Consider the following 287,460-nt stretch of genomic DNA (forward strand, 5'->3'; position numbering starts at 1 on the left):
GAAAGGAAGCGTGCAGGCAGGGATGGGCACACTCGGCTTTGGATGATACTGCTGCAGTTCCTTCCAGAGTGTCACTAGCTGTTTCTTGCCACCAACACTACAGAGGATGCCCCTGTCCAGCAGACTCTGCAGGGTGGTGACCTGAATTCACTAAAGGCAGCTGGTGCAGACATGTGCTCCCTGCTGCTCCCACATCCTAACCCGCTGTCCTGACCCCCAGATTGAAGGCAGCTGCTATCTTGAAACCCTTTCTCAGGCCCAAATAAAAGGTCTTCCTCCTTGCAGATGGGTGTGGCTCTGTTTAACAGTCTGACTGCGTCTTCCCATCCTCTTCCAGGCCACACTCCAGAGTTTGAAGCATCTAAGCTGTTCCCAATCTGAGCCAGCTCCTGCATATGGTCAATCTCAGTAGCTCTGTCACCCCCATCACCAACGCAGTATTTTAATTATTTGAGAATTTCACGCTTGCTTCCCATCCCCATTCCCTTCAGGTCTACCCTTGTGCTCTCCCCACACCCAAATTACACCAAGTCCAATTTGTGTTGCCCATATACTTACTGGAGCATGGTCAAACTCCCAGTGGCCAGCCCCCTAAAGAGAACTGAGTCCTTCCCATATAGCAGCAGCCTCAGGTACCTGAAGGGCTCATAGCTTCTCCGGGGACCCTGGTGGACCCAGTCTCAGTAGCTTTATCCTTCATAGCCACTTGATAGGTACTACTTGACATTAGCTCCCTGGCCAGCTTCCTTCATCCCGCACATGGAGTAAGCAGAAATTCCATAGCCCCCTGAATCTGCCCTTGACCAGCATCTTGTCTCACCCAGTAGAGGGCTCCTTTCACCATAGTAACCATACACTATGTCCTTATTCTCTATTGCCCTGTATGCATTTGATTCTGCCTGGAAACTCCTAAGGGACCTGGCAAGATCAGCCCCTGTCCTCTGTCATTCTCTGCCTTGTTTATTTGCTCCTTGCCTGATACAGCAGATATTGTCCATTTGTGTGTTTGTTTACTTTGGCCCTCACTAGAGCTGAACCTCTACCAGGGCAGGGTGTTCTGTATTCTTCACCCACCCCTGGCTCTCTATTCAGCAGTAAAGGGGAAGGTGAAAATGAAATGGAGTTAAGATTAACATAAAGGGTACTCCCACACACACACACACACACTCCCAATCTTTCCAGTAGGCGCTCAGCCGTAGAGGTAGGTTTTTTTTGAAGAACATTGGTTACTCCTTTCTGTGCAGATAGTTTTCTTTAAAAAAAAAAAAAAAATGCAGACTAAAACCAGGTGAACTTAGGAGGTGGGACATGCTGTGAAGAGAATATTTCAGCACCTGGCTTACCAGCTACTGCCTACTGAGAGCCTGAGGTTGTGCCAGGCCACAAAGAAGGCCAGCCATTATTTTAGCACTGACTTTGTACTTTACCTCCAATGGAAAATGGGCAGAACTACATTTGAACCTTTCACTGCTGTACTGCAAAGCCAGACTTCCAGGTTTTTCTGCTGTGAAAAAGGCCCAAGGACAGAGGTGACAGGGATGACAAGCGAGTGTGGAGGAGTCCAGAGGAGAGCACCTATGAATTGGGTGATGAAGGATGCCTGGGGATTGGTTCTTTGAAAGAGGGAAACCACTGGGCTTGGTGCTGCATGCCTTTATTCCCAATACTCAGAAGCAGGGTGATCTAATGAATTCCAGGACGACCGGGGCTATGTAAAGAGACCCTAGAGAGACAGGGTAGGGGTGGGAAGTAGACAGAGACAGACAGATGCAGAAAATTGGGGTCAGGGAAGAAACTTTCCCATAAGAGCCAGATTTAGCAGATGTGTTCTGGACAGACAGATCTGGCTTTGAGCTTAGGTTCCATTTTCTGCTAGATATGATCTTAAAACAGTCACTTAAGTTTTTGTAGTTTCGTGTATCTCATCCATTAGAGACATGATAGTAGTCATGTACCCCTACCCCACATCCTATACTGTAGGGACTAAAGATATCTGGGAAATGTTTGACTCTAGGAGGAACTTAATAATGAATATAGTTGCCATCTATATATCTTTCCTTACCAGAGCCAGGTCATGTGAGCACTTGGGCAGGCATGACCTCCTTAATGGAGTACTTAGAAGGCAAGTGCTTTGATTATCCAGGGGGAAACTCTGCCTTTTGACTACCAGGCACCTTATAAAATAAGTAACTGCAGATGCATAGAATCGGTGAAACCTTTCCAAGGGCATATCTAATAATAACAGAACTAAGGCTCATACCAAGGATCATCTGCATTCATCCTCATGCCCTCTCTATCCTGAGCAGACCCTTCCTGACTCAAGGAGAGTTCCAGCTGAATAGACTACAATGAGAAACTGGGTCCCTGAGACAAGGGGGTCAAGTATCCCTACAACCCAAGGTAAGATGCTGTCCACACACAGGGCTTGCACAGAGATTGAAAGAGTTATGTGATATTTCCCATCCTACAACAAGGTCAACTTATTGAAGAATTTTCTTTAAAGTTGCTGAAAGGCTTTAAGTCTTCAAGGGAGGGAAACAAGCTTTCCTTTCCCCTTGGCCAGGAAGTGGGGTCTCCAGGAGACAGCTTGAGAACTTGGAGGTGGTATCAGTGCTCAGCCTCTGCCTCACACAGACCTAGTATGAGAGAGATTCTGCAGGCACAGAGAGAACTCGGTGCCTAGGAAGGGTCTGGACCCCAGGAGTCTACAGAGCCTGCTAAGGGCTATAGGATGGTCCGTAGACCCTGGCCTCACTCTAGGGAACTGACTACTCTAAGGACTGAGAAGCCTGTGTGCGACTAACCTTGGATTGAGGAACAGGGAAAAGGCTAGTAGACAGACAGGAGTTTGTTTGGCTTTCTCCAAAGGCTTATAGACACGTGTTCCCAAGACCCCAAAGAGCCCTCTTTCTTCGGAGAGGGGTTCAAAGCACCTGGCCTACTTCTGGAAGCCAGCAGGTCCTTCCTGTCTTCTCCCTCTCCTGTGACCAGGGCCCTGACAGAGTGAACCTATGCCTCTAAATGAATACATTCTCTTTTTTCCATTGTTGGATATTTTTGTTCTTTTTTTTAGATTTTTGGGGGATTTTTAAAATTTATTTATTCACTTTACATCCCAATATCAACCCCCCCTCCTCTCCTCACACAGATCTTCCTCTCATTCCATTTCCCCTTCTCCTCTGAAAAGGGGAGCCCCCTCCCTCCCCCATGTATCAACCCAACTCCCAGCACATAAAATCATTGCAGGACTAGGCGTGTTCTCTCCCACTGAGACCAGATGCAGCCACCCAGTTGGGGGAAGAGGATCCACAAGCAGGCAACAGATTCAGGGACAGCCCCCACTGTCATGCTGCACATCTGCTACATAGTGTGTGGGATAGAGGAGCTGGGTCCAGCCCATGCTCCCTATTTGATTGGTGGCTTAGTCTCTTGGAGCCCCAAGGGTCCAGATTAGTTGATCCTGTTAGTTTTCCTGTGGAGTCCATGGACTCTTTGGGTCCCTCAATCCTTTCCCCCAACTCTTCCATAAGACTCCCTGAGCTCCATCTAATGTTTAGCTGTGGGTCCTTGCATTTGTTTCCATTGGCTGCTGGGTTGAGACTCTCAGAGGAGAGTTATACTAGGTTCCTGTCTGCAAGCATAAAAGAGTATCATTAATAGTGTCAGGGATTGGTGCTTGGCCATGGCATAGGTCTGCATTTGGGCCAGTCATTGGTTGCCCATTCCTTCCGTCTCTGTTCTTTCCTTGTTCCTACACATCTTGTAGGCAGGACACATTTTGGATCAAAGGTTTTATGGGTGGGTTGCTGTCCTTATCCCTCATTGAGAGTCCTGCCTGGCTACAGGAAGTAGCCAATTTAGTATCCATACCCCATCCAGCCCCCACTGCTAGGCATCTGAGCTAGAGTAGCTCCCATAGATACCCTGGGCCCTTCCCCATCCAGGTCTCTGGCATTTCCTAGAGATGCCCCACTACCCTCAAATCCCTGCCAATTTTCATTCTCCCTGCTCTCCCTACACCTGATCTCCACCCACCTTACCCACTTCCCTCCCAATCCCTTCTCCCACCCAGTTTCCTCCTTCCAACAACCTCCAATATCTGTTTTGTTTCCCCTTCTGAGAAAGATTCAACTTCCTCCCTTGGGCTCTTCTTACTTGGCTTCTTTTGGTCTGTGGATTATGGAGTGGTTATCCTGCAATTTATGGCTAATATCCACTTATTGGTGAGAGCATACCATGCATGGCCTTTTGGGTGAGGGTTACCTCACTCAGGATGATATTTCCTAGTTCCATCCATTTGCCTACAAAAGCCATAATGACCTTGTTTAATAGTTCAGTAGTATTCCATTGTGTAAATGAACCACATTTTCTATAGTCATTCTTCAGTTGAGAAACATCTAGGTTGTTTCCAGTTTCTGACTTTTACAAATAAAACTGCTATGAACATAGTTGGGCAAGTGTCCTTGTGGGATGGTGGAGCATCTTTTGGGTATATGCCCAGGTATGGTTCAGCTAGAACTATTCCCAATTTTCTGAGAAACTGCCAGATGAATTGATTTCCATATTGGTTGTACAAGTTTGCACTCCCACTAGCAATGGAGGAGTGTTCCCCTTGCTCTACATTCTTGTCAGCATTTGCTGAACTTTGAGTTTTTGATTTCAGCCATTCTAATGGGTGTAAGATGGGTCTCACAGTTGTTTTGATTGCATTTCCTTGATGACTAAGGACTCTGAACATTTCTTTAAATGTTAAGCCATTGGAGATCCCTCTCTTGAGAATTCTTTGTTTAACTCTGTACCCCATTTTTTTATTTGGGTTATTGGTGTCTAACTTCTTGAGTTCTTTATATATTTTGGATATTAGTCCTCTGTCAGACGTAGTGCTGGTGAAGATCTTTTCCCAGTCTGTAGGCTGTCATTTTGTCCTATTTATTGACAATGTCCTTTAACTTACAGAAGCTTTACAATTTCATGAGGTCCAATTTATTCATTGTTGATCTTAGAGTTGAACGTTGGTGTTCTGTTCAGAAAGTTGTCTCCTGTACTAATGAGGTCAAGGCTATTCCCCATTTTTTGTTCTATTAGATTTAGTATGTCCAGTTTTATGTTGAGGTCTTTGATCCACTTGGACTTGAGTTTTGTGCAGGATGATAAATGCTAATCTATTTGCATTCTCCTACATGCAGACATCCAATTAGACCAGCCCCATATGTTGAAGATGTTTTCCATTCTCCATTATATGGTTTTTGCCTTCTTTGTCAAAAGTCAAGTGTGTGTGGGTATGTGAGTTTATTTCTAGGTCTTTAATTCTATTTTATTGATCAACCTGTCTGTTTCTGTACCTATACTATGCAGTTTTTATTACTGATGCTTGTGGTACAGCTTGAAGTCAGGGATGGTGATTCCTCCAGAAGTTCTTTTACTGTACAGGGTTGTTTTAGCTATCCTGGGTTTGTTTTTCCATATAAAGTTGAGAATTATTCTTTCAAGGTCTGTAAAGAATTGTGTTGGAATTTTGATGGGAATTGCATTGAATCTATAGATTGCTTGTGGTAAGATGGCTGTTTTTACTATGTTAATCCTACCAATCCATGAGCTTAGGAGATTTTTTCCATCTTCTGAGATCTTCAATTTCTTTATTCAGAGACTCGGAAGTTCTTATCATACAGGTCTTTCATTTGCTTGGATAGAATACCAAGATATTTTATATTATTTGTGGCAGTTGTGAAGATGTCTCCCTAAATTCTTTCTCAGCCAGTTTATTATGTGTATAAAGGAGGGCTACTGATTTATTTAATTTTGTATCCAGCCACTTTGGTGGAGGTATTTATCAACTGTAGGAGTTCTCTGGTAGAATTTTTGGGGTCACTTATGTATACTATCATATCATCTGTGGATAGTGATACTTCAACTTCTTCCTTTTCAATTTGTATCCCCTTGATCTCCTTTAGTTGTCTTATTGCTTAAGCTAAAACTTCAAGTGCTACATTGAAGAGATAGGGAAAGAGTAAGCAGCCTTATCTTATCCCTGATTTTAGTGTAATTGCTTTAAGTTTCTCTCCATTTAATTTGATGTTGGCTATTAGCTTGCTGTATATTGCCTGTATTGTGTTTAAGTATGTACATTTTATTCTTGATCTCTCTAAGACTTTTAACATGAAGGGGTGTTGGATTTTGTCAGACTTTTTTAGCATCTCATGAGATAATCATGTTTTTTTTTTTTTTTTTTGTTTTTTTTTTTTTGGTTCTTTTCTTCGGAGCTGGGGACCGAACCCAGGGCCTTGTGCTTCCTAGGTAAGCGCTCTACCACTGAGCTAAATCCCCAGCCCCAATCATGTTTTTTTTCTTTCAGTTTGTTTATATGATGTATCATGTTGATGGAGTTTTGTACATTGAACTACCCCGGAAGGCTTAGATTTTTCAAAACCTACTTTAATAAGGGTTCTTAAATGCTTTAACTTCCTTCTAGCTCACCACTCACCAGGGGTAGTGGAAAGAAGTTTGTAGACCTGTTGAGAAATAGTTCTTTGGAGCAAATCCAATCTGCATTGCCCAGATATCAGCAGTTCAGTTCACAGGAATCAGTGGTGGCAGCTTTATCCACTCAAACACCATTCAAGAATCAGCAACAGCAGGTTACTCGAGAAGAAACCGTGAGACTCTGCTGTTTGCTGTTTAGAAGTAGTTCCTTGGAGCAATTCCAATCTCCATTCGTTAGGATACCAGCAGTCCAGTTCAGTAGTATCAGGATAGCAAACATGAATCAGCAGCAGTGGCATGATTCAGCAGAAACGTCCTGGCCTCCACCAGATAGGCATGAGTCAACTGGAGCAACCAGGACCAGCAGGGATGCCAAGAGAAGTTCTCTGCCACACTGCTCTCAGTGAAGTGAAGATCAACAAAGTCGCAGACAGGAAACCAAGGAAGCTCTGCGAAGTTCCCTATGCGAGTGCATTTTCACTGTCCATCGAGCCCTATTTATACGTCCTCCCACATCACGAGTCCTCCCACAGGTCTCGCCTCAGCAAAACACCACGTGAGTCTGTCTTAGCAAAACTCACATGTGTCAGCATCTGGTGACATATTCAGAAACTTCCTCTTCACTCTGCCAATCATCCTGAGTCTGCCAAAGCGGCAAGAAGCCCCAGAACACCACCAGAAGATTTTTGGTACGTTTCTCTCTATGCGTTCAGGACAAATGATGGCCAGTAAAGAGTGGGAAGGCGAACCAGTGCCATCCAGTGTCATTGTCTGTTGGGTTATATTTATATTCCTTTCACATGTCCGCTCTAGCAAGCCATCCTTTCACCTGTGGCGGCTTCAGGACGCCTCCTTTTACGTGAATGCTTTAGCAAACCAGCCTTTCACCTGTGTGCCCCAGTAAACGCATTCGATATAACTACTTTCCAAAGAAACCTGAAGTTTCCACTTCACTCCCCTGCATCCTTGGGAAAGTGTTTGATCACGGTGGATGATGTTTATGATGTGTTCTTGGATTTGGTGTGTGAGTACTTTACTGAGTATTTTTGCATCAATGTTCATAAGGGAAACTGGTCTGAAGTGCTCTTTGTTGAGTCTTGGGGTGGTTTAGGTGTCAGGGTGACTGTGGCCTCATAGAATGAGTTTGGCAATGATCCTTCTGTTTCTATTTTGTGGAATATTTAGAGAAGTATTCGTATTAGCTCTCTTTGGGATCTGGTAGAATTCTGTACTAAAATCATTAGGCCCTGGGCTTTTATTGGGGGGTGCAGGTGGGGGGAGCTGGGAGACTTAACGACTGCTCCTGTTTCCGTAGGGATCATAGGACTGTTTAGTTTGTTCTATTTCCTTAGGGATCATAGGACTGTTTAGTTTGTGTGCTGGTCTTGATTTAGTTTGCTAAGTGGAGTCTGTCAAGAAAATTGTCCATTTCATTTAGATTTTCCAATTTTGTGGAATACAGGCTTTTGAAGACCTGATGATTCTTTGGATTTCCTTGGTGTCTGAGGTTATGTCCCCCTTTTCATTTCTGATTTTGTTGATTTGGATACTGTCTTTCTGCCTTTTAGTTAGTTTGGCTAAGGGTTTGTCTATTTTCTTGATTTTTCTCAAAGAATCAGCTCTTGGTTTCAGTGATTTATTTTCAATTGTTTGTTCTCTTTGTTTCTAATTTATTGATTCCAGCCCTAAATTTGATTTTTTTTCCCTGCCATCTACTCCTCTTGGCTGTATTTGCTTCTTTTTGTTCTAGAGCTTTCAGGCGTGCTGTTAAAGTTGCCAGTATGAGATCGCTCCTGTTTCTTTATGAAGGTGCTTAATGCTATGAACTTTCCTCTCCTTACTGTTTTCATTCTATCCTGTGTTTGGATATGTTGGGCCTTCATTTTCATTGAATTCTAGAAAGTCTTTTGTTTCTTTATTTCTTCTTTGACCTAGTGGTCATTGAATAGACAGTTGTTCAGTTTCCACGAGTATGTAGGCTTTCTGTTCTTTCTGTTGTTCAAGTCCAGCTTTAATCCCTGGCAATCTGATGAGATGCAAGGATTATTTCAGTCTTCTGTATCCTCAGGAAGAGAATCCGTGGCAGAGAGAGCCGTGGGCCATACACTGAACGTCATGGGACCTGACCCTGCTAGCTGTGCCGCAGGCAGACCCAACTGGCAAGGGATTGCTGGAGCAGTCCAAGCTGGTTGTACTTGTGGTCCCCACAGGCCCACACAGAGAAGCAGGATGCCTCTGGGGTCCGAAAAGGCTCCTCGGCATGGACCGGCAAGCCCAGAGCCAGACAGTGGAGGTCAGGGGACTGAATGCATACATCTCACCTCTGCTGGCTGTGCCCTAGGCAGACCAGACTGAGAAAGGGATTGGTGGGGCATGGAACCCTGCCGGTTGTTCTTGGGGTCCCCAAAGCTCCCAGTGGATGACAGGGTGAGCCAAGAGCCAGATAATGGAGGTCAAGAGACCACATGCAACTTTTTTTTTCTCCATCTTTATTAACTTGGGTATTTCTTAGTTACATTTCAATTGTTATTCCCTTTCCCGGTTTCTGGGCCAACATCCCCCTAACCCCTTCCCCTCCCGTAACTTTTTTTTAACAGTAATATATTGATATGCTCTTAAAAACATGATTTCTCCTTTCTGCTTGGTGTCCTGAGATAATCCTTTCCTCTTCACCACAGGCTCTTAGTTACCCTGTCAGACTCCCTAAACACAGACCAATACTCACCGTCCACTCCAAGATGCAAATGCATTGTGATAAAAATGCATTGTGCAATCAGGAAACCCTGGTGTCACCTAAAGCCTTAACCTACTTATTCTACCCATAGTTTTCCTTTTCCTAGTCTCAAAATTGATAAATTCATGCCAGAATAAGCAAGCTCTCAAGTATAAAATTCTAATCATTGTACAATTAATGAGCAGTGTTCTGTCTTTATATACGTTGATGATGTCTTTGTCATCCCTGGAATCATAGGGTCAGTGAATCTGCAGTGGTTCTAGTAGACAGATGACAGCCCACCTGCCTGTTTTCATCTTTTCCCAGTAAACATTAGATTTGGGGGAGCCTTCCTCATGAAGGGCTTGTTGGTGCCCCTGGTGTTTTCGCTATTGCCAACAGTGCTGCAGTGGGGTAGCTGGTACTTGCTAGTGCAGATGTTAAATTCCCGCATGTGGAGATAAGGCCAGAGGCAGCGGATGGAGACCGTGTCCCACAGATGGACCAGTAAGGTGTGCTGTGGTAGGGGGTTCAGTAAGTGAAAGTGCATTCCTCTGGTAGTCTCGCATGTGCTAATAAATATAAAAAATAAAGCATTTATTGTGCTCTTTCCTACATTTCATGATAAGCTTATTCCTTCCCCTGCAGGATCTCATTCCATCCTCAGACCATCAGTCCTGTGATTCAGAACCACATTTTTTCTTTAAGAATCCAACCAAATATTTCTGGAACAAATACAGAATAAGTGAAGTAAGGAAGTTTCAACCTGAAGATACAGTCAACAATTTCAGATACCAGAGGGATGCTATATGCACGGGGAAATGAGACTTGACTAGCATTTCCCCAAAAGGTGATTTTGAACTAAGGGATAAACAGAAGGGCCCATAGGCTACAGGATCATAGCACCAAGCATATCTCTCTACAGGATCATAGCACTAAGTGTATCTCTTGTTCATGTAACAAGGAAGAGTTCCCTGATGCCCCCTTCAGAAAGGTTGATATAAACAGCATTTGGCAAGAGTGTCTTACGTGAGTTACGTTCATGGCAAGCTCTCCACAGCTGGAGTCGGATGTACTCAGGCTGTTGGGGAAACAGCTGAAGTTAACATGCTGATGCACTAAAGAAATGGTCCGTTTGTTCCTCAGCTGTCCTTCTGGAGGCTATACTAGTGAATCTCAGGAAGTGAGGAGAAGAATATATTCCCCCAATAGGGTGAGTCACAATCCCAGCAATTAGGGTTGGCTCCAAGACAATCAATCCTAAAGCACAAATGTTGCATTTCTATGTCCTTTAATGATTGACTGGAGTGCCTCAGACCAGTGGTAAGCACTGATGGTCATGTTACCCCCAAGAAATCTCTGCCAGATTCTTTTTCCTACTGAAAAAATCCTCCCGACTCCAAAATTTGCAGCTTTTACAACAGATGGTATCCTTTTTTTTTTCTCTTTTTTTCTCAAAAAAAAAAATCTCTTAGATTATTAATATCATTATAAAGCAACTAGCAAGTTAGCCATGTACAGGGGAATATAGCAGTTCCTTCAGAAGCTTAGAGCTAACTCATGCTGATAAGAGTGACTTTTGTCATTATTGTTTGTTGTTATTTGGGCTTTCCCCCCTCTGATTTATCATTGTATAGGTGCGCATGTGCAGGCATGACCATGCATATCCAGAGGCACATATGTGCATCAGAGGACAACTTGCTAGAGTTGTTTCTCTCCTGCCATGTGTATCTTAAGGATCAAAAGCTAGCCATCAGGCATTACATAGGAAATACCTTGACCTGCTGAACTATCTCAACAGCGCCATTGTCATTTTTAAGACAGGATCTTGCTGGGCTGGAGAGATGGCTCAGTGGTTAATAGCACCGACTGCTCTTCCAGAAGTCCTGAGTTCAATTCCCAGCAACCACATGGTGGCTCACAACCATCTGTAATGAGATCAGATGCCCTCTTCTGGTGTGCATGAAGACAGCTATAGTGTACTCATATAAATAAAATAACTAAATCTTTAAAAAAAAAAAAACCAGGATCTTTCTATGTTACCAGGCGGGTCTTGAACTCATGGACTTAAGCAGTTCCTTCACTTCATTCAGCCTCCCAGGTAGCTGGTAAGTGATGCCAATGCATCTTGCTGATCTAGCAGCTTTAAAAGTCTAAAGGCATTCCCATCATCCCAACAGGCCTAGCTGCCACAACAGGTCTAACAGACCCTGTACTCACAGGTACCAATTTGTAAATATTTCCATTTAAAAATGTTTATGTATAGGGGGCTGGGGATTTAGCTCAGTGGTAGAGTGCTTGCCTAGGAAGCGCAAGGCCCTGGGTTCGGTCCCCAGCTCCGAAAAAAAAGAACCAAAAACAAAAAAATGTTTATGTATATGGATGTTCTGTCTGCCTGGATGTCTCTGTACCACATGATGCCTGATACCCACAGAGGCCAGAAGAGGGCATTGGATACCCAAAAAATGGAGTTACAGATGATTGTGAGTGCTGAAAATGAAACCTGAGCCCTCTGGGAAACCACCCAGTGCTCTTAACCACCTCTTTAGCACCCTGCAGGTACCGTTCATCTCATTGTCCAGAGGAGGAACACAGTCTAAGCAATTAGACAAAGCCAGCATATGCAGGTCCATGGTTTTACAATAAATTTGGCCATCACGATTTAATATCAAAGCTTATTCATTAGCCACTCAGAACATTTGTCTTCCCAAATATTTATGCTACAGTTATGAAGAACACCATGTTTCCATCTGAGTGTCCCCTGGAGGTTGGCATATATTTTTATGACTGACTATAGCATCTGTGTAAATTATAATTCTTCCTAGCTTGAGAAAGATAACCACACTCTTCTTTCTCTGGTGAGGCCAGGCTTTGGTGAATTGGTCAAATACATATTTGCCTGTTACTATCTCAGGTGTCCTAGTACACCTAACCAGGGACTAGCAAGATGGCTCAGTAGTTAAGGTCACAGGTTGCTCTTGCAGAGGATCTAGGTTTAATTCCCAGCACTCAGCTCCAGTGGCTCCAGTGCCCTCTTTTGATTTCCATAGTTACCAGGCAAGTGTGTGGTACACGTGTAGAAGGAGCTCTCATACACATAAAGGAAAATCTAAAATCTAAAAAGTACTCCAACAGAGGCAGCTTACGGGAAAACAGTTTTATTTTAGCTCACATTTCCAGGTTACAGTCCGTCTTTGTGTGGAAGACACAGCAGCATGAGCCAGAGACAACCATTCACACCACATCCACAGTCAAGCAGCAGAGAAGAGCAAACGAGTGTGCACGCTCTCTCAGCTCACTCACAGTTCAGGATCGCCTGCCGAGGGAGTGCTGTCACCGGTGGGTCACATAGTGGGTGGGCCCTCTCACCGGTACTCACAGACTTGCAACCAGGCCCACTGCTCTAGACCACCACTCACACGGCTGTCCTTGCAGGTAATTCTTGATTGTGTCAAGGTTGACAACTAAGAATAACTATCATCAGCTATAAGAGCAAATAGTATTACTTTTTAAATGTTGCCTCCGGGATTTTCTATCTTGTTTGTTTCCTTCAATTTTATCTTCTTTTGTAAATGAATGTATGTTGTATGTGGAGACACTTGTGTACCAAGTGTCTGGCTTAGTCGCTTCCTACCGTCTGTACTGATGTGGGATCTCTCGCTTCAACACAGATCACGGGTTTGGCTAATTTCTAGGTGGGATGCTTCCTCTGGGAGTCTCCTGTATCTGCCTCCCAGGTGCTAGTGTTACAGCCAGGCTGCTGTGCCCACTAACATGGATGCAGAAAATCCAAGCCACCGTGCTCATCTATCCATCCAGACAACATGGGTGTGAACACACATGCATACATGTATAAATGCCATGACATGCATGTGAAGGTCAAAGTACAATTTGAAGTCTGTTCTCTCTTCACCCTTTGGCTTCCAGAGTTTGAACTTAAGTTAGGCTTGGTGGTAGACATCTTTACCCACTGAGCCAGCTTTTAGGGTTCTAAAACATATTTATCTTTAAAGAGACTCATGATCAACACTCATATGATTTTAAGAAATCTAGCTGCTAAAAATCTACATTAAAATAGATTTTTCTCATCACACCATGTATAAAATATAATCTATAAACCAGCTAAAAGATTGAGAGGAAATTAGTCTCCATTCCCAGCTGAGAAACATCCGCCCCTGTGCTCTGCTCAGAGTTAGCTCCGAGTTCACTCTTAAGAAGCTTTGGGAATGGACGCGGGGCAATAATCTCGGTACTGCCCGTAGCTTCAGGATTCTAGGCAAGTCACAGCCCTGTGGCCTTCTGCAGAGTGGAGATACCACCCTCAGTCAACAGTGGGGACAAAAGTGAGGTATTACATATACAGCCATGTGGTCAAAACTGTATTATACTTAGAAGTTGGAGAACACAGAAAAATGACTGTGTATGACCCCAAAGGCATGAGCAACAGAAGGAATATACAAACCAAACAATTTTAAAACGTTTGAGTGAGGGGTTGGGGATTTAGCTCAGTGGTAGAGTGCTTGCCTAGGAAGTGCAAGGCCCTGGGTTTGGTCCCCAGCTCCGAAAAAAAGAAAAAAAAAAAGTTTGAGTGAAGGGCATTATTTATAAGAAAATTAAGGGTTACAGTGGCTAAGAGCACTGGCTGCTCTTCCCAAGGACCTGGGTTCAATTCCCAGCATACACATAGCACCTCACAACCGTGACTGTAGCTGCAGGAGAGCTGATGCCCTCTCTGGCTCCCCGAGACACTAGTTTTACAGGTGGTACACAGACATTCATGAAGGCAAATCACTCATACACAGAATGACCTTTGAAAATTGAAGTTATAGAATATGAGAAAAAATTTGCAAATCAAGTCTGATACAAGGGCACAGTAGCTAAAAAATGGAAAGAACTCTTTTTTTTTTTTTTTTTTTTTTTGGTTCTTTTTTTTCGGAGCTGGGGACCGAACCTGGGGCCTTGCGCTTCCTAGGTAAGCGCTCTACCACTGAGCTAAATCCCCAGCCCTTGGAAAGAACTCTTACAATTCAGCAAAAATAGATTTCTAACAGACAAAAGAAGTAATAATTCCTAGCCCTTTGTATGAGACTAATACAGTGATATGCAAACCAGACAATAGGTAAGTGCCCAGAAACAGACCAGTATCTCTCATAAACAGATTCCAAATTCTCCACTAAGTATCTGGGAAGAATATCTCACAGCTTACCAACAGGATTAGAACCGTGACAAGAAACTCTCACAGAAAGGATGGCTGAGCACAAGTCCGTCAGTGTAGACACCATGCTAACGTGACATCAGGGAGAGGGCATGATCACCTCAGTGGACACAAAAATCCAGTGCCGAAGCATGGCTCTTTTAAATCCATAACTTAAAAGGAGCAGTTTTTTAATGTTTAAACTCTCTGAGGGAATGAACCTCGGGTCTTCAGGCTTGGGTGGCAAGAGGTTGACTGACTCCCCCGCCTCATTTCATATGATTTTGAGACTATTTCCTAACTCCAGGTAACCGCAAAAACATTTTGCTAAATGAGAGACTAATTTTAAAGAGTTACACACATAATATATGTTTTTATCAATATAAAATGACCAGAATGGGTAAATCCACAGGAGCTGAAGTCCAATAATATTGCCAGGATCTGGTAGGAGAGTGGAATAGGAAGGAGAGCCCAATGCCTGCTGGGACTGCATAGAGGTGGTGTTTATATAGCCCTGTACTGTGCTAAATGCTGGTTTTAAATGGCTCACTTTATACCACAGGAAATGTATATCCTTACTGCATGGAGTACATTTTGTCATAGAGCCTCAACAGCCACACGTCACCTGAGACTGAGTGGGAGTGAGAGCCTACTTTTTTAATTTATTTTCAGGCTATTTTCTTAACCTCTGCGTGCTGAGATTATATTATCTCATCATGTTCCGGATGTACTGGTTGGTAGAAGATAGCCCCTAAAGGTTTGTGGTATGTGCCACAGTGATAAAAACCTGAGTGATTTTGGATTCTGTCCTAAACATTTGAATATTATGTTACAGAACTTCAGTCTTTATTAAATTCCATGAAGAAGTTTTGGTATTTCCTTTCAGGTAGGAAAACAAAACCTGGTCAACTTAGACCACAAGGCCATCCCTTCCTCCTGTGATCAGGGTTCCATTGGCAGTTAGGTTGGCAGCCTTTTTTCTGTGCTATTTGGATCTGCCACACACATACGTCCCATTGTGGGAGGTATGGAAGTGGTCTGTCTTGCAAGACATGGCTGAGTGCTCACAGTGCTGTCCTGACAGATCTCCATGTATATGGCTCAGCAGTGAGCCAAGGAGTTCACAGACTCTTCAGGAGGTTGCTTCACCATCTCCTTCTCCCTGTTAGCAACCTCCCTGGCACCTTCCAGTTTCCAAGGCTCCCCTCCCAGCCTGCCAGCAGAAGAAAGCCCCAGTACCCACCTCAACACATGGGTCACAGCCCAGATGACTTACTGGGAAATCACCCTTCCTTCAGGGTTTTGACTGCAGTCTCTTAGTGGCCAGCAGCCTCTGCTGCCCTTCTCACCAGGGCCTGGCCATAGGAGAACAAGTACAAAGGAAGGATCAAAGGAACGAACGAAAGAAGGAGAATTCCCCTTCCAGTTCTTGTGCCAGAACTAGGATTCCCTGGCATTTCTGCCTAGGTTCCCACCACTAACAAATACACAGGTGTGAGGGAACTCAGCTGCGTTGTAGTTCATCCCAGGGAGAGGTGTGCTGTGTTTAGTTGTGGTTATATCAGAAGGACAGGAAAGGTGAACCATGGTCCTTTCAATCCTCTTCTTGTCCTCAGTTCAGTCACGTATAGACCCACTTGCCACCCATTTTTACAGCTGCCACTTACCTTAACCTGATTACAAAGGACATTGAGTGTCTTTGCATACTCTTGGAAGCTATTGCACGTTTTTCCTGCGACCCTCCATTCCTCGTCCTCTGGTTTTTCTATGGAAGAGTATTTCAGAACCAAACCGATGTGTGTTGAAATATGAAGCTATGAATCACAAATGTTTTTCTAATTCATTTTCTTTTGTCTTGTAACTCACTTCTACTTTTTTTCCTTTTTTATCCTGACAGTTTATTTTTGTGACTGGATGAACTAAGACTGCTTTCAGGGATAGAGGGCCAAGGCGACTTTGAAAGACAGGAGTCATTGGTGCCAGCCATCAAGGTGTACACACACCCTAGATCAAGCAAAACAAGAGCTGCTGTAGCTCCTCAGTGTAAAGGTCAGGCACACCGGAGCGTGCAGTGACGCCTCCTCTGATTCTTGCTATGGCTTCTTGGCCTGCTTTGTCAGGCAGAGCCCTTGTCTGCCACTCTATCTCTGCATCCCTTCCTCAGATGATGGGGAGCTCATTACCTGTCATTCTGTTACTAGGTCTGCCCATCAGAAAGTCTTTTCTGAGCCCTAAATTGACCTGCCTCCCCTCACCCTCTGAGAATCTTTACAGTGGTCTAGACACACTTCAACGGCGAGGTCTTTAAGGGTACAAGGCATGGTTGCTCAAGTCTGTGGAGAGTAGGCTGCTGCCTTAGCTGGGCCTAGCAGTAGGTGACCTTTCATCCCAGGGTATCCAGTATCCAATGGACAGGCCCAAGTGGCCCCTGTTTTGTCACTCAAGCAACCTTTCTTCCTGGGATGCAAAGGACAGGTGAGTTCCCTGTGTGCTTGTGAGTTGTGGGAACCTGGGTGAGTTGCCTCTTGGAGCCTTGTTTATTTGATCTGCAAAATGTATTTGCTCATTCATCAATTACACGACGGTTCCTCCAAACATTGGACTTGTAAGAATAGCTATGCCATGATCTTTTGGTTTAAAAGCTGTCTGAGGGATAGTGGTAGAGTGCTTGCCTTGCATTTGTGAGGCCCCAGGTTCAATCCCTACCATCGAAAAACTGAAACTGAGAAGCTCTTTCTCCCTGGAGAGAAAATACTAATTGGACAGAAGCAGCAGCAGGAAAACTATCTATGCCAGCCCAATGCCCGCTGCAGCCAAAGCCCTGAAAGCCCATGTCCCTACCGCCATGAAGGACCCTTCTAGGAGGAAGAGTCAGGGGGGTTGGGGATTTAGCTCAGTGGTAGAGCGCTTGCCTAGCAAGCACAAGGCCCTGGGTTCGGTCCCCAGCTCCAGAAAAAAAAAAAAAAGAGTCAGTTAGTCCTATACATAGAGATGCACATGGATAGACAGACACACAACACAGAGGGAGAGAGACTAGCACACAGACATGAGCACTGTACACTACACAGGGGCTTCTGTGCTAACCCTCTAACAATCCCTCTCCAGTCTGTCACAGACTTTTGGGTCACAGGTTTTGAGATTCCTCTTCTTTCTCACTGCAATAGAAATTCCAGGTTTTATAGTAAACACTACACTTCCCACCTCCCATGCGGCTAGAAATCTCTGTGTGACAAAGTTCTAGCCAGTAGGATATAAGCATAAGTGTACCCCGTTTCTTCCCTTCTCTTGTTTTCTAACTGGACTGCAGACATAGTGGGGCTTTCATGTACACCAAAAAGAGTCACACCCTGGGGACAGAATGCACTGACCACAGCTTTTCCAAGCAGAGCAGCCACAGCATTGAGAGAGCCACTTTGGATCACTCCATTATAAGTTGACCTATCTATAGCCTCAGTAAATGCAACTTTTACCTGGAGCTGTGAGAACAAACTGTAGCCCGATGGAGGCTTCACTACCTGGAGATGTCACTACCTGGTGACGAAGACACAAAGGAGAGCAGAACGGTACAGGGACCTCGTTCTGTTGGGAGCACCTCTGAGCAAAGAGTTGTAGGAAGAAAGTACAGGACAAACCAGGACAGATGGACAGATGTTCCACTCTCCCAAGTGGTTACAAGTACCAAGCATGGTCCTGTAGGCTTACACTCTTTAAACCTACTTTAATAAGGACTTTCAAATGCTTCAGCAGCCACTCCCATGCCCCCACCTTCTAGGCTCCCACCATCCAAAGGCAGAGGAGAAAAGATGGTAGATAGGACAAGGGGATAGAAGAAAATTCTTGGGATGATTCATATCTCTCTTTGTCAGGATACCAAACACAAATCAGCAGAGGTGGCAAGATCCAGCAGAAACCACCAGGCCTCTGCCTTATCAGCATGAGTCAGCAGGAATGACCAGGACCAGCCTGGGTGCCAGAAGTTCTCTGCTGTGCCTTTCTCAGCAAAGGGAAGATCAACAAGAAGGAAGGCATGAGACCAGTGAAGCGCTGCTGAGCTAGCTATGCAAACACACCGTCACTGTCTGTTGAGTCCTATTTATACTCTCTCCAAACATCACCTGTCCTTCCACGGATCTTGCCTTAGCAAAACACCATGTAAGTCTGTCTTAGCAAAACACAACGTGAGTCTGCATCACATGACATATCCAGAAACTTCCACTTCATGGTGCTGAGTCCATGGTAGGTGTTCAGTGATTGGTTATCACAACTAAAAATGATTGGTTGTTCATTTTTCTTTGCAAAAGTATGAGTGGGTGAATAATCAGTAGCTTGCAGTAGCCACATCAGCTGCCATCGGTGGGTGCAGGCTACATGCTGGGCCCTGATTTGATATCAGCCTGATAAAGGTCCTCAAAGCAAATTGTCACTTACAGAAGAAGCAGGTCAAACTCAGGGCCAAACAGCCTGATTGTGGCAGAGATGGAATTTGGATCTAAAGGATTCTGTATCGTTTGCACAATCATGCTCAATCTGTCCACCTCTTCCCTGGTGACAGCCAAGCCCTTCCTAAGAGGCATTTATGGGGCAGCAGTTAACACACACTGGAGTCAGCCAGCCTGCATCCTAGCCCCACTGCTCTGCCTGTTCTAAATAAACTGTCTTTCCCAGGTATAAAACAGAATGGGGGTGGAGCAGCAGCATCTAAAATTCTGTAGATGCTATGAAGTCCTGAGGGGTTATTTTAAGTGCGAACACAGCGCCAGGCCCCCAACTGTGGCTCAGAGACAACAATCTAGGCCATAAGACACAAACACCTGGGAACAGAGCCCAGGAGAGGCACCCACATCACAGGGCAGAAATGTGAGCTGGAGGTCAGCCCTGGAAGAACTAGAGCAGCAGTGGGAAAGCAATGGCTACCAGCCAGGGTAGACACAAGAGCTTCAGAAATCAGAGAGAGAGTTCAGCTCCTCCCCCTCCTCCCATGAAACCTGTCGGGATCAGAATCCAAGCCAGATTGTCTCCTTCCCTCTGTTCCAGACTGGTTAGGTCCAGTGAGTTGCTCCTAGAGTGGCCCCAACCACCTCTCACCAAGTTTCATCCTTTCACCCAACATGTGTCACTGTTGGCTGGCAGCCAGGCCAACTGCTCTGGTACCACAGTGTACCCAAGACCTAGGAGGTGTGGGGTGCAAGGACAGATGTGGCCCACCTGTGTAAGGTGCACGTGTTCACACAAGTGCTCACTTACAGCCTGGCACTCACGTTGGTGTACCAGTGGACTAGGTCTGAGGTGGGAAAAGAAGTTGGAGCATCATTCCATGGGGGTTGGTTTCCCCAGCCCGGAAGTCTGGCTGATATGTGTGTGGAGCACTGTTCCCAGTCTCATGATTTCTTCTTGGGTAACTTAGAGGGCTACATGGTCTGAGGTCCCAGGGAACCTGAGGGCAACTACTCACAAAGCTTTGAACTGACCCCTAACCGTGGGTTCCAGTGTTTGCACAGGATGAGTGGATGATAGTCCTAAATTAAGAACAGCAGCAAATTCAGAAACTCCACTGCTTGAACCTTCAACCAGGCAAGCTCCCATATGGCTGGGGACTTGGAGCACCCAGGAATGATCGTTAGGCTGCCAGAAGTGCAGTCCCTGGGAGAGACACAGGAAGGCTCAGTCTGGGGCTGCCAGGGATGAGCATTGCTGATGGAGTCCTCAGGATTTGTGGCTTCTGGCCCTCACTGAGTCCTTGGCTGTGACCACAGGAGCAGTGGCTCTTAATCTGTGGGTCATGATCCTCTTGGGGTCACATATCAGATCTCCCACATATCAAATATTTACATCATGATTTGTAATAGCAAAATTACAGCTATGAAGTAACAACAGAATACTTTTATGGTGAGGTGTTCACCACACATGAGGAACTGTATTGAAGAGTTCAGCATTAGAAAGGATGAGAATCATTGCTCTAGAGTGTAGACAGCTGGGAATGGATGGGCTACAGGAAGGGGTAGGCAGGCTGCCAAGCCGGGTCAGCAGCTTCCAAGTGAGGCCTCTTGGCCTTGTACCCCCTTTCCTGGCTGCAGTTACCAGAGGCACCAGCCTTTCAAAGGAGGTCCAAAAACTCTGTGGACAGGTCCCAATTCTGGCTCTAACATTGAAGCACTGTGTAACCCTGAACAAGTGACCTTCCCTCTCTGAAGTTCAGCTTTGTCATCTGCCAAATAGGGTTGATGTGTGGGTTTTCCTGGAGTGGTGTGAGGAAATGTCTAGTAACCCCAGACAGGGAACTGACAACAGACCAAGGAAACAATGCCCCCAGAGTCTAGTGAACTAATGAGCTCGTTGGGGTTACGGGAGCACGGGTGACTCAAAGGCAGCTGAGCCACTGGACAGCCTGCCAAGATTGGGTGACAACACATGAAAACCATATTCCTGGAGCTACTGCATTACTTAGAGGAACCTGGGCTGCTGGGAAGGTCTCTTCTCAGGGAAGTTGGGCAGCCCTAAGCCTCCCTTACACCCCCTGCCCAGGATGGTCCCTCTGCCTTTGGGCAAAGTTGGAGTGGGCCCTTCACCAGGCTTTAGCACTGCCTGTGTCCATGCATGGCTTACTCAGAGCTAGTCCCTCTCCGTTTTTCTGGGAATTCCACTAAAAATGCTCATAGAACAATTCCCACCAGCGGACAGAGCTTAGCGTCTCTTGGAAATAAAGGATGACTTTTAGCCCTGTGGTACAGAAGAGGAAATGGGCTCAGAGACAGGAAGTAAGGTCTTCTGTCTCACAGCAGATCAGAGATAAGGAGGAGTTAGTTGCTACATCCAGACTCTTTGTGTAAGCCAACAGCAGAGAGGCCTCGAGCCACAGCCCTCCCCAGTGAAAGCTCAGTGGGCTGCACCCTGGGGCTTCTGCTGAAAAGCAGGGTCAAGAGGCAAAGCTGGAGCACCACCCAGACAGCCTGTGTTCTACACACTGGTCATGATGTGAAGCAGGTGCCAAGGCCTTTCCCCAAATCTACCTGCCTTGTCTCAGAGTCCTACAGACTGGGATGAAGGTCAGATACAGGGTCATTGATCTAGAATAGAGGAACAGGCCTCCACGCCCCTAGATCATTGTGCTGGGAGTAGTGGCATAAGCCTCTAGTCCAGGCACTCAGGAAGCATATGTAGGCAGATCTCTGAGTTTGGAGCCAGTCTTGTCTACATAGTGAGTTCTAGGCTAGCAAAGTCTACACGGTGAGACTCTTTCTCAAAAATTAAAACATCAAAATCATCATAAGAAAACAACTGCCATTCGTTGCCAGCACTGGATTGGGAATTTTAATGAGCAATCCCTTACTCCTTCCTTGGGTTTGTTTCTAGACTTCCTTGCAACTGGCCAAGCCTCAAGCTCAGTCCCAAAGTCAAGGCCAGGGACACAGCAGAATCAGGATTTTTCTCCTACCCCTGTTTCTGCCCTAAACACTGAGAATGTGGGGCTCCTCCACACCTGGTGAGGGCCTGCAAAGAGACCCCTCCCTTCCTCTAGCTCGCCCTTACGCCATAATCTGTTCTTCACCTCAGCTGAACCACAATCTTGGGTCTGCTTCTTGTGGTTCCTCGGGTCATCGTTGCCTTCCTTAACATGCATGTCCTCTGGTGCCCAAACCCTGCCTGGCCCAGCCAAGCTGAGCGGTCCTCCCTGCTGGCCCGCCTCACCCATTCCCACCCTCAGCCAGTATGGATAGACCAGCTACAGTAACCTATACCCAGATGGGCACTTCTGAGGACAGCCCTTCATGCCACCAGGGCCTCATGAGGACAGTGTCACTATCCTCTAGAGAGATTGAGATCACCTGCCATCCTCCCATCCCATGGTGGATACTCAGCCCTAAGTGCTCACTGAGCCTCTGTGTGTAATGTCCCTGACATAACAGTGTCAACCACACACAGGACAGCCATTCCAGAAAAGGGGTCTGGTAACTGCTTTAAGTTACAGTGTTTTGTACTGAGTGCTGTGAAAGGGGATGGACTCAGAAGGAATTGAGTGCTGAGCTACTGACACAGCCTTACTTTGCTTCCCTCCCTCTCCTCCCCCTCCCTCCCTCCTCCCCCTCCTCCTCTGTCCTCCCTTTCGACAGTGTTCCACTATATAACCCAGGCTGCCTACCTGCTGGAATAGGCCAGCACTGAGCTAGACCAGCTGTATCTTGTTGCCACCAGTTCTTAGATGTTTTGTCATAGGAACCCTTTGCACTTAAATACATATAATATATGCATATATATTATATATACACATATACATTATATATACACATTAAATATATGTATGTATATACATATATGTATACACACACACACATATATATAGATACAAACACACACACACACACATATATGTAGCCCAGCCATGCTGGTCTCAAACTTATAACAGTCTTCCTGTTTAAGCTTCCTGAGAGCTGAGATTCCAGGAGATCACCACCATACCTGACTTTCTTCATGCTCTTAAAGGCTTCAGACCTGAAAGGATTTTTTTTTCATTATAATTTTGAATACGAATGTTTGTCTTGTCTGCATGCATATCTGTGTACCATGTGTATGTCTGATACCTATGGAGACCAGAAGAGGGCATTGTATCCACTACAACTAGAATTACAGATGGTTGTTGGCTCCCATGTGGATACCAGTAACCAAACCCAGGCCCCTCTGGAAGAGCAGCCAGTGTTCTTAACCACTGAGCCATCCTTCACAGTGCACTACTCTTGTGTCTAGAGTCATATTCCACTCTTTCTTAGCATGAGGAATAGTGCTGCAAATCCTCTGGGTGGACTAGCTCAACAAAGCACAGGAGGCTTTCCCCAAAGCTGCTTCAGCTGGCTGCAATGCCCTAGGCCATGCTTCTGGAAAATGGCATTCATAAAACAAAAATGAAGCAAGACAAGGGGTGTCCTGACGTTATTATGAAATGTAATGTGTCCTTGTACATGCCCTGGAAACTGTCTGAGGACATGTGGGAACCTGTGGACCCTGATCTGAGGACGTTTGTGAGGCAGAGACCTGTAAGGGGGGGGGGGGGGGGAGAGAACAAAGCATCCTGGGTAGGGAGACAGCTCAGCTGGTAAAATGCTTACAGAGCATGCCTGAGTCCAGTTCCCCATATACATGTTTAAAAAAAAAAAGCTAGGCATTGCACAGTGGTTTTAAATTGCAGTATAAGGAAGGTGGAGACAGATGGATCCCTGGGGTTCACTGGCCAGGCAGTCTAGCCTAATTGTCAATCCCTAAGTCCCAGTGAGAAAGTCTGTCTCTATAAACAAGTTATATGGCCTTAAGGAATGACACTGAAGGCTGACCTCGGATATGAGCCTCGTGCACACACAGAGAGGGGGCGGGGAGGGAGGCAGATTCGTTCTAGGAACAGCAGCTATAAGCACAGCTGAGTCATCTTCCCCATTCACACCGAGGAAATGGTGCCCAGAGCGGAAATCGGTTTCCCAGTGGTACACACCCCTCAGATGCTGGCCATGGTGACTGTCCCCAGAATCTAGACAGGCAGATCCAGGGCATAGAGCTGGGTTATGACTACAGGCCTCCTGCTCACTCAGTCACGGCCTCTCCCTTCCTAATAGCCCCTTTTTGCTCATCCCTCTCTCTCTGGCCCAGGCCTGGGATGCTGCATGGCCCATGTGCAGATGTAGCAAGTGGACTTCCTGGTGGGTGCTGGCCTCATGTCCAGCAAAAATCTGGGCAATCTGAGAGACAGCCGGTTCCCAGGACAGCATCTCACCTTCATGAGCATCCAGCCCTTCTTGGATGTTGGCAAGGGAGAAGGACTGCAAAGCTGAGAATGGATCTCGGAGACCTGGGCTCAGTGCCCATCCCTCGTTCATTTGCATGCTCTGATACTGGCCCATTTGTAAACTGGGCTCTGAGTGGAATTCAAGGAGCCGACACACTTAACCCCAGCACCTTGCCTTAACACTCGGTAACAGCTTTCTATACCTGTCAGCTCCCACATGTCACCCAGGCCTGGTGGCTTCGGCAATTACAGTTCAGCTCCGAGAGGCCTTGGGCGTGCCCCACAGGTGAGGAGTCAGGTGGGGAGGGCAGACTTCAAGGACATGTCATATGAGTCAGCCCAGGGTGTTCATGGCCCAGTACCCCTGGGCCAGGACTTCATCCTTTGATCAGAAACAGGAGGGTATGGCACATCTAACTGAGGCGCCCATGACTCCTACTGGTTAGTTGATCAGCAGTCTCTCAGCCCGAAGATAGGAAACAGCTACTCTTCTATGCAGGCTAACAGATTGATCTCCAGGTTCACTAAAGTGACCAGAATTCGAAAAACACTGGCCATTTTTACCTTCACCTTCCCCGCCAGATGCCAGGAGGTAGAACTGGAGTTAGGGAGAAGTCCCTAGAGCGTTATCAATAATCTAACACAATGCCTAGGACCCCAAGAGTACAGGTGGAAGTGACCAACACACAACCCAGGTTTCTCAGCCAGTCTGGGTTTGAGTCATCCCCACACCCACCCTGTAGGCTGTTGTCCTTAGACAAGCTGCCCTTCTCTGAGCCTTTGTGCCCTTGTTTCTAAAGGAAGGTAATGACTCTCTCTACCTATGAGCTCTCTGCGAGAATTTAACAAAACAGAGAGTTGCCTGTACTGGAGTACCCAAGGGAGCAGGAGGCGGGTAGGCTCTGATGCTCAGACAAAGAGCTTGCCCAAGGCAGCTGGAAGATTGAGCACAAAGGAAAGGCAGTTTTTAGAATGCAGCTAGCTCTCTTCTGGGCTCACTGAGCAAACTGCGTGCAGCCCGAGGACCTGTATATTGATGCCCAGCCCCTATGTAAAATGTGGGCACAGGGCATGGGTCTGTACCCCAGCACTCTAGGCTGGGAGCCAAGAACAGAGACAAGCAGAGCATGGGGCTCAGTGGAGAGCCAGTCTAGCCAAAACATTGATCTCCAGCTCTAGTGAGAGACAGTGTCTCAGAAAAATAAACAAAAGAAAAGTGGGGAGTCATAGAGGAAGACACTGGGATTGACTTTTGGCCTCCACCTGTAATCACAAAGATGAGCTTACACACACACACACACACACACACACACACACACACACACACACGTTTCTCTTATAAGACTTAGGATATTAAAACAAATGAGAGAAATGGACTCTAGGGTATCCACTAGTCAGTCAACAAGGGTTGGTGAGTTCCTGTCCTGTACCAGACCCAAGAGCCACCCATGTTTAATCTGCAGGGAGACAACCATGGGGGCAATAAGGTAATGGGAGCGAGGAAGAGAGTCTCATGTCATGCAGACATGACCTCCCCGAGATCTCAAGTGGAGACCTGGGAACAGATTCAGGTAGTTGTAGAATACAGGGGAAATGCTCTAGGAAGAGCAGGTAGCTGGAGAGAATCAAAGGCTTCTGGGAGCTGAGTGAGGCATGCACAGAGAAGAGTCCTGCATCTGTCTGTGTCTTAGTTAGGGTTTCACTGCTGTGAACAGACACCATGACCTAGGCAATTCTTATAAGGACAACATTTCATTGGGGCTGGCTTACAGGTCCAGAAGTTCAGTCCATTACCATCAAGGCAGGGACAGGGTGGCATCCAGGCAGGCATGGTGCAGGATTAGCTGAGAGTTCTACATCTTCATCTGAAGGCTGCTAGCAGAGTACTGACTTCCAGGCAGCTAGGATGAGGGTCTTAAAGCCTGCACCCAAAGTGACACGCCTACTCCAACGGGGCCACACCTACTCCAACGGGGCCACACCTTCTAATAGTGCCACTCCCTGGGCCGAGCATATGCAAACCATCACAGTCTGTAATAGAGGTTCACAGTCAAATTGAGATGTCTGTCACCCAAGGTGCTTAAGCAACATGATCCATATCTGCAGGGGAATTCATGAAGAACAGCAGTTTGGCGTGTGAAGATGAAGACTCAGATGAAGTAAGGGGATTCTAGGAGTCCAGTCCATCTGTGCGGTGGACTGTTAAGGTGCCTTAGGGCTAGTGACTCAGAATCTCCAGGATACAAAAGCAGGTTTATTTTGTCTGCCAATCACAAATGACCAGTTTTGTAAAAGGAAAGGTTTATTCATGAGGTGTGAGACCATGGGAGACCTGAGCTCCCACCTGCCTCCCCGAGAGGTGGGATTTGAAGTTGCTCAGATTTTCCTTGGTTTCCTTCACATTAACTCACTAAAGAAGTGAAATGTGGGCTGTGGATACTCCCCAAAGTCCCACAGCCTGAAGGGGGGTGCATTAAGATGAGAACCTGTGCTCTCCAGTGCTTGCAGAGCAGGGGGTAGAAATTTCATGTAGACACTTTCGTTCATACAAAGCAAAATGTTTCTAAAGCCACATTTGCTTTTCTCTAGGGACGTGGTACTCTGCAGAGGCTAAAGCAGTGGTTCCCAACCTTCCCAATGCTGCAACCCTTTAGTGCATTTTCTCATGTCCTGGTGCCCCCAAGCCTAAGATCATTTCATTGCTACTTCGTAACTGTAATTTTGCTACTGTTATGAATCGTAATGTAATTATCTGCTATGCAACCACTGTGAAAGGGTCATTCAACCCCAAAGAGGCCATAACCCTCAGGTTGAGAACCACTACACTGGAGTATAATTGTAGTTTCCGGAGGGAGCTGAGGGACAGGGTATGGGGGGGGGGTTTATTTCACACTACCCATTTTCCTGTTGAAACTTTTTTTTTTAAAGAAGGGTGTTTTTGCTATGCTGCCAAAGCTGGTTTTCGACTCCTGAACTCAAATGGTCCTCCTGCCTCAGCTTCCTGAGCAGCTAGAACCACAGGGAAATGCCATGTCATGAACTTTTAATGCGTGTGAAAGATCACCCACACTGTAGGAGCCTGGACAGGCAGAGCACTGTGAAGACCATTGGATGCCAGGATTTCCCAAGAGGAACAAGCATGTTCAAGTTTAGGTTTTTTGTTTGGGTTGGGTTTTTTGTTGCTGCTGCTGCTGTTGTTGTTGTTGCTGCTGCTGCTGCTGCTGCTGTTGTTGTTGTTGTTGTTGTTGACATTGGTGACCTGGAGTAATCTGATGAGGGAATTTGCTGGTCAGGTATGAAACACGGGACAGTCTTTACTCCCTATTTCCTAATTTCCTACCATTTCAAACAATGAGTTAGGCCTCTGGCAGCCTCTAAGCGACCAAGACGCCTGTGCAGCTTGTTTACATTGTTGCTCTAAGGCTCATCTCTAGTTTACTGACTTACACACACACACACACACACACACACACACACACACACACGCATGCACACACACACGGGGTGGGGGGCGTGGATCATAAGATCCATCTGCCATGGGATCCTTACAGGATGTGCAGTTTTGTGTGCTTTGTAAACACTTTAAACTGGGACTCTTTCCAGGTATCAGAGTCCTCATTTCTACCCAGGGCTCTAAGAAGCATATTTTGTTTTTAGAATGTCCCAGGCTCTGGGTGACCATTGCTTTGCTTAATCTATAGGATGCTTGAAATGTTTATGTTAATGTACAAGGCAATGGGCCCTATTGTGCCATCTCCACGTGTGTCTTCTGCACAACAAGGGGAATTTTACTTAATAGATAACCTACAAAATGAGGGAACTATTAGTAAATTAATCCTTTATCAAGGGATTAACATCTGAAATATGAAAGGAACCCAAACAAGCCAGCAGAAAAAGCATAACAACAAATCATACGATTTGAAAATGGCAAATGGTCTGAGTAGATATCTCTCAAAAGAAGACACTCAAATGGACAACAGGTATATAGAAATACTGCTAATGTCACAGTCCCAAGGGAAGAGCATCACAACTAAAGTGATCAACTCAGTAACATGGGTACTGCAAACTGGGTGATGGTGGTGCATATTTTTAATTCCAACATTCAGCAGGTAGAGGTAGGCAGATCTCTGAGTTCAAGGCCAGCCTGGTCTACAGGAGAGCCAGGGCTACACTGAGAAGCTCTGTCTCTAAAAACAATAGGGGCAGGTGGGTGGGCGGGGCTGGGGGGGTGCTCTGGCTCAGATCTAAGTACCACTAAGGCAAATATGCGGAAGCTGGGTGCCAGCCTTTAGCCTGCTGGGAGCTTACGAGGCCTAGAAGGTGGGCCTAGGGGTCAAAAGAACGTCCACTGGAAACCAGTCCTGGACTGGTATTGGGACCCCAGCTTCTTCCTTTCTCCTTGCTTTCTGGCATCCACGAAGTAAAGAGACCCTGTCTTCATGGGCTTCCACCATGCTGCCCTGCTCTGCCACAGGCCCAAAGCATCAAGGCCGAGTGACCAGGAATACACATCAGAAACAATGAACAAAATACACATCTCTTCCTCTTACAGGAAGTTGAGTTGGGCAGCGGAAAGTTGATTAGCACAGCTGTTATACAGAGACGAAAAGTAATATTGGTGAAGTTGCAAGAAAGAGGAACCCTCAAGTAGCGTTGGAGGATAGGTAAATTAATACAGCCTTTGTGAAAAAGAGCATGGAGTTCTTTAAAGAAAGCCAAAACTAGAATACCAAGTGAGCCAGCAATTCCACCACCAGCATTCATTCAAAGGAATCAGCAAGTCAAGAAGCGTGTGCACCCCAGGTGTACAGTAACATTGATCACAACTACCGAAGCAATGTCTGTTGGCAGGTAAGTAGATGAATAAAGAAAACATGGGGGGGTGGGGGGGTTGGGGATTTAGCTCAGTGCGCAAGGCTCTAGGTTCGGTCCCAGCTCCAAAAATAAGAAAAAAAAAAAAAGAAAAAAGAAAACACGGGTGTGTGTGTGTGTGTGTGTGTGTGTGTGTGTGTGTCTGTGTGTCTGTGTGTCTGTGTGTCTGTGTGTCTCCCCACAGTAGAAGAAAGGGCAATAAGTGAAATATTGAGCAGAATACCAAGTCCCCACCCTCCCTAATTTTTCTTCCTTCTTCCCCTCCACAGACAAGGCATCACTCTGTAGCCATTGTGGCCTTGAATTTGAGGCAATCCTCCTGCCTCTGGTTACCAACTTCGAAAATCGCACGTGTAAGCCCCCTCTTTTAAATTGGGGGTACAATGACTTTCTTCAGATCCCCAGAGAGAAGACATCTGCTTTCCTTAGCTGGAGTTGTTCACATGGCAACCTCTAGCAGCAAAAGAGCCCACACACAGGAGGAGGAGGAGAAGAAGTAGGAGGGGAGTTTGGAAGCCCAGCAGTGCTTTGCACAGTCTGGTGGAGGGTGGGAAGGAGACTGGAGAGATGGCTCAGCAGGTGAGAGTGAGTACCGCTTTTGCAGAGGTCCTAAATTTGATTTCCAGCGCCCACACTGAGTGGCTCACAACTGCCTGTAACTCCAGCGTCAGGGTGTCTGATGCATCTGGCCTCCACAGGCACCGGCGCTCTCCTGCAAACACACCTACACATATGCATCTACACAATTTAAAAAGCTAACCTTTGAAAAAGGGAGTTCGCTTCTGAAGTGAACAAGAGGGAAGGGCTGGGGTAGGAGCAGTGTCTCAAAGGCCTAACTAGCAAATCAAGTACTCCTGCTCTCTGCCTCAGACTCTGGATCAATGCCAACAGTGAGGTTTCCTTGTAAATAATGAGTCGGAACAAGTCGGTAAACAGTAGTAGCCAACTGTCACTTTGTGCTGCCGCTTCTGACTCAGGAAACAAGGCTTAAGGTAGAAGATTCTTCACACAATCTTTTTTTTTCCTTCATCTTTATTAACTTGGGTATTTCTTATTTACATTTCAATTGTTATTCCCTTTCCCGGTTTCCGGGCCAACATCCCCCAATCCCTCCCCCTCCCCTTCTCTATGGGTGTTCACTCAATCTTGACGTTCCCTACAATAGTCAAGTTGAGGAGGCTCTCAAACACACATAGCAAAACAGAGGCCATTGCGTGACCACCCAATTTTGGTCCCCTCTCCTTCTGGGCATACCTTCCAGCCGCCCTTGCAGTTAAACATGGCTGAGGGATAATGGAAGAGCTGGTATCATTCCAGGCCTGGCCAGGAAAAACTCTCAAGTTCCCTTTCTTTTTGTCCTTAAACACAGATCACAACAGAATGTTCATGGCAGCCACCTGCTAAAGACTACAAGCTCAAAGGCAGCCTAGAAACAGTCACCCTATACTGTAGTACCCACTGCAATGGACAGGTGCCTTGGCTCCAATGTTCTAAGACAGAGAAATAAACCTGTGTTCAAGTATTCACATAATGGGTATATTAAGTATATTCAGCCCATTGAACCATTAATCTAGACAGTTATGAAGTCTTAAAATACAGATGATGTCCTTTCTTCCACCTCCCTGCCAAATTTTCTAGACATGACAGACCTTAATTCCTAACCACTGAGAGGGAATAGCCCTGGAAAACAGGGAAGGAGCTCTAAGAATTGGAAGTCTGAGCTTTTTGTTCATTCTCCACTAAGAAGCTGGAGAGAAAATAACCCTGGACCATAGAAGGGTCCACTACAATGGAGAGAGCCTACCCCAGGCTTGGGAATGTTCAGAGAGTCCATCATATGCTGAAATAACATTCTACCCCATGTCCACTAGATGCTAGGGACCAGGAACTCACAGTGGCTATTTCCATGAAGGGACTCTGAGTTTCGTGTCTCTCACAGACTCCCCTGTGTTCACTGAGAAGGCAGATAAAAGACAAATGGCTTCTTGTGTTGGAATCATGAGCAGGCAAATTGTGTTTTCACAGAAATGTGTTTTCTGAGAAATTGTTAAGAATAACATGGCCTTGGGTTGGGAGGTGGAGCTATTAGTAGATTGCTTGCCTCATATGCATGAGGCTCTGGATTCTATCCCGGCACCATGGAAGACCAGACATTCCTGTAATCCTAGCGCTTAGGAGATGGAGGCAGGAGGGTTACAATTTCAAGGTCATTCTTGGCTACATAGTGGGTAGCCTCATCTACAAGAGACCTGCCAAAGAACAAAACAAGAGTGACAGGCCCTTCTAGAATTGACTCCTTTCACAATAAGTTAGGAATCTGGGCACTGGATTAGGATTGTGTGATTTGCATAAGTATAACCTCTAAATGCTGCATTTATTTGTAATTTGGGGGGAAGGGCAGATTGTACATTTAGCCAAGCATTCTACCACTCAGATACTTCTCTAGCCCTTGTTGCATTTCTTGCTGTCTAAGCTGCCTCTCTTCTTGCTGGAGCTTGAAGACCTCCCTGACCTTCCAGGGCAGTTGTTTCTTGGTCATGGTGCTTTGTAACTCCCTTGGAACCATGAGTCCCTGTTTGTGACCACAGTCATCACAATTTCCAGTCTAGTCTCTGAAACTCATGGGTATTAAGGCTTTTTCTGCAGCCCTAAAAGCCCTTGAGAAGTATAAATCAGAGCTACACAGAACTAAACCTTTCTGATATTTAAAGAGCCAAGGGGAGCAGCAGAACAGAACATTTTCTGTTAGCACAAGCCCAGGAAACTCCAGCACGTGACGCTCAAAGCTATGGATATAACATGTGAGAGTCAGGAGCACGAGGAAACTCGGTGGTTGGTTTTTCTCTATTCAATACAGCTAGCGTTACCTGGGAAGAAGAAACTACAATTGAGAAAACGTGGGAGGGTTCAGCTCAACATGTGCAGTGCCATCCCCAGGTAGGTGCTACTGGGTTGTATAACAAAGCAAGTCATGGAGAGCGAGCCAGTGAGCAGTGGTTCCTCCATGGCCTCTGCTTCCAGGTTTTTGCCTTGAGTCCCTGTTTCGACTTTTCCTTCAGCAGTAGCCCAACTGTCACTCTGTGTCACTGCTCTGACTCGTGGACTGTAAGCTGAAATAAACTCTTTCTTCTCCAAGTTGCTTTTGGCCATGGTATTTCTCACAGCAGTAGAAAGCAAACTAGGACAGGGAGGTAAGTCTTTTCTGTTTTTCCAAATAGAGCTAGATCACACAGGGCTTAGTGAGACCCTGAGTTCTACCTGGGGACAGCAGACAAGGGAAAACAAGGCAGACATTTTTAGGAGTTATCTGAGAATGTCAGTTATAGAAGTCTGATGCCTTCCCTTAGGAAAGCAGGAATTACATTTCCTGTGGAACTCATAGGACTTACTAGTGTGCATCATTTCACTTAGGCTCTGTCCTCTCCTCTGACTCAACCTCAGATCACTGAAATTTCAGGTGTCCTCATTTCAGGAGTGGGCAATTCCTCTACACTAGTGGGTTTTCCAAATGTGGTTTCCAGGCCAACAAGATTGTCATGGCTTGATGAATTCGAGTGTGAAATGTTCCTATTTTATGTGCTTTATTCCACAGCTGGTTGCAATATTTTAGGAAGATATAGCTTACAGCTAACTGATAGTTCACCACGAGTGGGCCTTTGAACATTACATGCAGCCCCTGGTTCCTCATTCACTCCTGTTTCCTGGTCCATTGTAAGGTGAACAGCCTCTGGAGTTGGGGATTTAGCTCAGTGGTAGAGGGCTTGCCTAGCAAGCGCAAGGCCCTAGGTTCGATCCTCAGCTCCGGAAAAAACAAAAAACAAACAAAACAAAAAAAAGGTGAACAGCCTCTGTCTGCTACATGCTCACTTTGTGCCATGGAGATAGAAATTCTCTGGTGTTACAAGCCCAAATAAAGCTCCCTCCCCCCTTTTTCTGAGACAGGGTTTCTTCTGTGCAGCCCTGCCTGTCCTAAACTTGCTCTGTAGACCAGGATGGCCTGGAACTTAGAGATCAGCCTGCTTCTGCCTTTGGAGTCCTAGGATTAGAGGCATGCACCACCATCTGGCTCTGACCACAATATTTCGATACCCAAAGCCAACTAACTTGAGTATTACTTTTGAATTTTTAGAAATACAGACTCTCTGGTCATACCTCACACTACAGTGAGATTCTGGGGGTGAAGCCCAACAGTTAGGGTTCTAAGAAGAGTGACTCTGGGGCATGTTTCGGCAGGGGAGTTCCCTGTAGTCATTACGTACACCTTCAGGCAGCTGAGAAACAAACAAGGGTGGCCTCTTCAAGGTCAATATCTAGGAGCTGGGATATTACATAAGCCAAGAATCTATTAGCTGTAAGCAGCAGAAGGTCCAATTCAAACTAGCAAGAGGAAAGCTTTCCCATAATGAAGGGTCACCTAGGTTCAGACATTGCTAAATATATATCCATTGTGTGAGTACATATGTACATTCAAAATTGTGTGCACACATATGCGTGGAGCCTGTGTTAATCCCAAAGATGGGAGGAGAAAGACAACCACCATTAATTAAAACAGGAGTGTTTTTTTTTTTAAACATGCACAAGGGCTGCCTCTCCCTATGGCAGGGTTCGAGATTAGATGTGATGTGAGGAAGACAAGGCTTTCATAGCTCAGGGGTACGGAATTTCCAAGTGGTGGATTTGATGGGCAAAATAGGTGGCATTATAGGAGCAGGGCAAACAAGTCAGTCCTAATGATCTCTTGAAACACAGACACGGTTGCAAGGTGGGAACAGCAGGCAGTCATTGTCATAACTAGGTAGTCATTAGGTGGTCATATAATCTTTTGCAACAAGGGTAGGATTGCAAGATGGCTATAAACCACTCTTTGAAACAGGGACAGGATTGCCATTCCTGGAACAGGTGGTAACCAACTACTATCTGTAGGTAAGGGTGCAGGTAGGGCATAAGCCCAATCCTTGAGAAGCAGAGGCCTAACCATAGACAGGAGTGGGCCTCCTTTGTCTTTATGATAAGATGGCTTTTACACCAAAGATTGAGGCAGGCTGGATCTTCACTCCCCGCTTGTCTCCTGTATCCCTGTGGAATCTTTGGTGGGGTCCTGGCATTCTTTATCTGGGCGAAAACAAAATATGGAATGTATCAAATGATGAAATCATAAATTATATCTGTTTGGTTAGCATAGATAGGCCACATAATCTCAGTGTGTCAGTGACTTCTACAAGTATCAGATTTGCCTCCTTTGCCAGGGAGTTAGTTCCCTTAGGCCTAAAATTCCAACCCTTTGTTGAGAACAAGAAAAGATGTATTCTCCTCTATACCTACTTCCTGCAAAAATTAGGATGCCACTGTCAGAGCCCAGGAAGGCTGGAATATTACCCAAAGGCCGGGAGGGCATTAGGGTAGTTGGGTATTCACTAGAAGCATCTTGGTTAGCTGACCCAGCTGAAGAGACAGGAATTATCACACTGACTAGACTGGTTTACATCAGCTTTCAACAAGTCCAGGGCTTTCTGGTTCTGTTTGTTTATGGGACTGTCCTGGTGCAAATCACCTTTGGAGAAGTTTGTAGTTCCTAGATTGGAATTTGACAGAACCAGAAACCAGATGTCACAAAAAAAAAAAAAAAAAATCAAAAGCTTCTATGATTTATCAGAGGAAGACTCCATAAAATGTTTTAAAGGTGTTTGCTGGTTGGTTTGTTTGGATTTTTTTTTTTTTTTTTGATACTGCAATTTGCTCAGGCAGTCCAATAAACTGAAGGTGTGTGCCTCTCCAAGGTGTGCACCCACTAAGGTACAGTTCCTCAGGTCCCAGAGGGCCAGAGGTAAGGATCGAGCTTCTGAGTGTCTGAGCTTGGCTTTTAAGTCTAAGATGGAGGAGACTGGGTCAGCTGGACACAGGGTCTCCGGGAACGTAGTCCCTGCCTACCTCTTTTGATACTGGGTTTCTCACTGGCCTGGAGCTCACTGAACAGGCTAGACTGATTAAGCTCCTATCCTCAGCACCGGGGTTACAGGTCTGCACCAGCACCGCTGGCAGTTTTACTTTATGTGAATGAGTGTTCTACCTAGGTATGCATCTACACACGGAGTGTAGGATTCCCTGGAACTGGAGGTAACGGACAGTTGTGAGCGGCCATGTGGGTGTGGGAATTGAACTCAGGAAGAGCAACCAGTACTTTCAACATCTGAGCCATCTTTCCAGCCCGTTAAGTTATTATTCTTTAAAGCACTGAAGGTATTCGAGCAGAACTCACAGAGCCCCCTTGGAAGCTGGTGTGAGGAGGGAATTCAAGTATTCGAGTGGATGGGTACATATACTTTTTTTCTTTTTGGTGTTTTGAGACAGGGTTTCTCTTTCCTGGCTGCTCTGGAACTTGCTCTGTAGACCAGTCCTGCCTCTGCCTCCCGAGTGCTGGGATTAAAGTCCTGCGCCACCACTCCTTTCCATTAATATATACGTACTCGGGGGAAGGTGGCTTTCATGCAAGACAGTGTTAATATTGATTGACTCTTCCAATAAGAAGCTCGGAACCTAAGGCCACTTGCAGACGTCCCCTTGGTTCTACAGGTGCAAGGCCTACTCACAACTATCCTCTTTACAGGACAATTAGATGTGCGTAAGAGTAAAGCATCTCTAAGTGAGCTCGTCAGTAGCTGATTTGTCCCGTTATTAATGCGGCGTCTCCGAAGCGGAGAAACGCAGAGGAAAGCTGGGAGTAGCCAACAGGACGCGCCTTCCGCCGCAGCTGCATCCGGGGGGGGTCTGTGGCCTCCGGACTTCCGGTCCCTCCGCCCAGCTGCCCCGCTCCAGGGATCTGAGCGCCTCGCGCAAGTAGGGCGGGGCGTGCTGTGAGGTACGGTGCGCGTGCGCAGGAGACAGGAGAGGGACGAAGCCGAACCTCTGAACCGCCGCCAGGTCCGCTTCGGCTCCACGCCGCCCGTCGCGCCTCCACCCGCGTCCTTCTCCTCCGCCAACGCCGCCGCCGCCGCCGCCGCCGCCATGGGAGTGCAGGTGGAGACCATCTCTTCTGGAGACGGTGAGTAGACAACCGCTGCCCCGCTCCCCCGCCGCCGCTCGCAGCCACTCACCTGCAGTCTGTCTCTCCTCAGGGCGCACCTTCCCGAAGCGCGGCCAGACCTGCGTGGTACACTACACGGGTGAGTCGGACCGGCCGGGTGGGGCCGGGCGGGAGGGGCTGTGGCTGGGAGTCGGGGCGTGGTGGCCGCGTGGCCCGCGGCCGAGGCCTGGGCGGTGGCCATGCCCCGAGGGACAGGCTGGGCCCGCCGCGCGGGACCGGACTTCGGGTTGGCGCAGTCTCATACACCCTGAACGGTGAGCGGCCTCGGATGCCGCAGGGAGCCTACTGTCCAAGCGTAGAAATTGTGGCTGAGCGAACTCATCGCCTGGCGGAGGTCACGCGCTTCGGGCCAGGGACCCCTTCAGGAAGATTTAAACCGTTTCCGATCCCCGATGGCATGATGCCTTTCCCCGTGCTTTGGGATTCTCTCTCCCTTTAGTAGTTAAGGGAAGAAAATTCCTAGTCTGCCCAGCCACCCTTTGGGACCCTTGAATTCACCTTTCTGGGGCGGGTGGGAAAGGACCCACTTGCTAAGTCATTATTGTGGCTTCACGTGCCCTTTCGGAAATAGATAATGCAATGTCTATTTCTCTTTGACCCACTTGCAAATCTCAGCCTCCATGGCAGTGATTACCAGACCAAAGGATGTATTTACCATGTCATTCCCCTTTCCCTTTTCTGAGAGTAGAGACTTTCTCAACCCCATTTTTAAAGATAAAGAAAACTGAGGGGTCGTGAATGCAGTGCACAGTAACTAAATCAAAAGAAAATTTAAAGACACGCACTCCAGGCCAGAATTCGAGCATCAGGACCATCAACACTGCTGGCCCTGGGACCATCTTTTACTCCATGCCCTTACAAGGTCTTCCTGGGTTGGGGAGGGGGAGGGGTAGCAGACTGTGACTTCATAGGCTGAGTGCTGTAGCCACAGCTGATATGAATCGGCTTCCCTCCCCCTCCTTCCCTTTCCCACCCTTTCCTTTGTCCCCCTCCCCATCCTTCCTCTGTTTCTTCTGCTTCTCCCGGCTCCCCTCCACTGCCACCACCCCCACCTTTTTTTCTGGCTGATCTGGCTGAGCTGTTCTGGCTCCAGTTGCCTTCTCTCCCTAATCAGGGGAGGCTCCCGCTCTTGAGGGACAAGGCAGCTCACATCCTCCTCCCTGTGCCCCCTTATTTCTGTGACTTCTTGAGTAGAGAAGTGGGCAGGAGTTAAGGACTAGGACCTTTAAAAAGCTGCCAGTGGAAGGAATATTGAAATACATCTTTGGCGAGAACAGATCAAATCAAAGTAGCTGTTGTGATAGGACCACAGTCAGCATCTTGTCTGGGAGGGTTAGTAGAAGAACAATCATCAGTTCAGTCATCTTTGATAGCAAGTTGGAAAAGAATACTGTTACTTTAAAAAAAAATAAACATGTGTTTAAGGCAGTTTTAATAGAATTTCTCATGTTGTGACACCTCCCCCCCCATAAAATTATTTTCGTTGCTGGTTCATAACTAATTTTGCTACTGTTACGAATCATAGTGTAAATATCTATATTTTCAGTGGTCTTATGCAACCCATGTGAAAAGGTCGTTGGACCCCTCCATGGAGTTGCAACCCACAGGTTGAGAATGTGAGCGACTGGACACATTCTCAGGAGGAAGTCATTCCCTGACTTCTCCCAGTCCTCTTGGTGACATCTGTCTGTGTCCAAGACTGCCCCTCATCCTTGCCTAACCTATGTGTCACTGCTGTTGAAAACCAGGTACTGGCATGTAGGCAGAAACAACTTGCTGTGCTCCTTGGTGAGCTGTCCCTATAAGAGTATCTAGAGCCCCCCCCCCCCCCCCAGAAAAAAAACAAAAACCCAGATGACTATGGGTCCCAGAACTCCTAATGCCTCTTCAAGTCTGTTCTCCATGTGGGCGGCACCCACCCACACGTTCCCAGAACGACAGCAGGACCCTGGCACACATTAGAACAAAAGCTTTCTTTTTTATTTCATTTTGATAAACTCCACAAAGACGCCTGAGAAGCCAGCTGTGCCTCACAATCACAGAATAAGCTGTTCTGAGGGCGGGTGGCTTTGTTCCCAAGAGTCTTTGCCACCAGCCTCCCAGGAAGAACCTGTTTGAGACCTGTGGGGGCGTGAGAGAAGGGGGTAGATGTGCTGTGAGATCACTTCCGCAGCATTAAGGCTTTTAAGTCACTGAGAATAGATTATCTCAAAGAGATTTCGAAGAGAAGAGAACGTTGTCTTTAAAATTGGAGGAAGAGGGTCTTCAAAGACAGGAAGCCAGCAGAGTCCCACAGAGGGAGGAGAGAGCCCCTATCTCTTATCTCTGGTTTTCTCTCTGCTCACCTCAGTCATTTCTCTGTTCAAGATCTATGCTTCAGGCTGGTGGGTGGTAGAAGCCTTCGTGCCCATGCTCAGTTTTTCTGTTTCCTTTTGAATGTCTGGCTCAGGTTGTTTGCCTGAGTGACTGAGAGGAAGGATATGAATGACTGAGGCTTGGGTTGGGTTAATAACTCTTGGTCATGTGAGTTTTAGCCAAGTGTCCATTTCTGCTATTTAGACTGGGTCCAGAGAAACAGCAAAGGAAGTAAGGTGACCAGCCCCTCAGCCCCGAGCCCTGCATGCCAGGGATGAACCCAGGACCTTACAGGTACTAGCCAAATGTTTCAACTCTGAGCTCTGTCTCCAAGCCACAACCTCAAGGATGTTTTAGATGCCAATAATGACTTTGTGCCACTGATAAGCCTTTCTCTGGTGTTCTCTGTGACCTCTGCCAGGACCCAGCATGAGTACAGGCTTGAAGAAGACTTGAGTGCCACTGAGAATATCTAGTGATTTCTAAGGGGTATTACAAGCCTTGACTGAGACTTGAGGGAGGAGGCGGAACAGTAAGCCATACACTAAGTCCTTGAAGGCTGAGTGGATTTCCACAGCCCCTCCCTCCCTGCCTCGTGGTTGCTGTGAGGCTTATCCTAGTGCATGTCCTTTTCACGAGGCCCCAGGAGTCCATTGCCACTGTGAGAACAGTCTCAAGTGGACTGAAGGATTTCTTTAATCTTCCTAAAATGTAGCTGGACATCTTGCTCTTGGGATCAAATTTAAGTCTTCCATCGCCTCTTGGTGTCTGATGAAGAAGCCAAGAGTCCCTTGGCATCATCTCCAGTCTGCCCAGGGCTGTCAAAGCTCCCAGGCCAAGTCTGGCCTATTACTTTTACTTTTTCTTTAGTTTTCTTGCTTCTTCTCTGCGTTATTTTCGTCACTCCTCTACCAGCTGTTCCGCAGTTGGTGACCTGATGTCTGAGGGAAGCTCATATTTAAGAAATGCCTCAGGTGATACTTTTCTAGTGTGTAGTGTTTGTCACAAAACAGGCTGGAGCTGTATGGGTAGTAGTGACAATGTTTTGTTATTATTGTTTTGTTTTTCCCTTTGTGCAGCAACAAACCAGCCACAAGTGGCTCGTAAACTAGAGTAGGGTTTAGCTCAAGAGGGGGACCGGGATGACAGTGTGACATGTCAGACAGTGAAAGACACAGTGGAGAGAGTGAAGCAGGGAGGGATGGGGAAGGAGGAGTTTGCTTTTAATGGAGACAGGTGGGAAGTCCTGATGAGTGACACCCCCTCCAGCATCACACACAGCAAGTTTGGTAGTGGACTTCATGGCCATCTGGAGAAGAGTTCCTGTGCAAGGCCCAGGAACTGGAATGGATTGTGTGAAGGAGTGGTAGGCAGAGGATTAGTTAAGGGAACTTGGTATGTTGCCATAGAGCACTCTTCTTCTGAGTCTGGAGTCATGCCTTGAGCTGACATGGATTCTATCCTCCCTTGGAGGGATATATAGTGCCCAGCTGTATCCCAAGGGTTAGGGTGTTCTAGCCCAGGCCATCAGCAAGTGATGAATGCTGTCAGGCAGGAATTCAGGAGAAGCAGCACCTCGTGAGCAGAGAGGCATGGGGCTGCTACGGTACTGTTTGAGTTGTACTTAGATCCTTACGCTCCATGTACCAGGCGGTGGAGCTCCTGTCCATTGTGATGTCTAGAGTAGGAACAAGGTTAAGTTGTGGTCTTGGCACCAAAACTGCTCAGAGTAGTCAGACTTGGATGCTTAAGATTGAAGCATTTGGAAGCCAGGTGTGGTGCCTCAGGTCTTTAATTCTAGCACTCAGGAGGCAGAGCAGCTGTATCATGAACTTGAGGGCAGCCTGGTCTACCTAACATGTTCAAGTTTTCACATGGTGAAACCCTTTTTCAAACAAAAAAGATTGAAGTGGTTGGCCCCAGCCAGGACAGCCTCCTGTTTGACAGGTTGGGAAATAGGAATGCAGAAGAGATGGAGTGCCCATCTACTAGCCTTACCTCAGGGTATGTGCATGAGGAAGCTCCCTGTGTGAGAGTAGTGCAGCTGGCCCGAGCTACCTTGGCTGTGTGAACAGGTTAGGGTTTGCTTCTGTTGCCAAATTTCCTTAGCTTGCTAAGATGTTGGCACTGTGAAATGGATCCTGCTGTGGAAGGGTTGCCCTCCATGGCATTGTGAGTTCCCAAATCAATTACAGACTTGTTGTTGTCTTCCTTTCACAGGTAAGGGCAGGAGAAACTCTTTTGTCTTACCCCCAAAGAATGCTTCTCACATGTGGGTGCCACTTCCTGGAGAGCTTTTTAAAGAGAGAAAAGTGAAAATAGCAATAATGTGTGCCTAAGTGCTACTGCCTCGACACAGGTGGCCATTTTGCTGTATGCACTGTTGCTATCTAGTCTGAACACATCTGAGGTTTAATAACCTATAACCATAGGGCCATCTTTTTGTTTGTTTCCCAAGACAGGTCTCACTGTGTAGCTTTGGCTGTCCTGGAACCATGTGGACCAGGTTGGCCTCGAACTTGCAGAGGTCTGCTTGCCTCTGCCTCCCAAGAACTGGAGTTAAAGGCATGTGCCTCTAAGCCCAGCTTAGCTGGACCATATTAACTTGAAGTATCCTGGAATCTTAGGGCATGAGGGTATTATTTTCCTGCTTGTCACATCCAAGACAATGGAAAGTGATCCTATCCCAAACCAAACTCAGTGAAATCATCAGTTTCCAAAGCAGGTTTTACAGCTTTGCTTCTTTAGAGGTTCACTCACTGTAGTGGGACGCTCTGTGTGCCTCTAAATGTGCACTCTGTCCCAAGAGCTCCAACCACTCAAGTTGTTTTCCTGAACTGGAGTTTGTTCCCGGGGTGGGGGCTGGGGGGCGGGGGGCAGGGTGAGGTGGGGTGTGTGGCCTCCTTTGTAAGTACTATACACTACCTCCACTCCTACATGCCTGGTACTGTGGCAGGAGGTTTCTGTTTTCTTCAGTCTAGAAAGAGAAAGTACTTAAGCTTCTCTTTGGACTTTGTTGCACTCCTAGTTCACCCCTCCTTCTATTCAGTGATAGTGTCAGGAGGTAGGAGAGAGCCATGCATTGGAATCGCTGTGGCAGCTGGCACCTGTAATCCAGAACTGCCTGGAAGCAGTGGTCCTTGGTTTTGAGTGTCTGTGCCTCAGGCAGGCAAGAGGAAAGAATTATCCAAGTGTGTATATGCCTAGAATTAGGAGTTATCTTTGATTTCTCTATATGAACTCATGTCTGTGTACACGGTACTGTATGGGCACCAGGAATTTAAGAATGAAGGCGAACACAATCCCTACCCTTGTAGATTTTTTAGCTATAGTGGAAAAGGTATAATTAATGTAATTGTGCAAAAATGTATTCATTAACGCTAAGGAGAGAGACAAGAACAGGTCAAGATTTTAGATGGCAGAGGGCCCATGAGAAAGTGAGAGTAATACAGTCGAAGGAGTTAGGGGATCAATGCACAGGGCTGTGTGAGTAAGAGTGTGGGCAGCCCAGCAGTAAGTACAAAAGTGGAAGTATGTCTGATGTGAATGCAGACTATAGAGAGGTGGAGGAGGTGGGCAGCAAGATCAGAGAGATGGCAGCTCCTTTGAGCCACTTTAAGGAGTTGAAAGCCTTCTGAAAGAGATGGCAAGCCATGGGAGGGCTTTAAAAAGCAAGGGTCTCCTTGTATTGTTTCAAAGGCTCTGTCTGGCTACTCTTGTTAGGTTTATGCTGGAGGGAAAGCAAGAACAGAAGCAGAGAAGCCAGGGAAGGGGATGAACCATTCGCGAGGAGTATATCCTAGAGCAACACATATTATCTCTGGCTAGCCACTGTTTATTTTATAATTAACATGGGAACTGAATGACACACCCACAGGGGAAGAATTAACTCTACCAGTGTTCTTCATATTGTTGCACAGCTCCTCCCATTGTGGGTTTTGACTTTGAAAACTTTTGGTCATAGAATCTAAAGGGATTTGGCCAAAGACAAAGGTTTTCTCATGGTTGGGCATGTGCTTGCGTTTAGTGAACCAGGCAAGTGATGGGATGGAGTTGGTTCCTACTTTGGATAGGCTCTTGACCTCTGGCCCTACCATTCACCCAGGGTATCCTTCTAAGTGCAGAAGGTTTCACTGGGTTTAATTATGTAGTCAAGGGAGCCTAAAACAGCTCAGACAGTTGCTGAAGAGCCGATGCTTTTTCTTTGAGTATGGTGTTTTCCAAACACCAATTATGTTTTTTTATAATAAAGTCTATTGTGAGAAGTCTAAATGCCAAGCCTTTCCAGTTCATTACTAGCAGCAGCATTCTTTTTCTTTCCTGTACTGACTCATTGTCAGCCCCACTGATTTTCTGGTTATACCCATTCTTATGTGTATGCTGTTGAATCACATCAGTGTAACCATCATGACTAGCTTTGGAAACATACAGCTGACTGCTCCCCATCCCCTTTGGTGAACGGAGCATGGGAATGCTGTCTTTCTAACACAGAAGTTATGCAGAAGGGGTTTTGGGAAGCTTCTGTGTCTAATGAAGAGGGAAGAGGGACAGGTATGTCATGAGGCCTCTGGCAGTGCTCACCTGGGGTGTCTCGTGGTTTCGGCTGCAGGCTGCAGGCTGACATGCCTTTGGGTGGCTCCCCTTCCATTCAGCAGCTGCACTGGTTGCACTTAGGAAACTAATCTGGATTTCGGCCTTAGCAAGTCCTTCTCCCTCTCCCATGGGCAAGTAACAGGAACTTAGCTTTGGTTTTGTCCTGTTTAGTTGCTTGATCATCTTATTTGATTTAAATATGGGGGTTTAAAGTTTTCTCTTTATACCATCCTGTATTTTAGTCAGTAAAATAATGCCTCTGAAAACCTCGTGTAAAGATTGATGAGTGCTGTGAATGAGATTTCACTACTGAAGCTTGAGTCTCGACTCAAGTAGAGGGCACTGAGACTCTGCTTTCCGAAAGGCAAAATGCCAGACTAATCTAACATGATAATCAGTGGTCCTCATGGATTTGAGTCTTGGTCTTGGCCCTCACTTTTTCTGTGGCCTGAGCCAAGCACCGGGAGCACGGTCTATGGTAGGTACAGGTGCTCCGGTGCTTTCCAGGCGCTGCCTGTGTTTTTTCCCTTTGCCAATTACTCATGAACAAGAGCACACTCCAGAACTGGGCGTGGCTGATGGGTGCTTGCCTGGCATGCTGTTGTGGAGATAGACTTGAGTCTTCTCCCCAAACTCCTCTAAAATCCTTCTCTCCTGCAAGGATTTGAGCCTGATTCCCCCAGGTGAGAAGCTGCATGGAATAGAAATGGCGTGGGCTGTGTGCAGAGGGAGCCTTTACTCCTCTTGTTGTCTTGTGAGGGTGTCCAAACCCCCACTTCCTCCCATTTTTCTCTCTAATTGGATACTTAGAGGTCTGGAAAGTAGAGCCAGCCCTTCCAGGAGCGTCCCTCGGCTGCTGCTTGCCATGTAGGGAAGAAGGTCTAAATATGGAAGCCTCCTGCTTATCCTGTCCTGTTGGTCCATAAGTCAGGCAGGGGGAGCCAAGGGTTGAGCCAGATGCCACTGGGACGTAGGACAGAGTCCAGGTCTGTGATTTTGAGCTTCAGTCGCCCCTTAGTACCATGATTTAAGGCTGGAAACGCAGAATCTACAGCTCTTCAGACAGCTCTCACTCATGAGGTGGAGTTTGTGTCTAATCAGAAATAAAAGTGGCTACTGTTACCAGCAAGTGTAAGTGTGGCCTTGAGAGGAGAAAGCTTGCTGTCTGTGAACAGTAGCCTCGGTTGCCCTCTCCCAGCTGAATCTGCTTTTCCTCTAGGATACTCTGGGGGCAACTTGGCAGTGGTTTCCCCACTCAAGAGCTCCAGGTGCTTAGGAGTCCAAAGGGATGGAGCACCGCTGAGACCTGACCCGGTCCCGTGTCTTTGTCCTTCCATTCCCTGTGTGAAGCAGGGACTGCGCATATGCAGGGGGCTGGTGAAGATCACTGCCTGCTGCTTTTCTTCTGTCCTTGCAGGCAGGGGACCTCAGAATGATCTCTCCCAGCCTTCAGTATAGACAGGCACCTCCATGGTCTTTTTTTGTTAGTTTTGTTAAGGTTCAGTTGTCATAAAGTAAATGTCACATATTTAAAGTGTTCAGTTTTAGCTACATGCAATGGTTATGGATATGTACTAAATAGTGAAACACTGTCTGAAAGACCACAACAGTGTACAGTTTCTTAGGCCCAGCTAAATAAATTCCCTGCGAAGCTCCCATCTGTATCCTACTCTAGCTGCTACTGTGCTTTCTTTGAGCTTAGTTTACTGGATGTTTGTTTGTTTGTCTTGGGTTTTGGTTTTGTGTGTGTGTGTTGTTGGGGGGGGGGTTGTTTTGTTTTGTTTTTTTGAGCAGGGCCTATAGCCCAGGAACTTGCTGTATAGACCAGGCTCACCTGGAACTCAAGAGATCCTTCTGTCTCTGCCCCCTGGAGTGCTGGGATTAAAAGATGAATGCCTGTATGCCTTGGCTAGTTTGTAGTTTAGACATTATTCATAAATGTTAACTATGTAGTATTTGGTTTCTTTTACTCCCTGTGTTTCAGATTCTTCTGACTTCTCTATGGATAATTTGTTCCTTTTTGTTGCTGAGCAGTTTCTGTGTATGGGTCATGTGTTCATTTACCATTTGGTAGGTGGTTGGGTTGTTCTTAGGAGTGAATGTTAAAAATTGCTCTAAACATTGTGTATGAGTCTTATAGTCGAATAGATGTAGATTAAGATGATACTGAAATATAGGATGGCTGGGCCATATGGGGCACGAGTGCTTACACTCGAGTCCTTCCAGAGTAATTGGCTATTTTGCACTCCACAGTGTGATGTTCTCCCTATACTTGATGTAGCCAGTCTTTTAGTTATTTATTTTAATCAGTAATATCCTTGATGGTTTTAATCTGCATTTGTAATGATTGAAAATGTTAACATCTTTCCTATGCTCACTTGCCCCCTGTGTGTGTGTTTCAGGGAAGTACAGGTTCAAAGCCTTGTCTTTTTTTTTTTTTTGTAAGATTTATTTATTTATTATATATAAGTACACTGTAGCTGTCTTCAGACACACCAGAAGAGGGCATCGGATCTCTTTACAGATGGTTGTGAGCCACCATGTGGTTGCTGGGAATTGAACTCATGACCTCTGGAAGAGCAGTCGGGTGCTCTTAACCGCTGAGCCATCTCTCCAGCCCAAGCCTTGTCTTTCTTAATCAGCTCTTTCTTACTCAGTTTTGGTAATCTGTTGTGTAGCCCAGACTGACTGTGTTGTATAGCTCAGGCTGGCCTTTGAACTTGACAGTCACCCTTCCTCATTCTTTTTTTTTGGGGGGGGGGGTTCTTTTTTTCGGAGCTGGGGACCAAACCCAGGGCCTTGCGCTTCCTAGGCAAGCGCTCTACCACTGAGCTAAATCCCCAACCCCTTCCCTTCCTCATTCTTGCCTTTATTGGTTTTGTTGTTGGTTGGTTGTTAAGTGGATTTCAGTGTCTAGTTTTTTTCTTTTTGATGGCTTGTGTTTTTTGATCCTATACTTAAGAAAATTTTGCCTAGTCTAAGATTATGTGTTCTTCCAGAGAATTATGCAGGCTTAGCGTTTACATTTAGGACCATGGTCCATTTTGAAGTAACATTTGAGGGCTGGAAAGATGATGGCTCAGGACTTGTAGACTCCCCATATAAAAGCTGGGCTTGATAGCACCTAACCCCAGTGCTCCCTCAGTGAGATGGAAGATCAGGACAGAGTCCTTGGAAGCTTGCTGGCCAGCTAGCATGGAGGATGAGATAGTGAACAAGAGACTGTCTCAAACAAGGTGGGAGGTGAGGAGTAATATCTAAGGTTGTCCTTTGACCTCCGTTTATGTATTACAGCACATATACACTCACACATGAACACACACATAACTTGAAGTGTAGTATTTGATATATGTGACTATGAATCCCAGCTTCCTAACTTCTGTATACGTAGCAGGGGGTGAATAAGTGGTGGTCCATTAAGTTGACTCTTGCTGCCTAGAGTGCCATCCCTGTTCCCACCTCAGGAAAACTCCCAGTGATGTGAGCTGGAGCCATTGGAAGATAGCCTTGCTTAGTTCCCAGCTTTCAGAGACTACTATGTCTCATGTCGTAAATTATATCGTTGAGGTTGTTTCTTAGTTATAGTGGAGAGATGGGTAGTTTGGTCGGTTGGCTATTCAGAGACAGTTTTGTCTATTTTCTCTATCTTGGTGGATAACAGAAATCCTATCGAGCTGATTTCCATCCACTTTTCTTGTGTTCTGCCATCAGAGCTGAGTAGCATAATTATCAGAAAGCTGCATTCACACTCATGCCTGTCTTTCAACATTTGTTTTCTTCTGCATCTCTTCCTTCTAGAACCTTTTTACCCATCGTGACACACACTCAACTACCCTATAGATGTTTATTTACTTTAAGAGCTCTGGCTGCTCTTCTAGAGGTCCCGAGTTTAATTCCCAGCAACCACACGGCAGCTCACAACCATCTGTAATGGGAATGATGCCTTCCTCTGGTGTACATCCATACATGTAGTCAGAGCACCCTTATACATTAAGTACATAATTAAATACAATGATACAAAAAGAATTCAATTATGGGGGGAAAATCCTTCAACCCCAAAGAATACCTCCTACTGTCACTCCTTCCTGGGAAAATAAAATAGATTGACAAGAAATGACTGTGGTCTGAAGCTCTGGAGCAAGACTCAAGTCCTCTTTATTTAGACAAGAGCTCATGTGAAATAGTGTAAGAAAATAAGGCGGTGATCCCGTTTCCTGAGCCACACAACAGATTCAGCCTTTTCACTTCCATGTCTCATATGAATTTAAGATACAGAAGCAGGCATCCCTCACTGAAGAACTAACTACAGGTAGAAGCTCCCTCTGAGCTTCCTGCCCGCTGTTTTTAGTCAGCTGAGGTAACAGGCAAAGCAGCACCAGTGCATGTCATGTGCAGGAGGCAGCTTTCTCCTGCCTTTGGGGATGAAGAACTGTGCAGAGTATATTGTACATTTTCATTGTAATTAAAATTGTGGCCCTGCTCAGGTCAGAACCATGCTCAGATGTGATAAGAATTAATAGAATTCTTTTGGAGATTGCTTTATTTCTTAAACTGTGTGTTATAACCCATTGATGTATAATGAGATTTATTTAGTGCAATCCTAATTAGGTTACTTTGAAAATGAGAAGTAGTTACTCATAAGGACGTTCTTATGTGTTTTGATTGTTTGAGTTACAGTGTAGGTGTGCATCAGGGAAGCACTTTTGGCCTTCTTGTTCCATTCACTGGGGCTGAGTAGATCAACTGAAGCTTTGTTTCACATAGTTTATACTCGGCCATAAGTATCCACAAACCCTACTGAGAAGGCAAAGCATGCTTGCCTACTGTCCTTTGGAGTTTTTTCCTGAAGTGGACACAAGTGAAAGGCTAACACAGATTTGTGAAGGAATATTTTACTGAAGCAGACACAATTGAAAGGATGTCTGTTAAAGCAAGCATGTGAAAGGGCACGTGATGAAGGATTTTTTGCTAACCACACACATATATTACCCACCTTACATTGTGTAGTTGAGCTCCATTTTTGGGACTCTGTAGAGATGCATCAAAAAACTTCTGGTGGGGTGTTTCAGCTTTTTGCTGCTTTTGCAGACTGGGGCTGATTTGCACAGTGATATCAGCTGAGACAGATTCATGCTGAGGCAAGACCCACAGAGGACACGAGTGCTTAGAGGAATTATAAAAGGACTCTACAGACAGTGACAGAGGCTGAGCTTGGCTTATTTATAGAGCTAACTGTACACTTGTTCTCATGTCTTCACTGATTTTTACTTCACTAAGAGAGACATAGCCGGTGTCTTTTCTGACATTCTTATTGACCCTGATCCCTCCTGCTGTCTTATGCGAGGCTAAGGCCTGGCTTTCTCTATGTGACAGTGCCACCCCTACTGATTCATGTTCACCTTTCCCAAGTCTCTCAAGTTAGACTACTGATACTCCATAAAGTGTTCCCGGTAGATTGAGCTGTCCCTATCGACCTGTGAACTGAAAATGAGATCTCCAGACCACACAGATGAGAGTTACTCCAAAGAATCAAAGTTAGACTGGCCTGTATGTTTGGTCTGAACCCATGTATAAGTGGCACAGAGAGAGGCTTAGGGCTAGAGCCCTTAGGGCTGGGCTAGAGCACTCCTAGAAACCTGATGCTGCACTGGGAGAAGTGGGGCTCTGGGCCTGAATTATTTTATAGCCTTGGCTCAGATGCCCCTCTGGTCCAGTTTTTCACAGAATAATGTGTTTAATCATTCATTTTGGAGACAGGGTCTCTGTGTAGCCCTGGTTGTGCTTGAACTCTGTAGACTAGGGCTGGTCTGTCTGCCTCGTAAGTGCTGGGCTAATGGTATGTGCCACCACACCTGGCTCAGGAGTTTTTAAAAGAAATTATGTGTATAAGTGTTTTGAATATATGTGTATGTACCATGTGTATGTTTGGGTGTCCATGGAGATCAGAAAGAGGGCTTCAGCTTTCTAGAAATGGAGTTACAAACTGTTGTAAGTCACTGTGTGGGTGCTGGGAGCAGAAACCAGGTCCTCTGGAAGAACAGCCAGTGAGTGTTCTTCTCTCTGAACATCATTCCAGCTTCTTTTATCTGGATTTTTTTTCCCAGCAGGTTCTTGCAGACAGTTCAGCTTAAAGGCCAGGAATTGCTCTTTTGTCCTGGGTCCTAACTCAGGGTCTGCTCAGAAGAGCTCAGACCAGGAAGAGTCTATTTCTAGTTATCAGTTATCCTTCATTGTTCACAGGCCCCCTGTTCATTGGCTATGCCCTTAAGAGAGCTGCAAAACCTTACAGTAGGTTTCCTTAGGTCTGTTAAAGCAGGTCCAAAAGCAGAATGGAAAGGCTTGCACATATCCAGGGAAAGCATTCTGAGAATCTTGGTGTCTTTCTTTCCCTACCTTTGGAATCAGTTGGGGGAGCTCCTGTGGCAGGAGTTGTACTGGCAGTGGGCATGTGTATAGTAGGTATTGTGGCCTAGAGACTGGTTACAGATAGAGAGGCCATTCAAATTTATTGCTTGTTGGTTCTTCTGTTGGGAAGTGACTATATTCTGGTAAAAGCAAATTAAATGTATATCCCAGTTCAGCAGTTCTAGGGTTCCATACTCTGTTTCTTCATAGATTTGGAACAAGGTAGCTCCTGTTTTCCTCTTGTGCTTCACCTCCAGTCTTCAGGCTGTGTGATGTGCGTTTTGCCCAGGATATTGGTCTTGAGCCTTGCTCAGGACAGCAGCCTCCACCATTTCCTTTTTGGTTAAAAGTCTAGAAGTTCAGCACCTGTAATAGTGCCCTCAATTCATCTCGTTTCCACAGTCTGCTGACCAGGGTTGACATTGTCTTTTAGGTTAGGATATTTTTTTCAGGGTTTTCCACTTTTATTAACACATACACATGCACAAGAGAGTTCTTTTTTTTTTTTTTTTAAATGGATCTTCAAACCCTATTGTGTTGCATATCAGTTCTGGGCCCACCACTAGCCCCCTCCAGCCTGGGGTTACATTTGAGAGCTTTCAGGAGCTCAGGGTCAGTTACCTCAGTTGGCTGCCACTGGTTTCCAGAGAAATCCATGCCAGGGATGTTTTTGAAAAGGGAGCTGCAGATGTCTGCCACAGATGTCTAACTCCCCTTTTCTCATGGTGCTCACCCTTTGCGATCTCCATTGCTGGAGTTCACCTTTCATTGTGGTGTGCTTGATCCTTGGGAAGCAGTCTAGTAAAAGGAGCATGGTATGAGGGGCTTTGTCTCATTTTGTCTCTTGAGCATATTATGACCTGTGAACTGGGATGTGCTGTGAAACATGGGCTTCAGCAGTAGGCTGGGTGCTAGCGTCTTCCACTGTCTCTAGATAACCACGTTATTTGCCACTTTCTCAGGAAGACTGACAACTCAAAAGCTAGCCCATGCTCAGGTTCCTGTTTGTTTTTGTTGGTTTTTTTTTTTTAAAGGTTTTATTTATTTTATGTGTATGAGTGTACTATCACTGCCTTTGGACACACCGGAAGAGCGCATTGGATCTCATTACAGATGATTGCAAGTCACCATGTGGTTGCTGGGAGTTGAACTCAGGACCTCAGGAAGAACAGTCAGTGCTTTTAACCTCTAAGCCATCTCTCCAGCCCCAGGTTCCTGTTTTTTAAAATAAGACAGCACCAGAGTGCTTAGTAAAGCTGTTCTCCTGTTGTCTCTTTCCCCATGATGCTGAGAGCATTTCTCTCTCTCTAGTTGAGGACTCAGTCACCACCATAGAGAATAGCAGTGTATATAGTCACAGCCAGCCATGGAGAAGGGTAGAGAACATGCCGTGTGCTTGTCACATAAGTACTACTGCAGAATTGGGATTACTGCCCTTGTACAGGAGGACCTTATACAAGGAGACCACGTTACCACCTGAGAGGTCCATGGTGTGGAATAGTCATGGCAAGGAGCCTACTCTCAGAGCAAGGTAGCAGCTGTACCTCAGAGTGAGGTAACAGGCTGCATGGCATCGGCCATCTGCAGAGCTGCCCAGTAAGGCCATAGGAAATCCTCCAGAGACGGCTCAGTTCCCAGATGAAATGCCTGACCAGGCACACTGGCCCTGCTGTGCTGATGGGGCCTGTACCACTGGTTTCTGAATGGCTTCACACCATTTCTCTTGGCTGCTCATGCTACAACTGTACTTTCTTACAGGGATGCTTGAAGATGGGAAGAAATTTGACTCCTCTCGGGACAGAAACAAGCCTTTTAAGTTTACACTAGGCAAGCAGGAGGTGATCCGAGGCTGGGAAGAAGGGGTAGCCCAGGTATGTTCTTTCGTTTCCTAGGATCTGCCTAACACCCCACACGTGACACTCAGGGTTCATTCTTTATTTTAACAAATGTATTACTTTTATCTGTATGTTTACCTACCTATATTGGGTGAGTGTCTCATGCCCTCAGAGGTCAGAAGAGGACATTGGATTCCCTGGAACTAGAAGTAGAGATAGTTGTAAGCTGCCATGTGGGTGTTGGGAACTGAACTTGGGTTCTCTACAAGAGCAGCCGTGGAGAGAGAGCCATCTCTCCAGCTTCATGGGATTTCTTGCATTGTTTAGCACACAAATACACTTTCCTTGCCTTTTCCTGCACAAAACTGCCTGGGGATTACTTTGTTTCCTCAACTTTGACATTCTGTGGCTGAACATGGTCATATCCATATAGCTGAATGCTCTCTGAGAGGTACAGGTGCTATAATTCAGTTAACCAGAACCTTCGTGTAAGCCATTTGAATCTTTCACAGTATTTTGGTAACATAAAAAACACCGTGCGCCTGTCTTGCAGTCTTTGTTTCACATGTATGCAAGTATTACTGAAGGGTAAGTTCTAGAAAATAGACTCAGTTCCAGCCTGTATCGGGCTGTACTCTGAGGCGTCCTCAGGCTGTGCAGGTGCCTTCAATCTCAGGTCATCATGTACGATGGGGTCAGGGCTGGGCTGAAACACAGATGGACAGACACAGGGGATAGGTGAGGCACATGCCCCTTCTCCTTTTGGTTTTTTGGTTTTTCATGACAGGGTTTTTCTGTGTAGCCTTGGTTGTCCTAGAAAGGAACTCACTCTATAGGCCAGGCTACCCTGGAACTCAAGAGATAAGAGGTACACATAAAGACATGCGCCACTCCCACCCGCCTCAGTCTCCATTTCTTGATGCTGGTTTGGTTCTGTTTCCAGGTACAGGATCCTGTCATAGGTGCAGTTTTGAAAGGTTCTCTTGTCATTTAACAGTGTTTTAGCTATGTCTCCATGTTGTATCTTAAAAGCCCACTGGGGTGTCTCATTCTGATTACTAATCCATAGTGTGGATATGTGTATGAAGTCATTGTCCTTTGTGATGGCATAGATAGGTTGTTAGAATATTCTAGAAAGTAGAATTGTTGTGCAATGGAAATAGGTGTTTTGAATTTTCTTAGATCAAGCCAAGGACTTGAGTCAGCTATGGTATTTATAATCTCAGTACTTCAGAGGCTGAAGCAGGGGTACCTTCCAAGAGTTGAGGTCTGCTTTGGCTGCACAGTAAATTCCATGTTATTGAGAGCTACACTGCTATCCTTCTAAAGATATTTTCCCTTAGTTAGTATAATTGTATAAATACTATATATGAAATATATGGTATCTTGTTCCCCAGAAAAATCAGTGGGTTGTGGGTTGGGTTGTTTTGGTTTTTTGTTTGTTTGTTTTTGTTTTGTTTTTTGAGGCTTGAAATACATTTATTGGTTCATGTAACCCTTTAATTCCCAATGAGAAGGACATGCCCTGGGTCTCCACACTTAGGCCTTGGGTGTTCATGGTGTATTAGTCTGCGATTCCTCTGAAACATTCTTTTTTTTTTTTTTTTTTTTTTTAAGTGTCTCACCATAAGACTGTAAGTGTAAGCTGGGTGTGGTGCTCTTTAAAACCTATAATCCTGACCTAACGTGAGGCAAGAATATTATTAAGAGTTTGAGGCTAGACTATGCTACACTGAGCTATAGAGGTCCTGTGCTAAATCTAAATATAGGAAGCATAGAATTGAGGACTCTCCTCAGATTGTAATTTGTGTTTTTTTGTTTTTTTTTATTTAAGCTTTTTATTAAAGTGCTGTTGAGAATGCCACATCGATGGGTTACACTAACCACACATGAAAAGGTTGCATCTGATAAACACTGCTCCCCCTTGTCCTAATTGTACAAATAATACAGTATGAGAACCGTTTGTGTGACACCAATAAGTACTGAAACTTCAAAAAGTCAGGAGGGGTTTTTCATTGCCATTGGGTCCCATCTAAAGTGGCTGCTCCCAACTCCGGAGGTTTTCAGTGTGGGTGCTGCCTGCTGGATGGGCAGCTGCAGTCACTAGATGTCTTGGTCAACACTGTCCTGGCCAAGGACACCTAGTAAGCAGCTCAGCACAGAGATTGGGAATTCATCCAGGTAATTTTAATCCTTGCATGTGTGTTTGTTCTTTCACAGATGAGTGTGGGCCAGAGAGCCAAACTGATAATCTCCCCAGACTATGCCTATGGAGCCACCGGGCACCCAGGCATCATCCCACCACATGCTACTCTTGTTTTTGATGTGGAGCTTCTAAAACTGGAATGACAGAAGTGGCCTCCTCCCTTAGCTCTGCACATGGGTAAGAGTACTTAATGCTGAAGGACTCTAATTACCTTCCTTGCTCCCTTGATAGGTCCAGTGTGTCATGTCCCCACCCCCAACCCCCGTGTTAGTGTCAGTGTCAGTGTAAGAGTTGACCATTCCAAGAACAGGATAGCATGTGTATTAAAGGAGCTTGTGGGAATGGCAGCTGTTAAAACTTTTTATATGTAGCTTATTGAGTTGAAGTCTGTGGAACCACAGGCCAAATAACAACTCTTTCTGGATTGGTTCTGACCTGTGCTTCTAAAAGCTAATAAGAAAAGTACCTTTAGAAGAGCAGCACGTCAGCTTGAGCTGCCTTAGGAAGAACCTTCGCCTAAGGTCAGACAGTTCTAGGAAGAAACTGTAGGAGCCTGAGTTGTTCTTTCTAGTGAAGGAAACTGGGCCTGGTCACATCCATATGGTGGCAAAGAAGAACTGAAGCCTGTTTCCTCTTCTTTCATTCTTAGAACATTAAGCTCAGTATCCTAGTGGCATGGCCTTATTCTTGTGGCTATTAGACTCTCTTCACACATGAATGTCACCCTTAAAACTGACCCAGACTTTCCTGATTGTTCTACCCCTGGAATCCAGAGGCCACAACCAGGGGCTGGGTGAGGATGCTTTTGTTAGAAACCTGAAGCCAATTTGGATTCTAGTGATCACTGTGATAACAGCATGGGGGTGGTAGGGGCAGCCTCCTCCTGTCCTTAGCATGCTAAACTTAATGTTAGGTTAACACAAGACATATGAACCACATGTGGCAAATTGAGCATAAGAAAGTTGCTTGCCTGAAAACCTGGGCAATCCATCTGCTTTCTCCAGCTGTAAGAATTGGCCTGGTCCCAAAAGACCTCAGCTGCTCAGGACAGGACTTGGCATGACAGATAATATTGTGACTGTCCACACAGAGAACAGAGTTGCTGGAACTTACAGATTTTCTGTCCCCAACAGATCTGCCATGGAGGAATCTGGTACCTCCAGATGGGTGCACATGAATCCATGGGAGCTTTTCCTGATGTCCCACCACTCTTTGTATAGACACCTACTAACTGAATGTGTTCCGTCACTCAGCTTTGCTTCGGACACCTCCATGTCCTCTTCCCCCTTCTGTATGTGTGTTGACCTAAACTGTATGCCATAAACCTCAAGTTACTTTGTTTTGGGGTGAAGACTCAGTTTCTGTCTTTGAGATCTAAGTTTCCAATGAAGTATATTATCAAGTGTTAACAGCACAAGCAATGGATTAACTCTAGAATAGGAATTGGTGTTGGGGGTGGGATTTGCAAGAATTTTTATTTTATTTTATTTTTATTTTTTGGATGAAAATTTTATCTATTATATATTAAGACATTCTGCTACTGTGCTGCAAAGCCATAGCAGATTCGAGATGCTGTTGGGGGCTGGATTTTTCTCCAGTGAGGGAAGTCCTGTTAAACCGAAAGCCCTACCCAAACTGAAGTGGGAAGGGAGGGAGAGCCTTTGCTTCTGACAGGCCTTCCACCTAAAACTGACTGCCTTTTAAAGCAGGTCCCTTCACTGCTGTGTTGAACACTACAATATCTGTCCCTGGGTCGGCAGGGACCTCTGAAGCCTTCTTTGTGACCTGGCTTAATTTGTTTTTCATCCTATGGTTTTTCTAATGGATTTTCTGGACTTTTGTAATCTTGTAACTATCACGCTCCACTTACTAAATTCTAGAACTTCGGTGGAAAGTTTAAACTGAAGGTGCTGTTTGTAGACTCACCACCCAGTGGATGCCCAGCCACCACAACAAATCCTTGAGTGTTCTCTAAGAAAATGATGCTGGTCATCACAGCTTCAGCATCTCCCAGGTTTTGATGCTTGGCTCTCTGCTGATCCCAGCTTCCTGGCTTTTCCTCCTTCAGTTCCTTTTCACCCTCTGCTGTCCCGTGTAGTGATTTGGTGAGAGAAAGCTTTTGTCCCCTGCCTCTGCACTACATATGCGGTTCAAGTTTTATTATTGCAATAAAAGTGCTTTATGCTGGCTTTTCTCAGCTCTGTGTCATGAGGTTGCTTGCACATGCCTTGTGCCCCTTTTAGCACATGGTTGGTAGGTGTGTAGTGCTTGTACTTGACAGTGCATCAGTGAGCAGCCTTTTCCCCTCGGCCGTGGTGGGCACGGAGACTGTAGGTGTGACTCAGGAACTGCCTGGAGCTGGGCTGGGGCAGTCATGGTCCTTCTCATATCCCTTAACTGCTCTGCTGCTCTAGACAGGTAGGGAGAAGATCCAATCTGCCTTTAACAGGGAGTCAGCTGCAGTCATGTTCCCATCAGATGTATGAAGGATTGTGAAAGGAGGATGCAGGGATTTAAGTCTTTGCCCCTTATTAGATAGGTATGCAGAGACTGTCTTGTTCTTTTCTTATCCCTACCCCCAGTAATGTTTCTTTTACTGAACGTTAGTTAATGCTGATCACCAGGATCCTCCAAATATCTTGACAAACACCTTGTAAAATTACTCTGGAGCTAGGCACGGTGGTGCACACCTTTAATCCCAACACTCAGGACAGGTAGGTGGGTCTCTCAGGAGGTCCAGGTCAGCCTGTTCTACATATTGAGATTATTGCCTGTTTTGTTTTGTTTTTTAAAATGTTCTCCTTAGTAATTTAAAATACAGAGGTTGTCAAACATTGGAATAATGGTTGATTTTTATTTTTTAACATTGGTGTGGAGGTCAAAGCACACTTTGAAAAAGTTGGTTTTCCTGTTATGTGGGTTCTTGAATGTAGCACCTTCACCAGTTACCCTGCTAGCCTGAATAATGTTTTTTTTAAATACATAAATTATTAAATTATCTTAATTTGGATTTCTGGAGTAATAACCTAGAGTTATACCTTAATTTTCCTCAAAGTTATTTTAACAGATTTATCAAAGTAAGAGTTTTGGTGAGTACCTATTTAAGAACTATTGAAATGTCTGGTTGACACTGCAGTTCCCCTAATGCATATAAGCAAGGAGTGTTTGTTTACATTTTGTCCCTCATGAAGATCACTTCATTCCAGAAAAGTCTCATACTGTTTGCCACACAGATCCTACCATACCCCCAGAGACATTTTTTAAAAAACATTTGTTTTTGTGTGTGAACGTATGCTGCATGTGTGCAGATCGATCTCCTGGAGGCCAAAGAAGGTCTTGGATCGCATAGAACAACAGCCTGGATGCTCTCCCAGAAGATTATAGGTTGATTCCCAGCACCAACATGGTGTCTCATAACTGTCTGTAACTCCGGTTCCAGCCATTCTAGTACCCACTCAGGCTTCCAAGGGAGCCAGGCACCAAGCGGTGGACATACATATGTGCAGATACAAAAACACCCATAAAGTTTTTTTTTTTTTGAATGCACTAAAGTTAAATGCAAAGGCAGCACTCCTGCTTTCTGCACATAATGTGTGATGAGGTCACCCAGGTTGCTTAACTTTCAGGTGTGTGCACCCCAGGTAGCGGGGCTCTGTACCCATTGGAGGCTAGGTTTGCCACAGCAGTGAGCTACATGGCCCACAGCCAAATGACTGTCAGTTTTTGGAAAGGGAAAAATCATGCTGTTGGGGGCATATATCTGCAGATGATATATTGTCAGATATGCTTACTGGTGGGCACTCTGTTTTAACATTTATTTCTAACTCTCCTCAAAAGCAGCATGTGCCTAAGATTTTGGGATGTAAATCCAGTTAATTGCAGAGTGTCTTGTAATTATTATGCCAGTGCATGCTGGGTTGCAGAAGTGATTACAGCCTGACACAGGACAGTGCTGATGTAGGCTCTCAACTTGCAGTGAAGGGAAGGACAGCTGAGTAAATGGCACCACGAAAGCAGCAGAGAGCAGGGAGTGGCCAAAGAAGTGGAGGTTCTCCTGTGGCAATGGAACCAAAGTGAGGGCCCTGGGGCTGGTGTGCTGGGTTAGCTTGGCAGCAGTGAGACCAGCAGGGACTAACCAAAGGGGTATCTGTCACGTCACTGAGTTCCCTAGTGTCTTGTGGGTTTCAGTGTATTCCCACCTCCACTCTACATAGTTTAGATTTCTTTTAAAAGTGAGTTAGAATAGAATTTTCAAAACTTAGCAAAAGTATTGTATCCTAAATATTAATTACATTTCTAAAGAGTTCCGATAGTTTTAAATTGCTCTAAGACTTTCACATTATATTACTGTGGTAACGGCCCAGATAATAATGTGCCCCAGGCTTTTTGGTCTTGTGGTCTCAAGTTTCTAAAACTTTCAAAGGCTGTGAAAGCTGCAAAGCACATAGTAGGACTTCGGTACACTCCATCTAGGCAAACCATGTAACCATTCCAGGTTGAAAGGAATAGATGCCTTGGAGGAATGTCTGGTCAATCTCTGCAGAGTGCTTTGTGCAGGTGTAAGTGCCCACTGGAACTCCAGCCACGATGCCACAGTGTCTAAGTAGTCTACAATCTCAGTGGCAGTTTGTCTGAACTATTATTCTGGGTAGATAATTGTTTGCCCAGAGAACGGAGGTCTGTATTTCCCAGTATTGCTGAGGAAAGGATGCCTTTGTGATTGCTACTTACTTGTGTTTGGCTGGCCTTTCTTATTCTCTGTATCTTGCAGGACCAGCTGTATAACAGGTAAATTTTCATATGGCCTTGCCACAGGTGGTGCGGGGTTTGTTTGTTTGTTTTGTGTTGTTTTTTGTAATTGCCCTGGGGTTCTTGGTCCCTGTGATGGATTACTAGAACATATGTAAACAAACAAACAAGGCATTGTTGTGCTTACCTGTAATCCAGAACTAGGAAGGCAGGTCCTCAAAAAGAGCATCTGAGAACCAAGGCAGTAAGGTGCAAAAAAATACTTGAGCACAACTTCCTGACTCTATAAATAACTGTTCAGAGTACTAGCAGTGACCTCAGTAGCATATGAAGAGGGAGAGGGAGGATATGAGCAGCTGTGTAAAGTATTTGGACTCCAGGGAAGTTGACACTGGACATTGGGTAACATAGTGGCTCACCCATCTGCAACTCCAGTCCCAGGTGCCTCCACAGACACCAGGCACCTACGTGTACATACACGGACAAGATACCCGTACATACTTTTAAAACAATGTAATATTTCTTAAAACTGTGTGAAAGTATAAGGGCCACATGAGGAGTGGGGGTGGGGCTACCCCAGATCCTAATGGCCATGTGTTTGGACAGTCTTCCCTCCCTGGACTTTGTGATCCCTCTGGACTTTTTAGCATCAGAAAGAAATTATACTGAAGTTTCAGTTCTCAGGCATTGATGTGGAAACTCAGAAAGCAGTGATGTCACCTGCCTGATGCCACATCTCAGTCCTGCTGGTCTCAGGAGCTATCTCCCAGAAAGTGGACGACTGGGTCGTGACTAATGCTTACACACTGTCTTAATATTTGTGGAGTGAGGTTGTATCAGATGACTGATATCCCAAGAACATGCCAGCCAGCGGGTGGAGTGCGAGTTATGAAACCAGCATTTCACCAGATCGTATCCCTCACGACTTTATCATCTGAAATGATATCACGTGGAAATAGAGCTCACCAAACATGCAGAAGTCTGATTCCTACAGCTAGGCAACAACCTTAGAAGTACAAAGTGCCAGACTGTTCTCTTTGTATAGTTTGTGATTATAGGAAAAATTGCTAAATGAAGATTAGAGGTGAAGAACTTTGGTCACTTCACTAAGGGGACAGTGTAATGCAAATCTTACAAACAAAAGTTAAGAACTTTTTAAAAGAGAATGTCTGTTTGTTTTCAAACTTAAAAACACTAAGTGTACTTTGTATTTTTCTTTAAAAATCAAGTTGGTGTCATAGAATCTAGGAGAGCCAACAAAAACTACTCTGAATGCAAGCCAGAGCCCAGTGGCCCTGTGCAACAGCGTGAGTGGTTCTGCACGGAAGCACTCCACCCCGCTGTACTCCACCCTCTTCAGGAACCCTGGCCCTGAACGCCATGTTGGAGGGGCTCAGCTCTCAGCAGAGGCATCGAGGTGAACGAGATCTACAGCCTCAGGTCCTCTCCAGGTGGAAGCTCTTAAATCTCTCTGTAATTGGGGGGGGGGGGGGGGTCACAGATCTGCCTAATGTACCAGCTGTAGAAATGGAGAGTTGGTGGCTGGACCTGGTCCCTCCTTTTTCCTAGAATCAGAGGAAAAGGAAAGGAAGCCTCCCCACGGGGAAATGGGAACTGGATACACACACACACATACACTTGCACATACACACACATACATGTACACACACCCATAAAATAGCAAGTAAAAGCATAGGCTCTGGAACCAAACTGCCTGGATTCTAATCTGGCTTTCATTTCTGACCTTGGGCAAGAAATCTAAACTTTGGTCCTCAATTTCTTCATCTGTAAAATTTGACTTGACACTAAGGGTTAAATTGGGGATTCTGAGATAATTCCCCAAATCCAGGGGTTTAGGTCCTAGCATGTACAGTTGAGTGCTCAAAGATGGTGATGGTTCATTTTACTGTTCTCCCACAGAGACCTTGTTCTGATGCCAGTCTGTACAGCCTCACCCCAAGCCCCTCAGGAACCCTGGCTACTGCTCCTGAGGGGACCCGTCCCATCCCTCCAACCTTAATTGTGGCCTATGCCAGCCCAAAATAGGAACACTCAGTCCCTGCCACCTTAGGATTGTAAGCACTGAATTGTGGGTAATTTCCACCAGTCTCATTGCTAGAACAGGAATCAGTGAAACAAGCTTGACAGGCTGGGGCTTAAATGAGATAGATGGTGGGATACAAGGCTCAACCCCAGTTAGAGCACACTCGATTTCTCCCAGAAGAGGAGCTAGACAATACATTATCCCCAGTGTCCTCCCTTGTAGAATTGCAAGTGTCCAAGGCTCTTAAGAGGGTGCGTCTCATTCACCGTGGCTCCATCTTCATGTTTAGTCACACTCTAAGAGCGTTGTGTCACTGGGGTTAGTGCATGAGTTCTGAGGGGATACAACTGTAGGCAGAGCAGTTTGAAAAGTAGGGCCAGCTGCTTCACCCGAGTGAGGAGTACGTTGGCTTCCTCCTTGGGGAGGTCGCAGCAGGTTTGTGTAGATGCCTGTTCTCCCTCTCCCAAGGTCTGATACCAACTTTGTCTGTGTTCTGGGTTCCAGACGCGATGGAATAGCATCTCTGAAACCCTTTTTATATTGTCGGGGTCGCCTAGGGTAGAATGTGACGTTTGGAGTGTTTACTTCCGAGATGGAGACCTCGTCCCTGTGCCCAGCTGCTGACAGCCTTTGAGATACAGTTACTCTACCGCCTTGGAACCTGATGTCAGGAGACTTGCCAGCCCTTGGCAGGCGTGTGCATGTGTGAGAAGTGAGCTTTGTGTTTGTGACCTCGCTGTGGCCTTGCCTACCTGGCCTAGAAAAACTTCAAAAAGCAGGAGAGGGTGGAGAGAAGAAAAAACAAAAAGATGGTGCAGAGAAAGCACAAGGAGCACACATGATCTCCATTTACCGTAGGAACACAGGGCTGTGGAGGTCGTGACTCTTTCATGCTGTGTCCTCAGGACATTGTCTAGGGAGGGCAGGCACAGTTCCAGCGAGGATCAGTTGGCTCAGGCCCTGTGCACACCTGGGCAAGGATGCCTGAGGCTCCGTCCATGCCTCTCTTTGTCTCCCTCTGCAGCCCTGGCTAGCGTGGAACTTTTCTTGCTAAAGGAACCCCAATGTTATCTGGCAGTAGCCAAAAGATGCCACTTCCCAGCCTGTTTTCAAAGCTAAAGCTGCTTAGGACTAGTGGAGTCCTCTAGGTAGAAGGCTGTGGCCCAGCTGCAGGAGGCCAGGGCTGCGAACCACTGCATTCTGCTGTGGCCGTGCTTGACAGTGTGGCCCTTACCAAGTAGGGTGCTTCCCTCAGAGTCATCTGGCAACTGCTTCGAGGAACGTGGAGGCCAGCCTGTAAGTGGCCAGTAAAATGCTCAGCTCGTAGGAATGCCATGGCAGCACCTGGCCCACCATAACCGTCCACAGGGACAGGTGTAGTTGTGGCTCATTAGCCGGGGTTATGAGGCACCTTCAAGATTCCTGAAGTTGGTCAGAAGACAGTGTCTCCTTCCTGTGGAGCAGCCTTTCTTGCTTCTGGCAGTAGAGAATGACACGGTGGTTTTGTGTCTGATTTATTTTCATCTTAAGGTAAAATTTATAATTTGTGTCAGCAAAAAGCATGAAATCTCTAGCTACAGTAACCGGCCACTATTGAATAAACAGCAAACAACATTGCTGTGAAGGTCAAACTTTATAAGCCCCTATCTTCCTCCTGCTGTAGTCAGACAAGTTCCTAGAAAAGCTCTCAAATACTAATAACCTCAAGAAAGAGAAGGCTCGGAGGCCACCATCGGACACACTGCCTCCGCTTGATTACCAAATATCTGAGTTAAAGGTACTGTCTCTTAACAAACTGCAGGGGGCTGGGCTGGCCAGTGAGTGTCAGGAAGCCGGTCACGTGGTGACACGGTCAGGAGGTTAATCTCTTATGTACTAAGTCACATACTTCACTCAAGTGAAAGGTTACTACGTCATGAGCCGCTAGCTGACCAATCCATACAACTAGACCCTTACATGTAATGCCTTCCTGTACTCTTCTAATTCCAGTTGATCTTTCGTTTTCATTTGAAATTCCAATTTTAAGCTAAAAATGTCAGTCTTCAGCTGTCTGTAGATTTTCATGATAAACTCCCCCTCCACGTCTTGAGTTTAAAAGTTAAGGTTTAGAAGCATGTTCAATTAACTTAATTTCTGAAGGGTCTCAAGTTCGCTAAAAGGCTTTTCCAAATAAAAGTGACTTTCAGGCTGGCCATGGGGACACACACCTTTAATCCCAGCACTTGGCTCTCTGAGTTCCATGCTGGCCTAGTCTACATAGTTCCAGGTCATCCAGAGCTGCATAGTGACACCCTGTCTCAGACAAAGAGGGGAAGGGAGGGGAATGGAAAGTGCCTCTCGCATCAATTGTCGATAACTCCTCAGGTAAGGCAGAGCCTTTGGAGCTGCCCCATGATCCGTATTAGAATGCTAACTGGTTTAGATGAGTACAGGTAACCACTGCTGCAGAGAATATAGGTGTGCAGCGGCCACGTCCTATCTAGAGGACAGCATTTCACGGTACCTCTCCTATCCTCCGTGTTTGCTATTTTGAGTCAGAGCAGAGTCTTTTTTCCCTGGCTGGCCTGGAATATATATAGCCCAGGGTCTCCAAACCAAGAAAATCCTACTTTAGTTTCCAAATATATGTACTACCGTGATCCACTTTCGGAATGTTTCCAAATTAGCTTCATATTACACAACTCTGCAGTTTGTGAATAACCTGGTAAGTAGAGAGATGGGCAACCTGATTGAAGGAAACTGTCCGTCTTGCTGTTTGCTACGTCAGAATGATGACAGTTGTCTCCAACGCCAGTGCCTCTGCCTATAGGCACTCAGACGTTTCCCTCCAATATCTCTGCCTGCAGGGAACACATAAAACTCAAGTGGTTTTTTTCAGCCCGTGTCAAAGAAATTTTCTTGTCTGGGTGTCAACCTCACCTTCATTTCTGCTGTATTCTTTTTTGTAGCCCTGGCTGTTCTGGAATTCACTCTAGATCAGTCTGGCCTCAGACTCCGAGAACCACCTGCCTCTGCCTCTCGGGTGCTCCTGGGATTCAAGGTGTGAGCCACCACCTTCCCTGACTGCTGTCCTCGAGACATTTTCCTCCTATACTCTCAGTTGTACATCTCAAAGCCTCTTCTGTTACTGCTCATCTGCTACACCGAGTCTCCCAGGTTGCCATGGTGGCCACAGCTCTCAACACTGACCTGTTCCTCCACTGTCACACAGCCATCCAGCTCTAGACCCATCTTAGTCACAGGGTTGGGACTGTGACAGTGGCCTCCCATTTCCATGTCAGTTTCCCAGGCACTTCACACCACTAATGCATGTAGTGTTGAGGACCAACCTGTGCAACAGGTAGCCATGGGAAACCCAGCTCAGATTTAGAAATCGGTGTGATGTCATAGACCTGGCATTTAGCTCAGATAACCCAACCAAACCTTTTAAGTAACTTAAGTATGTAAGTTTTTAACTGAGGTGGTTTTTTTTCTAGGAGGGATGTGTATTTTTTTTTTAAGTACTTCTTAGGCAGGAAGCTAGGTCCCAGGGTTAAGAAGTTCCCACACTCTTGATCCCAGCACTCAGAAGGCAAAGGCAAGTGGATCTCTGAGTTTAAGGAAAGCCTGGTCTACAGAGGGAGTTCAAGGACAGCCAAAGCTACACAGAGAAACTGTCTTGAAAAACAAACAAGGTCACAGATCTGCACTCTGCCATGGAAGCTTGGGGATGTTACCTTGTAGATAACTTCAGGCAACAGTTGCAGGCTGCAGCCTCTGTGTGAACAGAGGATTCTGGACAAGCTGTGGGGCCCAGAGGGAAGGTCTTGGTGGCTGCTTGCTCAGGCACTGATCTGCCACATTGCTGACAGAGTTTGTAAATGAATGTTTGGTCACCAGCATTTTTTTTTTTTTTGGTTCTTTTTTTTCGGAGCTGGGGACCGAACCCAGGGCCTTGCGCTTCCTAGGTAAGCGCTCTACCACTGAGCTAAATCCCCAGCCCCGGTCACCAGCATTTTAAACCATTAGTTATCCATGCGAGTCTATAGAGAAACAGAAATAGACCCAATCACAGCACTGGTTCCAGTATCAATTGTGAGAACATCCTTTGTAGGTCTAATATGTAGGCCTTGCCTTCAGTTAACCAAGGTTTGAATTTTCAGCCTTTGGGACACGTGAGTAATATGATTCTCAGGGTCAGAGGCAAAAGGCCACACGAACAGGGAGGGGTGTCACCATTCCTGAGATGTCTTCCTTGTGTGGCACCCTGGGCTCTGGGCTCCTCACCAGGCAGGCAGTGTCTCAGGATCTGCTGAGTACAACCCTGCCAGACTCATCATGGGAACTGTACTGTGAGCCTGCCTAGCCAGCATCCCTGAGACCTACCCCACCTTGAGTGGGCACACTGTGCCATTCCTTAGGGGATTTTCTAGCCTGTAACTCCTGGGTCTCTTACTAGACACCATCATCCAATTATATCCATCGGGAATTCTCTTCTTTTTTAAACTTGACTTTCATATGATTAGTGGGTTAAATGTACATTCAAAAGCTTCAAGATAAAAAAGACACAATAGAGCTGGACTTGGTGGCACCACACGTTAACTGTGAGAGGCAAAGGCAGGCAGATCTGTATGTCTTCAAAGTGAGACTGGTCTAAGACAGCCAAGGCTAAGTACAGAGAGCCTGTCTTTAAGAAAAAAAAATGACAAGGGAAATAAAGGAAGAAATCCCGTCCTATCTCAACACAGTTCTTTAGTTCTTCCAGGAGGTTACTGGAAGAAGTAGATTTAAGAAATAAAAACAAAAAACAAAAAACAAACAAACATTTACTGCTTTCTTAGAAAAAAATCATAAGCAAGGCTTATGATTCAAGAGATGGTTCAAAGGGTAATATGCTTGCTATGTATTATGATGACCTTTACACACACACACACACACACACACACACACACACACACGAAAGTTGTGAACAGCAGCACATTTGCACTACAGGTGCAGAGACAGATCCCTGGAGTTTGCTGAACAGTCAGTCCAGCTGGAATGGTGAACACTAGGTTCAATGAGAGACTCTGTTTAAAACTAAGGTGGAGAGGAATAGAGGAAGACTGTCAATCTCTGACATCTACATGCTCACACAGGCAAATGGGAAGACTGTCAATCTCTGACATCTACATGCTCACACAGGCAAATGCACCACACGCACACACACTCCTACAGATTCCATTATTAGAATCTACACAGAAGTACAAACTGAAAAGCTCACCAGGGTCTGGAGGGGTCAGGTAGCATTTGCTTAGGAGTGTAAGGCTTGGTTCCTAGTATCTCGGAAGGAATGACAGAGCAGGCAAGGGGGCAGGGCTCCCTAGGCTTCCTGCAGTGCGCACTTTACTGAAAACAAAACCAGAGGTATGACCTCAATAGTGATTATTCATTGTCTTGTGGTTATATTTCCCCTTGGCACCTTCCTGAAGTGATTTAATAAACGTGTCATCTTCAGTAGATTGGTGACTCCTTTAACCAATGTCAGGCATCTGGGATTTCTAGATTGGTTTTACTAAAAAGAAACACTGTGATGGATCCAGATATTGCATTGAAATACATTTCTAAGAAATATACTAGGTTACAAAATATGGCCACCTTTTAAGACCCAGGACATCTATCTCCATGCTCTCCAGTTAACCGACTTTGCCTACTGGCAGGGTAAGGCCTCCACAGCCTGTGCTGACTTCCTCAGTGGGCCAAGTAGCTCTAGTTTGCACACATCTCTACAACAGCTCGGATCAGCTATACACTTTAGCCCCGCCTCTGAATCTAGACTCATGCGAAGACCTTACGTGGATGATTGCTCTGTTTATTGAGCCACACAGGCTAACCTGGGCCCATCCCAGTCCACGGTGAGTAAGCTGAACAAGGGACAGGCACCACCCTTCCCAGAGCAGGAACTCAACTGGGACACAGGCCACCAGCACACCCCAGGAGGCTGCAGTAGCTGGAGAAGGGCACAGAGTGGGGAGCCAGCAGGTAAGGACAGTCTGTATTGGCTGGGATAAAGGAACTGAACAAGACCTGCTCACAACCAATCTCTTTTCCTCCTTTGTCCTGTCTTCTAGGACTTCTAGGTAGCCTTTTAATTTGCTTCACTCTTGGAATGACATGAGAACAAAGCTTTTCCTTTTCTGATCCCAGGCAGGGTTTGAAGGATGTATGATTTTCTGTACTGTTCTATCTCCTACCCTTGCCTTTAATCTATCCTACATTCATTGGCCAGAAGGCCCTGAAGGCTATGGCTCTCTGATGCTCAGACTTCCCTAGTTTCTCTCACTCAAGAAGGGCCAAAATTCTCACCAAGACCTATGAGCCCTCCAGGATCTGAGCCTCTCCTGTCTTCTCTGGTTTCCTCCTTCAAAGTCCTCTGAACACTGAGGGCATGCTCACCCCAGAGTCTGTGCAGTGGACCTATCTCCCTGGAATGTTCTTGCCCACCCAGTTCTTTAAGCTTTTACTGAAATGTCTCTCTCCTCCACAGCAAGGCTCCCCTAATCCTACTGCCCCCTCAACTCTCCATCCCACTTCATCTCTTTCCACCACTGACACAGCCCACAAAACCTTGGGGCTTTTTAATCCAGCTCTTCACTACAAAGTCCCTACATCAAAGAGTGATTAATTTTGTTCACTTCTTACCATGGCCATCCAAAACAGTACCTGGACTTAGGAGGTGGTCAGAAGTGGGTGAGCAGACAGCTATGGAGTTGCCTATTTATGCTAGGCACTGTGCTAAATGGTCTCCATGTATAACTCATTTAAATGGCCGTCTCATGCCTGGATAACTCTGTGCTGAAAGGAAATGTTATTTTACTGTCATTACAAAATAAATGTCATAGAACCTAGCCCATTCTCACAGTCAGAGGCAGACGGTAGGTTGAGCTGCTCTAAAGCCCTGGCTTCTGCTCTGTCTCCCCTGGACCTTCATTGGGAGAACAGAATCTCCTGAGTCCTGTTCCCTCTGGTACAGTACAGCCCTGGAAGGAGGAGGTACTTGCTTGTGGCTTAGCAACAGCCTCCTCCTCGCCTATTCACCAGATCCCTGGGCTAATTTGGCCTTACAGAAGCTATTACCCCATCACATCAACCCACGCTTCTGTTTTCTGAAGGATAGATGAGTTGTCCACAGGAACAAGTGGGAGTCCCAGAGCTCCAGCAGTTTGGAACAAAGTGTTCTCATTCTTTAAGTTCATAGATGGGGGCTAATGGGCCCCTTTCCAGCCCTGTTGATTCCCCAGGGCCTGACTGCTAACAATAATGAGAAATGTAGAACGCTCTGGGATGGAAATCGAAAGATATTTTGGGAAGGGAAGTTGCTGGGAGCAAGGACTGGATGGGTTCCCTTAAGAGAAGTCAACTACTTGCAGGAACTGAGCAAACTCTTTCGTTGTCACTCTATTTGTACTCCATTAGGGCTGAAGTTTCCCTTCCTACACTTAGTTTTTCGTTAAGAGACTTTCTACAGGTGGTAATTGGAAGAATGTGTATCTAGGTGTCAGGTGACATATCTGGGGAGATGTGTACAAACATCTATTCACCTCAGACAACCAATGACAGACCAACCAAGACAGTGGTTCTCAACCTTCCTAATGCTGTGACTTTTACTACAGTTCCTCGTGTTGTAGTGATGACCCCCCAACCATAATTTTTTTTGTTGCTACTTCATAACTTTAAATTTGCTACTGTTGTGAATCATAATGTAAATATATGCTTTCTGATGGTCTTAGGTGACCCCTATGAAAGGGTCATTCAACCCAAAAGGGGTTGAAACCCACTTGAGAACTGCTGAACCAAAATAAAATAGTCCATGTCAGCTGTGTGACTCAAGCAGTTCACCTAGCATCGGTGATGACTGCGAAAAGCTCTCCAGAAGAACCTTCTCTGCCCTCACAATTGTTCACTGCTTACATAACCCTGGGGAGGGCTCTGTGAACCAGCTTTCTGAGCTCCTCAGAGTCTTCTATGCTCCCTTAGGTTCCTGAGTCTCAAGCCTCCCACTCCCTTCTAGGAGAGAATGTTGTTTCAATTCCGAGGAAATAGCTACTACCTACCTACACACTAGGTTTTCAGGCTTCTCTTCCTTATGTCGTTTTTTTTTTTTTTTTTTTTTTTTCTCCTGTTACTTTATGGAGACACAGGGCGATTCACACCAGCTAGTGAGGATGACAGGGAAAGCAATGGTGGAATTGCAATCTAGGAAATGCAAAAGGCCTGGCTCACAGTAGGTACTTCCTAAATCTGTGTGGAATGAATAATGACTAGTCATTACAAAGATCCTTGGGGGTTGTGTGGGTGTAGGATTTAGGGGCAGGCTTAGAACTGAACAATTCACCACATGAACTGCGGGTGGCATTTAAGGCAGAGGGAACAGCAGTGCCAAGGCGTGAAGGCATAGATTAGCAAGCTGAGTTTTAGAATCGGCAAGCTATTTGAAATGAAGGGAATGCAGTGAGTAAGTGGGGGTAAGGACAGAGGCACGTCCACCAGGGGTCAGTCATGAAATGTTTAAAGTCATGTTGAAGTCTGAGATTAATTCTGATGTAAGAGCTAGATATGATTTCACCAACAGGTAAAGGCAGGGTCTGAGGGTAAATCCCAGATTTCTGGCTCAGTTCATACGTGTATTTGATGGGGCTGCAGTCAAGATTTGGGAAAACTTCAAGGTAGTCTCCTGAAGGTAAAAGATATCCAAAAAGCTGGTGGGATTTATGCCTGTACCTCCCTATCCAGGGATATAACACTACTCTCACTGGCTTAAGCATTCCATCCTTCATGGCCACAGGCGGGTCTTCTCCCTCCTGGAGGTTTCCTTGATTTTTCAGCTTTTCACCTGCATCCCATGGAATCCATTGCCTGAGTCCCTCATAAAGGGCAATTGGGTCTAATTTTCCCTAGGAAGTGATCCCTCAGCCAAGTCCACTTCCTAGGCAGCAGACGCCCCATGGTTCCAGCACTGGTGGTCGGTGCACCCGCATTTTCAACCAGGGCACGTCAAGTACCATGCCAGAATTCTGAGAGCATGACACCAGAAGCAACACCTAAGGACTTGGAGGCGCTTCTAAATCAAAGGGAGAGGATATCTCCTTTTTGGAACGAGCAGAGCAGTGGGGCGGAGTGTCGACTTTGCTCTCTTCTTCCACCCATTGCCGCCTCAGTGCCTAGTAAGCCAAAGGGTCTGACGAGCCGAGACCCACAAGGGGCCCTCGGAAGAACCACAGACCCGAAGTTTCTTTAGGCTTGCATGAGGAGGGAAAACCTGAAGCTGGGCGCAGGGACAGTCTAGAACTCCGGGGGAAGGCTGAGAAGGTGACTCCGCAGCCGTGGGGAATCCTGGGAACACAAGCCCCACCCCGACATCCCGCGCGCGCCCCGCACGCGCAAATAGACTTGTTGCACATGCGTTGTACGCACCACACGCCACTGAGCAGGATTTCTGCGCAGGCGTTAAAGACCACGAGCGGAGACGCAGCTTCCGGCTAAGTTCTGAGCCTTAGGATGGGGAGTGTAGGCGGCTTGGGGGTCGTGGAACCGTATGACACGGGAATGTATCGGGGATGGGTGCTGGACAATTGGTCTCTCCCGGTTACTCAGTGCATGAAGAGTGCAGCGTCTGGGCCCACGTGCTCTCGTTTTTTAAAGGAAAGAAACGGGTTGGGATTCATCTTGAGTTACTGCCCAGGCAAGGATGCCTTGCAGTGAAGACAGGGAAGTTTGCAGTAAAAGAATATGCACCATTTCTTATAAAGACAATGATGAAAGTGTTCCAGGAAGTGGGTCTCTGAGCCGGTTTTCTCTCAAAGGGCAGTTGCGAAACGCATCTGCTCCTTTGCTGTGCTGTTAGAAAAAAAGAATACAGGTGGCCTCTTAGGTTCATATCTGTACAGTGCATACTGGTGGCAAAGCATAATTTGGTAGATGGTAGCTGCTGAGGGTTACTTCAAGGCTAAAAGTCTCCAGGAGGTTGAACATTGTAGGGCAGGCCAGGTGAAGGGGTCTTTTCCTGTATCTGATCTAAAAGGAGGTTAGAATCGTATACTTCCTGCCCATAGGAAATTCTTGTCTTAGGATCCTCATTTCTGCCCCGAAAGGCTAGCCTCAGACAAGGAACTGCAGCTGTTCCAGCAACCAGACAGACAGGCAACAGAATCAGCAAAAGGCTGGTTGGGTACGTGAGTTGTGAGAAAGCAAGTGCAAGCCCATCAAGGAAGGAGTCCTGACCATGCTACCTATATTTTTCAGTACAAATTAGAAGTGGACCTTTTATTTTCAGATTTTTTTTCATGCGTTCATGTCAGATGAGAGGGGCTGAAGTACATGAGTGGGCGGGTTGATTGGTTAGTTTAGGAAAGGAGCTCACACACACACACACACACACACACACACACACACAGAGAGAGAGAGAGAGAGAGAGAGAGAGAGAGAGAGAGAGAGAGAGAGAGAGAGAGATACCTTTCAAGAATAAACTAGGGGAAAGAGCCTCGAGACCACAGGAGCCATGATCATAACTTGACAGGGGAAAGCATTAGGAAGAGATGATGTCTTCTATCAGAGACAACATGAATGGGGTCTTTAAGGACAGGAGAGGTTTCCCTTTAAAACATAGAGAGGAACTTCATTAAAAGAGAGAGTTCCATCATAGACAGAACAGGGAAGAGGGGGTCGTGTCAGAAAAAAATATTTGAACTTTATATCCTTTCAGAGAGTTGCAGGAAGTGCCACAGCACATGATTTAATAGAGGATAGACTATGTAACAGAGAACACAGAGGAGTCAGGTTCTGGCTAGGAGCATAAATCAGGCTGAAGGGTCTGCTCCCATAGAGTGATCATCTTAAAGGGGCAGGTCTATGATCTGACAATTTCTATTTAAGGAACTACCCAAGATTAAGACATAAGGTGCATTTAGTCCTCTGGTGTTTGATTCTACTCCTAAGGAGGGCATGGTCTTGAAATACCAGAATTTTGCTTTACTAGGTGAGAAGTGGAAGGGCCAAATATATTACCTCCGACATATTATTGCATTCTCCTCTATGCATAGCATTTGAGGAGTTCTGCAGCCAATGAGAAGGCCCCCTTGGGACTCCCAGTCTAACAAAACAGCTAGACAAGTAGAATTAACTAGAAGACCCGTGGATCCGTGGGAGTAAGGACATGGGGGAGCACTACAGGGCGCACAAATCAGATCAGGAGTCCTATGAGAAAGTCCTCTTACTTTAGACTTGAGAATTATCAGGCATGAACTAGACAAGGAGCAGAGGTTGTGACTCCGACAGTGTGCTAGACAGGGAGAGCAGTACTCCAAGGCTGAGAGACTGGAGTGAGATTCATTCCATTACCTTAAAGCATCTCCCTGCTGAAAGTAGGGGTTGAGGCAGGACATGGAAAGATGTGGAGCTGGGGAGCAAGGTCAAAACTGCAAACAAAAGAAAAAGCAGGTTTGTTTGGGGGTGGTTGTGCACGTCTTTAATCCCAGCACTTGGGAGGCAGAGGCAGGCAGATCTCTGAGTTCAAGACCAGCCTGGTCTATAGAGTGGGTTCCAGGACAGCCAGGGCTACAAGGAAAAACTCTGTCCCAAAAAACCATGGATGGATGGATGGAGATGGATGGATGGAGAGAGAGAGAGGAAGAGAGAGAGAGAGAGAGAGAGAGAGAGAGAGAGAGAGAGAGAGAGAGAAAATTTGCAAACAGAAATCTGTTGGAACACAACAGCCAAGGCTACAAGGAGAAACTGTCTTGAAAAACTAACCAATCGATTGGGGATTTAGCTCAGTGGTAGAGCACTTGCCTAGCAAGCGCAAGGAAGGCCCTGGGTTCGGTCCCCAGCTCCAAAAAAAAAGAAAAAAAAAAAAAAAGAAAAACTAACCAGTCAATAAATAAACAAAACTTGCAAATTTATTGGAACTCAATTCCGATGAAAGTGGCCTTGGTGAAAGAGGCAATGAAAGAGGTGGAACCATGCACACTGGAGTCTCCAGCTGTTCTGAACCTTCAATTGCCAAAGCTTCTTCCTGTTTTTCAGGAATCTGTTAAATGTAGCACTTTCAACTTTGTATTTAAGCAGCAAATCGGTGTGTATTCCGCAAGGTCAAATACAACTTCTTTACATCTGGTCCTGGGGTCACCAATTCCATTCCAGGGAAGGTTCAGGGAGACCTTGTGGGCCATTTCAGGAAATACGGGCGAGGTTCCACAGGAGCTACTGGTGTGTGTGCTGGTTAGGTTTATGTCAACTCGACAGAAGCTAGAGTCATCTGAAAGGAGGGACCCTCAACTGAGAAAATACCTCTTTAAGATCTGGCTGTAGCCAAGCCTGTAGAGCATTTCCTTAAATTAGTGGTTGTGTGGAGGTCCTTCCCATTGTGCCTGGGACCAATCCTGGTCTGGTGGTTCTGAGTGCTGTAAGAAAGCAGGCTGAGTAAGCCACGAGGAGCAAGCCAGTAAGCAGTGCTCTATGGCTTCTGCATCGGCTCCTGCCTCCAGGTTCCTGTTTGGTTTGAGTTCCTGCCTTAACTTCCTTCAACAGACTGTGATTCAGAATATGTAAGTCATATAAATCCTCTCCTCCCCAAATTGCTTTTGGTCATGGTGTTTCAGGACAGCAACAATAAACCTAACTAAGACAGAAATGGTACCAGGACTGTAGAATGTTGCTTGTGATCTACTTTACCATGCCGTTATGGGAGGGATTGTAGAAGGACTTTGGAACTTTGGCCTGGAAAAGCCATTGAGTGTTCAGAGGTTGGTGAGCTGCAGTGAGGTTGGAAGATTAGAACATAATGCTAAAAGCAGTGAAGATGATGGAGGGTTGACTTGTGAGGTTTCAGAGAGAAGCAAAGACTACCCTAGCTGTTTGATAGATTGAATTAGGAATCGGTGGTTCTGGTAAGCTGGAGCTGAAGACTGCTGTGATTAATTACTGAAGTAAAAACATTATTTTACCACATTTTCTGTATCCATACCTCTGCTGAAGGGCATCTGGGTTCTCTCCAACTTCTGGCTATTATAAATAAGGCTGCTATGAACATAGTGGAGCACGTGTCTTTGTTATATGTTGGAGCATCTTTTGGGTATATGCCCAGGAGTGTTATAGCTGGGTCCTCAGGCAGTTGAATGTCCAATTTTCTGAAGAACCTCCAGACTGATTTCCACAGTGGTTGTACCAGCTTGCAATGCCACCAACGATGGAAGAGTGTTCCTCTTTCTCCACATCCTCGCCAGCATCTGTTGTCACCTGAGTTTTTTATCTTAGCCATTCTCACTGGTGTGAGGTGAAATCTCAGGGTTTGGATTTGCATTTCCCTGATGACTAAGGATGCTGAACATTTCTTTAGGTATTTCTCAGCCATTCGATATTCCTCAGCTGTGAATTCTTTGTTTAGCTCTGTACCCCATTTTTAATAGGGTTATTTGGCTCTCTGCAGTCTAACATCTTGATTTCTTTGTATATTTTGGATATTAGTCCTCTATTGGATGTAGGTTCTTTTCCTAATCTGTTGGTTGCCGTTTGTCCTATTGACAGTATCCTTTGCCTTACAGAAGCTTTGCAGTTTTATGAGGTCCCATTCATCGATTCTTGATCTTAGAGCATAAGCCACTGGTATTCTGTTCAGGAAATTTTCAACAGTGCCCATATGTTCAAGGCTCTTCCCAACTTTTTCTTCTATTAGTTTGAGTGTATCTGGTTTTATGTGGAGGTTCTTGATTCACTTGGACTGAAACTTTGTACAGGGCAAAAAGAATAGATCAATTTGGGTTGGGGATTTAGCTCAGCGGTAGTGCGCTTGCCTAGCGAGCGCAAGGCCCTGGGTTCGGTCCCCAGCTCCAAAAAAAAAAAGAAAAAAAAAAAAGAATGGGTCAATTTGCATTCTTTTACATGTTGACCTCCAGTTGAGCCAGCACCATTTGTGAAAAATGCTATCTTTTTCCCACTGGATGGTTTTAGCTCCTTTGTCAAAGATCAAGTGACCATAGGTGTGTGGGTTCACTTCTGGGTCTTCAATTCTATTCCACTGATCTACCTGCCTGTCTCTATATCTACACAATGGAGTACTACTCAGCTATCAAAAACAACGACTTCATGAAATTCATAGGCAAATGGATGGAACTAGAAAATATCATCCTGAGTGAGGTAACCCAATCAAAAGAGCACACATGGTATGCACTCACTGCTAAGTGTATATTAGCTCAAAAGCTCGAATTACCCAAGATACATTCCACAGACCACATGAAGCTCAAGAAGAAGGATGACCAAAGTGTGGATGCTTCAGTCCTTCTTAAAAGGGGGAACAAAATATTCACAGGAGGGGATATGGAGACAAAGTTTGGAGCACAGACTGAAGGAATGGTCATTCAGAGCCTGGGGATCCAGCCCATATATATACAGCCACCAAAACTAGACAATATTCATGAAATCAAGAAGTGCACGCTGACAGGAGCCTGATACAGCTGTCTCCTGAGAGGCTCTGCCAGAGCCTGACAAATACAGAGGCAAATGCTTGCAGCAAACCATTGACCTGAGAATGGGACCCCTGTTGGAGGAGTCAGAGAAAGGATTGAAGGAGGTGAAGGAGCTGAAGGGGTTTGCAACTCCATAAGAACAACAATACCAACCAACCAGAGCTCCCAGGGACTAAACCGCTACCCAAAGACTACACATGGACAGACCCATGACTCCAGCTGTATATGTAGCAGAGGACAGCCTTGTTGGGCACCAATGGGAAGAGAAGCCCTTGGTCCTGGCAAAGCTGGAGCCCCCAGTGTAGGGGAATGTCAGGGTGGGGAGGCAGGAAGGGGGTGTGGTCAGGGAGGGGGAACACCCTTATAGAAGAAGGGGAGGGAATAGGGGACTTATGGATGGGAAACCGGGAAAGAGAATGACATTTGAAGTGTAAATGAAAAATATAAAAAACAACAACAACAACAACAACAACAATACCAGCCAACTAGAGCTCCCAACCGATGCTAATCATCTATAGCTGAGAGACGGTGATTAAATAGAGAGCAGCATCAGTGAGGAGAAGTCTGGGAATTGTTTCCCGAGAGTCAGCACACTGAAGCTGTGTTCTAGAGGCCGTTAGCGCTGTACCATGTGCTACAGTAGTGTCCCCCAGGTGGTACTGGATTGGAAGGTGTGCAGAGGTCATGGAGAGCCGCTGCGGCCTAGCGAGGTGTGGCAGGCCTGAGTCCCCTGATGAGTGTCTGAGAGAAGCTGTTGGTGAACGTGCAGTCCAGTCATAGAGAAGACCCCAGCATTTTGGAGATGCCACTGTCATGGGATGGTTGCCAAAAATAGCAGCAGCATTGGATCGGAGCTGGCCTGAACCTTGGAAACAAACTGTGTGTGCTCCAGAGGGTGGAGCTGGCTAAGTGACCCAAGTCCCTTGGAGGAGCCCTTAGATTGTGAGTGAATCCCAGAAGCTGGACACTGAGTTATTTAGTGAGCTGAGGTTTGGTTTTCCTTTGATTTGATTGTGACTGTGCCTTAGTTCTTCTCTCATGGAATAAGAGTATTAACTTATTTTGATTTTACAGCAGCTCACAGTCAAGAGATTTTGAACTTTTAATGAGACTTTGGATTTTAGAGAGATTTGGACTATTTTTTAAAAAGGCTGAAGATTTTAAGGGTTTGAATTTCTAAAGACTGGGAGACTTTTAAAAGTTGGACCGTTTTACATTTTGATGCTAATATTACTGTATGCTCTTAGATGAGCAAGAAAGGAAAGGCTATGGCTTACAGCAGTAAATATTAAAAGAATCTCTACCATCCCGCACTAGTGCCAGCTCCGGTGGGCCACATGGCATCTGCAGGGTATTTTCATCTCAATCAGAAAAGTGTCTCAACCACTACGCTCCCAATCTTCATTCCACGCTGCCACCGGCCACTCTCTGAGCCCAGCAGTAGCTGCCCTCTTGCAACTCTTGCTGCAGACTCTGCTCACATTCCCAACATCCGCCCCCTGTGGTTGTAGTCACAACTCCCAGTAACACATTAAAATCAAAACTCCATATGCTTCTAATTTAGCAACCAGATTCATATCTTAAGTTCTCATTCCACAAAACGTCCACCCAATAAATTCACAACCAATTGATAATGATGTAAACTGCCCACCTAGATAAGACAATTTGTCCTATAAAATTCTATCCCTTATGACGGATTCATTTTTTTTTCAGGTATGTATGACACATTCTTTATTTAGAGTATCCACCAATATTGTCTCCTATATTTCCCCCCTTTCTTCCCATGGTCCTTAAGTTAGAGAATTTCTTGGATATGAAATTATTATTTTTGATAAGATCATTTAGAAACAATGATTGGATTTAAAAATTGATTAAACATTCTGCAAGATTAAGCCCTGCATCACTGCCAACATGCTTTGGTTTCCTAGCACGAAAATACTAATGTTTGTTTAATATCCTATGAGAAATAATATTTGTCAAAATCTTATCATTGGTAAAAGTATTTGCACAGGATCCACTACAAAACCTATGAGAAGTATGATAAACAGATTAAACTCACCTGATTATCAGGTGGTAGCACACAAATTCAAATACATTTTTAACTGAAGTAATTCTTTCTATAGAGTTAAGAAAATACACCCAAATATTACCCTTATCTTAAGTGATGTGAATCTATCATCTGAGAATATTTGTCTGATGATGACACTTTATGTTTCATTTAGTAGGACAAAACAGAACAACTGCCACATATAAGTGGTAGTGGATGATTTAAGAAGGTCTAAGGTCATTGTATTTTAATGTTCCCTTCTACCTCCCATTTAATCATATTAGAAGAATTATTCCAAGATCCTATGTTAGTTTTATATTTCACCGTATTAGTTACAAATAGTTTCCACTCATTGTACTTATTTTTTTTAATTTAGAGAATACTTTATTAGTTTTTGTAATCAAACCCACGTATATAAGACCTTACATATTTAATACAGTGTGTTACCCCTGTACAAATGGAAAAAACTTAAGTTCAACATTTCTAGACCAATATGGCTGTTAATTTCTGTACAGTGCCAACTCAACACAGTAAACGGGGATACTTTTTTCGAAAGTTGACAGCACAGGTAAAGTTTCAAAAAATTCAAATTATATATCTGTATATATATATATATTTATATTTATATAAAAAGACCAATAATAGCAGTGTGTTATGCATCAACAGCAGCAACAGCTTTTCCAGGTTCTGCAGTCATCTGAACAAAACTGTAGAGACATCCAGCACACTCCATTAAAAAAAAAAAAAGTAAAAAAACAAAACCCGAGAAAACAGCACAGTTCTGTATTCTTGTGGTACCTGGCACCATTTTTTTTTAAATTAGCTTCTCAATCATCATCTGGAAAGAAAACATTCTGAGCAACATCATTAAAAACAGTTCTGATAAAGCACGGTCACTACTACGTATCATAAAGCAGGTACAAGCTATTTTACATCCACAGAGGTATGATACAGTACTGTCCTACATCTATAATACTAGAGGATACAATTTAAAAGGCATTATTTGAGACTTGATTCTACTTTTCCAGCAGAGGGCCCAAAGGATGGTGTGACACAGCTTTGTAAAGAAACATACTCTAGACAGGATTTCCTTTCACTAGTGGCACACTTCTAAGGATTCATTCTCTCCATGAATGTCAGCTAAAACCGTTATTAAAAAAATGAAATATCCCTAGAACAAAACCGTATAACCACCGGATTCACATGAAGATGACCTAGTGGAGACAAGCTGGACCTCACCTTACCAACAAGCTATCAAATCTGTTATGTTTAAACAGTGAGACCTCCAAGGAAGGAGATGCCAAGTAGTGCTTCAAAGCTTCGGACCACAATCAAACACAGCATCCTTTTCAACAGAAGCAGAAGCTCATCTGAATATGCTCATGGATGCTGACATCAACATTTAATCATCTCCTCACTCATCCAGGAAGAGGGGGAGATCAGTTACTACTGTACTTTATTGTGTTCAACCAAATCACCATGTTACAAAAATAGCAAGCTGCCATCATAAAAAATAAGGCTCCTCTATCCAGCACCATATAGCATCATTTTACTTTCAAGCCTAGAAATTGCACACTTGTATATAAACCAATCGAAGATGAGGATTGAGAGTTCATCTTGGTGGATTTTTCCTTTGATGAATATGAAGTGTCCTTCCTTATCTTTTTTGATGACTTTTAATTGAAAATTGATTTTATTTGATATTAGAATGGCTACTCCAGCTTGCTTCTTCTGACCATTTGCTTGGAAAGTTGTTTTCCAGCCTTTCACTCTGAGGTAGTGTCTGTCTTTGTCTCTGAGGTGTGTTTCCTGTAGGCAGCAGAATGCAGGGTCCTCATTGCGTATCCAGTTTGTTAATCTATGTCTTTTTATTGGGGAGTTGAGGCCATTGATGTTGAGAGATATTAAGGAATAGTGATTATTGCTTCCTGTTATATTTATATTTGGATGTGAGGTTACGTTTGTGTGCTTTCATTCTCTTTGTTTTGTTGCCAAGACGATTAGTTTCTTGCTTCTTCTAGAGTATAGCTTGCCTCCTTATGTTGGGCTTTACCCTTTATTATCCTTTGTAGTGCTGGATTTGTAGAAAGATATTGTGTAAATTTGGTTTTGTCATGGATTATCTTGGTTTCTCCATCTATGTTAATTGAGAGTTTTGCAGGATACAGTAACCTGGGCTGGCATTTGTGTTCTCTTAGGGTCTGTATGACATCTGTCCAGGATCTTCTGGCCTTCATAGTTTCTGGCGAAAAGTCTGGTGTGATTCTGATAGGTCTGCCTTTATATGTTACTTGACCTTTTTCCCTTACTGCTTTTAATATTCTTTCTTTATTTTGTGCGTTTGGTGTTTTGACAATTATGAGACGGGAGGTGTTTCTTTTCTGGTCCAATCTATTTGGAGTTCTGTAGGCTTCTTGTATGCCTATGGGTATCTCTTTTTTTTAGGTTAGGGAAGTTTTCTTCTATGATTTTGTTGAAGATATTTACTGGTCCTTTGAGCTGGGAGTCTTCACTCTCTTCTATACCTATTATCCTTAGGTTTGATCTTCTCATTGAGTCCTGGATTTCCTGTATGTTTTGGACCAGTAGCTTTTTCCGCTTTACATTATCTTTGACAGTTGAGTCAATGATTTCTATGGAATCTTCTGCTCCCGAGATTCTCTCTTCCATCTCTTGTATTCTGTTGGTGAAGCTTGTATCTACAGCTCCTTGTCTTTTCTTTTGATTTTCTATGTCCAGGGTTGTTTCCATGTGTTCTTTCTTGATTGCTTCTATTTCCATTTTTAATTCCTTCAACTGTTTGATTGTGTTTTCCTGGAATTCTTTCAGGGATTTTTGCGATTCCTCTCTGTAGGCTTCTACTTGTTCTCTAAGGGAGTTCTTTATGTCTTTCTTGAAGTCCTCCAGCATCATGATCAAATATGATTTTGAAACTAGATCTTGCTTTTCTGGTGTGTTTGGATATTCCGTGTTTGCTTTGGTGGGAGAATTGGGTTCCGATGATACCATGTAGTCTTGGTTTCTGTTGCTTGGGTTCCTGCGCTTGCCTCTTGCCATCAGATTATCTCTAGTGTTACTTTGTTCTGCTATTTCTGACCGTGGCTAGACTGTCCTATAAGCCTGTGTGTCAGGAGAGCTGTAGACCTGTTTTCCTGTTTTCTTTCAGCCAGTTATGGGGACAGAGTGTTCTGCTTTCGGGCGTGTAGTTTTTCCTCTCTACAGGTAGGTCTTCAGCTGTTCCTGTGGGCCTGTGTCTTGAGTTCACCAGGCAGGTTTCTTGCAGGGGAAAAGTTGGTCCTACCTGTGGTTCCAAGGCTCAAGTTTGCTCATGGGGTACTGCCTAAGTCCTCTCCGCGGCGGCAGCAACTGGGAAGATCTGCGCCGCTCTTTCCGGGAGCCTCCGTGCACCAGGGTTCCAGATGACGTTTGGTGTTTTCCTCTGGCGTCTGGATGTGCACAGAGTGCAGTCTCTTCTGGTTTCCCAGGCGTGTCTGCCTCTCTGAAGGTTTAGCTCTCCCTCCCACGGGATTTGGGTGCAGAGAACTGTTTATCCGGTCTGTTTCCTTCAGGTTCCGGCGGTGTCTCAGGCGCAGGGATCCTGCCGCTCCTGGGCCCTCCCCTACGGGAACCCAGAGGCCTTATACAGTTGCCTCTTGGGCCAGGGATGTGGGCAGGGGTGGGCAGTGTTGGTGGTCTCCTCCGCTCTGCAGCCTCAGGAGTGCCCACCTGATCAGGCGGTGAGGTCTCTCTCCCACGGGGTTTGGGAGCAGAGAGCTGCTGCGGGCCGGGATCCGCGGGTGTGCTTATGACGGATTCATAACTACCTGTGGCCCTTAAAGGGTCGTCCTTCTCCTTCATCTTGGTTCTTCTCCCCCTTTTCCCCTCTCTTCTGCCTTACAAAAACTCTGTCCCCGCCTTACTTTTTCAATGCCCAATCACAGGCCTTGCCTTATCTTATGCCTGCCCTCAGCTGCATATAGACATCAACTTCAATGGCTCAACGGTGTTGTTGTTTGTATGTCAGGTTGGCAAGGAGTCAATTGTGCTGGTTAGTTCTTATGTCAATTTGAGGTCATCTGAAAGGAGGGAACCTTCCATTTTTTGGGGAAAAAAAAAATGCTGTCATGAGATCCAGCTCCAGGCAAGCCTGTAGAGCATTTTCTTAGTCATTCATATGGGCGGGCCCATCTCATTGTGGACGTTAACCACTCTGGACTGGTGTCCTGGGCTCTCCAAGGATGCAGACTGAGGCAAGCCACAAAGAGCAAGCCAGTAAGTAGCACGCCTCCATGACCTCTGCATCAGCTCCTCTCTCCAAGAGACAGAGGCCTTTAAGCAAAACCACAACATCCTACCTTCATGCTTAAAAGGCCTGGTGGGTACTGTCTGAAGAGCAGAGAAAGAGGTCATGGCCTGTTTAGGAGTGCTGTGTCAGTAATGATGGGCAGACAGGTCTGTGTGGCACGGATATGGGTGGGAGGGGACTTGGTGATACACAAGAGGGATGGTGGGGATGGGAGTTAAGGAGAACTTGGGTTTGGCAGCAGGTACAGAGGGAGAAATGACTCATGAGAATGCCGTAGGTGCCTGTAGGTCATGCAGGGTCACTGGGCTGGGTTCACATCGTCATGGCACAGCCTAATCCATTCCCTATGCCACCTCCTAGCATTCCTATTACATGTGGGCAAGAAGGACATACCTTAACCATTAGTAGAGGTAGTGAGCAGGGAAGGCACAGGATAACTGAAGAGTTCGAAGTGGGTGTATAGCTCAGAGTCCATTCTGGGGTCAGGGCCCAGGGTAACAGGGCAGTGACCTCTACTCTGTGACGTAGGCCCAGCAAGAGGGAGGTGACAGGCAGGGTGGAGTTGCCTCCTAGCAAAGGGCAATAGGTATGACTGGGTGAGGTAAAGGGAAGAACCTAGAAGGGCATACTTCCCCCGGGCATTTGACCTGGGGAGGAAATGGCATGTTTTTAAGAGGCGATAGTTGGGCCACACTGATGAGTGCCTTGCTTAGGTCTGCAGAATCTCATGCAGGATGATGAAGTGTGGGTGTGTGCAGTGCCCCTTCACCCTCAGTACGTCCTCCCCGTGGAACAGTGTTGTATTACGTGGCCAGTTTATGTGTTCATAGGAGGGAGGACTGTGGTGCTGGCGTAGAACCCAGGGCCTCCAGAGCGCTATGCAACAGCTCTGCCACTCGGCTCTTAACATTCGGAGTAAGAAAGGATTTTTGATGCCACAGGAACCTGCAGATGAGAGACTTTGAATTTTTAAAGATATTTTGGATTTTAAGGAGACCTTGGCTTTTTTAAAAAAGATTTATTTATTTTATATATGTGAGTACACTGTCACTGTCTTCAGACACACAAGAAGAGGCATCAGATCCCATTACAGGTGGTTGTGAGCTGTGATAAAGTTTTGGTTGGGAATTGAACTCAGGACCTCTGGAAGAGCAGTCAGTGCTCTTAACCACTGAGCCATCTCTCCAGTCCAAAGACCTTGGGTTTTTAAAGAGACTGAAGACTTAAAATGTTTGAATTTGTAAGGGTAGATTGTAGTATTAATATGAGATCTTGAGGACACCAAGAGAAGAAAAGTTATGGGGTTGGGGATTTAGCTCAGTGGTAGAGCATTTGCCTAGCAAGTGCAAGGCCCTGGGTTCAGTCCCCAGCTCCAGAAAAAAAAGAAAAAGAAAAAAAGAAAAAACAAAAGAAAGGTTATACTTCCTAAGTGATGTGCTTATCAAGTTAACAAAGGGTCAATTGCACCAACTACTTTTTGTGTCAACTTGACACAAGCTAGAGTCAGAGGACAGGACCTCCGTTGAGAAAATGCCTGTTACAGGCAGGCCTGTAGGACACATTCTCAGTGGGTGGTGTTACCCTAGGATGGTCATTCTGGTTCTACAAGAAAGCAGGCTGAGGAAGCCATGAAGAGCAAGTCAAAAAGTGGCCTCTGCATCAGCTCCTGCCTCCAGGTTCATTCCACAACTGCTTTCGGTGATGGCAGTTACAGGGAAGTGTGAGAGAAACCACGCTTTTCTCCCCAGGTTGCCTTGGTCATGGTGTTTCACCACAGTAATAGTAATCCTCTGCCAGGAGGAAGACTCTGGAGCTGAAATAGACAGGAGGGAAAGAAGAGGTTTTCTAGAGTCTCCCACCTTTCTGTTTAAGTGCTAAGTTCCAACTTGCCTGTGGTTGTGGGTGATGCTGTCTGCCAATCTGGATGGGGACACCTTACTAGTTCATCTGACTTTTTACACGTGGCAGGAAAAATGAGGCCCTTGACCCTGTCTTTTCTTCTAGGTACATCCTGGATGGTCCATTAGATTTGGTTTCTAAGGTCCAGGATTAGTCAAATATGGAATCTTATGGGTGGCGATTATGAGCTGGAGAAACAAACTGGTTGGTGTAAATTCTCATCTTTAAGATGGGATAGTAACTCCTGGTGATGGTCTCAGTGTGTTGTGGGACCCAGGTGGCAGCAGTCCTGCCTTTTTTTCAGGAGGACAGGAGCTGCATTCTAACAATTGATCACCTTCTGCATTCTGCAGTGTGCTTCAGGAGGCAATATGTCTGTCCTGTACCCATCTCTGGAGGATCTGAAGGTGGGCCAAGTCATCCAGGTAAGGAACCAGGCTCCATTTGACGGTGATCTTGGGGATCAACACTAATAACTAAGGCTTATCTTGGAGGAGTCTGGGTACTGGGAGCCCTTGGGAATTCCAGGGAAGCCCAGGGGCCCAGTGCTGATGGATAAAGTCCAGGAGTCAAGGCCCAGGGAGTGGGAGCAGACATGGGAAGGCAAAGCAGCCGCAGTGAGGTGGGTTCTGGCACTTCTCTCATCCTCTGAAGGAACAGCTCAGGCTCCAGCTTCCTCAGGAAAGCCAGGCCTGGGTTCAGAACACTCAGTTCTAGCAGCCTCTTCCTCCTCCACCCCACCCCCTCTATGTTCCCAGAAGCCTTTGGAAATTTCAGCCTTTCTCCCTGGTTGGGAGTTGACCTTCATGCTTTGGCTGCCAGGGATAGAAAATAGTTGGTCACAGGCACCAGAGGATGTTCTGCCAGAAAGATGCATGTCCAAAGAGACCACACTAAGGAGAGATTCATTTATTTTTATAAATGCATGTTTTCTCTGCATGCATGTATATGCATGTCCAGTGCTCCAGAAGCCAGAAGAGGGCTTAAGATCCTCTGAAACGCCAGCTGTAGATGGTTGTCAGTTGCGATGTGGGTGCTGGGAACTGAACTTAGATCCACTGCAAGAGCAGCAAGTGCTCTTGACCACTGAGCCATCTCCCTGGCCCCTGAGAGGCCACATTACAAAAAATACAGTTTTGGTTTTTAATTAACACTTTGTGGCTATACATAATCATGGGGGTACATGTGACATTTCAACCTGTGTGCACACTGTACTGGTCAGATCAGGGCGGCTGACACATCCGTCATTTCAGATTTATATCAGTTCTTTGGGTTGGAACACTCAAACTCCTCTCAACTAGCTGTTTTGAAACATTAGTGGTTGCTGACTGTAAGCTACAGTTACCCTACGTGCTATAGCACATCCGTTTAGCTCTGAGAGCACGCTCCAAGTGAAGGAGCACATGCAGTCTTTTGGTGTATATATGTAGAGGCTACATTTACAGTCTGGAGCCTTGAGGGTTCCAGGATACACCGCCACCACAAGTCTAGAATCATACTCAATGCTCAGAGTCCCTGCCACAGAGAGTCCCAGGCTCCAAGAGTTCCTGGGATCCAAGCCACAGGTGAGCAAGACTTCATGTTCTTTTTTTCAGGCCCAGGCCAGAGCCTCACCCATGATGCCCACTGTGATGCCCACTCTGCCAGCTTCGATGGCCTCTGCACCCCCACTCTCAGGTGAGTGAACCTGACCCCAGTGTTCATACAATGACAGCCTCAACACTATCACACACCCCTGCAATGCTGGACCTGTCACTCAGGCGTAGAAGGGAACTTTTGAGCTCCTGGTCCCAGGGCTGGGCAGGCCCACTTCTGGGTGTGTGAACTATGCTGACTCTGAGGCTATGGCCCAGTATTCTGACCACTTCTCAATGCCTGCTTCTCACCTGTCTCTTTAGTGGGGGCTCACATACAATTAACCTTCACCCTTTGAGAAAACCCTGGGGAAACTGACCTACTGAGGCAGAAATGGTCTGATCTGGTGCCGGCATGGATGGTCAGGCCATTTTGGGGAGACCAGATGTTTGAGATAGCCCATAAAGAAACTCAAAGCAATCGTGAGTCAGTTCTGTGAGAGAAGCTTAAATTAGGGCCTCTTGTTCCTCTTGTCAGAACTCTGCTGTCTCCTTGAGCTGCCCCTGTCATGGCCCTAGTGGTCTTTGCACCTGCTGTGGCTTTGTGTTAATTTTCCAATGGGTGTCAAAGCAGCTGAGGTGAGCACCTCAGCAGCATAGGGGGGTCTCAGTGTCTGAGGCTGCTCCTAGACAAAGGTGCTTCAAGTCTTCAGCAGAGCTGGCTCATGCCATTGGCAAGCATCCCTGGGACACATGACATAATCAGGCGATCAGGGTAATCTTTCCTAGTTTCACAGAAAAAGAGTGGCCCTGGGCCAGCCAAGGTGGCTCTGCATAAGCCCAAGTGATACCTTGTCTCTTCCTTCCCATCAGAGCTGTATCCAAACCTAGCAGAACTGGAAAGTTATATGGGACTGTCCCTCTCTAGCCAAGAAGTTCAGAAGAATCTGTCTCAGATTCCAGATGGTGACAATGTAGGTATTTGTCTTCTGCCTTATGTGGCCACTAAATTTCCTACCTTCTGGTCTTGCTATTTTAAAAGGTGTGTGTGTGTGTGTGTGTGTGTGTGTGTGTGTGTGTGTGTGTGTGTGTGTGTATGTCAACCCAGACATTCTTTCTACCATTAATTAGGACCCAGATGTACTTGTTCTAAATTATGATTGCTACTTTTTTTTTTTTTAAAGACTGTGTCTCACTATGTAGCCTTGGCTAACCTGGAACTGGCTATGGAGACCCAAACGGCTTCAAAGTCATAGAAATCTGCCTGCTTCTGCCTTCCAAGTGCTGAAATTAAACACCCCCACCTTGGTGGCCTTTGAAAAAGATTTGTTTTATTTTTATGTATATGATTGCCTGTATGTATGTGTACTACATGTGTGATTGGTACCCAAGGAAGCCAGACGAGGATGTCAGATCGCTTGATCTAGAGTTACAGAAGGTTGTGAGCCACCATGTGGGTGCTGGGTCCTTTGCAAGAGCACCAGATGGTCTTCACTGCTAAGCAGCCTCTCTCCAGCCCTACACTTGGCAATTTTTATCACTGTAATTACTTTCCATGTTTAAAGTGTTTTTGTTTTTAAGTAGAGGGTCCTAGGAGGTTGCAAAGACAAACTGTCTATTTCATCAAGTGTAGCTTTCACATCCGCAGTACAGTAGCAAGACTAACAACTTACACTAGTAGAGTGTGTGTCTATAGCTCTGTCAGCTTACCCCTGTTCAAATGAAGACAGTCACTCACCCATCTAAAGACAGGACCGTCCCTCCTCAGAAAGCGCTCCTCCTATCCTATCCACCTTCGTGGTCACACCTACATCCTCCCTAGCCCCTGGCAACTTCTCTCTCTCTCTCTCTCTCTCTCTCTCTCTCTCTCCCTCTCTTTAAAGATTTTATTTATTATATATAAGTACACTGTTGCTGTCTTCATACACATCAGAAGAGGGCATCAGATCTCATTACAGATGGTTGTGAGCCACCATGTGGTTGCTGGGATTTGAACTCAGGACCTCTGGAAGAGCAGTCAGTGCTCTCAACCGCTGAGCCATCTCTCCAGCCCAATTTCTCTTTTTTCATTCCTTCCTCTTCCTCTTCCCCCTCCCTTCCCCCCTTTGGCAGTACTCAGAAACTCACGGATGTTGGGCAACTGTTCTACCACTGTGCCACACTCCTAGCCTTGTTCTCCCAACTTTGTTTTTCTGTCTGAATAATTTTATCATTTCTGAATGTTATCTAAGCATACATCAGAAACGATGACTCTTAGGGGATGTCGTATGCTTGTGTTATGTCATGTATCTGTGGTATATGTGCATGTGGGTGTAGGCTAGGATGTTGTATACATGTTGTTGTATGTATGTGTTATGTTGTGCGTTATGTTGTGGGTCTGTGGTGGGTCTGTGTTATATGCGCATGTGGGTATAGACTAGGATGTTGTATACGTGTTGTTGTATGTATGTGTTATGTTGTGGGTTATGTTGTGGGTCTGTGGTGGGTCTGTGTTATATGTGCATGTGGGTGTAGATTAGGATGTTGTATATGTGTTGTTGTATACATGTGTTATGTTGTAGGTCTGTGTTATATGTCCATGTGGGTGTAGACTAGGGTCGATGTCTTGTTCTGTCTCTTCTCATCTTTATTTTTTGAGACAGGGTCTCTCGTTGGGCCTGAAGCTCATTGATTCATCCAGGCTGAGTACTGAATGGCAGGGATCTGCCTGTCTGTCTCCCCAGTTCCCCAGCTTTTTATGTGGGTTCTAAGACTCTGAATTCAGGTCCCCATGCACACATAATTGGCACTCCTTTTTTTTTCTTACTCCTTTTTACAGTTTCTTAGTCTTATATACGAAGGCATTTATGACATAGCAGGCTGGAATACAGTCATCACACAATGTGGTAAATGAGTGTTCACAGGCAGCTGCTCTCAGGCTATCTTCTGGAGGGGCTGTCTGTGCATTCCCCTCCCCTGCCAGTGGTGCCAAATATACCCAGTGCCTTGACATCCTCCCCAGCACTTGGCATCATCACGAGTTATGACAGGTCTTCACCTGCATTCTCCTAATGGTTAGTGATATGGAATATCTGATTATGTCCCCACTGCATGAGACAAGGTCTGGCCAGGCTGTTCTTGAACTTCTGACCCTCCTGCTTCCAGCTCTCAAGTGCTGGGGCTCTGGGTGTGAACCACACCTGGTTTGTGTGGTGTTGGGGATTAAACCTTGTACACTCTCCAGGCCGAGCCAAATCACCAGCCCCATTTCATGCATTTTAATTGGACTTTTAAAGGTTGGCTTTAGGGGTTATGTTTTATAATCTGGGGTCCTTGTCAGATACATGAGTTGTAAATACCACACCGAGTCTTAGGTTTAGCTCGTTATCTCCTTGACAGAGGCGGGGAAAACCTTTTAATTTTAATGAGGTCAAGGTTTTTTTTCCCCATACTTCTTTTGAGTTTGCTTTATAAAGAAAATTTCCCTAAGCCCTGAGTCCTAAAGATTTTCTCTTTTACATTGTGCTGAAATTACTACGGTTTTGTTTACATTTAACTTTATAATTGAATTTGAGTAGATTTTTGGGGAAAGTGTGCAGTTTATGTCATGGTTCCTATTTTTGCCCCTGCCTGTCCGTTGCTGTAGTAGATCTTGTTGAGATAGTCCCCTACCCCCAACTGACCTCGACCTCTGCCACAGAGCACCCATGCTCCCCTCAGTAAGGATCTCTCTGGATTTCCCAGATAGCTGTTGACTGAGGTATCTAGAATCCGAAGCCTTGGATACTGTGACAAGAGACATCCTGGTGTGTTTGTGTGGTTTCTCACATTTTGTCTTTTGTCTGAGTAAATGTCATTACTCACATCCCTTTGTCTTTCTACCTAAAGCTAGGGGACCTTACCTGTATCCAAAACAGCCCGCAGAGCCTTCATAGAAACGTCCTTTGTGTCCGAGGCTTTGCTAGCTCTTCCTGTGTGCATAACCAGGAAACAATGTTTACTTAGGTCTGAAACGTTTCTGCATCCTAGATTTTTGTCACCTTCGGTATATAGTCTCTACATATGTCTCGTTAGATTCACACATATCTCATTTTTTTTTTCTGCCTTTTGGGGGGAGGTTGGTCAGGGTGTAGATAAATAGTTGAGTCCGTGGCTCAGGCTGACTTTTGACTCCTGAGTTTGAGTGAACCTCTTGCCTCAGCCTCATTGGTAGTTAAGACTACAGGTGTGGGGGTTGGGGATTTAGCTCAGTGGTAGAGCGCTTGCCTAGCAAGCGCAAGGCCCTGGGTTCGGTCCCCAGCTCTGGAAAAAAAAAAAGAAAAAAAAAAAAAGAAAAAAAAAAAAAGAAAAGAAGACTACAGGTGTGAGGTCCCCATCCCAGCACAGTTGATTTTCGTATGCTGACAATGAATTCTAGACCTTGAGGAATGTTTGTATTTCACTTATAGTTAGGAGTTTTAGATTTCTGCAGACATTCTAGTGGACGATCATGGCGTCAACAGGAGCGATTGTATCTTTCCATCCTGTGTGATCTTTTCTGTTTTCTTGCCTCATTGCACTGGCCAGATTGTCCAGTCCAGTGTCTGGTGAGACTGGGCAGCTTTTGGATATCCATAGGAGGGGACTTTTGTTCATTTTAAGTTTTGAATCAGATTATTTTGTCCAAGACAAAGTCAAAACTAGCCCTGTCATCCACCTTTGACAGCTCACTATTTACTGTGAAAATGGCTTTTTTTTAAAAAGTGAAATCTAAGTGCGTCTTTTCTTGATATTAATTTCCCTTGGAAAATACAGTGACCCCTCCCTGAACCCAGCTTCCTCTCTCCCTCCTCTCATGTTTAGGGGTGTGGATTTTGATGCTCTCTACAAGTTTCATCGAGCTCCATTTTCTCTCAGCCTCTGCCAAGTGTGTAAGAGGGGAACTCAGGGAGTTTCAGTCCACTTTACTCATCCCTACCTAGAACTCAGTGACCCTCAAGGCATGGGCCCTAGTGCTTGGATGACCCCCACTCCCACTACTGTGCCTGCAGATGGTGGTCACTAGCCCTGGACCTGGCCAGGTGACAGCGCCAGTATCTGGGAACGACCTAGGTGTCCTGCGTGCAGAGATCAAGCCTGGTGTGCGAGAGATCCACCTGTGCAAGGATGAGCGGGGCAAGACTGGACTGCGTCTGCAGGCTGTTGACAAGGTAAGCAATGTCTGGAGTGGAGTCCCTGCAGGAGACTGTGCTCCTCTGGTGCTAGATAGCCCTGTCACAGCCCCAGGAATACAAGTTCCCCTTTGGGACAGCCACCCAGCAGCCTGAGATGGCATTAGTATGTAGGGGCCTCCTCTTCCAGGACTCAGAGAGCCTCTGTTCACAGCAAAGAAGATTCTGAAAAGGCGTCTTAATATCTGAGGCCTCGAGATTGTGCCTTGTTGCTGCAGGGATCAGTCCCATACAAGACTCCTGCCACTCAAGAGTCCCCTATCCTCACCCCCTTTTCCTGTGCCCTAATTCCTGTGGGTCTGGCTTCCTGATGACTGTAGAGAAAAGCAGCCAGACATCTTTAGGGAGAATTGATCATGGTGCTGAAATTGTGATTCAGCTTACTCTGTGTGGTCTGCTGTGTTTCCTCTTCCAGGAAAATAGGGGTAACCTGTGTATCCCTTACAGATCTTGGGTTCCACTACACTATAAGCTCACAGGATATGGGGAAAGAAGATCATAGAGGAGGGTGGCTGACTCTGGGTCCTGCCTTCCAGGGGCTCTTTGTGCAGCTGGTCCAGGCCAACACCCCAGCATCCCTTGTGGGATTGCGCTTTGGGGACCAGATCCTGCAGATCGATGGCTGTGACTGTGCTGGGTGGAGCACACACAAAGCTCAGAAAGCATTGAAGAAGGCATCAGCAGAGAAGATCGTCATGGTTGTACGGGACAGGTCAGTGTCCAGTCCCCAGCATCCTCCCTGCCTGGCCCAGCCACACCCGAACACCCAGCTTACTGTCACTCTTTACCAGGCCGTTCCAGCGGACTGTCACCATGCACAAAGACAGCTCAGGTCAAGTTGGCTTCTTCATCAAAAAGGGGAAGATTGTCTCTGTGGTCAAGGGAAGCTCTGCAGCCCGCAATGGACTTCTAACGAACCACTACGTGTGTGAGGTGAACGGACAGAACGTCATTGGGCTAAAGGTAGGCGGTGGTGTACCTCTGTCAGGTGTTCATTTCTGTCAGGAAATGTTGGCACCGTTGAGATGATGAGGGTGGGACAGCTCCTGTCTGCATAATCTGTGAAACCTGCCGGAGCCTCAACTTCCCCATCCTAAGCTTGATGCAGGCTTCAGTATGACTTCATGTGTGCAGCTCTGAGCAATGTTAATCAGAATGAGTAGATGCCTAGTAAGAATTTGTTCTAGGTTGGGGATTTAGCTCAGTGGTAGAGCGCTTGCCTAGGAAGCGCAAGGCCCTGGGTTCAATCCCCAGCTCCGAAAAAAAAGAACCAAAAAAAAAAAAAAAAAGAATTTGTTCTGGCTGCTGGCCACAAAGACATCACCACTACCACCTCCTCCTCTTCTTCCTCTTCCTCCTCCTCCTCTTCTTCCTCTTCCTCTTCTTCTTCCTCCTCTTCCTCCTCCTCCTCCTCTTCCTCTTCATCCTCTTCTTCCTCCTTCTCCTCCTCTTCATCCTCCTCCTCCTCTTCCCCCTCTTCCTCCTTCTCCTTCCTCTTCCTCCTCTTCCTCCTCCTCTTCATCCTCCTCTTCCTCTTCCTCCTCTTCTTCCTCTTCTTTCTCCTCTTCCTTCTTTTCCTCTTCCTCCTCTTCCTCCTCCTCCTCCTTGTGGCACTTCTCTGTGGATGCTGATCACAGTCAGTAATGGTGTCTCCTCTAAAATACTGACTTAGAAATCCATTTCCGACCTCGGCTTACTCTTCGGGGAGGGCAGATGAATTATATCTTTACGAAGCGAGAAGGTGCGCATGGCTTTAGGCACATGCTATAGATCTGGAAAGATGGGTGACTTCTGGGAACGGGCAGAGGTGAGGTGTGTGGTCTGAGCCATGGACAGATGAAAGCGACCCAGTCCTGACCTCGTGCTGCTCTACAGCGGCTGTGCTTCTCCACCTCGTGACCCCATAGTGGCCACAAGCCACTCCTATCGTGTGTCTGCTTCCTTGGGGGCAGTCTCCCCTCACCTTCTGTGGAGGCTTATTCTGGTGGCCTGTGCTGCTGTGCTCAGGAAACTCTTCTGCATCTGAGATTCCTCCCCCCCCCCCCCCGTGCCTCCTCTCTCATTTCTCTGCGATCAGCATACCAAGCAAAAGGCCACCACAGTCTGGGCTTGAAAATCCGAGTGTCGTAATGCCACTCGTGAGCAGTTTTGAAAAGCTACCAATTCAGTCACAATGCTATGCGTAGCCATGCTTGGTTGTGGGTCTTACAGCTGCACAGATGGCCCGAAGCATCAAGGGGAATTTACAGGTTACTCTGCCTACCTGTGGTACCATGAGACCCTTAGGCACCAGGCCTGTGCTCGTGAGCAGTGTCTGGTACTTACACTTTTTGAGATCAGTCATCTGATCTCAAAGTCTGTGACCATCAGTAGTCCTCTGAAGCATCTCTTCCTCAAATACAGAACCAGATTCCTTATAAATGCACAATGATGGTCACCAGGGCCTGAGCAGGGACCAGGGGCTTCATCACCACAGTGTAGTCATTCAACCGCTGGACATTATTTGCATGGAGGTCGTCTGTTATTCTCTTCATGATCTAAGCAGCTTCTCGGGCTTGCCTTACTAGTCAGTGAGGTGGGGAGAGGACTTCAGGCTGGTGAGCCCACAGGAGCCTGTGCATACAGGTGAATCTAGTGTCTCCCACTGGAGCCCAAGTGTGACTGGGCCCAGCAAAGTTGGGAGGGGCCTAAGAATCACGTTTGTGAGACAGTGCCATCAGGTCTATATGACTGGCTGGCCTCCGAGGAATGGGAGGCCAGTGTCACGCTTCTATGACCCTGGCAATTTTCAGATGAGAGGAATGGTACCCCACCTGAGATGTCCAGGGTCCTCGGCAGCAGCTGCTGCAGGCAAGTGTGAGGTGTGCATGGTGTCCTCCAGCCATAGCCATACTAACCTACCAGTTGGGCTGCAGTGCTATCCCTGTATCCCTGGTACCCAGGATGACCAAGCACTTTCCTCCTCTAGGACAAAAAGATTATCGAGATTCTGACCACAGCTGGAAATGTTATCACACTGACCATCATCCCCACTGTGATTTACGAGCATATGATCAAAAAGTAAGGCTCTAATACCCCACCTCCGCACTCTCCCCGCCCCCGTCCCCGTCCCCGCCCCCGCCCCGTCCCCGCCCCCGCCCCGCTCCTGCCCCTGTCCCCATCCCGTGCCCTGGCAGCCTTGGTGCTGACCCAGAGCACAGGTCTGGGCTACTCTATCTTTGACCCTTCATAAGCTCCGTGGTAGCTTCTCATGACGTGAGGTCCTTAGAAGTGGGGAATCAATGCAGCTCTGGGGTGAACAGGCTAGGGTAAGGATAAAGGAAGAACAGCTATGGTTTCAGTCACTGTCACTATTGCCCTGTCTAGGTTGTCTCCATTGCTGCTTCACCACACCATGGACCACTCCATTCCAGACACCTGAAGTTCCAGGAGGGCAGTATGGGCTTCCCACCATCCTGCAGGGAAGACAGCAGTCCTCAGACGACAGGCTGCAGCTGGCTTGCTGCCTGGGTCTGGGTATTGCAGGGGTGTGTCCCAGGTGGATATATATTGGATGGGTCTAAAATGGCCGGTCCTAGGCCTCCTGGGATCCAGACTCCTAGCTATGCTGAGGTACAGGCGGATTTAGGCATCTGAGTCTCTTTGCCCTAGGTGCTGGGCACTTAGGCAGAACAGCAGAATGTCACTGGGTGCTGCTGTGTCCCTTTGCCTCATGTAGGAAGTCAGCCCCTTGATCTGACAGACGGGTGCCTTGTGTGTTGTCTTCATTGATCTTTGTCACGGGTTATGTATAGACTAATGGTAACCCTTTCCTGTCTGTAGGCTGGTTGTAACCCTTTACTGTCTTTTAAATAAAGAGTGGATTTAAAACACGGGCCCTGTCATGAAAGCTCCTGAAGATTCCAGGATCTCTGGTCCCATGACATGCCAGGGCAGCTCTTGTTTCCGGACAGCAGCCAGGCCAAGGTCGTACCTGTGCGCCTGAGAGCAGTGGTCTATGTGCTCCGGCATGCTTGTCATAGGGATGTTGGCACTGAGGGGCATTGGGACCCCTGCTGAGTGGTCATGGGTGTTTTGTGTAGCTACAGAATGGGCCAGAAAAGCCACTTTGAGACTATTTTAAAGAGCTGGAGTATTCTCCTCATGCCAAGCAGGCTGGGGACCTGGGATCAGAGAGTGCGGATTCTAGAACCTGTGCCTGATCACAGATGGGCGGTCCTACACGGCAGAGTCTGGTGGGGCTGGGCCAGCCAGTAGCTGATTCTGTCTGTGTTGGGTGCTGTGAGTTTCTCACCCACCCAGCACACTTCAGAGAAATGACACGGTACAAAGACACCAGGCTGAGGGGCTGTGTGTGTGTTCATGCTTTAATTCAGAGCTGTCTGCGACAGGCACAACTCTGTCTGAACAAAGAGACAAAGGAGACTGAGAGTTATGACCCCTTCCCACAGCCCCCCTCCTGTGTCCCCTGGAATCTGTCAAGATAGCCTAATGTGAGTGCACGGTGGCCAGTTTACATGTCGCCTAGATCGGAAGGGGGCTATGAGTTCCTAGGGTGGAGACCCCTCAGTGGCCTTTGGCCCTAGAGCCTGGGATATGTTGTCCTGTGCCTGTACAGGTGAAGAGGAGTCTCGGTGAAAAGCTATGTATGCTACCTGCCTGGACACATTGACCGTGAACTCTGCTCAGCGTTGCCTCTTTTCAGAAGTCCTCACGGAGCCCTGTCAGAGGGCTCCAGAACAAAGGAGCCACTACTTCAAGCCGCTGGGCTCCAAGGCCTCAGGAGCTATAGAAGGCAGTTCCTGGGGACACTTCCTCAAGACCTTGTCTGCTCTGACTGGAGGCAGGGGAAAGGAGCACCCTTAACATTTTTGCTCCAGGAGCCAAGGGCAAGAGGGAAAACTGCAGCCAACTGGGAAGGGGGGAGCTTTGGGGATGAGCATCTAAGGGGAGCCTGGCCCAGTTCCACCTTGCTCTCAGCCCCCTTCTCCATATCTGGAAACAGCAGGCTGCTCAAGTGTCTACCTCCAAGCCTACCTCTTGGGACTGCATGGGCACTGCAACCCCTTTGTAAGGATATGGGACTCGGGGCTTATATAAACTTAAGAAGAGGGCCATTACCCCAGCCTGCAGGGTTCCAGGGTCATCCCATGGCTGGGTAATGAGCTGCTCACTCCACTTGCTCTGGCAAGGAGCAGAGCCCTTCTGAGAGGCAGAACTCACGAAAGAGGATCTCTACTGTAGGTGAGTTCACAGGCGATCACATAGGCAGGGCTAGGGTCACGGCAGGAGCAGGGTGGTGGCCAGTTCACCTGATGCCTCTACAAACCTGGACCCTTCTCAGTGGCTTCTCCAGCAGCAGGAACAGAGTAGACCACAGTTGTAGCCCTGCCCAAGTCCACCAAACACGAGACACGACAAGAAGGCCCAGACAGCAAGACATGGAACAGAGGGGCTGCAAAGTTGGACTAAATGCCAAATGGTGAAAAATATATGGATTTTATGTTGTCAAATATAGTTCATACATTTATTTTTCTCAGCAGAGCTTCAACTGTTGCTAGGGAGACATATGGAGCTCCATGAGTACACGGCGCAGGAGACTGGGTCCGTGGCCAGTCCTGGCTTGGCTTTGGATCAGTTTTATCCCCTGTCTCTCCATGGTACCACCCCAGTGTCCTATGGGGCAGCCCCAGCGAGGCCTCAGGCATTTGGGTTTGGTTCAGCTGGGGTAGGAACGTTCCACCAAGGATGGCAGGTCTGCAGCCCCAACCAAGGTGGGGATGGGGGCTTGGAGGCACAAAGCGCACGGCAGAGGGCTCTTGCCCTGACGGCTAGGCTGGCTGCTGCCCACTCCCAGTGCATGCAGGTGCCCCTTTGGAGGGCACAGAGTGGTGGGGCAGAACTCATGAGTCAAGTAGTGGCCACTGGAGCAACAGTGAGGACAAGCGACCTTAGCAGAGAACCAGGGAGGCTCCCATGCCAGAGAGGGTGAGATGCAGGGCTCTACCAGCTCCCTGGAGGTGGGCCAGTCAGGTAGGTATGACCTCTCTGGGAAGAAGAGGGAAGTGAGGATCGCAGCATTTTCTCAGGCTGACTAGGCCTGGACCAGGAGCAGCACAGACAGGCTCACACTACCTGGCCATTCCCCTGCTTGGGAAGCACACTTGGGGGACCCTGCTTTGGCATGGAGAGGCAGATGTTGTGGCTTCAGAAACTCATCTGGAGGTGCCCCCTGATAGCCATCTTCCATCATCCTCCTCTGGAGTCAGCTGGGTGAAAGAAGTCCTCATCCCAGAAAGCAAGCAGCCCGGGGTTTCTGGGATGGGCAGGGAGCTGAGTGCAAACATAGATAGGGCTTGGGGCCAAAGGGGCCTGTGGTAAGTGACCTCTGACTTTCCCAACTCACTGAGGTACCTCTAGGCTACAGATGAGGTGGACTCATCTCAGAAGGTGAAGGGCCTTAGCCTTGCCTTCTCTGTGCTGGCAGATTTGCCCAAGGGGAGCTGGGGCTTGGGTAAGGGCTCCCTCCCAATCCCACGATAAGCATGTTAGGAGTAGTGATGGGTATTGGACATCTCACAAAGATCTAACACACCCAGAAGCCAAGAGGACAGACAGACAGACACAGAACCTACCCTCCTGCCTGAGCTGGTCATTCCAGCTGGACCTTACTTCTGCATCCTAGGCAAGGGAGGAGAGCTGGAGCCTTGGTGGGACCAGGGAAGCCAGACCCTGCGTGGAGTGGTTCTCTGTATTTTGAGTCCTGGCTGCCTCCATTTGAGGAGGTAATACTGGTCCAGGAGCCCAAGGAGAGGGGCAAGGGGTGGCCTGGAAGAGAAGGCATGGAGTGGGCCAGGTGCTGACAAGAATGGTTCAAAAGAGGGGAGGATCCTCGGATCAATAAGCCAGAGACTTTCTGAGCAGGGCCTGCCTTGTCTAGAGTCTGGGTGGGCCGAGGGGACAGAGGGAGGGGCGCTCTTACCAGTTTCTCCCTCTTCAATTAGCCATCTTAACCCCTTTCTCTTGACGTTTTTGCGATGCCTTTCTGAATCCCTGACACTACTGACATCTTGAGTGGGGGGCGCTATTCTGGGCCTGAAAGGAAGTTAAGAGGAAGCCAATAGGGGTGGGGGTGGGATGGAGGGCAGCAAGTGGCATCCTACAATCAATGGTCAGGCTGCCCAAAGTGGAGGGCTGGCAGCCTCAGAGCTGGGAGCCACCGGATGAGCCAGCGCTCGGCTGGCTCAGTGAACAGCTGATCCTGCGGATGGAGTGCAAGGCCACTGTGCAGCAGCCCCGCAGCAGGGAGCTGATGTTGTAAATGGGCTGGCCCTGACGCCTCTGGGAGCGGCAGAGCCAGGCCACCGTTGGCACAGCTGGCACCACCACAGCCAGCAGATCCACGATGTAGTGGCGGCTCCAGTAACTCTTGGGTTCCTTTTCGGTGGTGGTGGTGGTGGTGGCGGCGGCGGTGGCGGCGGCTGCCTCCTCCTCCTCTTCCACGGGACACACCACACTCACTGGCAGTCCTGGGTTAGAGTTGACTGCAGGCCGGTGTATAGCTGGCCCGCGGGTGATGGGCTCTGGGGCCTCCGGCTCGTCACCTACTGTTACCACCACTGCTGAGTCGGGGTCTCTGGGCCCTGAAGGGTGGAGATCCAGCTCTGAGTGCCTGTCCTTGAGGACCGAGCTGCACCCCTGAGCCTGGCCCACTTTCTCCAGGATGGTGTTCAGGTCAGGCTGGTACTGCACGAAGTCTGTCTGGATGGCCCGCTCCTGCATGCAGCTGGCCTGCACAGCAGCCTCCATGCCGCACAGCAGCTTCTCGTACGTGTTGCTGGCAGGGAAGCGGGGGCCCAGGTTGAAGGAGCTGTGCAGCGAGGCTTCCTCAAAGCCACAGTCCACTCCAGATGACAGCAGGCTACTGGCCTCCAGGGCTTCCGTCCGACTCAGGGTGTCATCGGCAGCCACAAAGCCGCTATCAGCTCTGTCCTCAGCAGGGGTGTTGGAGGGATCCCCTGCCTGGCGGTCCCCACAGACGGCTGGGTCACTCAGCTTGGTGTAGGTGGAGCTGCGGGTGAGGGAGCGCGCAGGGGACCCGCCTGCCGACTCCCCAGTTCCTTCCTCCTTGGCTACTCCATTCTGAGCCACCTCCATGCTATGCAGCAGCGTCTCCAGCTTCTTGTTCTGGATGTTGATGTCCACAAAGTACTTCTGCAGCCCCTTGTCCTTGTCGATCAGGTTGTTCTTGACAGTGTCGATGACCTGCTTGAGCTGCCTGATCTCCTTGCGGGCCTCTTTCAGAGCCAGCTGGGCCTCGACGCGGTGGCACTCCTCCTCGATCCAGTCCTCCTGCATGCGGGACAGCTGCGTCTTAAGGTCATCGATCTCTGTGTCCCTGTAAGCAAAGACAACATGACTGCTCACAGCCTGTCCTCCTGACCTGTCACTGTTACTGTGGAGGGGCAAGGAGATGTCACCAAGCACAGATGGCCCCTGATGGGATGGCTCAAAGCTAGAGACAAAAGTAGGAGGATTTGACGCCTCTTATTTCTTCCCATAGGGAGGAGTAAGGGTGGGTGGAACCAGGGGCCGAAACAGGAGAGGTTCCTTCAAGGGGGAGAAAAAAATGGCAGTAGGAGTCACATCCCATCTCACCCACGGAGCCAAGCTCTCCAGAGGAGACGACACGGTTCCTTAATTGAGGAGATTATTGCTATAAAAACGTAATAAACTCTTAATGCAAAATGGCAAACATTAGGGAGGGATACAGTTTCCTACTGAAAGCAGCTTGGGTTTTAAGTGGAGAGACATTTGTCCTCCCAACCCCCAGGGAAAGGATGGTGACATGTGACAAATGACAGCTTTTGCTGCTGGTCGGGGAGCTGATCATTTCAGCCTCTTTCGGAAAGACGAGTAGTGGTGAATGAGTCACAGGAGAGGGAGGAGAACTGGGTGGCTCTCCTGTACGCATGCTACTACGTTCTCTATTTCCTGTCAAGGGGAGAAGCTGAGGGATGGATTTGGGAAGTGCACAGTTACCAAGAGAGGGGCTGCGCCAGCAAGCAGAGCATGCCAAGACTTTCACCCAGATATGCTAAGGTCCTTCAGGTCTCCCAATTACAGACGGACCCAGAGGTGCTAAAGAGGGAGTGGTTAGTGAACCATGCCACGGTGACAAGAGGGCAAATCAGGGTGAGACTCAGTGGGCACTGGCTTCAAGCGGTGGGCAAGGATTTATGAGTCTAGCAGAGTAACTGTACCACATAAGGCACCATAGATTTTCCACTCCGGAACAGGCTCTAGGCATGGAGCACCTTCCTCTACTCGAGGCTGGCCATCCAACAAGGGATAGGAGCAGCGGACGGCTAGGGGGCAGTGAACTGGAACTACCTGAGCAGGCAGATCAACAGGCATGGGTTCCTTGCTCTCCCTCCTCTTCTCCCCTTCTCACTCATGCCTGCCCTGGGAGGTGAATCTGTGAGGAGGAGCTGGGTCTGCTCAGCTTGACTGCACCTTGTGCCTCTCTCCTTGGAGCCAGCTAGACCTTGGGGTCAATGACTTCCCACTCCTAAACTGGCCTGGTACTACAGGTCCAACATCTGAACCACATCTTAAAGGAAGGGGTTGGCAAGTACAAGATGGTCGACGTGCCACTACTGGCTGGCCCAGAGAGGAAGCTGGGAGATGGGCTGCTAGTTCCTCATGGACGTCAGTGCAAAAGGCCAATCGACTATGAGTGTCATTAGGAAGAGAGCAGGAACTTGAAGAAGGAACCTTAGTTCAAAGGTGGCCGAGCCCACAACTTGAAACCCACTGAACTCTGAAAACCACATCAAACCAGACTGGACTGGCTGCTTGGCAGAGGCTGGTCACACATGGTGTACTCTTAATACGTCCAGAGATCGATGGAGACGGGAAGATGAATGGGTGCCAGGAGCTGGTGATCAGAAAGGAGCAGCGGGAGCTGATGGGTGACTGGAGAGGATGGGGAATGGTTGCTAAGGGGAACGGGGTGATACGAAGAGGTCACCAGATTGTGTCAACTGTGCTAACACTGCACACCATCCAGTGGTTACTTTCGATGGGCCAATTCTGTGGCACAGAGAATACTTTGGGTGAAGTGTGGTATAAAAAGCCTCAGAAGAAGCAAAGACACAGTGGGAGGCCTGGCCCGAGCTCTACTCCCTTGTGATGCTTGGTCCAGCTCAGGGAACACTGGAGAAAGAGATAAGAGGTGGGGCAGCCCACCCTAACAGGACTCTTTGCTGCTTATGCCAGGGCCTCCTATGCATTCCATGCTGTCTTCCAACTTAAACTCAGTCTACTGAGTTCTGGCACAGCACGCATGGGCCATGCTGCTCAACCACTGAAGCGTCGCTCTAAAGATGAAACCACCAGGAGGGGCAGCACTAAGTGCCTACAGGAACCTGAGAATGAGCACAACTGGACCCGAGTCCCTAGGAGACCTCCAGGATGAGCAGGGCCTCACCCTTAGCATCTCCTGATCATCTAGAGGAAGGAAGTGGGCATGAAGGAAGGCTTCTGGGCCTAGGCTGACAGGCTGAGACACCTTTGTCTCACGCTGAAACCCATGTCTCTGTATAGAGAGAAGGGGGGGGGCGCTAAAAGGCTGTTTCTCACCCCTGGGGATAAAAAGTCAGATACACTCTGGTTCAGCAACTTGGGAAGATAGGATCCAGGGGAGAAGTTGCCACTTAAAGGAGCTGCAGGGCTATGGTAAGGGGTGTGACAGTCTAGCCCTTTTAGGGACCCCTTCCCACTGATCCCAAGCACCTGCCTAGAGCAGTCAAGGGAGTTTGGGGGCTAAAGCCTCTAAAGATGTGTCCAAATGAGTTTTTGCTGAGAGGAGGGTTCAGATAGATGGAGTAAGGGCGATACCCCAGGGCCCTGGCTCTGCTCAGGCTGGAGCTGGTGGGTGTCCCCAGGGCTTTCCCTTGCCTGCCACTCACCGATCCTGGAGCCGGTCCTGTGTGTCCTTGAGCCGGGCCTTCAGGTGCCGGATACAAACCTCCTTCTGCTGCAGTGGAGTCAGGTACTGCTCTGGGGTGGGAGGCTTGATGCCATGGTTGTCACTGCAGAGTGTGTACTTCATGGAGCGCCTGCAAGGGTGCGTCCATCAGAGGGGGGTGGGGGAGGAAGACGGCAGGCTGGGTGTAGGGCAGGGTCAGGGAGCAGGGGCCTCCAGCCTAACTCCATTCAGCTCAGCCTGTGCCACCAGCCCTCCTGCATGGGCCGTGAAGGTGCAAAAGACAGCCTTCTGCCAGGAGAGTTTAGTGAAGCTCCTCTGAGTGTAGGATAGGGACTCAAAGGCTCCTCTGCTTAGGGAAAAGGGACCTCTTCTGAGGCTTGTGTGTGCTAAGTGCTTTATGACACCATGTGTGGGCTCTCCCTGCAGCAGAAGGCTCAGGGAAGCCTTTGTCCTGTGAACACACATTCACTTCAGAGAGGCTGGCTCAAACATGCAGTCTCATGCGTCCTGAGCCCGGGCTGCAGAACGAACAGGGGGCAAGGGCAGGTTCCAAGAAGGCCTGGAGGATGAGGACTCACTTACAGAGGAGGTAACTTCTTCCTAGGAGGAGACACTCTTCTCCCTGCAGCTGACGGCCTATCTAGCATAGGGACAGGAATGGGGAGGGCAGACAGGCGTGAAGTCAAGGCCATTGTCTGCAGACACCCTGATGCACTCTCTTTACCTTCCTTTGGGAGCATACAGGTTTGCATTACAGACTGGGAGGTCTGGCCGATCCTTCTTCTTAAGAAATTCAGGGTGTCTCAGGTGTTGTACACCTGCATGTCCTCCTATGTGTACATACACCAACTTCGCATTGCCCTTACAGGCAATTGCCTGGTCCAGGATACCCACCATGTTATACACCTATGCTCTGGGGCATGTGAGAGACACATGTGGACAACTAGCAGCAGGGTCTTGAATGACAGCTGACTGGGTACCTTCTGCAACTGATACAGTGTGTCATACCACACCATTCTGGAGGAGTCTCTACTCAGAGGGCCGCTAGAGCCAGGATGGAGGGCTGGCCAAGGCTTTACTAGGAAGGAGAGCTCCCTGATTCCATAACAGACTGTGGTCCAGACGGTTCCACCCACAGCTTCCTGGCTGCAGGATCTGCCCTAGTTGGTTCTTGGTTTCAAACCCCAGGAGTGTTCCCTTACACTGGAGACTGGGTCTGCAGCCGTAACACCCTGATGCTTCAGAGGCTAGGAGCACTTAGGCTCAGCATAGACACTCCATAGGGCCAGAAAAGATAGGTCCCACGGAGACCCACTGTGGAAGTGGTCACGTTAAAGGCAGGTTTACAGTTTCACGCAAGACGCTATGTCGTATTTACTGTAGACTGCAAAGTGTTATAGGGAAGGAGGCAAAAGAGAGAGAAACCAGGTCATTCGGCCTCTCTTCCACTTGGCATGGGGCAAAGGGACCATAATTTAGCACATGCCACATCTGTAGCACATCTGCAGAGGCCTAGGCTCTCCCAACTTGGGTTAAGACCTCTTCAGAAGAGAAGAAGCCGTATAGCATCCTCCATTTAGACTGTGGCTGTCGTCCTGCCCTGCAAGGGATTTGACAGCTGGACACAGACCTGTGAGAGAGACCTGAGAGAGAGTCCTCAGCCTGGCATGAGGCAGGAGATGAAGAAGACAACATTAAACTGGTAAGGACGAGGGTTACAGTCAAGTGGGGGCTTTGAATGTTCTCAGCTGCTTTCATGGACGTTTTCCCAAGATAACATTCAATACATGTTTATAGTTTCTAGAGTCTCTCACTCTCTCCCTCTCCCTCTCCCTCTCCCTCTCCCCACTTTCTCTGTGGTGTGTTCATCCAAAATTAGAAGCATGTGATCGTACGTATCAGAGACAGCCTGACTGCAGTGAGGCCCTTAGGTGATGTGTCCTGTCCCCTCGAGGCTGCAGCCCTCCATTTTGGGCTACAGGACTTCTCCATGGGTGCTCGACCTGGGGTTTGAGCCCCTGGGGTGTGCCAGGGGCTTCAGATGGGAGATGTGTTATAAAACTGTTCGTAATAGACAAGTCTGGAAGCTTCCACTTTCAGGCTTTTCCAGATGCAGATCGGAAGCCCGAGGCTGGGCACATGTCTTACACATGACTATTTCCCTACCATCCACACCTTGGTGGAAACACCTGAGGTCTGTGGCTTTAGTGGCTGTGGCTATCACTGAACACAGATGACGTCTCTCTACTGAGAAGGAGCAGTCTGACTGTGGGACTGCAGTCAGAACACACCTGTCCTCTTGTGTTCATAACCCTCAGGCCTCACTGTGGTCCAGGATACACGGGCAGTCTGCAAACCCATTCGCTGATATTTCTGGATTATTAGGTCCATTTGATGGCAAAGAAAAAGTTAAGCCTTGGAGACAGGAGGCCAAATCCAAAGCCTGCAGGTCCCCCAAACCTTTCACTTCCTACTTGTATTCCAGCACCCAGCAAATAGGCCACCCCATCAGCACCTGGTTCTAATGTCCTGGTCTTCAAGGACCCACAACATTCCTTTACCTGCCCTCCAGGTGACTCTGTATTTCATGTGTGTGTCCACTATGTCCAGACCATAACTTAGCACATGCCACATCTGTAGCACATCTGCATTCGCAGAGCCTGAGACAATGCCCATATACACCTTGTCTTCTCCTCTTTGGCATGGTACCACTGGGGGGGAAAACACTGATCTTCTCTGAGTTAACGGGACTGGTTGCTGGTAAGTCAAGTGGCCTAGTTCTAACGAATGAAGTCATACAAAATTTCACAGGCAAGTGTCCCTTCTCCAAGCAATGAACGCAAAGGGGGCTATCTTCTTTGCTGACCTGAAGGCTGGTGGTACAGGAGCCATCTGGGGATCATTAGGACAAAAGACGTTCACATGGAGGGTGGAGCAGGAGGAAGAAAGACCCGTGATGTTTTGGGAGGTGCCTGTCTCTGACTCCCGCCTCGACCTCTCACTGCATTCGCTCGTGCCTATCTTACAGACAGGAGCCAAAGCTCAGGTGGGTGAAGTAAGCCGGTCTAGGCCAGTGTCAGTAAGAATGCTACAAGTGGGATGGTCAGAGCACGGTGCTGTTTCCCCATCTCCTGGGTACCATGTTCCCAGGCAGCCCAGCCAGGCTGGAAGGAGAAGCTGGTTACCTCGGTGTGGGGCTGCTGTCACTGCCCTTGCAGGAGCCAGAGTTGCTGCTGCTGCTGAGGGAAGCGGTGCCGTAGGCGTCCCGCACACTCACAGGTGGAGACGTGCGCCTGGAGGCGGGGAGAAGAGGCAGCTGCTCATTCTGGCTGGCAGGCAGCTGTGGGCACTGGGCGAACACTGCCAGGCCGCTGCGGCCCAAAGTGCCCCCGCTTCAGGGTCATCACAGGGAAGAAAGGCAGCAGGGAGGGGAACACACACACACACACACACAGACAAGGGTGACAGAACAGACAGTGGAAATCAAGATGGAAACCAGAAGGTGGCTGACCCTCCTAGGTCCCCAGGGTCAAGTACGGAGGCTAGACAAGGCTGTGGGCAAATGGTGGGCCCCAGGTTCTCTCAGCTCGGGGAAGGGTATCCATGCATGAACTGAAACAGAGGGCAGACGGGAGGCGACTGGAGGAGGGGGGCCCACAGGGTGGGAGCCAAAGGAGAAACGACTGCCCATGGGGATCAGTAATGGCAGAACTGACGCTGAGGGAACCTTCAGATAACTGTTATATCCACCGTGTCATCTGGGTCTTTAAATAGTTCCTGGAGGTGGCATGGATCGGCCCAGCCTATTTTAAGGATGGGGAAACTGAGGTCGCAATTGGCTTAAAGGCACACTACAAGTCTGCTGCACACACTCCAAGACAAAGCCCAAGGTCTTCTGAGTCTGAAGCCCAGGCTGTGGACAAGGGAGACACTCACCTGCGAGATCCGGCAGAGGCCCGTCTACTTCCCTGCAGGGACATGGCCATGAGGCTGCGGGTCCTGGTCAGCGGCGGGATGGGCGGTGTTCCCGGGGCTGAGGAAAGAGGGCGGGTTGTGGGGGGCGTAGGGAGGGCAGGGCCGGGCCATGTCATCCTCTCACTGGGGCCACTGCCTGGCATGACTTCTCCTCTTGCCCTTCAGGCACGACACCCCAGAATCAAGCGAGGACCTACAGGCTAGGCTGCAGGCAGCCACCTCTGCCAGTGAATTCAGTGGGGCTTGGCACAGGCTGCTAACCCCAGTTTAAAGTCTCAGTCCTCAGGGCCTCAGGGGTAGCTAGAAGTCATCAGTCCAACCCCAGATCTTCCAAGTCACAGTGAAGGTACCCAGAGGGGAAGACCCTGTCACAGTCAGACAAGGGCCTCCTGTCCACCAGTGCAGCAAAAGGATCTTCTACTCTACCAGCAAAGCCTGCTTCTCCCCAAGTTCCTGCCCCTCAGATCCTGCCTCCCACATCCAGTCCTCCCTCTCTGGCAGGGGCTGCAGGTCGAAGGGCTCCTGGTGCAGGAGTCGGAGCCCCCGATTAGGCCGCGCTGGGCTCGCGGACCGTCGCCTTCCCAGTTGGCACGTGGTTCGGGGCTTCCTGGCTACAAAGGAGACAAGACAGACGGACATACCAGCACACGTGTAGAAAGATAAATGGGTACAGACAAAATAGGTCATTCCGAGATGTGTCACACACATGTCCCTGTACATGCTCAGGCCCACGAGGCAGGACAAGCAGCCAGGCCCTCTGATTGCCATGCTGCATGCAAGCAAGCCAGCTTCTGTCATGGAAACATGCCTGCACATAGTTTAGCACATCCCAAGAACTTGAGCACAGGTCTGATGTACAGGAGGCCAAGGTCAAGAGAGTAAGAAGCCCTCCCTAGGTGCTGAGTATTCCAGGGTGGGTGGATCTAGCGAAACATTCACATGCCCAGGAGATTTGAGAGGAGGGATGGGTGGACTCAGGTCTTTTGACTCCACTGCTGGGGTCCTTAGGATGTTCTACTGAGAAGAGACAAGTAGTGACAAGGGACAGCTCTGCAGGGATGTCTTTTAGGGATAAGGGGGAGGGAGAGACCCCATGCAGAGGGTTAGCTGTCTGGGATCAGGGCTACACCAGCGTCAGCTTAGAGCTCTCTCAGACAAGAGAGTGAAACCTAGGCTTTCTGTAGCCGGAGGCTAGTTTTGAGCCAGACCGAGAGGTGGCAGCCCCTGATTGCACACTCGGGAGAGGGACTGTAGACAATCGCCTGGGGAAGCTTAGCTGAGAATGCCATGCCCTGGACCTCTGCCCGTGCTGGCGGGGAAGCAGCTGCCAAGCCAAGCCCCAGTGTGCACCAGCCCGTGCTACATGTGTTACGTACATCACGCCATTGATTTCTCCCAACAGCCCTATGAGGAAGTGCCGAGATTAGTCCCCTCTCAGAGATAAGGAATCAGGGCCACTACGAGCAAAAGGACTTGCCCAAGTCACACCCCAGTTGCGTGGCAGGACCAGTATTTGAACCAGACCAGCATCAGATACTGAGATCTCAAACCCCAGAGTTCCTGACCCAGGGACTACCTCCTTCCCACGTCAGGGGCCCCCCAGGAGCCTGCTTCTCCTGGACAGTAGTGGGACCATCTCCTGAGTGGACAAAGACACTACTCAGATGGCTAGTTTCCTGGCTGTGATACAGAACACGGTCTGTTCCCCTAGAGGGCCCGGACACAGCCAGCATTGTCTGCCCAAAGGTGTCAGGTGCTGGGCTGCAGGAGCCACTGACACCATGCCCGTCACCTGAGCTGCCCACCTAGCTTGGTACCATCCCATCCTCCAGGCTCAGTCACCCAAGCAGAGCCTCTGGGAACAGCAGCGGGGCCAGACCCATAGTGGAGGGCATGGGCAAGCACAAAGTGGGGAATCAGTGGACTGTATGCCTGTGTACAAAGGCACACAGGGGTCCCTGTCTCCGGGGCACAGAAGGACATGGTAGGAGCAGCTGGAGTAGGATAGGTGGGGGGATGGTATTTGCTAATGAGTGGACAAAGCTGGGAGGACTGCCTGCCATAGAGTGAGTCCTCTGTGGTCAGGTGACCCGTGAGCAGCTTTCTTTCCTTTGAGCCCTTGCTAGTCTCTTTACTGGCTCTGTTCCCACCAACACCCTTCTCCCTGCCTTAGCCTGTCGGAGGAGGAAGCACCTTTCAGCAGGCCTCACCTCCCAGTATGGCTTCTCTACCATGCCCGGATGAATGTGGCTGAAGAGTCAGCAGAGTCCAGGCTTTGGGAGGCAGGTGAGAGAGACTAGATGAAAACCGCATGTGGCCCTCGTACAATGTGAGCTTTGTCCCTGCTGCCTCTGCTACAACCTTGCTTGGCAACCTGCTTCTCCCTCCTCTTGAGTTCTGTTTTCCTTCCTCCCTGGCTGGGGGTGGGAATGGGGTGGCATTTGTACCTGGACACAGCTAACAGTCTCCTGGGAGATCAGAACTAGCCATTAATTCAGGGCAGAGTGGAAGTGGTATTTCCCCTGCTGGGATGGGACCTCACAGGCAGGGTCCCTCTTGGGAAGGCAGAAGCCACCCAGGCCCACAGGGTACCTCTTCTTCAGGATCCTGCCCAGAGGCCCCAGTGTGTGTCCTGCGTCCTCTCAACTCCTCCCTCTCATCATAGCCCCAGAGAGGAGGCATGTTGCCATGGCATTCTCTGTCATGTGGCCTGTTCGGCCTGGAGTCCCACAGGCCTGTCCCCAGGCAGCTGGAGGCAGCCACTTGGAATAGAAGGTGAAAGGAAACCCTAAGCCACGGGAGCGCGGCCAACAATCTCTCATCCCTTCAACCCCAAGGGCACCCACCCCTCTTCATACCAGTGTCCCCGTTTCCCCATTGTGCACACTCCATAGCAACTACTCAGTCATCTGCCTCTTGGATTGGTCATCCCCATGCCCAGTGCTGCCGAAGGGCTTAGAATGAGAAGCAGGAACTGGAAGGATGCAGAAATAGGGCTGAACAGGTCTGGGGTTGAATTCTGGCTCCTGTACTCTCCTAATGCATGCCTCAGTCAAGCCTGCCTACTTCTGAGATTCAGCCTCTCCCACCATGTGCTGCACCTCCTCGCTGGGTGCTGTGAAAGTAACACGAAACATTGCCTGCATAAGGCATGGCTGTCACACAAGAGCCACTGAACAAACAGAAACACACAGTGGGTCTGCAAGTAAATAATTGAAGTGTGATATGACCTTCAAAAAAGAAACACATCCAAGACATTTTGGTGGCCTCAGGAAGGTCAAAGAAAGCTTCTTCTAACCAGGAACGTGTGTTGGGGCTGGAAGGATGGGCAGGAGTCCACCGGTGGGAAGACAGGGCAGCATGACCAAAAGCAGTAAGTAATTCAACAACATGGCTGCTCTGAGGCGAGGATCAGTGGGAGTGGGGCCACATAGCCTGGTAAGCCAGAGTCTTGTCCAGTGGACCACAGGGAGGCACAGAACTCTCCCACAAAGGAGATGTGACTGTGAGAAAGCCCTGGATAGTGTTGGTAGGGAACAGGCAGGACCAGAAGAAAGGAGACCAGGTGGGAGGCTGTGAAAACCTTCCAGGGGTGAATTTAGGAGGGCATGGGTCTGGGCAGCATCAGAAGTAATAGAGAAAGGACCTGGACCATGTTTGAAATCCACCAGAAGCTCATGGTCATGTGAAAATAAAATGGGAAACACTTAATCTTAGTGATCAAGTCCTTTCCACCTACAACAGTCTCCTTTTCTTTTTTCTTCCCCCTTCTCCTCTCTGAGCGTGTGTGTGTGTGTGTGTGTGTGTGTGTGTGTGTGTGTGTGTGTGTATGAGTATGTGCATGTGTGTGCATGTTCATGTGTATGTATGTGTACATAATGAGAGCTCTGTTTGTCAAGGCACCGCCATATCTATGCTTGAGGTATTTACCGTACCCCACCCCCAGGTCTGTGCATTCACCCTGTGCCCAGCGGGCTTCCTGTAGGGACCGGCCCCCATCCCTTCCTGTCTTAACCCCTTCGCTGGAGTTCCCTGGTGTATTTCATAGCGACGAACACCAGTCAACACACAGTTGTTCATAATACAATGGTTTAGAACCCCATGCTAGATCATGGAGCTAGACCAGATGATCCCTGGGGTATCTTGTTCCCACATTCTGACTTAGGGCTGTTTGCAAAACAAGGGACTGGGGAATGAAGCCGTCTTGGTATTGACTGGATTCCCAGGTCACTTTCTGCGACTCTAAGATTAGGAAGCTGCAGTTCTCGGGGACCCTGGCATCTTACTCAATAGGGGGAGCAGCCAGGTGCTCAGGTCAGCCAGTGTTCTAAGTGAACATCCCGGAATATATCTCTGAAGGTGTTTTTTTCCCCAAAGCATCAGCCATCTATGAAAGAAGAAAGCAACCCCGAAACCCCAGAGAACAGAACGGGCTGAGCTTATGACTCAGCCTCCAACAGCTGTGCAAAGCAGTGCATGGCAGCCAGGGAGGGACCCATCTCCGCCAAGGCAGAGCCTGGAACATTCTTCCCTGGCAGATACAGCAACGTGTGCTCCTTGGATGCTAATGCAGGGATGGGAATGGAAACAGGCCTGGATGCTTGCCAGCAGCTACCCTCCAACCTCAGAACTTCAGGGCAGCTCCACTGAGGTGGCAGGCCAGGCTCTGCAGGCTTCAGGGCAGTCTCATTCTCCCACAGAAGCAGACTCAAGTCCAGCCTTCCCACACTTAAGATGGTAGGTGTTGGGGGTGGGGTGTGGACTTCTCTAGATCACTTCCTGTCTCTGGCACAAGCCACTCCCAGCACTGAAACCATTCAACAGAGCCATTGGATTCTGTGTTCTCACTGTGGCAACCCCAGAACAGTGGCAGGACTGTTTCACAAATTGGCCAAATGCTGCAGGGGTTCCCAAGGCAACCAGGAAAGGCTGGAGGGCTGAGGCGGCTCCACCGGACTAGTCTCTGATGCCTCAGCACTGGTCCCCGGCCGAGGCCGACACACCAACTGAGGAAACTTAGCTCTGGACCTCTAAGCAGGGCAGGCTCAGGCTTCCCCCTCCATTCCAGCCAATGGGGTCCTCCCATCCGTTCTACTCACAGAAGGTGTGCTGATTAGTGACTGTCAGCACTGGGGATGAAGAAAGTGTGGTTCTGGGTATCTGTGGGGGAGGGCAGCATTCCGGAGCAGAGGAGCTAGAAAAGGCCACCCTGAATGTGGGGTCTCCATCCCACAGGCTGGGCCACAGAGCAGAAGACAGAACAGAGTCTATATACACAGCTATGCCCCTCTCCCATGGGCTAAGAGTACTTAAAACTATGTACAACATCATCCCCTTTTCACTTTGCTGAGATGTTTTGTCCCAAGGACAAAAACTGACTAGAAAGTCTGAAGGTGTGTGTGTGTGTGTGTGTGTGTGTGTGTGTGTGTGTGTGTGTGTGTGTGTACAGCAAGACAACGGAGACGACTCCCCAGACCAATAGACCATTTCGGGCTTTTTGTTTGTTTGTTTGTTTTAGAATTCTTTACTCTTTTTTAATTAAGAAGATTTATTTTTATTATGTTGTCTGAGTGTTTACACATGTACATGTGTATCACATGTGTGCCTGGTGCCCGTGGAGGCTTGAAGAGGACTTTGTGAAGCACAATGTGGGTGCCGGGAACCAAACCAGGGTAAGGCCGTTTGTTAAGGGATTTGGAGGCTGAGGATGTAGCTTACTAGCAGAGGCTTACAGAGTATGTGAGAGACCCCGAGTTAAATCTCAAGTACCTACCTAATAGCCCCAAACAAGGGGGATGTTTACAGGTTCGAATTCTGAGATACAAAATTTACACGTCCACCAGGATTGCTATAAGAAAACAGGTGACAGCAAGTACGGTTACGAGCGTGGAGAAACTCTCATGCACGGCTGGTGGAAACCACAGTCTGCGAGTCCTCTACAAAGCTAACCGGGATGGCCTGTGAGCCTGCAATTCCACCTCTAGATAGATTTCCCAAGGAACGAGGCAGGCACTGAAACACTGTGCACAGGCTTGTCGCAGGTACATTACATGTCAGTAGGAGATAATGTGCTGTGTTGCACATTCGTGCACCAGGATTTCAGCCATCGGAAGAAATGAGGGTATAGCATGTGCCGCAACTTGAGTGAGCCCCGAAGACGTTGCATTAAGTGAAAGAAGCCAGATGCAAACATGAGTACTGAACAGCTCTGTTTACATGAAATACCCAACATGGGTAAATCCAGACAGACAGAAGTCACTGAGTGAAGCCACTTAGTGGTTGCCAAGAAGAAGGGGAGAAGAGAAGCAGAGAGCAGCTGCCGACAGGAGTGGGACTTCTCAAGGAAGACAATACGGATGCTTGGGGATTAATAATGGAGCTGGTTACACAATTTTATGATGTATGTTCTCTTGGTGGTATATTCTTCAGAGGGTGAATTTTATGGTCCATGAACTACACCTCAGTTTTAAAATCCCAATCAAGATAAACCCACATAATCTCTATTTTAGATGAACCGTTGCTAAAGGAAGGAGAGGACGGTTCAGATACTGGGCAGTAGCAGCAGGGCAGGATGGAAGGCCAGCTTTCTGCCCTCACCTGAGGCCAGAGGCAAGCACAGTACAGACACTACTTCCAAGGAATTCTTCCTGTGCCTTCCCTCTAACCTGAGCAGGACTACTCTTACCATTCTTATAAGCAAAGGAGAAGCCCTATCCAGAGACCCCTGGTCTTGCCACTCCTAACTTTCTCTTCTTACAGCCCAGGGACAGTGCAGGCCTTCCCGAGACCCTCAGGAGCTCCGAGCTGCATTACATGGTCACTGGTGATGATCCAGGGCCTGCCTCACTTCTCTCAAGTCCAGCTGCTCCAGGTACCTGCTGTAGCTTCCTTTGTTTATGGGTCTCTTTGAGACCCAACCAAGGTAAGAAAAGAGTGATAGGCAACCTTGGGAAATCAGAATGCTTCTTCCCATATTAACTCTGAAAGGGATCTGCCCTTCTTTATAGATAATCTGTATACATCTCAAGAGAGTCTGATAAGGCATTACCTGATTCTGAAGTTACAAGTACCCTCTTCCAGGCCAGCTGCCCAGGGACATTCACCAGGGCAACATCTGGCAGGCCTCCTACACAGGCAGGGAGCAGTAGGGGAATCCTGGGTCCACTCCTTCCAATCCCAGTTGCTCCAGGATAGACCTTGTGCAGAGACTAGGGAGAGGTGTATGAACAGAGGGGTCATGGTGCCAACTTCAGCTTGGTAACCTCCTGGCAGATGGAGGCCCCCGGCAGCCTTGCATATGTTTTCCCTGTGCTTCCTGACTGATAGAGCTGTCAGGCTCTGCAACTCCCCTCCTGCCTCTCCTCCTCTCAGCACAGGAAGAGGATGATGTCCCATCCCTGTGCCTTCTCTCTGCTCTTTGGGCCTTGGCTCTTAGGATCCTAGGCTGTCATCATTACTTATGCCAGTACCAGTCTCAAATACCAGCAAGGGGCTAATGTGGCCTCAGAAGCTGAGCATGGAAAATACCTCAGGGAGAATTTGTCACCATTTTATCTGCAAAGAAATGAAAATCCCCCAAGAGCAGGTGATGTGTTTGCAGTTGCCCAGCAAATGGGAGAAGTGTGGGCCGGCAGCTGGATTCCAGCAAAAGGTCTTTTTCACCCATTCTACCACCCACCCTCATTTAAAAGCAGACCGAATTCAATAAGGAAAAGGAGGAGAGATTTTCCAAAGGGGAAGCTTTAGGAGGAACACTGAGAGGTAAGTGCTCTACCAACTTTAGGGCAGGTACACAAGGCAAGAGGTTAAGACTGAGCCCCAGGGGAAAAGGGTCCATTACACTGTGAGTACAGTCAGAGAGGTTTAATCCCAAGCTCCCGCTGATTCAAACACGACTTAGGGTCTGTTTTCTTTCTGGTCAACGAGGAACAGGTTCACGCTTTGGGATGAATAAAGACACCGCTTAAGAAACCGGTTCCTTGGGAGCAGGCAGGGAGAAGCCAGAGAGAGAGAGAGAGAGAGAGACAGAGAGAGAGAGAGACAGAGACAGAGAGAGACAGAGAGACAGAGAGACAGACAGAGACAGAGAGACAGACAGACAGAGAGACAGAGACAGACAGAGACAGAGAGACACAGAGAGAGACAGACAGAGAGACAGAGACAGAGAGAGAGAGTGCAGTGCCCTTGAAACTCAGCCCAGCTAACCTTCTAGAGCTCTGTTTTGCTCATGGGGCCTGGATATGCAGATGTCAGAAGTTGTACCTGGGACCACAGTCCCTTTTCATGGAGACAGCTCTCCATCAATTAGTGATCAGAGAGCCTTCATCAGCTGGTAAAGTCGAACCAGGACTGACATATAAAACCAATCTTCCTGACCCCACCAGCATTTCCTGACAGTCAATCCAGTGGCTCTCAATACAGTTCCTCATGTAGTGGTGACCCCCGAGCATAAAATTATTTTTGTGACTACTTCATAACTGTAATTTTGTAGTGAATCACAATGTAAGTATCTGTATGCAGGATGTCTGATATGTGACCCCTGTGAAAGCATCATTTGACAGCCCTAAGGGTCGTTACCCAGAGGTCCAGTCCACTGGTCACACTTTTGTTAGCAGAAAACCAATGGCTTGTGAAGCCTGCAGTATGAGCAACGGTACCATAAGGCATGACCCTGAAACATGGCCGGCTCGTTCTGATCCCCCCAGCACTCACGGCATGCTGCTTCTGCTGGGAGCCAAGTCGAATCTGTGTTTCTGAGACCCGCGAGCTGCGTACAGAGATGCAGCATGGCTCACCCAAGCGTGCCCTGTGTTACCCACAAGCCCTGCCCCTCACTGCAGGCTCCTCCTCCCTCCTCCGTGCTTGCTCTTTGGAGCTGCCAGCTGCCCTGCCTGCTTAGCAGCTGGTCCCCGTCCAGCTGACTGCTGGTGGCCTTTCCCACACGGAGCTGAAACCCTTCAGGTCCAGGAAGCTCCCTGGCTCTTAGCAAGGTCCAGCATCGCTCGCACTGGCTGGCTGAACGCCAGACAGTAGCAAACCCCTCTCCAGAAAAGTCCTCCAGAGAAGCTGTCCTGTCTCTTGATTTAGTCATAACACGCATTTTCAAGATGCTCTGTAAGTGGAGAGTCTGCAAACACTCAGGCCCCGCTTAAACGTCTTCTGCCTCAAAGTTTTTACTCACGGAGAAACCAACTAACTTAACAGAACCAGCCTGGCTCTAGGATCAAATGCACCTGGGTTCAGGTTCCTACTGCACTGGATCCGTCTAAGTCTCAGTTGGCTTTTCTGCAAATGGGGCTGATTACACTTGTGCATGGGATAGCAATGGTGGGCTCAGCAGCAATAAAGGCTGCTCCATGCTGGCAGAGCCCGCACAGAGGACGCCTGTCTGCTATCTTCATAACTATTGTAAAAAATGTTATAACAACAACAATAATGTACGTGTGTGTGTGTGTGTGTGTGTGTAGAAGAAAACCCACAGAAGTAACTCAGGTTGTCACGCTTACAAAACAAATGTTGCTACTTGTTGAGACACCTCACTGGGCACTATGTGACTCTGTGTGTGTGTGTGTGTGTGTGTGTGTGTGTGTGTGTGTGTTTGTGTGTGTGCGCACATGACATGCGCATGTGAGTGTAAATGTATGTACTTCTGTGTGTACAGAGAAGCAGAGATTGGTCTCTGATGTCTCTGTCACTCTTATTTTTTGAGGCAAGGTATCTCCCTAAAATCTGGAGCCCACCAATTAGCCTTCTTGGCCTCTCAGCTTTGGTGACCACCCCCTCTCAGTTCTGGGGCTTACAAAAGTGTATGGCCATAGCAGGTTTTGTTCCTGGGTGCTGGGGATCTGACCTCTGACCCTCATGCAGACCTGGAAAGGGCTTTATTCCCTGTGCTGTCTCCACAGCCACTATCTTCCTTAAAACACACAAACACACACACAACAAACACACAAACAAAACCAAGATGGCTTTTGTTTTACATGTATGGGTACACACGCTGTATACGGGCAAGTGTGGTGCTCATGGAGGCCAACAGAGGGCACTGGATCCCCTAGAACTGGAGTTACAGTTAATTGTGAGCTGCCATGCGGGTGCTGGGATCCAAACCCGGGTCCTCTGGAAGAGCAGCCAGTGCTCTTAGCTGCTGAGCCATCTCTCTAGACCCACGTTAATGTAGTGCATATATTTTATCGTTATCCCAATCCTAGTTCTTTTTGTGAATGCATGTGCATGTGTGACATACATATTTGTCATGTGAATTTATACATGTGTGTCTGTGCATGTGTGGAGGTGATGGTGTCTTCCTCAATCACTCTCTACACTGGCTGGACCCATTTCTATCTCTCCAGCACCAGGATTGCAGACACTGAATCCTGTTTTTCCCATGGGTGCTGGGCCCGTGTGTTCAGTTTTTATAACACTTTACTGACTGAGACATATTTCCAGGCTTTTCAATCCAAAATCTTAATGTATGATGTTAGAACGATTTGCATTTCAGAGGTTCCTGACCTCATAAGCATTGCATGTGTATGTGTGCATGCGTGTGCATGTGTTTATGTGTCCATGTTCCAGTGTGTGCACATGCATGTGGCGGTTAGAGGTCAGCTTTGAGAGTCACTCCTCAGGAGTCATCTATCTTGTCTTTTGAGACAGGGTCTCTCTCACTGGGCTCACAGCAGGCTAGCCAATGAGCTGTTTCCAACACTTCTGAGCTGGCCTTAGAAGTGTGTGTCACACGCACAGCTTTCAGAGGTTTCAAACTCAGGCTTTCACAGCGAGCACTTTCAGGACTGGGCTATCTCCAAATCCAGCTCCCTCCAAACATTTTTTCCACCTTGGTTCTAGCTGGGGCGGGTGGTGTGCAAGGAAAAAGTCAAAAGAAAAAAACCCACAAGCCAATAACTGTCTAGCAAACAATGGCCCTTCAGGACACTGCTGCTTGGGTGTAAGATAGCACTCCAAGATTAGCATTCCTGAAAGCACAACTCTCTAGTCTTTCTGCAGAACTCTGCTTCTCGGAGACTAACAGCAACCCCACTGCTCCAGCTGCAGAAACCTCTGATGTGCTTCAGGGGAGCTGTGGCACCCTTCCTTCCCTGCTAGAGCTGCCAGTGCCCATCCACAGTGTCAGCCGCCACCAGCTGTCCCTGGACACAGAAATCCTCTTAGCCCCTACAATCCCATGGCAAGCCAAGTCCCCTCAGAACAGGGATCAGACTGTGGCACCCCCTTCAGTGAATGCCTCCCATCTAGGGACGCTGGCTGATCTAAAGTCCTTGACATCCTTTTCTTTCCATCATCGACTGTCTTCATCCTCTCCTACTGCTCCCCTCACCCACTACACCTTCTCACAAGTTCCCTCCTCAGGGCCTTTGCACTTGCTAATTCTTCTGCCTGGAGAGCTCCGCCCCCACACCTCTGTTCAGCACTCTCTCTCTTCCAGGAAGATCTTTGCCCCCTGGGTGTCTTCTTAAATGCACCCCATTTAATATGATGCAAGCTCCCACCCCGGTCTCCCTCTCCCCTCCCACACTTCACTGCTCTCTAGCATCCTCGGCGTCCACTAACATATTTATACACCTATTTGTCCACTATCTTTATAAGCTCCAGAAAAGTAAGACATGGGCCCATCTCGTCCTTGACTGTGTTCCCAGGCCTTAAGCTAGTACGGATGCTCTGCCCAGAGCACACCCACCACACTGGCTGAATGATAAGAGTGTGCACTGGCTTTTCAGCAGCGGAGGCAGCGAGGACTCCGTTTGCACAGTCACGGTGTCTTCTTGCTTGGTGCTTCGTGCAGTGGGCCATCTTTCTTTCAAGGCTGATTCTACTCCTTGGCAGAGACCTGAGCACAAAGCTAACAACTGGATCTCAAGGACAAGAACGAGAGCAGCCGTTTCGTGCTCTACAATCAGTCTCTCCGTTCACCTCCCGCCCTCTGCAGCATGGGCATTGTCTAGAACTCAGAGCTCATTCCAGCTGCCCCTCCAAATTATTTCTCCCCATCTTGTTGAAATCCCATTTGAAACCCCAAAGCCTGATGTCAGATCTTAAAACCTAACATACGTGCTTGCTTTTCACTATTCATTGATTTTATATTTGTAAAGCCATCTACTTGCCGGTATTTCTTTGTAGTCTCAAAATTAATAAAAATGTAATACTCAAAATTAATTTCAACTCTTCCCCAGTCACTCGCACACAGGCATGAGTTTGAGTGCATGCCATGTCCTCAGTTGACCACAAGACAGCGTCATGACGTATTTTACAAAAGAGATTTATCCTAGGTGAGTGTTTTGCCTGTGTGAATGTCTGCTCACCATGCACACGAAGGCCAGAAGAGGGCATTGGATCCTCTGGAACTGGAGTCACAAAAGGTTTTGACAAATGGTGTGAGTGTTGGGAATTGAACCCAGTCCTCTGGAAAAGCAGCCATTGCTCTTAACTACTGAGCCACTGCACCCCAACCAGGTGGCTTCTTGGTCAACCTCATCTACTGTAAGCACAGAGCTAGTCGAAGTCTATGAATGACCAGATCTGCAACCCTTTCGCTTGTGATTCCATGGTTGAAATGATCGCCCCAAGCCTTTGCTAAATTACTAGCTGGTGTCCCTCTACACAGGAGAGCTTGCTCACAAAGAAATACATTGGTCGGAAATACTTCCCGCAGGGATGAAGCACAGAGCTGTTGGGTATGTGTCTTTGGATATGAATTGATATGTACTAAATAAGATATAATTTAGACAGAAACCCACATGAGGCAAGGTTATGCGTGGGTGAAGATGTGACAGAGACTGGCAGAAGCCTAACCCTGTGATTCCTTCAGGCGTAATGGTTTGATACTGGATAGTTTCTAGTTTGCTGTAACTTTGTAAAGTACAGTACCACAAATCTGACAGTTTACCAAAAACAGTTGTGGTGGTTTGAATGTACTTGGCCCAGGGAATGGCACTATTAGGAGGTATGGCCTTGTTGAAGGAAGTGTGTCACTGTGGGTGTGGGCTTTGGGACCTCCTCCTAGGCTGCCTGGAAGCCAGTCTTCTTCTAGCCGCCTTTGGAACAAGAGGTAGAACTCCCATCTCCTCCAGTGCCAGGTCTGCCTGGTTGCTGCCATGCTTCCTGCCATGACAAGAAAGGACTGAACCTCTGAATGTATAAACCAGCACCAATTAAATGTTGTCCCTTATAAGAGTTGCCACGGCCATGATGTCTCTTCATAGCCTAAGATGACAGTTCAATTTATTTTTCACAGATGTGCACACAGTAGGTCTAGCTGTAGCTTGTATGTTCCAGGCTTGGTACAAAGCAATGCTATTAGCACCAGTTCAGGGGGTCCCTTGTGGTAAGTCAGACCCCTCGGGATTCAAATCTTAGGCCAGGGTAGCTGTGTGCCCTCAGAACAGTCCTCTCAGGGCCAAGCGCCTTAAATGTAACTAAGGCACACTGCTGTTGTGACAATAAAGGCCAGTGCCTGGCATAGAAACTCTTAGCACAGGAGCACGACATAGCTGGGCTAGGACTTCCAGAAAGTGGCACGCTAGCCTTTGAAGACTAAGTATTTGGCAAGAGCAAGCACTAGGGCCACACAGAACCAAATCTTCCACTTTCTCCTCCTTAGCACACTGGCCTTCCCACTCGTGCCTAGGCCCCACCATGCACTGACTTTATCCATCAAGAGTCTGACCCAGAGCATCCGAGTCAGAGTGTGTTCAGATATTGGCATCCACTGCAGATCCAAACCCACCCACCCATCTATCTATCTATCTATCTATCTATCTATCTATCTATCTATCTATCTATCTATCTATCATCTATCTATCTATCTATATCTATAACTCTATATATATCTTCATATTTTTTAAAAAATTTAGCATGGTTTAAGAATTGTCCATATGGTGCAGTCTTTATAAAACGTGTTTTCTGGGGGCTGGAGAAATGACTCATCGGGTAAAGTACGTGTTGTGCGAGTATGAAGAGCTGTTGGGATCTCCAGAATCTTGTAAAAGCTGCACACAGAAACGTGTGTCTGCAATCCCAGTGCTCTTAGTGAGAACAGTAGTAGAGACAAGAAAAGTCCTGGAAGCTAGAAGGCCGAACAGCCTTGCAAGTGAAGGTGAGGGGCTGACACACAGGGTTGTCCTCCACACAAGTGCTGGGGCATGGCTGTGCCCATACTCACACACACGAGCGTGCACCACGCACCCACACCCACATCAACACAGACACTCGAGCATACGTACAGTGGTTTATGCCTTGCATAATCTTCCATCGCTGGCCCACGATGGTTAACTCTTCCCTTTTGCTAACCACGAGTACTTTCTCATTACCAAAGCCAGTGCAATGCTCTCTCTGTCTGTAGCTATTGCTCCACATTTAATGTTATTTCCTCATGATGGATCCCTGGGTGGATTCTAGGACCAAAGAGTCTGGATGTTCTCCCAACCAAACTGCTTTCTTGAAGGATCAGGTTGCCAGCTGAGTCCTCCCACCCGTGACATCTGCACAATGGCTGGGTTTTCTGCGTTGTAAAACCACTGTTCCTGACAGAAGCCTTAAAGGGCAAAGTTAAGCTCAGACACAAGAGCCGTTCGATATTATTTTGCTGTCCGTTTTCCTCTGTGGCCAGTGTCTTCACACCTATGTGGCAAGAGGGAAGAGTGTTTCTGCAGGAGTCAGAAGGGAGTCCTTGAACAGGGTTCTGAAGAATTCCTAGGAGCCTCCCGTGAAGGTGCTCTCTTAAGTTTAAGGATGGGGTCAACAGTTCCAGAATGCTGTGGTGGCTGGGGACTGTGCAGCCACCTTCAGTGGGGACACAGGGGCCGTCGAGAGCAAGGCTGGGCCAGGAGGTAAATGGGTGTTGGAATGCTAGCCGGTTCAACGTCAAGCCAGGTTTAGTGATGAAGGTCAGGTTTAAATCACAGTGTACGGCCTTGCACCAGAGATGAGGACAGGTTCTAGTCTAGCAGGTAAGAGACAGGTTAAGAGGGCCATAAAAGCTAACATGAGATGGAAGGGGAGGGGCCAGAAGCAGATGTGGCTTCAAGAGGAAATCAGGAGGTCCATTCTTCAGGGCCAGAAGAGATGGCCTACGAGGGACAAGGAGAAGAGAATAGCGGTGATTTTGTCTAGGCCTCTGGGAGACCATGGACACCAATCGCTTCCTCCTAGGGTTCACGCCTCCTCCTCCTGTATTAGTGCAACCTTAATTTTGTTCAGGGATGGCCTTTTGACCTCCTGGTGCGTTGGTCTCTACATCCATAAAGTGAAGGTTACACTTCTTGCCTCTCAGAGCTGTTGTGACATCACAACCTCACCCCCACCCTCAAGCCTTCTTCCCAGCTACCTTGACTGAGTTCATGTGGGGTCCCAGCCTTGATCATGCAGTGTCCTCTAAAAAGCTCTTGGGAGTCTCTCAGGCCTCCCAGTCTGCAAGATCGTCCAGGCAGGGAAACTGTGAATGGCTCTACATGGGTCAAATCCATAGCTCCCAACATTGCCCCTCAGAGTGTTGCTCCACCAGAAGCTGGCTTATGAGCCTAGACAATGCCTCCAGGCTGTGGAAGAGCTTTTGCAGAAGAAGGAAAATGCTGCCCCTGTTCAAGAGAGCCAGGGCATAGCAGAGAAGGCTGCCAGGCATCTTCCTGTCCCATCCAGGCCAGGGCCAAGTCCCACAGCCCTTTCTGAATGCGTACAACCCCTTCTTCCCATCCCCCCCATTCCATAGGATGTCAATGACACAGACCCACACTCCTCAACCTTGGATGGGGATGGAGAGCTAGAGCACTCAGCTCTCATCCACAGAAAGGCTCTGTTGTCCATCTTATAGATGAAGGAGGCAGAAAGGACCCCAGACCCTCCCACAGTTGCAGGACTAATGGCACCAGGAACAGTTTGAAAAATCAGAGTCATGGATGAGCTCTGACTAAGCTTCCACAGGGTCTTTGTTTGCACAGTGAGGTTCTAAGTACCCGTGTCCCATAGATAGCTCCAGACGCTGACCTGCAGGGACTGTAAGGTGTGTTCAACTTGCATCCCTGAGCTGCACCAGGCCTAGGACTGATATGAATATGACCCAACACAAAAAGATATATGTACTTAAAATATTATATTTGGAATTTCTTTTTGTAAATGGTTTATGCAGTTCTCGTGTGCAGAACTAAAGAGAGAAAGGAAAACATTATGCTGCAACGTCAAAAGCTTACGCACACCTGTGGAGAGCAATAAGAACTGGATCCAGAAAATGGAGGTATATGTGTGTATGTATACATATATGTATACATATATGTATACATACACACATAATGAAACTCTCTAGGTCCTGGAGGGTAAGCCACAGACTAAAACTCAATATTCGCAAAATGTAAGTATTTGACAAAGAACGTGAATGAAAAAATGAATAACCAACAGCTCAGCAAGAGCCACAGTACCCCCTTTCATGGGAAATATCCAAATAGACACTTACCAAAACTGATACACGGGCTGCCAAGAGCATAGGGAGTGGTCCCACCGTTGGTCACTAGGAAAGGCAAGTGAAAACGAAGGCCACAGAGAAGCACCCTCCTTCACACATCACCATAACAGCTAAATGCCAACCACTCCAAGTGTAGGAAAAGACATGGGGGAACCAGGATTCTTCAGGATTCTTGCAAACTGGCATGGGACTGTGGACTGGGCCTGCTTAGTTAACTGCATGTTTTTCAAATGATATGTCCATTTAATTACAGGAATGACGCTGAGTCCCACATGGCCTTGGCGGGGACAGATTGGCATGGTTCCTGCCCCTGGGACAGGGCCAGCAGGCATGGTCCTCCATGAGTGTCTCTGGCTGCTGTGTGAGGCAAGTCTGTATAATAATGTACATATTTTCACAGTCCTCTGAGGAATGTCCTTCCTGTTGATGTTAACGACTCCCTGATCATCAGAGAGCAGGAGACCGGGAGGCAAAGGTGCGCCTAAGGTCTCAGCAAAATGGCAAATGCTGGGACCTTCTGGACAGCTCTTAAGGCTGTGGAGAAGACTCTAAAACTATGGGTTTGAAAATATATAATTTCTCAACTATGCAAAAAAAATAAGGATGCAAAGTGAATCATATGGGGGACTTCAGGAATCTAAAGGGACAGAGGCAGCTGCACTGTGTGCCAACTTGTCAGAAAGGTGCTAAGGAAGGCGAGAAAGAGACTTAGGGAGTGGGTTGCAAGGTTTTTTGTTTTGTTTTGTTTGTTTTGTTTTGTTTTGTTTTGTTTATTCTTACAAAGGCAGACAAATTCCTGAGTTCAGGATCTGCCTGAGACAGAGCGAGGTTAGGCCTGAGTGTGGTAGAAATGGTAATTAATTTCAGGACAGGGTTCCAGCCAGGTAACTTAGCATCTGTGCTTGACAGAGGCAGGCAGAGCTCTGAATTCTTTTGCAATATTAAAAGGAAACGTCTGCTTGCTCTTCCCTAAGAATTAAGGGGCTGGGGTCACAGGATGCCGATTCAATGGACAATCATGGAGTAAATGACTAGATTGATATGGAAAACAAGAGACTGGGCTTATGATCTGCAGAAGATGAGCTATCCAGAGAATTTCGCTTTTAGAATAGCAGGAGTGAACTGCTTGAAGAACTAGCACAAGCAAAACGTGTGTGTGTGTGTGTGTGTGTGTGTGTGTGTGTGAGAGAGAGAGAGAGAGAGAGAGAGAGAGGGAGAGAGAGAGGGAGAGAGAGAGAGAGAGAGAGAGAGAGAGAGAGAGAGAGAGAGAGAGAGAGAGAGAATGAGAGAGCAGACTGGAAGCTGTCTCCAGCAGAACACAGGCTGCCAGCATGGACCCACAATTTGACTTTTGAGTCATTTGTTCTTGAGGCTTCTAGACACCCCTTCCTCAGAACCCCTCTCCAAGCTGAAGCTGGACTTCAAATAAACCAAGAAAACAGTGTGTGTTCATCAAAAGATCTGTGTAAAAATGTTCGCAACAACCATGTCTGTAGCAGCAAAGAAACAGAAAAAAACCCACGACCAACAAGACATAAATGAACAAACCAGTCACGCTTGGTCTTTTATGCGTACAATGGAACATTACTCAGCAACAAAAACAAACAAACCAGTTTTTACCTTTTCAGTGTGTGTATGTGTGTCCATCCATGCATGTATGTATGCATGGATCTGTGTGTATACATGTATCTTTGAGTGTACTCACATGTGGGGACATCTGTAGACACCAAGAGTCAATGTTGCATGTCATCCCGTGCCTTATTTCTCGAGATGGGGGCCTCTACCAGGACCTGGGCCTGGCTACTTTGGCTTGGCTTGCTGGTCAGAGAGTTTCCAGAATCCACCTGTCTCCGCCCCACCCCCACCCCCACCCCCACCCTAGGGCTGGAGTTACAGGTGTGCACAGTCTCACCTGGATTTTCATGGGGTTCTAAGGGTCTCACTTCAGGTTCCTACGATTTCCAAGTAGGCACGTTACCCTCTGATCCATCTCCCCGGTACTCCAACGATATCATCTATTCATATATACAACAGGACTCCAACTAACGACTGAATGAACAAAGCCACACCCTCCAAAATGTACACAGTAGAGTTACATTTCTAGAAACGTCTAAAAGCACCCTCCCCGCCCCCATGGGAAGCATTGCTGCCCGGCACGAGGGGACAGGACTAGAGAGTAACAAGTTACAAAGAAGCAAGAGAAACTTCTAGGGAACAGGAGGGAATCATCATCTTAATTCTGAGAGTGGTTTGCCCAAATGACCTCACGGGATACTTTAAATATGTGCAGCTAGCTGTTTACTGACTACACTTCACAGAGCTAGGAGCGGAAGAGAGGGGAGGGTGGGAGAAATGGGAGGAGGGGAGGAGTGGCAAGCACGAGTCTTAGGAAGCTAAGCACACAACACACATATACTCTGAGGGAGAAGCTGCCACAGGGCCTCTGGGGTAACCAGAAAACCCTGCTGGCCAAATAGCTCATCTGATGGAGACACCATGCCTGCTTGTCATCTACTCACTCAGCCCCTCACAGAGTGCTTCCTGTGTGCCACACGCGCCCCCCCCCCCAGGCCACAGGGGATACTCTTGCCCCAGGAAGTCCTCCGGAGCAGCCATGATGCACCCTTCCCAAATCTAACAAACACAGGCTCCAACCACTCCATCAGGGTTCCTTTCCCAAGCTCCATCTCAGCTCTTCTTGGCTGGGATTTTATAACTGTGCCACTTCAAAGCCTCTAATTAGCTCATGACTGTAACAGAAATCTGCCTTTTATCACTGCTAAACAGACATCCAAGCTGAACCCTAACTAATAATCAACTAATGGGAGCCAAGGATTCACAGGATCTCAGAAGCGCAGAGCAGGAAAGGACGTGGGGGCTCCAAAGCCCACCAATTCAGAGTGACTGACAGTGAGTGACAGCCTCTGAGTGACATTTCTCTAGGTGACCCTCCTGTTCTGCAAGCACCTGGCCTGTTTAAACCCCCGTGGGGAGGAGAAATCAACTGAACAGACTTCCCCGGAACTTACTGTGCATCTACTATGGGCTAAACCCTACAGGGGCACAGATGGGCTTCCTAATCCAGTTTAATTTCACTTCAATTTGCTCCTCTGAGGCTAAGTTTAATTACATTGACCAGTTACCAAAGAGGTTACAAGGCCAGACAAATAAAATGACTTGTTCCCAGCAGAGCCTAAAAGGGTTAACCAGGACATTCTATTTGTGCTTTCCATGGCTGACCACTCAGAAAGTCTGACAAAAGGCCCAAGATAGCCTTAACCTGAGCCCTGCTCTTGATGGAATAGCTGATCTTTGGGACCCTTCCAATACCCGCCTCCTCTCAGTTCTAAGGGAGGGGCCAATCTCCCCCTCAGTCTTGGAGTTCCACAGAGGAACACATTTTCTTGGCGGTAGCAAGGGGCTATCTCACCTCTGACCATACAGAGCTAACATGATGGGAAAGGCCCAGGTTCTAAGGAGGAGTCGTGGGGTTCAGAAGTGGATTCCTAAAGAGACAGCATCTGACCTGGGCCTTGAACACAAGAAGACACCTACCAGGAAGAATGTTACATAATGAGGAATTGGGTGAGTGAAGTAATAGAGGAAGGGGAAGTACAGAGCAGGGACCGTTGATCCGGAACACATCAAGTCCAAGGTCGCTTAGGGACTTTTCTGAAGTCACACACCATCAAGAGTCCTTCGGAGCTCTTTGCTCGCCCTGGTCATGAGCTTCCTTTGAAAAGCCCAGGTGAGAGCTGAGGAGTGAAGAATGGGTGTGCACAAGTCTCCTCTGAGAGCAGAATGAGGGAGAGAAAGATCAGAAGACAAGGGGAGGTGAGAACTGGGGTTCTGGAATCGTCCCTTTAGATCCTAACGCTGTCTGTCCCTGGTGGGCTCTCAGGACTGGGTCTGTGCAGGCAGCAGTGTTTTGTCATTGGGGCTTTGAGAAGGGGAGAGGGGCTAAGCCTGGGGAAGAAGGTGACTGGGAAGCAGCTTTGGGAGGCTACTTGGTGCACCCTGGGCTGCTTTCACACAGGCTCTCAGGAGAGCATCCATCTGCTCTCTGGAAGGAACGATTGGTCCTTCTCTGGTAGATGAGAACATGGCCAAGGATTTCACACGATGCATCTCAGACCCCAGGCTGACAAACAGCAGACCTGGAAGTCAGTCAGACTGGACTCTGAAGCCACTGCCCACCATGAACTGTGAGGGGCTCCACAGGACTCACAGCCACTTCAGGGAATTGATCAGCGGCTTCACTACACTGGCTCAGGACCCCGAAGGTGACGAGGTGTTCTTTGTCACACAACTGACTGTGTCTCACTGCAGAGGTGACGTTCAGCAGGCTTCGCTCACACTTAGCTCAGTATCCAAAGTCTGCCACTTCCAAAAGGGAAGGTGGTGTGTGCGTGTGAACAGTACAAGGGAGAGAGGGATGTGTGGGGATGAGAGGAACAGCACCAAATTGGTTTCCCTGCAAGGCTGACATAGGACTTCCAGGGCCTCCATTGCCAGAGGGAACGAGGATGAGCCCTTTGCTGGGAGCCTCCGACGGAACACCAAACTGGGTTCCTGTGTTTTGCGGTCCTTCTCCTCTGCCCTCCCTCAGCCCTTACTCTGCCAGGATTCTGGTCCTCCTCCTCTAAGGCCTTCCTTACAGCAGCTTACAGCTGCTCTTTCTCCTGGGAACACGATGGTACCTATTGCTTGCATTGCTGTGCCCCGTCCTGGAATTCCAGACCCTCTGCACTGCAGGATGAGTCAGGCTCAGCCTCGACTCAGTACCCTATCATCTCGGGAGCTCCTTCCAGGACACCCCGGCCTATGGGATCAGCCCTGACACCAAAAGCTAGCTCTGAAGACTCATTATCTTCTCCCCACCCCCAATAGATTTATTTATTATTATTTTTAGTAATATGGAGCTGTGTGCAGGTTCTCTCAGAGGTCAGAGGTGTTCGATCCCCTAGAAATAGTTACAGGCAGTTGTAAGATGTGGGTGCTGGGAACCAAACCCAGGTCCTTTGGAAGAGCGGCAGCTGCTCTTAACTGCCGAGCCTCCTCTCCGGCCGCAAACACGCCATCTTGTTGCTCGTTAGTTGTTATCCTCACCTCAGCGGTGAGAATGTGCTCTGTGCTAGAATTTGCCTCCCTGGATGACACCTGGCAAGTACTGGGCTGGGCTCTGCCTTCAGCGCTATGGAGGCTGTCTCCTAGGACTCCGGATACCTGCAGAGGGTCCCCTGCGGAGCCCTGCTTTGTTTCTACAGTATAGGAAGCCAGGAGGTCAGAGTCCGGACCCCTGCCATGTTGAACATAAAACCTTGGGCCAACTCCCTTTGGAAGTCCCAGCTTCCCAACTGTGATAATGCGCTTACCCATGCAGCAGCTCCAGCCCATGGGCCATCAAATGAATAGCTATCCAGAGGCAGTCAGACGGAGAACAGTGCCTCAATGCCAAAACCATGTGACAGCTGTGCAGTCTTGGGCAAACTGCTTCCCCTCTCTGAACCTTGTGATTTCCACTATAAAACATGGGTCACCTATGATGAAGGGCCTTGGTTGGCGATCTTTTGGGAGGCAGGGATTGAAAATCGGACCCAGCTATGGTCTGGTAAACACACAACTGTGTCTCCACCTCTGACCCGCGCCCCTGAGCCCTTAGACTCCTTAGCTGTTTCTCTTTCTCCTAGCCAGTCTGGAAAGTCTTTGCCTTTCATCTGGGTTTGCCAAATCTCCCAGGCCAATTGCAAGGCAATTTTTTTTGGTTCTTTTTTTTCGGAGCTGGGAACCGAACCCAGGGCCTTGCGCTTCCTAGGTAAGCGCTCTACCACTGAGCTAAATCCCCAGCCCCACAACATATCTTTTAGTAGCATTTCTATGTAGCAGGCCCTGTATATCATCTACCCACCCACCCACTCACTAACCCACCTACCCACTTATCCATCCATCCATCCACTCACCCATCCACCCACCAGCCCACCCACGCATCCATTCACCCACCCATCATCCGTCCGTCCGTCCATCCATCCATCCATCCATCCATCCATCCATCCATCCATTCATCCATCCAACTCAGCCAGGTTGGAGAGCTCCCCAAGGACAGGGAGCACACCTTGGACCTGAGACAGATGCTCAGTAGAATGGATGTAAATGAATAGTTGTATCATTGCCTCCCCTGACATGTCCAGAATAGTCTTATCACATTTGGTTGCTTGATGAATATTTGATTAAGCGGGGCCACAAGAATGCATCTGCCATCAGTGGCTTTCATCTGAATCTTGGAAGGCCCTGAAACCATGCTCCTGGGTTTCCTCCTGCTAACTAGAAGCTCCTCTGAGGCCCTTCTTTTAGAACGCTCTAGGCTTCCTCTGCCACCAGAGTCCACTTTCCCCGAGTGGCCACGTGACAGAGCAGCATGCAGATGGCCTGCTGGCTGGCCAGGTTATATTCCACTCAAGCACAGGACAGCAGTACCTCAGCGTCCAAAGACAGAAACTGCTTCACCAGGGGCCTTTCCTCACGTCTCCAAGGGGTTGTGCCGGGCTTCATAGGCCACTCAATAAGACCCCCTACTAAAGGTGCCAATTGAGGTTCTGGAACCTCCATGGTGGGAAGCGTGGTTAGGGCAAGTGGGTACAGGAAGCCTCAGTCCCCAGGCAGCCCTGACAGTGCTGTTGAAAGTGAGGGGCCCCGGTTGGGGATTTAGCTCAGTGGTAGAGCGCTTGCCTAGCAAGCACAAGGCCCTGGGTTCGGTCCCCAGCTCTGGAAAAAAAAAAAAAAGAAAAAAAGAAAGTGAGGGGCCCCAACTAGGGCCTTGGAGGTCACAGAGGCAGGGACAGTGAGTGCAAGCTGCCCAAGCAAGGCCTTTCCAGCTTTGCGGAAGGGGCCTACCCTAGCACGAGCCTGCCTCCCCAGATGATTTTCATTCTCCACAGACCAGCCAGCGACGGCTGAACACTGCATGCCTAACACTGCAGGTTTCTGTCAGAGGTCACCGATGACCTAACGGACATCCTTCAATATGTGCACTGGAAATATTACCTCACTGGTCACATTTTTTAAGACTGAGCTTAGTCCTAACAGTTATCCGGGTTTCTGCCTTACAGATCACCAGATCTGAGAAGACTGGATTGGCATCCCTGCAGACATGAATGACAGAGCAAGACAGCAACTGTCTCTTTCCAGAGAGCAAGCACTACAGCCCAGTCTTCGCTCTGCCTTTGCAGAGAACCGCACCAGAGGGAGGCCCTTGCTTCAGTTTCTATTGGTAAATAGACCCTCTAATAACCTCAGCAGAGAGAGACAAGGGAACAGACTCAGGAAACCAGATGAGGATTAAGATCTTTCAGGCCTGACTCGGGCCAACAACAACATTTGCCTGAGATAAACTAGAGCAAATATGGATAACGAGTTAGGGCTTTGTCCATGTGTTATTTTGGGGGCTAGAGAGATGGCTCAGTGGTTAAAAGCTTTGGTTGTTTTTGCAGAGGACACGTTTGAGTCCCTGACCCTACACGGTGGCTCACAACCATCTGGAAGTCCAGTTTCAGGGGATCTAATGCTCTCTTCTGACTTCTGCGGATACTAGGCATACAAATAGTGCAGACACACATGCAGGAAAAACAGCCATACGAAAATAATTATATAATGTACTATTACCACCACCACCACCACCACCACCACCTGTGGTGCTGAAGAAGGACACTATGGATTTTTGCATGGTGGGCAAGGGCTCCACTCTGAGCTATGCGCCCAGCCTACAGCAAGATTTTTTTTTTAAGATTTATTTATTTATTTTATGTGAGTACACTGTCTCTGTCTTCAGACACACCAGAAGAGAGAATTGGATCCATTACAGATGGTTGTGAGCCACCATGTGGTTGCTGGGAATTGAACTCAGGACCTCTGGAAGAGCAGTCAGTGCTCTTAACCACTGAGCCATCCCTCCAGCCCGCAAGATTTTCTAAAAGGCATAATATACTCAGTTTGAGAGGTATCTTTCTGGTACTGAAGCCTGGGAGGTGTTCAGAGGCTCTTCTCGTACAATATGACACCACAGAACTCTGGGCATCATCTGAAATGTCCTTATCTGGCAAAATAAAAAGCTGGCCAAGCTAAGCTAGACTCCCAAAGGTGCAGACTTTTGTGAACGCACGTCCTTGCTACATAGCCAGCCTGTCCCCATATGACAGAGCAGGCTCCTGCTGCTCCTCCTGACCCAAACCCAAACACACAGGAATCTATCTATCTATATCTGAGGTGTTCTATCTTTCAAGAGGTGGCTTTGAATGGAGCCATTCCCAAACATTATCCCTCTAGCAAATCCGCAGAGCGTTTGTTCCTGCCTCATGTTCCATTATCTGAGTCTTCCTCAAGTTACAGGTACCTGGTCCCTACCCACCCCACCCCACCCCACCCCACCCCACCCCCCATCCCTGCCCCAAAGTGGTCACAGAAGAAAACAGTTGTGAAGTCCTTAGCCCATCGGAGCTTGAAGGGCCCTTGTTCATCTCCACCTCTGACTGTCTCTCTATCTGTGTGTCTCTGCGTGTCTCTGTCTGTCTCTGTCTCTCATCTCTGTCTCTTTCTGAGACAGGGTTTCTCTGTGAAGAACAGGCTGGCCTTGAACCCAGAGATCCACCTTCCTCTGTTTCCCAAGTGCTGGGATTAAAAGCATGCACCACCACTGCCTGGCTAACCTCTGACTCTTAACTCTGCAGGTATGGAGAGGTAAGAGGCCTGATCTCAGGCTTGGCATCGAGTAGACAGCAGGATGCAGGGAAGGGTTCCAGTCTTGGACTCCTCATGCTGGCTCTTTCCCTCAGGCTGCCTCCCAGAGACTCCTTTAGGGTTGGCTCAGTACCTCAATTCAGACGACAGTGCTGGGCATGTGACAAACACTTCATAAATATCCCATCCATTAAGAGATGTAGAGCAGCCTGGGAACACAGACTTCCCTCTTCAAGGACTCTTGGCTCAGTGTTACCAGCACTGAGCACCAGCTGCCCACCTCTAGGGCTTGGGTGGCCTAGACACAGAAAGAGTCCACATGACTCAGAAATTGTGTTGTTACTGAATGGTTCTGGCCCCTGCCCTTTTGAGAAATCTTGAACAATGATGCAGCTTCTCAAGGTAAGTGGTTCTTCCTCATGCATGAGACACCGAGAACTGTTTGGAGGAAAAGCTCTGAGTCTTCTGGGTAGTCACAGACACTACCAGCTATACAAGGTACAAAAAGACTACCTTGTGTGTCATCACAGACAGACAATAACAACAAAAAAGTTACACTTCTTCCAAGTGGGGTAGCACACACTTATAATCCCAGCATGTAGGAGGCCGAAGCAAGAGGATCCTGAGTTCAAGGGCAGCTTGAGACCCTGTCTCGCAAAAACAAAACCAAACTTAGCAGATCCTGTTTCTAGACGCCTCAAAGGGTCTGATCTTCCTGGGATAACTATATAATTCAACCAAACAGTGTTATAGAATGACCATAGGTGGTCCTTCTATGCTACTGGAAAATAGAACTCCCAGGCCTCTAACACTGTTGGGACTGGGAAGAATCTTACTATCTTTGTTCTCAAACCCAGCACAGGGTTTAGAGATGCTAATCACATCGGATCTCTAGGTCTTCTTGACTCACTGTGTGGGAAGGACCTTCTACTCTTTCTCTGCTCCCAGATGATGTTTGCCACCATACCTCCTAGACATCTTTTCAGATCTGCATATTGGACTTCTTGAAACTCAGGATTGGCTCTAGATCTTTCCCATACCCATGCTCTTGGCCCAGAGCCTAGCTAATGAATGATAACAAACACTGAGCCCTGTTCAAAAAGACTGAGAATCCCTCTACCCTGTGCTGGGATAGGTTCACACTGAGACTCTGAGCCGGCCAGCACATTCAGTCTGTTTGAGCCATGGGGACACTGTCTCTCACCCAAGGTAACCCATTCTAAGGGAGGGCTCAAACTAAAAGCACTTCCTTGACTCCCAAACCCATGTGTCCCCAGCGCTATACTCGTCAGGTTCTGTAGCATTTTAGTTGTCCAGCTCTGGGCAACACTTAGCCTGTCTGCCTGGCATCCTCACCGCAAAATCGGTAAAATGACGGTGTACGCAGACTACACATTAGGATGGTCTGAGCAGGAAATAACTGAAACCAGGTTGGGGTACCGCACAGGGAGCACCCAGAAGGCACATTTGTCATGGCTGTCATTGAGGCCTCCTTGAGAAAGGGAACCCTCCATCCATCAGCTAAGCAGAACTCACAGCAAGAGCTCTGCAGCCCTGACTCACACACTCTTCAGCCCAGCCCAGCACCGTCCTCTGCAGCAGTCATCCTGGGGAGATGTGTGATCTGCCCTCACAAGCCTTCACAGCTTTCCTGGCTCCTAAATCCATGCCTGTGTGCAAGGGCACACGCACATGCACGCACACACACTCACATGCCACACATACACACATGCCACACACATACACATGCCACACACCACACACACACCACATACACACATACATACACACTCACACACACATGCCACACACACTCACATGCCACACACACACTCACATACACACATGCCACACACACACGCCACACACACACACACCCACACACACCACACACACGCGCCATTGCAAAGGATAGGTGAGAGGCGGCAGGATCTGTGAAAGAGGCAATGCTTCTGAGCCAGACCGACCACCACTTCTTCCTGGCCATCCCTAGGCCCATCCCGTGTCTCTCCAAGCCACAGTCTCCTCCCTTACTAGTAGATACAACAAGGACCACCCACCTACAGTGCTCTGGCACTGTGTATTATAACTGATATTAGGAATAATACACAGTCACCCATTTTTATTTTTAAAAGTCCTCTTAACAAAATTTCAGAACCAGAAGGGGCTCAGGGATCATCTAGCCCAATCTCCTCAGTAGATGGATGGAGATGAACAAATACTAAAATAATGAAGCCCAAGGTCACACGTGGAGGTGGCACTTGGATGGAGTCTGGGACCTGGGTCTCCTGACCTTCTACTGCGTTCTATATTAGCTTGGCTGGCTGCCCTGTGCAGCTCCCCTCCTGCCCACGGTGATGGCTGGAATCACTCTTCCCGACCCTCTCCAATCATGGCTCACTAGCCAGTGCCATCTGAACCCTGACCGCCAGCCTTAAATTCTCAGACACATCCACTTCCTTTACCCCTAAGGAGGAGCCTTAGCAGTGCAGGTAAGATGTCTAATGGTAACAGTTAGTGCTGTTAGTATGTTGCATGGGTAAGTGTTAGTAATCTCAATATATACTAATCTGAATATTAGTAATCTCAATGCCATGGCGACCAACACCTGACCTTTGAAAATCAACTCACCTCAGGCTCTTCCCCAATACAGTTGGTTTGAAGGCCTCATCAATGTATTTAACTCAACACTTATTAAGCACCTACTTTATGCCTTGTCATAGGCCAAAGGCTGGAGACAGGGAAGCCAAGGCTGGGCCTCTGCCAGGAGAAGCTCATGGTCTATCGGGGATTTAGGGCAGAAGGATGGGAGGGTGCATCACACTCTTTTGACCTAACTGGTGCCGCAGCAAAAGCTCCACCCCACCCTGTTGGGAACCTCCTTTGTGTGGCCGGCACAGGGCAAAAGGTGTCTGGAATAAACTAGAGATAGACAGGATGGGTGGTCGGCTGAGAATGACAACAAGAAGGAAATGGAAAATAGGAAATACGGGCCCCAGAACGTGACTTTCTTCCTTCGGTCTCAGAAGAGATTATTCTAGGGGAGGCAAAGATTGAGATCTGCGAGCCTGGTTCCTGCTCTCTGCCAGCGCTCAAGACCCATGTGCTTCTGTTCCTGTGGGATGCCGCCCATGGATGACAGGGTCTTCCAAGCCAATGGCTGGGTTATACATGACTGCAGGCAACCATCATTTGCTACAACTGTCACAGCTCCTGTGATGGAAATGCTTTCATCCCCTGATTGCTCTGCAAGAATCTGGTGGGGTAAGAAGAACTCCCCTCTCTCCTAATTTGCCTTCAAATGCTGAATCCTTGAAAACCTACTGTGTGTCTCAAGCTGTTATCGCAAGAGCTTCCATATGAATCTCATCTCACCCTTAACACTCTAAGGCAGGTACCCTTCTCCCAGGTTCACAAGTGAGGGAGTTAAGGCTTGGGGAAGGGAAGTAACTGTCAGGGCGCGGGGTATTCCCCAAAGAATCCTCTGATGCCTCCAGTGTGGTGAGACCCACAAGGTCAACATTTCACTCTAGAAATCCAAAGTCAAAAGGGAATAACCAAGGGGACCCCAATTATTTCAAGGGCCTAAACTTGAATGGTTTTAATAGACAAGTCTCCAGAGTTATTGAAGCCACGCTCAAGTGATATATTGAAATTGTACGGTTCATCTAGCCCAGCTCCGGCACAGAACAGACAAGCAGACAGACACCCACACCCAAAAAATAGTAAGATGGCTACTTGGAGCCAACCAGCAAGTTAAGGCCCAGAACCTCAGGTTCTCTTACTTCCTTACACCCCTCGACTTACAGAGACTAGCATTTTCTGGGAAACTCCTCCAACCCACCCAAGTCTGTACCCCAAGTTGGGCAGAGAAGGCTAAGGAAACAGGCGGCACGTGACCAGCAGGCTCTCCACCCCTGCAGAGTTGAGGCAGGGGAATGTGGGGAGTTTTCAGGCTGGCAGGTGTTGCAAGCCGTCTGGCTCCCTGCTAGGGAGTGGAAAGAGAAAACAATATATACCACGGAAGCTCCAGGGAGACTGAGGCAAATTTCCCACTCTAGGGATCATGGGAAATTCTACCAGATCTACTGCAGGGCTCTGATGTTTTTCAGTGGGCAAGATAGGAAGGCAGTCGTTGACGCTTGACCTTGGGGTGGGTGTGCGGTTCCAAAGAGAAGCTCACATGTTTGCAGAATGCCAGAAGAGAAAAACAAACAGGAAGGGCGAGGGGTTAGTTCCCTAAAACCCACCTACTAGATGTTAAAGAAGACCCTGGGCGTCTTCCCTACTGAAATCAGCATCCTCTAATTAATTAGTAAATTTCACGCTAGGGAGAGGGGTGCTTACGAGGATGTAGGGGGATGGAGGGAGGCTAGGGATGAGTCACGTTAATCCCCTCCTCGGCTGGTGCCCCTACAGGATCGCGCCGCAGCAAGCGGTCTCAAGCTGTCCCCGGCGGCCGCGGAGCCACAGAGGCCCCCTCCAGCCCCGCCGCGGCCTCCTCACCTGGGTCCACTCGCCCTCCGCAGTCCCGCCGGCTCGCACGACTCCGGCGCAGCTTGGCGCAGCGCCTCTGCAGTCGCTGCAGCAGCCGCCTGACGATGATCAGCAACCTGCGGCGGTGGGGAAGAGAGAGACAGGGGCGGGTGAGCGCCGGTAGCCGCAGCCTGCAAGCTCGGAGGACACGCTGCCCGCCGCGGGCTAGGGCAGTTCCAGTGCTTGGCCGGCGCCCCGCACCCCCGCACTTGCACTCCTGGGTGCGGCGGGTGAGGCTGGGCGGTGGGCCCGGAGGTCCCCGGGGTCCTTGTCATCACCTGCGAAGGCTTCCATGGTTTAGGCTGCCCCGGGAGGGTAGCAGGATTGCTCTCCCGAGCCCCAGCTGAAGGTGGCTAGCGGGTGCTTGCTGGGGCTGGGGCTGGGGGGAGGGAGAGGTGGAGGGCGGGGGAGGAGAGGTGGATGGAGGGGATGAGCCAGTCGGAAGCTCGCCGGCAGCTGCGTAAACCTCCCGTCTTCACTTTCCTTCTTAAAGAGATAGTTGGTTTCGCTCTGAGAGCCGTGGAGCCAAGACTTCAACACGTAGGCATGGGGTCCTTTATTACCTCAAACTAGCTGTTGCACGGAGGTGGAGGAAGGGGCGGACTTCACAGGGTGTCTATCCCTTCAGCTTCTGGGCCTCCGGTATCTCACTCCTTGGCATACATTAAGTAGTAATATTATCTGGACGCTTTTAGAAACATGTTTTGATCTCCTAAACCAATTTGTGAGTAACAGGAGTTATTTATTGTGAACAGCTCTTGGCTTTAAAAAAAAATCTTAAATACCCTAAGGTATTTAAGAAATGTTATCCTTTACAGTATTAAAATAGTAAGCTGGAAAGATGTGCACTATACAGCTAAGTGATCCTTATTGTGGGTTCGTCTCCAGTCTGCTACCTGACATCAAAGGGCTCAAGGGACCACAAAGTTCAGGAAACTGGACTGCAACTGTCCATTTCTAGGCCTTCCATTTCTGACTGCGAATTAGTTAACCTGCTGGCCTGATTTCTTGCCCGCCCCACTGGGTGCAGTGGGAAGGGGCTTGGGCTTCCCCCTCGTGAGCCAGCCCTTTCTGATTAGCCGTGCCTTTGCTCACATCCTTCTGGGATTTCTTCTATCACCTTGTCATCTTGCCCTTCTTTTACCTCAACTCTCTGGTGTCCTCTTAAATGACATTGCCCATCACTCATTTTGCTCTCAGCAAATTCTTCCTTGCTGGGCCTCTACACCCAGCTTTTGTTTGCTGTCCACGGGTTTGGAGCAACTGAGACTTCCAGGTTGCTTCTTCCAGTCCTCAAAGTCTCTGCTCAGACACTGCTCTCTCAGGGAGGTCTTCTGCCATTGTCCACGTGACTGGATTTACAATCATCTAGGAAACATATGTTTGAATGTGTCTGTGAGGGTGTTTTCAGGGAGATTTACCTACGGAAGGAAGGCCCACTTTGGATGTGGGCTATGGCCCAGACTGAATAAAAGGTTAAAAGAGAAAGCTCGTTGAATAGGAACATTTATCTCCTTGCTCCGTGACTGAGGACACGATGTGACCATAAGCTTTCTGTCATGTCTTCTCTCACATGATAGACTACATTTCCTTCAAACCACAGCCAAAATAAATCCTTCCTTTCTAAAAGTTTCTTTCTGTCAGAGATTTGGTCATGGTCCTGAGAGAAGTAATATGCCTTTCCTCTTCCTTCCTTCCTCCATTTGTTCTTGCATGTGTGTGCGTGAGCGTATGTGTATACACCAGAGGTCTTTTTTTTTTCTTTTTTTTTTTTTTTTGGTTCTTTTTTTCGGAGCTGGGGACCGAACCCAGGGCCTTGCGCTTCCTAGGTAAGCGCTCTACCACTGAGCTAAATCCCCAACCCCAGAGGTCTTTTTAAAAACTACTCTCCGTCTTCGTTTTTGAGACAAGGTCCCTCAATGGGCACAGCTGGAGCTCACCCACTGATTCAGTTATGCCAGCGTTGCATGTCTGGTGTTGTACATGGGTGTTTAGCTTCCCCATGCTCACTGGAAGGCACTCGAACAGCTGAGCCGTCTCCCCCGCAGCCCACCCCGCCAAATGCATTTATGTCTGAGTTTTGTTGTATTTAATTATCTGTAGTTGAAAAAAAAAAAGACAGTGTTAATCTAGACAATCTATATCACCACCCTTAGAATGTACACATTGTGGGGGAAAGAACATTTTCCTCTTGCTGTATCGCTCGTATATGGAAGGTGGTCAGTAAATGTTGGCTGAGTCTGAGAGCAAAACTGAGCTTGTGCCCTCGGCTCTTTGTCCAAACTGAATTTTCCAACAGAATTTACAAAGCAACGTCACTAATTTACATTAAGACTCTGTAGTATTGGCCTGCTATCTCAAAAGTAGCCTTGTAAATAGTCATAATATCTACGAAAAAGTCATTATTTTAATGTTTCTATTCCTTACGAGTCAAATCTTTTTCCACATTCCGTATTTGTACTAAATCCACCAGGGTTTCTTTCTTTCTTTTCTATTTTTTTAAACCAATAAATGGCTATGGGGGGGCATTTGTTACACTTTCTCTCTATTAAATCTCCAGTTAAATTGGATTCTCTCGTCATAGGGCCATCATTACATACACTGTGCAAAAATACAAAAAGAGCAATTGTAGCAAGAGCAGTACACTGCAGTTGAAAAGGTCATGGGAAATTTAAAAAAATACATACAACAAACAAACAAAAAACTAGTACTATACCAGAGAGCTAATGATGGCATGTTTTATCTGTCTTAATGACCGCCTAAATTAAATAAGTAACTTCTTCATACTTAATGCAAAACAAAAAAATACCATGTAATCATTGAATGTTTATGGGGGAAAAATTGAATGTTTATGGGGGAAAGATGTGATCTATCTTCGTATCATCTTCCTGGGTTTATTTTTTTCCTTGTTATTTAGAAGACTACATTTCCCAGAAGTCTCCACTAACAATGTCCCCAAAGCAAGAGAGTTCTTCCACCCACACTACTCCCATCTGGAATGGTGTCAGCCAGTAAAGAATTCTCCTAAGCCTCAGAAAGCAGGTAATTGAGAAGAGAATCAGTGTTTAGGTATAAGGGAAATTGTAACAAATGAGGGTTACAAACATAAAAGAAGATAAAATTATTCCAAAGAAATCAGTAATTTTATTTTGTACTAATTAGGAAACATTTAGTGGTTTGTTTTTTTGTTTGTTTGTTTGTTTTGTTTTTTGTTGTTGTTGTTGTTGTTGTTGTTTTTTTTCAGTTTCAAAACCAGTTTTCATTACAGCTCTGGGTAAGCACCTTGCTCTTACTGAATGCACCAAGGAAGCTCGAACAAAATACCTACACGTGGGAGCTATGGGAGCATTCTGAAGGGAAGCCACAAACAGGGCTAACTAAAGAAGAAGGCCAGTGAGGTTAAGTCACTGGAGTGGCAGGAACTTAGCATTTTTGTTTCCTTGGATTTCCTCCAGCCTGGGCTCCAGACAGCAAACTCTGAAACTGGGAACCGGCACAAGAAATCTCCCAAACAACCCCTTCCGCTCCGCCTTGAGATCAGGAAAGGAGGCATCTGATGCTCAGTATGTGTGGGGGAGTCATTTCTCCTCTCAGATCTTTCTCCATTTCCTCACAGCTCAGTTCTCAGGCAATCCTGCAGTGGCTATTGGAACAGCAGGAAATGGCAGGTGGAAGAGGAGAGACTCCATCAGAGTAGGTATGGTCCTGAAGGAGGTGAACACCTACTGGCTTCTGTGCCTTAATGGTCCCACCTCCAGGTGCACGTGTGGGAGGCTGGCAGCGGAGCAGGATAGAGCAATACAGCCCTCAGCTGTAGCTTTCTGATGCATCCCTAATAGCGGCCAAGATATAGGCAATATTTTTCTGTACTAATAACCACCAAACCAAGAAAACTATCTTGAAAGGAAAAAGGATATACTAATTCTATAGAATAATGTTTTGCATAATTGAGATTTCTCATCATAAACAATGGAGGGCAAAAGAAAGCAGAACAAACTTAATGGTTAAACGAATTTGTCAAACAGACTGTAACATCTTTCACGAATGAAAGTAATACAAGGACATTCTGAGAGAAAGTGAAGTTAAGAGCGTCACTGAAGGCCTTGCTTAGGGCTGATCCAAGGCCCCCTGGCACATATATAAGAGAGGACTGATTGCCTTGTCTTTCCCCAGTGAGAGAGGATGCGCCTAATTCTGTAGAGACTTGATGCCCCAGAGAAGGGAGATGCCTGGAAAGGGGGTCACCATCTCAGAGGCAAAGGGGAGGGGCAATAGGGTAAAGAATTCTGGGAAGGAAGGACGACGGGGAGAGGGGGGCAACATTTGGGATGTAAATAAATAAAATAAATATTTAAAAAAAAGGAATGAAGATGGTTTTTCTAACAAAAGGCACAGGAGCCCGGGAGGAAAAACAACACAAGTATCAAAACTGGCAGCTGACCAAGTGACTTTAGTAGACTATCCTCTTCTTGAGTTTTAAAATATGTTTGGCAGTTATGATTGGTGACATCAACAGTTACCTCTGTTGATGAGCTTTTTATTACCTTATTGCAAATTTAATACCGTTCAAACCATGTTTGCTACACTTCCTAAGGAAGAGGAAACACTTCCCACTGTGTCCTATTTTATCCAAAATACCTGAAACTTGCTATAGTCAGGATAGGAGAATCTTGGGTTCTCCTGCAACCCAAGTCCTCAGGGCCACAAGGACTGGGATGAAAGACACATTTTGAGACCCACCCTGACCTTGACATGGAGACTGGCAAGTTCCTTGCTGTCAGACTCGACCTGAAGGAGGAGGAAGTTAAGTCTCGGTTCATCCAGCACAGACATGAGGAGGAACAGAAGGGACTGTGGGCCTTTCCTGTCTCACCTCAGCCCAATCAGTCTAGTAGTCTGACAATACCATGGTGCCCACTGCTGCCATTCCGAAAGCCAAGCTCCCTTACACAAACTGAGGGAATCCTTGCTAAGCTTTATAGCACTGGGTGAGCAGGACATCCTCAAACATCTCTGGAGCCCTTGGTCTCCTGGGGGCTACCAAACTCCCCAACAGAGAAAAATAAATCTTTGTTGTAGAAGCTCTAATTGTGTCATAGTGCATTTCATAGTATATCTTTTTCTCCACACTTCTTTGCTTGCAAATGTTCACTTTAATGACTCGTTGAGTTAAGAGTGTCACTAAAGGCCTTGCTTGGGGCTGATCCAAGGCCCCCTGGCACATATGTAGGAGAGGACTGATTGCCTTGTCTTTCCCCAGTGGGAGAGGATGCGCCTAATTCTGTAGAACCCTCTGGCTTCTGCTACTGCATCAATACTGAAACCTAACTGGGACTCCTCATGGATATCCTATTGTTGCCCTGTGTCATGGAGGTCCTGTGGTTTTGGGTCTGTAAGACCAGCCTCGTCCTGCATTCCAGCAGTTCATTTGGATAGATGTTGGGTGGGTCAATTCAAAGCCCTAGATCTGGGCCTGAGAGGTACCTGAGCTGGTCAGCCTGCCAGCTCTCTGGCTCTTATGCCCTCAGGCTGGCTCATCCACAACCCTTGAAACTAGGACTAACTTTACCCTGCTGCCTAGGTGATGTGCAGGGTCCATTCTCCTGAGTGTTGCAGCCAGTGAGGAGCAGGCCCAGTTCCCCCATTCCCATGACTCCAGGGCCAGCTCTCTTGCCTGCCATAGGGATTGAGGAGTGAGGGAGGAGGAAGGGTGTTTCTCCCTAGTCTGAGAAAGAGACAGGGCTTGCTTTCAGGCACTTATCCATCAGCTGGTTCACCTGCAACTCCCATATCCAAGGCCAACTCTACAATGCTGACCAAGTGAGTTGACCTGCTCTCCTATTTTGATGACTTCGGGGCCAGCTCTCCTGCCTGATGTGATAGGTACAAGGAATATGTGTGGCGGGAAGGCATCTCTCCACACTGCAGACAAGTGGCAGGTTCAGCTCTCCCATGATGCCCAGGCGAGGACTGGGGCAATTTCTGCTCAGCCCTCAGACATCAACAGGTCCCCAGATGGCAGCCTATACCAGGGACATCTACTTGGCCTTAGGTGTTAACAGACTCCTGCTGCTGCAAAGTCACAGACCCAGATGTGGTCCCTGGTGGCAGTACAGGCCAAGGCCCCATCATGGTCCAAATGGCATCACCAACTAAATCACACATTGAACCCCATATGTTAATAGTGGGAGACTTCAACGCCCTACTCTCACCAATGGACAGGTCACTGAGACAGAAACTAAACAGAAATAATGAAGCTAACAGACATGAATCAAATGGACCTAACAGATATCTACAGAACATGCCACCCACACACTTCTTCTCAGTACCTCATGGAACCTTCTCCAAAACTGACCATATACTCAGTCACAAAGCAAGTCTCAACAGATACAAGAAAGATTGAAATGACCCTCTGTATCTCATCTGACCACTACAGATTAAAGCTGGACTTCAACAATAGAAACAAACAATAGAAAGCCATGGAAACTGAACAACTCTCTACTCAATATACAGCAAGCTAACTTTAAATTAAATGGAAGATCAAATTAATTCCATTAGAATCAGGGACAAGACAAGGCTGTCCCATCTCTATCTATTCAATGTAGCACTTGAAGTTTCAGCTAGAGCAAAAAGACAACTAAAGGAGATCAAGGGGACACAAATTGGAAAGGAAGAAGTCAAAGTATCCCTATCCACAGATGATATGATAGTATATATAAGTGACCCCAAAAATTCTACCAGAGAAGTTCTACAGCCAATAAACATCTCCAGCAAAGTGGCTGGATACAAAATTAATTTTAAAAAATCAGTGGCCTACCCTTATACAAACAAATGGGCTGAGAAATAAATTAGGGAAACAACATCTTTTAGAACTGCCACAAATATAAAATATCTTGGTGTAACTCTTACCAAGTAAGTGAAAGACCTGTATGACAAGAACTTCAAGTCTCTGAAGAAAGACATTAAAGAAGATATCAGAAGATAGAAAGATGTCCCATGCTCATGGATTGGTTGGATTAACATGGTATAAAAATGGCCATCTTACTTAGCAAAAGAAATCTTCAGATTCAATGCAATTCCCATCAAAATTCCAACAGAATTCTTTACAGAACTTGAAAGAACAATACTGAACTACATATAGAGAAACAAAAAACCCAGGACAATCCTGTACAGTAAACGAACTTCTGAGGTAACACAATCCCTGAATTCAAGCTGTACTACAGAGAAAAATATCATGGTACTGACATAAAAACAGATAGGTTTATCAACAGAATCAAATCCAAGACCCAGAAATAAACCACACACCTACACACTTGATTTTTGACAACAAAACCAAAACTATGAAAAAAGGAAAGCATCTTGAACAATGGTGTTGGTGTAACTGAATGTCTGCAATGCAAATAGATCCTTATCTATCACCCTGCACAAAACTCAAGTCCAAGTGCATCAAAGACCTCAATGTAAAACCAGATACACAGGACTGGAGAGATAGCTCAACGGTTAAGAGTGCTGACTGCTTTTTCAGCGTTCCTGAGTTCAAATCCCAGCAACCACATGGTGGCTCACAGTCATCTGTAATGGGATCCAATACCCTCTTATGGTGTCTGACAACAGCTACAGGGTACTCATATACAAAAATAAATAATTCTTTAAAAAAAAAAACTAGATACACTAAATCCAATAAAAGAGAAAGTGAGGAATAGCCTTGAAAACGTTGGTACAGGAGACAACTTCCTGAACAGAACAACAGCAGCTCAGGCACTAAGATCAACAATCAATAAATAGGACTTCATGAAACTGAAAAGCTTCTGTAAGGCAAAGTACACCATAAAGAGGACAAACAGCAGTCTGCAGAATGGGAAAAGATCTTTACCAACACCACATCTGACAAAAGTCTGATATCCAACATATATAAAGAACTCAAGGAAGTAGACATCAACAAACCAAATACCCCAATTAAAAATGGGGTACAGAGCTATACAGAGAATCATCAACAGAGGAATCTCAAATGAGCGGGAAGCACTTAAAGAAATGGTCAACATTCTTAGTCATCAGGAAAATGCAAATCCAAATGACTCAGAGTCCATCTTACTCCTATCAGAATGGCTAAGATCCAAACCTCAAGGGACAGCTCATGCATGCTGGTGAGGGTGTGGAGCAAGGAGAACACCTCTCCATTGGTGTGCGTGCAAACTTGTACAACCACTTTGGAAATCAATTTGACAGTTTCTGAGAAAATGGAGAATAGTTCTACCTTAAGAAGGTGACCCAGCAGCAGGAGAAGGCAGAGTGGCCACAGGACATGTAAGCTGACGTTAAGATTCCACGCTAAATCCTTACAACGGGATTCCCAAACCCTCGGATCCCTGCACGCAGCAGCTCGCTGCTCCCAAACCCCATGGGAGAGAGACCTCACCGCCTGGACAGGTGGGCACTCCTGAGACTGCAGAGCGGAGGAGACCACCAACACTGCCCACCCCTGCCCACATCCCTGGCCCAAGAGGAAACTGTATACGGCCTCTGGGTTCCCTTGGATAAGGGCACAGCAGCAGCAGGTCCCCTGCGTCTGAGACACCACCAGAACCTGAAGGGACCGACCAGATAAACAGTTCTCTGCACCCAAATCCTGTGGGAGGGAGAGCTAAACCTTCAGAGAGACAGACAGGCCTGGGAAACCAGAAGAGACTGCACTCTGCCCACATTACTGATTCCAGAGGAAAACACCAAATGCATCTGGAACCCTGGTGCATGGAAGCTCCTGGAAAGGGCGGCACAGATCTTCCTGGTTGCTGCCCCCATGGAGAGCTCATAAGCAACACCCCATGAGCAAACTTGAGCCTCAGGACCACAGGTAAGACAAACCTTCCTACGCCAAGCGACCTGCCTAATGAACTCAGGACACAGGCCCACAGGAACAGCTGAAGACCTGTAGAGAGGAAAAACTACATGCCCAAAAGCAGAACACTCTGTTCCCATAACTGGCTGAAAGAAAACAGGAAAACAGGTCTACAGCACCCCTGACACACAGGCTTATAGGACAGTCTAGCCACTGTCAGAAATAGCAGAACAAAGTAACACTAGAGATAATCTGATGGCAAGAGGCAAGCTCAGGAATCCAAGCAACACAAACCAAGACTAAATGGCATCATTGGAGCCCAATTCTCCCACCAAAGCAAACACGGAATATCCAAACACACCAGAAAAGCAAGATCTACTTTCAAAATCATATTTGATCATGATGCTGGAGGACTTCAAGAAAGACGTGAAGAACTCCCTTAGAGAAATACAGGAAAACATAAATAAACAAGTAGAAGCCTACAGAGAGGAATCACAAAAATCCCTGAAAGAATTCCAGGAAAACACAAACAGTTGAAGGAATTAAAAATGGAAATAGAAGCAATCAAGAAAGAACACATGGAAACAACCCTGGATATAGAAAACCAAAGGAAGAGACAAGGAGCCGTAGATACAAGCATCACCAACAGAATACAAGAGATGGAAGAGAGAATCTCAGGAGCAGAAGATTCCATAGAAATCATTGACTCAACAGTCAAAGATAATGTAAAGTGGAAAAAGCTACTGGTCCAAAACATACAGGAAATCCAGGACTCAATGAGAAGATCAAACCTAAGGATAATAGGTATAGAAGAGAGTGAAGACTCCCACCTCAAAGGACCAGTAAATATGTTCAACAAAATCATAGAAGAAAACTTCCCTAACCTAAAGAAAGAGACACCCATAAGCATACAAGAAGCCTACAGAACTCCAAATAGATTGGACCAGAAAAGAAGCACCTCCCGTCACATAATAGTCAAAACACCAAATGCACAAAATAAAGAAAGAATATTAAAAGCAGTAAGGGAAAAAGGTCAAGTAACATATAAAGGCAGACCTATCAGAATCACACCAGACTTTTCGCCAGAGACTATGAAAGCCAGAAGATCCTGGACAGATGTCATACAGACCCTAAGAGAACACAAATGCCAGCCCAGGTTACTGTATCCTGCAAAACTCTCAATTAACATAGATGGAGAAACCAAGATATTCCATGACAAAACCAAATTTACACAATATCTTTCTACAAATCCAGCACTACAAAGGATAATAAAGGGTAAAGCCCAACATAAGGAGGCAAGCTATACCCTAGAAGAAGCAAGAAACTAATCATCTTGGCAACAAAACAAAGAGAAGAAAAGCACACAAACATATAACCTCATATCCAAATATGAATATAACAGGAAGCAATAATCACTATTCCTTAATATCTCTCAACATCAATGGCCTCAACTCCCCAATAAAAAGACATAGATTAACAAACTGGATATGCAATGAGGACCCTGCATTCTGCTGCCTACAGGAAACACACCTCAGAGACAAAGACAGACACTACCTCAGAGTGAAAGGCTGGAAAACAACTTTCCAAGCAAATGGTCGGAAGAAGCAAGCTGGAGTAGCCATTCTAATATCAAATAAAATCAATTTTCAACTAAAAGTCATCAAAAAAGATAAGGAAGGACCCTTCATATTCATCAAAGGAAAAATTCACCAAGATGAACTCTCAATCCTAAATATCTATGCCAAAATACAAGGGCACCTACATACGTAAAGAAACCTTACTAAAGCTCAAGACACACATTGCACCTCACAAAATAATAGTAGGATATTTCAACACCCCACTCTCATCAATGGACAGATCATGGAAACAGAAATTAAACAGAGATGTAGACAGACTAAGAGAAGTCATGAACCAAATGGACTTAACACATATTTATAGAACATTCTATCCTAAAGCAAAAGGATATACATTCTTCTCAGCTCCTCATGGTACTTTCTCCAAAATTAACCATATAATTGGTCAAAAAACGGGCCTCAACAGGTACAGAAAGATAGAAATAATCCCATGCGTGCTATCAGACCACCATGGCCTAAAGCTGGTCTTCAATAACAATAAGGGAAGAACGCCCACATATACGTGGAAGTTGAACAATGCTCTACTCAACGATAACCTGGTCAAGGAAGAAATAAAGAAAGAAATTAAAGACTTTTTTTAGAATTTAATGAAAATGAAGGTACAACATACCCAAACTTATGGGACACAATGAAAGCTGTGCTAAGAGGAAAACTCATAGCTTTGAGTGCCTGCAGAAAGAAACATGAAAGAGCATATATCACCAGCTTGACAGCACACCTAAAAGCTCTAGAACAAAAAGAAGCAAATACACCCAGGAGGAGTAGAAGGCAGGAAATAATCAAACTCAGAACTGAAATCAACCAAGTAGAAACAAAAAGGACCATAGAAAGAATCAACAGAACCAAAAGTTCGTTCTTTTAGAAAATCAACAAGATAGATAAACCCTTAGCCAGACTAACAAGAGGACACAGAGAGTGTGTCCAAATTAACAAAATCAGAAATGAAAAGGGAGACATAACTACAGATTCAGAGGAAATTCAAAAAATCATCAGATCTTAATATAAAAGCCTATATTCAACAAAACTTGAAAATCTGCAGGAAATGGACAATTTCCTAGACAGATACCAGGTACCAAAGTTAAATCAGGAACAGAAAAACCAGTTAAACAACCCCATAACTCCTAAGGAAATAGAAGCAGCCATTAAAGGTCTCCCAACCAAAAAGAGCCCAGGTCCAGACGGGTTTAGTGCAGAATTCTATCAGACCTTCATAGAAGACCTCATACCAATACTATCCAAACTATTCCACAAAATTGAAACAGACGGAGCACTACCGAATTCCTTCTATGAAGCCACAATTACTCTTATACCTAAACCACACAAAGACCCAACAAAGAAAGAGAACTTCAGACCAATTTCCCTTATGAATATCGACGCAAAAATACTCAATAAAATTCTGGCAAACCGAATCCAAGAGCACATCAAAACAATAATCCACCATGATCAAGTAGGCTTCATCCCAGGCATGCAGGGATGGTTTAATATACGGAAAACCATCAACGTGGTCCATTATATAAACAAACTGAAAGAACAAAACCACATGATCATTTCAATAGTTGCTGAGAAAGCATTTGACAAAATTCAACACCCCTTCATGATAAAAGTCCTGGAAAGAATAGGAATTCAAGGCCCATACCTAAACATAGTAAAAGCCATATACAGCAAACCAGTAGCTAACATTAAACTAAATTGAGAGAAACTTGAAGCAATCCCACTAAAATCAGGGACTAGACAAGGCTGCCCACTCTCTCCCTACTTATTCAATATAGTCCTTGAAGTTCTAGCCAGAGCAATCAGACAACAAAAGGAGGTCAAGGGGATACAGATAGGAAAAGAAGAAGTCAAAATATCACTATTTGCAGATGATATGATAGTATATTTAAGTGATCCCAAAAGTTCCACCAGAGAACTACTAAAGCTGATAATCAACTTCAGCAAAGTGGCTGTGTATAAAATTAACTCAAATAAATCAGTAGCCTTCCTCTACACAAAAGAGAAACAAGCCGAGAAAGAAATTAGGGAAACGACACCCTTCATAATAGACCCAAATAATATAAAGTACCTCGGTGTGACTTTAACAAAGCATGTAAAAGATCTGTACAATAAGAACTTCAAGACTCTGAAGAAAGATGTTGAAGAAGACCTCAGAAGATGGAAATTTCTCCCATGCTCATGGATTGGCAGGATTAATATAGTAAAAATGGCCATTTTACCAAAAGCGATCTACAGATTCAATGCAATCCCCATCAAAATACCAATCCATTTCTTCAAAGAGTTAGACAGAACAATTTGCAATCCTCAACAATAAAAGGACTTCAGGGGGAATCACTATACCTGAACTCAAGCAGTATTACAGATCAATAGTGATAAAAACTGCATGGTATTGGTACAGAGACAGACAGATAGACCAATGGAACAGAATTGAAGACCCAGAAATGAATCCACACACCTATGGGCACTTGATTTTTGACAAAGGAGCCAAAACCATCAAATGGAAAAAAGATAGCATTTTCAGCAAATGGTGCTGGTTCAACTGGAGGTCAACATGTAGAAGAATGCAGATCGATCCATGCTTATCACTCTGTACAAAGCTTAAGTCCAAGTGGATCAAGGACCTCCACATCAAACCAGATACACTCAAACTTAATAGAAGAAAAACTAGGGCAGCATCTCGAACACATGGGCACTGGAAAAAATTTCCTGAACAAAACACCAATGGCTTATGCTCTAAGATCAAGAATCGACAAATGGGATCTCATAAAACTGCAAAGCTTCTGTAAGGCAAAGGACACTGTGGTTAGGACAAAATGGCAACCAACAGATTGGGAAAAGATCTTTACCAATCCTACAACAGATAGAGGCCTTATATCCAAAATATACAAAGAACTCAAGAAGTTAGACTGCAGGGAGACAAATAACCCTATTAAAAAATGGGGTTCACAGCTAAACAAAGAATTCACAGCTGAGGAATGCCGAATGGCTGAGAAACACCTAAAGAAATGTTCAACATCTTTAGTCATAAGGGAAATGCAAATCAAAACAACCCTGAGATTTCACCTCACACCAGTGAGAATGGGTAAGATCAAAAACTCAGGTGACAGCAAATGCTGGCAAGGATGTGGAGAAAGAGGAACACTCCTCCATTGTTGGTGGGATTGCACACTGGTACAACCATTCTGGAAATCAGTGTGGAGGTTCCTCAGAAAATTGGACATTGAACTGCCTGAGGATCCAGCTATACCTCTCTTGGGCATATACCCTAAAGATGCCCCAACATATAAAAAAGTCACGTGCTCCACTATATTCATAGCAGCCTTATTTATAATAGCCAGAAGCTGGAAAGAACCCAGATGCCCTTCAACAGAGGAATGGATACAGAAAATGTGGTATATCTACACAATGGAATATTACTCAGCTATCAAAAACAACGACTTTATGAAATTCGTAGGCAAATGGTTGGAACTGGAACATATCATCCTGAGTGAGGTAACCCAATCACAGAAAAACACACATGGTATGCACTCATTGATAAGTGGCTATTAGCCCAAATGCTTGAATTACCCTAGATGCACAGAACACATGAAACTCAAGACAGATGATCAAAATGTGAATGCTTCACTCCTTCTTTAAAAGGGGAACGAGAATACCCTTGGCAGGGAATAGAGAGGCAAAGATTAAAACAGAGACAGAAGGAACACCCATTCAGAGCCTGCCCCACATGTGGCCCATACATATACAGCCACCGAATTAGACAAGATGGATGAAGCAAAGAAGTGCAGGCAGACAGGAGCCGGATGTAGATCTCTCCTGAGAGACACAGCCAGAATACAGCAAATACAGAGGCGAATGCCAGCAGCAAACCACTGAACTGAGAACAGGACCCCCGTTGAAGGAATCAGAGAAAGAACTGGAAAGCTTGAAGGGGCTCGTGATCCCATATGAACAACAATGCCAAGCAACCAGAGCTTTGAGGGACTAAGCCACTACCCAAAGACTATACATGGACTGACCCTGGACTCTGACCTCATAGGTAGCAATGAATATCCTAGTGAGATCACCAGTGTAAGGGGAAGCCCTGGGTCCTGCTAAGACTGAACCCCCAGTGAACGTGATTGTTGGGGGGAGGACGGCAATGGGGGGAGGATGGGGAGGGGGAGGGGTTAGGGGGATGTTGGCCCGTAAACAGGGAAAGGGAATAACACTCGAAATGTAAATAAGAAATACTCAAGTTAATAATAATAATAATTTTAAAAAAAGAAGGTGACTCAACTACGGGATTGGGGATTTAGCTCAGTGGTAGAGCGCTTGCCTAGCAAGCACAAGGCTCTGGTTTCAGTCCTCAGCTCTGGAAAAAAAAAGACTCAGCTGTACCAATCCCCCAAAGATGCTCCACCATACCGTAACAAGAACACTTGCTCAAATACGTTCATAGCAGTTTTATTTATTTATAACAAGAGACAACCTAGATATCCCTCAACTGAAGATTGGATAAAGGAAATGTGTTACATTTACACAATGAAATATTACTCAGCTACTAAAAACAATGACATCATGAAATTTGCAGGCAAATGAAGGGAACTAGAAAAGATCACCCTGAGTGAGCTAACCCAGACCCAAAAAGACAAACATGGTATGTACTCACTTATAAGTGGATAGTAGACATGAAGTTCAGGATAACCATACTATAATCCACAGACCCAAAGAAGCTAAGTAACAAGGAGGGAGCAAGGGAATCTCAATGGAGAGGGGGAAATAAAATAGACATCAGAGTGGATGGAGGGAGGAAACTGGCTAGAAGCAGGGGTGGGATGGGGAACAGAAGGGATCGAGTGTGTGGAGTATGGAGGGAGATAGAACTGGAATCAGTGGTGGGGGCATTTCTGGGAAGAGCTAGAAGCCTTGGGCAGGGGCAATTCATACGAATCTATGAGAGTGAGCCTGGTGAAGACTTCTAGCAATAGAGGATATGGAATCAGAAGCGGCCTCCTCCTCTCTAGGGAAGATTTCCAATGGAGGGATGGGGACACCAACCCAGCAACAAAACCCTTGACCTATAATTTGTCTTGCCTATAAGATATACATGGCTAAGGATGGAGCAGAGATTGAGAGAATGGCCAACCAATGACTGGCCCAACTTGAGACCCACGCCATGAGAGAGATAGCCCACTCCTAACACTATTAATGATATTTTGCTATACTTGCAAACAGGAGACTAGCATAATTGTCATCTGAGCTTCACCCATCAGTCAACAGAAAGCCACAGCCAAACATTAGGTAGAGCTCAGGGAATCTTCTGGAAGATGTGGGGGGCAGGAAGGATTGAAGGAGCCAGAGAGATCAACAACACTATAAGAAAACCTATAGAATCAATTAGCCTGGGCCCATAGAGGCTCACTCAGATTAACCCACCAACCAGAGAACATGGCACGGGAAGGACCTAGGCCCCGTACACATATGTAACAGATGTGCAGCATGGTCTCCGTGTGTGTTTGTGTGTGTGTGTGTGTGTGTGTGTGTGTGTGTGTGTAACATATATATATATATACACACACATATAAATGATCTATCTATCTATCTATCTATCTATCTATCTATCTATCTATCTATCTATCTACATATCATTAGCTAGCTATCTCTTGATGGATACTGTTTTCTTAGATAGATACCTTTAGCCTGAGCTGTTGTACCCACCGAGTCTCCAGGTCTCAATATGTTCTACCTCACCAAACTTCCTGACATGGTTTTACATCACACACACATGTGTATATTGGGGGGCCTTTCTGTGTCCTTCATTTGCCTTTCCTAATGACCAAGGGTGGAACCATTCTCTGTGTTTACCTGCAACTCTTGTATCTTTTTTGGTGAGATTTCTGATCAGATATTTTGTCCATTAAAAAAAGAAGGCACGGGGTTGGGGATTTAGCTCAGTGGTAGAGCGCTTGCCTAGCAAGCACAAGGTCCTGGGTTAGGTTCCCAGCTCCAAAAAAAAAAAAAAAAAAAAGGCACTGGGGCTGGAGAGATGGCTCAGTGGTTAAGAGCACTGACTGCTCTTCCAGAGGTCCTGAGTAACCACATGGTGACTTACAACCATCTGTAATGAGATCTGATGCCCTCTTCTGGTGTGTCTGAAGACAGCTGCAGTGTACTGATGTACCTAATATAAATAAATCTTTAAAAAAAAAAAAGAAGGCTCTATTGGTCATCTAGTTTCCTTTTCTCTCCCTAAAGACTACCTTTTTCTTCCTTCCCTTCCCTTTCATCAGTACAATTATCCTCACCTGAATTTCTTCTTTCATGAAGTATTAAGACCGCTTCCCCCCCTTTGTGAACCTCCTTCATGCCCCTCTTCCTTCTCTTCATAAACTTCAGGTGGACCAGTTTCATCTCCATCACCTTTCTCTTTATCCTCCCCAAGTCTGGTGCTTCATCATCCTCCTGACAGAGTCCATCTAAGCATGCCATTTGCTGCAGTAATCCCCAAACACTTTCTCTGTAATCTTCCAGGTTTGTGACCTCACTTAAGCAAGTTGAAACTTCAATTTTTAAACATTTTGCAAAGCTCCTACTGTACTTGTGTCTTTTTTTTAAATTGGATTTTTTATTTACATTTCAAATGTTATCTGCTTTCCTGACTTCCCATCCATAAATGTCCTATCCCATCCCCCCTCCACCTTCTTCTATGAGGGTGTTCCCCTCCCCAGTTACCCACCACTTCCCGCCTCCCAGCCCTGACATTCCTCTACACTAGGGGGTCCAGCCTTGGTAGGACCAAGGGCTTCTCCTCCCACTAGTGCCCAACAAGGCTATCCTCTGCTACATATGCAGCTGGGTCCATGGGTCTGTCCACGTGTACACTTTGGGTAGTGGTTTAGTTCCTAGGAGCTCTGGTTGGTTGATATTGTTGTTCTTATGGGGTTGCAAGCCCCTTCATCTCCTTCAATCCTTTCTCTAACTCCTCCAATTGGGACCCCGTTCTTAGTTCAGTGGTTTGCTGCTAGCACTTGCCTCCGTATTTGTCATGCTCTGGCAGAGTCTCTCAGGAGGCAGCTATATCAGGCTCCTCTCAGCATGTACTTCTTGACATCAGAAATATTGTCTGGGTTTGGTGGCTGTATATATATGGGCTGGATCCCCACATGGGGCAGGCTTTGAATGGCCTTTCGTTCAGTCTCTGCTCCAAACTTTGTCTCCACATACCCTCCTATGAATATTTTTGTTCCCCCTTCTAAGAACTGAAGCATCTGCACTTTGGTCATCCTTCTTCTTGGGCTTCATGTGGTCTGTGGGTTGTATTTTGGGTAATTTGAGCTTTGGGGCTAATATGCACTTATTAGTGAGTGTATACCAAGTGTGGTTTTTTGTGATTGGGTTACCTCACTCAGGATATTTTCTAGTTCAATCCATTTGCCTATGAATTTCATGAAGTCATTGTTTTTCATAGTTGAGTAGTACTCCAAATGTGTGCCACATTTTCTGTATCCATTCCTCTGTTGAAGGGAATCTGGGTTCTTTCCAACTTCTGGCTATTGTAAATAAGGCTGCTATGAACATAGTGGAGCATGTGCCTTTGTTATATGTTGGAGCATCTTTTGGGTATATACCCAGAAGTGGTATAGCTGGGTCCTCAGGAAGTACTATGTCCAATTTTCTGAGGAACCTCCAGACTGATTTCCAGAGTGGTTGTACCAGCTTGCAATCCCGCAAACAATGGAGGGGTGTTCCTTTTTCTTCATATCCTCACCAGCATCTGTTGTCACCTGAGTTTTTGATCTTAGCCATTCTGACTGGTGTAAGGTGGAATCTCAGAGTTGTTTTTGATTTGCATTTCCCTGATAACTAAGGTTGTTGAACATTTCTTTAGGTGCTTCTCAGCCATTCCATATTCTTCAACTGGGAATTCTTTGTTTAGCTCTGAACCCCATTTTTTTCTTTTTTCTTTTTTCTTTTCGGAGCTGAAGACCGAACCCAGGGCCTTGTGCTTGCTAGGCAAGTGCTCTACCACTGAGCTAAATCCCCAACCCCACTGTACCCCATTTTTAATAGGGTTATTTGACTCTCTGGAGTTGAACTTCTTGAGTTCTTTGTATATATTGGATATTAGCCCTCTATCGAATGTAGGATAGGTGAAGAGCTTTTCCCAGTCTGTTGGTTGCCCTTTTGTCCTAATGACAGTATCCTTTGCCTTACAGAAGCTTTGCAGTTTTATGAGGTCCCATTTGCCAATTCTTGATCTTAGAGCATAAGCCATTGGTGTTCTGTTCAGGAAAAATTTCCCAGTGTCCATGTGGTTGAGGCTCTTCTCCACTTTTTCTTCTATTAGTTTGAGTGTATCTGGTTTTATGTGGAGGTTCTTGATCCACTTGGACTTGAGCTTTTTATAGGGTGATAAGAATGGATCGATTTGCATTCTTTTACATGCTGACCTCCACTTGAACCAGCACCATTTTTTGAAAATCCTTTTTTCTACTGGATGGTTTTAGCTCCTTTGTCAAAAATCAAGTGACCATAGGTGTGTGGGTTCATTTCTGGGTCTTCAATTCTATTCCATTGATTTACCTGCCTGTCTCTGTACCAATACCATACAGTTTTTCTCACTATTGCTCTGCAATACAGCTTGAGGTCAGGGGCGATGATTCCCCAGAAGTTCTTTTATTGTTGAGTATAGTTTTCACTATCCTGGGTTTTTTTTTCCTAATGAATTTGCAAATTGTTCTTTCTAACTCTATAAAGAATTGAGATGGAATTTTGATGAGGATTGCATTGAATTTGTAGATTGCTTTTGGCAAAATGGCTATTTTGACTGTATTAATCCTGCTAATCCATGAACATGGGAGATCTTTTCATTTTCTGAGATCTTCAATTTCTTTCTTCAGAGACTTGAAGTTTTTGTCATACAGATCTTTCACTTTCTTGGTTAGAGTTACACTGAGGTATTTTATGTTATTTGGGACTATTGTGAAGGGTGTCATTTCCCAAATTTCTTTCTCAGCCTGTTTATCCTTTGAGTAGAGGAAGGCTACTGATTTGTTTGAGTTAATTCTACACCCAGCCACTTTGCTGAAATTGTTTATGAGGCTTAGTAGTTCTCTGGTGGAACTTTTGAAGTCACTTAAGTATACTATCATATCATCTGCAAATAGTAATATTTTGACTTCTTTCTTTCCAATTTGTATCCCTTTGACCTTCTTTTGTTGTCTGATTGCTCTGGCTAGGACTTCGAGAACTTTATTGAATAAGTAGGGAGAGAGTGGGCGGCCTTGTCTAGTTCTTGATTTTAGTGGGGTTGCTTCAAGTTTCTGTCCATTTTATTTGATGTTGGCTACTGGTTTGCTGTATATTACTATGTTTAGGTATGGACCTTGAATTCCTGATCTTTTCAGAACTTTTAACATGAAGGGGTGTTGAATTTTGTCAAATGCTTTCTCAGCATCTAATGAGATGATCATGTGGTTTTCTTCTTTGAGTTTGTTTATATAGTGGATTACATTGATGGATTTCCATATGTTGAACCATTCCTGCATGCCTGGGATGAAGCCTACTTGATCATGGTGGATGATTGTTTTGGTGTGCTCTTGGATTCAGTTTGCAAGAATTTTATTGAGTATTTTTGTGTCAATATTCATAAGGGAACTTGTTCTAAAGCTCTCTTTCTTTGTTGGGTCTTTGGGTGGTTTAGGTATAAGTGTAATTGTAGTTTCCTAGAAGGAATTGGGTAGTGTTCCTTTTGTTTCTATTTTGTGGAATATTTGAAGAGTATTGGTATTAAGTCCTCTTTGAAGGCCTGATAGGATTCTGCACTAAACCCATCTGGTCCTGGGAGGGTCTTCCATTTAAAAAATCCCCACTCAGATTGAGGTAGGTAAGATTTGGATATTTCTCTTCCAGGACTTCCAAGCCTCCAGAGATTATAGTCTCACTATGTTCCAACTTTCCAAGTTGACTTAAGCTGGGAAGCAAAGCTAATGAACTAAATTCTACACTAATCAACTGTGAAACTCAAGTTCTTTTAAAGTGTCATTCAGACCTTCAATTTCGTCATTCACACACAAACCATTACCATGAACTAATTGTCACCTTCTCCAGGGTTCTGTTCTTCAACTCTATGTTCTCATTCTATATTTCAGCTACAATGCTCCTCCTTCCCCATCTCCTGCTCTTCCTACTACCTCCAACTTAAAAGAAAGTGTAGATTTGCAAATGAATAAAAAGCCATGCAAATACGAATGCCAACTTCCACCCGAGGAATGAAGGAGAAAGAAAGAACAGCAAATGGAGTCCATTGAGCTGAGATTCTGCTAGGAATTGAACTTGGGTCCTCTAGAAGTTCAGCCAATGCTCTTAATGCCTGATCCATCTCTCCAGTCCAATAGATACGTTTTGATTCTCAATGACACAGGGGGATTCATGAGTGTTTTCATTTGTGCCAGCATTTGCCCCATTGATGTTTCTCATTACTGTACAGCTTTTGACTTAGCATAGTTATAAATACCCCAGCATACAATTTCATCTTAAAAATTAGCTTGTATTTTAATATTTTATTTAAAGAAAAATTGGGTTAAAATGAATATAGGTACAAAAATATTATAAAGCCTACAAGCATGGTGGCACATACCTTCACACAGCAATTAGGAGGCAAAGACAGGTGATCTCTGTGAGTTCAAGGCCAGCCTGGTCTACAGTAAAGTTCCAGGCTACCCATAGCTACATAGTGAGACCCTGTATCAATAAACAAACAAAATCACAAGTAAATTGAAGCTCTTATATTTTATTAAATGCAAAGTGGTATAACCTCTGGCAAATAATTTGTTATAAAGTTAAATATACATTTATATATGACTCAGAAATGCTATTCTTACAGAAATAAACACTTATATGTATAAAACTACATATGCTTGCATCTCTGTAATAATAAAATTGGAAATATTTAAAGTCTTTTAATGGATAAAATCAGGCAACAGAATACTATCAGCCTTTGATAGGAGCAAAATACCGACATATGAAAGAACTTGGTTGCATATGAAGAAATGCAACTGAGTCAAAGAAACCAGTTTCAGAAGGTTATATGCTATATAATTCCATTTATATAACATTCCCAACTAGACAAAAGTATAGTCATGGAGAATAGAAGCTAGCTATAGAACAGGGGAACTTCCACAAGGTGATAAACCAAAATAATTTCTTAAAAGATGATATGACTATGTATAGATTATGATATGTGTGTTTAATATATATATTAATCTGTATACCAAAAATCAAAAAAACATTTTTATTAATTTAAAAATAAAAATATTTAAAATAATTCTGCTATTTGCATCTTATAGTTAAATATATATGTATATATTCAAAGAGGCTCTTTATAATTGGGTATTAGATTAAAACCCAGGGAATTAGGCACTATCAGTGATACAAAGTAGCTCAAATAAACTAATATCTACAAGTAAGACAATATCAACCATTCATTAGCCCCACAAACTTTAGTAACCCAACGTAAAGCAGTGTTTTAGAAATAGCCTTGAATGTTTCCTGGAGGTATTTTATAATGTATCCTACACACAACCTAAATGCAACATTCAGATCAGGGCAATAATAAATGACAGACATTCAAATCAGCTAGGTTAAAAAAAAATACCTGTCTCCACATAGGCTTCCAACTCTGGCTGTGTTGGTTCTGACCTCCAGATAGAAAAAGGGAGGCCAGCCTGTCTATGAAATGGATGGCCATCAGCTGCTTCCAGATGGCTTCTGCATCAAACTGAAGAGTCTATGCAGAAGTGCGAGCGACGGTGTGAACCTGCGTGCTGTGGACTCTTTCATAGCTTATGGAACATTGGTCCCACTGTAGCTATAACATCTGCATAGGGAGCGCTCTGGCTCAGCTCGATTGCCCGATGCTTCTTCAGGATGAGAAGAGTATAAAATTTGGCAGCTGCCTGTTTCCGGTCACTGTTTCTGCATAGTTTTATCAAACTAAAGAACTGCATTCCCATCTTGTTGAATTCCTGGGAAAATAATTAGAAAAGAGAAAAAAAGAAGAGGAACAAAATCCTTAGAGGCACAGCAGTCTGTGGATGTGTAATGAACAACAAATACTGCAATTTTCTTATAAGTAACTATTATATCCTTAAAAAGGGAAACAGAATGACTCCAATAAGCTTAAATAACAGGTTGCTGAGAGCAAACCCATTTAAATAAGCATTTCTTATGGAAAGTGGAATTAGTTTAGTATTTCAAGCAGGAAAAGACCCACAGGACTTTGTTGAGGACTCAGTTTTAATGACTAATCAGCCCATGCTTGTCTTCTCCTTAAAGCCATCAGAATAACCTTCAAGTCAATGTGGCAGTGCATTTGTAGGCTTCAGTGGCAGGGGTCTGGAGCTCTCTAAACCTCACTGCGTACCTACTGGAAAATAAGCAAGATACAATGTGGTATTGAGTTGTGGAGGAAGATAGTACCTTTAATGAAATTTAGGGTTTGGAATTGCATTCCTACAAATGTATAGTTTTTATTTAGCCAGAAATACTGGACAAAATACTTGCCAGTATCCCTATGCCTATCACCCTCCTTGGGTGATTGGAAGACATGTTTAGGAATGTCAATGCAAGTTTTTGACAGTATAAAGTACTTGCTCATTAATAGGGAAAATAATTCATTGTGCTTTTTCTCAACCACATGCATAGTCTAGCATTATTAACCTTTCAAAAGTGGCACACCCAACCTTCATTTATTTCTTTCCTTGAGAGACAGGTGTGGATTATGTGGCCTTTTCCTCCCATGACAGCCTTTTTGACTTCAAAAATTCTAAAAACATTAACCAAATAAGACAACGAAACAAGAAAGCCCTAAGGTGCCAGATATATAAGACAGAACATGTGTGCGTATTTCTGTTTCCTACAGAAACGTTTTTAAGTGAAGGCAAAGAAACAGATAACGAGAGAGAGAGAGAGAGAGAGAGAGAGAGAGAGAGAGAGAGAGAGAGAGAGATATCAGGAAAGTAGAAAATACAGCTGATCCACAGAATCGAGAAAGGTAAGCGTGGTGGCTTTATAGAAATGGTCCCCATAGACTCACATATTTGAATGCTTGGCCCATAGAGAGTGGCACTATTAGGAGGTGCCATCTTGTTTGGAGTAGCTGTGGCCCTGTTGGAGGAAGCGTGTCACTGTGGGGATGGGCTTTGAGGTTTCTGATATGCTCAGGGTATTCCCGGTGTGACACACAGTCTCCTTTGTTGTCTATAGATCAAGGTGTAGAACTCCCAGCTCCTCCTCTAGTTCCATGTCTGCCTGGACGCTGCCATGCTTCCCACCATGATAATGCATTAAACTTGTAATAAAACTGAAACTGTAAGCCAGCCCTAATTAAATGTTTTCATTTGAAAGGTGCTTGGTGATAATGTCTCTTCACAGCAATAAAAACCCAAACTAAGACAGTAAGTATCTGCGAGAAAGTCAGCAGAGAACAGCCCAATCTGAGGTACAGAACTTGGGAAACTTGGGAACTGGAGTCATTAGAGCTCAATGGTTAGGAATTGGGGTGAGATCAAAAGCACAAATGTAGAAATCAGACCCTCTCTCAATGCAACAGCTCCACAGAGACCAGAGACTACCCACACACTGCAGGAGGCCAGAAGGTTCCATTTTGGCAAGTACCAACTACTGAGGCTTTGGACTTGGGACATGGATACTGAGGAGGGGAAACACATCAAACCGCAAATAGGGACTAAGTGGTGCTCCACGATGTACAGGAAGATGGCCTGACTCTGTCCTGTTTGTCAACATGGGTAGAGGGAACATCTGGGAACTGCTTTCATCAGAGTGACCTGGGGGCAGTCTGTAAGGCATTTTTTTTTGGATTAATGAATGATATGGAAGGGTCCAGTCCACTGTGGGCACAGCCATCATTAAATATTTGAGTAAGAGTTCTAACATTAAAGAGCAAATAATAATAATAATAATAATATGTTATAATACATTATGTAATTAATATTTTATTGAAATAGTAAAATAGTTAATTAATATTTATTTAATTATTATAATAATTATAATATTTAATATTTATATTATAAATATAATTAATGATAATATTATTATTAATATTAATTACAGAAAGAGAATAAAAGGCCAAAGAAAGCAATACAATCTTAAGCTAAAGTTTTTCACTATGAACACAAAGAGTGATCGGGATAACACAAACAAAGCACATTAGCGGTCGCTTGGGGAAGGGAGTGGGTCTCACACCATGGGAAGGAGGAGGTGAGGGAGTTTCAAGTAAGTTCATTATTTTGAGTGTGGAGATAGTTTTCATATGTGAAATAATTGCAAATGCATTTACTAAGTAAACTAGGTAAAGTGAACAACACTTTAATATGTATAGTTTGTTACTTATCAACCATACCTCTGTAAAGACCTTTAAAAATTAAATAAAGATTGGGATTACATGAACCAAAATAGTCAATAATTTTAAAAACTAAACTAAAACAATAGCAAAACTTCAGACAACAAAAAACAAATTTTATCAAAAACTAAGGCACAAAGTTTTTAGACACAAAGTATCTTTAGAGACTATAAAAATACAAAGAAAAACATAGAGATGAAAATGTTTTATACAAAGGAATAAAGAAGGAAGGACCATTATCTGATGTATAAATTCTCCAAGAAGAGAAAAGATAACCAGCAAGAAGGAAGTCTAATTACAAACATTTTGTTTCTGGGTGTTTTGCCTGCATGCATGTTGTGCAGTGTCTGGTGCCTTTGGAGGACAGAAGAGGGCGTTCGACCCCCTGGACCTGGAGCTGCAGATGGCTGTAGGCTACCATGTAGATACTGGGAATCAAATGAGGGTCCTCTGGAGGAGCAAGTGCTCTTAACCACTGAGCTATCTTTCCAGCACCAGAAAGTCCAAAATTTAAAAAGCCCTAGAATATAAAAATACTGATTAAAAATACTCAGTACAAGGCAATACAATAAACTTTAAACAAAACAAAAACCCCTCAGAGTGCCTCATCATGAAATTTCAGAGCATTGGGGGAAAAATGATCTAAGAGCTTCTAGAAAGAAAGTAAAGGTCACCAAGATGACCGTAAAACAGCACTGTTCCTGACTTCAATAACAACACAAGAATCCTGGACATGTCACAGAACTTTATCAGCTAAAGTATTTTATATGTAGACAACCAATCCAGCTCAATTAAAAACAAACAAAATTGCAGGTATTGTTTGCGAAGTCGCTATCTGCTATAGACCACATCGTGAGAAGTCATGAGGACAGTACTACAAGAAAGATTTCAGGTAAGAGGCCAAAGCACAGAAGAGAAACTAAGAAGAGCAGGAGCTTCCCCTGTGTCTGTGGAAACAGAGTCACGAGTATGGATGAGAGCAAGAGGAAGAGATGCAAAAGGACGTTCTGAGGGGAATGGAGAACGACGGGTCGGTGGGTTTTATTACATTGCCAAGAACCTGGAGAAATATTTCTGGATAGTTACACAGACACCGAGGAGATCAAAGGAAGCAGTAAAGGACTGGAGAGCTCAGTGGTTAAAAGAACTGGCTGATCTTGCTGAGGGCCAGGCTCGTTCTCATGGAGGGTCACAACCATCTGGAACTCTCGTTCGTGCGCTCCAAAGTCTTCTGGCCTTTGCAAGCGCTGCATGCAAACTGCCCAGACATACATGCAGGAAAACACCCATGTATGTGTAATGTTTAAAAAAGAGGTAATAAGCCAAATAACACAACTCCAACATTTAGATGAAAATAACTGTAATCACACTATGAAGCTTCAGTGAAAACTGATTTTTTACATAATCTTTGAAACAGAAACTGTTAGCCATCCTTTAATAACCTTATTCTTCTATATTTAACCCCAGGGATATTATTCAAAACCATTTCACGCCAGTGGACTTTTGTTGTCCTCAACAAAAACATAAAAAATGTTTTGTTTCCATAAATATCTAGATGCTTAGATTAATATATTATTTATTTTTATTCTAAAAATAAAGGGCTAGGGAAATGGCTCACTGGATAAAGTGTTTGCTGTGCAAATGTAAGGACGGGAGTTCAGATCCGCTGCAGCACACAGCAATGCTGGCTGGGCCTGGTAACCCCAACACTCAGTAGTCAGAGGTAAGGGATCTCCAGGGCAAGCTCACTAGCTAGACCAGCTAGAATTAGCAAACTGAGTTCAGTGAGAGGCTCTGCCTCAGGAAATGAAGTGGAGAGTGACTGAGGAAGCTACTTCATATCAATTTCTGGCCACCAATACACAAGTACCTGCACATACATGTATCCATCCTAGAATGGGCACATACATGTGTATATACACTACATCTGCATACAGACAGTAAATGAATAAAATAAAATGCCATCTTACCCGTAACTCATTTAATGTTTGAAATAATCTTTGGTTCCATTTTTCTGCCTCAGTATTTTGCTTGCTGCCTGATGACTCCTGTTTGAATGATCAATAAATAGTTCACTTAAACAAGTTTTACTGAGTGTTTACTATTAACCAAGCATTGTATTAGCTATTAGAGAAACAAAACTGTAACACAGTCCTGCCAAAAAATGCATGCGTTGATGAAGAGAACGACAGAAATACAGGACGACTGTTGTTTAACAGTTTACTGGAGAGCAAAGCGTTCCATTCTGCAGGAGAGCTAAGGAACCACACACATGCTCCTGTAAGTGACCCCAGTAAACCCACGGGTTCCCTAAGCTAGACTTTGGTGATATCCATGCTTTGGTCTATTGTGGGTTCCCTGTCTCGAGTGAGTTGGTGTCTCCCCAACAAAAGCTTTGTCACATAACAAAAACCTGTGCAACTCTGTACCTCACCCCCATCACGTCTTCTGATGAGAAGATCAGAGGAGACTGTGCAGTCTCACTGCTGATGCAGCCCAGAGCTGTGCCTTTATGAACGTTGAAAAGTGAAGTTAGCAAAGTTGTAAGGCCCCTATCTGAGCTTAGCTGATGACATAAACACCCTTAAAAATGGCTTGAGATGCCTCAGATTTTGAGGCGCTTTGTCTGTGAATAGAGCTAATTCACTGCCTGTCCTGTCCTGTGACTAGATTACTGCCTGTCCTGTCATGTGACTAGGTTACTGCCTGTCCTGTCCTGTGACTAGGTTACTGCCTGTCCTGTCATGTGACTAGGTTTACTCTTCTGTCTTTAAAGCTGAATCGCTCCAAAAGACAGCTCAGGATTAAAAACTTGAGTAGGAACCCTTTTAAAAGAACTTAGCCTAATTTCTTACAAACTACACCTTCTGAGCTGAGAATGAGATCTTGGCTCGGGGGGGGGGGTTATTGATCTGTGTCATAAAAACAACCATAACACGACAAGTGGAGCAGGCTGTGGATGAGATGCAGTTCTGATGTACTTCATCAGTTTTCCTAGGCCAGGTTGGCCGTAATAAGCAATAGCAAACAAAACAAGGAAACAAATTAAGAATTCTTGCTGCCCTTGAAGAGGATCTGGTTTGGTTTCCCAGCATCGCATCAGGTAACTGACAACTTTCTGTAACCCCAGGCCTCTTCTGACCTCTTTAGTAACCTGTTATGCACAAGGTGCCTGTACATTCACATAGGCATACACTCCTGCACATAAATAAATTTAAAAAAATCTAAAAAGTTAATGCTAGGACTTAATAGGTGATTTAATAGTATTTACTAAACAACTGGGATAAGGTTCAAAGAAGTAACTCAGGCTGGAGAGATGGCACTAGCTGCTCTTGCAGAAAACCTGGGTTCAGCACCCACAGGTGGCTCACAGTTACCGTAACTGGAGTTTTGGGGGACCTAACACTCTCTTCTGGCCCCTTAGAGCATTAGGAATGTATGTGGTATACTTTTATACTGGCAAAACACTCGTGAAAAAAATTTAAATCTTTTTTAAAAATTTCTTTTTATATGTATATATCTTTAAAAAAAAAAACACCAGAAAGAAACCAGGTAGTAATGCATCTGGAGTCAGTGAGTCAAATTTTTGGATTTGCTATCGAAATGTGGCCCTTTGAGCAGACAAATTTTCATTATCTGACTTTATTTTTCATATTTTAATATATAAATATATTTTAAATATTCTTTTATAATTTAACACCAGAGATGAATAACTTATGTAATTTGAACAACTATTAAAAAAGGAAAATGGGGGGGGTTGAGGATTTGGCTCAGTGGTAGAGCGCTTGCCTAGCAAGCGCAAGGCCCTGGGTTCGGTCCCCAGCTCCGAAAAAGAGAAAAGAAAAAAAAAAAAAAAAAGGAAAACGATGCTATAGATGACAGAGCTGACTGTAATAACGACACTCTGACACCATTTGAAAGCAAAGGCGCTAGAGGTCAGATTTCCATGTGTATCAACTGCTGTCACATAGTATTCTCTTTAACACTGCCCTTAATTTTATTGCCTATTCACTTTACATCCTGACCATGGCCACCTCTCCTCTCCTTCCAGTCCCACCCTCACACCCCCATCTCTCTGTTCCTCCTCGCCCTCTGAGAAGGGAAGCTCCCCATCCCCATGGATACCATTCTGCCCTGGAATAAAATTATGTTAAATCTAAAAACAATTAATTAATTAAATATGAAAGTCACCCGAAGACTACAAATATACTTACCAATTCAGCTGGATGATTTTCTTGGGCCGAGGAGGCACTCACCAAAGAAAAGCCTTCAGCAGCTGGAGAAATCATTTCGAGGATGTCCTGCTAAAGATCAGAAATTACAGTAATTTGTTAGTGGTTATAAAATTAACAGCTCGATTCAATTAAATGATTTATTAACAAATGACATTTCTCAAACTGCCTAAACATACTAACTATATTTTCAAATTTACTTTTCTGAGAAGCCCAAGATAATCAGTTTCTAATTTAAATATTCTTTTTCTATATGACCCACACATGAAGAACCCTGCACACTACTTCTGCATTTCTCCTCTCCACTGCGAGCCTCTCCTGATGGGCTCCTGAGACCACTTCCCTCTCAAGCATTTTGTTTAGCGGTTACTGAGGCCAACACCAGGATTCTGTGGCATGAAAGAAACCAGAATGGGCGAGTAGAGGGGGTGAGAGTGAGGGCTGTAATGGGACTCTGCCACTAGAGTGGTCACTGAAGCAAATGCATGCATACATACATACATACATACATACATACATACATACATACATACCTACATACATACATACATACAATCCTCCAGAAGGGGATCCAAAACAAAGGAAGGAGGATAATGTGAGGTCAGAAATGTTGTGCTCTCCATCATCTCCTCCTCAGTCCACTGCTCTAAGGCATTGGCCCCTTTCCCCCTAACCTGTCACTAATCCACTCCCCAGCTGCCGCCTCTGATCTCGAGTAAGTCAGAAACATTTCCTAATATACTTTCCTCACTTTTTTCAGCTTCAAATACTTTAGTAACTAGAAGGCATTGCTCTTTATTCTTTAGCATATACACTTGAGAGCCATATCATGCTCTCTTTTCAATATCTATGAATATTCTATATTTTAAATAATGTCAAATTCATAGTCACTGTACACAAAAATTGTTTTATGAGGTTTTAAAATGATCAATCAGAATCAGCATGTTCTATTCCTCCAACTCACAATGTGCTCCCACGCTTTACTGTATTTCCTATTTCTTCACCATTTTGAAAACAAAGTAAGACTAGAACTGAAAATTAGTGCATAGACTAGGAGTAAAAGTCAAAAGAACTGGTCCAGCACATGGAAAAATATCTATTTTGCTAATAAGTAGTTGAGAAATGCAATGATACTTTCCTTTCCCAAATCATAAATTAAACAAGTGTTCCTAATAAGAATTTCAGTAGCTGCATTCTAGGAAATTCTAGAAAATGCCCAAGCCCCCAAAATACAGCTAGCATGGCAACTCATGGCATCTGTATTCAGTCTATTATCGTCATCTAGCAAAGCCCGTCTTGTTTTCATCTATCCTGGAACTCTTTCCTCCAGGCACCCAGTTTCAATGTGGGAATTCACTGAATTCCCTCAGTGGTTATCAGGATACACTGATGAAGGCTTCTGCCTCCCAAGTTTCTCCCTTCCCTGTTTTTCCGGGAGTCTTTCTAACTGTGCGCCTTCCTGTATGTGTATTTTCTTACCCCAAACAAGAACCCTTCTTTGCTAGAAAAAATTACAATGATGACGGAAAAGCCCTGGAAAGCATTGGTTTACTTTATCAGTAAGGCCATAATACTTAAATGACAGATGAAAAATATTTTATTTTTCTGAAACATGGTTTCTCTGTGTAGTCCTAGCCATTCTGGGACTCTATAGGCCAGGCTGGCTTCAAACTCATTGATCTACCTGACTCTACCCCAAATGCTTGGATTAAAGGCATGAGCCTCCACACCCAGCAGAGAAAAATATTTTAAAGCATAATTTTTCTGTTTGTAAATAATTATGCTTTTCAAATAAAAAAAACTGTCCTCAAAAAAGATTTTAGTTTTCCTGTTTCTTCAGAGTGACAAAGTTATTTTGTTTTGGTCATAGACTTTTAGATAATCTTTCAAATTGAAGGTCAAGATGGTTGGGAATGTTATTCTTAGAAGAAAAAGATGGTAAGAAACAATTTACAAGGATCTGGCTAGAGTTCTAAGGGACCATGAAACTCATGAAATGTAGGGTTCTCTATATAAAGCCAGATTCAAACAAATCATTTATTATGTCACATAAAACATTTCAGTATGAAATTATGAACAATCACAAACATGATTCTGTCTGGTTAACTCACCTTAGAGTTAATATTCCTGTTGATGTTCTCCTGAAAGCTACCCATAGATTCGTCAGTCACATCCTTCCCATCTTGGGGTTGACCTAACTCACTGTGGGAGTTTGGCTCTTCGACCACTGAGGGATCTTCATCATAAAGAAGGAAAGAAAATGTTACCAAAGTGCATTTCAAACCTGATCTGGGATATGGCTATGCAAAAAAGAAAACTTCCGACCAGTCACTTGGAATCCAAGAATCTCAGTAAGGAGTGCATGACTTTCTTACACTCCCCCAAGTCTCACACAATTTCTATCTTCCCTTCCCCTTCTCAGCTTCTTCATCATTCCCGCTCCCCGTCATCTTCCGGCCATCCGTCCTCGTGCACTCTCACATATCCACTCAAAGACAGCAGGGTAGTGTAAGCTCATCATGGCGTACTTACTCTGTAAATCCTAATGTCTTCAGAAATGGTCACTGGGAAGAGGAAGCTTATTCATCACACAGGTTTTATTACTTTATAACTGTCACAACAACGAGTGATTATTAACAATCTGCCAACTTTATTTTAGGTGGGCAGACAGTGATCTCTGTCTCAGAGTAGTCATGTTATTTAAGCACTAGCCTTATCACTATATATTTCAGGTTATTTTAAAATGACATTCTGCTAGACACAAAGACTTTCTTTTAAAAGAATTTACAAATACTGCCTTTGGAGTGGAGGAGCTAAGAAAGAGAAAAGATGTATTTCATTTTTCTGTACACGTGTGGAGAGGATACTGGGGATTAAACCTAGGGTCTCACATATTATAAGCACATATTATAGTTGGGTGTGACATCAGGCTTGGCCTATATTTCTTCATTTCAGTAGTGCGGAGGCAGAAATGAATGTGAAAAGCAGAAAACTGCTCTACTAAGGTAATATTTTAACTTAAGATATTCTTCTATAGAGATATCGGAAAATATAGATTTGAACCCAGTTTTCTTTCTGGAACATAAAATTCAATTTTTTGTTTATGCAACCTTCCCCTTGACATTAAGAGAACTACGAAGTCTCACCTAGAATGTGCTGGTTTCCCACTTCTTTCCTTAATGACTCCTTCAGTGTCAACTTTGCAAGTTTATAGTCCGAGGACAGGAAGCAATTTGCGAACAACTGTAACAACACGTTATATTCTCAATTTTATACTAAAGCAACTCAGTAAAGCACAAGCCCATACGCTAGAAAAGTAAAAGCTGCTCATAGACTCTTTTTTTTTTTCAAGCTGGACATGGTGGCACACACCTTTACTTTCAGCACTCAGGAAGCAGAGGCAGGCGCATCTCTGTATATTTGAGGCCAGCCTGGTCTACATGGTAAGTTCCAGGACAGCCAGGGCTACTTAGTGAGACTCTGTCTCTGGAAAAAGAAAAGAAAAATAAAAGTAAAAGCCATTCGTATATATTTTTTAAACAAATTAAGTTTGAAAGCAAAGGTTTCTTTTTCCCACGTGTCCAATTATGTTGTGAATGAGGAAATATTTATTTATAAACAAACAAATATCATATTCATGCAAAAGATGGAAACAATCACCATTTTCAAGTCTTCATTGATTAAATCCTGGGTAGCAGTTGACAGAAGCGTCTCCACTCCTCCCCTCTTCTTCCACATCATGAGTCTCTGCGTGGGGGGCGCGAGGTCCAGAACCATGAGAGTGTCCATGAAGGAAGTAAGCTGCTTATGCATAGTCTTGCTGCTTATCTCCTTGACGGGATCGATGAGCAACCTTCTCTTCTTCCTTTTCCTTCTATCAGCAATATCTAGAGAGAAGCAGGTGTACATGGACTTAGAAAGTTTTGTAAAATGATATTCTTGTCTAATAAATAATTTAAAAGTCACAGATAATCTTCAGGGCTGCAGTGGGAAGAAAATGAATATTTCTGTTCTCTGAAAACATGCTCCGTAAAGGTTTTGCCAAGCTGGAGCATCTGAGCAGTCAAGAGCTGATCCATTTTCAAGGCATTGCTAGAGGATGCTCAGCAGGGACTCTGTTCACTTGTAGGGGGCAACTAAAGAAGCTCAGCAAAGGGGGAAGGGTCAAGAATCTGGAGCCTTTCTATTCGCTTTTAAATGTGTAAAAGGATGTTTCAAGATATTAGTGTGTATCTCTCTAGTGTACTTCACCTCCACACTGAACTTCATATATGAATTCAAAGTAGCCAGCTAATTCCATACCAGAGGTCAAGCTTTTATTTAGTAAAGCTGAAAATACTATGAATTGAACTTGTTTTTAAGTTTCCACTCTCCCAAACTGGCCCTATGATTTGAATAGGACTAAATGTGATAGAGAATTCTCTAAGATTTCTTTCATGTTCTTCTTCTGTTTAATGCCCAATGCTATTACCTCGCTGGCAGCCCTCTATAGTGTTGTATGGATTGTTTACATATTGACAGAAGCCATCTAGAAAAGGCTATGGCAAGCAAGTGAGTTTCCTGGAGATGGCCACCATTTTGCATGGCTGCAATGGGTGCAATATGGAGAGGCACAGCCTCAGAGACTTTGTCCCAGGGATGCTTCTCGCTGCTGATGTGCCTTTCCCGCTACTATTACATAGCTTAGTGATTCCTAGGCATCAGCCCACTCTGTTGGGCAAATTTCTTGCAGGTCAACATGAAGATGAACTTTCATGAATTAATGCTTAGATGAATTAATTACTTTATAGAATTCCTAATTTGATTCAAATAGTTTTAGAAAGAAAATGTGAGGAGATGGTTTTAGTTGTTTTGTCAGAAAAGCGTAATGAAGTTAGGATCAAGAATAGGGGGGTTGGGGATTTAGCTCAGTGGTAGAGCGCTTGCCTAGGAAGCGCAAGGCCCTGGGTTCGGTCCCCAGCTCCGAAAAAAAGAACCAAAAAAAAAAAAAAAAGAATAGGATGCGCCCATCATAGAATAGTAAGTAAAGGCTACATGATAAGGACTACAATGAGCTTTTGTAAATTACACTAGGAAGAGAAATGGGTCTGGGACAGATTTGTGATCAAGGAAAGACACTCACTCTAGGTCAGATCCAAGGATGAAGCCACAGTGTGCACTATGAAAAAGCAAGGCCATGTGGAACTGTTGCTTTGAACTTATAATGAGCTTACGGAAGGAAACACTGCTCTGAACTTACTATAGATATCCTTCTATAATTCCCATTTGTGAAACATTTTATCTATGAGGTAATTTTACAAAGAACTTTTGTCTAAGAAAGGCTGAGAAAATAAACATAGTGTGGCTGTTGGGGCTCTGCTCCATCCACCAAATGCATATATGTATGTCTGTATGTATGTATAGACATATATATGTAGGTATATGTGTATGCACATAAGTATGCATGTGCACTTGTAAAACTGATGAAGCAGGGAGTCAGGCCTGAACAGAGAGAGAGAGAGTGAGAGAGTGAGAGAGAGAGAGAGAGAGAGAACACACATACTCAAGTGTATACCTGAGCCTTTTGTCTGGAGAAGTGTGTGTGTATGTATGTGGGGGGCTTCAGCCAAAGAGAAAAGAGCCCAAGAAACTACACTTTTTTCTTAATCCTTTGATGATATTTAAGAAGGGGTTAAACTGCCAGAAGCCAGTAGCTTTTTGGCTCTGGATTAGCAAGAAAGAGTTAGATTGCCAGACGTAAGTAGCTTTAGGTCCCTATTGCTGACTCCATATCCCCTTTGCTGTCTTCCTTGGGAAATGGGATGCTGGGTCAGCCCCCACCAGCATATCTCAAAACAATTAAGATATCAGGGCACCAAACATAAAAATAAAAACATGAAATCTCTTACCTAAACCATCAATTGGGTCAAGAGTAAATCCTTCTTCTTCATTTGATATTAATGTTATTTCATTTATTTTTTCATCTTCAGGTATATAGTGGTCATCTGAATTACCTGGTTCTACTAATAAAGGCACCATAAAAGAAAAAACAAAAACATAGGACTATGCTACACATTAGAAGAGAATATGAGAAATAAAGAATTGTTGAGGACACATTGCTAGCTGGGATGATACATTAAATTCTTAGAATCATGAATGTTAACATAGGCAAAGAGGTTCAGTAACAATGATCTGGGTCCTACAACATTAGAATGTCAAGTAATATCATCCTGTTTTTCATATGAAATATCTCAGGCTGGGCTACATCACAGCAGAAATGAAAACAAAAATATTTTCCAATATAAATGTCTACAACAACCAAAACATTTATGCTCGCTTGAACCATCAACGGATTTACAAAGAACCATAGCTAAGTCTTGATTGCCATAATTTTTATATTTCTAATTTTGATTACTGTTCTAGAAAGCAAATATAATATCAAACACTGAGGAAAAACAAAAATGTGGTTAAGTAGGCTTTAAATACTTAAGGAAAATTTTCTATCTTAAAGGCCTTAACTTATCTGAGATACTCTGATAAGGATTTCAAGTATTTGATATTAATGTTATTTCATTTATTTTTTCATCTTCAGGTATATAGTGGTCATCTGAATTACCTGGTTCTACTAATAAAGGCACCATAAAAGAAAAAACTTTTTCAATTGAAAAATTTATAATTTCTCTCTAATTATTTATTAATGGTGATAATTTCTCTTTCCATATAGCATATATTACTTTTTGTGATTTGAAAGCATACTACTTGGGAGGAATATATGTGATCTATGAAAGCCAGCCCTGGTTAACGACCTTTTCAGAATCTAACTTCCTGGGCTATAACTGAATTTGAAGGACAGTGTTCTCCATTGCAGTCCTGCTGAAACTAACAAGTTCCGAAACTTGATTTGAACATCAGCATCTGTACATTTTATATGCAGAAGACTCCAACATACCCATCACACTACTGGGAACCTCAGGAGGCAGAAAAACTTCTTTGTTCAAGTATGTGTCTTCGAAAAAGGTATTCTCATCTTGCAATAGATGGTCTTTAAAAGCGTAAACAAATATTTTTATTCATTAAACATTTACTAGCATTATTTCACATAAGACACTTTACTCCAGCTTCTTAAACTATTTGTTTTTACTCCATACGGGGTCACATAACTGAATTAGGAAGGGTAGCGTGATGTGAAGGTTATGGCCACAAGGAGAACCAATCAACCATCAAGTGTATTCTGGCAGTGCTCACCCATGCTTCACTGCACCACTTTACAGTGGCCTTGGGTCTGGACACACAATGTGCACTTTGCACTATGTGTGCTAACATGTGTCATACAATGTCATGAACACGGTCTGAAATATCTTGGTACAGATTCAAAGTTACTGTATGTTATGAATTTCACTGTTTTTACTATGTGTACAACATTTTCTGTTCCAACAGAAGCATAATGACTTAATTACAGTAAATACATTTAATACTTCCCTATCATATCTCCTCGTAAATAGCACATTCTTAGATTATAACTAAACATACTTATATCATCTTGTATGACTACTTATGCAAAGAAGTGTTACAAACTCAGCATTACAAATTCTAAAATTGAAATATTGGTAAACTTTGAAAACACTGAAAAGGCTCTACATCCTGCAGCATCAATCGTTTAGCCGAGACTTAGTTTGGCTTAATGTAAGAAAACAAGCATCGGGGTTGGGGATTTAGCTCAGTGGTAGAGCGCTTGCCTAGCAAACGCAAGGCCCTGGGTTCGGTTCCCAGCTCCGAAAAAAAGAAAAAGAAAAAAAAAAAAAGAAAACAAGCATCACCTCCATTTCATGTGTATTTATTTTAACAAGGGGTAAAATGATATAGTATACTAAGTAATTGTTTCAGAATACATCTCTTTAATTTATTTTTCAGTTAATACTTGGTTTGTATAGAAATTTTAAAACATTTTAAATATATTTTTAAATTTCATGTGTCTGGGTGTTTGCTTGTATATATGTCTGCACCACATGCACGCAGTGCCCATAGAAGACAGAAGGCGACTTTGGATTTCCTCGATCTGGAGTTACAGATGGTTGCAAGCCTTAATGTGGGTGCTGGGAACTGAACCAGTGCTTTTAACCACTGATCTCTCTCTCTCTCTCCAACCCTTTGTATACATGTTTTATAAACCTATATACCCAGGACCATGTAGGAATTTCTTGGGCAAAGGATGTTGTGGATGGAAAAAGTTTAGGAAGCCCTGGGTTTACAGGAGGGATAACCACACTTCTATCTCTGACCCCTCTTCTCTTCTTTCCCTACTCCTCTCTCTCTCTCTCTCTCTCTCTCTCTCTCTCTCTGAGACAAGTTTCATTATGTAGGATACTGACCTAGAACTCCTTACATAGTCTAGGCTGGCCTTAAACTCATGATTCTTCTGCCTTAGCTTCCCAAATGCTAAGATTACAGGAATGAGCTGCTCTGCCTGACTGTTAACTAGACTTTTAATGCAAAATGGAAAAAATCTGTAAATGTACTTCAGATTAATTAATAACCTTTAAAATATATACTTTTATTTTCTCAGTGTCTCTCCAAATTATGTATTTATACAAATATTGTAATTTAAATATAAAATGCTACAATAAGAATACAAGAATATCTATTTCAGAATTTGTATTAAAGAAGACATTACCAGTACATAATATAGTATACTTTGTATACTAATCTCACTTCTCCTTTCAAAAAATCAAGAATACAAATAAAAATAGGCAGGAATTAATAGCTTCCATAGAAATGTGTTTAAACAGATGACTATTAATTTAGGCCTAGTCTAAAAATACTTAGACTTTGAAAACATAATGTGAAAAATAAGTTGGCTTACAAGCACTAAAAATTCAATTTGATGTAATAAAACAGATGCTTTACAGTGATTTGATTAAAATAAATATTTAATTTTTATGGACAGAAAGCGTACCAATCATTTCTCCTGCAGCCCCTTCGTCTCCAAATCCATCTCCATTGTCAAAGAACAAAGATTTTTCCTCAGTGAGGCTTCCAGAACTATGCTCAACTACAAGACCACTGGAGTTCATCAATATGTTGTCATCAAAGAAGCTATGTCTTCTGAGGAGTTCAGGTTCATCCCCTATATAAATGCACATCATTAGTGTCAAGCTAATCATACAAACATATACTTTCAGAGTTAGAGGAAACAGATACTATCTAGTATAGCTCATCCTATTCTATAAGGAAAATAAAAGCTTTAAAATTATTGAAATATCTGATAGAAGACACATAGACTAGATTTCAAGTTTAATATTCTCCTAATACAATAGGAAAAATGCCAGAGCATTTAGTAATTATAGTTATGACATAGTTTAACTATATCCTGGAAGGTCAAAATGCTGTGGGACTAAATTTATTCCCCGTACACTGTGTTGGTCACATTCTGTTTAACCACGTATTATTTCATATCATTTCATATAGACAACTGCTTCAACAGTTTATGCCTAACAAGAATTTGGGACCTAGGGCTACAAAGAGAAATTCTACCTCAAAAAGAAAGATATGTTAAAATATTAAGGAATTGGGTTCTAATATCCATTCAGTAAATATTTATAGAATATACTAGAAGTTGGAGATGGAATACTAAAAAGAACACAGGCAGCCAGCCAACACTAGCCCAGCACTTAGTTAATTATATTATGTAGCAGAAGACATGATTCTCATTGCACAAATAAGAAAACATCATGAAAGGCTTGAAGCCAGATAGTTTGTCATTAGGTTATACTGATAGCTACAGAGGACCTAGAGTTGGCTCTGGCATGTTCTTTCTACTCTTTGGATTTTAAAATCATTATGTCCATGATTTCGAACCCTTGAGATTAGATGTTGGTCTTCTCTCCCTTCCAGTAACCCATGTTAGTTGTTATACAGCAAAAATCATGAAGCACCACCCATATTGAATATCCGTATAGACATACATCACACTGGATTAAGGATTTGCTAAATGGACTAAATGACAGTTTAGGAAAGAATTAAGAACATGTTTGAATCATTCAGGTGCAGCTCTCTCCTAAAATGAAAACCAGGCTTAGTCAATATGAGAACAACACTTAGAAACAAGACACTAAGTTCTGAGTGTTCAACGTTTCAAGAGTCAGACTCTTGAAACTGATTATTCGCTGCACAGTTAATTCCAGTACTCGAAAAGTGCAGCAAGCCAATCTGAGTAACAGGTAAGACTGGGTTAAGCAGTGAGACAGACTGTCTGTCTGTCTGTCTGTCTGTCTGTCTGTCTATCCATCCACCCAGAGATTACAGAGAAGAAATAATAAGAACCTCCAATTTTATATTGTAATCTAGGACAGAAAATATTAATATGAAATATTTCTTAAGGTTCAAAGAGAAAAATCACATACTGTTGGAGGGAACAAAAAAAAGAATAAAAAATCAAAGCTGTGATATTGCTATCAGGATCACAACTTTACAGACAGGGCCATGAGGCTCAGCTAGGTCATCTGCTGAGTATACACAAACTGATCGACAAAGTCCAGATTCAAACCTAGGCCTACTGATAGACTAACATGTTTGTCCATTGATTTGAGTGATGGAAGGTAGAAAATGTGAACAACTGTGTTGTACTGGGTAGATGGTAAAATGTATGCTTCAGTAGAGGAAAATGCCTATAAGGCTAAAACAAAACAAACAGAGAAGCAGTGAATTGGTAGAGGGCAATGAGGAGAGGCAAAGGAATTTCAGGGGTTTGATATGGTCACAGGTGCTTAGGCAGAGGACTGATAGGTGAACAACCAAAGAGCTTGAAGACAAGTACTCTTCCAGGGAAGAAAATAGAGGGTGATTTTTCAGGAGGGTAATATAACGCTGCAGTTAAGAAGTAGAAAGAAGGGGGTTGGGGATTTAGCTCAGTGGTAGAGCGCTTGCCTAGGAAGCGCAAGGCCCTGGGTTCAATCCCCAGCTCTGAAAAAAGGAACCAAAAAAAAAAAAAAAAGAAGTAGAAAGAAGATATAAGAGACAGTTCAAAAGTTTTTTTTAAATTAATCAGTGGCTCATGCCTTTAATTCCAGCACTCAGGAGGCAGAGACAGGAGGATCTCTGTGAGTTCAAGACCAGCCTTGTCTATTAAAGGAGTCCCAGGACAGCCAGTGCTGTTACACAGAGAAACCCTGCCTCAGAAAAACCCAACCCAACCCAACCCAACCCAACCAAACAACGACAACAGCGCAGCAGCAACAACAACGACGTATCAATCAGCACTACTCTGAAGCTGACAGAAAATGTAGTTTCATATCTAACAAAAAATAATAATATTTAACCCCCAGGTATGGTGATGCATACCTGTAATCTCAATACTTGGAGGCTGAGAAAGGAGTGTTGTTGCAAACTGTAGGCTAGCCTGGAATACACAGCCAAATACCAGGCTTGCCAAGAACTTAAAAAAGTTTTATAATAATTCAGCAGAATAATTATGTATATATATATTTTTAACTATAGACTTGAATTTTTATTTCTGATTTTTTAAACTTCTAACGATTCACTTTCAAATCTAATAATTGACTCAGTTTATACAAATACAGCACAAATTGGAAATTGACAACAGGTGTCCTTCACCACAGATTAAGACACATGACAGATAGCAAGCGCTATAGAGGGGATAGGACAGGAAATGGAGGTCAGCGATGTAGCTCAGGCATTACTTGCATGACTCCACATCCCTGTCCCAAAACAAGTTTAGGCCATCTTCCTATGGCCAATGCTTTGAACACTGAACGAATATCAAGATAAACACAGCATTCTCATGAACCTTGTAGAGCAATACAAAAATTATGTAACTATGACATGAGACAAAAGCTAGAAGTAATAGTTGGGTTACACTGTATAACTTCATTTTAAAATACCTATGCCTAGTCAGGCATCCCAGCACTCAGGAGGCAGAGGCAGGCAGATCTCTGTGAGTTTAAGGCCAGCCTGACCTACTAAGTGAGTTCCAGGACAGCCAGGATTGTTACACAGAGAAATCCTGTCCTGAAAACAACAAACAAAAACCCCACGAATTAAAAAACTCAATCAAAACAAACCAAAAACCATATGCCTTACCCAAACATAGTTTAACATTTCAAAAAAAAAGCATTTCATGTTTCATAATCAAACTGTATGTTATTACTGTGGTAGCATTTCTCCTTCCTCACTCTCAAGCGGACTTAAATCTGTTATAACCATCAAACGTTGAAGAAAATATATTTGAAGAAATTTTATGCAGCATACACACACTTGCACACACACACACGTGCGCGCGTGCGCGCGCGCACACACACACACACACACACACACACACACACACACACACACACAAACTATACCAACTGTTAATTTGGATGTCTCCTTTGAGAGCAGAAACTGCTTTTCTTTTTTTTTTTTTTTTTTTCTTTTTTTCGGAGCTGGGGACCGAACCCAGGGCCTTGCGCTTGCTAGGCAAGCGCTCTACCACTGAGCTAAATCCCCAACCCCGTGCTTTTCTTTTTTAAGGGAGACAGGCTCTTACTATAAAGAACTAGCTGGGAGTATAGGCATTTGTCATCACCCAGAACTTATATCTTTAAATTTAGTACTGTTCTTGTCTATTAGAGCACCTGACATATAAGAAATTTAAGAAGTAGAATTCATAAAAAATGTTTGCACAATGATAAAATAATTTCACCAGAAGACAGAGTATTAGCATTTAGAACAGGCAAAAGAAAAGAAAACCATTTGCAGACTATTTTTATGCACGAGAACATCCATTCTATAGACACCTCTACTAACACTGTTTTCAGACAACAATGCAAATAAAACTGATGACATTTTACAATTTTAGTTTCTCAAGTAGTCTCACCAAAGCTCCCCGTTTGGAAAAGTAGATCAGTGCTATATTCTTCTCTAAGTGTGATTTCCTCTGGTCTACTTTGGTTCTGAGCAAGGGGCTCTGAAATATCAATATCACTATAGAGAAACATATTTAGGAAATACGTGAGAAGAACAATGTGGTTTTATAAGCTATTGAAAAAAAACTTACAAGCAGATTACAATAAAAGTTTTTTTTTTTAAATTTTTTCAGTAGTATTTTCCTGAGCATGAGCTGTCAGATACACATAGACACAAGTAATGTTTGGGTTAATAAATCCAGTGGCGGTTTCCAGGCACTATCTTTCTTGTACATTTGAATAGATAGTCACCCTTGCTATGGCTTGAATGTTTGAGTTCCCTCCAGGTCCAGATATTGAAAGCTGCTTCTGAGAGTGACGTTATTAAGAGATGAGCCTTTAAGAAGCAACCATGTCATGAAGGCTCTGTTTTCATGAACAGAATTCGTGTGTGGCCTTGCACTGTCATCTTGATCTTATACCAGGTAAGGATGTAGAAAGACGGCCTTCTATGAACCAGGAAGCAAAGACTGAATTTGTGGCATCTTAACTTTGGCTTTTCTTTGTCAGTGCTCTGACAAGAACTGGGTAATTTATAAACAGAAATTTATTGCACATGGGTCTGGAGTTTGGGAAGGCCAAGATCAAGGCATCACAGATGTAGTATCTAGTACGTGCCTATTCCCATAGCCAACGCTTTTCTACTATCTGTATCCTCAGACAGTAGAACTGTACGAGCGCTTCCTTGGCCGCTTTTATGATGTCACTGACCCCATTAAGGAGGGCTCTCAGCTTTCAAAACCTTATCATGTTCAAAGGTTCCCATCATTTGTACCAACACCATGGGGATTAGGTTTCAACATGTGAAATCAGAGAAACATACACATGAACTCAGACCCAAATTATGTTGTCCAAAAACCTCACTTCCTTCTCTCTCCTTCCTCAACCTTCATCCTTAGTTATCCTGGTTTCAGTAAGGGGTTAGCTCCATTTTATGCCCCAAGTTAGTCATTATTTCTTTAGGGGTACATTTAATTAATGAACATCATATTTACTCTGCTTTCCATACATATCCATTAATTTGACTGCTACTGTTTAATTATGTGTATTAATAAAGTGAAGTTTGAAAATTGGTCCAATACTACTTCATTCAGATTACTATAATAATCTCGTGGTTTTCTTTTCTTTTCTTTTCCCTTTATAGTGAAACAGCCAGAGGGAGCCTGCTGAGACCAAGTGAGATCTGGTCACTCCTCTGTTCTCTATTGAAAACCTTGTGCATACTCCTCCGGCAAGATAGAAACCCTATTGTAGCCTCCAAACCCTATGTCACCTGCACCTCTTGCTCCTTCTCTGACCTCATTCCTTTACTCCTCAGTCTTTCTTTCATTCCACTCCATCTCACTTCCATTCCTGCTGCGCCTGAACATGTCCAGTGGACTCTGTGCCTTTCCACTTGGTTCTCGGCCATTCCCTCTGAGACTTTTTAGTTCACTGGGTATTTCCATTAGAACATTCTTCTGTCTTGCTGTATAAGTTTACTCCCTTAGCTCCTCCAGGCTTGTGCTCTTACTTTATCAGAAAATCCTTCCCTGACAATCGTATTATTTATATTTATTTATTTGTCTCAATATTTATCTTCATATTGCATGTTTACTTGTTATTATCTATAATACTAATGAAAATATAAGATCCATTAGGCTAGGAACTGTTTTATTCATTGGTATCTCGTCACTGCCTAGAACTGAGCCTGCTGTACGAAAGGCACTTATTTAACTAATATTTACTAGATGAACATTTACTGCCAATACTACAAACATTATTCAATCAAGGAGACATTTTTGGTTTTGTACTTTGGAATTTCTGCAATTTAAGCCTTTGTCGTTTGTGCTTGTTCAGTTGTTTTCTAACTGAAGTTGCCTTCATCAAATCTGAATATGAAAACAATAAAACATCAAGAAAGCAAACTAATTTACTTTGTATTGTAGATGTCAAAATCATGAAATTCTTCTGGTAATGTGATAGTGTTGTAAGCTGCTTCAAAATTCTCTTTGGGGAGGTCAACCAGTCCTGAAAACAATGAAAAAGAAACACAATAATCAGTGGTCCCTTATGAAACATTAAATTTCCAATAAATCTTTATCATCTCTCATGGGCTTCCCTATATGCACTTCTGCCCCTCAGCGGCCTGTTTTTTTGGGAAGTATCCATAGTAACAGTCATCAAAAGTAAAGAGATCAGATAGTTCTCATGCTTAAAGATTTAAGCATGAATAAATTAACTCTGTAGCCCTGCACTCTATGGAGACTCTCCTCCACCATTAGACTCCACATACATTCTAGCCTTTTTGTTCCCTGAAAAGGGCAAATATTTCTTTTCCACCTCGAGACATTTGTACCTGTAGATTCATTTGCCTATATTGCATACATATGTATATGAGTACTTCTCATTTTTCAAGTGTGAGTTTGACTTCTATCCCCTCACAAAGGTTTTCTCCAACTATCCTGGAAAATGAACTCTTGGTATTTTCTATTGTAGATCTTGCTTCCTTTACAACACGATCACTAATGGGCTCAGTGGCACATGCCTTTAATCTCAGCATGCCCACGATCTGTAATTATTGTAGCAAGTTTTTAAAATATTTTCATTATCCGATTTCCTCATCTGACTGAAAAAGACCTATTTATATTGCTTGTCTTTGTATTCCAAAGCCTAACATCAATCATGTCAAGCACAAAGCATGAGAGTCAATAAATATTTATGATATACATATATAATAAATGAGCATGTAAAACATAGTGCATAATAAGTCTACCTAAAGACTTAAAAACTATTTTAAATGAGAAAGATTAAAAAAAGTTATCAGTGGAGTCCATGAATGTTGATGGAGGGATGGTATATGAAAGGCACTAACACAAGTGCTGTAAGAGCTTAGAGAAATGTATACAATAAAGATGCCTCCTTTAGGGAGCTTGAAGACTAGTAATGGAGGAAAGGCCTTTATCTAGGGAATAGGAAATGATGCGTGTATACATTTTAAATTTTAGGCACTATATTTATTTGTTTTGTTTTTGTTTTTTTTTGTTTTTTTTTTGTTTTTTTTTTTTTCCGGAGCTGGGGACCGAACCCAGGGCCTTGCGCTTCCTAGGTAAGCGCTCTACCACTGAGCTAAATCCCCAGCCCCATTAAATGAGTCCTTTTCTACTCTTTTTTTTTTTTTCGGAGCTGGGGACCAAACCCAGGGCCTTGCGCTTCCAAGGCAAGCGCTCTACCACTGAGCTAAATCCCCAACCCAGGCACTATATTTATAACACATATAAAAAACCCAACACTGAAGAATGACTAGGAATTTTGATAATACTTCATAATTACTATGCAATTTAAGACTCTCAAGAATTCTATGTTTACATTTTGTCAATAATTTTGTTCTCATAAAGTAAAAAAACAGGTATGGCAAACTAAATGACCCATTAAAAATAAGCATATCAGTTTCTTGGGTAGAAAAGGGGACAGGGGGGTTGGGGATTTAGCTCAGTGGTAGAGCGCTTGCCTAGTAAGCACAAGGCCCTGGGTTCGGTCCTCAGCTCCAGAAAAAAAAAAGGGGGGACAGGTATCAGGTATTGGGTGGGAAAAGGACTGAAGCCCCTCAGACCAGCAGAAAGAATGAAAACAGGCAATCTCGGGATGTACGAGATGGAGGAACCCTCCAGAATGTACCAGAGACCTGGGAGGTGAGAGACTCTCAGGACTCAGATGAGATGCCCTACAGTGGATAGAGGGAACTTGTAGAGCCCACCTTCAGCAGAAAGACAGGGCATCAAGTGAGAGATAGGGTTTACAGCCCATAGTCAAAACTCTGACCCATACTTATTCCTATCTGAAAGAACTGCAGAGACAAAAATGGAGAAGAGCCTGAGGAAAAGAAGGTCCAGCAACAGGCCCAAAGTGGGATCCAGCTCAAGGGGAGGCTCCAAGGACTGACACCGTTACTGAGGCTATGGAGTGTTTAACAAAAAAGGAACCTACCAAGACTGCCCTACGAAATTCCCAACAGGCAGCTGAAAGAGTCAGAGGCAGATATTTACAACCAACCAATGGACAGAAGCTGCTGACCCCTGTGGTTGAATTATGGAAAAGCTGGAAGAAACGGAGGAGGAGGGCAACCCTGTAGGAGGACCAGCAGTCTCAATGAACCAAACCAACCAGGCAGCATACACCAGCTGATATGAGGCCCCCAACACATAGACAGCAGAGGACTGCTGAGTCTCGGTTCAGTCAGAGAAGATGCACCTAACCCTCAAGAGACTGGAGGCTCCAGGGAATGGAGAGGGGGTGGGGGGACATCCTCATGGAGACTGGGTGAGGAGGAGGTATGAGATGTGGAATAGTCAAAGAGTGGACCCAGAGAGGGATAAAATCTGGAGTGTAAAAAAAAAGATTAAATAAAATTTTAAAAAGTATATCAGTTTCTTATACAATTGTGATGACTTTAAGTATATTTTATATTAATACAGAAGTCATAACAAGTTTGGAAGCATAACTATTTCCTACAAACACAGGAAAAGAACGAGGGAAAGACTATATCTTCATGGAATCTTAAGATTCAGCCAAAATGAAATTTATATTCATTATATTCACCTGAAATTACAGTATGCTCCCAATAAAAGAGACCAGCCAACATGAAAATTCCAAAGAGAATCAATAGTGACACAAAATAACATTGGGTGTATACCTGGGCGAAATGTCATCTTCATTTTAAGAAACGCTTCACTGCAATCTGCTAAAAGGTATTTTGCCTTCCTGTTGTAGATTCGAACGACTCCCAGAAGAAGGTGTCCTGAAGTTCGGAGTGCAATTTTCACCTTTGTATGATTTTTTAAAAAACATTAGAAAAATAAAAATTAGGCTTGTAAATCCTGTTCTTTGAAAATTACGGAAATTATAATTTCTCTTCAAGAAGCAAGTGTTATATTCTTACTAAAGTAAACCACCTTTTAACTCACCATATAAAATAATTTACTTTTATTTTTGCGTATTCAGCAAAGCCATGAAAGCTTTAGCAAAGCTTCACTTAAATGCTATAGTAGAGTGCCTTTGTGCAGACTATAATTTTGGGGATAATAAAAAGTTTTGAGAAGCAAAACTGTCTTGGAAACATGTTTTAATTTTTCTACAGCAGCCATGGTTAATATAGATTATCATTTTTAATCAGAAACATACCTTAGGTGAAATAATTTTTTGAATAGTTATCTCTAGATTACACTCAAACACATGGGCCTTTGTGAGCTTCTTCTCCCAGTGAGCTGCAAGCCATATTTTGGCCAGTGGCCCTCGTTTACTCATAAGCACATGAGTGTAGAACATGTTGCCTGTATTCCTTAGTTGTATTTAAGGAACTAGAGAGAACACAAAACAAATGTCTTCAATTTGATAAGAAAACCTTTTTGGTGTTCTTTTACTGCGATAAAAACTTACCATTAATTCTACAGATAATACTCAAATTATCTCCTAACACAATGTTATTAATTTTCTCATTAAAAAGGGGATGTTATTTATAGTATTATTAAAAGTAAGGATAAAACTCTGTCTAGAAACTTGTGAACCACACTCAATTTAAATGTATTCAATAAGATAAATTGACCTCCTGTTTTCTATACAGAGAATATAATTTATCTTCTTATTAACAGTAAAATAAGTACATAAAGGTTTCTAGGGAGATAAGGGAGTTAGAAACAGGAAAGAACAATAGAAAAAAGTAAACAAAACTAAGGTCATCTGTTTCCTAAGAATTAAGAATTTGATGTTGGATCATTAATTTATATCCAGGGTTGCAACCACATTTTTCTCTTTAGGATGCTAAATATTATGTACTGATTATTATTATTATAACTACTATTATTGTTGTTGTCGTCATTGTTGTTGGTATTGTTATTGTTATTAGGTTGTTTATAGACAAAGGTTGTCTGGATCCCCTGAACTTCCTGCTTCTGCTTCCAAGTGCTAGGATTACACATATGTACCCCATGCCTGGCTATAAATATATTAATGTTGAAATTAAAATGGCAGAATTCCAAAGAGCTACAAAGTTTAAAAAAGGAAAGAAACTACAGAAAAATAATCAAAAGTCAGGAAAGAAACCATTATTGAATTCTAATATTTTGGAGCAAGGCTTAGAAATCTTAGAATTTCTGCTTAACACAAAAGACAGGAAATAAACGGATATTTCTACAACCTGTACTACTGATGGCAAAATAAAGCTCTATTTCGAAGGAAAAAATGAGGAGAGATGTCATATCACTTTGACTTTTGGAAAACAAATTACTACTTTCATATGTCCCGTGAAACTGCCACCACAGAACTAGCTTTTTTTTCCTGCTGAATGTTTTGGTAAAAGGGAATACTGAGCCAAAATGGAGACAAACCTAAAGTCAGCCACAGAATTAAAAACGTAGGTCAACTTGGATCAATGGCCATTTCCATTGCAAGAATCAAGTAAAGGTTACACAATCCACCAAACCACAGTCCGTAGAGAAACACTTTGCTACTGGCTATGGCTTGTGCCCTACGATGGCTCGACTTCCTTTTTCTGCCTTGGAATTAACTCCAAACCTAACTTAAGAAAAATGCCTCCAACTGTGAGGCAGTTTAAAAAAAATTTTTTTGGTACTAGATTAAAAGAATAAATAAAAATTTAAAAGCCAATTCTGGAGACCTTGGTTTACTGTGTATATATTCATCGCTCACGGCCCTCCCCCAAATCCACGCATTCCCCATTCTCCTCCCACCGATACCCAGATCCTCCAGGGGCGCAGGGTCAGTTCTTCAGAGATTACTTCACGAAAGAGAAGGCCAAGCCACGGAAGGCAGAGCAGGGGATGGACTGATTCCTGGAAACCCATCCAGGGAAGGGAAGAAAGGGAAGGGAAGGCCTGGAGGTGTGACCTGGGAGGTGACAAGGGGCCTTGCAAGGGAGCCTGATGGCTAAGAGTCTGAGGTGAAGGTAGGGGCCTGAGGGGAGGGGTATGAAGGCCTCAGAAGAAAGCATGAGATTGAGGGGAGGGTCTGGGACAGAGAGGCTGAGAGCCAAGCCGCAGCCAGGGATGCTGGGGATGTGGCTGGAAGGTCTGCGCAGTGACATGCTCCCCACAGACATCACGCTCTGTGGGAAACCCAGGCCACAGACCCGCAGAACCAGGTCCGCTCCTAGAGTGGGCCTCGGGGGCTTGATGCCAGGAGCTGAGAGAACACTGAGACATCAAGCATGGCGCAAAGGTCCCTAAAATCACCCAATCCGCCTACCACTTCCTGGCCTCGCGGGCAGACCGCACAGCACCCTGCTTTCAGTGTGGAGTCCACGAGTTGTGAAGCCACGCGCGTGTGAGGGTCCCAGACGCAAGTCTCCTGAAGCTGCTGGCTGCGGGCTGTGGGCTGTGAGAGGGAACCAGCACGTGACAGGGCGGGGGCGTGAAGGGTGGGGCGGGGCTGAGTAGTGAGGAGTGTGCTGTTTGGAGGAGAGGGGCGCGGTGTGGAGGGGCGGGGCAAGCTGTGAGGGGCGTGGTGTGGAGGGGCGGAGCGTGAGATGTTGTGGTTTGGAGTTAGAGAGGTTAAGGCTGCAGGAGGCACAAGGGGAGGGGCTGAGTGAGGCTTGTGATAAGAGGTGGGGAGGGCAAGGCCTGAGAGAGGTGGGCGGGGCGCGAGGTAGAGAGGTGGAGAGGGTGTGATGGGAGGTGGGAGGAGCAAGTATGGAGAGGCGGGGCGTGAAAGTGGGCGGGTTGTGAGGAGGCGGGTTCAGTGGGTCTAGTGAAGGGCAAGGCCTGAGGGATGTGGTTTGAATGGGGCGGGGATTGGGGGCGTGAGGTGATAAGGATGTAAGATGAAGTATGAGAGGTTAAGACTGCAAAAACAAAGGGAGGCTGAAGAGGCTCAAGTGTACCATATGGCTAGAAGGCAGAGCTGAGGCATCCCGTATAAACCACCTGCTCAGGTCTGTGCTTGAATTCTGGGAACTGAGCCAGGGGTGGTGGCTTACATCTGATCTCCAAGAGTTCTTCACTGATCTGATCTACATTAGCGAGCTCCAAAACAACCAGGACTATACAGAGATAGCCTGTTTCCAAAACAAACAAACAAACCCATAGATCTCTGCAAAAGTGTCAGGGTAGGGCAGGAACAGGGCTTAGGCACTTTGGTCTTACTGTAAAAGGTGAGATTTCTCTGAACTCCCTTAGTCTGTGCACTAGTCACTTCCACTTATAAGCTTGTGTTGCAGGGCTCCCACTAGAATAGACCACTCAAACACAAATCTGTGAGCCAATTCTTCATTTCAGCCAGCTGGTGACTGACTATATCTGAGTACTGGAGACCCAAGTGCAGCCCTAAGCCTTCAAGAAAATCACTTCATGGCTGGAAAGTCTCCGTGGTTCCTTTCCTACAGCTGCAAGCGGATAGTTTCAAAACCCCCAAATAGTGAAGTGAGGCTGACCAGTACAAAGAGTCCACATCCTTGAATTACTTTTCTCTCTGGAGTTGTTTTTTCATAAATTCCTCCTTACTGTTACTGGCACTCTACTCAGCAAGACAAATTTCATCTGAGGTACCAAATAATTGACTATAGTCCAACTTGCTGCCCCTGCCACACTCGGGGTTCCTGAAAAAAAAAATGACATTATCCTCTTGAACTTCATTTTTTCTCACCTATAAAATGGAAATTTTTATAATAAAAATTCTTGCATCATGGAGTATGGAAAAAAAATTTAACGAGATGATGTATGTAAAGGACCTACAGTTATAAGCGCTTAATACAGATTGGATATTGTTATCAATGTTATTATTTGAACTCTCATCCATTCATATTGACCTACCCTCTCGTCTCCTTTGGAGGCAGTAAATATTTTAGCCTGAATCGTCATAACTTTTAATAGCTAATGCCAGCTGCTTGAGTCTGAGGAAAATCATATAGGAACATAACAATCCAAGGCTAATTTAATTCTCTTCAACTTTACAATAAGTATCAGTAATACATCCTGAAACAGTGATATCCAGTTATAAACATGGCCCAGGCTCCTTCCTGGACATCTTCATAGATTACCTCATTTACTCTATAAACAACCACACAGTAGTTATCAGTTTTCCCTTTGTGGAGTAAGGAAATATTCCAAGGTCACATGACTGGGAATGGTGGAAACAGGGTTCATATTCAAGTCTAGCTCCCACTTTCCTCCTTGGGGCTCATACACATATCCGGAACGTATCCCGGATACTGCCTACAGCACCGCGGCCGGGTATTTCTGTATGCCTTGTGGGAATTATACGTAACTGTACTCCTTTAAGATCAATATCTTCTTCCACTCTAATTCCCTGTCACCCTGTATTGGTGAATCATGGGAGGCAGCCAAGACAGAGCTAAGTGCACATTTAATTTAGGTTCAAAGAGATCCATGCATTAGGGGTCGTTGTCAGTTCCCATCTATGGTTAAGTCATTATTATCCATCTTCTGTAAGATGGCTTCTAAAAACACAACTATTACCCACTGAGATGATTCAACCACTGTGGGAATGAGGGTTCCGGGGTCAAAACTGTGTTAGTGATCAGCATCAGGAGTGTGCACACGGGGCAGGAAACATGGACTACTTCTCATTCTCAGACATAATAACTTCCAAAGAAGATTTGGCTCTCACAGAGACCAGTTAAAGCAGAAATCTAGGGCTCAGCGGCAAGCGTAAGGGCCTGGATTCAAGCCCTCAGAACCCATGTAAAAACTGGACACAGGATGTAAATGTCTGTCACTCCAGTGTCCTTCTCAGAAGTGGAGGGTGAAGACAGGCGAATACCCGGAAGCTGTCAGATCAGCTAGCCAGGGAACCAACAATGATGGCGTCTCAACAAAGGTGGAAGATGACGACTTTACCTCCCAGACACTTGTAATGGCAGGAACGTACTCTTATTCACATGCAGAAATATGCATATAAGGACTGGAGAGGTGGCTCAGTGGTTAAGATCACTGTCTGCTCTTCCAGGGGTCCTGAGTTCAATTCCCAGCAACTACACAGTGGCTCAACACCATCTGTAATGGGATCCGATGCCCTCTTCTGGTGTGTCTGAAGACAGCTACAGTGTACTTATATATAATAGATAAATCTTAAAAAAAGAGCTATGCATATGAATGTACATATATACACAGAGCAGAAATCTGGCAGTGCAGCATATCCAGTTATCAATGTAGCATAATAAGTTTTCTTCCTTTCTTTTTTTTTTTTTTTTTTTTTTTTTGGTTCTTTTTTTCGGAGCTGGGGACCGAACCCAAGGCCTTGCGCTTCCTAGGTAAGCGCTCTACCACTGAGCTAAATCCCCAGCCCCGTTTTCTTCCTTTCTAATTAAAACAAGAACAGCATCACCCAAAACGCACAGGCTTGTGCTTGTTGAGCACCACATGTAGCAGCACTGTAAGGAGCCAGCAAGAGTGTTTGTCGTATGAAATCACTGTAGTAGGGTCACATCTCATGCGGAGTGTTTGCCCTGGCAATATCAGAAGACTGTAGAAGAGCCGTCCTGCAGAGCATAACGAACCAGTAATTCATTAAGAGAAGTCAAAGTGATGAGTACATTACTGCTCATTTAATAATCTAATTAATTAAAAGGAAGGCCTGGAGTGCTGGAGCAGGCCTTTAACTCCAGCATCTACGGGATAGAGGCAAGTAAACTTGTGAGCTTGAAGCCAGTTTAAACTATACAGAGAGTACCAGGGCAGCCATGGCTACATAGAGAGACCCATCTCATAGAGAGAGACAGACAGAGAGACAGACAGAGACAGAGAGACAGAGAAAGGGTTTAGCTAGAGCCTGAAAGCACAGGCCTTTGATCCCATAACCCAGGAGGCAGAGGGAGATGGATCTCTGTTAGTTTGGGGCCAACCTGGTCTACATAGTGAATTCTGGTCATCAAGGACTATATAGTGAGGCTGTCTCAAAAAAAAAAAAAAAAAAAGGTGTCTGTGTGGTTGAATCATAAAAGCCCTAAGAGAGATTTAAGCTTTTTTATTTCTTGACCTGAAATGCGGGCATGGATAAAGAAAATAGATAGCTCAGAATGAATATACCACTACAATGGGGACATCAAAATAAGCTGCTTCTGTGCTGTCCGCCCAAAGAATGTTTAGAATTAGTCACTAGACAGCAGGACTTAAGTGTTCCAATAGGAAAGGAGCTTAGTGATTTCCCCAAATTTACAATAATCCTAGGAATTTACATGTCATTAAACTTTACCACACAAAGAAAGCTGTTAAATTATCCATACATAAAAAAGTTTGCCTTGTAGGACAGAATTATTTCCTTAGGCTTTTTATAGAAAACAAGATAACAAAAGCGTTGTCATGATTAATCAGCAAAAATGTGGAGAAAATTAATATTGAGCCATATCATCCAGTCAATTTATAAAAATGTGTTAAATTTCCAATGTTGTGGCAAGATACTTGAGACAATCAATTTAAAAGAAGAAAGATTTTGCTTTGGTTCACAGTTTCAGAATGCAGCTTCTGATACTAGGAACTAGGGGCTTCCCAAGCCATGGCCATAGGGATATTCTAAAGACTAGAGTCTGGGGCCTCCTGCATGTGGGTTGTGGGTGACAAGTTGTTTTTAAATGAACCAGTACCTCTTCCATTGGCTTCTTTATGAGAGGAAGGCAGGAAGAGTTCACAAATCCACTGCAGAAATCTTCCAGAGGACTGGCAGAAACTGGAATCGTGTGGCCTCAGGTCCAGGCTACAGGAACACCTGCAGCCACCAGAAATAACAAGAGACAGGGGACAAATTCTCCCTGTGAACCCCTGGAGGGATTCAGCCTGGCCAACACTTTGATCTTCAGTTAGGAAAACTGACTTTTACTCAGTGAAAGAGCAGAACCGAGGGCTAGGAAAGGCAGACCAGACAGAGAGGAGAGCAGGGTGGACGTGTCATCTCTGAGTGGAACTTGAGATACGCTGAGGGCAGGATGGCCAAAGGCCACTTCGTCCCAGATGCTAGCAGAAGGAAAGGGCAGGAGCCCTGCTTTCCTGGCACCCCCACCTCCTCTGCCTCCACCGTGTTCTGATGGGAGCCGCAGGAGCATGGCAAGAGCTCTGCTTGGACAGGAGTTAGGTCTGAGGCTTAGTGTCACCTGTTAATTCCTTCAGCCATAAAGTGGGGCTGTAAAACCATTCTTGCAGAGATGCTGATTGGATTCCTTTCAATACTATTGTTACACATCCCACTGCTGTACATGTACTAGAAGTTAGAGCGGACGATTGTAGATGGCAATGAGTAGCTTGTATGATGCTATGTAATCCTTATCAGGTGTCAGGCACTGGTGTGAATGCTTTGAGTCTATTAGTACCTTTATTCCTCACAGCAGCCCTGGGGGACAGGCAGTATTAGCCTTGTTCTACAGATGAGTAAACTGAGGGACGGGGTGTTTAATGACGTGCCTAAGAGCACACAAGTAGTAAATGGCAGAGCTGGGACTTGAAGGCAGGCAGTAAGGCTGTCCCTTCAAACCCTGTAATCATCCTGACTTCAAAGTTGTAGCTGTCAGGGCCAATGGATGGCTCAGTGGATAGAAGCTGTCGCCACAAAGCCTGACAACTTGAGTTCCATCCCTGGAGCCCACATCATGAAAGAAGAGAATAGACTCTCGCAAGTTGTCCTCTGACCCCAACATGAGAGTTGTGACAGGTGGCGCATTCTGTCCCCAATAAGATAAATAAATATAAAAGAAAACATAGTTGTCATTAGTGTGTGTGTGTGCACGTGTGTGTGTGTGTGTGTGTGTGTGTGTGTGTGTGTGTGTACATGCTTATATGTGTGAAAGTCAGAAGTGAACATCTGGTGTCTTCTTCAATTTCTCTCTACTTTACTTTTTTTTTTTTTTTTTTTTTTTTTTGAGGCTGGGTCTCTCACTGAACCTTATGCTTGCTGGTTCAGCTAGACTTGCTGGCCAGCAAGCCTCAAGAGATCCTCTTTCTCTGCCTCATCAGGATACAGGTGTGTGCCAGTACACCTAGCTTTTTATGCGGGTGCTGGGATTGAACTTAAGTCCTCATGCTTGCATGGAAAATACTGTATTGACTGACCCATCTCCTCGGCCCCCATTATTGTTAATAATAACAAAGACACCCTGAGTTCTTCCTATGTGCCAGGGATGTGCCAGTATGCTGCTTTTGCTCAAGAGCCCTATGAGGTCGTTTCTTTTATTGCCTTCACTTTACAGGGGAGCAAACAGAAACATAGGAAAATTGTATTACTTGGGCTGGAGATGTGTCTGGCTTGGTTGTTAAGAGCACTTGAAGCTCTTGCAGAGGACCTGAGTTTTATCCCCAGCTCTACCATCTATAATTCCAGTTCCAGGGGATCTGATACCCTCAAAGGGAGACCCATTGGGTAAAGCCCAGGTAACTCCCAGCCCGAGGGGAGATGGTTTACAACATCCAAGAGTGACTGTGCATAAGATGGTTGTTGCTATTATCTGAAATTTGGGGTAGTTTATACATACAAATACATGCTTGGTCAGGTGTCATGTATAGCTCAAGACCAGAACCAACATGGTCATTTATCATTAGTCTAGCATTAGCCCTGCCTTGATGCCTCAAGTCAATATGGGTTTCATGTATTGAATGACTCTTCTTCCTGCACCTGAGTTGTTAACATCTGGCCACATTGTCACCCTGGATACCCAGACTGGGGTGGTTCTGCATACCTGCTTTTGCTGCTTTAGTGGACAAAGGCCCTGCCTTTTCCTTTCTAAGATCATGATCTATGTGCTCCCCCTGGTGCTCACTGGCTGATCTGGATGGAGTCAATTCCCAGCCTTTCGCAACTGGTGCTCCCCCTGGTGCTCACTGGCTGATCTGGATAGAATCAATTCCTAGCCTTCTACAACCAGTGCTCAGGGTGTTGCTTCTAGCACTGGGGCTCAGTCTGTCTGTTCTGACCTTGCATCAGAACCAAATACCAATTTTAGGTCTCAGAGCAGGAAAATACCTCTCAGAGGAGCAGCTGCAGAGTCTACCTCGAAGATAAATGTGGAAGTGGGGATGGCAGATTTTTTCGTCTTGGGTTAGCTATAGGAAGCTGGACCAGGTATGGGGTAGTAGCAGTGTCACTAGACAAGGGGGACCACAGTCTTTTCTCCTTTGCGTAGCCAAGCAGGCATGTCGTTTTATGATGGTTATTAATAAGCGTGTCCATTTGTCATTCTCATGGTTTCAAAGATTAGTATGCATCCCACAGCAAGAATAAATTGCCAGTTATTAGTGGTATGAAATACAGGTTGGAGTGCTGTATGAAATGCTATATATGAATGAGTCTACTTCATTTGAACAATAATAGTGAGAAGTGCTGTTATCATCCTCTTGTTATGTATGGGAAGATAAGGTGAATGAAGCTCAAAGAGCCTGGGGCTACTTACCTTAAGAGCAAAATGTAAAAAAAAAAAAAAAAATGAGGGGATGGCAGAGATGCTCTGTCCATAAAGTACTTGCCACACAATCATGAACCTGAGTTCTGATCTCAAGCATCAGTGTGAAAAACAGGAGGGCTAGAGAGATGTCTTGGGGTTAAGAGTATGGTTTGCCATTCCAGAAGACTCAAGGCTTGGTTCCCAACCCACAGGTCAAGCACCTCACAACTGCCTGCAACTCCAGCTTTAGGAGAATTGTGTAACAGTTTTCTCCAAGATTAAAACATCCCATCCTACAGGAAGCTCCTTAAACAGAAAGGTAAACAATTCAAAATAGCTTCAGGAAGTTCCTGAAACTGGCCAGATTTAATGGTCTCCTCCCCGTAAGAGTAAGCAATAAAAGTTGAATTGAGGGAGTTGAGATTCCCTCTGAGACAAAAAGAAGCTGAGCTGCCAAGAAGACTTTTGAGACCAGACCAGCTGCCTGGAAAAAACCAGAAACCATCTGAACTGCCTGGAAGAGATAGGGCCACCTGAAGCACCTAGAAAGGACACTCCAATCTGCTGAGCTGTCTGCAGGCTGTGCAGTGTGCTCCAGGCTCCCAGATTTGTGGGTTGTCACCTATACTGAGTTGGGTTTTGATGACACAGTTGTCTTTGAGTCATTTATATTTCCATAAGTATCCCCTCATCCATGTTCCTCTAAGCAACCCCAATAAAAGCCATTAGTTTACCAAATTGGACCCTGGTGGCATCAGTACTTTGGTCTATTGTGAGTTCCCTATCTAGGGTGAGTAGATATTTGTGTTGTGTCTCCCCAGGAAACGTTTTGTCACACAACAGAGATCCAAATCCCTCGGTGGTCACCTGAACACCACTTCCATATTTCTGTGGCTAATAGAAACAAACACAGGAACACACTGTTGTTGTTGTTGTTGTTTTTATTTTAAGCTAGACAATGTGGTAGACACCTGTAATCCCCGGGAAGGGAGCAGAGACAGGAGGATCCATGAAGTTCACTTGCCAATCAGCTGGAAGCTCCAAGCTCACTGAGAGATACTGTCTCAAAAACTAAGGTGAAAAGCTATTGGGGAGATGCCCTATGATCTCTGGCCTCCACCCGAATGTGCACGCTTGTGCATAGGTATCACACATATACATACACACAAACACACAAGAAATGGTAGTGTTGGAATTAAATTTAAAAATAAGCTTAACAACTATGGTGTTTGAGTAGGAACAAACACCTATAGACTCATGTGTTTGAATGCCTGGCCCATGGGGAGTGGAACTATTAGGAGGTGTCGCCTTGTTGGAGAAAGTGTGTCACAGTGGGGGCAGGTTTTGAGGTCTTATGTGCTCAAGCTATGCCCAGTATGGCTCAGAGTCTCTTCCCTGCTATCTACAGATCAAGATGTAGAACTTTCCGCTCTTTCTCCAGCTCCTTGTCTTTCTGCACACTGCTATGTTTCCTGCCATGTCGATGATGGATTAAATTTCTGAAACTGTAAACCAGCTCCAATGAAATGTTTTGCTGTATAAGAGTTGCCATGGTCATGGTGTCTCTTCACAGCAATAAAACCCTAAGACAACAACCATCTCTGTAGTTGGGGTCAAGCATGTGAAAATATTTGTTTTCCTTTTGTGATGCTAAGGATCAAATCCAGCCACACAAAATCGAGACATGTGCTAGGCCACTGAGTCACATCTCCTCAGTCCTTACTGTGGAGCTCAGAGTTAGCCTAGATCTCATACAATCCCCCTGCCCCAGTCTCTACAAGTGTTGGGATCACAGCCACTACTGGCTATACTGGTAAAACTTTCAATTGGTGACATTGAGTTCTGGCTAGATTCAAAACACCAAGCGTCACATGTGATGTGCTTGCAGGGTGAAGAGAGACTCCCATCTTGAGCTAAGGTTTCTTTCTTTTGAAAAAAAAATTTTATTGGTTGTGTGAAATTTTCATATATTCATTCAATATATTTTAATTATTTTCAGCCCCACTCTTCCTCCCAACTACTCCAAAAACCCACCCCTCCCATTCCAACTTCATGTATTTAATTTTAATTTTATTTTATTACTGACAGAATCCTATTTATACTGCCCATATACTCATGGGCATGGGCCATCCGCCGGCACTGGGTTGACTTACTAGAGGCCACAGACTTAAAGAAAACAGATTCTCTGTCTCCTCACAGCCTCAGTTAGGGGTGGGGCTGCTGAGCATCTTCTCTATAGCTTCTCATAAACAACAGTGTTCCCCTTCTTCTGGATCTCCTCTTTGATTTATGCCTCCTAGGCAGTCTTACGCATTGGAAAACCTTAGAATACTCAAGTTAGGGCTGTGTTGGCAAGACTAGCAACAATAGTGTTAGTGAGAATAGGTAAGAAACAGGTCACATCTTTTTTACCGTCTGTTATAGGGTCTGTTTAAATCCAACATAACTCAAAGAGCAGGTCGATGCAGATGACAAAAATTTGTTGTAATCAGGCCACTACCGATCAATCAATGCTGTGGAAGAGATGAACTACAGCCGTGAGGAGAAATTGCACAGCATATGTAAAGGATGAGACCAGAAATCAGGGGGAAGCAGGGTAGGCTGTAGCACGGTCCAATCATATCTTGACATAAGGGGTTGGAGCAAGAGGGTTTTCATCAAGCAGGATAGGAGGAGGTTCCTAGGCCTGGGAACATGAACTCAGTTTGACCCTGCCAGCAACATGGAGAGTTGTTCTTGACATGTCTGGACTCAGACAACTCTTCACTTACAAGTTGTCCCTGAGATGTCTGGACTTAGACAGTCGTTTCCTTATAATAGAAGCTGTTCAGCTATTGGAAAGCCCTCAGTTCCCCTAGGGCCTAGGACCTTGAGTTTAGTTTCTCCCTATGATTAAATGGAGTCTGAAAACAAAGTGGTCATACTTGGAATGAGTTTCTTTTGCTTGTTCCCAACACTACTACTTCTTCTTCTTCTTCTTCTTCTTCTTCTTCTTCTTCTTCTTCTTCTTCTTCTTCTTCTTCTTCTTCTTCTTCTTCTTCTTCTCCTCCTCCTCCTCCTCCTCCTCCTCCTCCTCCTCCTTCTCTTCTTCTTCTTCTTCTTCTTCTTCTTCTTCTTCTTCTTCTTCTTCTTCTTCTTCTTCTTCTTCTTCTTCTTCTTCTCCTCCTCCTCCTCCTCCTCCTCCTTCCTCCTCCTCCTCCTCCTCCTCCTCCTCCTCTTCTTCTTCTTCTTCTTCTTCTTCTTCTTCTTCTTCTTCTTCTTCTTCTTCTTCTTCTTCTTCTTCTTCTTCTTCTTCTACTTCTTCTTTTTGAAGCACAGAATTTAATATAAAGAATTATTAACTAAGTATAAAGTCAACTGAATAGACGAGAGGTTATAAAAAGAACTCCAAGCTAACAATTACAGGAAGAATCTGCCACCCCCAGTGCTGGGGAGCAATGAAGCTGAGGGATTAAAATTTAAACCACACAGACGGGAGCCTGAAGAGCTGGCCTGCAGATATCTGAAGGGGGCAGGGGGAGCGTCTGAGCTTAGAAGGGGCCTCCAGACTGGGTCTTAGACTCAGAGCTGGTGCCACCTACTGAAGTGAAGCAGCTCTGGTGGGTGACATCGAGGGTTGCAAGAGATCTCTAAGATACTGCAGGGGACAAAGGAACCAGTCTCTCCTTTCACCCCTTGCTCTGGAGTCTAACCCTACACTGCTTATTGGCAAAGGTCAACACAGCCTAAAAGAAATTGAACTACCTGTGGGAGTGTGGTTGGCAGTGTCCAGATAGCAATCCCAGGGAAGGGTTGTGGTTGGCTTTGTTGAGTCACATGCCCATGAATTAAGCCAATCATGAATCACAATGTTAGAGCCAACATGAATTATATGTTTGACATGCTTGTCTCTGTGATCTGTGGTGCAACAGGACTTTTCATTATCAGATAAAGGGGGACAAGAGGGCCTAACAGGAACACAGAGAATAGTCAGGAAGTCACTATAGATGTTCTGATTTTTCAGCAAGGTAACAGTAGGTAACCAACCATCTTTGCACATTATAATCTTTCTTTAACAATTGCCCTGTGAAAAATTACTAGAGCTAGAATTATCACCCTCGGTGAAAGCTATATAAACCCTTATAAAACATATAATTTATCACACACACACACACACACACACACACACACACACACACTCTCCCTCTGGCAAATGACAGAGATAGTTAAGAAGTGACAGATTCAAGGACACATAGCAGACACAATTTATACTAGCAGTAGGAGAATTTAATGAGCATCCTCTGGCTGGTTAAGGAAGGGAGCTTCGCCTGTTCTTTTCCTCTTGGAGCAGCTGCGGCAGTTGCCTTGGCACAGGCTGGCAGGCCCTGCCCTCTGATCCCAGCCTCACTCGGAAAGGAGATGTGCTTCTGCTGGGCCTTGTGTCCACCCAGTGGGTGCTTTCAGCTCGAAGCTCCTCCAGGAGGCTGTGCAGATGCCTCAGTGTGAACAGTAGCTGCTGGTCTTGGATCTGCATCTCAGCCTAGGAGAGAGGAGGCATGAGTGTGTGACAGGCACTGTCTGTGCCCATCAGTCTCATTCCTGTCTCAGTGGAAACAAGACCCTACCTCCTCACCCAAGCCATAGATGCCTTATTCCTCTGGAGCCTCAGTTTTGAATCTAGGAGACCGAGAGTAAATTACTCACCTTTACGGGATGAGTGAAAGATATGCTCTGAAGATGACAGAGATACCACCACCATATCTTTTAAATTTTATGGTAACAAGCAAATATTAGTCAGGATATTAGATTCCCAGGAGGAACAGAACTTATAGGATGGATCTATATAGAGAAAGGGGATTTAATTGAATGGCTTACAGGCTGTGGTCCAGCTAGACCAGCCATGGCTGTCTACCAAAGGAAGTTCCAAGAATCCAGTAGTTGTTCAATTCACAAGGCTGGGCGTCTCAGCCTGTCTTCAGACTATGCCAAACTCCTAAAGAAGCAAGCTCTAATACCAGTGAAGAAGTGGACTTGCCAGTGAGGGTGAAAACAAGCAGGCAAAGAGAGCGAGCTTCCTTTATCCGTGTCCGTTATATAAGCTACCGGAGGTGTAGCCTATATTAAAGGTGCATCTTCCCACCTCAAAAGATCTGGATTAAAAGTGGGCCTTCTGATTTGAAATAATTTAATTAAGAAAAAACATCCCTCCCAGGTGTACCCAGCCACTTGGGTTTTAGTTAATTCCAGACGGAGTCAAGTGACAACCAAGAATGGCCACCGCAGTCAGACTGGGATTAGCATGCTAGTGACTTCTGTCATTAGCAACGAAGTGAAGCCATCCTAGCGGCTAGAGCACTTGTGAAACATCCTGGGAACATCTGGGTCCCCAAAACCTTTTCAAAGTATTAGTAATTTCAAAACAACTTGCCCTACGATGATTAAGGTAAAGTGTTCCTCCCCCCCCCACACTTTTTTTTCTTCTTAGAATACAGTGGGGTTTTCCAGTGACATGCTGTAACTCAGTAGACTGAAGACAGAACTAGAAAAGAGAACCCAGTTGTCTTCTTTTAAGCCATACAGTAAAGTGATCTGTATCAATGTAAAGCAGGCTCAACTCTTCTATTTGCTTTGAGAAACAAGTATTTAAATATTTTATTAACATGCTGTGAGTTTATTTGTTCAAAGGCATGTCTGTACATTTTGACTGCTTTGCTCTCTATTTTAAAGCATTAAACTTTATTTTGTGCAGACATTTTATTTTATTTTTTTTGCAACGTCCATTGAAAAGCCACAGAAGGGCAACTGTCTCTCCGTATTCAAGGAGAATGGCTATACCAAGATCTAAGGGCATCCAAGAGCCTTACAGAAAATTGCAACATTTTTGTTTAAGGCCTGTGTGAGCCTCCTGTGTATCATTGCTAGATAACATGTTTCTTTGTTAGGTTTCTCTTGTGATAAATACCTCGCTTTTCACAGCCATAGCTCCAGCTTCAGGGATGCAATGCCCTCTTCTGGTCTCCATTGGCCCCTGTACTCATGTGTACACCAAGCACAACCGTAGGGCTGACAGGATGGCACTGCACATAGAGGCACTTGCTGCCAAGCTTGATGTGGTGGTCTGAATGTCCGCTATAAGTTCAGAGGTTTGGATGTTTGCTTGCAAATTGGTGGTACTGTTTGGGTTGGTTTAGGAGTTGTGGCCTTTGTTGAAGGAAGTATGCCACCAGGGGGTGAGATTCGAGGGTTTGAAAGGCACATGTCATTCCCAGTTCATTCTCTGCTGCCTGCTTGTAGTGGTTCAGGAAGTGAGCCTCAGCCTCTTGCTCCAACTGCCATGTCTACTGCTTGCTGCCATGCTTCCAAACTATGACACTCTCTAGAACTGTAAGCCAAATACACCCTTCCTACTGTAAGTTGTTTCAGTCATGGTGTTTGTCTTAGTCAGCGTTACTACTGCTGCGATGAAACACCATGACTAAAGAAGCCCAGAAGGAAAGGCCTTATTTGGTATTTGCTCCCACATCATAGTTCATCATTAAGAGAAGTGAGGGCCGTAACCTAGAAGCGAGAGCTGATGTAGAAGCCACGGAGGAATGCTGCCTTCTAGCTTGCTCCCTCTAGCTTGCTCAGTCTAGGTGTTTGTTTGTTTGTTTGTTTGTTTTTATGTAAGCCAGGAAAAACAGCCCAGGGTTGATCCCATCCACAATGGACTTGGGCCTCCCACATCAATTACTAATCTCTTACAGGCTTGCCTGCAGCCAGATCTGATGGAGGCACTTTCTCAATTGACTTTCCCTTCTCACAGATGACTCTAGCTTGTGTCAAGTTGACATAAAACTAGCCAGCACAACTGCCTTCTCGTCAACTTGCCACAGTCTTGAGTCGCAACCTCTCCTTTCTTGTCCATCCCTAAGATCACATGTTGATACTAACATCACAATATAAAACATTTTACAGACTTAAACAGTCTCACAGTTTTTAAAAATTTAAACACTTAAACATTCAGTCCCTTTAAAAATCCAAAGTCTCTTAAATCCAAAATCTCTTCTAAAAGTTCAAAGTCTCTCAACTATGGGCTCTATTTTTTAAAAAGTTAAATACTTTCTTCCAGACGGAAGAATGACAGCACAGTCACAATCAGATCAAAACAAACTCTAACAGTGTGAATAACTCAAGGTCCAGTACCTGGGCTCAGATTCGCTCAGATCTTCTAGGCTCCTCCAAAGAGCTGGGTATTGTTCTGGCCCCACCCTCTGCAGCACAACGGCTTGTCTTCCCGGATCTAGCTGGCTCCGTTCTTGGTGGTCATCCCATGGACAGGCATCTCCAAAATGCCGGGGTCTTCTTCTGCAACTGGGCTTCACTTCCACCAATAGCCTCTCCTGGGCACTCTGCACACTGCCAAGCCTCAACTTCTCAGCATGACCCTTTCAATCCTGCATCTTCAACTGCTGTTGAAGCTGTACCTTCACCAATGACACTTCCTGGCCACTCAGCAGTGCAAAGTCTCAGCTGTTCATGGCTTCAAGGCCAGTGCCACTGGGTGTCTCTTACACTACCCAAGTTCAGCTGTCCCTGGAGCACAGCTTCTGTGTGCTCTGTCTGAGGAAACACACCCCAGTTCACTTCGCCTCAGCGATGCCGTTCTCTTCCTAATCACCTCTGATTTCTCAGCTCTAGCTGACCAGCATCGATTGTTTCAGTAACGCAAAGATTTATTTGGCTCACACATCCTGAGTCACACTCCAGTGAGGGAAGTCAAGGCAGGAGCTCAAACTAGGCAGGGTCCTGGAGGCAGGAGCTGATGCAGAGGCTGTGGAGGAGTGCTGCTTACGGGCTTGCTCACCGTGACTTTTTCAGCCTGCTTCTTTATTTATAGAACCCAGGAGCACTAGCCCAGGTTCAGAGATGCAGATGTTCAAGGGATGAGGCAGGAACTCAGGCACAACAGAATCCTAGGAATGACCTCTAGCACCACTATAGCGTGAGGCACGAGACTTTCAAGCTTTGCCTCTCTTTACAAGTGACAATTATTAAAATTATTCTTCCACTAATAATAGTGTTTAAGAGGGCTGGGATGTGACTCAATGGAATAACATTTCACATGCAAGGTCCTGGGGTTTCCAGTTGGTAAAGGCTTGCCCATGGGTCACTAATTCTCCTGAATATCTATGCCATGTTACCTGGGAAGCCAGGCACCACCATGCCTTTCACTGTGGTGTTTTCTCCAGGCCACAAAATAAAAAAGGCATCCCAAAATATGTGTGCACAGCAACCAAGAGGGAGGAGGAATTGACCTGGGGTTCAGAAAAGAAAAGTGATTTTTATTTTTGTGTGTCCCAAACTGAGCAACTTTATAGAAGAGCCCAAGTCTGTGTGCTGGAAAAGCCAGCTGTGCTGATGGGATACTCTCGCTGGTAAGCAGCTTCAGCAGCAGCTGTGACCCCAACCCCTGGAGGAACCCTGTCAGGGTTGCCTCCCAGCTGGCCTGTTGCCTAGCAAACCACCAAGGTCTACTGGGATGATCCTGTCTTTCCCTCTCTCTTCAGATGTTCCTACACGGTCTCCTCCCTCTTGGCTGCTGCGCACACATATTTTGGGGTGCCTCTTTTATTTTGGGACCTGGAGAAAACACCACAGTGAAAGGCATGGTGCCTGGCTTCCCAGGTAACGTGGCATAGATACACAGGAGAATTAGTGACCCGCGGAGAAGCCTTTACCAGCTGGAAATAGGGGACAGGAACACACTGTACAGATAGATTTCCTCCTGCATGCTCCTCTGAGGCATAGTTGGTGTCAATACTTGAGAGGAAGCCCCACAGGCCAGCTGGCTCTTTCTGGCCCCTCTGCAGTGGGAGCCGGTTTCAATACTCATGGCTGGGCCCAGCCCAGCATCGGTTTTGCCCCACCTGGCCTTCCTTTCCCTCACTCTCACTTTGGTTGGTTCCTCCGCTTCCAGCTAATGTGCTAGGTATCCTCTGTGTCTCCCAGGAGTCAGGTTTAATTGTAAGTGCCAAGAATTCGTAAGATAAATCATAGGCATCTCTCACGGAAGCCTGTAAACAACAACCTTTAGGTTGGCTTTATTGATACCTTCATCTTGTGATTAAAGAAACCGATGCTCAGAGAGGTAAAGGCACTAACTAGAGGCCACACAGCAACAGAGCTGGGTGCAGACCCATCACCCAGTACAATGCTAAAACCAGTCTGGCCAGCACCCAGTGTCTCCAATATAGGCCATGACCCACTTTTCCGGTACCTAAGAATTCCATTGTACTCTGGGTGGCTGATTGGGTAAGGTGTCTGCAGAGCCCAAACTTCAGCCTGAAGCCCCCTATCTCAGCCAGTGAAGCCCTAGGAAGGGTGTGTGTGTGTGTGTGTGTGTGTGTGTGTGTGTGTGTGTGTGTGTGCGCACGTGCGCGCGCTTGTGCGTGTGTGTGTGGCCAGAAGCCTCAAAAATACATATTTTGGAGACATGACAAGGCAAAAGAAAAAGCTTACCAGCTCCTCCCTCAGCCACTCCAGGGTTTGCCCAAGATCTGCAGCTGGCTCTCCCGGCATTTCCATCTCAGTGTCCTTGATAGAGTCCTTAGCAATGACTTGGTTACAGGCCCGGGGGACCTTTGGCTTGCATCGTCACCAGCTTCCTTTAGGCTGGCAGCTAAGTCCCCAAGGGTGGAATTAATGAGAGCAGGACGTGGTTCACGTTGAAAGACGTAGTTTTTTTTTTTTTTTAAGCTTCAGTGCTTTGAAGAAACAAGAAGGAAGGGAAGAAACCAGGGCTGTGGCTATCTGCATGCGTGTTCCAGAAGATCAGAGAATCTATGACAACAGGCATGCAGGGTTGTGAGGCTGAGCGAGGCCAGTGACAGTGGAGAGGCACAGCTACCCCTCTTGGGGTTTCTTTACGCTTCCTGTATAGAGTGGACAGCCCACATATTCTCTGGGGCCGATACTCCTTCTGTGATCCCGTCTCCCACCACTCCCTTCCTCACCTGTGGAGTATCAGTGAAGGAGATGCTGACTCTCCATAACCCTTAGCTGCTGGATGCTCGGGTGAACAGCTCCCCACAGGGAAATCAAAGCAGAAATGTGCTCTTACACATTAAGAAAATATTTTATTGTCCTAAAAACTGGTGAATGTTACTGCTGTTTCCTCTTTCCTTTTGCTTTTTGTCATCTCCGTCTGCCTGGAATGTGGATTTGATGTCTGGAGCTTCAGTGGCCATCTAGCAATAGTAAAATGACAGCCAAAAGGAGAGGTTGGAAATCACAGTGTCACCAAGCTAGCAACACCAGCTGTACCTCAGCGAGACAGTAGATGCCATTTGCATTGGACTCTGCAGCTTGCAAGCAGATCCGGTCCTGTCCGATCCCTCGTTTATCTCTCACAGCACACTGTGAGAGGATATTCCTTCATTATCCCTTCCAATAAACATTTATTGATTGTCTACGGTGTGCCAAGTTCTGCCCCAGGCACAGCAGAAGTGCCAAACCAGAGAGAGAATGCCCTTGTTTTGTCGGAGTTGATATTCTACCAAACGAAAACAAATAAAACCCAAACTCGTGTTAGAGTGGGAATAAACATGATGTATTCTCATGTAGGGTTTTCAAAAATGCACCCTGGCCACATGAATGAGAAATTCCAAGCCAGGAGCCAACACAGCCATTCTAGATACAGAACCTAGGTACAGATCAAAGGGAAGTGACAAAGTGAATTCCTGCCATGTTCTCAGCTCAGGCCCCTACAGCCACCCTCATATATATGCTCCTCTCGCTCCTCCCAGGACCCACAATGACAACACACACAAGGGAACTGCTAAGTATAAGTGAGAGGAAGTTCCTAAAGTGTGTTAGAAGAATCATGTTTCCTTCACTCTGTGGTTTACATCCCAAGATGCATTTGGATGGCAGCACACAGACAAAAATTTGTGTGCAAATTCTGTTCAGGCTTGGCTGTCATGTGTTCGAACCAAAGTGCTCTGAAAAAAAATAGCTGCTGACCACATTTGCGAGGCTTTTAAACATGGGGACCAGAAATGACTCTTCCCAGCCTTTGTGCCACATAGCCTGAAATGGATGACTTTCTGGAACATGGATGCTTTAGTCAAACGTTGCCACCTCAGAGCAGACAGGAGATCTTGGACTCATGGTGGCTGATGTTCATAGAGTTGTTTGTGGGTGGTGACCATGTGAGCCCATTAGATCTGATCTCATTTTAACTTAGGCACATCACAAGAGCACTGGTAACAAACATCTCTAAAACACCCTACTTTCACTTATCACTTTTCTGGGATTTTTTGTTTGTTTTTGTTTTGTTTTGGTGGGTTTTTGTTTGTTTGTTTGTTTTGTTGTTATAACCCAAACTGGAGATAATGGACTTAAAATGGTTTATTTTAGCTCAGTTGTGAAAGTTTGAGTTTGTGGTCAGTTGAGCCTGTTACCTGGAGCTGGCAAGGCAGCACACCATGGCAGGGTATGTGTCGGGGTGGGGTGGGGGCGGGTGAATGGGCTGTTCATCTTGTGATAGCCATGAAGGGGAAGGCATGCAAAAGAGCACCAGGGTCCTAATGCTTCCTTCACATGACTGGAAAGCTTTCTTCTGGGCTTCAAATGCTCAAGGTTCCCTTGCCTCCTCACTGGTCTTTACCTGTCGATCTTTCAAGGACACGTATCCACAACACAGCAATCGCCTGCTTTCCTACAGAAGTTAGCGGGTTGGTGCGATGACGATTTGCTGCCAGCCACACACCTGAAGGTCTGAGGCTGCTCCACAGGTCTCCTGCCATCCTCCTGGCTTTCTGGACATGTTCTCTTGGCAGTGCAAACGGTAAGATTTTAAGAACGATCTGGGGATTCGGCTCAGCGGATAGAATGCTTGCTTAGCAGAAACAAAGTCCTGGGTTCGATCTCCCAGCACTGCAAATAACTAGACACCTAGACACGGTAGCACACGTCTGGAAATCCAGCAGGTGGGAGGTAGATACAGGAAGAACAGAAATGTAAGGTCATTCTTGGCTACATAGTGAGTTTGAGGCCAGTTTAGGGTACTTGAAACTGTGTCTGAAAATGAAAAAAAAAAAAAACAAACCCAACAACAAAAACAACAAAACCAAAACAAAACAAAAACAACCTCCCAAAACAAAAACAAGCCAAGTAAAGGAGCAGCAGGACTACAGGAAGTCCCTTTATGGCCCAGGTTCAAAGCTGGCACATGGCCTTTCCTCACACACCTTTGGGCAAGGCAAGCTATACAACCAAGTCCATGAGGAAAGCAAAAATGTACATCCATTTACAAAGAGATCTTGGCAATGCGCTGTGCTGTAGCATAGACGGGAGTAGGGCCACCAGCTTGGAAGGGCCCAAAAGGAGACCAAATGAAACCAAGCAGTGGGAGGACCTGGAGAGAGAGAGCCCATGGTGTGGTGGTGGCAGAGGACATGAAAGGTGATCTCAGGATGAGATGACAGCCATTGATTGATGTCCTACACTGGGCCCTTGACAAGCATCGACGGCTTTGCTCCATCTTTGAAACCTTTACAGATGGCAAGGCCCAAACATTGCGCCAAGGCACCCCCCCCCCCAACAACTGCAGAAAACTCAGAGATAGTACAGAAGAGTTAAAAGCTTGGGAGAGATGCAATGTCAGCTGTCAGATACTCTGCAGACAGCCATTATTAAAGCACTGGAATCTAACTGTGTAGTAAATCACTGTTGGGCACTCCAATGGGCTTGACTCAGTGAGTCGGTCTCCATCATGACAAGACTATGGAGACAGAGAAGGTATGGGAACCTCGGCCTGTGTGCTGGGCCTCATTCCTGTTTATACTTTTTAAGTTTATTATTTTATTCCGTATGTATGGGATGTGTGTCTGTCTGTGCGAGTCTATGAACCATGTGAAAGAAGTACCCACTGAGGCCTGAAGATGGTGTGAGAGCATTTGGAACTAGAGTTGTAGATGGTTGTGAGGCAAGGTGTAGCTGCTGGGAACTGAACTCCTGTCCTCTGGAAGAGCAGCTAGTGCTTTTAATCACCGAGCCATCTCTCCAGCCCCAATAACAATAATGTATATATTAATATAAAATGTACATATAATCTATTATATTTTAATATAGTGTAATCGCTTTGCAATCTATTACAGATATATTGGTCATTGGCCGCTTTTAACACAGAAATTGAGGCTTTGAGAGGCTTGCTCAAGCAAGTGGTGACAGCTGGAATTAGAATAATTTTCCCTGATTATTGGTATAATCATGGTAGGTTTTGGTCTGTTTAAGTTGGTGGAGGGTCGGGAGAGGCTACACCCAGTGTGCTCTGCCCTGCAAGGCGGGCATGAAAAGCTGGAGTGTGAGGCAGGAGAGTCTGGTGCCTGCCCTTGGCCTCCACAGCGTATGACTAACTCCCCCACAAAGTCATCCCTTGTGTTTCACTTGTTTTGTTAATCCCGCTGAGGATTCCTGGCCCTGAGAACATTTCACTTTATTGGCTTCGCACATAGACCTGAGGAGACACGGAGCCAGAACGCCTGGACCGGCACAGAACTGACATTTCTGAAAGAGGAAAACATTAAAGCCAGAACGGTCACCCACTCATCATCCCTGACATCAGGGTAGGTTTGTGTGCCGGACCCCACAATGCATTCTGGGGATTAAGTACTGACTGGGCAAGTCCTCACACTTTACTCGTGGGCCCCTTGATCCATCAGATAAGAGAGTCTATTAACAACAACAGACTCAAAATCTCACGTTAGCTCAGGATTCAGCTCAGCTGACAGAGCACTGGCCTAGCATGAAGGAAGCCATGAGTTCCAATTCTACCACTCTGAAGACGTACAACTGGGTGTGTCGGCACAGACCTGTAACCCCAGTACTAGAAAGGTAGAGGCAGGAGAATCAGAAGTTCAAGGCTGTCTCTGGCTATATGGATATAGAAGTTCAAGGTCAGGCTAGAATATGTGTCTCAATTTTTATTTTATTTTTTATTATTTTTATTTTTAAAAGTTTCTTTTCTTCCTTCCTTCCTTCCTTCCTTCCTATCTCCAATGCTGTCCCCCACCCAGTTCTCACAGAAAGCCTCCTCTCACACCCCTCCCCTTCTCCTCTGTGAGGGTGGTTTCCCCCCTTTGGCATCCCTCCACCTTGGCACATCACATCTCTGACAGATTAGTCTCATCCTCTCCCACTGAGGCCAGACAAGGCAGCCCTGTTGGGGAACATATGCCGCAGTCAGGCTACAGCTTTGGGGTGAGCCTCTGCTCCAGTTATTGGGGGACCCACACAGGGACCAAGCTGCACATCTACTACATATGTGTGTGGGGCCCTCATTTCAGCCTGTGTATGTTCTTTGGTTGGTGGTTCAGTCTCTGAGAGCGCCCAGGGGTCCAGGTTAGTTGACTCTGTTGGTCCTCCTGTAGGGTTCCCATCCTCTTCAGGGCCTCAGTGTTTGTAAATAGCTCAGCTGGCAGAATGCCTGCCTAGCGTGCAAAAAGCCATGAGTTGGATCTCCAGCACTGTATGCGTGGTATGGTACTAACTTGCAATTTCAGCACTGGGGAGATAGAGATAAAAGGACCAGAAAATCAGTGTCATTCTCTGCTACATAAAGGCAAGACCAGCCTGGATACCTGAGATGCTGGGTCAAACTAACAAACCAACCTCATCCCCTTTATAACACAAACCTTGTAATATATATATGCGCGCACACACACATATATCTATATTTCTCTCTCTCTCTCTCTATCTCTATATCTATATCTATATATATGCACACTCAATGTTTGGGCATAAAACAATTTTCAAATGAAAAATATATAGCTTATCTCCCCGGGGTTTGGAGAACATAGCTAAGGAGGTGTGGAGAGAATGAAAGAGCTGGGGAGGGAGCCGTGAATGCTGCCTTCTGGGTATGAGGTGGCTGTTTCACACATGAACTCGGCGGCTGTGGCTACCTGTACATGGTCAAGCCAGATAAAGATCCTAGCATGTACATGGGAGGAGCGACTGAATCACCACTCTTAGTGAGCAGCTCTTGGCAGTTGATGCTGGGGAACGGGCCATTCTCTTTGATGAAGTGACCCCTGGGAGGTTGTCTATGTGCCCACATGGGGATGACCCCACACAAATACACATGTGGATAGTACTAACCGGACTTGGTGGACCAAAACAGAGGACATAAAGTTGGGAGGGAGATGTGGAGCTATCTTGGAGGAGGCTGAACAGAGGTTGTGAGTCAGTATGCATTGTATACATGTATAAAAATGTCAAAGGATAAATAAGAATGTTATTTCAAATACACACAGGTTATTGTTTAATATCTGTTCCTTTCTTTTCTCATGGCCAAAACTACATCTCCCATGCTTCCTTGCAGGTATGGGTGTCACATGATTAAATACTGACCAATGAAATATGAGTGGCAGTTATATGTTCAATTTCTGTCTTATGCTCTTAAGAGATGGAGAGGAACTCCTCCCTGATCCCAGTGCTACCTTCTGCCAACTTCCACACATTCCTACGGCTGAAGATGAATTAGCCATGTGGGCTTAAAAGATAAAGTTCAGGCCTACTTTAGGTGGAAGCCACCATGTTAGCCAAATAGACTGCCAAAGAAATGTTTTTGCAAGAGAAATATATTGTTTTATTGAAGATATGATTATTTGAATCTCTTAAGTACAGGAGTCCAGATAGGGTCCTTACAACCTGACAGATAACTGGAGCAGAAGTCAAGTCCCTTGGTTTCCCCAATTCAAGTCCTTTTACCTATGAATTTGATGGTTTATTTTCTCCCATACGTTTGCATGTTCATGACCAAATCTGTCCTTACAATAGCTTTGTGACATCCATGAAAGAGGACTTCTGTGACTGTTACTAAGCAGACAGGAAAGCTAAGACACAAGAGTGGCAGATGAAGGACTGCAAAGACAGTAGAAGTATTCGCTGTGTATGTGTGAGCATCAGAATTCAAGTCTCAGGACTCATGTAAAAGACCAGGCATGCACTTGTAATTGCAGCACTAGGAAAGTGGAGACAGGGAGATCCTTTGAGCTCACTAGCCACCACTCTAGCCTAGTTGGCAAGTCCAGAAAGAGGACCTGTCTCAAAATACAAGGTGGACTGCTTGTGAAAATGCCCAAGGTTGACCTCTGACCTCCACAGATATGTCCACACATCTTCCCCCACGAACACTTTCTGAATACACTGCTGTACATGAGTATCCTGTATATACAGGAATGTCCTAGCCAACCACTCTATGTGCACTCTGCATGCACGTGTGCTACATACCCTGTATGAGTGGAGGAGACTCGTGAGCAAGCATGGTCTCGGCTTCAGCAGGCCAGCATGCTGAGTGATCTGAATCCAAGGACATGGCTCCAGTCTTGTTAATCTGATGCCCTGGGCAGTGTCCATCTATGGATGAGACATGGCAAGGTCTTTAGCTTCAAGGAACTGTTGGATGGAGGGACTTGCTCTTACAGAGGCTGGGGATGTGGTTCTCAGCTTCCCTCGTTTCCTTGTCTCCCTCCATTCTCTTTCCACAGAAGGTATAGCTGGAGGTGTGTGTGAAGGGGGCTCTTCTAGGGTCTTGAATGTGGCCTCCAACTCCTGTCCTCCCTATGCCATATCCCATGGATGTGACATTGGGTTTTTCCAGCAGAGCATTAGTGCCCCAGGAAAAGCAGGAGGCAGGCTGGTGTTGGAATGGACATGAATCGATAGTCACCAACACTTCTAGATTCCGGAGTACGAACCAAGTAGGGTTGGGGATAGCATGTAGGTCATCGTCTCAGACCAGCCCAAGGGAATGGGTTATTAGTTACCGTACTCAGCTTTGAGGTCTGATTTTGAGGCCAGCTCTGAGGACTTGGACACGTTTACCAGTCATTTTGTGACTCTACTTCACTGACATGGGGTGGCGTGTGTTGCTCACGTGAGGAGGTCAGAAGACAACTTTGGGTGTGGGTCCTTCCACCTTTTCAAATGTGAACTGTTGTGGAGGCCAGGCTAGCTGACTAGTGGAGATTATCCTTTCTGCCTCCTATCTAACCAGACCCACATCCTCACATTTGCAAGGCTCTACCACGAAGCCATCTCCAGGCCTCCAGGATGCTTCTGTTTTCAGGAGCATCTTTCTTGCTCCCTCCACCTAGGCTCACTGGGTGACCACTGTTTGTGTCAGCTGCTGGCCTCTGAGTCCTGCAGACTTGTTCTCTCACCAGGAACATTTGCAGGGTGGAGCAAATCTGCAAACTTCAGCCCGTCCTATGCCTTTTCTTTCCATCCACTTTCAGCTTGATTTACTTATACTGCCTGAAATTGACTCTGTTACACAGGAACAGTTCTTCTGAGTAAGGGAAAATCTCAAATAACAGTGATGGCTGCTGGAAGTTGATTTCGCTCATACATAGAAATGTGAGAAATTACTCCAGGTCATCGTTTCCTTCGGTTCATCTGGGATCCAGGTTCCTTCAGGCTTGTTGTTGTCCTACCCAAATATCTCAAGATGGTTGCCTAGTTAAACACCAGCCACTAAGCATACATATATACATCCTGACAGCAAGAAACACAAAAGGAGACAAGGAAAACATATCTATCTCCCATTGGGGAACTTACATGTTTCTCAGTTACCATCTACTTGGCCATACGTAGCTGCAAGAGAAGCTGGAAAACAGAGTCATTTCAGGGTGCCATACACCATCAAGGACTCCATACCAGTGGCAGTCTTGATAGCATCAGCTTCAGCTTCAGATAAGTTGTTTTTGCCATTACTCTAAGCAATATGACGTGTGTGTGTGTGTGTGTGTGTGTGTGTGTGTGTGTGTGTGTAAGGTGATAGATGTATGCATATAGGCACAGTATGAAGGAGGATTGGAGAGGTTACTTCAGTTGCATCCAGTGATCCCTGGGTTCACGCCCATGTATAGATCCTTCCTCTTGACTCTGAGCTGTAGTAAGCAATACAATGCAGTAGAAATAATGCCAGGCCTTGACTCCAAAATGTCCTAAAGCATCTTCTTTTGCACTCTTGGGAAGGCTGAGGGCTGTATAAGGTTTCTGACTACCCGAAGATCACTGTCAGGTAAGGAAGCCCAAGCTGGTCCCATGGAGGAACTGTGTGAAGAAGGGAAACTCCCAATGACATTGAGAACCAAATCGCAGATACATGGTGAAGTCTGAGCTGCACAAGAAAGTTCCCAGATCTCTATGCCACCTGCTGACACCCCATGGAAGACAATGGAGCTGTCCCACACTTCGAAAACATGAGCCAGGAAGTTTGAAGGTAACTTGTAATACAGCAGGAGACAACCAAAACACCCATGTATCCCCGTTTATCACATTCCCACTACTCTGGGAAGTTCTAGACCACCAAGTGATGCTCTAATGTTCTCCAGAAGAGCTGCATTCTGTTTCACAAGTCACATCTTCTCACACAATCACAGCTAATTTATTGAGAACTGGCCATTTGTCAATAAGGCCATAAAAACTGCACACATGACCTGTCCTTCTTGATCTCCTCCCTATGAATGGAAGTAGCTGGCAGGAGATATTCACAACGTAAGGCTGACCACATCATTCCCGGGGTTGTTGTTACTTCAACTGGGTACCCACATCTACAGATGACACTAGGTCACACTTGGCATTGACCTGCTCAGGAGGATGTAGGACAGGGACTCCTGTGTCATCACGCTTTGCTGTGAGTGGAAATCCTTGTGCCCAGCAGAACAGTACTTCTTGAGTGGGTGTGGGTCCCCTCCTGACTTAAATGCTTCATGTCCCTTGGGACCTGTTTCCAGGTATACAAGTCCTCATGTTCAGGAAGCCTGAAGTATAATTTCCCATTGGGTAGTTATAGCTTTACCGACTGTTGTTAGAGAATGGTAATTAACCAACTAACTTAGTTATTAGCCAAGGTTCCTTTCACCTGCTGCCACAGCCTCCCAATTGCTGGGATTGTGGCTGTGTGCTACTATGCCTGGTAATAACTTTTTGGTTTTGGTTTATTAAAGGGGGAGAGGTTAGATAGTACAGCATTCTCATATATATCACTCCAAATGTCCTTAAATTAGGGCTGTGTGTTGGTTTCAGTGTAAAAACCAACATGATATTAGCATGATAAAGCCCATGATTTCCTCTGACGCTACAGTGCCAATGTTAACCCTTTCCTACCCAGGATACATGTATGAAGTTACTCCTTTAAGCTCCTCTGGCCTGTGGTAATTTCTCAGTTTTGAAGGGAACTGCTCAAGTATTTCATAGCCTGTCCCATAGTTCGGGCTCAGAATCTGTGTGATCACGTGATTAGTTTGAGGTTGTGAGTTGTAAAGGTTAAAGGGACAATTAAAATATTAATTGTGACCAAAAGACTATACATGGACTGACCCTGGGCTCCAACCTCATAGGTAGCAATGAATAGCCTACTAAGAGCACCAGTGGAAGGGGAAGCCCTTGGCCCTGCCAAGACTGAAGCCCCAGTGAACGTGATTGTTGGGGGGAGGGCGGTAATGGGGGGAGGATGGGAGGATGGGGAGGGGAACACCCATATAAAAGGGGGAGGGGTTAGGGGGATGTTGGCCCAGAAACCGGGAAAGGGAATAACAATCGAAATGTAAATAAGAAATACTCAAGTTAATAAAGATAAAAAAGAAATATTAATTGTGATGGAGTCATTTTTTAAGATTTTTGTATGTTTTGCCTGCATGTATGTATGTGTGTGTACTGTGTATGTGCAGTGCCTGGTGCCTGAGGAGACCAGAAGAGGACATCCCATCCCCTGGAACTGGAATTATAAACAATTGTGAATCACCATGTCTGTGGGATGGGAACCCAACCTGGGTCCTCCTCAAGAGCAGAAAATGCTCTTTTTTCCCCCCAGAGCTGGGGACCAAACCCAGGGCCTTGCGCTTGCCTAGCTACCACTAAGCTAAATCCCCAACCCCTCAGAAAATGCTCTTAAACATGGAACTACCCTTCCCCCTTCCTTTTTAGGAGACAGGACAAAACTTAAAACTTACAGCAATCCTCCTGACTTAACATTCTGAATAGTAGGACTACAGCGGTGCACCACCTCACTCAACTAAAGCATCTTTTTCTTTGCCTTATAACAAGGATGCACACTCGCACCATAATCTGACCACTAGAATGGACCTGGACTAAGTGTTGGCCCAGGGAAGTGCACCAGGTTTCTCAGGTTCTTACGTAACTCCCTTCACCATACACACACACCCTTGGAAAGGCCGCTACTAGGTACAGTCAATGCCTGAGGTAGGGCATTACGTTCCCATGCTTTGAGGACCATGGGGCCACACAGATAAAATACGGTCCAGTAGTTTGTCCTTTCATTAATCCATTTTGCTATTTATATCAGGATGGAGTCAGGAATATTCTTCTATGCTTTCAGTGACAACCCAGAATCACTAGACCAGTTTCCATTTTGTTGCTCAACTTTTTTTCCCCAGATTTGGCTGGCAGCACTTTTAAGTTGACCTGTGCCTTTTGATATGATCACATCAGTGTGTGTGTGTGTGTGTGTATGTGAGTGTGTGTGAGTGTATGTGGGTGTGTGTGAGTATATGTGTGTGTTAGTGTGTGTATGTGTGTGAGTGTATGTATGTGTGTGAGTGAGTGTGTGTGTATGTGTGTGAGTGTATGTATGTGAGTATGTGTGTGTGTGTGTGTGTGTGTGTGTGTGTGTGTGTGGTTAAGACAGGGTTTCTCTGTGTAGCCTGGCTGTCCTGGAACTTGCTGTGTAGACCTGGCCTCAAACTCAGAGATCCACCTGTTTCTTCCTCTTAAATGCTGGGATTAAAGGCATGTACCACCACATCCAGCTGTACTCTGTCTTTTTGACTTCTTTTTGATTAAACATCTTTTAAAGAATTTATTTGTCTTACTTTATGTACATGGGTATTTTATCTGCATGTAATCCATGTACAATATGCATACCTAGTTCTTATGGAAGCCAGAAGAGGGTACTGGATCCCTGGGAACTGGAGTTACATATGGATGGCTGTTGGCTGCCATGAAGGTGCTGTGAATCAAACCTGGGTCCTCTGGAAAAGCAACCATTACTTTTAACTGCTGAGTCATCTCTCCAGCCCTGGGTGTAGAATTTACTCTGATTCATCTTATATACTTTCTGCCTCATTGCTCCAAGGAGTCCTGGTTCCTTTTATTGAAGAACGGTATTGAAGATCTCAGGCTCAGCCAGAAAAGCACTTGTCTCCAAGCTTGATAACCTGAGTTTGATTCCAAGGATCCATATGGTGGAAGGAGAGAACTGACTCCCATAGGTACACGCACGCACGCACGCACGCACGCACGCACGCACGCACGTAAAAGAAACCAAGATCTCTGTGTTAGGTGTATGTGCTCTTTGCTATAAAGTACAATTGCTCCTAGCAAAGAAATGCATGTGTGTGAACCCATGTATATGCACGTTTCTGTAAATATTTTTAAATAGATCTTGCCTCACGATTATTTGCGAAACAAACAAACAAACCCATAGGGTACTGACTACCTGCAAATAATGTGTGGGAGTGTCCCACAATTCCATCTGCCTTCACATTGGCAGACAGACGCCTTTTCTATGGGGACTTCACAGGGGCCTGGGCACCTTTGAGAACCTGTACTGGAGCCGAAGCCTGGGCCAGAGCTAGGACTCTGGCCGTGGCCTTGGTTTGAGCTTGGGGTTTGCTTGGCGTAGCCTGCTACCCCTGGCTATGCAGAATAGAATCTGCCTCCTAGGCTTGGAGTGAGCCATGAAAGCCAGATGACTGAGTTTGTGGCAGGGGCCCTTTGGCATCTTGGTCTTAACTGCTTCAGGCTTCACAAGGACCTTGATGACCTCTGCACACGCCCTCATTGCCTTCACATTGTTGGCCTACATCATCTGTAGGTTTTTCTTGTGCTTCTTGGCAAAGTTCCTCAGGAACTTGGGTCAACCCTCTTAAGAGATTCATATCTTTGTGACCAGGATTTCCTGATGTCATTTCTGTGCCATTATCAGGATTGGTTATACATGGTGTGGTTCTTGGACTTGGCCATGTCTGCATGGTAACCCATGGCGTCAGAAGCACATAGGACTGCTCTGTAAGTATTTCTATGCATGATCACCCACATCTATATTAAGATGAACATGAGTTCATACTGACTGCTCTAAAATTCTCGTCCGTTGCTGTGTGGATCATTCTAGCTTTCTTTACAGGAGTCATATTTATCTAAACGGTGTTGCCCAATAACTTGGAATATATCTCTGGCCTTGTAAAACCAAAAACCCTGAGCTTTTCAACCAAAAGTCAAACTCACATGGGAAAGGATAGGAGGTTGGCTAACTTTCTACTGATACTCTTCCACGTGGGATCCCGCTGTTCTGAGAACGCCCTTCTTGGCCTTCAAGGCAGAAACCTGGCTCCTGTCCAGCACAGCCTCATCTGCCATGCTCCTACCTTGGTCTCCCACTGTGACCATACCCCTCCGTGCCCATGCTCAGCGTCTCCCTTCTGCCCCAAGGCCTGTCCCACGCTAGTCCTCTGCTGGATCCATCTGCCTTGCCATCTATGTAAGTGCCCGTCTTGGTCCAGTCCCCTCTTCGGCTAAAAAGCTATCCCATCCCCAAGATTCAAGCACCCTGCCTGAGAGGCCAATGCATATGGCACAGGAACCTTTGTTAGACTTTACTGCAGCTACAGCACTACCTGTGTGTATCCCTTTTCCTTCTGGAATATCACTGGAGTTTCTTGAGGGTAGGGATGCCCTCTGCTTAGTTGCAAGTATACAGTAGGAGCTCAAAGAATAGCTGTGCATCTCTCAATTCTTATTCAAAGAATATAGATCAAGGGCCTCCTACCTGTTGGCTCCTTTTTAAGTCTCTGGGGATACACCAGGGAGGGAAACAGACAAGGCCTGTACTATTTACTTGGCTCGTTTTTGGATTGGTTTGGTTGATTTTGGTTTTCAAGGCAGGGTTTCTCTGTGCAGCACTGGCTGTCCTGGAACTCACTCTGTACAACCTCCTGGCCTCGAACTTCTGCCTCCCCAGTGCAGGGCTGTATCACTGCCACCCAGCATGTTACTTATTTTTAAGCAGAAGTGACACTGAGCAAGGAAATACACTCTCAGGAGCCGATGAACGCCTTAGAGAGAAATTCTGAGTGAAGGCATGCAGGGCGCCAAGGCATGAACGGTGCCAGGGCGCTACTCTTTTTAAGAAGATGGCCTGGGCAGGTGGTTCTGAGAAGGTGACATGTGAGCAAAGACTTGAGGGAAGTGAGGGAACAGGGTGACCCCTGGGGATGTGCTGTGAGGCAGGACTATGCAGGACAGGGAAGGAACTAAGGACATGCTAATGGTTGGGATCTCATGGAATTCATGTAAGTCCTGAGTCCATTTACAGATGGGAAATGAGCTTAAAGAGGGACTTTTGCACAAGGTCATACCCCGTGAGGGGTGGAGATGAACTGCACAGGATCGGTGACCGCTGCCAGCTTCCCTGTGCAGATGCAATCGGCTCAGGCCTGGAAGGATAGAGGGAGGCAGACCTAGTTAGCTCTGGAGGTATAGCACAGGGCCTGGTTATGTAGGCCCGCAAGGCTTCCAAGACAGCCTTTGCTCTCCTAGTGGGTGAGGACTAAATGCCTTTGGAATAGGACCTATGAGTCTTTGCCAGCAGGGCCACGGTAGGGCTTTCTCACCTTAGCTGTCTTCCTGGATATCAGAATGGCCTCCTCTCACACTAGCAGAGTCCTGAGTCAGCAGTTATGATTCCCTTGGACAACAGTGGACAATGAAGTTCAGAGAGATAATAAGACCTACCTGAAGCTGGCCATGAAGTTTTCTCAGAAACCATAACCTTTCCTATCTCACCAGACTTCCCTTTGGGCTTGGCCTGGGCCCTCCAAGAGGGAGGAGTTCCCCTTAAAACAGAAACCTGTGCACCTGCCTCGGCCCCACTTCGGTACAGGTCAGAGGAATGACTAGATGGAGGGACCTCAGTGTGTCCTCGAGGAAGCCAGACAGGCTGTCCAGCAGAAGGGACCTTGCAGGTGACTTTTGGGGCTTAAGAGTGTGCGTGGCTGTGGACAATGCCCCAGAAGGACACCCATCAGAAACAGAGGTGGGTAGAGGCTTCGTTTCTGCCTTCACGTGGCGCCCGTGAGCCATCGAGCCCCACGCAGCAAAGAGGCTCCGGATCTTCAGACCTTGAAGAGGACCCTGGATCCTACCTGGGGTGGAAAAAGCATCCCTGAGTGTAGCAGGGTCTCCCCCAGAGGCAGGGGAGGGGTCTTCTCCCCCGCCCCTCCCTCGCCCCGCCCCTGCACCCAGCGCCGCGGGCTCCTAGCCTCGGGTTTCCCCGGGCAGCGCGCGCGGGCGAGACAGAGGTGGCTCTAGGGGCGGTGGGGGCCGGGCACCCGCAGCCGCCTCCGTCTCCCTCCCCACGCTAACTCTCCCGGCGCCCTCGTCCGCCGCGGGCGGAGCTCGATCGGCGGCGCTCCAGGATCCGCCGCTCCCTCCCTGCCCTGTCCCTTCTCCGAGCCCCCCAGCGGCCGACGCGGTGCAGCCCGGCGCGGCGCGGCGCGAGCAGGTACGTGCGCCCGGGCAGCCGCTGCGGGCGGGCCGGGAAGGGGGCGGGAGCCGGGGAGGGCGAGGCAGCGGCGGAGCAGGGATCTGCGCACACCCTCGGCAGCCCGGAGCCCTGTGCTCCGGCGTGCGGTGACTGGGGAGGCCCGACACGGCTCCGCACGCCGACCGCAAGCCGCCGGCGCAGGGCCTGAGGCGGGGAGTGGCTGCGAAGGACAGCTCGCCTGACCTCGCGGCCCAACGAAGGACACGCGTCCGGGGCACCCTAGAGCACGCCGGCCCCACCGAGCCCCAGCCTGCCAGGGCCGCCCCTCTGCGAGCGCTGATCCGCCGGGTCTGGCCTGCACCGGCCCGTGGCGTTGGCGGTCAAGGGCAGGAGCAGGGGGTGTGAACTGCGGGCCGGCGGGCGCCCGGGAGGCGGGGGGCCGGGTTAGTGGGGCTTTCCGCGCAGAACTTTGGGTATAACCGCGTGGACCTGCGTGTCTGCATCTGCGCGCCCGAGGCTTTGTGTACTATCGAGTGCATGTGTCTATCGATTGGGTTTGCGAAGCCTCACCCAGCCTCGCAGTGTGTCTGGCTCCCGGGTGTCAGCATGCGCCATGGGTGAGAGTGCTGGACTTGGGCAGGTCTGGGTGGATCCTGCTTAGATCTCAGCAGTGCTAGAGGTAGTCTCTTTCTCCCTTCCTCCCTCCCTCTCTCATCCCGCCCTCTCTCTCCCAATTTTACCCTCTTGTGGGTACCACCAGAGTGACCCGTGGATCTGTGAGTCACACTTACTTCCCGGGTCTGTGGGCATTGCTGTGGGAATAGTCCAGGGGACAGTGAGTATGGAACGGGGGTGGGGTTGGGGTAGGGGGCACCTGTCTTTCAGGAACCATAGGGCTGCAGATACAATTACAGTAACTGGTGTGGTTTTGTGTTTGGAGTGTGATCTGTGAGCACCAGTGTGTGTGTATGTGTGTGTGTAAGTGTGTGTAAGTGTATGCAAGTGTGTGTGTTGTCTGGGTAATTGGTAGGAATGCCCTTTAGTAACTTACTAAACATCTTATGAGAGAAACAGACATTCTGAAGCTATTAGAGGGAGGAAGCCTCCTTGTGTTTGCTCCTTCACCCAGGCAGCCTAAGGAAAAAGTTTTGGGTACAAGAGACTCCTGTTCTAAGAATTTGAGTACCCTGGATATCCTCTGGGATCTGAGGCACTAATGTACCCATCTAGGGAAGGTGTTGTGGACCATTCCCATGTTGTTCGAGCTTGCCGAGGGCCTGACAGGCGGGGGCCATTAAGTGGCACCTACTTTCAGGCTCTAAGTGGCTTTTGGTACAAAAAGTAAAAAAGCCAACAAACCCTTCCTTCCTTCTCTGGGAACTGAGAGCAGACTAGGAAAACAGGGAGATTCTGAGAGATCAGGATGCCAGTGCCTGCTGTCTCAAGTGAGGTCTCCAAGAGTCAGGGAAGGAAGGTGCAGTGTGTGGGATTTACAAGTATGTGGGGAACACATATTCAACTCTTGGCCCCTGGTCCCCATACATATACCATGGGCTCTTGAGTGTGTTTTCTAAAACACGGTGACAGAGCTGAGCTATTCCTGAGTAAGGTGCTAACCGGAAAGTCTAACAGGTAGTCAATGCTCAGCGTATATTAAACAGAGATGGTGTGGAGGAACACCGGGATAGAAAGGACTTGTGAGAAGTAGCAGTCTTTGAACTGGGATGAAAGGCCACATGTTTGCTAAGAGAACAAACACATCCACATGGGAAGACCAGAGACTTCTCACTTCTGCCCCTCCGAGTTTCATTCATTCATTCACTCATTCATTCATCCATCCATCCACTTGCCATCGCTTCAGTTATTCGCTCGTGTTGCCCACAGAACACTGGAGAGTGACCAGAGAGTTCAGAGAGTCAGAGCAGGAGAGCCACTCCACACCTAGGGTCTCTGCTGCCTGCGCAGTTGTGTGCCAGGGCTGCGAATGTATGTACCCTCGGGACATCAGAGTATGTATGGAACATTGTGCTTCTGCTGTGGGGTCAGAAGTGACAGGTGCCAAGAAGGTGTACCTATGAAGAATTGAGAGCCACAGAAGGGAAAAGCCCAATCAATGCCAGCCAGGTCTGTGTTGTGAGGGGATGGTGGAACATGGCAGCCAGATTTGCAAGAGAAGTTAGGACTGAGTATCTGCTGCATAGACATGGCTCTGGGGATTGACCTGACTCAGGTACCAAGGGAAGGAAGAAAAGACAGACACATGGACATGCGGGAAAGCTGGGATTCAGGTGGTCTGGGCTCTCTGATGGAGAATCCACAGCAATCCTAGATCAGTGTATTTATTATATGTTTATGTGTATGTGTATCTGTATGGCACCTATGTGTATACACACGTATACACATATATAAGTTTTGATGAATTAGTTGCATACACACACACAACTAATTCACCGAAAATCAATGAATAGATTTGGAAATGAAACAAGCAGCACTCTTGTGAGCTCAGTCTGTTGGTGGCCTTTTGATCCAAGTGCACATGTGCAGTGAATTTGTGTGGCATGTGTCCAGGTATCTGTCCCCACTTCTCAACCCCTACATATTTACACAAAGGCTCTCCATTCTCTACCTTCCTTTCTGTCCTGTTACCACCCTGGACCCTGTCCTCCATGCATCTGATCTGCCACCTTCTAAAATCCACACAAATCCCAGCCTTCCTGGCTCCAACAATTTGCCTGCCCATTGCTTCTTGGCCTGGCTTTCACAATCCTCTATGAACTGGCCCAGCTGGTCTCTGGGGTCCCCCTTCCCATCATCTGGCTGCTAGGGAGTTTCCCACTTGTGCATCACCCCCACACCAGGCTTCCACCCACTAGTACGGGTACCATTTTGACTAGGTCTGCCATACCTACACCATCACCCTACCTTACACATGTTCATACAACATTGCCTGTTAGCTGAACTGGCCACAGCCTGACGAGCGTCACTAGATGAAATCCTTACCACAGTGTATGAGAGAGGCTTCCCAGGCTACAGATGGGAACATTGCTTCTGCAGAGGAACTCAATCATTTGCTTAAGCTCAGCAAGGAGGCTGTAATACGGACCCCATAGCCCCTCTAAATTCCTCCATCATCACCTCAACCCCTCCTTAGTACTGTGGAGTAGAGAGTGGTATTAGTAATGTCACTGGGGATTTTGGTCAGTGGGGAAACTGAGGCCAAGAGAGCCTAAGTACACCAGTCACTGTGAGGTGGGGATGTAGCATGGGTCACATTGCTCTACTGTTCATGGCTCCCCAAAACTGTGCTAGGGGACAAGTGTGAAGTTGAGCTCCAGCAGGCAAATTCAACTGACATCCTGTTTTCTCTTCTAGCTGCCAAGGGGCCGAGGGATGAGCTGGGGTCATTCTTTCCAATGGCATCTCCCCCTGGTCTGGAACTGAAGACATTGAGCAATGGTCCCCAGGTTCCAAGGAGACCAGCCCCGCAGGGCCCAGTGGCGCCACCCAGGATGGGTGTGGAGAACGCCTGTTTCTTCTCTGAGGAGCAGGAGGCTCATTTCCAGAACCCTGGGGATACCAGACTGGGTAACTCCCCCAGTTCCCCTGGAGGCGTCCCCTCACTGTCCCGGTCCCATCGGGATGACCTTTCTTTGCATTCAGAGGAGGGACCAGGCCTGGAACCTGTGAGCCGCCCAGTGGACTATGGCTTTGTTTCAGCTCTGGTTTTCTTGGTGAGCGGAATCCTCCTGGTGGTGACAGCATACGCCATCCCCCGAGAGGCCAGAGTCAACCCTGACACAGTGACAGCAAGGGAGATGGAGCGCCTAGAGATGTACTATGCCCGCTTGGGCTCACATCTGGACAAATGCATCATTGCAGGCCTCGGGCTGCTCACAGTGGGTGGCATGCTCCTGTCTGTGCTGCTCATGGTCTCTCTGTGCAAGGGTGAGCTGTACCGCAGGCAGTCCTTTGTCCCTGGCAGGGGATCCAGAAAGACCTACGGCTCCATCAACCTGCGTATGAGGCAACTCACTGGGGACGGAGGCCAGGTTCTAGTAGAGAACGAGGTTGTCCAAGTCTCAGAGACCAGCTATACCACCCAGGGCTCTTAAGTAAGAGTCCACCCTGTTTTGCTGCTTTAAGCTGCAAAGCTTGGAGGCTTCCCAAACCTGGGGCCTCAAAGTGAGATCCACAGAGGGCGCTGTGGAGGGAGTTTTGGTGCTGGGGTGGGGGCAGCCTGGGGCCTGGCTTAGGCATCACTCAGGCAAACACAGCTGATGCGTTTGCAGCTTGAAGTTTTTTGCATAAGGCTTTGTTTGAAGATGGCTTCTGCTGCTAAAAATACATTTTGGAAACCACTGCTCTTAGAAGATGAGGTTGCTTGGCATTTCTCAGGGTTGGGAGTCATGTGAAAGGTCGCCTCTGTTCTTCATGCCTTGGGGAATTCTGAGACGTCTGCTGTCTTCATTAGCCAAGTGAGAGTGCTGGGTGACTGACTATGTACAGGCACCTTTCAGACCTGACCTTCTAGGGTAGAGTGTAGCTTCATGAGGATGGGAAAAGTTGGTTCTGAGGTGAACCCCTTGTAGCACCCCACTGGTCGAAACATAACATCTCCCTCTCCAGACCTCAGTCGCTCAGTCACATCAGAGAGGAGCTGGTGCCGCAGGATGGGCCACCTCTGCCCTGGGAATAGGAAGCCAGTCTGCCTCTGGCCATCCTTCAGGGGACGAGGGTATTTAGTAGGGACTGGCCATTGTCAGTGCTACTTTCTGGCCTAGCATTGGTGACTACCATTGCCAGGAGACAGTGGTCTCATGACAGACCCCAGGCGAGTAGGCTTGGTTAAATCCAAAGTTTGACGCCGTGTGAACTGGTCTTGGGGTGGGGAGTCTGATTTCCTACAGTGACTGATTCTCTGCAATGGCACATTTACTAAGCACAGTTTCCCCTGGGCATCAGGATCTGAGGACTCGGTTGTAGTTCTGTAAGCTGGGACCTTATCACCTTCCCTCCTTGGTGGGCTGTAACTTGGAACTGATCTCATTCAGGTAGCAGGAGACAATTTTCTCTAAGGCTGAATTTGCGATGTCCAGCTGCCCTTCTTGGTGAAATGCACTTGTCAGTCACCGGGGAAGACCTAGGGTACACTCAAGTGGCCTGGAGACTCCAGCCACGTGGGTTTCTGTTTGTGTTCTTTCATAGGCGAAATAGTTCCAGGGCCCCTCCAAACTGTATTTAAACTTCTGACAATGGAAGTGGGCATTAGGGGGCAGGGAGATAGTGGCAGACATTAGGGGGAGGCACTGTCCAGTCCAAAAGGCTCCTGATGACTTCCAGAGCAATACTGTCTGGGCTACGGGAAGACTCTAAAGGGATCGTTTTCATGAGTCCTTGACCTCCGTCAGAGCTGGCTGTATAAGCTGACATCCTAGTTGTTTGGGGGGAGGGTTAGACATGGGGAGGCACAGGATCCATAGGCTGGAGAGTTCCTGACTATGTGGAACACAAACCTTCAGCCCAGGCAGCTTGAACATCTGGGTGGTAGAATATCACAGCTTCAGACAGATCAAGTGTCTGCTCACGCTGGCAGTTTTTGCCTGGAGCACAGGGCTGGGGGAGGGCTGAAGGGGACAACATTATGCAGCCTGGCCTTGGAGGTTCTGCTATGGTGTGGAGAGGGTGTGGCTTAAAAAGAACAAAGCTCAAGGGAGCCAAAGGTCCCAAGCCCAGGGCTCCTTTAGATAGGTCAGGGTTTCTCCCAGCTGTAGCAGGGGAAATGCTGGACCAAGTGGCAGGAATCAATCTAGAGGAATTACAGCAAAATCAGCCATTGCCAGTTACAGCCTCAGCTCCCCATATCTGTAGGATGATGATAAATGCTATATGGAGTCCTGTGGCAGTAAAGGGGGAATGTTAGGCCACGGTGCTTACTGAGAGCATATGCCTGGAACCGTCCATTCAGATGAGTTTAAACACGATGAAATGTATTTAGGGGCTAAACTGCTAGAAGATAAGGCATAGCAGCTTCCTCCTTCCTTCCTTCCTTCCTCCCTCCCTCCCTCCCTCCCTCCCTCCCTTCCTTTTGTTCTTTCCTTCTTTCAAGCCGGAGGATCCTGCTTTGCATTCCTGTAGGAAAACTTACTTAGAAGCCACTTGTAACTGGATCAAGGCAGTCATTACCTTGTCCGTGAATTAAGAAGATTTGAGAGATGCTGAAAGCATTTTCCCAGGATTGTAGCTGAGCTCTCCCAGCCGGTGGACCGAGGGTTAGGGAGGAGTTGGGGAAGAATAAGGAGTGCTGAGAACTTCCCTGTGGGTTTCTTTGGGGTCAGATTTAGTTGTCCCTGTGATTGCTGGAACATGCCTGTCTCACTTCAAAGAACTCCCTCTCCCATTGTATCCACAGATAGTGACCTCAGAACTGATAAGATCTGGGCTTGAATATGAGTCCTGCCATTTACTGGCTGTGTGGGCAAGTTACCCTACCTGGCTGTTTGCGTGGGCTAACTGGGTCACAACACATTCCTAGGGTAAGAAACATGGTTGGCGTATATAATGGGCATTCGTGTTTGAAGGAAAGGATGAAACAAAAAATTCCTGTTCCTGTCAGGGCAGCCTATGCAAGGTCCTGGAGCCCCACAGTCCCTGCCCAGTTTCCCAGAGCCCTTGCCTTGGGGTCAGTATAAGTGACACAGAAGAGTCCATGACTAGGAGTATGGGTGTGGTTTGCCAGTGGGCTCTGTAGCTGGAGCCTCCTTTTGGTCCTTCATTCAGCTTGGTTTCGGGGGATTTCTGGATAGAGAAAGGTGCCTCTTCCCGGCCCTGCCATGACATAGCCCAGTGATGACAGAACCCGGGAGACACTTGCTCATCCGAGGCCCTGGGGTTTCTGGGTCCAGACTTTTGGGCTCATGACTGTCACTGCCTCTGCTTCCTTGCTTGTACTATGTGGGTTTCCCAGCCAATGGGGATTGATGACTGATTCCACCAACATTGGCCCTTTTCTTGGGAAGAGCATCACCTTCTTAGGGATTTTCTTTCAAATATTTTCCTCCCTACATACACACTTCTGTGCACATTCAAATGTGTGTGTGTGTGTGTGTGTGTGTGTGTGTACACAAAACACTCCTGAGCGATGCACCCTCTGTACACTCTGCAATCTCTCTCTCTCTCTCTCTCTCTCTCTCTCTCTCTCTCTCTCTCTCTCTCTCAATGCACCCATGTACACTTCTGCAGCTTTCTCCTTTAACCTTGCTCAGGAGCCAAGGACGATGCCTCTGGCTGCAGAGTTCTAAGCCAGGGCATCCTCTGGAAAACCGATTATGGTTTCTTCCCGTCTCAGCCACAGACCCTGTGGTTTTAAGCAACAGCCAGAATCCATTCTTTCTATAGTTCCCTTCCTGCTTCCTTTCTTGGAGGATCCAGAACCCTGGTACTTGGAAAGGGGACTGAGCTGGGAGAGTCACATCATGCTAGTTACCACTTCTGTGGGTGACAGCAAGCAAAGGGCAGGGCAAAAGATGGGAGGCTTCAAGAAGCCAGAGGTGAGGTTCTGTAGGAGGGGACATGGGGTGTCAGTGGGTCTGATATTGGTGGGGAGACATCTCCCATTTGGCGTGTTGGCTTTCTCCTAATTTTCTCAGGATTAGATTCATCTGGGAGACAGGAGCTTCCTGGGGTGCTGACTGAATTGGAGTGGTAGGGAGCGCCCATCAGTGGAGGTGTGTTAGCATTTACTTGCCAGGAGTTAGGTATCTTTAGAGATGGAGCATAATGGGAGTTACTAGATTTAGTCGAGGCTCGCCCAAGTTTCCAAACTGCTCATTTGAGAAGAACCAAGGTCTTATTGGCAGAGCCTGGCCTTTCGTCCTGTTCCAGCTTCTTGCCCTTGAGCCCCTGTGCATTCTCGTACCTACATCATTCCTCTTCCTAAACTGGTTTGTCCCAAGTAGATGAACAGTATATGACACCTTCATTCAGAGAGTGGCACATGGTGCTGGAGCACTGCCCTACACGAATCTCATAGGAACAAGAGTCAAAACCCTGAAGGTCCATGGGGGCTGATTGATTCATTGGTGTAAGGGCTGACCGCTCAGGTGCTTGGCACTGGCTTAGTGCTTCCTGGCCCATTTCTTCTTCTGCAAAGGGGCTGTGCTAGTCACAGTACCTTCCCTGTAAGTCTGGTGAGCAGCAAATTATGTCTTTAAAGCACAGTGCCCAGCATTTCCCAATGCTCAGTAAATATCAGCTGTTATCTCATTTGTTCACAGTATCCTTCCATGGTACAACACATGTACACAGCCCTGGCTGTCTTTGCAGGATGGTGTGGCCGTGTGTGTGTGTGTGTGTGTGTGTGTGTGTGTGTGTAGGTGGATTGAGGAAGACCCGAGACCTGTGCGGTGTGGGGGTCAGGAAGGTTCTTTTAGAAAGGGGATGCTTAACGGGAATCTTAAACAAACAGGAAGTACTGATGGGAAGATTGGTGGACGGGACACTCCGGGCAGGCGTGCACGCATGCACACGCACACACACACACACACACACACACACAGAGAGAGAGAGAGAGAGAGAGAGAGAGAGAGAGAGAGAGAGAGAGAGAGAGAGAGACGGAGGGAGGGAAGGAGGGAGGGAGGGAGGGAGGGAGGGAGGGGGAGGGAGAGGTGACCAAGAGGCTCCAGCATCAGCAGCAGGTGAGAGATGAAGTAGGCAGGTGGTGTAGCACAGGTGACTGAGGAGAGTGCAGTGGGACCCACAGAGGGTGCTTGGGCTTCATCATCTAAGAGGGACAGATGTGGGCTACTATGAGAAGGCTGTACAGGCGTGAGGGTGGTAATGTGGTGACAGGGTCTGTCCCCCTATACTTGTAGGTTTGTCTGGATCTTTCATGTCAGATGCACTGTGGAGGCAACACTGCATCACACCCTAGCCCTCCTTTAAGTCTCTTCTTACTCCAGCCAAGGGACATGGCTTTGACTCCATGCCTAAACTTGGCAGCTCTTTCCCACTTGATTTCTGAGTCTCCAGGGTTGAGGTGGCAGCTACTGGTCTCCTGGGCTTAAGGAAAAGCAGAAAGTGAAAAGAGACTCACCCATTCTTCTGGCCCAGGGGAACAAAGAGACAGGAAAAGAAGGCAGCTACCATGCCAACATCTTCCTGGGGTGTGGCATCTGGGTCAGTACTGACTCCAGGACCAATGACATTCAGCAAAATCTATCTCCTTTCCTTTCTTCCAGCCTCCTTCTCTTGATTTCTCTGTGTCCATGTCTTCTTTTATTGAAGTTACTTGTGAGGGGCTGGGTGTCCAGAGGTGAGCTGTCACTATTGCTGACACTCTCCCAGTAGTTCCTATTCTTTCACATCAGAGATTAAAGCAGGAAGGAGCCCAAGCACAAATGTCTGCAGACTTTTGCAGGTAACATTAATGAATACAGTAGATGGCCATGACAGTGGTGGTAATAAAGGGGAGTGTCTGCTGTGGCCCGACCGGCTGTTGCTTTGTAGTCACCAGAATCTCAAATTTTTTAATTGCTACTGGACAGCTGGATTTTGTGGGTGCACAGATGTGGCAAGGTGAGCACTGTGGCTGAGGTCAAGGGAATAGTCAATGAGATGTCATTTGCTGGGGCCAGGAATGCCAACTCCCTTTCCTGGGCCTTATTAAGTCATTTACAGAGATGGGTACCTTCAAGAGGGTGGGCACTTCCTGACTGCAGGCCAGGGATACATGAGTCCCATGGTTCCCGCCCAGGAATCCTTGCTCATCCATTCAGCAGGTTTGAATAGCTGCCATGGGCAGTTCTAGAGCGTTATTTCGCATTCGAGAAATGAAAGCCCAAGGAATACCGACTGTCTTCCGAAGTTCAGGTCTATTTTTATCTGGAGAATTTCCAAGATGTACAGCGCTGACTTGAGGAGATAGTGGTGTGAGGGATCGGAGAGAGGGCCGGGTCCTTTCTGCAGTCTGGTTATCCTGGCTTGGAAAACAGTCTAGCTTATGAAGTTAGAGGTCTCCTCAGCACCACAGAGGGTGCTGACCAGGGTGCTGAATTGACATGGCGCTTCCTAACAGGCTAGCTAGGAGGAAGAACTGGCCTGTTCTTGTGACTAAGGACCCCGTGACAGTTTTGGTTCACACTACACAGGGAAGCCTTGGATGTGAAGACAAGAGTTTCTGTGCTCTGTGACCCTGGGGAAATCTTCCTCATGCATCTGGTGTGGACTAGCTCTTTCATTTGTTTACTGTAGAGTAGCTTCTATACTGCCAACCCCAGAGGACCAAGGTGAGCAGCAGCTGGGGCTATGTGGCAAGGCCCAGCTGATCCCAAATCCAGAGGCCCAGAAGAACTCCTTAGCTCACCCTCAAAGGAGCTTACTGGGCATGTCTCCTGCAGCGTGGAGGCTGTGCCCCGTGGCATCAGATGCCCCCTCTAACCTGGGTTCTGCTGGTGTAGTAGCTGTTAAGTATGAAGGAACGTGAGGAACACCCAGAAAACAGTATGTTTTAGTCTATGCCCATCCATAGCATTAGGTAGAATTTCTCAGACAGGTCCTGACTTTTTCCAGATTCTGCGACAGCTTTTGCCTGGTGACCATTGCTCACGTGAGGTTTGGGTGCAGTTCTACTGAAAAGTTTTAGAGCCAGGCTGGTTTAGTTCAGCCACCCCCTCAGGAGTGTGTCCATGCCTACTGCCCCTAATCTTCACCTCAGGTTGTAGTTAGCACAATCTGACCTAAGCATCTGTGCATACAGCATGCACCAGATAAACACTTGTCTCCTGCATTGGTTTGGCCTGAGTTCCTCTCCTTTGTCCTTGAGCTCCATTCTTTACGACTTCCATGACAGCTGCTGACACCCACTGAGCTCCCACTACCATTGGTAAGGCACGTTGAGTGAGACTTTCCAGCAGTCACACAGGCAGGGGTAGCACCATTTCACAGATGAGGAAGGCTGCACCAATAACATGCTGGAGCCATTTCTACACTTGATTTCTATCAAGCTACGAGACCTTCCTAACCCTCTTAGGTTTAGAAGTGAGGCTGAATGACTAATGACCTAAAGAGTATGTTATCTCACAAGGGCACCCAAATGTTTAAAGACACGTATGAAATAAATACGCTTGAATGATCTATAGAGTTAGGGAATGGAGTATATATTAGGGGTACAACCAGGGCACAATGAAAATATGAATTCATTAATCATGTATACCATCAACTAAAGCTGACGGACTCAGTTCTTTGTTCCTGATATCCAGGTGAAGTTAAAGGGCTATCTCAACCGTTGAACATCACAAATTCAGTGTGCACATGGAAGGTGGGAAACTTGTCAAAAGGCAGGTTCACTGGGGCTGGAGACACAGTTCGATAGTTAAGAGCAGCTGCTGAGAGATACCCAATTTAATAAAGATGGAGGAAAAAGAAAAGAGCAGCTGCTGTTCTTCAGAGGACCCGGGTTCAATGCCCTGGCACAGCTCACAATTAGCAGTAACTCCTATTCCAGGGGCTCTAATGCCCTTTCTGGCTCTGTGTGCACCAGGCATGCATCTAATACACATACATACATGCAGGTAAGACACTCAGACATAAATGAAGTGGTAAGTCTGGAGTAGGCCCTCAGATTATTCATTCCTAACAAGACTTTGCTGTTGGTGGTACTGAATAGAAAGACTTCTTCACTGCTCTCCAACCTTGTGATCTGTGAATTACAACTGGACTTCACAAACAAGACCTTGAATGTCTTTGCTTAGAGCTGTGGGTTGGGGCTCAGGATGTACTGTCTACATACACGAGTCTCAGGAGACAGTGAGACCGTGGCAAGCAAGGGTGTGATAGCCATCTACATTGTTATCACATGACCACAGGAGGCTCAGCAGACCTGTTCCACTGCACCTTCCCAATGGCAGAGATGGGGAAAGAGTACAAGAGCTTCCCCAGGATCTCTTGCTGCTGGAGTCTAGGGGTGATAGGGTCTGACAACCAGGTGGAGCCAGTCCATTGAGCCTGGGACTAGGAACCTGAATCTGAGTTGAGTGGACACGAGGTGACAAGGGAAGACATTCACTTTCTGATGCAGACCTGGACAGCTGCTGTTGTCCAGTCCCTACTTCTCAGACTATGGTGATCCTGCCCCTAAGTTAAATGAGTACATATGTCCTGAACTTCCAGGCTGGTCCTCCTACTCAGTTGCTCTGAACCATTACACTGTGACTTTCCCAGCACTTGCTTCATGTAGCTCATTTGGAATGACACTGTGCGTGTGGTTACCCAGGGTCCTCTGTTTTGAGTAGAGGACGGGCCTTCCACTTCCACAAGAACTGCCTTAGTGAGGTGCTTAGACTCCCTGATGCATTCTAGGACCTGGACAGTTACCAGAGCCTTGCCAGTCCTCACTGCCTATACCCTCACTCTGCCATGCTTGCCTTTTGACCTGTTCTGATTCCTGGTCAAGTCCAGTGAAGTGATTTATTAGGGTGTGGCATCCCAAGGGGCAAACAAGGCTGCTAGTCTTTGAACATCTGTTCTAGAGATGAACAGTGGTCAGCAAGCAAACAAGTATTACTGACAGGTCAAAGTGGGGATGTGCCTGGGGGATTGTTATTGGTGGTGGGACCTTTCTTCACTGGAACTGTACCAAAGTGTATGTACAAAATCAGGTGACAGAATATGAAGTGGTCCATGGGTTTTTCCTCCTGCGAAGACAGCTGTAGATCAATGACAAAATGTCATTGGTGACAAGTCATGAGGAAGCTGGGCTCCGGAGGGATGTGTACAGATGTGTTACCTGTTCCTGAGCTATGTGTGAACAGGTACTAACTAGCACAGGGATGTAGTATCTCCATTTAATACTTGATACATTCCTGGGGTTGAGGTCTTAGGAGGCTCATGGTTTAGACTGGAGGTTAGCTGAAGCTCATGACTGAGGAGATAAATGCAATGCAGAGCGCAGCCAGCTCTAAGAATAGAAAAGACAGCAAGCCAAGAAGAGAGGGTGGGATGTGGGCCGGTGCATCCTAGAAATAGTATGAGTGGTCTTATTTAGCACCATAAGACAATGATTTAGAAGTAGACCTTGATTCTATTTGTAAGCCACTGGGTGAGCGATGAAATTTCAAACCAAGTGAAAATGATGCTGTGAATCTTACTAGATGTCCAAAGGTCTCAGGAATTTCCCCCAGAGAAAAGGCCTTCATGTATCACAGCCAGACTAGAACATACCCAAAGTCAAACCCAACTCCACGTAGTCACAGCCACTGCCAGGCGGCTGTTATCAAAGCCACAAGTCCTCCCCAAAGGCAAGCTGCTGTGGTCTCTGCTCTGCATGGTCTTGGTCAATTTTCCACTTAAACAAAAACAAATAGGACAAGAATACAAATAAGATATGGCTTGACACCACTGGTTTGGGTACAAGAGTTGGTGAGGATATGGAGAAACTGGGGCACTATTGCTGGTATGAAAATAGTGTGGCTGTTTTGGAAAATTTAAAGTGTTACCTCATGGGACCCTGAAAATCCATTCCAGAAAAATTCAGTGACTTGAAAACATCTGCCTACACAAAGCAAAAAAACCCACCCTGTACTTGAATGCTAACAACATTCGGCATAACAAGCAAACAGGAGAAACAGTCCAAGTATCCATGAACTGATAAATTAACAAATACGATTCAGCCACACGATGATTGTACAGCCACAGCGAATGTTGATGCTACAATCACACGAACAGTGAGGACGGAGAACGGGAAACGCTGGACACAAAGGCCACATAGTGAGTGATGTCATTTATGGAAATGTCTAGAATAGGCAAACAGACTGGGGGCTGTCTGGACTCGGGAGGGAAAATGGGAGTGATTGCTTGCCAGTGGGGAGATTTCTTTTGGAGGAATCTGGGGTTGGATGGACAACATTGTGAATACCCCACCACCCACTGTACATTAAAAGAGCAAATTTCATTGTAAATTCTCTTAATAAAGCTATTTTAAAAAACTGGTTATAAAGTGCCATTTGTTTACTTCTTAGACTTCAATTTAGAGGTACTATAGAATATATGCCCGAAACATTCCCTCTTGCTGGTGGCTATACACAACTGGGAAGGAGGATGTGACGAGAGACCCAGACAGGTTCTAGCAGCTTGACCAGAAGTTCTTGGAGGCACCATTCGAGGCTTCCCACATCTGATACTATGTTTCTCAGAGATTATTATGTAAGGAGACTTATTGGAACAAAACCAAACTAAACCAGTCCTTTTTCCAGAAACACTGTGCCTTTTGTCTGTAGAAAACAGAACTAATGTATGGCTATCTTTTTGACTTTTGCTACCGAAATGCCCCATAGGAAAATGTTTCAATTTTTACCTTTTCCTTAGATCAGGGTTCAAGTTATCTACCTTCCCAAACTATCTGGAGAATTCTAGCCACTGTTCCTTTAAACGTTTCCTTGCATAAAAAAGGGATGCTTTAATGAGCGAAGTGCCCTAAGCTGTTTTGCAGGTACCCAATTCCCAACAAAACCCAAACATCCCATCTGCCAGCTCTCGAGGCTAAAGTTGATGCACAGTGCCTTGTCTTTGTCTCTGCCTAGTCTGTAGCCTCAGAGCACAAGATGTTCTAGAGCTTCAAGGTGGTCAGTGCCTGACCCTTGGGATCCTCAACAGCTAGGGAGCCTGCTCATGCTAGCTTGACCCCTAGGCCCAGCCTCCCTGTGAGACGGGCCCTTGTCCTATCAGTTCAGTCTATCTACCCCTCTGTCCTGGAGCCACACATGGTTGGGCTCTGGCTATGGGAGGAATTACTTAGTACTTTGATTTGGTGTCTCCTGGCACAGTAGTTCATTGTGCTCCTTCCAGCTCTATAGCACAGGGTTAGAGCACTGCCAATGTCTGTCAGCCTGGGCTTCAAAGGATCTAGATAATTCTAGATAGAGAGAACTTGGGCGCAGGCTTCCAGGGACAGGCTCCCCTTCCTCATGAAGTTTAATACCCCACTTGACTGGACCCATGTTCCTATGCTCTTGTCAGCCCCAGGAGGAAAAGAACAGTTACAGACACAACTTTCCTTCTTTTTCTCTTCTCTAGTCCCCAGAGCCATTCCATATAGACATATTACAAAGCTCCAGTGAAGGCACCTGACTTCACAGGTAGCTACCAGGCTCCTAAGACAAAGGACTCCTTTAGGGTCACTATTGGGTAGAGAATGAGATTAGCCTACAGGTCTGTTCTGTTTATTCCTCTACTTACAGGCCACAGCAGCCCATGGAGACAGTCAACGGGCTGTGCAGACAGGAGCAACTGGTTGAGAACACCCTTGGGAGGAGACGGCAGTTTTCCTAGTGTGCCTACTTTGGTGAAATCATCCTCATGGCTCATAGGGCTCTAGTCACACTTCCACTCAGAAAGCCTGGCTGGGGCTCATCTTAGTGATGTTAGGAGCAAGAGTAACTTGTGAAAGGGGGTTGCTTGAGAAGAATGGGCCCGGTAGGAATCCTGTAGTCATATGAAGTTATCAAACTCTTAAAAGAGTGTGTGCGTTATCATAAAAAAGAGAGTGGAAGATCGGCAACATGAATTCTGTATTGACATTTGGTTCTTAATAATAACATCCAAAATGCATTCTGTTCTTATAGCGCTGTGACCGCGACTGCATCGGGTGGAGGGTTTATGTTGCCGGAGTCTTCCTTGGAAGTGGGAGGAGCTGGTGATTGAGATACACTAGTTTCTCCTTGGGACCTATATGCAGCTTGGTGGGGTGCTGCAGCAGGCACCTCGGCTCTGGTAAGGGTTGGGGATACAACCCCAGCAGGTCTGCAAACACATGGGCAGAGACCTCTGCCCCAAGCCCACAAGAACACGGACGCTGATGGGGCCAATGGTGGTAGCTCCTGGAGAGTGAAAGGGAGGCTGAGATGTTACATTCTTGAGGCCTTCACAGGTACATGTCATCGTAGCCCGGTGGGGGAAGATGGTCAGGATTAGGTCTGCAATGTAAAGAGGGGCTAGTGAATTGGAGGATGAGGCTGAGTCCACAGGAAACATGCCCACAGAGTGACATGGAGATTAAGGGCCTGGAACTAAAGCTTACTACGGCTCAACACCCAGTCTCCTGGCCTTGTCCTTCTCCTCTATAAAAGGACGATTGACGTAAGCATCTCTTCCCCTGCATCCTCCTTACAGGGTCACCAGTGTGCTGGATAAGTTGATACAAATTGTAGTCATCTGAGAGGGGGGAACGTTGATTGAGAGAAAATGCCTCTACAGATCAGACTGTAGGCAAGCCTGTAGAGTATTCCTTACTTAGTGATTCATGGGGAGAGCCAGGCCCAGTGTGAGTAGGGCCAACCCCGGGGCTGGTGGGTTCTGTAAGAAAGCAGGCTGAGCAAGCCATGGAAAACAAGCTAGCAAACCATGGCCTCTGCACCAGCTCCTGTCTTCAAGTTCTTGCTCTCTTTGAGTTCCAGGCCTGGTTTTAATGATAAACCATCATGTGGAAGTATAAGACAAATACATTCTTTCCTCCCAAGATCCTTTTTGTTCATGGAGTTCCATCAAAGCATTAATAACTGCAACTAAGAGACCAAGGGAAGAAGGTGAAGAGAACTCCTAGAAGGCCTCCAGGGAGGCAGCAGTGGGAACTCAGTGCCTGGAGTCAGATATTTGAGGCTGCAATGCTGAACAGAGCTAAGCTGAGCTGCCATCAAGTCCCACCTCTCAGCAAACCTGAATGAATACCTACCCAGATGGACTGGTCCCAATGGGTCCAAAGGGGTCAAAGCGAGCTCCTGGAGGCACAGCACCAGGAGGAAGCCGGTTTGGGAGGCCTGAGGATGGGTCAATAAGTGCTCTTGGGAAGCCGGATCTCAGGGGATCCACAATCATGCCACCTCTCTGACACCTGAGACAGGAAGGAAGCTGGGTAAGCAGATGTTACAGGGACTCACTGCCCTTGAAGAAGAGAGACAAGTGTACAGTGAATTAAAACTGACCAGGATGACTACTCTAGAAGGTCTGGGAAGACACATGAGATCAAGTCAGAAGTGAGCAAGGATACAGCTGAAGCCAAAGGGCCTGTAGCAGCACAGAAAGCTCTGTAAGGATTTCATGAGTCCACAGGACAGAGATCTCTGCCATGTCTTACACATAGTAAGATCAAGCGGTCAAGTAGTGGAGCTAGAATTGGTCAGAATCAATATAGAACTCTCCAGCTCTGTAGAGTATCCTTAGTCTAGGAGTAATAGCATCATGACCACAATGAGGGTTTGCTCTTTCCTTAAGGACCTCAGCACAGCTGCTGACTGCCTGTGGTTTGCCCAAGCCTGGCTCCTGACATTCTCTGTCCCTCACTGAGTTCCAGGGACCTGACTTCATGCACTCAAGCTGGGATGAATAGGCTAATGTTCCTTACATGCTGAGGTCACTGTCTGAGCCTCTCTGTAGAGTTCAGTGAGTCCTATGATCTAAAACTGAGAGGCTAAAAGCGGGGTTACTCTTCAGCAGGAGCTAAACCTCCTCTGACTCACTCAGAGAACAGAACCTTTGCTGGGCACAGGATGAGAGTCAGAGACTACTCCCTCTGTGGAGTGAGGTCAGCACCACAGAGCCTGAGCCACCACTCTACACAGCCTGTGGCCTGCCTACTGTGTGGTTGTTCCTTCTGCATCCTGTGACTCTCATCCAGGAAGGCTGAGAGCCTCCTTTGGAGAGAGGAGGGTCCCAGGTTCTGTCTCTGAGCTGCTCTAGGTATGGCAGAGCATAGAAAGCAGCAATGATTCCTCAGCAACGGCCTCCTTCACTCCAGAGGGAGGCTGACGAAAGTTCTAAAATGGGATGAGCTGGCTGCAAGCCACGGAGCAAGGCATACTGCTGCTGCCTCCCCAGAAATACTCACCCAAAGGGGTCTAGGTCTTCTCCCCCGACAGCAAATGGGCTCAGGGGATCACGCCTGAAACAAACAAGGACAATTACCACAATTCCCAGAGCAGCCAGGCACCTATGCTCCCAGGGGCTTGAAGCTGATGCAGCAGAGACACACCGAACCCCAGAGAAGGAAGACACTTGATCAAAAGATCACAATATACAGAATACCTGACAGTGGTCCTTAGCAGAGATTAACACTGATCACATTAAACTGCAAATAACATGAAGAGCTGAGCAGAAGGTAAAACTGGGTGGATGTGAGGGCTTGAGGGACGGCTCAGTGGTTAAGAGCACTGACTACTTTCCTAAAAAACCTGGGTTCAATTCCCAGCATTGCATCATGGTTCACAACGACCCATAACTCCAGTTCCAGAATATATGGTGCCCTTGTCTGGCCTCCATGGGCATGTCATACATGGTATACATACATGCAGCCCAAATACCCATATATACATAAAATGAAGAATTAAAAGTTAAAACTGAGGCAACAGAGATGGCTCAGCAGTTACGAGAGCATATTGCTGTTGTAGAAGACATATATTTAGTTTCTAGGACCAAATCAGATGGCTCACAACCACCTGTAACTCCAATTCCAGGGGATTTGACATCTTCTTCTGGCTTCTATGGCTGCCTGCACGCATGAGGTACATACACAATCACACAGGCACCAAAAACAAAGAAATTAATCTTTAAAAAGTTAAAACAATAAAGGGCAGAGTCTGAATAAAGATACATTATTAAATAATCTCCAGATATATTCTATTGTATTCATACTTTACTAAAATTCTTATATTTTATGTAAGATTCAAGAACTTGGATATGTGAAATATTACTTCGAAACCAAAATCTGGCAGCTAAAGTGTAAGAGCTCCTCAGGTGAACAAGATAGAAGCGTGGGAACCCCAGTGCGGCACATGCTCCTCAACCTATTTATCACAGCTCTGGCAGACTTTCAATCCCACTGTCTACTGTGTCTCTTTGCAGCACAGCCTGCTGGACGGCCATTGGCCATAAACCTCTGCAGTCTCTAGTATTTCCCCTTTCCCTCTAAAAGATTGAGTTCTTTGAGAATGCCAAAGCTCCAGAGCCAAAATGAGAATGAGTAAGGAATATAAATAAAAGTTCCCAAGGAACCAAAATTTCCATTCTTCTCTCCCAACCAGTGGGGGAGGAGGAAAAACAAAAACAGAACAAAAGAGGGGCCTGATAAACAACTCGTACACTCAAAACTGCCAGGAGGAGGGAGAGTTCAAGGCCCATCCCAATAACGTATATTCAGGCCGTCAGGGCTATCTGGTAGGTACTCCACAGCCTTACTACAAGGCAAACACACTTTTTAAGAACTCACTCTGCGAGACCTGGGAACACCTTTAAAATGCATCACAGGGGCCATCATACTGCTCACTGCTCCCTATGGCTAAATTTTAGGGCACACACACACACACACACACACACACACACACACACACACACTCACAATCACTTTGTACAGCTCAGGGCCAGCCGTCAGAGTTGTATCTGTGTTCTGGACTTGGAGTAAAAGATTTTATAACAGACTGGCAGGGACCTGTCACAAATTCTCTGCATCCACATCTTTCATTGATTGATTGGTTTTCAAGACAGGGTTTCTCTGTGTAGTCCTGGCCGTCCTGGAACTTGCTCTGTAGACCAGGCTTGCATTAAATATACAGAGATCTGCCTGCTTGAGTGCTAGGATTAAAGGCATGTGCCACCACTGCCTGGGCATCTCCAACTTTTAAGCTCTTAAGTCTACCAGCAACAGCCAAGAAGGCACAATGATGGTAAACCATGCTTCAGGACAAGAAAGGACTTGCTGACAGGAATGGCTTCAACAGTAGACAGTAGTGATTAAACTAGAAACACACGTGTATCATCCCTGGCATCGTCCTTGGGTTCTATTCCCAGTTAAGCCCCCTTCCGAATGAGCATCTCAGCTCCACACACTCCACCAGAAACCGTCACCCCTCCCGGATTTCCTGCTTAGATGCCCATGTCCGTCTCTTACTGTCCTTTGGCGTGATATGGCTGTGGCCCATTTGAACTCTCAGAAGCTACTGTTACTCAAAAAGATTCCCACAAGCTCCAGGTCACCAACATTCCTTCACAGAGGAGGCGGAGTTCAAGAGGAGTGGTTTTCAACCTTCCAAATGCTATGGTCCTTTAATACAGTTCCTCATGTTGTAGTGACCCTAACCATAAAACTATTTCATTGCAAGTTCCTAACTAATATTGCTACAGTTATGAATTGTAATGTAAATGTCCAATATGCAGGATATCTGATATGTGACCCTGTGAAAGGATCAAAGAGGTAGCAACCCAAAGGTTGAGAACCACATGCTCATGTTCAAAGCATGAACACAGGACCCCTCCCTTCCTGAGGGGATAAAAGTTAGCAGTTACTGAAGTAGGAGACAGGCAGAAGGTTTCTTCAGTGTAGTAGATGTGTACAGCCCATGCTCCTGTAGTAACCACGCTTTGTTCTTGGAGCAATCCAGACCATTGTCATCCCTTCTGAAACGGTTGCTGATACACATGTCAAAAAGAAGAACACAAAAGGGCTGAACCACACCCCAACACGCATGAGCTGTTCTACTCTGGGTCACCTTTGTGCCCTACTTTTCTACCAGGAAATAATAGTGCCTACCCCCTTTTCTCTTATTTGATAATTAAGGGTGAAAAAAATCAGTAGTTAAAGGGATTACGACCTTTAGATGACCCCCATGATCTCAGAATCAAATCCAGCTGAGGCACACACTGTCCACTGCTGTGTACTTCACACATACCTCTTCTTCCTACACGAGCTAGCACTAGCAGAGGCCACTCTCACCCAAGAGGATTCACAGTTTCATTAGCTCTACTTTTTCCTTGACCATAAAAACTAATCACTTTGAATAGCATCAAGTTTGCACTCATCTTTTAAAAAAGTATATAGGTTAATTTAATAGCTAATGTGTATGAATTGCATATATATAGGTGCATATATGTGCCTAGTGCCCACGAAAGTCAGAAGAGAACACTGGATCCCCTGGAGCTGAAGTTATGGATGGCTGTGAGCCACTATGTAGATGCCAGGAATTAAACCCAGGCCCTGTATAAGTGCACTAAGTGCTCTTAACCACTGAGCCACCTCTCCAGTTCATACACTTTTAAATGATAGCCAAAGAACCACCTTCTGCTCTCTTTGCTCAGTGTACCTCAGGCAGACTTCTGTCATTGTTTTAAAGACACATGGTAAGAGTGAAAGGTACAATTAGTCTTCATCAGCTGGAAACTGCTTAACGACTGGGACATATCTCATCAAACATTGCCAGAGCCCTAGTCCAGTGCCTGACATATGATGTCAGAGAGTAACTTAAGGATAGAAAAAGCAAAGCCTTTTCAGTGAGACTCGAGTTCAAACCGTAGTTTCACCATTTAACATCTGTATGACCTAGGGTAAGCCATGAAATCCCTAAGCCCAGGATTTTCTTCCACAAAATATAGACAAGAGTATCTATTTCTGAGGGTTGCCATACAGATTAAAGGATAGTGTTTACTACCTGTTACATAGAGTTCGATAAGCGGCATTCAATATCCTACTTTACTATAACACAAACGTTCTGTTTCTTCTTGGTTATGAAGAACTGTATATTAATCTATTTCCTTATCTGTAAAATGACAGATCTGAGAGGGTAAACACATGGAGTATGTTGTACAGAATATGTAGAATGAGCCAATAGTAGATATAAGAATATTATTGAACTAAATTTTCTATCCCTGGATTTAAAAAAAAAATCAATGTATTCAAGATTCTCTGGTTCTAAGAAAAACAAAAACAAAAAATGAACAACAAAAAATAAAACAAAGCAAAATAAAACCCCCAAAATTAATAGGATTTACCAGTGCAATGGTGGCACAAATGTGGGAGTAACCAACCATTTTCTGACTGGACTTCAGGCCCACTCTGCAAGACAGGACCCATGCCTGACACCGTTGGGTGGCCAAGAACCTGAGACTAATAGCCAAGGGCCCACAGAAACCCAAATAAATGATTGTTTCGTTAAAGGTACAAAGCAATAACATGACCTACAAGGACATCTGGCTCCATCTCTAGATTAGTGCCTTGCTCAGGGAAGCCACTTCTTGCAGTCATCGATGGGAACTAAGCAGAGGCAGCACTGGACAGTGCTCAGAGCGAGAGGTGTTGGGATACTCAGTGTTAAGTGGGCATCTTCACTAAATAGCTGACCTCGGGACTCAGGGAGCTATCCAGAAGACGAAGCAGAAAGACTTTAAGAGCCAGAGGGCATGGCTGACCTCAGGACTCAGGGAGCTATTCAGAAGATGAAGCAGAAAGACCTTAAGAGCCAGAGGGCATGGCTGACACCACAGAAACAGTGTCTTCCCAACATGGGTACATGTGAATTCAGACTGTGGCAGCGCATGCAGGGCATACATACATGTTCACGTTTGATAGGGTCTTCTCAGCACAGCAAGGGCAAAACAGAGACAATCCCCTAACCCTAACCAAGAAGCTATCTTCAACTAACATCCTCTCACAAAGGAAAAATTAGTGTGTCCCAATGGAGACTTACTGGGTATATTAACTATAATCACGGATGTTTTCTAATATCTACCTTTGAGTATGTCTTTTTATATGCAAATGTGATTCACTGGGGAAGATAACATGTACCAATGCCCTTCTAGAAAGAGTGTCGACTGTTTTTAGCTATAAATAGAATAGAGATATTCTAATGAAAACCATCTTTTCCTGAAAGAATAACAAACTGTTGCCATTCAGATGGGACTATATACTTGACACTTTTTCAAAAGAAACACATTAACTCAGGGAAAACAATAGGCAGTATATGTTACCAATCAGAAAATGAAAAAGTTTTATTATTATTATTATTATTATTATTATTATTGTAATATTTGGGGGGGTGGTTTTTGTTCAAGACAGGATTTCTCTACATAACTACCCTAGCTGTCCTGGAACTTGCTTTGTAGACCAGGCTAGCCTCAAACTCAGAGATCCACCTGCTTTTGCCTCCCAACTACTGGGTTTAAAGACATGTGCCACCATGCCCAGCAAAAAATGAAATTTTAAGTAAAAACTAGCAAATTGGAAATTTGTATTCACCATTTATGTGACAAAAATCCAAGTTACTTTTTTGATATTAGTAAGTTTTGAATGAGATTTTTGATATTTTTAAATAAAACTTATGAGCTTTTAGCAGATCTATGCATCTCAGAATTAGTGTTTTCTAAATGTTCAAATAATCTTTCAATATAATGGATGAAAAGATCCATTCAGAACCCTGACAGTTTACATAGACACACGAAATTCACTGATGCAGCTGAAGATTCAATACTGCAACGATCTCACAAAGACAATGACTACTTGCAGTCAGTGCTTATTCCAATAGCAGAGAATAACTACAGAGGACAGCGGACAGGTTCCTGCTCTGTCAGAACGCAGCCCAGAAGTGGAGCCGTGTGAGAATTCTGAGAGCTTGTGAGAAAAGTCTAAGAGAACATGAGTCTTGTGACCTCGGTTTCTCTGAAACACAGAATTGGTTTTGGAATGTGTTTTGTGTTCCTCCCAGGTGTAGGTGTAGCAGATAATTTACCTCAGCTGTTGTTATTCATAAGCCTCTATGGAAAAACATCTTTTTGCCATGTGACTTATCCTTGTGACTGAACACCTAACATGATTCTTCTTAAGCCTGAGTATAAATCGTATGATGCTCTAAATAAAGTTGGCTATTGCATGAGACTTTAATCTACCTCATTCTTAGGCCCCACTGCCAACTAGAGCTTCAACACTATGACTCTTTTTCCCCAAAATCTGTGCCACCTTCAACAAAATCCACATCACTTAATGATGGAATACACAAGCAGAAATAAGAGTCCACTGAGTGCAGCTCAGCCGTACAGCACATATTAGCATGTATAAGGTCTTTGGTCCCATCTTTGGCACTAGAAAGAGAAAAAGGGGGTGGGGAGCAAATACACAGAGAGGAAAGGATATCAAGGTACCTTCTTATGAATGTGTTAATTTCTTTTGAGTGTGTGTGTGCACAGGTAGGTACAGAATTGGATGAGGAGTATTTATGGGCACTGTCACTCAAGGCCTGCCATGCCGGAGATACTGCACGCACAGGTCAGGAACGTCAGAGCGCACTGGAGAAAGAAACCAGCAAGTACTAAAAGAGACATGTAACATTTTAATAAACGACTTAAGAAGATGCAGAACACAAACTGTAAAAATCCCATGTAAAGACAGATTGTTAAGGATCAAAAATAAATTTAGAATGACCTAAATAAGGGCTTTATACTAAAGCTTTACTTTTCGGGAAGCTGGATAAGCATAGGAAAATTTGTTTTCAAAACAATGGACCTAATGTGAGGCAGACAATTTCCTGACTATTTGCAGACAGATGGAGCTAACATAAGTGGGTTAGAATGAAAAGACCAATAAACAAAGAGGGAGGAAGGAGGGGAAAGGAATGTAGTTGTCGTCTTCATAATTTCTTCTTCTTAGATGCGTGTGCACACATACAGATACAGAATTAAGTAGGGACAGCTTTTAGGAATCCAGAGTATTCAGGAGATGGAAGTCCCTTCCACCTGGCATTCTCCATTACAGCAGACTGACCTCTCCAGTTTGATACTCTTAGCTGAATAGATCCAACATCCCTGACAAGCTCCAGACAGGCCACTCCACACTTCAGAAAACAGACCCATGTGTGAAGACAGAGGGGTGGTTTCCAGGCAGTAAATGAAGGTGTGGGAGGTGACAGGTGAGACACATGTCTGTGCCATGTGTGAAGGGGCAGAGACTCCTAGCACTGTTTACAACTATGATGGGAGTCATCTGCTTCGGGTCTAAAGATCACCCACTTTGGTAACTGTCCAGCCATTAGTCTTAAATCTTGCAAGCATACTGAGACCATGGCTAGAGCACTTGGTGGGAATGAAGGTACCTGGACCCCAACCTTGCCTCTGCTTCTTTATTAGTGGCTAGTGGCCTTAGGCAGGCCGCACTGCCTGTCCCCTTCCATGAATACGCAGGCTTCACAGCACAAGCAGTTCCGAAAGTACTTTTGGTTGTTCTTCATTTGCTCTATAGGAGCCAATATTTTAAAAGATTTTACTAAACTGACTTGCCAATTATTAAAGAATTTAATTGATTACCTATGTCAACTAACCAAAACTATACAACTCCTAGCCAACATAACAAGCCAATGGTAGCTGACACTGAATGCTTCTATTGTATTCTATTGTATTATACTGTATTCACACAGTGGACGCTTCCCTAGTACAGTGCCGACCCCAGTCTTAACTATATTGTTGTCCAGACTAGGACACGCTGGACCAGTTCCTTGGTCTTTGTCTCCTTCATCAGAGTAGAATTCTCCAGGACTGCTGCTGCTAACCCTAATCTGCAAAGACCTCAGACATCATTCATTCATTCAGCAGCTACTCTGGCCATCTTCTAAAGCTGTCAGAGGTGATGGCATACAACAAAATGCAGTGAAACGGAGAAGACACTGGGACTGCGTCTTCTCCCGGATGGTGTTCTGTCCCTATGCATTCCCCCAAAAGTCTGGCTCACAGCTCCACACAGAGTAACTCTGATTTCCCTGGGCAGCAGCCTCTAATCCCTGCACACAGAAGGGCTATGTGAGACGGAGAAAGGTCAGGCAGCTTAGGATGCTGGTAGTCAGAGTAACTTAGTAACACCAGAACTCACTGATCTTTTCACATTTCTATTTTTTTACCTCTACACACTAACACTTTCAACAAGTCTGCTGAAGACACTTGGAGACCAGGGAAGGGTCAACAGTAGGATGGGATGGACAGTGAGATCCTACCATGAACTCATGGGCTGACCAATGGGGGCTCCATACTTACCAAGTAGGCTGCCGGCTAGTATGAGGATGGTGTGAGGAAATCCGGAGTGGGTCCACCTCTCTGGCAGTGGCAGGTGGGAACTCCCGAGGAGGACTGCTTAAACGAACCTTCTCCCACTGCTCATGGATAGGTGTGATAATTCCAGATCTGATCCGAGACCGAAGCTCCTCACTATTCTTATAGGTCCTGCAGAATTCAGACAAGAATTCAGCTTCCTGCAGTTGGCTAGGAATCTCACATACAGTATTCTGATGATGGCATGGGCGGCGACGACGGCCCTGAGAAGTCTTGGCCCTGCGATTGGCCTGATTACTATGGTGGGAACGGGCCGTCCGGCGGACCTGGGTGAGGGGGGCAACAGCCTGACGCTGTCTCCGAGATTTGGGCCTAAGTTTCTTAGGCATCTGAGTTGCCCCTCCTCATTTACCACCCCATCAGAAAGAGGTGAGGGTAGGGGAACAGCCTGGACTGGCTGCTCCTCTGTCTCCATGCCACTCCTCCCTCAGCGTCATTATGTGTTCATCACATGTCACGGGAAGGGTCATGGAAGAAAAGGCTCTGTGGGAGGATGAGCCAAGTTCCTGGTCCTGCGCTGGAGGTAGGGTCTGAGGCTCAGTTCGGCCAGATCCTGGGAAGGATGCCCCTACCAGGCATCCCTTCTCGCCAAGAGAAATAAGCATCATGAGCTACAGCTGAGGTGCGGTGGCCAGATTAGGCAGCAGCAAGTGGGCAGAACTCTGGGGCTCCAAAACCTGGCAGTTTTAAAATGAACCAAGTCCTAGTCCAGAGAGCAAACTCCATACCTGAAGTCCTAGCATGTGCTCCCTGACCATATGAAACCACATCAGAGCTCAAAACAAAAGTCTCTGAACTTGTGGAACTCAAGCATTTCCAGAGAATGCAGGGATCAAAGAGGAAAAGGCTGAACCCACACTGTACTGGTCTGAATGAGATGTCCCCCCATGGTCTCTGCCTTTGAATATTTGGTTCCCATGGTAGCAGTGTTGGGGTGGGTTTAGGAGATGTGGCCCTGCAGGAGGAAGTGTGTCACTTGGGTGGATTTCAAAAGCATGCATCATTCTCAGTTTATTCTCTTGGATTCCTGCTTGTGGTTCAGTATGTAAGCCCTCGGCATCCTGCTCCAGCCTGCACGTGTAAGTCATGCTTCCTCTCCAGGACAGACCCTTAGCCCTCTGGAACCATGAGCCCAAATAAACAACTCTGTAAGTTGCCTTGGTCATGGCATTTTAAAAAGTAACTAATATATGGCCTGCCTCCAAAGACACATCTCAAGACATAAATATAGTAAAGCCTAGATACAAAACTTTACTTTCACTGTGAAAAAAAATAGTCACTTTCAGAAGCACAGGTGGGAGTACTTTCAAATTGTCTCAGGAAGCCAGTGCTAGTCTGGTATCAAATTAGACAAACTTAACAAAAAATTACAGACCAGAATTTTACCAACTCAAAACAAAAACCTCTCAAAAATATTAAAATTGACCTTAAAATATTTTCAAATCATACAGTATAACCAAATAGAATTTACTCTAGGTAAGCAAGGCTAGTTTAATATTCACAAATCAATGTCTCCCACTGTTCTAAGAAATAGGAAATAAACATCAGAAAATTATACCAATGGATAAAGCACAAAACAATATGATAAATGCACTTATGATAAAAACAGCACTAACAACTAAGAATATAGGAACATGTCCTCAGCTTACTAAGGAGCGCCTGCTATATGCCCATAGCTAACAATGTATACAATGGTGGAAACTGAATCCTCTACCACTAACTGTGGGAACATGGCAAGGAAGCTCTCTGCAATTCTTATTTAACACAATGCCTGAAGCTACAGGCACTGTAAAAAGGGAAAAGAAGAAAATCATAGTGATTAAAAGGTGAGGAATGAAACTTTTTGCCTATGACGAATTTCCAAGGAAATCCTGCATCAACAAGACAAAACACCTCTAAACTTCATTCACTAGTAGGGAAATGCAAATTAATGATCCCAGTGAGATCACTGCACAGTCAACAAATGATATAAAATAAAGCACTAAGCCAAGATGCAGAGAAGTGGGTGCATGCCTAACTATAGTGGATGTAAGTAACATCCAAACTAAGCCAAACAGGAATTTACCACGGCACTCTGGGGTTCCCCACAGAGAAATAAAAAGCACACAACATAGAGTAAATGAGAGGAACAAAAAGTTAGAGTGCCCTACAATTTAAATGCCACGCCCAAGATTACATATTCTGTTTATATAAAATGTTTAAAGTGAAAAAAATTCTAGAAATGAAGAACAAATTGCCAGGGAGGTTGAGAGATCCTGCCGTACTTAGCAAGATAGACAGACAGACAGACAGACAGACACACACACACACACTCTTCAAGTTTTAAAAAAATAAGAAAATGAAAAAATGTCTAGGAACCACGCTAATTAAAAAGACATAAAAATTAATGCAATGGGAAAAAAAACTAAAATAAAAGCTCAGGTCTGAAGACCACTGTTGGATAGCTGTGGAAATCAGAATGCGGACTGCTTATTACATGCACACTGACGCTACATTCCCAAGTGTTTTAAAGTTAAGAAAGATGATATTCTTATGAAATTGTTAGTCTAAGGAGATAGCTTAGGCGAGGGTATTAGAAAAAGAAAAAAGCACTCGCTACTCAAGTGTGAGGACCCTAGAACCTATAAAGCCAGGCACAGCAGCATGCACCTGCAATCCTAGTGACCCTATAGCCAAACAGGAAACAAAAGAAGAGGAATCCTTGAAGCTTGTAGACCAGCCAGCTCGGTGTACACAGCCGTGAAACAGCAGAGAGCCGTCATAAGTGAGGATTTACGCCAGAGGTCCTCCCTCCCTCCCTCCTTCCCTCCCTCCCTCCCTCCCTCCCTCCCTCCCTCCCTCCCTCCTCCTCTCCCTCCCATCCACCCCAACACACACAGTTGTTCCATGCTGCAGAATTTAGAAAACAAAGCAAATAGTCTGTAAGTAATCCTCAGATAGTTCAAGAATATAAAACAATTTAAGAAAATTGAGCGGTTGGGGATTTAGCTCAGTGGTAGAGCGCTTGCCTAGCAAGTGCAAGGCCCTGGGTTCGGTCCCCAGCTCCAAAAAAAAAAAAAAAAAGAAAAGAAAATTGAGCAAAAGAAACAAAGTGTTAAAAATTCGCTAATCTGGGTAATGGCTAAATGGGTATCCATTGTGTATTTTTGCAAACTGTCTCTCTTCTATAGGTTACAAATTTCAAACTTTATAAGCAGAAGTCAGAAGAATGTCTCCACAAATAGGGAGAGAACACACGGAGAAGTGACCAGTGAAGGACTGCTACCCAAAGTACACAATGAACTCATGACACTGAGTGAGCAGGGGACAACCTAAGTTAAACCTGAGCAAAGGACCTGAACTACACAGAGAATAAGCCCAAGAAAGATGACCACACCCGCCTCTAGAGGGCTACACTTAAAACAATGTGAAGCCACTATCACAGTGCCAAATGCTGACATGGGTGTGGGCCGCAGAAGCTCTCCTTTTTGCGGACAGCAGGAGGGCAGAGCTGCACAGCCATTTCGGAAGACAGTCTGCATGGACTCCTTTTCCAGCCGAGGCATTCTGGAAGAGGTAAAACTACGGAGACAACAACAGGATCAATGCTTCTCGGGGACAGTGGGGGAGGGGACAAACAGAACACAAGGATGCTTACAGTGTAAATCAGTGCCCTAAGACACTGACGCGCTGTATATGCCACTGTATGTATGCCCAAACTTGCGCACTGTACAAACACTAAGAGTAACCCCAACATGGAGGTGATATGTGTAGGTACATGGCTTGTAACTCAGGCACCTCCCTGGTGCCACACAACAGTGGGAACAGTGAGCAGGTGGAAACTAAATTTCGGTTCTGAAAAAAAAAGCTGGGAGTGGAATGAAGATGTACTTGATGTAAGCAAACTTTCATTTAAAGTGTCACACACACATGTGCAGGGTGTGGAGATCAGAAAACAAATCTGCAGTCATGGTCTCTCCTGCTGTCTGGGGACTTTGGGACAGAACTCAGGTTGTCATGCCTGTGCACAGGCACCTCTATCAGCAGCTTTGCCCACTGAGCCACGTGCTGGCCCCGACGGACCTTATTCTTGACTGAAGCAGTTAGCCTAGTCCTAAGTCTGTAGCCACTGTAGCATCTGTGGACTCTTTTTTTTTTTTCTTCTTTTTTCTTTTTTTCAGAGCTGGGGACTGAACCCAGGGCCTACCACTGAGCTAAATCCCCAACCCCGCATCTGTGGACTCTTAAATGCAAGATTTTACTTCCTGAGACATTTTCCATGAGTACAGTCTTCAAACAGCAGATAGTAAAGAAAAAGAGAACTGAGAACTGGCTGTGTCTACGGCAAGTACTTCTCTCGCCCATACTTGGTTATGCGGGCACTTTGATACCATTCCTTATTTTTGCTACTGAGTCCCTCTGCCTTTTCTCGTGGAAAGACGCCCTTTAGAAGTACCTGTGGAAATCACTCAGGTCTTCTGCATCAATATAGTCATCTAAGTTCAGAGTCAAGTCTGCCACCTGCTGTGTGCCATGCTCCTAGAAGAGTGAAAACAGAAAATGAGAGACGGGTATATTTATTTCCCAGTTTATTGGTAACAAGGGAAGCTGGGCAACGAACTGTGGTACCCAGTGCATACATAACCATAATCTGGAGCAGCACAGAAACAGGCCCAACTAAGGGCAGGCATCTTGCTCAGGAAGGGAACATGGAGCACTGTAGACTGAGTACTAATCAACACCCAACCTCAAGAGGGCAAGCAACAGTGGTTTCTAGGGTTTGGGGTACTGCTTTTGTTTTTGTTTTTAAAGATTTATTTATTTTTATGTGAGTATATCATTGTCTTCAGACACACTAGAAGAGGACATCAGATCTCATTACAGATGGTTGTGAGCCACCATGTGGTTGCTGGGAATTGAACTCAGGACCTCTGGAAGAGCAGTCAGTGCTCTTAACCACTGAGCCATCTCTCCAGCCCTGGGGAGATGTGTAACTTTGAATCTACCTTAATGAGCTATTTCCATTCTTTTAATCCGCTTAAATTAACCTAAAGGAATTGTTTGTGACTAAGAACCCAGTTCTTAGAAAAGAATTATATGTTCACCAATAAAGAAAAGGCCAGTGAAGTAACCTTCACACATGTTGAATGGAAAAGTCAAGTACAAATAATGCAGTCAGACACTTTGTAAGCACATGCAACCAAGACAAAATGGAACAGAAAGAAAGTCATTTACTTCCGTGTGTTCACAGTTCAGGGGAGAATACGAGCATTAGAGCAGAGCACAGGTAAGTACACAAACACAAGACATGGTAGGTACCAAATGGAAAATAGAAAGAAAGCTATCATTTAGACTTTTCTGGCAGGTAAGGTGGATAGTCAGGGCTGAACGCTCATGCAAGAGCATATACACACACACACACACATACACACACACACACACACACACACACACACACACACGTGCGCGTGCGCGTGCGCAAGAGGAGGGGCAGGCTAAAGGAATGACGGCAGAAGGTATATACACGTGTACAATGTATTGGAGGTGTCAGCTCCAGAGCAGGATTCATGGACTGTAAAGGGCCCAGACAGTACAACTTCTTACTTACGAAGATAAAAGAGATGCTGGGGCTAACTACAGTAGCCTTTACCTCCTGTGCTGCCAGTGAGTGCTGCTGTGGACAGGAAGTTCCTTTTTGGTATAGTAGAGGCAATGAACACCTTTGAGCACAAAGCTCTCCTACATACATACACTATGGTTTCTCACCTCAGGAGAAAATGCCCAAGGTGGGATTGCTAGGTAAAAACTTTGGGGACATTTCTGAATTCACTGTTAAAATGAGTTTCTAAACAGGCATCTCAACCCCACACCATGAGCAGAACCCGGGTCAGACTCACCAGCACATTGATGATCATGCCGTTCTCCACAGACACAGCTTTCAGAAGGAGTTTTCTGGCACCGTCCTTAGACTCATACCGGAGGGCATACAGTTCTTTATTGCTGTTCCACTCAGCCGGCAGTAGTTCTGACTTCTTATCATTGGGGTCTGGCTGAGAAGACACCAGGCTTAAGAATAGGAAGAGCTTGGCCTCAGAACCCAAAACTACAAAGGACCATATTGCCCAGACCTCATCCCGTCCCTCACACCACAGACGTGTCCAGGGATACACAGCTAGTTAGAGGTCTGGGAACGACCAGTCTTACTCAGCTGTGTGGTTGCTTTGAGGACAACACAGGAAGAACCTGCCGAGAAGCTAAGGCCTTGGGCTGGGACTAAAGCTAAGTAGTAGAGTGTCCTACCGTGTAAGAGGACCTAGGTCCCAGAGCCACCCAAAGCTAAAATAACTAACAGCCCTGGCTTTTCTACTCTCTCTACTCTGTCATCCTAACAAGAATAAGGCCAGTGTGGAATTAAAAGCAGTATTTCCCACAATTCACACCTTGGGCTATCTGTAATGGCATCACAAATGACTAAAAGCACAGATCCTAAAAGACTCCAACAATTGAGGCGGTTTGATAAAAATCGTGATCGTAAACCCCAAATGGAGCACACAAACAAGATTTACAAGTTGTAAAATAGGTCCTTATGTAGCCTTCAGCAGCATAGAAGTTCAGTGTCATCAGTCAATACGCATTACCACTAAAGCCTATGCACAACCAATATTCTGCATTGTGTGTGTGTGTGTGTGTGACTTTTGTATTTGTATCATGTTTTCGTTTCCTTCACATTACATCACTGTACACAAAGCTCAGCCTGGATACTCTATTCCAGAGTAACCATTTTGACGCCCAGTACCCACATGGAGGCTTTCAACCATCTGTAACTTGTCCTACGGGATCTGGTGCCCTCTTCTGGCCTTAGTGGGTACCAGACAGGCATAAGACACACAGACATACATGCAGACAAAACACTGATACACATTAAATAAGCTAAATATATATTCAAATATAATATAAACTATCCATCCACCCACCCACCCATCTATTCTAATGCTTTTGAATTCAGTTGCTTTCCACCTTATTGTCTGAAACACGGTCTCTCAATGAACCTGGAACTAAGTGACTCAGAAGGCTGGCCAGTGAGCTCCAGGGAAGTGCCTCTTCCTCTACTCAACACCACACCTGGCTTTGATATAGGCGCTAGGAACAAAAACTCAGGTACTCATGCTTTCAGGGTAGGCACTTCACCGACTCAGCCATCTTCTTGGCCCAACCCTTGCCCTTTTTATCCAGTGTTGTTTTGGGAAGGTGATCAGTTGTCTGTATCTGATCCACAGGCACAACTATACTGGGCTGCACAACAGAATATGCTAGGATTTACAATTTCACTGGCTGACAGACATTAGAAGTTCATTAGAGGTTATAAACAATGCTGCTATGACCATATTGTTGTACACATCTGGCACACATGTGGTATGCCCAGAGGAAGAACTTTCATAAGATAAAAGCAAACTGTGTACCAGATACTGACGGGCACTCTCACCTTGCAATATGCAATCTTCTGGTGCTACACGCAGCCTGCAGGATTGCTATTACCTTCTCGTTTGTCTCTGCCAAGCCGGTGGGCTGTAAAATGTATCTGTGTCTCCTTTATTTTCCTATTTCATAATTCTAAGATTTCCTTGTCTTAGTTATAACTTCTATTGCTGTGATTAAAACACCATAACTAAAAGCAACTTGGGGAGGAAAGGGTTCATTTTTATTTACTTCATTATTGATTTTTCTATACCATCATGTATCATAGAAGGAAGTCAAGGCAGGAACCTGGGGCAGGGACTGAAGCAGAAGCTATGGAGGAACTGCTTGCTGGCTTGCTCAGGTTGCTTTCATACTCACCCCACCCAGGACCAACTAACCAGTGAGCTGGGCCATCTTTCCCTCAGCAATCATTCGTCAAGAAAATGGCTTACAGATTTACCTATCTCATGGTCAATCTTATGGAGGCATTTTCTCAAATGAGACTCCTCTTCCCATGTAACTCTAGCTTGTGTTCAAAGTCCCCCCCCACCCACAAAAAAAACCCCCAAGCAACAAAGACATTCCCTTTCAAACATTAAAGTATGAGAGTACTTCACAATTCACAGTAAAAACAAGCAGTGACTTTCAGGTAGGGAATAAAGTTCTTAAGCAGGACCACTAAAAGAAACAGAATGCCACTTGTGAGGCTACCCATAACTTAGAGCTTCTGTTCAGCCATGACACTTCAGCGAAAAGGAACCACAAATGACAAGAATTAATAACCAGACATAGGGAAGGCTTGGAAAACAAGCAACAGAAAGCGCAGCTAACCATATAAACGTTGTTTGGCCTTCCAAATGTACCAGCTACCAAGGGCAGCTGAAATAGTGAGATGAAGGCTACACCAGCCTAGGACTGTGAGTCTGACTGGGCATGTGTGAACCTTCAGACAGTACTTCCGGGAATTTGAACTTACACAGTCCCTTTGGGATACCATCTAGCAGTACTTAGTACTTTTAGGTGACCATATAAGCCAGGACTCAAATGTCCGCCTAGAAGGAAGCTGTGGAGATACATGGGAGCCTGAGAAGCAGTGTCCACCTTCATCCCAGCCTGGGCTTAAACAGTCGAAGCAGAGGTAAAATGCATACTAAGTTGACACTGGCTTATTACACTGCAGTCAGAAGGAACACACTAGATCTAATTAAAGTATTCGTGTGTGTGTGTGTGTGTGTGTGTGTGTGTGCGCGCGTGTGTGTGTGTGTGTGTGCACGCAAGTGTGTGTGCCTGAGTGTCCACTGGCAATCAAGGGCCAGGAGAAGAGGAGTAATTCTATGAAACACTCTCCTCTGGGCACACCATGCACATAGCACTCATGAACACCACCTTCCTAAGAGCAAGTCACCAAGATAAGCAATATTCTGTCAGGAAGCACCAACTGGACTCTGTGGGTTATGAGTGGGGTACATGAAGTGGGAATTTACAGGGGGAGAGGGAGGAGTTGGGAAAAGTTTACGGACCAATACCGTTGATGAAAAAGCACACGTTACATTGTCAACACAGAATAGCATGACCAGAAGCTGTGCTCATGAGAACATGGTGGGATGGGAAGGAGTGAGGCTAGAGATGGAGAACACTGACAAAGGTCCACACAGGAAGGACTTTACACAGCAAATGCAAGGGAAGGCCACCCCTGGTACTTGGAAATCCTTTGGCAGAGGAGTCCCATCAAACTTGGCTAGGTGACAAGGAAACTGGGCTTCAAGCAAAGTCAGGAGAGTAAGGAGAAAACAAAACTGAAACTAGCCACAGCCCTGAGAAACCCTCTTGCCTTGCTGGGTAATGTGCTACTGTGGTGTGGACTTCAAGGGTTACTTCCGGGTGTTTAAGACAAGGCTGGCAGACCTTACCCATGTTCTGTCAAGACCTTTGACTTTACTTTCTCCTGTCCTATATGGACAGCATTGACCCTACTAGCAGGCTCTCTTGGCTTACAGACAACCTCTTCTGCTCCCCACATCAACACCTTCTCGACAGAGCAAGAGAGAACTGCTGGGGTCAGGTAACAACAGATAAAGCTGTTGCCTCACTATGGTAAGACTGATGCTTCATCCAGACAGGCCCAACACATCATGTGGCTGCCCTCTGCACCTTGAGATAAAATATCAAGTGTCCCAGAAGGCTATGCTTGGCAGGTAACCAAAGCATCATTTAACTCCCTCAGATGAAAACTCGAAGGCCTGAGAGGACAGAGCAGGTCAGGCTGGAGATCCTTCCCAGACAGACTGGCCCTAAGAAGGTAAAGGTAATTCTTAGGCAAATCCTGAGGCTAGAAACACTTTTTAATGACCACTGAGCTCACTCCAGTGCCTCTGGGCTAGAACGCAACCAACCAACCAACCAAAACTGCACTCAAAAACAGCTCATTTTCTCTTTATAATCTACAGACTCCCACAACACAAAGTCAAATTTTCTAACTCGTACCTATGGCCTTCTCCACAAGGAGACCAATCAATGCCTGATCTTTGTTCGAGTCAACAAACTTGTTCTTGAAATCAAATATTACAAGCCCAGCTCTGTAGCACTAGAGACAAAAGCAAAGAAAAAGTGGGCAGCACAGCTCTCTAACTGCTGAGTTGGTATTACAGAGTCAAGTGCATGCTTTGTTTCTCTCTTACTACCCACAGAAGGTGGGTGGCAGGAGGCAGCTAAAGACAACACAAATACCCTCTGGAAAATAAAATTCTCTAAAGATAAGTTAACAGTTAATAGTCTCTCAATTTTTAATTGATTAATTTTTTTTTTCTTCTACCCTGAAAAGACATACCCGTCAGCAGAGTGGAGGGTAAAGGCAACTTGAGCCCTGAAAGGACTTTGGGAGAATGGGCAATAAGAAACAAACAAAGCATTCTAGTATGAAACCCAAACACTGTCCTCTCTAGGGGCAAGCTGGAGTTAGCACTGAGGTAGACAGCTGGTCAGCAGACAGTGCTTTCTAAAAGTCCCATTCCCCAGGCTCCTAGGCCCTCCCAAAGATGTCTGGATCTTGCATCCTGAGGAACTACTTGAGGTACGGAAGAAGAGAAGATGGGGAAGGGGAGAGGAGAGAAATCAGTAAAAATGTTTATGTATTGATTCCTTCTGGTGGGGGTTAAGGGTGAAAGGGGGCTGAGTGGTCTGAGTTCCTAGTTATATAGGACAGACATGAATGGAACCCAGCAGGGCCATGCCTGGTTAAATACTCAGGGTGTTCAAAGTGTGTCCATAAAGCTGTGTAAGGAGAGACAATGTCCTAAGACAGACAGATATCTAAGAAGCTAAAAATATTTAGGGGTTTGGGAATTGATGCAGCTAGAAATGAGAGGAAGATTAAAATCTCACCACAAAATCCAAGGGGTGAGGGGAGCCTTCTTTTCAGAATTGGTCTGAGTTATGTGTGCCAAGACAGTGACAGTGGGGCAGGCTCAGAGTCCTGAGTCCCCAAATGTTTGTATGTGGGGATTGTGGCTAGGAGGATATTTCCTCTGATGGAGCAGATAGTAAATGAAAGGGCAGAAAGGAAACCAAGGCCAGTTCACCCCAAAACCTACAGGCACACATGGAGGGTGAGGGTTGTGAGGAAGGAGCAGAGAAATGGAGACTGCTAGGGCAGAGAAATAGTGATACTAAGGAGGTGTCAGCAAAGCATCATTGGCCAAGAGGCCGAATCTGGAGATGAGAGAGTAGACGGGATTCTGGTGACGACAGCTAGGGGAAGACGCTCACAGTCAAGGTTTACGTGTGTAGTTACTAGGTTAAGTGCTACCTAGGTTCTGTTTCTAGGCCTGTAGACTGTGAATGGGCAGTGAGTGGGCTGTGGCTGATCCATCATGCTGAGTGGTGAGGAAGGGGTCCTAGAATATGGCTGAGTGGGTCAAAGTTCACTGCCACACTTGTGCTTGGATCCAGGTGACTAGAGTTGGGTGTGTAGCACTGAGTATTCCATGGCATGAGCGTGTGATAAAGATGATTTGGAGAAATCGGGTGGATGAGGACCCTGAGGAAGCTACTAGCCTGTCTCGGTCAAATCCACACAACAGGGCCTAAGCGACTGCTTAGCTGTGTCTGGACACCTTTCCGTTCTCAAGTTTACACACACGCTGTGCCAGTTGTTGGCACCAGCGTCATGGGCGCAAAAGTGCGGCGTCAGAAGCCTCGGGCCCTGGCTTTAGACTCTGGTTTCAGATTCCCCTCTACCCAGGCTGGCTCCGCAGCGTACCTGGTCGCCGGTGCCCAAGCCATAGTAGCCGTTTGTCACCACTTCCCAGTGCAAGAAGCAGACGAGTGCGTCCTGTGGGCAGGTCATGGCCGGCGCGGCCGACGCGAAGAGAACCTCCAAGCCCGCCATGGATGTTTGCGGCTTCTATGGGAAAGGAAGAAGAGGAGGGGACTGTGCAGCAAGCCGTTCTGCCTAAAAGAAGCGGGACTGCAAACAGCGGTGACGCCTCTGAATGTTGCCTTCGCTTTCGGCTCTGTCTGCACCTGCGCGGAAACGCGGAAACGCAGAAACTCGCACCGGAAATAGCTGCTGATTTGTGGACTCTCCGGGCTGGAAACACCTCCGCGAACTAGAGGGTTCCGCTAGGAAGCGCGTGGGTAAGACGTAGCTTCTCAAAGCCTATCTGCCTACAGCAGATGGATTGCTGAGTGCCAGGCTGTTGGTCCTGGGGAGAGGCCGACTGCTGCCATCTACAGTAGACTTCTCATCTGCGAAGTGGAGTGTGTACTAGGCCAGGGAGGAATTTAGGCAATCTGTCTTAGATGTTTTCATAGTAATTTATTAGCATGCCTTCAGTGCTTGCCTGGTAGCACTTTATTCTGCATTCTAAACTTTAATGCATTTATTGAACTCTCCAGATCCAATCTTATACAGTTGGTGTTGATGACAGTGCTATACCACTACGTAGATTTGGAAATCGTGTCACAATCAGCCAATGAGCAATAGAGATGCTCCTCGGAACTGGTCATTGCGTTTCTAGGATAGCATTTATATGTATGTTGATTGCATGCTAACTCCTGTGCCAAAATCTTCACGCTCCTCTCAACAAATTCATGGGGTATATCTTATTACTTACCCTCATCTTGCAAGTGACAAAAAGATCAGAGAGAGAGAGAGAGAGAGAGTTGAAATGATTTCACCCAAGAAAACACAGCTTTTGACCACACCTGCTAATTGCCAAATGTCAACCACTTGTTCCTCGATCTCCATCAAGATTTTTTTTTTTAACCAGCAGATGTTTCTCCAAGTTTCTTGAAGTCCAATACTTTTTTTTTTGTAGTCAAATAAATTTTCACTTGTTAGTTGGTACCATGACCCAAACCTTTGTCATTTTTTGTTTGGTTGCCTGGCATCAGCCTTGCTTGGCTGCCCTATTTGCACCCTACAACCAGAGAGATTCTGTTAAAACACAGGGAAGACCATGTTCCTTAGGCCCAAGCCACCCAGAGTTCCCACCACAAAGGAGAAGGTTACTCTAGGTCTGCCACTCTCTTATAGGCCCTGTGCCTTTCTGATATCACCTCCAAGTGTCCTTTCATTCTCTGATCGCCTGGCTCCAATGGCCTTGACTTCTCTCAGCCCTCATGCCTAGGCGAACAAGCCATCGGTCTTGCCATGATGGAACTTTGTAGTGTTTTTTTTTTCAATAGACAAAAAGCAAGCCAGTATGAAATCTGTCGTTTGGAGGTGCTTAGAGGCCTAGGCAAAGCCCACAGGAAGCATATGTGTCAAGTGAAGATCAGGAAGGGTTTCTTGGATAAAGAAATGGCAATTGCACAGAACTCTCATGGAAGGATAAAGAAAAAATGTTCCCGTAAAAGAATATAGCATGTGCAGGCACCAAGGTGGGAAATGGAGCTCTCCCTGTGTAACTGGAGAATCAACACTGCCTCTCTATCTCTTCCTCATCCTTAATTACTCTCCACACTCGTCGTTCTCAATCTGGAGGTCATGGCCCCTTGGGGGTTGCATATCAGGCATCCTGCATATTAGATATTATGATTCATAACAGTAGCACAGTTACAGTTAGGAAGTAGCAATGAAGTAATTTTAGGTTGGGGGGTCACCATAACTCTGTATTAAAGGATCGCAGCATTGGAAGGTTGAGAGCCACTGCTCCACACCGTGCTGGAGGAGTCTGGTGGTATGCCAAGGGGGCAGGCATGTAACAGAGAATGCGATCAGCTCCAGTAGGGTGGAGAATTTTATCACTGAAGTAGGTTAGACTTGCTGGTTCATGATGATAGCAAAACTCAGGCTGGACTTTTGGTCATCTTTATTAGTGGTTTTAAGGTTTTTTTTATTCTTTCTTTCTTTTTCCTGCTGTTGTTTTGTCTTTTGGTAATGAGGCCTAAGCCACCAGTTCTCCCACCCCTACCCTTGGTTCCACATGGCTTTGCATACCATTGATTATGGCTTGCAGCTCTCATACTTCCCTTTTCTTTTATACACTATTCCCTTTCTTAGCGTGGCTTCCCCCAAAAGTCAGTACTGAAGGTATGTATGGTGGCTTGTGTCTGTAATCCCAGGACTTGGGAGGAAGAGGCAGGGTGTAAGGAGCTTAAGGCCCATCTCAGATTGGTGATGAGTTAAGGCTGTCCTAGTCTACAGGAGATCCTGTTGGGAGCCTGAGTGGCTTTATTTGAGAGCTCCTAGCAGGAGGGTGGGCTAAAGGAGGTACCCGATAAGCCTCTGAGAGCAGTTGGAACTCACACTTGCTGGCAAACAGTGAGGAGAGCGTATAAAAGATCTCAGAGATGTCCCAACTCAGGACTGGGAAACTAGGATAGTATTTCACTCGGGTAAGAGCTTCTTCTAGAATTATGGAAAGCCCTCGGGTAGAGAGTTACAGAATTCAAAGGAAGTGACTCTGGTGCTTACTGGTGACCTCTGGGACAAGCAGGACATGACATTTGCTGGGGTCCTCCTACCTCAGCTAAGGGTGATTTGTGCCTCAGAAAGTCTGTGTTCCAGTAGTCAGTTTGGAAAAGGCATTAGTGCATTGAAAGAACAGAGCTAAGCTGTCTTCTGCACCAGCCTATAAGTCCCCTGAGGGCCTGGCTGTGTTCCATCCATCCTGTCCCCAGCATCTTCCACCCATGAGAAAAAGTAAGAAGATTCTCTGCCTCCCTTGGTCTATCCAGGTGTTTCTGTAGACTTACCTACATCAGCAAGGGCCCGGGTCTGCCCTGGGAGTCCTGGGAGGAGCTGAGACAGGGAGCAGGTGGGAGATGCCTCCCTGGCCCCCCGGTAGACCCAGTCTACCTAGGTGGAAAGGGGCCCATGCCTGATTAGGGAATAGGGTGAAAGGAAAAACTGGTAGGTGGCAGCAGCCACCAGTTCCTGGTTGCCAAGTGACAGCAATGTGTACATTCCAAGCTCTGTGCTCCCTTGGAAACTGTTGAGATAGGATCTACAGGTCAGGCCATGGGACCAATGAGGAAGAGCCCAACTAGCATCCTTTTCTTTTCGCTTCAGCTCAGCTGCTGACCTCCAGAGAGATGTCTACGAGAGGTATTTTTCTTTACATCCACCAAATGACTGACTAGAGTGTAAGACTTCCCCTCTACTCCCCACTGGGTGTACAGTGCAATTGCCACTAAAAGCAAACAGCTTTCTTTTGAAATATAATTTTAATATAACACTATTAGTTTTTCAAACATTGTTTTTTTTATATTGCGGCCAAACACACAGAACAGAGTTTATTTGTCATCTTAATCATTCGTAATCACTTAATTTAGTGACACCAAGGGCATGTGTATTGTGTAAGCTTCACCACCCCTCGGCTCCAGGCATTTCATTTTGCCAGGCTGAGACTCTGCTCATTAAACAGTAAGTTCCCACATCCTCCTCTTTCAGTGGGTGGCAGCAACAATTCTTCACTTTCTTTCTGCGTGGTTGGTTTTGTTTGCTTGTTTTGTTGTTGTTGAGACAGGGTTTGGCTGTGTAGCCCTGGCTGTCCTGACACTAACTCTGTTTGTAGACTAGCCTGGCCTCAAACTCATAGTGATTCGATCCTCTGCCTTCTGAGTGCTGGGACTAAAAGTGTGCGCCACTGCCCGGCCACTATTTGACTTTCTATCTGTGTGGATTTGACTCTGTGGACGTGGCGTACACATATGACTCTGCTTCTGTGCCTTTAGGGATTTAAACCTAGAGAGAGAATTGCTGGATCATACAACATTTTTATTTTTGATTACTTTAAGGCAGGGTTTTATGTATCCAAGGCTGGCCTCAAACTCATTATATATGATCCTGCTGCCTTCGCCTCCCGAATGCTGGCATTACAGGTGTGTACCACCACTCCTAGTTTTTGTGATGCTGGACGTAGGAGTCCAGGGCTTGGTGCATTCTACCAAGAATTCTACTGAGTAAGATACAGCCCAACCCTCTATTTTTAAGTTTTTGAGGACCTGGACCTACACACATACTATTTACCTGGGGTCTATACTGCTTTTTATTCCCATATACAGTGCATACAGGTTTCAATCTGGCCAGCATTTTTTTGACAGGAGTCACTCTAATGAGTGTGAAGTGATATTTTCTTGTTACGCTGTGTTAGGTGTCATTATGGCGTCCACTGTCCTTTTGGTTTGCATTTCCTTCATGCTTTGTGGTGCTGAACATCCTCTGGTGTGGCTTTTATTTGGAGAAATGTCCGTTTAAAGCATCAACTTGTTTTCTAATTTTCGGGATTTTTTCTCATATGTTTTAAGTGTTATTTCTATATTGGCTGCATTGATTTACAAATATTCCTTCTCTTTCTGTAGGTTGCTTTTTTTTTTACTTTATTTGATAGTATCTCATGTTCTTTCTTTTTCTTTCTCTGTATGCATTGCATACTTGTGTGCATTCATGAGTTTGTGCATTCGTGTGTGTGTGTGCATTTGTGTATGTGTGTGCATTTGTGTGTGTTGGAGACCAGAGGACAGCCTCTAGTGCCATTTCTTTCTTTTTTTTTCTTTTCTTTTTTTCAGAGCTGGGGACTGAACCCTTCTAGTGCCATTTCTTAACAAATGTCCACCTTGGTTTTTTGTTTCTTTGTTTTTGAGGCAGGGATTCTCACTGGGAGCTGGGGCTTGCTGATTCAGTAGGCTGACAGATCTGTGATTGAGGTATTTTCCAGTCTTTGCTTCCCCAGTGCTGTGATTGTAACTGTATCCCACTCTGCCTGATGTCTTTATGCAGATGGTGGGAATCAAACCTGCATCCTCATGCCGGTGCAGCAGGCCGAGCTGTCTCCCCAGCACCTGTTGATAGCATCTTTCTACAAACATCTTAAGTGTCCTTGAGGTCCGTGCTCAGCAGGCTGCTTCTGAAGAGAGAGGCTGCTCTGGGAGTACAGTGGAGCCACATCTGGAGACTGTTAGCACACTGTACTCATTGCTGCTTGAAGAGCATCTTTCTTGAAGTAACCATTCTATGGATGGAATTAGAAATATGTAATTCTTTTGAGTCTGTCTGTCTTTGACATGTCTGAGATCTGCCCATCCTGATGGAGGTGCCAATCTTTTCTCTGTTTTTTTTTTATTTATGTTGTTGTATAGATATAACCCAATTTATCCACTTCTTTTTTTAAAGATTTATTTATTTATTTTATGTACAGCATTCTGCCTGCATATGTGACTGCAGGCCAAAAGAGGAGGGCACCAGATCTCATTACAGATGGTTGTGAGCCACCATGTGGTTGCTGGGAACTGAACTCAGGACTTCTGGAAGAGCAGTCAGTGCTCTTAACCACTGAGCCATCTCTCCAGCCCAATTTATCCATTTCTTTACTGATAGGCACCTGGGCTGTTTTCATGGGCCACACTTCTGTGAACATTCCTGTACCAGTCTTGGCACGGACATACGCTTCCATTAGTCCTGAGTAAATTCCTTTGAGTGGAATTGCATGGTATTAAACTGGCTCATATTTATCAGACACTGACAAATGGAGTTACTAAATGGTTATATCACTCCACCCCTCACCCCATCAGTGAATGAGAATCCTAGTGCTCCACATCCAGCAGGAAGGGATTTACTATGGAATGTGCTTACAAAACAGTTGGATAGTGTAACACTTCCCCTGAGGAATCCCTTTCTATTCATCCCTGATAGGGTACCAACAACATACCAAAGACACGATTCTACCCAAGTCCATGTTGGGGGAATCAATGAGTTGAATTTTACAGGAGCAAACCGAAGTGTTTTACCAAAAAGTCCCATCTTGGATGCTGACTTCCCCAAAGCTGTATAAATGAAGTCTCCCGTTAGTTAGCCTCCCAGCTCCTGCATAGCATAGCATCTTCTGAGACCATGTCCCGCTGAAGTGGGAGTAAATGTGCGTGTGGGGAAGTAGGGTATGTGAGTGGAGAGTATGAGTGAGTGTGAGAGAGAAGGTGATATGGGTGTGTGAAGTGGGGAGCTGGAATCTTGGGCGATTGATAACTCCATTTCAGTTCAAATGCCAATGCCCTAGGTTGAGATTTCAGAAGTGTGTGGTATGGTCACAGGAGCACAGATTCCCATCGTCACCCTTAGCAGCCTGAATAATTAGTTCCTCTAAATATTTCCCCTTCTCTACCTTACCCTGAGGCTCATCTGTTTAATTTGGTCCCCAGCTGGTGGTGCTTTCTGAGGGAGCCTGTGGAACCTTTGGAAGGGTAGATTTCACTGGAGAAAGAGGAGTTTAGGAGGCCCAACCCAGTTATAATCATTTTCTCTGCCTCCTTCTCCACATGTTGTGCTCCAAGCTCCTGTGGCTAGGGACAGAAGTTAATCTCACCGCCATGCCTTCCCAAGGAAAAGAATGAGACAAAATAAACCCTCTTTCCTCAAGCGGCTTCCTGCCCAGTTAGTATCTCCTGGCAAAAAGAATAGTATTAATAATAACTAATACACATTCTAAGTCCATCCCTCTGACAGCATTTCTCCCAGTCTGCAGGAACCCACCCCTGAAATCTGAAGTCAACGCAGGGACCATTCACATACTGTGAGCTATTTTGAAGGCATCAGGTGGGTGAAGGAAGGGCTAGGAAAAGGGAAGAGCCCACGCCAAGAACAGAGAGATAAGTATAAGCATGAAAAGTCCCTTCCAACTGCAGGGACTTTGGAAGGCCCATGTAGAGGCGAGGGAAGCCACTAGAGGGCGTCCGTATCCGTACAAAAGCTCAGGAAAGGGGCGGGGCCTGCACCTTTTTACTGCTTTGTTCTTTCAGGTGGTTTTCACTGAATCCTTGAAGGTTCACAATACCCCGGCAGGTTCATAAGACCCCAGGAGGCTGTTTACATCGCGACCTTCAGCTCTGCACATCATTTGATTTCAGGAGAGGGAGGCCTTATGGGATGCCGTTGCTTTGCTTCTGAAAGTACACCCTTTCCCCGCCCCATCAATGAAGGTGAAGGGGAGAGAAAGAGGTGATGGTTTCTTTGGCTGCTGTTGTAATAAGAATCAGCTATTGGTGTCTACGGCCCTGTTAAAAGACAATTGTCAAGGGAACGAACTAAGATCACGACCCTTACAGAGCTATGAAAGAGACTATATTGTAAGATTTTACTTCACTTGTTAAAAGTGCGAGGGAACGATACAGATGATACAGATGTTATAACGGTCTAAAGGGACTGGATTATAAAGGCCGACTCTGTGTTTCCTCAAAGGGAAATAAAAAGATGCTACCACATAACAGAGTTTGCACAGCTAAGGCTATCTTTAATCTACAGGTGGTGGCGGTGGGGTGTGCATCAAGCTTAAGGGACAGTCGGAAAGGCTCTGAGATTCCAGCTTCTTATGCTGGTCAAATGAAGCACTTCTCAGCTTCTCTGGGTCTTGGTTTCCTCCTCTATAAAATGGGGCTACTAACTGGTTTCCCTTCCTGACTGCTGAGGAGATGGAACGAGCCTCTAGCTGCTTTTGCTCATGAGGTATAAGCAAGCTTTTACTCCCTTTCCTTGTTCCTTAACATCCTCTCTGGGACCCTCCATCCCTGGGTCGGGTACCTTGTTTTGGATTCCCTCGTTCCATCTTCTGCGCTTCCCATGATGAGAGAGACTCTGAGGAGCAGACCAAACTTACAAAGGCGGTGGCACTTCAAGGATGCTCTCTGTATCCCACCACACATGGAGACTTAATGCTGGCAATTGAGTCAAGTGATGCCCCAGGCATGGTTTGGAACTGCAGGGGTACCCTGAGGTTACGGTAAGCCTGATGTGTGTAGCCAGAGTGCAGAGGGAGATAAGGGGTGGGCCATGAGATCGGAGAAGTAATAACAGAGAACCCCAATATTACCAGTGCCTTGTAGGGCAAGGAAAGGAAGGACTGATTCTGTTGAATGTCTGTGTGACCCATGCAGGTCTCCCTCCCTGATGGAATCCCTTCCTCTGCCCCAGAGAGTTGGAGAACTCACCTCCTGAATGCTGCCCGCTCCACTTCTTCCCCGTTGCAGGGCTGACAAGCTTCCAGACCAGAGCAGCCTGGGAAAGGCCTGGCAGGTGGCGTGGCTGTGGTGAGTCATGGCAACTGGCTGGCAGGGATGGAGCAGGGATGGCTTCTAGCCTTTAGCACATGAACTCCAGACCATCCAGCAGTGCCATAGTTTCCACCTCGCTCACATGGCCTGGCAGATAGGGCCAGCCTGGCTGGACTCTAACGAAAAGAAAGAAAAAGGCACAGCTTACCCTCTAGGTCAAACCTACGTGGACGGTGAAGGTAAGCAGGATGGGCAGAGGCTAGCCTCCTCTGCAGCCGTGTTCTAGTTCTCCTGAGTGACCTCCCTGTCGCTCCTCTTCTGACAATGTCAGCAAGGTAAGGTTCCTGCATCACTTAGGGTCTTGAGTGACCCAGATCTGGGCCATTGATTGGCAGGACAGATAGAGCTTTTGTCTTTATAGAGACTTAGTTAGAAAAGAATGACAATTCAAACTGATGTGTTTAAAAAAAAATGTATCTAGTGGCTTCCGTACCAAAACTGTCCTAAGGAGAAGGCACACCAGAGGAGGATAGGGGGTGAGGGGATGTGCTTTAGCCTAGAAGACCACACTGACAAGGAATATCAGAGTAGAGAGCCAGCGATGAATGGAGTCAGGTGATAACGGAGGCAGGGGGACTAGCGGGTGCAAAGGTTCCCAAAGACCAAGGATGCCTGACATGTGTGGCTGGAGTAAAGAGGGAGACAAGGGATGAGACTTGGAGTCAAAGGTAACAAATATTATCTGGGTCTTGTAGGGTCAAGGAAAGGAATGGGACTTTTTTTTAAAGATTTATTTATTATATTTAAGTACATTGTAGCTGTCTTCAGACACACCAGAAGAGGGCATCTGATCCCATTACAGATGGTTGTGAGCCACCATGTGGTTGCTGGGATTTGAACTCAGGACCTCTGGAAGGACAGTCAGCGCTCTTAACCACTGAGTCACCTCTCCAACCTAGGAATGGGAATTTTTAAAAGAAAATCTTTTATTTCATGTGCTGAAAACCGTTAGATTCCTGCTGGCTTCGCCGATAAGGGGGATTGAGGAAAGAGAGAGAAGCGGAGGGGCCTACAGCTGAAACAAGGACCACTCCTGGCAACCAGCCTGGCTCTCCGTTTCAGGGTGTCCAGATGGGGAGCCAGAGGGAGGACTGGTGCCTGGTTATGGAGCAATGTTCATCAGGGACCTTGATGTTGGTAACGGCTGGGCCACCTCTCTGAGTCACCTAAAACCCCCACGTGAGTGGCCTATGCCACATCGGGTTGCTGCCTGCCACCATCCACCAGCCTCGGAGTGGCAGGGCTTCCCTGTGGCAGCAGTGCCCAGACTTGGCCTCAATGTAGCTTCATTGGAGCAAGCGGATAGTGGATGCCCCAAGCTCCATGAATAAATAAAATCTGGAGAAGACATAGGAAAAGCCAATGGCTTCATTTTACAGATCGGGAAGCTGAGGCAGAGTGACAGGAAGTGGGACACTAAGGCTCAGAGATGCCTTAACTGGACAGAAGCAAAGTGGTGACTTTACTTCCTGGTTCCCCAAAACCTGTGTCCCTTGCTCAATTCTGAGACAAAAATCTTGATGTATATATGTGTGTGACAAAACTTTTCCTGAGGAGATGAAACACACTCACCTAGTCACCCCAGACAGGGAACCCATGACAGTCCAACGTACAGATACCCCTAAAGTATTCCAACTTGGTAAACCAATGAGTTTTACTAGAGTTACTTATAAAAATATGAGGGAGAGGTTACTCACAGGAGCAGAAATTACTCAAAGACAGGTGCATCGCCAAGGCCCACCCCAGGGTAGAAGATGCTCACACAAGCCGGAGCACACTGCACAGCCTGCAGGCAGCTCTACAGCCTGGAGAGTGTCCTTTCCAGGAGCCTCAGTGGTTCTGAACCTCTTCCAGGTGGCTCTTCTGGTCTGAATCTTCTCAGTAGCTTTCCTCCTCTCAGAATCTTTGCATCTCAGCAGGGCTTTGAATCCTCTGGTAGGGAGGGGCCTAGTGAATCTGCTCAGTTCCAGGGAGTTCTTGAAGCTGTGTTGTTGTTAACTTCCTTTAAGGAGCAGAGAGGAATGTTTTGGTCTGGGAGGAGACTGTTACACCACTCCAGACCCACAGACGGGCTCTACTTTGCACCCCAGCCCCACCCTCAGCTGGATGGGGGCTTTGCACATCACCTCTCTGGCTCTCATAGTTCTTCATCTGCAAATGGAGATCGTGATGGCAAGACCACCTTCTCCTGGGACTGTGGCAGCAGTTAGGGAGACATGTTGGCATGAGTTTTCATGTTTTGTTTCTACGCTGAGACTGGTGTGTCCAGAATTGGTTGAGTGGAATGGAGGTGATCTGGCTGGGTGAAGGTCTGGGAACTGTCAATCCGGGAACTAAGGGAACTGTAGAAGTTTGGACTGTGGAGCTGAGGGTTCAGGGACTCCTTACCTGCTGCTAGTGCAGGGGCTGGGAAGGAAGCTGTGGTGGAGTTTGGCCCAGTGCCCTGAGCCCTTATCTGACAGTACTGGGACCTGGGGTTTGTCGGGGAGCTGTGGTACTGATTTAATAAGGTGGTATGTAGAGGGCAGAAACAGGAGCAAAGAGTGAACCCTTATCCATCAGAAAAGCAACCAGAAAACTGGAAAGCATGGTCAGAAACAAACTTTTCAGAACCTTTGTAATTAATCAAAGTCTCATAGTAATAGAGAGATCATTTATTCAAGGAAGAAGGTTAAGGGACTAGGACAATGGCTCAGTTGGTTTTAAAAATAGGTTTGTTTTACAAGCATGAACATCTGAGTTTGGATCTCCAGCACCCTTGTGAAAAGTTGGGCACAGCGTTTACGTCTCTAATCTCAGAGCTTGTGAGGAAAAGAGGATGATCCCTTGGCTTCATGGTCAGCTAGTCTATAGCAGATCAATGAGCTATAGGTTCAGTGAGAGACATGAGTGATGGAAAAAAGACAGTTGGCATTGACCTCTGGCCTACATGTGCACACACATATGCATATTCATACATACATATATGCATGCATGCATGCATACATGCATGCATACATACATATATACATGTACACAAAGGAAGAAAGTTAAGTGTGAACTGAAGCAAGGGCTTTGTGGGGTTCTTGCCTCACTTTCATGTTCTTTATTAGAAGGTTGTGATAGCTTTGGAAACCAACAGGCCACATCCATGATGAAAAATCATCCTGACAGCCTGAAGGCACAGATGGGGTGAAATGTCTTTCAAGGCCTAAGACTTGACATTTTTCTTCTTGTCTGCTGAGCCTCTGGAAGACTCCACTTGCAAGGCTGTTTTATTACCTGACTCACAACTTACCCTGTACAGAAGGCCTTTTGCTGAGTCCTTTTTTCTGGGGAATGTTTGCCAAGGTATTTACAAGTAGTTGGGAAACTTGTGGACTACTTAGGTGGCAGATAAAATTTGGGGAGAACAATAGGTTAAACAAAAAATATAATGAATTGAATAATTAGAGGGTGAAACCTCATAGGAGCCTCAGAAAGCTCTGACCAGTTACTGGGAATCTGTGAAACTGTATGCTTGCAGGACTGGGAAGTGCCCACACTCAGGCACTGGTCCAGAAAAGGGTCCTACACTTTCTCTCTGCATAAGCATGAAATGAAAGCCCAGCAGGTAACCAATTGCCTGGCTGAGTTTTGAGCGCACACACAAATAGGGTATATTTTTGCATAGACAGAGTAACTTGTTCCAAGTCTTTAAGGAAACCTCTGCCCAGTCATTGGCTAAAGTAACTGAACAGAAATTCACTACCATACACACAAAAGCATGCAGACCTTACAGAATATGTTCAGAGAAGTCAGTAAAGTAAGGAACACATCCAGGGGAGGGAAGAACAGCTCATGTCTAGGGCATCTGCATTATGCTGTATGAAGTCTCCTGTATGATAAGCCATGCAAAGATACAAGAAACTACAGAAACACAAGGTGGGGGGAAGCAAGCAATAGAAAGTTTCTGTTGGGAAGCCTAGATGTCGAGCTTACCCAGATAGTTTAAGTAGTCTATTTAAAATATACTTGAAGAACCACGGAAATCACTTTTAAAGAGCCAAGGGAAAGTGGGGTGATGTCTCATTGAATAGGCAATAATAACAAAGGGATAGAAGTTTCTTTAAAAAGAAGTAGGTGGACATTTAGGAGTTGAAAAGTGTAATTAAAATAGGAAGTTCACTGGGAGGATACATCCGCAAACTGGAGCAAACAAAAGGGAAAGTTGGGAAACTTGAAGCAGGCCAAATGAGATTTCCATGTCTGAGCAACAATGAAAAACAAACAGGACTGCGAAGGTCTGTGGGACATAATTAAACATAACGTCATTCCTAGAAAAGAAAGGATAGTTGAAGAAAACATCTGTTGAAAATACTTTAACCTACACATCCTCACAGCCAACAGCTATAAATAGCACAAGTTCAAAGGCCCGTATCTGGACACGTCACTCTCAAACTGTTGAATGTCAGAGAGAGGGCGCAAACCTTGAAAACAAAAGGGAAGATGTGGTTCGTCTGGTATTAGGAGTCGAATAAGCACAATAGCTGAGCTCCCTCAAGAACTCTCGAAGGCTAGCAGGCAGCAGATGACATTCTTAAAGCACCGAAAGACGAAGACTGTTAATCAAGATTCTGTATCCGATTCCAGAAAGATGGCTCAGCTGGTACAGGCACTTGCCACCAAGGTTGGTGACCCGAGTCCCGTCCCTGGAGCTCACTTGATGGATGAAAAAGCCAGCTCTAGCCTCTGACCTCTACATCATGGCATGCACATAATGTCTTCTATACATGGACATAAAATAAATATATAAAATGTAAAAACCATGGTGTCTTTTGGAAATATGAAAAATGAAGACATTTTTAGGTAAACAAAAACAAGGTGATGTTTGGCAGACAACCCTTCAAGAAATCTAAGTGAAGAGCTGGAGACACACCTCATTAATAGAGTGCTTACCCAGATTTAATCCCTAGCCATGGGCAATGCCAAGCACCAAAAGAAACCAACACCTGTTTCATGTTTTTGGTGTTTTAGTTTATGGCTACAATCCCAACACTTCAGCTACTGTAACAGGACGATCACAAGTTCAAGGCCAGACTGAGCTACATGGTAAGACCATGTCACAAACCAAACCAAACCAAACCAACCAAACTAACCAACCAAATAACCAACCAAACAAGGGCTGGGGTATGGCTTAGTGGTGAAGAACTTGTATAGCATGTGGAAGACTATGGGATTGACTCCCTAGTGCCAAAACAAACAAGCGGAGTAAACCAAGAAAATACTCCAAAGAGAATCTTTCAGGATGAAGTCAAGAACACAAGATTAACTCAACTCCATATTAAAAGACAAAGTAGCCATTAAAGGTACACAGTATGCACACGTGTAACTTAGATTACTATTTAAATAACTGATTCTAAGTCTGTCCTGGCAGCCTACAACCTATAGAGATATAATTTATATACTGTATATAACAGTAACAACATAAAGAAATAAAAGACATCCAGACTGAAAAGGGGATAAACAAAAATACTTCAATTTGCAGATAACATGATCATAATCTTATAGAAAATTCCAAGGATTACACACACACACAACAGAGAGAGACAGAGACAGAGACAGAGATATGGAGAGAAAGAAAGAGAAAAGGAGGGAGAAAGGGAGAGGGAGAGGGGGAAAGGGGAAAAGGGAGGGGGAGGGGAGGGGAAGGGAGGGAGAGAGAGAGAGAGAGAGAGAGAGAGAGAGAGAGAGAGAGAGAGAGAGCTCGCTCGCACTAACAGCTCAGTAGTCAAGAGCACTTTGTTGCTGTTGCAGAGGACCCGGTTCAGTTCCCAGAACCTACATGGTAGTTCACAATGACCTGTAATTCTAGTTTTAGGGGATCTGATGCCCTTTTCTGGCCTCCACGGACACCAGATATATACATGGTGCACATACAGATATGCAGGCAAAACACTCATGCACATAAAAAATTAAAAAATAATTAAGAGTTCGTCAAGGTATAAGGTACAAGATAAATATTAAATCAGCTCTATTTCTGTGTGTCAACTGTGAGCAATCCAAAACTTTAAAAGGAACACAATTAGAGTAAAAGGCTTAGGAAGAAATTTAAAGAGGACACGTTCACTGAATAGTACAAAACATCATCTAAAGGAATATATCTAAACCATCCGAGTACTCACAGGACATTTGTATTCTTGAACTACAGCTTCAATACAATTTCTGTCAAAATCCCAGCTGAAAAATTTCACAGGCTGATAAGCCAGTTCTAAAATTCTTATGGAATTGCAAAAGACCTAGAATGGTCAAATAATCTTCAAGGGGGTAATTATAAGACTCTTAAGACTTTATTTCAAAATCTATTACAAAGCTTTCGGGAGACTGTAGAACTAGGCTAAGGATAGACAGAGAGATTACTGGAGTTCAGACATCTGTGAGCAATTAAGCTCCGATAAAGGTATCAAAGTAATTCAGGGAGAAAGGACAGTCCTCAACAGAACTCCCAGAACGCCAAAGAGTTCATCTTGTCACCATGCAGTAGATAAAATACCAAGCACATACAGCCAAAGGAAGAATCTGTAACATTTTTTTAAAATGCAAAGAATGCCACCAAAAGAATGAACAGATAATACACAAGAGAAAATATTTTACCATCGTATCTTTGATAAAGGTATAAATGCCTAAAATATATACAGGACTTTTACAACATCACAATAAAAACATTAAGTAAACCAATTCAAAATGGGAGCAGAGTTTTAGTAGACATTTTCCCAAAGAAAATACAGAAATATCTAATATACACATGAAAAAATGCTCATCATCAATAACTAGGGTAATATTAATCTAAGCCACAATCAGGTATCACTTCACACATACTAGGATGGGCATAGTAGAAAGTGAGAAAGAAGAGAGACAGATGTCTTCCCCAAACTGACCGAATGATCCTTTCAGACTTGGCCAGAATAAACCCTTTCTCCCTGAAGTTGCTTTTGTCAGCGTATTTTATTACAATATAAAAGAGCAATTAATAAAGAAAATTGGTACGCACCGTTGTTGCTATGGTAACACTGACCATGTGGTTCTTGGCCTTTAAATCTGCTTTGCAAGAGGAATGTGGAAGAGTTTGGAATTCTCGACTAGAAAGAAAGATTCTTTGATTATTATAAGCCGGTGGTTTTCAACCTTCCCAATGCTGTGACCCTTTGATGTAGTTCTTCATGTGTTGTGGTGACTCCGACCCAAGAATTGTTTTGTTGCTACCTCATACCTGTAACTTTGCTACCTTTTTAAGTTGTAATATAAATATCTGACATGCAGGATATCTGCTCTGTGACCCCCGGAGGGGTTGAGACCCACAGGTTAAGAACCACTGCCTACCACCGTGTAAGCAGAGTTTAATTGGCCATTCTGGTGGCGGGGAGTGGTTGAAATCAAGTGAGTGATTCAGTTCATGAGGTTTCAGAGGACAACTATGGTTGTCTCACAGACAGAACTGGAGACTATCCAATTTATAATCCATTTTATATATCCAATTTATAATTATGTCAGATTTGACAAAGAACCTGGCTGCATTCTACCCATGTCGAAAGGGTTCGCGTGAGCCTGAATTAAAAGGCAACATGCTGATTCCATTGGTGGAGGTAATTTCTGGATAACAGAAGGTTCAGGCCGAGACACGGCTGCTATTACTGCATTTATCCAGGCCTAGAGTGAAGAAGAGCAGACAAGCAGGGCACAAATATATTTTTTAAAATGCAGTTTGTTCATAAAAAGAACTCAAACAAGTTTAACTCTACGGCTAAGGCACACAATAAAGAGGATGTAATTGTTAAAGTGTTCTTCACTGGGACAGCAAGAAAGGAGCCCAGGGCAAGACCCTGCCCATCAAAGGCTCCAACTTGTGAAAATCCAAACTAATTGGAGAGGATGGAGTCTAAGCTCACAATGCCTAAAGGGTTCCCTGCTCTTGGAAAGCAACTGCTTGGGAGAGTGTTTCCCTCGAGTCAGCACAGAGGCTGCAGCCACTGTGGTCCAACTGGGGTCACGCTCTTCCCAAGCTGACAACAGAACTTGGCAGCTCTGTCCGCGTGGTTCCACAGGCATGAAAGATACAAGGTGGAGAGCGTATTGATTCTCCCTCCATGGCTTCAGATTGTCACTGTGTGGCGAGGCAGTGTGTTCCAGAAGTCCCTGAAAAGAGACCATTGTATGAAGTTGTGAAGGTGGAGCCTAAATTGCAGTGGAGGCCCCAGGATGTTGGAGAGTGCAGAGCCATGGGACGTCCCCTAGGGGAAAGCCTCACAACATACTCATGAAGCATTTAATGCACACAAAGGATGACAGAAGTTACCATGGTCTCTCCCATCTTCCTCCCAAGTGCATAATAAACTATGGTTAGAAATTAGACGGCTTGTATTCTGGGAAGCTCTAACGGATCTCCCAGGAAACTAGGAACCCTTGTGCAATAATGGTAAGTCCAATGTTTGCCTCCCTGGTCCCTCTCCTGCCTTCTGTTTTTCTTAGCCATCGTAGACAAGATGGTCCCCTGGTTGTAAGGAACCTGTGTTTGTCAACTTCTTTTGCTAAAATGAAGTACCTGGGCCTAATGAACTTCTAAAAAGAAAGGTATACTTCTGCTCATGTTTTCTGCGATTACAGTCTAGTTTTAGGGTCCTATTTCTTGGGGCCTCTGGCCAAGGCAGCACATTATGTGGGCAGCAATGTCAAAGCAAACTGTATATGCCTTGAGCCAGGAGGCAGAAGAGAGCAAGAGAGCAGGGCACGCCCCAGTGACCTAATGACCCCTCACTAGGCCCACCGTTTTGAGGACCAAGTCTTCAACACAGGGACTTGTAGGAGGGGAGTCATCCAAGGCACACGTGGTGTGAATGTCCCACCAGGCTCCTGTGGATGAACACTTGATCCACCCATGGTGAAACTGTTTGGGAAGGATCAAGTGTGGCCTGTTGAAGGAGGTGTGTCTTGGGGAGACTTTGAGGCTTCAGATTCTGCCATTATCCCCAGTGTATCTCTGCTTCCTGTTTGTGGACTGAGATTCGAACCCTCAGCTGTTACTCCATTATGCCTGTTTGCCTGCTGCTGTCTACCTGTCTATCTCAGCCCCATCATAATGGTGATAGGTTCCTATCTACCTACAGTTGTAAGCCCCAAATAAACCCTTCTTTCTGTAAGTTGGCTTGTTCATGGCATTTTATCACAGTGATAGAAAGGTAACTGGCGCAGAAAGGCAGCACCATTCTCTCCTATAGATCAGGAACCTAAGGGGTCTGGGCTGCTTACCACATAGTACCTGGCAGCTCAGTAAGAACAGTGACATGGAAAGCTAGGGCTCTTCCTGGACTTCAGTGTCACCATCTGTCAAATGGGAACAAGAGCACTTTGGCTGGGATACTTTCTAAAGTCCACCTTCAAACTTGCTTGAAGTCTCTGGAGCACCAGAGAAAAGAAAGGGTTGCGGCAGGGAGGAGAAGAAAGGAGGAAGGAAGACAGGGCATTAAAGGGGTGGTTAGGATTTCAGGTTTTATTTTATTTTTCATTCTTTTAGGTCATAATAAGGGAAAGATTCAAGCCAGATGTGGTGGTGACTTGCAGTAGCCAAGGGTGGAATCGCTGTGATAACAGCACATTAGCATGAAGCCATATATCTATCAACAGCTCTGACAGAGCACAGCCATTGGCATTGGTCTGCACAGCTTCCCCACATTTGATCTTGGCATTTGAAAGCCCTCAGACCCCAGCTGGGCTTCAGAACCCTTCCAGGACGGCTCCTCAGAAAGTGTCTAGCCCTGGCTCCACTCACAGGACAGGACAGGGCAGGGCAGGGACCCTGCTTCTCACTTGGCTGCACATTTGAGGCAAGCCAGGGAGGCAGGAAGAGCAGAGGCCCAGAAAAGCCAGGCTCAGCAGGGGCTGTGGAAGCATGGTCCAAACAGCCCACAAGGTCACAGGCCACACGGTTATTACTTTTTAATTAAAATGGCGTCTTTCCCCCTTATTACAAAAGCCATGTCTGTTTATTTTATCAAAATTAGAAAAGACAGACCAGGAAAAAGAAAAATTAAGAATGACCCATGACCCACAGAGAGCTGTTGTAGCACCCACTTATATCCGGGAGTCGGGGGCTGATTGCCTGTGGGGCCAGACTGAGCCTAACTATGAAATGGGTATTAAAAGTGACAGCAGGGGGCAAGCACAAGGGACTGAGTTCAAGCCCTAGGACCCATGTAAAAAAGGACCAACATGGTGGCAGCAGGCTTGTAATCCCAGCACTGGGGGCTCACAGATAGGTAAATCCCTGGGCTCACTGGCCAGTCAGTCTAGCACAATTGGTGATCTTTGGGCCAGTGAGAGAGTCTGCCTCAAAAGAGTAGATGGTACCAAAGGGGAAAAAAAATGAGACTGTCTTCTTAGGCTCCATAGCCATGCATGCACACATACTGACATGTATATGTGCACCCAGATGAGCAGGCACCACACACGCTTTCACACACATTAACATGTATATGTACATAAGGTGAATTGGTTGATGTGAAAATTATTGTAAATGAGTGAATCGTGATATTAGAACCATCACATGTATTCGTTCTGACTAGGGCTGTTGACAGATATATAACGTCATGCTAATGTGCTGTGAGTCCACTCTCGACTACTGTCAGTTACTAGGATAGCATGCAGTATAAATTGTATCGGCACTGTAATGCCAGTCACAAGTCCAAGAGGTTGTTGTTGTTGTTGATGATGATGTTGTTGTTGTTGTTGTTTTGTTAAATAGGGTCTTACTTTGCAACCCTGGCTAGCCTGGAGCTTGCTATATAGACTAGTTTGGCCTCAGATTCAGAGAGAATTTCCTGCCTTTGCCTCTGCTTCCTGAGTGCTAGAACTGAAGGTGTGTGATTTTTCTTTTGAGAAAAAAATCTAATGCATATAAGCCCTGGCTGGCATGAACTTTCTGTGTAGATCATGCTGCCTTGAAATTCTCAAGAGATTCACCTGCATCTGCCTCCTGAGTGCTGGGATTAAAGACATTTGCTATCATGCTCAGCCCCTTAAAAATATTTTGAATACAGACTTAAGTTTTAGAAACCTCCATGTGGGATGATGTCACAGGTGAGGCGGGTACAAGATAGAAGGAGGCCTGTCATTGGACGAGAAGGAAGGATGGGCGGGAGAAAAGTTTGAAGGAAGAGGAGGAGACTTGAATGGAAAGGGGGAAGAGACAGGAGGGACAGGTAGAAAAGCCGTGGCAGGACACTATGGCGGGTGATGTTAAGATTCCACGCTGTACCTTTACAGGTTGTTACAAATATTTTTAAGGGATGGATGTAGATTGGGCTTTGTATGTTTAGGTGGGCAATTATATCTTATCAATTGGGCCAAAGGTTATTGTGTTGTGTGTTCTTTCATGTGTAGATTTAAGTGTAAGAAAGTGTGGGGCGGCTGGTCTGGGCTGCCACCGAGTTGGGATGTGTGTTTCTGGCATGGAAACCTGTCTTGGGAACAAGGTAGGAAGAGAGATTGCTGCCAGGCTCAGAGAGAGGCCTTTGGCAGTGATATGGGATGGAGCAGAGCGGGTGAGACATTTTGCTGACTGAGAATTAAGATATCCAGCAGATATCTTGGGGCCCTGAGGTGCTGGACCTAAATGGGAGATAAAAAAACAACCATACTTTTTTATTTTTTATATTTTTACTACAACACCTCCACTTTGAAATCCCTATTAAATAGCTTTCTAGATACATATATTTTTGTACATATATTTGAAAGTAAATAAATACACATGTATGTACACATTTATACAGATAAATACACACAATACAGTAGACTTTTATATGTATAGTCAATATAATATTCAGAAAAGGGAGGCAGTTGTGTTGAAGACTGAGAGCCAGTACCAGCACCCTTTCTTCCTTCACTTCCTCACTCTAGCAGCAGCCCCTAAATAACACAGTGACACAAAAACCTGGTTTGAAATCACTTATCTATTCTAATAGCTTCTAGTCTCCAGTCCTTCATGGGCCAGTACATTCTACTTTTCAAAACACCAGGGGGCACCAACCTAGGGTTGTCCCCTTTCTTTCCCTAAGGTGTGGAAGGCTTGGCTGGCTCCTCAATAGTCATTTTCTATTTCTCTGTCCATTCCTTTCTTGATTTTGTTTGAAGGGCTGGTATACCTTGTCCTGAGAAATCCGTTGTCATCAGAAAGCCTGATGTGCTAATCCCATTCCCTCTGCAGAGTCTTGATTTCTTGACTGACTCTCTTGCTGCTATATCCCTGTGTATTCATGGAGGCTGTGGAATGTAAGTAATCTCTGGAGATTTTGGGAGATGGCTATTGCTTTCTTGTAGAAGGGAAATGTCACTGGTGTCTTCTCATGCCTGTCTTCCTACCTTAAATTAGGAAATTATGTCATGAGCAGCTCCATCCCTTAGAGATGAAATAATGAGAGACTCACAGAACACCACAGGCCAGCATTCCACTAGCACTTGCTGTCTCCAGACTTTGTTTTATGTTTATGCCACAATTAAACCGTGTCCTTTCCTTTTTAGAAGAAATAATAACCATCCATCATTACCGTGAAGCCAAAAGAGAGCAGAGATGTGGTGAACATCTTCTATTGTCATTTCTCTGAGTGTGCCATGAGCCAGCAAAAACTTCCAAACAGCCACCTCACCAAATTCTGTGGAAAATTTTCATTTTCACTCTAGCAGCTGACGAAGTAGCTAGAGAAACCCATCAGCAGGCTGCTAGTCATTATGAGACCGGGGGTAGGGGGAGTTCACATTGTTTCCTGTTATTTCCTAAGTAGGCTGCGGGAAGATTCACTGAGGTAAAGTTCTTTTTCCACATCTTTAATGATTTCCTTTGGGTAAATTCCTCGAAGAGAACTTTCCAGGTAGAAGGTTATTTACACATTTACTCATCCTGCCTACTTGCCTTCCAGAAAGAAAATACCAAGTCACATGGTCATCTCTTTCCAGATGTTGCACACAACTTGAAGCAATGACTTGTGTTACTCCAGGATCCTGTCTAGACTGTGCTTTGGGCCAAGAAAGGCTAGAATTGGTTACCTTTTGTCCCTTCCCAACAGAAGTGCTGATCCATACACCTAGCATCCTCTCCGGCTATGCCAAGACCAGAGCCACAGCAGATTTACACATGGTATCACCCATCCTGAAATCCTCAGTGCTAGGAGAACAGAGTCACTCAGAGCTCTAAATAGGACAGTGTCACAAGCAAACTTACAACCACAGCTTCATGGTTGTATTAATCCAGGTTCTGTTGCTGTAACCAAATACCAGAGACTGAAGAGCTTATAAGCAATAAAGGTTGGTTCAACTCATTGTTCCAGAGTATAGAAGACCCAAAACTGAAAAGTTAAGTCTGATAAAGACTCTTCTGCCAGTGGCACAAGTTATCATGCTTCCATGCTTAGAAAAGGAAGTGTGCAGAAAAGGGTGTGTGACAAAGTCAGAACCAAGCTGCCTTTTCAAAGAAACCCAATTCTAAGAGAAACCATCAATTCCTTAGTTCGTATATAGAATAGTCCATTAGAGAAGACAGAGACCTCACCACACGATTACACTTCAAGATCCTATAGGGCTCCACCTCTTAAAATATCACAAATCATATAAAATTTCTTTTGTGTATGTGCATGTAAGTGCATGTTTGTGTGCATGTGTAGAGGCCAGGACATAACCCTAGGTGTCGTTCCTCAGGACTTTTTTTTTCTTTTTTAAAGGCAGACTCTTCCATTGACCTAGAAATAGCTAAGTAGGCCAGTCAGGCGCCTGTCTAGTGTTGGGTTACAGGAATATTCCACCATGCTTGGGTTTTTCTTTCTTTCTTTTTCTTTTTAACATGGTTTCACAGGATCAAACTTGGTCCACATGTCTGCAAGGCAAGCACTTTACTAATAGCTTTCTTCCCAGCTCCAAAGATTGAACTTTAATGTGAGTTTTGGTGGGAACATTCAACATAGCATTCGCCCATCCCCATTGGCACATCCACTCACGCGGAATGTTGTGCTGTTCTAACAGATTATCTGGAGCTTGTACATGCCTTGTCTCCATCATATTTCTAGTGGTATTTGTGCTTTAAGTTCACATTCAAACATCACTACTACCAGGCGGTCTCCAGGGTGCTACAGTGCTGAGTCTGTGTACTAGACTTACTTTGCCCTGCAATTCCAGGTCACTCTCAGCCCCTCTGCCTCGTTCTCTTGCAGACTGACAAATAGCCAGTGCAGAGGAAGTCTGTCTTCCTCCAGACAGACATACAGCCACCCTCAGGCTCTTGCTCAAAGATCAGCTCCTCTTCCTCCTTCTATACTCTCTAGAAATATTCCCTGGGGATTTCAGAGCCCCCTATTGACTCCCTTTGGGGGCTGGTTCCTATTGACTTGCCCTGGAGACATTCCAAGAGAGCATCAGGCTTAGAAGCTTAGAATGTTAGATGTGTGTGGGTTTAGCCCTCCTTGGATGGTTGGGAGGAAGGGACAGGAGAGGGAATTTTCAACCATTTCAACAGGCCTTCTCAGCTCTCACTGTGGGTGTCAAGTAATCACTTGCAGCCTCTAGTGCTTGAGTCACACAGAAGATGCTTGCCAATCAGTTCCCCAGAGGGTGGTTTTTAAAAAATTACGTTTTGAGAATTTCATACATGATGACTGTATCTACATCATTTCCACCTCTCCCTCTCCCCCAGATCTTCCCATGTCCCCTACCACTCCCCAAACCCATGACCTTTTCTTCTATAATTACTATTGTTACACACACACATACACACACACACATACACACACACACACACACACACACACACATGGGCAAAACCACTGAGCACATTCAATGTTGCACCTATCTATATGTGTTTAGGACTGACCATTGGGAATTGGGCAACCTATTCAGGGGATTGTCCAGGCAAGGAAACTCTTAAAGGGTTATTTATGGCTTGTAATGTCTCTTTGTTGAGTATATGTTTTCTTTCCCTCTAGCTCTGGGTTTAAAAAGAGTGTTCACGTCCCTTCCTTCTTTCTTTTTTTAAAAAAGACTTACTTGTTTCTTATTTTATGAGTATGGCTTATATGTAAGTCTTTGTGCCATGTGTGTGACTGGTGCCCGAGAACATCAGAAGAGTGGATTGGATTTTCTGGGACTACAGTGACACACAGTTGTAAGCTGCCATGAGGGAGCTGGGAATTGAACCCAGGTCCTCTGGAAGATCAGCCAGTACCCTTAACTATTGAGCCACAGTCCAGCCCTCTCCTTCTAGGACCAGGGAGTCCAGATCTCACCCTCTATCTTTCACTCTAGGACAAGGGAGAACACAGGACATAAGGCAATCAGAATTACGGATTCTCTGGACTACCATTCTCTGGGCGTGGGAACCGAAAGCCGATTGGGGACTCTCCAAAACTGATGCTGAGATTGCTGGAAGATTTTCCCTGACTGCTGTGACTTTGGGATTCAGAAGAAGTGGGGCTGGGTTGCTGGAAAATTGGGTCCAGACTGAGGAGTGAGAAGGATGTCATTGTGCTGCTCTCTTCCTCCTCCTCTTTCCTACTTCTTCCCCCTCTCCCTTCCTTTCCCTCACACTCCTACCTCCTGTCAGCCGATGAGCTATGTGTACTCATCTATGGGTGGACTGTGTCTCTAACTCAGCTCTTTCCCAGGCTGTGCACTGGCCTGATAGGAGCAGGAAGAACAGGAAGTCAAGGGTGTGTTCAAAGAAGCAGAGGGCTCAGGTAGTAGGTAGTGCTCCCAGAATCCTCCACAAGGTCATTGTGCTATCTGAGCTCATGGCTTAGTTGGCACCAATGGCTTGTCAGCACCTTAGGAGCTGGCCAGTGTCAGTTCTCTGTGCAGTTTGCAGCACTGTTTCTCCACCCATCTGCTCATTACTAGAACTGTTGGAGGGCAGCTACACATAGTCCAAGGGGGAAGTTTCAATAAATACTCTCCATTATGGCCTGGGTATCATCCTGTGTTAACTGACAGGGAACATAAAAAACCTCTTGGTCATCACCTGGACTCCAATATCACTATTCTTCAGTCTTGTCCTAGTATCTCTGCTTGGAACCATTGCTTGACAAGTCTTACCTTCCAACTAATCTGCACTTCAGAACTGCAACAGTGTCCTTGTCCAAAATCATTGAGACCACTTTACAAATTCATTCGCCGAGTTACTTGGGTACTGCTGCAGAACGCATTGGAGCACACTGAAATGGCACCAACAATCTTCATTGCTATGGTAAAATACTCGGGAACATGAATCAAAGGAGAGAAGCTCTCATCTGTGGTCACGTGTCTCTGTTGTTTCTCTACTAAGTGGGAGAATACTACAGTGGAAACGTCGTGGGACAAGGCTGCTTTCCTCATGGCAGTCAATAAGCAGATGGCAGGAGGGGGGAAGAAAAATAAGGAAGAAGAAGGAGAAGGAGAAGAGGAGGAGGAGGAGGATGATGACGACGACGACAACAACAACAACAACAACAACACAAGATTGGGACAAGATATACCCTTCCTGTGATTGTCCCCATGGATCCTGTTTCCTCTTCCAGTTGGACCCTGCCTCCTGATAGCTTGTGCTCATTAAACAGTCATCACCATGGTGATCCAACCACTCCTCTACAGCAAGAGCAGCCAGAGCAGCAGCCTAGAGTCTTTGGGGAACACTTGATATCCGAAACCATAATATCTCCCCTAAGGACAACTCCCTGCTCTTCTCTGGATGAATATTGTGAACCGTGTGTGTGTGTGTGTGTGTGTGTGTGTGTGTGTGTGTGTGTGTGTGTGTGTGGGTGTGTGGGTGTGTGGGTGTGTGGGTGTGTGTGGTGTGTTGGGGGCGGGGCTGATGTCAGGGGTCTTCCATGACAGTTTTTCACTATTTTATTTTATTTGAGACAGGGTTTCAGTATGTAGCTTTGGCTGGGACTTACTATGTAGACCAGGCAGGCCTAGAACTCATCTGTCTCTACCTCCTGAGTACTGGGAATAAAGACATTTGACATCATGCCATGCCCTCCTCATCTTTTGATGCAGTGTCCCTCACTGAACCTAGAGCTAATAGATTGGTTAGATAGGCTAGCCAGTGAGCTCCAGGGATCCCCAGCACAGATTACACAGGTTACAGATCGGATGGCCACCCCTAAGTCTTTGACAAGCCTATGGGGATCTGAGCTCAGTTCCTCAGGCTTTTGTGACAAGTGCTTTACTGGCTGAGAAGTTCTCCAGCCCCTGGCACTTTATTCTCAACAGTGACAATTTTTATTAGTTCACCCGTTTGTCTTTCTTTCTCACTAACTTTAAACTTACAGACTTGGACCCCAGCTCTGAATCTACACAGAGATGTCACATCATGATGAACTAATGAATGAATGAATGAATGAATGAATGAATGATAACTAAAAGTATGTACTCGATACATGGCATTGTGCCTGACCCATTAACTATCTGGATGACAATTGACTGAATGAGTGAGTGAGTGGATGGATGGATGGATGGATGGATGGATGGATGGATTGGGGGACATCACTACAACACCCTTCTACCCCTCCAGGGACAAATGTCCTCTCAGGCTCTGTTCAACTTGGAAAGCATCAGTGGAAGGGGCCCCACTTGCTGCCTTGTTTTTCTCCCATTTTGCAAAATCTCCTGTGACTGTTTAAGGCCAGGAAGCAAAATCAAAGGGCCTAGGATTCAAAGGCCGCTAATTACCTTTCAAAGGGTTCCCCTCAGCTTTCCCGCCAGAGGCTGTGGGAGTTTGTGGTTCCTCACTGGGCTTTGAAACTGGGAGGGATGAGTGGGGCTTGATTAAAGCACAAATGTCAGGAAGCTAGGAGTGCTGACCACCTCCGTCCTGGAGTGGAGGTCAGTCACTGGCCTCCCTACCTACCTGCAGTGGCCTTAATCTCCTGATAAGGAAACTGGAAAGAGTTCTGTTCTCCCAGGCCCTGCTTTCAGACTGAGGACAGCACTTGTGGATACAGAAACAACTGTGCTAATGAGAGAATTTGATTTTGCTTTTGAAACCAACCCGCTAATTCTCCATGGTCTGTCAACTCACGAAAAAAAAATTATTTGAGAGAAACCCATGAAGCAAACTTTCATTAGATGTTCTTAAGCTGGCTAAGGAGCCTGTCCTCAAATGGTGTCAGGAAATACTGATCTAATAAAATCCTTCACTGTAGGACTTGGCACTCCCTACAGTGCTAATGTGAAGGGTGGATTGCCTGCAAGCGGCCTGCTGCATTCCCCCAAAGTCATCTCTTGCAAGTTTTTTTCTATATAAATAAAAACCTTGTGTGTATTGGTGCATGCCTGCAATCCCAACACTTAGGAGACTGTGGCAGGAGGATTGCTGCAAGTTCAAGCCCAGTATGGGAAACAGAGTGACATGCTGTCACAACAAACACACAAACAAAATCACTGTAAATACTTTGGGGCATGCTTGTGCTTAGCTGAACAGTGGGGAACCGGCTGGAGACATCAATGTACCGTTTATAAAGTGCCGTTGTTTGCCCAGATCAGTGGTTCTTGATCTCTCTATTACTGTGACCCTTTAATACATATAGTTCCTCATGTTATAGTGACCCCCAGCCATAAAATCATTTCATTGCTACTCCATAACTGTAATTTCGCTACTGTTATGAGTTGTAATGTAAATATCTGATATGCAGGATACCCGCTCTGCAACCCTCTAAGGTTGAGAACCAGTGGCCTCAATGAATTAAAACGGCAGCGTTTAATCAGCTCAGTGGGTGGTGTTCCTATCAGTCAGAGTTAAAACAACATCAGCACATCTCCCTGGCTATGCCACATATGTATCCTTTTGTTCACCCTACACTCCCAATTGGTTGGGGTGCTGACCTAACCTCCTGGGCACAGGTGAGGGGCAGCCTGATTTGGAACGTGATACTCTGATGGAAGGTGGAAGAAGGTGGGAGCATGGTGCTGCCAAAGGCTCTTCTCCAAGCACTGTAACATCACTCACATCTATGCTATCACTCACCAAAGTCAGTCACATAGCCAGGCTTGATGTCCATGGCACAGGAAGTACAAAGAGAGAGGGCTTGGAAACACTGCCTTCAGACTGGAGTGATGGCTCAATAGTTAAGAGCACACACTGCTCCTCCAGAGAACCTGAGTTCAGTTCTCCGTGCCTACACTGCCCCCACCCAATAGCAACTGCCTGTAACTGCAGCTCCAGGAGATCCAGTGCCTAGGGCCTTCACAAGCTCCTGCACTCATGTGCACAGACCCATACATATACATACACATATACATCACACACACACATATATATATACATATACATCATATACATACACATACATGCACAGACATACATATACATCATACACATGTACATAGACATACAAACATACATATATACATACACAGACATACAAACATACCCATACATAGACACACACATATACATCACATATATACATATATATCATATACATACACATACATGCACACACATACACATACATATATACAAACACAGACATACAAACATACTCATACACAGACACACATACTACCCATATACAGACACATATACATACACATACTTAAATATGATTTTAAAAGTCTTTAAAGAAAACTACAATAAATTACCTTCCATTCTCTTATTAAGCTAAAGGCGGTGGCCCATGCCTATCTCAGCGCTCAGGAGGAGACCTCTGTGAGTTTATTGCCAGCCTGGTCTACAGAGTTCCAGGAGAGCCAGGGCCACATCTCGAGACCCTATAACAAACCCACCAAAAAGAATAATAAAATTAAAGCAATGGGCAGTGAAGATGGTGAATAAGAAAGAAAGAAAGAAAGAAAGAAAGAAAGAAAGAAAGAAAGAAAGAGAGAGAGAAAGGAAGAAAGGGAGAGAGAGAGAGAAAGAGAGAGGACATAACTGCTTCTGCTCCCAAGTGTTTGAGGGATTTTTTTTGTAGACATGAGGGAGAGCACAGGCAGAGGCAGAAGTATCTGGGAGAGAAAGAGTGGACACTGCTGGTCAACTGAGCCTGGCCATGTGAGGAGAAGTAGAGTGGGGATCCAGGGGCAGAGGCAAGAGGGCAAGAGGAGTAAAAAGGGCTGGGTTACATGAAGAAGAGTCGCCGTAGGAAGGGCAGCCTAGCTCAGTTCCTAGGCTGGAGGTTAGGGTAGAAGGCCCTATGCCAGCTAGGATGACCCTGTAATAGGTAAGGACTGAGGGATGCTGGGAGAATCTGGAAGTCAGGTCCACTTCCATATGCTAAATAGGTACCATAGCCATTCGGGTTTGAGTTCTAACAGGTACTCAGCAGGTCAAAAAGCTTTCTGTGTAAGCCTCACGACCTGAAATAATCCATCCTACACACACACACACACACACACACACACACACACACACACACACACACCCCTCATATATCCCGCATACACATACAGGTTGTTTCTAGTACTCTAGAGATTTTTTGTGTCATTGGGAATGAAGTTTCTCTCTCTCTCTCTCTCTCTCTCTCTCTCTCTCTCTCTCTCTCTCTCTCTCTTTCTCTTTCTCTCTCTATTGTTGTTTTGCTTTTTTTCTGAGTTTCTCTGTGTAGTCCTGGCTGTCCTGGAACTCATCCGGCAGACCAGGCTGGCCTTGAACTCAGAGATCCCCCTGCCTCTGCCTCCCCAGTGCTGGGCTTAAAGGTGTGAGTCTGCTGCCACAGCCCCAGCTCAAGGCTCTGGTTTTGTTTTGTTTTTTCAAAGGATATTTTTTCTGATTTGTCATTGCTAGTCTATAGAAACATTATTCATATTTAATTATCGATTACCTGTCCAGTTACTTTGCTGAATTCTTGAGGTTCTAACAGTATGTCTATATGCTGGTTAGTTTTTTGTCAGCTGTACTGACTTAAACTAGAGAAGAGGGAATAGCAGGGGAGGAATCGTTGGCCTGTAGGCAAGACTATGAGGCATTTAAAAAGACCAATGATTGGTATGGAAGGGTCTAGCCCACTGTGGGTAGTGCCATCCCCTAACAAGTGGTCTTGGGTTGTATAAAAAAGCAAGCTGAGCAAGCCAAGGGGTGCAAGCCAGCAAGCAGCATCCTCCCATGATCTTCCCTTCAGTTCCTGCCTTCAGATTCCTGCCCTGACTTCACTTCGTGATAAGCTGTAGGATGAGATAAACCCTGTTTCCCGCCCATTGCTTTTGGCCATGCTGTCTATCACAGCAATAGAAAACAAACTTGGACAGCCCAAAATTTGAAATTTCTATGAAAATTATTGTGTTGAGTGCATACAAATATAAATATAGTCACTTTATAAATTTACATTACAAGTAATTGTACATAATTGCATGTAATATTTATTCATTCCATTGATACCTTCCTCTCAGTCTTGCTACCTCACAGTCCGACATGCCTTTAATTCTGTACAAACTCCCTACAGTTGCTGTTTTGACTCACTGCCTTACACGAATGCAGCTATTGAGGTGTGGAATAAACCTGTTTATGCCAATCAAGGCACAGAGGTAAGGGCTGCGTCTGGAACAAGAGACAAGAATCTTGTCCAGGCCAGAAGGAATCTGGAGCTCTTGGTTGGCTTCTGGAGAAGCCTGAATTATCATCACTGGGACTCACCCTCAGGAAGTTATTCTCTACATGACAGTAGAGGTGGTGGCCAGGGATTGGGGACCATTGGCCCGAGAAAGCCTGAGGCTGGCTCTCCTCCAGCATCCATGTTGTCCTAGACAGTCACTCAGATTGATCGGCTGGACCTCATGCTGCCCACACAGAGCCAATGATTGACAGCCCTGTTAGAATCACCAAGAGCAAGAGATGAGGTGACAGAAAGTATGTTAGGTGGCTTCAATGAAGGGCAGATGAACAGTATGCCATGAAGGGCTCCACTTCCCCTCGCTGACCATGGAGAGGACTCAAGAGGCTCACACACTGCCTTCGCTTTGCTGCTGGGACTTTGGACTTTGTGACTCCCAGACTCTCTGCTTACATGGCAACTGTAAATGAGAAGCCCACGGAAAAGAGGATCTGTAAAACAAAACACCGGAAGGAATCGCTTTATCTTCACTGACCTTAATTAGTAGAGATGCCCTCAGCTGCAGAACCTCGGATGGCTCCCTCCTACCTGACTTCTCAAACTGATGAGCTTGCAAGCCTCTTCACAGTTGGCCTCACCTGTCAATCTCAGCTCCTCCCCGCCCACTCTTCCCCTATAGGTGAGTTTATGAGTCCACCTAGCACGAGCTCACACACATGCTCTGCTTACCGAGAAACTTAATTTGTTCATCTCTTGAATGGAAAAATATTGCTCCACGGGGCCATTGTAGTTCGTGAAAAAACATAAGCAAGACGGCACGTGGCCTGGCCCAGCTTCCGGACTCTTCCCAAGGCCATGGCTGTCTCCCCATATGCCTTTTCTTTTACACTTCCTTGAAAATTGGCAAGGAAAGGTGTCTGCCACAAGAGAACCTTTGGGCCCTCCAGAACCACTTGCGTCGGATGGTCTTGTGTCTTGGCCTGTTTGAACACAGCCATAAACTGAGTGGCTGCAAACTAAAGAAGTCTTTCTTACCATTCTGGAGGCTGGGAGCCTGAGATCAAGGTGCTGGCTAAAATAAAAGTCTTTCAAACCTGTAGGGAACACTTCAAGGGTAAACCTAGCGTGTCAGGATGTGTTCTGGGTGCAGGGTAGGCGTGAGGCCAGGTTTGTGGGTAGAAGGGAAACTGCTTATGTTCAGGCAACTCTGTGGCCTAGACTGCACAATGCACTAAAAGTTCCCATGCTGGTCCTGGTGAGGCCTCTGCCTGGTCAAAATGGCGTCTGATATGTCCCCAAGCGGTGCAAAGAGCAAGGGAGAGCTGCCGGGCCCATTTTGTACGGACAACCAATCCCCTTCCCAAGCCACCAAACGCCATCACTCAAGGCAGATTTCAACATACTGATTTGCAGGGGTCACATTCAGTCTGTGACATCTGGAGTACGTATGGGTTGGCCTTTTTGGTCTGAGGATTGAAAGAAAAAAAAATCTCCCTAGAAAGGAAGATGAAGGGACATGGCCGAGGCTCTGGGTCTATATTTCCATATAGAGGATGCCTTAGTAGTAGGTAATGCGTTAGTCATCTATCACTGTGACAAAATACATGAGGAAATGAACCTGCAGGGGAAAGCGTAGCTTCAGACTCTAGTCATTTGGCGCCATTGCTTCTGAGCCTGTGGTGAGGCACCGTGGAGAGACGCATGCGCAAGAGCAAAGTGGTCCCCACTATAACATCCAGGAAGCAGGGGAGAGCAAGGGAGGGGAGACATACTGGGAAAGGGGCAGGAGCTGGGAACATATCTACTCTTCAAGGATGGGACTCCAGTGACTCACTTTCTGAACCTTCCTCCACCTTCTACAAATCCCACTAGTTCCCCAAATACCCCTGGTTTGTAAAGAAGTCGCTTTTAGTCACATGGCCTTTGGGGGATATTTCCGGTCCAAACCTTAAGACTTGAAGGTGTGTTCTGGGGTAGCGCTGAGGCTGGGGACTGACCTGAGTGTGTGTTCCCAGTGTATGACTATAGACAGGCAGTATTAGAGCCTGGCACAGGATCTGAACTACCGGTCCAAGGAAGCTCGCTGGGGGAAGCTCCTCTGCTGTGGCCCCACTTCCAAATCTGTGCTTCGGAACTGCTGGCTGCAGGTCTTCAGTGGCTCAGTTGGGTTCCTATCCCTTTATGCCTTGCAGGCATACTGCTGGCGATGTTCTTGCCAGTCTGGCCTGCACACCCTACAGGCATGGCCCACCCAGAATTCGGAGCCTGCGAAACGGTTGATGTCCTTCCCTGTGGAGATGGCAGCTGGGTTCCTCTTCTCTTGAATTCAGGGGGTGTTAGGGGTGGCTGCCCTGGCTAGTAGAATACAGTGGAAGTGATTTTGTGAGACTGGAGGCCAGATGGTAAAAGACCAGGCGACTTCCGCTTGGTTCTCCTGCAGAGCCCACTCCCGTCCGGAACACGCAGCCTCAGAACCCAGAGCCATGCATGACAGGCTCAGGCCACAAGGAAAGCCATGTGTAGGGGCTTTAGTGGACTATCCCAGCCGAGTCACGGCCTGAGTCATTCCAGCCCAGGCACCAGCTATGTGAGTAGAGAAGCCTCCAGATGGTTCGAGCGCCAGTTCTTGAGTCTTCCCAGCTGAAGCCCCAGACGCCGTGGAGCTGAGTCAGACCATCGCCACTCATCCTGTCCAAATTTCTGTCACAGAGAGTTTGTGGGCATGACAGAACAGTTGTTTCACGTCACTAAGCCCAGGGTGGTTTGTTACACGAAATGTTAGTTAGAAAACAGTGCTTCTAAAAGTCTTCATTCTGCTGGCAACATTTAAAACTGGGAGGCTTCATAGACACATTTGGATTTCTGGTTTTCAGTGAGAAATCAGAAAACCTGGCCATACTGGGCCTGCATCCCTTTTCGGCAAGATTTGGTCAGAGATATCTCCTTAAAGACGGAAGTGAACAAAACTGTCTGCCCAGCCCCCAACTAGTTGTTAAGTCACTTGCCTGGTGGTCTTGAGTATATGGCTATGTGACCATTGGCCTTAGCCGTCTAATTTCCTCATCGGGCACCATGTTCTTAGGACCATGTACTCTTCTTACTGTACCTGCTTCTGTGGTGCTCCCTTTGTACTATAGTGGGACATAAACCTATCACACAAGGCTGGGCCCACCTTTCTCTGTGTAAATAATTGTTCAGGAGACATAAGAGCAGGCAGGAGCTGGAGACAGTGACGGCTGTGCCTACATCATGCTTGCCCTGCAAACGATTTCCAGGCTCACCTTTCTGTTATCCCTCAGAGCTGGAGCTGCCCTGTGAAGTGAGCCTCAAAATAATCTGTGAGAAAAGGGGCGGGATGTAGCTCGGTGGTAGAATGCCTGACTAACATGAGCAAGGCCCTGGATTCGAGCCCCGTACAGGGCAGACCTAAACAAATCCAAACGAATCCCTCCGGACTCCAAACATAGATGAGTCAGGTACACATTCTGATAGATATGGTTTTCCCTATTCCTCGTACACAAAAGCATTACCTGAGGAGGGGGTTCTATTTTTTTTATACAGCAGAGACTTAATTCAACAAATGTTTCTCCAGAATTTCTATGTCCCAAGTTCTTTGGCTGGGGAGGGAATAAGAATATAATCACAGAGACGTTAGATGACATCTCCACCACTCTGGAGTTTGACTTATAATTCAATGTAGGAGGCAGAGGAGAAGCAAACCGATGAATTATGATAGACTGCTTAAACAGGATGAACATTCTGAGGAAACACCAAGCAAGAGGTTTGGTTCTGAAAACCTGCTCAAAAGCCCTTGGCTGGGGAGGTCACGGAAACAGAGAACTGGGGAACTACCACCACTGTTGTATAAATTAGACGTGTTAAAATGCCTTCATAGATTAGTGTTTGCATCAACCTTGGTCAGAGACATTTTTGTTTGCAGGGGCAGAGACTTATAACTGGCCAAAAACTGAGAATAAATGACTGCCTAAATGGGCGTCCACATCACTCCCCAAGGCTCAGGGGACATTGCCGAAGAGAGGCCAGGAAACATGAGAGGCTCATGAGGATGGCGAAGAGTAAAAAACTGTCTTCTGGACTCCACATAGCAGGCACACTAATGTACCCACCGCAACTGCAGTCACCTGACAAGATCCAGACAGTCGCCATTCAAGCATGGAAGGGGAGGGCTCATTTCCACCCCCCCCCAGGGGTGTGATTAACTCTGTTTAAAGTCAGTGGGTCACATGACAAAGACATGAAACTAGGAGGGATAGAGGAGGCCTTGATGGGGAGAAAGAGGAGGTTCAGCAGAAGTGGTCGGAGAATGTCAGAATTGTGTAAGGGGGTGAAGATGACCAAGATAAGCTGTGTACATGTGTGAAATTGCCGATGGAAGGAATAAAAAGGAAAGAAAGAGAAAGCAAGGGTTAGGACAGGTGCTGATAAATGAGTCCCATCATTTAGTAGAGGCTGATACAGGTTGGTGAGGAAATGGACCAGTGGGGTAGCACTTACACAGATACCTGTAGTGTAAGAGCATGGGGCTCAGAAAGCCCCAGGGACAAAGGGTTTAGCTGAGTGAGAGGCAAAGGTACAACTCCCAGGAGTTGGAGCAAGCCTGGCCTCTTGGGAGAACAGTGG

At 45.8% G+C, this 287,460-nt stretch overlaps 7 protein-coding genes, 3 long non-coding RNA genes and 1 pseudogene across 23 annotated transcripts; 4 read left to right on the forward strand and 7 right to left on the reverse strand.

Annotated features, from left to right (window-relative positions):
- Positions 1-33,564: 33,564 nt before the first annotated feature.
- Positions 33,565-36,201, reverse strand: LOC102548575 (uncharacterized). The gene is made up of 2 exons (XR_015684712.1): positions 36,117-36,201; positions 33,565-34,137 (listed from the first exon to the last, which is right to left on the reverse strand). It is a non-coding gene; the product is annotated as an uncharacterized LOC102548575 (long non-coding RNA).
- Positions 35,955-55,697, forward strand: Fkbp1a (FKBP prolyl isomerase 1A). Of its 2 annotated transcripts, NM_013102.3 has the most exon segments (5): positions 35,955-36,064; positions 36,138-36,185; positions 51,218-51,330; positions 53,515-53,677; positions 54,634-55,697. In NM_013102.3, coding segments are annotated over 4 exon segments (327 nt in total). In that variant the 5' UTR covers positions 35,955-36,027; the 3' UTR covers positions 53,644-53,677; positions 54,634-55,697.
- Positions 55,698-66,235: 10,538 nt separating this feature from the next.
- On the forward strand, positions 66,236-93,657 carry Sdcbp2 (syndecan binding protein 2). Its single transcript, NM_001025692.1, is given in 9 exon segments — positions 66,236-66,293; positions 83,376-83,447; positions 84,618-84,699; positions 85,470-85,570; positions 89,606-89,764; positions 90,322-90,497; positions 90,577-90,748; positions 92,754-92,845; positions 93,152-93,657. Coding segments are annotated over 8 exon segments (891 nt in total). The 5' UTR covers positions 66,236-66,293; positions 83,376-83,393; the 3' UTR covers positions 93,207-93,657.
- A 476-nt stretch (positions 93,658-94,133) lies between these two features.
- On the reverse strand, positions 94,134-134,935 carry Snph (syntaphilin). Of its 5 annotated transcripts, none has more exons than XM_087651047.1 (7): positions 134,766-134,853; positions 134,458-134,564; positions 106,130-106,157; positions 104,715-105,364; positions 103,964-104,071; positions 100,759-100,908; positions 94,135-98,183 (listed from the first exon to the last, which is right to left on the reverse strand). In XM_087651047.1, exons 4-7 carry the CDS (start codon positions 104,894-104,896, stop codon positions 96,989-96,991), a joined length of 1,635 nt encoding a protein of 544 aa, XP_087507173.1. In that variant the 5' UTR covers positions 104,897-105,364; positions 106,130-106,157; positions 134,458-134,564; positions 134,766-134,853; the 3' UTR covers positions 94,135-96,988.
- Positions 134,936-151,249: 16,314 nt separating this feature from the next.
- Anp32e-ps1 (acidic nuclear phosphoprotein 32 family member E, pseudogene 1) lies at positions 151,250-155,409 on the reverse strand (annotated as a pseudogene).
- Positions 155,410-155,702: 293 nt separating this feature from the next.
- Rad21l1 (RAD21 cohesin complex component like 1) lies at positions 155,703-183,926 on the reverse strand. Of its 3 annotated transcripts, NM_001430750.1 has the most exons (14): positions 183,762-183,924; positions 181,683-181,858; positions 181,195-181,324; positions 178,439-178,532; positions 176,435-176,541; positions 172,517-172,687; positions 170,513-170,605; positions 169,473-169,586; positions 167,245-167,471; positions 166,731-166,827; positions 165,696-165,820; positions 163,567-163,656; positions 161,323-161,400; positions 155,703-156,956 (listed from the first exon to the last, which is right to left on the reverse strand). In NM_001430750.1, the coding sequence occupies exons 2-14, from the start codon at positions 181,824-181,826 to the stop codon at positions 156,768-156,770; spliced, it is 1,659 nt and encodes a 552-aa protein (NP_001417679.1). In that variant the 5' UTR covers positions 181,827-181,858; positions 183,762-183,924; the 3' UTR covers positions 155,703-156,767. The 3 variants fall into 3 exon arrangements, with proteins under 3 accessions (NP_001417679.1, XP_087510645.1, XP_087510646.1); XM_087654519.1 differs by lacking the exon at positions 183,762-183,924 and having other exon boundaries at positions 163,567-163,653; positions 181,683-181,849; XM_087654520.1 differs by lacking the exon at positions 176,435-176,541 and having other exon boundaries at positions 155,704-156,956; positions 183,762-183,926.
- Positions 183,927-193,352: 9,426 nt separating this feature from the next.
- On the reverse strand, positions 193,353-200,543 carry Tmem74bos (transmembrane 74B, opposite strand). The gene is given in 2 exon segments (NM_001400002.2): positions 193,353-195,412; positions 200,374-200,543. Coding segments are annotated over 2 exon segments (297 nt in total). The 5' UTR covers positions 200,440-200,543; the 3' UTR covers positions 193,353-195,181.
- Positions 200,544-215,181: 14,638 nt separating this feature from the next.
- Positions 215,182-219,798, forward strand: Tmem74b (transmembrane protein 74B). The gene is made up of 2 exons (NM_001399501.1): positions 215,182-215,446; positions 218,801-219,798. The coding sequence occupies exon 2, from the start codon at positions 218,842-218,844 to the stop codon at positions 219,538-219,540; it is 699 nt and encodes a 232-aa protein (NP_001386430.1). The 5' UTR covers positions 215,182-215,446; positions 218,801-218,841; the 3' UTR covers positions 219,541-219,798.
- Positions 219,799-230,971: 11,173 nt separating this feature from the next.
- On the reverse strand, positions 230,972-256,145 carry Psmf1 (proteasome inhibitor subunit 1). 7 transcript variants are annotated; one of them, NM_001101005.1, is made up of 8 exons: positions 255,962-256,145; positions 253,020-253,163; positions 247,201-247,353; positions 245,760-245,842; positions 241,250-241,435; positions 233,301-233,354; positions 232,149-232,307; positions 230,972-231,393 (listed from the first exon to the last, which is right to left on the reverse strand). In NM_001101005.1, exons 2-8 carry the CDS (start codon positions 253,146-253,148, stop codon positions 231,342-231,344), a joined length of 816 nt encoding a protein of 271 aa, NP_001094475.1. In that variant the 5' UTR covers positions 253,149-253,163; positions 255,962-256,145; the 3' UTR covers positions 230,972-231,341. The 7 variants fall into 7 exon arrangements, with proteins under 7 accessions (NP_001094475.1, XP_087510647.1, XP_087510648.1 ...); XM_087654521.1 differs by lacking the exon at positions 255,962-256,145 and having other exon boundaries at positions 253,020-253,274; XM_087654522.1 differs by lacking the exon at positions 255,962-256,145 and having other exon boundaries at positions 247,201-247,369; positions 253,020-253,274.
- On the forward strand, positions 241,838-245,631 carry LOC134486185 (uncharacterized). Its single transcript, XR_015684713.1, has 3 exons — positions 241,838-241,946; positions 244,495-244,879; positions 245,485-245,631. It is a non-coding gene; the product is annotated as an uncharacterized LOC134486185 (long non-coding RNA).
- Positions 256,146-256,413: 268 nt separating the features above from the next.
- Positions 256,414-261,423, reverse strand: LOC147995755 (uncharacterized). Its single transcript, XR_015684714.1, has 2 exons — positions 261,185-261,423; positions 256,414-258,219 (listed from the first exon to the last, which is right to left on the reverse strand). It is a non-coding gene; the product is annotated as an uncharacterized LOC147995755 (long non-coding RNA).
- Between the last annotated feature and the right edge of the window lie 26,037 nt (positions 261,424-287,460).

Source organism: Rattus norvegicus, chromosome 3 (assembly GCF_021556685.1).
Source record: "Rattus norvegicus strain SHRSP/BbbUtx chromosome 3, alternate assembly SHRSP_T2T, whole genome shotgun sequence".
Taxonomy (NCBI): domain Eukaryota; kingdom Metazoa; phylum Chordata; class Mammalia; order Rodentia; family Muridae; genus Rattus; species Rattus norvegicus.

What these genes read in the sequence shown, in the direction of transcription:
- Fkbp1a (XM_087649661.1), top strand. Translation starts at nt 51,220, where the DNA reads ATGCTTGAAGATGGGAAGAAATTTGACTCCTCTCGGGACAGAAACAAG. An exon ending in GGGAAGAAGGGGTAGCCCAG is followed by an intron (nt 51,331 to 53,514) that starts GTATGTTCTTTC and finishes GTTCTTTCACAG; the next exon opens with ATGAGTGTGGGCCAGAGAGC.
- Snph (XM_087651046.1), bottom strand. Translation starts at nt 104,896, where the DNA reads ATGCCAGGCAGTGGCCCCAGTGAGAGGATGACATGGCCCGGCCCTGCC. An exon ending in GCCTCTGCCGGATCTCGCAG is followed by an intron (nt 104,171 to 104,714) that starts GTGAGTGTCTCC and finishes ATGACCCTGAAG; the next exon opens with CGGGGGCACTTTGGGCCGCA. An exon ending in GACAGCAGCCCCACACCGAG is followed by an intron (nt 100,909 to 103,963) that starts GTAACCAGCTTC and finishes GCACCCTTGCAG; the next exon opens with GCGCTCCATGAAGTACACAC.
- Rad21l1 (NM_001430750.1), bottom strand. Translation starts at nt 181,826, where the DNA reads ATGTTCTACACTCATGTGCTTATGAGTAAACGAGGGCCACTGGCCAAA. An exon ending in AAAAAATTATTTCACCTAAG is followed by an intron (nt 181,325 to 181,682) that starts GTATGTTTCTGA and finishes AATCATACAAAG; the next exon opens with GTGAAAATTGCACTCCGAAC. An exon ending in GGCTGCAGGAGAAATGATTG is followed by an intron (nt 170,606 to 172,516) that starts GTACGCTTTCTG and finishes ACGCTTTTAAAG; the next exon opens with ACCATCTATTGCAAGATGAG.
- Tmem74b (NM_001399501.1), top strand. Translation starts at nt 218,842, where the DNA reads ATGGCATCTCCCCCTGGTCTGGAACTGAAGACATTGAGCAATGGTCCC.
- Psmf1 (NM_001101005.1), bottom strand. Translation starts at nt 253,148, where the DNA reads ATGGCGGGCTTGGAGGTTCTCTTCGCGTCGGCCGCGCCGGCCATGACC. An exon ending in GAAGACCTAGACCCCTTTGG is followed by an intron (nt 232,308 to 233,300) that starts GTGAGTATTTCT and finishes TTCCTGTCTCAG; the next exon opens with GTGTCAGAGAGGTGGCATGA. An exon ending in ATTGGGACCAGTCCATCTGG is followed by an intron (nt 231,394 to 232,148) that starts GTAGGTATTCAT and finishes TTTACATTGCAG; the next exon opens with ACCTAATCCTGACCATCTTC.